Genomic DNA, 241,630 nt, shown 5'->3' on the forward strand with positions numbered 1-241,630 from the left:
GAAACCAGAGCTACCGGAGGAAACCCATGCAGACACTGGTAGAATGTGCAGGCTCTGCACAGATGGTGACCTAAGCCTGGAAACGAACTCAGGTCCCTGGTGCTGTGAGGCAGCAATGTTAACTGTGCGTGTGCCACCTTGCCACCCCAATAACAGCCAAAGACTATGGCTTACCATAACTGTGGCACCGTGTTGTCCCACCAACAGCCGAAGAGTATGGCTATGGGTATAGCTTAAAGAGAAAACAAAGGGAAAAAGCGAAGATGAGGGTAGCAGAAGTTGGAAGTATTTTATTATTTCAAGCTTTTAACTACATGCACTCATAATCTGATAAGAATTGCAAGTGGTATAATTTTGAAGAGCATTGGAAGAGAGAGGAGCCAATTGTCTTTTATGTGGGAAATTTGTCAGGTCAGGAGGCTGGATAACTGGAGGCTGGAAAAGGGATGCCCATCAAAATGATGGGGATAAAACAATCAAACTAAAATGCTAACCTTAAAAAGAAAAATTGCCCGTCCATTAATCATGTGTTAATCTTTCTAGTGAATTATCCATGAGTATTTTTACAGAAACATGGGACTTGAGGATAATTGCTTTGGCTTGAAGCTTTGTTTTAATTGAATTTTCTTGTGTGCAATCTGATATATTTTATGATGCAATTGTACATTTTGATTGCAGGAATGGTACATCAACAATAGATCCACGTTTCTTGGCATGACTGCTTACGCTGGAAATAAACATAGGTCTAAGGGATTGAGAAAATTTGAAAGGGGTGGAATCACAGAACTCTATAGCCTATAGGCGACCACTATGCTAGGGAAGGAGCAAAGGTTGTGCAGACCTGTTCAAGATGGGAGTGCTACTTGTTCTCATGAGTAGGTGCAACAAACCTATAAAATTATAAGACTAGTTTTGATCTTTGCAGTGTCTCCCTCCACAGCTAAGAGTAGCTGAATCTGGGAGGACAGCAAGAATATGTTGAGGAGGATATTTTCTGGCCACAGCCATTTCAGCAATTGTCTGTCTTTGTGTTGAAATTTATAGAGGATGTTTGGTAATATGCTTTATGATCTTGATTGACGGGTGTTTTGACAATATAATGGAACATTTTGAGGCGCTTCAAATTGTTTATTGTCACCAAAGCCTTAGTGCGGCCATTGGCATCATCTTGCTCCTTCTCTGGCCTTTTCAAGTACACGTTCCGTGTTATCCTATATCTGATTTTTCTTCTTCATCTTCTATTTTTATCCCCAGTTTCTTCTTCACTTGTTACCAGAACAAGGCTTCAGATCTTTATCCATATATGGCTATTTTTTCTCTTCAACAATAATTAGCAACCCTAATGATCCCTAAACTTGATCTAACCAATAAATATGTCTTTCTGCTGATTCTGAGCATAAGCAGAATCGATTGCCTATTCCAAATTGTCTTCAAGAAGGTGATGGTGAGTAATTTTTGAATCATTGCAGTCCATATGATGAAGGTATTCCTACAGTATCATTATATAGGAAGTTCCAGGATTTTGAAACAATAAAAGAACAGCAACATGTTTCCAAGTCAGGATGGTCTGGGACTTAAAGGAGCACTTGCAGTCGATGGAATGTTCTGTTGAAGAAGGGGTGCCAATCAGATGGACTGCTTCATCCTGGATGATGTCCAGCTTCATGAGTGTTGTTGGAGAGCACAAGTCCAGGCAAGTGGAGAGAATACCATCACTATCCTTACTTGTACTTTGTGGATAATAAGAAGTGTCTCAACACCAGACTAACGTGCAACAGGTTTATTTGGAATTGTGAGCTTTTGGAGCATTGCTCCTTTATCAGATGAGCCTCTGTCAGTAGTGAAAAGGATTTGGGAAATCAAGTGGTGAGTCACTCACCATGAAATACCCAGCCTCTGACCTACCGTTGTAAGTTCGGTCCATATATAGCTGATCTAGTTAGGTTTCTGGTTAATCCAGGATGTTTTGGTGGAAGACTCGATAATGTCATTGAATGCCAAGATGAAAGGATTAGACACTTGTTGGGAATAATCACTAACTGGTATTAGATGTCATGTAACATTTGTGCCACATTTTGACCTAACCCTGAATAGTGTCCCGTTCTTGCTGCATGTGGGTGTGGACTACTCCAATATCTGAGGGGTTTTGAATAGAACTGATGCAATCGTCAGTGAATATTCCTATCTCTGACCTTATGATGCAGAGAAGGTCATTGATGAAGCAGCTGAGGATGGTTGTGTTTTAGGTATTGACTCCAACAAATGGAGAGTTCCATCCCTTCCCCTACTGACATCAATTTTGTTAGTGCTTTTTGAGGCCACACCCACATTAATAGCTTAATGCTGCTTTGTGGGCATCTAAAAATGATAACCCAGGAATTGGCGATGAGATGCTGACCATTTCCAACCATGGACTTGGTGCCAGGGTCCAGGCATAAACCTCTTCGACTTGGACTGCCAAGTTGAAATGATTTAAAGTCTGGGAGACTGAGTCATCCATCTCCCAACATTGAAAGTGTTGTTAATACCTTACCACTCCTGTAATGGGGCAGTGGGAGGTTGGTCCAAGCTTATTGCCTTGATAGCCCAAGCAAGCGTGAGCCATGGACTCTTTAAAACCAACTGGAAAAAAATGATTTAACACAACATTGTTGACAGTGTTAACAGATCCCGGGTCTTTATTGAGGATTTGTCAACCATTAGAGAAAATGCTGAAAAATCTCAGCAGTTTTGGCACCATCTGTAAGGAGAAGAGTTGACATTTTGAGTCCAAATGACTCCTCTGTCAAAGCTTTTATCCATTTACGTAGAAACATAGAACAGTACAGCACAGTACAGGCCCTTCAGCCCTCAATGTTGTGCTGAGCTATGTCCAAACCCAAGATCAAGCTATCCCACGCCCTATAATTCTGGTGTGCTCCATGTGCCTATCCAACAACTGCTTGAAAGTTCCTAAAGTGTCTGACTCCACTATCACAGCAGGCAGTTTATTCCACACCCCAACCACTCGCTGGGTAAAGAATCTACCTCGGACATCCCTCCTATATCTCCCACCATGACCCTTATAGTTATGCCCCCTAGTAACAGCTATATCCACCTGAGAAAATAGTCTCTGCACGTCCACTCTATCTATACCCCTCATCATCTTATAAACTTCTATTGTCACCTCTCATCCTCCTCCGCTCTAAAGAGAAAAGCCCCAACTCCCTCAACCTTTCCTCATAAGACCTACCCTCCAAACCAGGCAGCATTCCAGTAAATCTCCTCTGCACTCTCTCCAATCCTTCAACGTCCTTCTTATAGTGAGGTGACCAGAACTGCACACAATATTCCAAATGTGGTCTCACCAAGGTCCTGTATAGTTGCAGCATAACCCCATGGCTCTTAAACTCAACCCTCCTGTTAATAAACGCTGACATACTATAAACCTCCTTCATAACTTTATCCACTTGAGTGACTTCAGAGATCTGTGGATATGAACCCCAAGATCTCTCTGTTCCTCCACATTCCTCAGAACCCTGCTGTTGACCCTGTAATCCACATTCAAGTTTGTCCTACTAAAATGAATCACCTCACACTTATTAGGGTTAAACTCCATCTGCCACTTTTCTGCCCAGCTCTGCTTCCTATCAATGTCTCTTTGCAGCCTGCAAGAACCCTCCACCTCATCCATTATTCCACCAATCTTGGCGTCATCAGCAAATTTCTTAACCCACCCTTTAGCCCCCTCTTCCAAGTCATTGGTAAAAATCACAAATAGTTTGGTCAAATGGTTTGTTAACCATTTATTTGGTCCAGAATAGTCTTTTTCAAAAGATCCTCTTAACATTAAAAGTAGAAAACCCAGCCAGTGTGAAGTATAAACTGGGGCTAAATGGCCTCCAGAGCAGCAAGGTGTACACACCTGCTCTCATCTATTTAGCTCAGCTCTGGTCGGATTGTGAGGATGGCACCAGATATCTTATTTTGTAACTGTGTATATGTGTAAATGGTGCAGCAAAGACGCTCATTGTAGCCATTACTGATTGAATTGTTGGTAACAACGGCGAGTGAGAGCTTCGCTGCTGCAGGAGACACTGGGAAGAGAAAATCTGGCCACAGTTATTCCCCCAAAAGCTGTGATATTTTAAAACCTGATCAATTGGCGGGGCCTCGCCTAATTGCTGATGTTATTGAGAAGCGGGCTGGGGTTAAGCAGCAGTGGATATCCTGCCACAGTGACTCCCCCTGTAACAGGGTGATACAGAGTAAAGACTCTCCCGGGCAGCAGCAGCAGCCACTCCCTCTGCACTGGGTTTACCTCCTCCCAAACAATTCACCCCATTGAATCAACACCTTTCTGCCTTCAGGGCTGTTTGTGTGAAAGCTGCAATGTGATCGGAGCGAGACAAACTTTCACCCGCTCCTGCCTTGCCTACAGGAGGATCCAGCACCGCGCCAAACTAAATAGTCCATACTTTTTTTTGTTTCGAATATCACCGGCCAGGGTCGTCAGTATATTTCAGTCGGGTTTCATTCACCATTATGTCGAATAACAACAATTTCTTGTGGAATATGCCACCTCAAGTTGGAAACGTGAAGGAACTGGTCGGGAACCTCGTCAAGGGTCCCACAAGGGATGGCTCACCTCAAATGGAAATCCGTGAGTTCAGATCAAATCGGGGGGGGGGGGGGAGGCTACAGTGTGACAGTGTCGGCTTCATAACAGCCTTCAGACACCCATACAGAGAAAACTCCGCATTTTATCCAGTTGTGCAACACATTACAGAACAAAATAATATTGTATTGTTTTATAATCAACCAGCGGCAATCCAGGCTGGTGAATGGGCTACATCTGTGAATCAATCTACTAAACACCAAATGTTTCGTAATGAGTTAAAGAAAACGTTTAAATATGCATATATTAATCAAACTTTCAATTCCGTATACAATCAGAATGCAACGCACTTCACCTTCTCTTGTTTTATATGTGTATCACTTGTACTGCTAGGGGAAGAAAACTACACGGGCACAAGCCAATGGACTGTGGCAAACCCAGTGCGTGGGCAAAGGTCACCAAAATATCTGGTAGGCTGCAGGTGGCCCCTGCACTGCCGGTTGCTCATCACTAGTACATAGTGTTCACAATCTCAGCGTAGCCCAGCGTGGTTGAAAAAGCCCTTCGGAATTGTCGTCACTATCATCATGTAGAAAACACGGGAGTGATTTTGTATAAAAGCAGGGTTTCACTAAGTGACAATGTGATAATGACCTGATCATTTGTTTTAAATATTGGTCAAAAGGTGGATGTTGAACATCAGGAAAACTACCAAGTTTCTTAAATAGTGCCATGGGATCTTTGGGTGGGCAGCCAACGTTTTTATTTATTGTCTCATCCATAAAATAGCACCTCAGGCAGGGCAGTGCTTCCTTCGTATTGCACTGCGTATCTGCCTTAATCAGTGATTCTCAAACTGGGGTCCATGTAGACTTTGGAATGGGATTCATGACACCATGGCTTAGATAATGTGGCTGACTATCCAGTTTCACATGGTCAATATTAAATCAGTGATTGTCTTTCCACGTTCCAACTATGTCCAGGCCCCTGCTCTCCCCACACCCTTCCCACGTCCCCGTTCTACCTGTGCCCCTGCCTTCTACCTGCTGAAACTGTCACTGGGCTCCTGCTATCATGCAGCACCTTGTCTTTCAGGTCTTGCCTTTCCTGGGTCTCTGTTGTTCTTGTGCCCTTGCCAAGGATAAGGCAGATCAGGAGGCACATTAATCTCACGGAAACAGATAAGTAAATACCCGATTTCTTAAATGCATCATTGAAATGCAACAAATACACGCAACATTTTCATATTATGAGTATGAAATATTATTGTAATTTAGATGGGCGTGAAGGATCTATGATGACTAATTCATTTGAATAAGAATACACATGCTTAAATCTCAGTAATGGGGTGACTCAAAGTTTGAGAATGTTTCCACTGAGCTGATGCATATTGGATGTTGGGCTGCCATGTAAGGCTATCTCACTGTAAGGGATTCAAAGTCTTTACCATGGTTTGGGTTTGGAATCCTGTGGTTTTGTTGTTTTGCTTTCTTGGGAAAGTGTAAATCATTGTCATTGATAATGAAGACTTTTGGCAAGATCTGATATAGATCCTTTTAAACTGAAGATTTGGTTTGGTCAGTCACACATGGTTAGGCTTCTATTCTGTGATCAATGACTGTAAAAAGCAAATTTTTAACTTATTCCAAGGTGCATAAACTTAGTATTGTAAGAAAATAACACAACATGAAATGCAAAAAGTACATTGAGCCACTTATTCCTAATTTTTACTAGATTGGGAGGGAACTACTTACAGGGAATTAGAATTCTTTAATGATCTATGATCAACCCATCATGGAAATAGGAATCCAGGATCCGGAGTAATCATTCAGCTCCTTGAGCCTGTTCTGTCATTCAGTTTGAGCATGGCTGACCTCATTTACATAAGAACATAAGAAATAGGAGCAGGAGTAGGCCATCTAGCCCTTCGAGCCTGCTCCGCCATTCAATAAGATCATGGCTGATCTGTCGTGGCTCAGTTCCACATTCCCGCCCTCTCCCCATAACCCTTAATCCCCTCTCTTATCAAAAACCCATCAACCCGCGTCTTAAAAATATTTAGCGAGGTAGCCTTGTTACTCCATATCCCGTGATACCCTTACTCTTGCAAATAAAAATCTCTTGACGTCAGTCTTGAAAGCTTGAATTGATGCAGCATCCACAGCTTCACAACCTATATTTAAAGTTAGAACAACACACGGTTTATTGCTGACCTTGCAATGATCATAACAGGAGCGAATCTGTTCAGTTACCTTGAATATCTGCAAATCTATTTCTAATGATTAATCCTTTTAAGTTTCAGTCCCTTACAGAAACAGATATTCATTCACCTATTTAAGGTTGTCATTTGATATGGACTTAACCATCTTTTGTGAGGACGCATTTCAAATATCGGTCACTATATTAGAAGCTGGTTAATTACTTAAACTATATTCATATTATGCAACTATATTGGAGCCTCATGTAAAGGCAGATTTTTTACACAGTAGTGAGTCCTGGAATTCGTTGTCAGGGAGGTAGTAGAGGTGGATACTGTAGTGACTTTTAAGGGGCATCCTGACAAATACATGAATCGGATGGGAATAGAGGGATATGGTCCCCGGGAGGGTAGGGGGTTTTAGTTCAGTTGAGCAGCATGGTCGGTGCAGGCTTGGAGGGTCGAAGGGCCTGTTGCTGTACTGTAATTTTCATTGTTCTTTGTCCTTTTCTGCAAAAGCCTGTTTCTTCTCTGCTACAGATCCAGGACTGTACATAAACCACAACATCACTTGACCCTGTCAATCGCTCTAATCTAAAATCCCAGAGGAATTTAAGTAAACAAAAGTCCATTAACTCTATTTAACATAACCACTTGCAAAGTTGAAATGAGTAATTATTCTGCTCTCCCAGCATCAAAGCTGTATTCCCAACCAGACATACTGATGAGCTATAGAAAAAAGCTGAACTTTGAAACATTCTCCCGAAACATAAAAAACACCATGTATTCACATATCATTTGTACACTGTCATCACAATCTACAGTCTGTTCATCTCTTTCAGATTTGTTTTCTGGATGCAGGCATTTTGGCAAGGCCAGTATTTATTGCCCATTCCTAATTACCCTTCAGAAGATGAGTTGCCACCTTTACAGTCCAAGTGGTATTGATTCATATATGGATACATTGAGGGACTTTGATGCAGGCTGAATATTGACTCAACGATGGTGAAGAAATGGTGATATTTTTCCAAGTCATGACATTGTGTCACTTGGAAGGGAGCTTGCATGCCTTTGCTGCCCTTGTTTTCTCGGTCTTGATGTGCAAGCTGCCGTTAAAGATGCCCTGGCGAGTGCACCTTTTAGGTGATATGCAGCCATAAAGCACCAGTAGGGAAGCATAGAATCATAGAAACATACAACATAAAGGAAGCTATTTGGGCAGCTGTCTCACTGCAGGGGAAACTCAGCTAGTCCAAGTCCTCCACCCTTTCCTTGTAGCCCCACAACATTTCTCTTGTGGTGCTTACCCAATTCCTTCTTGAATGCCCCAATTGAATCTGCCTTTACCCCACACTCAGGCAGTGCATTCCAGGTCCTAACCACTTGCTGCATAAAGAGGTTTGAATGGCACCATTGTTTGCCTCACCATTTATCAATTCTGCATCAACTCTCCGACAGAGCATCTTAACCAGGCCCACCCCCTGTCTTATCCCCATAGCCCCATACATTTATCCCACTAATCCCCCTAACCTGTACATCTTTGGATACTAAGGAGCAATTTAGCATGGCTAATCCACCTCACCTGCACGTCTTTAGATTGTGGCAGGAAACTGGAGTACCCAGAGGAAACCAATGGGGCTACTCATCTATTCACCTACACTGAAGAGAGTAAATGTTTAAAGTTGTGGATGGGATGCCAATGAAGTGGGCTACTTTATTTTCAACTTTATTGGAGCTGCACGCATTCAGACAAGTGACAAGCATTCCATTAATGAACTCTTGATATAACGAACATTTGGAATGGCAGGCTCTTGTTCCCATGTTAAACCATAGAAATGTAACAGAACAGGAAAAGGCCATTCAGCTCATTGTGTCTATGGCAGCTGAAGAACATAAAAACTCGCTACCCATTCTAATGCCACCTTCCAGCACCTAGCCTTGCAGGTTACAACACTAGAGGTGCGGACCCAGGTACCTTTTCAGTGAGATGAGCGTGTCTGCTTCACTGCCAACTCAGGCAGTGAATTCCAATCATCCATCACCTCCGAGTGAAGAGGTTTTCCCTCATGTCCCCTCCAATCCTTCTATCAATCACTTCAAATCTATGCTCCCTAGTAATTGATGACTCCATTAGAGGAAGCAAGTCTTTCCATAGAACCATAGGATCCCTAAAGTGCAGAAAGAGGGCCCCTCAAGATAAAGGGGGGTGCAGTTTAGATTGGAGTTGAGGAGGAACTTCTTCACTCAAAGGGTGGTGAATCTCTGGAATTCCCTGCCCGTTGAAGTGGTGGAGGCTACCTCGCTGAATTTATTTAAGTCACGGGTAGGTAGGTTTTTGATAGACAAGGGAATTAAGGGTTATGGGGAGAAAACGGGAAAGTGGAACTGAGCCACTTCAGATCAGCCATGATCTTATTGAATGGCGGGGCGGGCTCGAAGGGCTAGATGGCCTACTCCTGCTCCTACTTCTTATGTTCTTATTTGGCCCATCAAGTCTGCACTGACTCTCTGAAAGAGCATCCCACCCAAGTGCAGGCCCTTTGGCCTATCCTTGTAACCCTGCACATTTAGCATAGCCAATCCACCCAACCTGCACATCTTTGGACACAAGGGGAAATTTAGTATCCTGTCTACTCCTTCTAGGCCCATCATAATCTTGTACATCTCAATCAGGTCACCCACCCAGCCCCTCAGTTCCAAGGAAAACAACCCCAGTCTGTCTAATCTTTCCTCATTGCTGCAATCTTCTATCCCAGCAACATTCTTGTACACCTCCACTGTACTCCTTCCAGAGCTATTATGTGCTTCCAGTAATGTGGTGACCAGAACTGTACAGAAAATTCCAGCTGTGGCCTAACCAGCATTTTATACAGTTCCAGCTTTACATCCCTGTTTTTTGTATTCAATACCTTGTTCAGTAAAGGAAAGCATTCCATATGCTTTCTTCACCAATGCACATGTCCTGCCATCTTCATGGACCTGTGGATATGCACTCCAAGGTCTCCCACTTCCTCAACTACCCCCCCCCTTGCCAGTATCCTCCCATTTATTGAATATTCTTTTGCTTTGTTTTCCCTTCTCAAATGCATTACCTCACGCTTTTCCAGATTGAATTCCATTTGCCACTTTTCCACCCACTCATTCAAACCATTGATTTTGTTCTGGAGTTAATAGCTATCCTCTTAATCATCAATTACATGGCCAACTTTTGTGTCATCTTTTCCCAATCATGTCACACGCATTTAAATCTAAATTGTTAATATATACAATATTCAGCAAAGAACTCAAGACTGGAAGCCACGGAAAACTGTTTTCTATGCACAAAAAGAAATACATTGACCATTATCCTTTGTCTCCTGTCACTGAGCCAATTTTGAATCTAACACTTCTTTTCCCCATATCCCTGCAGACTCGATGGGCTGAATGGCCTTCTTCTGCACTGTAGAGATTCTATGAAAATGTGACTGAATGGCTCCGTAAGGCCAGTGGACAGGTCCCCCCCCCAGGGTGAACCTATCTGGGTCCCCTGTGTACTCAGTGTTGTGCCCTCTGCTGTTGGCACCTGGAGGGTGATGGCAACCTGAGCATATACTGGAGATCGATGAATATGCACTGCGGGGTAACGTTCTAGGTGAAAGGCTCACTATTGACATTATAATGTATTAAAATGAGGGTCCCGGCCATCTGCAGCGGATTTCTTGTTATTTCACTGGCAAGGGGATTTGAAAATCAGAAATCACAATCTCGCTGTTGAGAGTCATGTCCTCCGATTCTCGCTGAGTTTTCAGTCTGTGTCAGTGTTTCTGCTGATGGCTAACACAGGCTCAAAATCACAGCCATTGAGTTTAATGGATGTGCAGCCTATAGCACTTACAGTTATATCAACAAAAGCAATTCAAAAATGTTCAAATAGTTTTGTGTTAAATGTTAAAGGAAATGCATCCTGCACCTTTTGGGGATTATTCATCCTGATGGACTTTGATATTTATACTCTCAAATCGAGGGTGGAAATGAACATCAAGAGAATCATAGAATCCAGAAGGAGGCCATTCAGCCCATTAAGTTTGAACTGACCACAATCCCACCCAGGCTCTATTCCCGCAACAAGACATATTTATCCTGCTAATTCCCTTGACAATAAGGGCAATTTTGCAAGGTTAATCAACCTAACCTGCACATCTTTGGACCATGGGGGGAAACTGGAGCGCCCGGAGGAAACCCACGCAGACATGGGGAGACAGACAATGACCCAAGGCCAGAATTGAACCCAGGTCCCTGATGTTATGAGGCAGCAGTGCTAACCACTATGGTATCATGCAAGGTCTGGCATCATGCTTTAAGCTGTTTTTCCTAATGCTATAAGTTGTTGGTTTGGGGGTGAAAAAGGGCAATTTTAAGAGACAATTATCTGACTAAATAACCCAACTGAAATATTTTTCTACAACTGCACTAGCTGATTTCCCATGGCATTGTCCATGAGTGGCTGAGAGTTTTAAACATGGTTCCGATATATATAGGATTACATCGGACAAACAAAATCATTCTGGTGTTAACCCTCCATTTGACTTTCTTCCATCTTTTGTCATCTAAATATATCAGCAGAATCATCTCCCTCATATACTTGTCTAGCTTCCCCTCAAATGCAGCTTGGTCAGCCATGCTTCAACACACCCTACAGGCCTGTTCTTTTAAGGGCATGGTTGATATACACCAAAAATGGACAAACCCTGAAGTCAATTACAGCTAGTTGCAATTGGAACTTGACTCAACTCTTTCCAAAGAGCATGAGTCAGGAAATAAAAACGCAGCATATTTTAAACAAGTTTGTTCAAATGTGATTTTATGTCCAGTGTGACAGCTGAAATGCGGTCTTTCCACTTGTTCAGATGGTTATGTTCAGTTGTCATTATAATTCAGTTGGCAGTTCCCTCACCTCAGTCAAATGTTGTTCCTTCAAGTTCCACTCCGATACTTGAGCACAACTCTCGATGTAGTTGAGCATTTCATTGCCAGAGGTACACTGTACCACATGAGGGGTGAAACTGAGATCTTTTACACTTGGACAGCTGGATGTAAACATTCCATTACAATGTTTGAGGAAGGACAGGCTGACCCAACCAACATCCTTCCCTCAAACAATACTCAAATAAAACAAACTGGCTGTTTATCTTTTGCTGTTGTGTTGTATCTGCTGGGCACAGATTGGCTGCCTCAGTCGTCCATAATACAGAATGTCAAAGGGTGAATCATCTCATCATGCTTGGGGACAATGTCGGAATATGAAAACTGCTATGTAATGCAAGTTGTTGCTTTCGAATGTGGATTTAAATCAGGAAAAACGGAAGTCTGTAAATGTAAATTTGTCTTGTTTCATTCATATTAAAACTTTGATGGATTCATGTGTTCACTGAACGTACTGGTAACTGCCCATGTTTCCCTTTCCAATAGTGTTGCCAGCAGAGAAGGAATTCCTTAATGCTGCTAAAGACGGCGATGCAGCAATTTTGTCAAAATGCTTACAAAATAAGGTCAACATTAACATTAAGACAGAAGTAAGTAATAAGGCTCATGTGCTACAGGATGGTAGTTTCTTTATACAGTAGTGATTTCATTGTTCTTCCATTTTAACATGACTTTTTGGATGCATAAATGTCATAAATTTTATAACAGGAGTAAGAAGAGGCCATTTAACTGAGCCTGTTTTGTATATCACCCTCCTGTCCCACTGCTAGTTCCTTTGCCTCTGCTATAATTACTGTGCAGGGTGGGAACCAGAATAATCCACACTTCTACATCATGCAAACTAAATATTCCACCCAAGTTTGTAGAAATCCTTTCTATAAATTACAACTGTGTTTACAATAGTGTGTAAAATTTATGCTCCGTACAATTCACTGCCCCCCCCACCCCATCTAATTGTAGATAAAATGTCCAAAGTGGAGTTGGAAACCCAATGCCTGGAAGAAATCCGTATTTTTAAATGAAATAGATTGATATAACAACATTATGATAGGGAATTGACAACACAGTACAGCACGTATTTTTGTAAAATGAACTAGTTGTGTTTGACCCTGTCTCTATTTCTGAGCAGTTAGATCGCACTGCCTTACATTTTGCTGTTGCTAACGTGAAGGAAAATGCTGTTACCTTTCTTCTCAAACACAATGCAGTGGTGGACGTAAAAGATAAGGTTTGTGAAACTCCTACTGCCAGCTGACTGTAACACAATGTTTGTACGTCTTCATAGTACAGTGGGTGGTGGTGGGGATGTATAACAGTTCACTCGAGGAGGCCATGTTGCTGTGACAGCATTCACTTTTCCATGCATGTTATAGTGTGGAGCTATGGATTCTTCCCATCACATGTCAGTATTCACATGGCTGACCAGGAATCTCTCCTGCTCTTATTGCCTGCCAGGTTGGGAGGATTTGCGGGTTGATACTCAACCTCGGTGGTCAAGCTTTTTGGTCATCAAGTTCTGGATGGGCTCAGAGCCTGGGGCACAAGTTACTGCACTACATAGTAAACTGTGTCATAGTAAACTTATTTTCTTATGTGACTGGAAAATATTTTGAGGGACAGTTTTGACTTGGAGCAACTGTAAAATGTGTGCTATCAGATCAACTTCCCATTTTACATATCTCCTGCTTTCCATTTACATTAGAAATGAAATTTTGGAGACACAGATATATAATGGATAGATGACCTGGTGTCACCCTTTTTACACAATTGGCCAAATTCAGTATACCCATTCTGAAATGAAAAGAGAAAATGCTGGAAAATCTCAGCAAATCTGACAGTGTCTGTGGAGAGGGAACAAGAAGAATTATTCTGCTATTAACATGTACTCTGGACCTATGCTTTGTTTCTTTATTACAACCATTACCACTCCCTTTGCCTTTTGTTCCATGACGTTTTTGGTATTTAATCTTCCCCACCCTTTAACCCATCTGTGACCTTCCCTTTTGTTCCACCTTACCCCACCTCATTCCCCCACCTCCAATTTCAACAGTATAAAAGCTATCACATGTCTATCCCTATTCGGTTCTGAAGTTGAGCCAGACCTGGAACCATAGAACCCCTAATGTGAAGGAAGAGGCTATTCAGCCCATTGAGTCTACACTGACTCTCTGAAAGAGCATCTTCCCTCCGCCCTTTCCCTGCACATTTACCATGACTAATTCACCACACCTACACGTCTTTTGGAAATAACCGGAGCACCTGGAGGAAACCCACACCGACACAGGGAAAATGTGCAGACTCCAGGCAGACAGTCACCCATGGCTGGAATTGAACCCGTGTCCCTGGAGATGTGAGACAGCAGTGCTAACCATAGTGCCACCGTGCCGCCCCCTGTTGTTTTCCCAGCACTTTCTGATCTTATTTCTGAACTTCAGCATCTGTTTTTCTACACACTGTTGAGTTACACAGTAGCACTGACTGTAACACTACATTCTGCACTCTCTTGTTTACTTCTCTATGAACGGTATGTTTTGGCTGTATAGAGTGCAAGAAACAATACTTTTCACTGTATGTTAATACATGTGACAATAATAAATCAAATCAATCCAGCCAGAGTGTTTAATCTCTTAGTGTACCCTGAGTACTCATATGGAATGATATTAATGTATTATTTTAATTTGATCCCGCAAACACTTTGGGATTTTCTGGCCATTCCCCGGTGGCAGAGGGTGTGAACAATGGGAAGCCCCGTTGACAATGGCGGGACTGGAAAATCCCACTGCTGGCCAAACCAGTGGTGGAAAATCCCTCCCTTCATTTCTTCACACATGAATAGAACTAATCTTCTTAGACCTGAAGTGACTCCATTATATTTTCTTTTAAAAGAAAAGTTCTTGAATTCAAATTGTTAAAGCTTTGTGCTAATATGTAAATGATATCAATTTTTAACTGAGACATGTGCAAACTGATGGTCTAAGTGCTGAAGAATGAAAGTTTCTTTTCTTTGGCTCCTGGGCAGTGAACCTGCCTCTCTCGAACCATTACGAATAAGTGGTCCTAATCTGATTGCACTGTCAATTTTAAGATAATTCACAAAAGAATCTGGATGAGGGGAAATTCAACAAAAATATTTGAAGGGCTATAGGAGAAAGCAAGGGAGCAGGATTTGATGTGATTTTTTATTGTCGCATGTATTACTACACAGTGAAAAGTATTGTTTCTTGCACACTATAGAGACAAAGCATATCGTTCATAGAGTACTTGGGGAGGAGGAAAGGAGAGTGTGTAGAATGTAGTGCTGCATTCACAGATAGGGTGGAGAGAAAGATCAGCTTAATTATTTCGCTGTTTCAAAGAGACAGCACAGACGTGATGGGCCAAATGACTTCCTTCCATGCTGCATGATTCAAGGCCAGTAATTATGTTTTCTCCTGCACTCAGTTGCATCTGATATAGAATCATAGAGTCTTACAGTGCAGAAGGAGGCCATTCAACCCATCGAGTCTGCACCAACCACAATCCCTCCTAGGCCGTATCTCCATAATTCCATACATTTACCCTAGCTAGCCCCCCTAATACTAAGGGGCAATCTACCTAGTCCACACATCTTTGGACTGTGGTAGAAACCAGAGTATCTGAAGAAAACCCCGTGCAGGATTGGGAAGAATGTGCAAACTCACACAGACAGTGACCCAAGGTCAGAATCGAATCTGGGTCCCTGGTGCTGTGAGGCAGCAGTGCAAACCACTGTGCCACCCAAATTAAATGCAGCTGACACACACATCAATTGGAAGGAACACAGTAACAACGACACAGAGAGGAATTAAATACTGCTCTTGCATTGGCCGGGAATCGAACCTGGACCTCCCATGTGACAGGCGAGAATTCTACCACTGAACCACCAATGCTGCTGCAGCATCGGAAGAGATTTTTTCGAAGAATGATGGCCTTGTAGCTGACAAAGATATTTTCATTTTTCTTTGAAGTACGGAATGAATGCCTTCCTTCTCGCAGCCTGGTTTGGAAGCCTCAGTATTTTGGAAATGTTGGTAGAAAAAGGCGCCGATCGAAAATCCAGAAATGAGGTATGTGTGGAGTTAGTCACATGCGCAGAGTGGCAGCAATACTCTCTTTATTGGAATACTTTGGCTTGTTTGGAATGCATCCCTGCCAGTTTTGACAGACGTGCTGCCATTTTACTTTTAGTTGAGCATTGATTGGCAGCAGGTGGGACATCCGTCCACCCTTGGACAGAGTTCCCACCTTGGAGAGCAGTCGGCCAATCGGAATACATGTTGATACTTGAAATTTGGAGTAGGATAGAGTGAAAGACTCAGCAATTAGACACAAAGTCGAGGAAGAAAAGTCTGAAAGTCAGAAGGACAAGATGAGGACAAAGCCCCAGGTAGTGGGGGGGGGGGGGGGGTGGTGGTGGTGGTGGTGGTGGTGAAGGAGTTGGGGGAAGAGGACTGTTGTCCTAAAGCCCAACAATAGCTAGCAATTTACAAGTTTAGAACAGAAACCTATGGCTGGACTCTGTCCCACACACTGCACTAGAAGGTGCTGCGTTCTTTGACTGATGTTTTCTAGATTGACTGCATTGGCTGAGGTGAAATGTTAATATTTTTTAATATTACAGTTGCCCATTGCTGAAGAGATGTAAATGAGCTTGTTTTTGTCTTTAGGAAGGAATGAATGCACTCCACTGTGCAGCTCAAAATAATCATACTGCTATCGTACAATATATAGTCAAGGATTTGCAGTTGGATTTGAACAAGCCCACTGAGGTATGTGAAACACAGATCAAATCGTTCACTCTTATGGATAATTCGGAATGAAAAGGGGAAACCTTGTGCACAAGATTTGATCAAACAAATCAGTACAAAAAAACAAAGAAAATTACAGCACGTGAACAGGCCCTTCGGCCCTCCAAGCCTGCATCGACCATGCTGCCCGACTGAACTGAAACCCCCTACCCTTCCGGGGACCATATCCCTCCATTCCCATCCTATTCGTGTATTTGTCTAGACGCTCCTTAAAAGTCATTATCATCTCTGCTTCCACTACTTCCTCCAGCAGTGAGTTCCAGGCACCCACTGCCCTCTGTGTAAAGACTTTGTCTCGTACGTTTCCTTTAAACTTTGCCCCTCGCACCTTAAACCTGTGCCCCCTAATAATTGACTCTTCCACCCTGGGAAAAATCTTCTGATTACCCACTCTGTCCATGCCCCTCATAATCTTGTAGACTACTATCAGGTTGCCCCTCAACCTCCGTCATTCCAGTGAGAACAAACCAAGTTTCTCCAACCTCTCCTCATAGTTAATGCCCTCCATACCAGGCAACATCCTAGTACCTCGTGAACTTTGGCTTTTTGCGCTGCCCTGATTAGGCAGCACTTCTGTGCACCCCTGAGATGTTCGTTGACCCTGGCCATATTGTGAGTCCAGAATCATTTACATACAGTAGGCAGGATTCTTGGTGTCTGCTTCTGGGAATGTTAGGCCATTGTAGAGGTGGGAAGTAATGTACCTGGTCTTGTGAGATAGTGTGTTGTCTGTTACAATATCTTTATTCTTGACCTGAAAATTTGTACATTGACAGGCCAGTTCATGGCAATGCTGCTTTTATTGACTTTTTGCCCTGATGCACCACCAGCCTCTGCCATTAATCTTAGAACATGAAATGTCAAGGCATAGTAATTCCATTCCCATTCCCATTCCAATTCCAATTCCAATTCTCATCCTGCACCTACTGACCCTAAGGCAGGCTTTCGTCTGTTTCCGTAGCTAATATTTGTGGGACAGGTTGCTGGTCTGTCAGGGGTGCTTACAGCTTGAGGGGAGCCACTCCACCTCAAGCGTGGCTGACTTGGAGTCTCTCCTGTATTTATCACCAGCCGTTAGCGTGTTGGAAACATTTTCAGGTTGACACTCAACCTGTTTGACCGTGTTTGAACATAACTTCCTTGGCCATCAAGTCCTGAGGTGGGACTCGAACCCGGAGCTTCTGGCTCAGAGGCAGGGATGCTACCCACTGCACCACACAATCTCCAGGCATAGCAATGGGTGGGATAAAGGTTGGATATCAAGTTTCTCTCATTGACATGTAGTTAATTTTTGTCCACTCGTATCTTGGCAGGTGTAGCCTATCCTGATGGGTTTGCCCTCAGAGAATGGTGGGTGGTAGGGATTCAGGAGAATCAATTCCTACCTCTATCCATCCCAGACTCACCAGATAAGATTATTGAGGAGAGACCGGTGTACAGTGTGAAGGTGATGGTGCAGCGTATGACTGTATATCTTCTTTTCCAGAAAGGCAAAAAGCCATTTCACTTGGCAGCTGAACATGGATGTCTGGAAATGGTAGAGACATTGAAGGAGTTTGAATATAACACACAGGAGAAGGATAAGGTAATAGCATCTGAATACTTTTCACTTATGTGGCCATATTTCCTATTGTTCAACCTTCAATATCTCTTGAGTATTGGCCAGCAACTTTTCCCCTCTCTTCTTTACAATCATAAATGATCATTATCAAAAGCCTGAAAGCTCTGGGTAGGTTTCCTATAGATATTTGTGTGGTATCTGGGTCATTTTTTATTCCTGACTCTCCAAAGTCTTTCATCATCTAGAAAGCACAAATCAGGAGTGTGATGGAACACTCTCCACTTGCCTGGATGAGTGCTGCTCCAACAACACTCAAGAAGTCCAACACCATCCAGGACAAAGCAGCCCGCTTGATTAGCATCCATTCACCACCTTAAACATTCACTCCCTCCACCACCGATTCATAATGTCAGCCATGTATACCATGTATAAGATATACTGCAGAACTCACCAAGACATTATGAACAGCACTTTCCAAAACCACAATCACCAACATCTAGAAGGAAAAGTGCAGCAGAAACAGGGAATACCACCGCTTGGGACTTCTCCTCCAAGCTACTCACAATCTTGACTTGGTAATTTATCACTGCTCGTTCACTATCACTGGATCATCATCCTGGAATTCCCTCCCTAGCAGCTCTATGGGTGTACCTACACCATATAGACTGCAGTGGTTCAAGAAGGAAGCTGTCTGCCACCATCTCAAGGGCAGTTAGGGAAGACCTTGCCAGCAGAGCACACACCTATGAACATTTAGAAAATCATAACAGCATTGTTTTATCAAAGTAAAATCGTGTTTGATGAATTTATTAGAGTTCTTTGTGAGTCTAGCAAACAGGATTGGATGAAGGGGAAACAGTAAATGTAGTATATTTGGATTTCCAAGAGTCGTTTGATGAGGTGCCTCATAGAAGATTATTACAAAAGATAAGAATTCACAGTGTTGGTGATATATTAGCCAAATGGATAGAGGATTGATTAAATAACAGGAAATGTAGAGTCGGGATAAATGGGTTATTTTCAGATTGGCAAACGGCAGCTTGTGGAAGGCTGCAGGAATTAATGTTGGAGCCGCAACTGTTCACAATTACCTACATCAATGACCTGGAGGAATGTTTGTATCGTAGCCAAATTTGCTGATGTTACAAAGATTGGTGAAAAAGCAGGTTGTGAGGAAGAAAAAAGAACCTGTAAAGGGATACAGGTCGAGCGAGTGGGCAAACATTGAACGGATGGAGCATGAAATGGTAATGTGAGTTTATCCAGTGGGAAGAACAGAAAAGCAGAATATTATTTAAATGGAGAGACACCACAGAATGCTGAGGTATAAAGGGATCTGGGTATCCTCGTAAATGAAACGCAAGTTAGCTGGCAGTTAGTAATTCAGAAGGTAAATGTAATGTTTGCCTTCATTGGAAAGTGGATGAAGTTTAAAGTAGGGAACGCTTGCTTCATAAAGGGCTTTGGTCACCTTATTTAAGGAGGAATATATTTGCATAGGAGGCACTTCAAAGAAGGTACATTAGGCTGATTCCTGGGATGATGGAGTTGTCTTATGAGGAAAGGATGAACAGATTGGGTCTTTACTCATTGGAGACAGAAGAATGAGAGGTGATTTTAATGAAACATGTAAGATTCTGAGTAAGTTTGACAGTATCAATACTGAATGGATGTTTCCTCTTGTGGGGTAATTTGGAACTGGGGACACAGTTTAAAAGTAAGAGCTCCCATTTAAGATTGATTTAAGATGGAATTACTTTCCCAGAGGGTGATTCAGTTTGAAATTCTCTACCCCAGACATCAGTGGAGGTTGGCCATCGAATATCTTGAAGGGAATCCAAGGTTAGGGGGAAGAGGCAGAAAAGTTGGGTTGAGGCCACAATCAGATCTGGCCTACTCCTCTTTTACTTTATTGTCTATAATGTAAAGAAAACAACAGAAGTATGTTTACTATTGTGATTATTCAGTCAGGTTTATCATCAAATTGAAGCAGAGAGGACTGGAAATACTCAACAGGTTCACTGGTCTCCATAAACTGAAGATCTTGTTTCATGCTTCAAGTGTCAATCTTCTGCCTGATTTGATAAAGAGTCCACAACCTGAACTGCTAACCTGTTCCTCCTTTAACAGATACTGACAGACCTGCTGTGTATTTTACATAGAAACATAGAAGATAGGAGCAGGCCTTAGAGCCCGCTCTGCTGTTCATCACAATCATGGCTGATTGTCCAACTCAATAGCCTAATCCTGCTTTCTCCCCACAATCTTTGACCCCATTTAGCCCAAGTGCTATATCCAGCCGCCTCTTGAATACGTTCACTGTTTTGGCATCAACTACTTCCCGTGGTAACGACTTCCACAGGCTCACCACTCTATGGGTGAAGAAATGTCTCCTCATCTCTGGTCTACCCTGAATCCTCAGGCTGTGATCCCTTGTTCTGGAGTCCCCCACCATCAGGAATATCCTTCAGTTTTCCAGTATTTCCATCCTTTCTCTCTCTAGTTTATCTTCACACAGCCTGTTTCTTCTCTTTTGAAACAGAATCATACAGCGCTGAAGAAAGACACTCAACCCGTTGTATTTGCGGGTTTCTTCGAGCAGCGACCCAGTTAGTCCCAGCTCATGAAACCTCATTGAATGGCAGCAGGCAGCCTTTTCTCATTAAAGTGTTGATTTTCCTGATCTGAATTAATAGGAAGAAATCATTGCTGTTATTTTGCAGGAAGGTAACACGGCCTTGCACCTTGCTGCTAAGAACGGTCACAAAGCAATGCTGGAGGTGCTGCTGGCAGAATGGAACCTAATAGATGAGGGAAATGAGGTAGGCTGTTGGAAGGAAGTTGTTATCTAAAAGCCATTAACAAAAAATGATTGCATAAACACACTTAATCCTCATGTGTCTTTCCAATTAAAGAGAAAATGGTCTTGGACATGGCAGATTGCCCTTTTTGATACATCATTATTGCTTTTAAATAGTTTCACTGTTGCCATTGCTTACTTTCAAGGGTGTGACTTGCCACATTCATGGCCCATCCGTAATCTGTGTTTTAAAGGAAATATTCATGTGATTTTTCTAAAGAACGTGTTTGACCTTCTGCTCCTGACTCAGTCGGTGCGTATGTGTGTAACAGAAACTGTGCGTTATTTATATATCGTGTTTGTGTACATGGCGTAATCCATTTCTGACACATGCCATGGCGTGAATTCAATCCTATTTCTGGCTTTAAAACGTTGAGTTATCGCAGGGACTGGAATTAGAATTCATGTTGATTCTTTGACCCGAGCCTATGGAAATTGTCTGGATTTTCAGTACCTGGTTGAAGGAAAAATATAATAATGAAAACTCATCGCTGAAGGGTGGCTCGGTGACACAGTGGTTAGCACTGCTGCTTCACAGCACCAGGGCCCGGCTCGGATCACTGTCTGTCTGGGGTTTGTATATTCTCGCTGTGTCTGCATGGGTTTCCTCCGAGTGCTCCCGTTTCCACCCACGATTCAAAGATGTGCAGGTTAGGTTGATTGGCCGTGCTAAATTATCCCTTATTATTAGATTAGCAGAGTGATTGTGGGGATTATTGTCGGTGCAGGCATGATGGGCCAAATGGCCTCTTTCTATACTGTAGGGATTCTATGGTTCTACGCAATAGAAAGTCTGTGATGACCAAATCCACAGAGTGAGAACAGTTAGAGATTCAACATACCAGAGTTTGAGGTGGAAAGACTGAGAGATTGCACAGGGTGACACATGCAAAAAAAAAGTGATGTAAATGCTTGTATCCTCCTGAGATAGTTCTTGTACCTCCATGTGTAGTTTATAATCTGTACCGGCTATGATTTGCCTGTTAATTCATGTTTAATTTTATATTGATTTCTGTTTGTGCTGAAGTAAATATTACGAAAAGTGAAATTGTGATGGTTATTTCTTCATGGGTCGTTTAGTAAGTTTGATAATTTCTCTAATAATTCCCCTACGAGGATAGTTACAAAGGTATTAATGAGGAAATGACATGTGAATAGGATTAGATCACAGGTTAGCCATGATCTCATTGAATGGCAGGATAGGCACAAGCATGAAATGGCTCACTTCCTAATCTCTCAATCATAGAATCCCTACAGTACCAAAGAAGGCCATTCGGCCTGTCGTGTCTGCACTGACCACAATCCCACTTGGGCTGTATTCCCATAACCTCATATTTACCCTGCTAGCCCCCCTACGGTCAACTTAGCATGGCCAATCAACCTAATCTTCACATCTTTGGACTGTGGGATGAAACCAGAGCACCTGGAGGAAACCCACGCAGACAGGGGAGAATGTGCAAACTTCAAACAGACCTTTAAAGTTTATTAGTCACAAGTAGGCTTACATTCATACTGCAATGAAGTTGAACCCGGGTCCCTGGTGCTGTGAGGCAGCAATACTAAGCACTGTGCTGCCCAATATGTCAATTAGTTGTGCAGTGAGGTTTAGATTGGTATAATACACTAACATCTTTGCACTACTGACAGGAAGGTGAGACTGCGTTCTACCTGGCTGCTGTTGAAAATCACCAGGAATGTGTGAAACTGCTCCTGGAAGCAGGAAGCGACATCAATATTTTACCAAAGGTACCTCGAACCCTTTGTAAGCCTGCAGAAAAGAACATACTGTGTCATTTATCTGACTTGAGGCTTCATCTCTACATTTATCCCTTGGATCAAAGCAAATTGGAGGCATGGGGACTGAGATTCCTTTAGCTCCTTGACTGGAGGGCAGAAGCCCTGCCCAGGCCTCGCTGATATGACTAGGGAGAGTTGCCAGTGTCTATCACACTGTTGCAGACCAGTCGCCCATTTTCTGAAAATGATTTTTGACAGCTTGCTTCAAATCCTGAGGAGCAGAAATGAAATGTGGGGAGAGGGAGGAAGGAGGGGAGGATGGGTCTAAGGAGAGGGAATCACAGGAAGCAGAAGTCCCTTCACCAAGATCCCTTTATTTACAAGTCTGATTCCAGCATACAGAGTGCTTTCCGTTAGCAACCTACACTGGGAGTCCCAGAGGAACTGACACTCCTGGTTAACTACAGAGCAAGAGGCGCAGAAATGCATCAATGTGGCCCTTAATCAAGGAGTTCATAATCAAATAGGCCCCACCTCAACTGCCTGATTAAAGTCATTACGCAGGAGAAGGTGGGGGGGTGGTGAGAGGAGGGAGATCTGAGAGGGGAAGTGGTGTGATGAGACGGGATAAGGAGAGTGGGAGGAGAGAGGGTGGTGGTGGAGGAGGGTGGGCAGAAGTGATTGAAGAAGAGGGGGCAGTGGAGGGTGAGACGAAAGAGGGAAAGGGCTGTGTAGAGAATTTTAAGAATCGTTGGCTGAGAGGTCCAAGCTGATGAGATTAATTTTTAATTTTGTTTTCCAAAATTGATGAGGCAGGCACCCACTTTCCTATTGGAGTAAAGTTAGCTGCTTTAACACATCGACGTCTGTAATGCTACTGAAATCATTCCTCTAAAAAAAAAGGGATTAAACCACAACATTGCAGTCCTCGTTTAAAACCCCTTCAGAGGTAGTGTGTAGTCATTGAATGTTACTGGGGCGAGCCCTGTAGCCTAAGCTATGTGGACATCAGTTTTGAAATTGAAAACATGAGTTGGAATTCTCCGGCTGTTCTTGCTGGTGGGATCTTGTGGTCCCGCCGTTGGCACACCCCCCGCTGCTGGTTTCCCGGGAAACCCCCACGGAAGCGGCAGGACCAGAAGATTCTACCGGCGGCCAACAGTGTGCCACCTCCCACCATGAGAAACTTAAACAGTTACATGGATAAGATGGGTGTAGAGAAATATGGGGCAAATGTGGGCAATTGGGACTAGCTTAGAGGTTTTAAAAAAAAAGGGCAGCATGGACAAGTTGGGCCGAGGGGCCTGTTTCCATGCTATAAACCTTTATGACTCTACGAGAGTCCAGAGATTCCCCCACTCCACCCAATCCCCATGTGTTGGTGAAAATTTAAGGAGAGATGTGATCTTTTCTGAGATCCCAGCAAAACATTGATGGCAAGGCAGGTTGAGAGTTGGCGGGTGGGCAGCAGCCTCACTGAAGTGAATCACAGTGGTTCATTTGGAAATAAAATATGACGGTGCTTAATTCCCTTTCAGACCAACATGAGTCCCTTGCACATCGCAGCCGAGAGAGGTGATAACGACATGACTGTGGTCCTCCTTAATGCTGGCATTGATTGCAATGATCAAAATAATGTAAGTACCATAGGCTGTGGAAGTGAGGGAAGAAATCACGCCTCGACACAGATTTACAAGTGCCATAACAGTGACACTATGATTCAGCCCTGTACTTCTCTTTCTCCAACCCCACTCGCAGAGAAAGGAATCCCCTCTACATATAGCTGTTAAGAACATGCACATCACAGTCGCACAGCTCCTTGTGGAATCCGAGTGTGATGTTAATCTTTTAGATGAGGTAAGTCTTTAAAAGCTAATCATTCTGTTTGGGTTCAGACATGTGTCACAGTTACGGGGAATAGGGCAGCACGGTGGCACAGTGTTTAGCACTGCTGCCTCACAGCGCCAGGGACCCGGGTTCAATTCCCGGCTTGGGTCACTGTGCGGAACCTGCACGTTCTCTCTGTGTCTGTGTCGGTTTCCTCCCACAGTCCAAAGATGTGCGGGTTAGGTTGATTGGCCATGCTAAATTGTCCCTTAGTGTCGGGGGATTAGAAGGGTAAATACATAAGGTTATGGGGATAGGGCCTGGCTGGGATTGTGCTAGGTGCAGACTTGATGGGCCGAATGGCTTCCTCCTGCACTGCAGGGATTCTAAGAAAATTTAGTGAATGTGTTGAAGGAACTAACGTTCAGGCCATTTGAATTTGGCCACAAAATTGTTCTTTTTACAATATTTATTTGGGATTAATGGGTCAAATCTAAACCCATTAAATTAAAAGCTAATTGATGACCGGCCTTTGGGCTTTAACAATGTCTGCTCTTTCCTTGAAGGATTGAGTACCAGAACCAAACATCGGTTGAACAAGCAAGAAAATAGTTTCTAAACAATTTCTCATACCTATCAGAAAGAGCTGCTTTGGGGAAACTCCAAAACAGCTGACCGAATCCTCTGGCCCCATAACCCAATGTCTCTCCTTGCTGACCCATCGTACGTTGAGAGATGTGCCAGTATCTTTGGTTCTCATTTCCTGTGGGGTACATCATCTCTGAAACAATCCCAACATTCCAGAATGAATATGTTCTGGGTCAACAGCAGGGCAGTGGGAAAATAATGAATCACAAACCTGGTATTGTGGCCTAGGGAATCACTTAGAGCATTCTGAGACAAATGAATCTCCTGTTGCTCTCCAGAGGAACCAGAACCCATTGCATCTGGCGGCTGAACTTGGAAGAACTGACTTGGTGGATCTGCTGCTGAAAGCTGACACAGATTTAAAACAAAAGGACAAGGTTTGTTAACCAGACCCAATGTAAAGTATCGGATGGGATGTGAGATTTGGAAATAGAGTTGAGATACATCTGTTACAGTTCAACACAGGTTGTGGTCAGCATTTAATTAATCAATGTTAAAATGGACAGTCATGTGGGTTCGCTGTTGATTTAAAAGGCAAAGTTGACCTATGGGAAGGTCAACACTTGCCAAAGGCCATGTCATGAGTAAGTAAGTGTTGAAGCTGCTTCAGATGTTCTGTCAATCCTGGGCCCTGAGGAAATTTTTATTAGTTTGTCTTCATATTGTCAGAAGTGGGGATGTCAGCTGATGATTACACAATGTTCAGCACCATTCGTAACTCCTCAGATACTGAAGCAGTTCATATCCAACTGCAGCAAGATCTGGACAATATCCAGGCTTGGGCTGACAAGTGGTAAGTAACATTCATGCCAGACAATGACCATCTCCAACAAGAGAGGATCTAATCATTCATTCTCATTCAATGGCATTACCGTCACTGAGTTATTCTGGGACTTACCATTGACCAGAAACTGAACCAGACTAGCCATATAAATACTGTGGCTACCAGAGCAGGTCAGAGGCTAGGAATATTGTAGGGAGTAACTCCTGACTCCCCAAAGCCTGTCCAGCATCTGCAAAGCACAAGTCAGGAGTGTGATAAAATATTCCCCACTTGCCTGGATTAATGCAGCTGAGATAACTAGTTGTTAGTTTATTTCTCATAAGTTTCTCGGCTGGGGGCACTCTGAGAGGATTGACCTGCAGCATTCTCTGAAACCACATAGGAAGAACCTAACCCTCCGTGGCAGTTCTGCCACTTCTGCTTCCATGCATGAGCAGAGACTAACTGGTAACTCATCTGTGGTGTTGTGGGAGAAGAGTGGAGCCACCTGGGTCAGGTACAGCTTCACCAAGTCTGCCGCAGAGGCTTAATTCAATTCCCATCTTCATATTGGGTGCATCACTTGGATCCAACTTTAATCAAAATGAGGATAGTCACTCGCTATATATGTCCCAATACTCTTTTGTTCATTCATTTGACATGGGCATCACTGATAAGGCCAACATGCATCGTCCATCCCTAATTATCTTTCAGAATTGTTGCAGGGACTCTCCTAAGGCAGCACGGTGGCACAGAGGTTAGCACTCGTTCAATTCCTGACTTGGCTCACTGTCTGTGTGGGGTCTGCATGTTCTCCTTGTGTTTGCGTGGGTTTCCTCCGGGTGCTCCAGTTTCCTCCCACAGTCCAAAGGTCTGCAGGTTAGGTGCAATTTGTCTATGCTAAATTGCCTCTTAGTGTCCCAGGATGTGTAGGTTAGCAGGATTAGTGAGGTAAATATGTGGGGTAATGGGGAAAGGGCCTGGTTGGGATTGTTGGTGCAGACTGGATGGGCTGAATGGCCTCCTGCACTGTAGGGTTTCTATGATGATGCTTTCTATGATAATACTGTTAGGACCTTTAGTAAAATGATCAAGCAACAACAGTGATAAATTTCCGGGTCAGGATCGTATGACCTGGAAAAGAACATGGAGGTGCTGATGTTTCTCTGTCCTTGTCCTTCAGTTGACAGAGTCTAGAAAGTGCTGCAAAATTTTCTTTGGTGTGTTAGTGCTGGAGTGAATGAATGTTTACAGCAGTTTCTGGAGTGCTGGGATTCTTTGTCCTAGAAGGTGCCGGATTTCTGGAGTGTTGTTGGAGTTGCAGTCATCCAGACAAATGGAGAGTCTGGATGACCCGTGCTTTGTAGGTGGTGGAGAGGCTTTGGAGGGTTCAGAGATGAATTACTCCTGGCAGGATCCCCAGCCTCTGTCTTGTTTCTGGAGTACAGTATTTACATGGCTGGTCCAATTATCTTTCTGGCAATGGTGATGTCCAGATAGTTGATGGAGTTTCAGTAATGTGATTGAATGACATGGGGAGATGGTTACATTCTCTCTTGTTGGAAATGGTGATTACTTCCCAATTGTATGGCAATGTTAACTGACATTTATCAACTCCAGCCTGGATGTTGAAGTAAAATCCAAGATTTGGTGCATTATTCCTATAACTTGCAACTTAAGACCATAAAACCATAAGAAATAGGAACAGGAGTAGGCTGTTCAGCCCTTCGAGCCTGCTCCGCCACTCGATAGGATCATGGCTAATCTGTCATTCCTCATGTCCACTTTTCTGCCCTTTCCCTGTAACCCTTCCCGATCAAAAATCTATCGTGTTCTCAAATATATACAAGGACTCTGTCCCCACAGCTCTCTGAGGCAAGGAGTTCCAAAGACACTCGATTCTCTGAGAAAAGAAATTCCTTCTCATTTTGGTCTCAAATTGGAAATGAATTCTCCTTGAATCATTAGATAACGCTCGGGAAAACCTAAAGTTTTATGATATTCTGCAATATATAAAGTCAACTTGTTGTGCTCTTCCTCAATGCAGAAAAAGACACCCTAAACCATTCTTGACTTTTATACGAGCTCTGGGTATTGTTGTAGGTAATTCTGAGTTGATAGACTTTGCAGTTGACTAGAAGACCTCACTTAATTTAGACAGCAGGCTGTAGCTAAGGGAAAATGAGTTAGAAATATCTTTTTTCAGTTGTGCTGTCCTGCAGGTGAATGGGACCCAATAATTTGGCTTCATTTCCTGAATAGCACTCTGTACAACACAATATTCTGTATCATAACTGACCCTTAGAAATTGTTAACTGTGATAAAAAGGCTAGAAATACAACCTTGAAGACCTACTGTCTTTTACCTCACATCTGTCTCTTTTTGTAGTTATTTTCTTGGGACTCTATCTAGTAGATGAGCAGAAATTAGAATATTTTTCATTTGTTTTTGATGTCAGTTTGAGAGACAAAGAAAAATAATTGGCTGCGTCATTCTTCATAAAGTTCATCCTGTTAATCCCATGAATAGTCCTCCAGATCTGCTTTATAATTGGAAGTGAAAGGCATTTAAAAACAGACAGCAAGTGAAACCTGTTTAAACAGAGCACTGTGAGTGGAATTCACTCAGTTATTGCAGGCAGAAGCTATGCCAACATTCAATTGGATTAAGGAAAGTGGGATAAATGATTTGGGATCAGAGTGGGTGAATGCAATGAGGATTGTTTGATAGCCTGGAGGGTAAATGTAGCAAGCACTATTTGGGCTGAATGGCCTTTATCCATATAATAATATGTATTCAACTGTCTTTGCCTTATCACTTCTTTGCACAGAGATTATCAACCATTTGATAACATCCTTGGCTGTGAAGCCAACCTTGTACACATTTTTATGATGAAGGTGTCTGGTCAGTAAGGTCAAGTTCCCATTAAGGTCAGGCAATATATTTGGAAAGCAAAGAACACATCAAGATAATCAATAAGGATCAATTGTTTATGCAGAGCCAAGAGAGCAAAACATAAGGAGTAGACCATGAATAAGTCCATGAGGTTCACTCCTTCCACGTACCATGTTTAATCTATCCTCTATGGATTCTATGCCATCATTTTAATACTTTAATAAGATAACTTTTGTTGACAGAAGTTTGTCTGTTCTAGTTACAATAGCAGAAGACCTTGATATCCCATGGATATCTTTTTCTCTCCATTTACACCTATGCCAAACCTGGGAGATGCAAATCAAGGGTTAAAACAGTGTTTAACAGATACTAGCTCAAACAGAAATGGATGCATTCCTGATTTCAAAGGGTGCATTAGGATACAGAAGGGAGGTGACATTTCAACATTCGGGTCATGTTGAGGCCGCAGCTGGAGTACTGTGTGCAGTTTTGGGCGCCGTACTTACGCAAGGATATTTTGGCCTTGGAGGGAGTGCAGAGGAGGTTCACTAGGCTGATACCGGAGTTGAGGGGGTTGAGCTATGAGGAGAGGCTGAATAAACTAGGCTTGTACTCATTAGAGTTTAGAAGGATGAGGGGAGATCTCATTGAGACGTACAAGATGATGAATGGGATGGATAGGATAGAGGTGGAGAGGCTCTTTCCGCTCAGAAAGGACAGTAGGACTAGAGGGCACGGCCTCAAGATAAGGGGGGGGGTGCAGTTTAGAACGGAGTTGAAGAGGAACTTCTTCACTCAAAGGGTGGTGAATCTCTGGAATTCTCTGCCTGTTGAAGTGGTGGAGGCTACCTCGCTCAATATATTTAAGACGTGGGTAGATAGGTTTTTGGTAGGCAAGGGGATTAAGGGTTATGGGGAGAAGGCGGGAAAGTGGAACTGAGCCACTTCAGATCAACCATGATCTTATTGAATGGCGGGGCAGGCTCGAAGGGCTAGATGGCCTACTCCTGCTCCTATTTCTTATGTTCTTATAATTACAAAGGCAAATGGTGTATTTTGTTCTTTCCTGCTAAGCTGTTTTAGGAAATTCCATCACAGCTATTTGGCCATCTTCAAATGGGAGCAGCAATTTGCAAGTTCAGATCTGTTGTTTAGGAATGGTTTGCATTTACTGATTGAAGGAGTAATTTGACTTGATTGAAAAAATTGGTTAGCACTGCTGCCTCAGTGCCAGGGTCCCAGGTTCAACTCCGGCCTCGAGTCACTGTCTGTGTGGAGTTTGTACTTTGTCTCTGTGTCTGCGTGGGTTTCCCAGGGTGCTACAGGTTCCTCCCACAGTCCAAAGGTATGTGGGTTGGGTGGATTAGCCATGCTAAATTGACCCTATTATCGGGGGATTAGCAGGGTAGATGTGTGGGGTTGCAGGAGTAGGACCTGGGTGGGATTGTGGTAGGTGCAGACACAATGGGCCGAATAGCCTCCTGCTGTACTGTAGGGATTCTATGATTTATTCCAGATATAATTGAAGCTCATGGCAGAGAGGACTGTATGTTAGTCCATGGCGATACCCAATCATTAACACCTTGTACAAGATTTCCATTCGGCTACAAATTCTCAGAGATTAATATAAGCAGACTATTTTTTTACACTTAATCCAAGAAAGATGTCACTTTTAGAAATGATCAGTTAGATTCCCTAGTGAGGCGAGATATTTAAAATTATAGTAATCATCACTTCCATGCTTAAGTGAATAGATACGTTAATAGAGTCCTTGGGTTGTTTGTTTACGACTAATTTGAGAAAATATATATCAAATATGGTTGCACTGCTGCTAAACATTACAATGCCAATAATCAGTGGTACAGGAAGTATAATTTATTGAAGTAAATATTTCAGCTTCTAATTTCTTGTTCTGCAGCAAGGTAAAACTCCACTGGGAGTGGCAGCAAGAGTCAACCACATCATTATTGTGGATATGATCATCAAAGCAGAAAGATATGCCAGTTGGAAAGAAGTGAGTCACTTTACAGCCATTACTCCAAGACTCAGGTTCATCAGAAACAAAACTTAAGCTAATCTTTTTTATATTTTTCCCACTTTTGTTTTCTTAACACTTCATTGTGGTGGCTTTGCTAAGGTTAATTTTATTTATTAGTGTCACAAGTAGGCTCCCATCATCGCTGCAATGAAGTTACTGTGAAAATCCTCAAGTCACCACAGTCTGGCGTTGTTCAGGTACACTGAGGGAGAACTTAGCATGGCCAATGCACCCTAACCAGCACGTGTTTTGGACGGTGGGAGGAAACCAGAGCACCTGGAGGAAACCCACCCTGACATGGGCAGAACATGCAGACTCCACACAAACAGTGACCCAAGCCAGGAATTGAACCTGGTGCTGTCAGGCAGCACTGCTAAGCACTGTGTCATCCTGTCGCCATTTTCCCCCCAAGAGAACTTCCCCCGGGTCAAAGAATGTCCCATTATTCCTGTTATCCTGTTGGTGAGCTGGTGGACAGGGGGAGATCTGTCATCAAGGCACAATTCATCCCAAATGTGTGGGACTTGGGTGGATTGACTATGCTAAATTGTCCCTTAGTGTCCCAAGATATGTAGGTTAGGTGGATTAACCATGGAAGATGTGTGGGGTTATGGGAATAGGCCTGGGTAAGATGCTCTGTCAGAGTCGGTGTAGAATCGATGGACCTCTTCTGCACTGTAAGAATTATATGATTCTGTGATCAAATCTTTGCCACAGCGTATTCATGCCAAGGTTTGGGGAATCAACTTACACAAATGCATAACTTTTTCCAGGTAGATCACCAATAGGTGGCCTTTGGCTGTAAAGTGAGACGGCTGTTATCAGGTAGCCATGGTTGGTTCATAGTTTGAAGTCTCACAACACCAGTCCAACAGGTTTATTTGATAGTAAATCCACAAGCTTTCGGAACGCTGTTCCTTCGTCAGGTGAGTGGAAAGTTCTGATCAGAAACAGGGCATATAAAGGCACACACAGTTTACAGAATACTGACTAGAATGCCAGTCTTTACAGCTAATCTGCTATTCAAGTCTTAACGGTGCAGACAACGGGAGTGGAGATAGCATTAGCACAGGTTAAAGAGATGTGTATTGTCTCCAGACAGGACAGTAAGTGACGTGTTGCAAGTCCAGGCAAGTCATGGGGGTTACACATAGTGTGACATGAACCCAAGATCCCTGTTGAGGCCGTCCTCATATGTGCAGAACTTGGCTATCTGTCTCTGCTCAGCGACTCTGCGCTGTCGTGTGTCATGAAGGCCGCCTTGGAGAATGTTTACCCAAAGATCAGAGGCCGAATGTCCGTGACTGCTGAGGTGTTCGCCAACAGGAAGGGAACACTCTTGCCTGGTGATTGTCGAGTGATGTTCATTCATCCATTGTCGTAGCGTCTGCATGGTCTCCCCAACGTACCATGCTTCTGCCCCGAGGCATGGTGCACTGGGGAGACCATGCAGACGCTACGACAACGGATGAATGAACGTCGCTCGACAATCACCAGGCAAGAGTGTTCTCTCCCTGTTGGTGAACACTTCAGTGGTCACGGGCATTCAGCCTCTGACCTTCGGGTAAGCATTCTCCAAGGCGGCCTTCACGACACACGACAGCGCAGAGTCGCTGAGCAGAGACTGATAGCCAAGTTCCACACACATGAGGACGGCCTCAACTGGGATCTTGGGTTCATGTCGCACTATCTATAACCCCCATGACTTGCCTGGGTTTGCAAAACCTCACTCACTGTGCTGTCTGGAGACAATACACATCTCTTTAACCTGTGCTAATGCTATCTCCACTCCCATTGTCTGCACCTTTAAGACTTGAATAGCAGATTAGCTGTAAAGACTGGCATTCTAATCAGTATTCTGTAAACTGTGTGTGCCTTTATATGCCCTGTTTCTGATCAGAACTTTCCACTCACCTGATGAAGGAACAGCGTTCCGAAAGCTAGTGGATTTACTATCAAATAAACCTGTTGGACTTTAACCTGGTGTTGTGAGACTTCTTACTGTGTTTACCCCAGTCCAACGCTGGCATCGCCACATCATGGTTCATAGTTACTCAGACAAGACTGGTTGATCTGGTTTAATTGAAATTTGTTTTTAGTTCATGGGCGGTTATGCGTTTCTGTCACCTCAGAATGTGCGTCAACAAAGTAATCTGAAGAAGTTGGAGCCTCCCTAACAATAACATTTCCATTGTTTCACTGCAGTGGGGTAGAATTTCCTCTCTGAGCACAATTAACAATTCCTATTTTGAAGTGTCTTTTCCTCTTCTTGCATTTCTGCTCAAACTCCTTTGCATATTGCTCACATAACACCCTGGCATGCCAGCATTTAAAACACATACTTTTTGCTAAATTTGGAATGGAAAAAAATGAATGAATTACAGCTAAGAATGGATTTAACACAAAAGTTGAGCATTTTAAAATCAGTGTCAATCCACCATTTATGAGAAAGCTGATTTTAAATTACGGGAAGTGATTTTTTTTTTCGTTGTTGTTCGCTGTGGCTCAGTGAACAGCACCCTTGCCTTTGAGTCACAAGGTTGTGGGTTCAAAGCCCCCTCCAGAACTTAAGCGTAGAAGTTTAGGCTGATACTCCAGTGCAGTACTGAGGAGTACTGCATTGTCAGTAACACTATCGTTTGGATGAGATTTTGGCCAGCCCTCTTGGTCAGACATAGGAATATAGAAACTAGAAGCAGGTGTAGGCCATTTGGCCCCTCAAGCCTGCTGTGCCATTTAATTTGACCATGGCTGATCATCAAATCCAATATCCTGATTTCCCTCCCCTTCCCTCTATATCCCTTGATCCCTTTAGCTCAAAGAGCTATATATCTAATTTCTTCTTGAAATCAGACAACACTTTGGCCTCGATTACTTTCTGTGGTAGTGAATTCCACAGATCCACCATCCTCTGGGTGAAGAAATTGCTCTTCCCCTCAGTTCTAAAAGGTTTACCCCGTATTCTCAAACTGTGACCCCTAGTTCTGGATGCCCCCACATTGGGAACATTCTTTCTGAATCTACCCTGTTAGAATTTTATAAATTTCCATGAGATCCCCTCTCGCTCTTCCGATGATAGAAAAGCACCTTCCTGACCTTCGTTTGACAGGTGGCCGTTGTAAGGAGCACCTCAGAGTTCATGCAGTGTGTGCAGCTGTGTTAACAGCTTCCAAACCCCCTTGACTGAGGCAACAGCTGCCAGAGCTGGTGCTTGTAACTGTTACTGAGAGCTGGGATGGAATGTCAGTAATAGAGCTTGTCTAGTACACTGATGGTAGGGTAACCAGTGCGGCATTAGTGGGATTGAGTCTTGACCTCATGTGACACCCCAAGTGGGCAGGAAGAATGTTTGGCACAAGAATCCCAACGTGACAGTGACCCCTGACCTGAGGATTCCCAGTCCCAGCCAGAGCCCCCTCCAACCCCTATGCCAACGGGGGCCCCCTCCCCACACCGCGGCAGCGGCTGACCTGCTGTTTTGCACCCTGTGGGTTGGTGCTCAGCAGTAATCACCTCCTTGCTCTCCCTCACAATTGCTGTGCCTGAACCATATTTCAATGGACCACTAGTGATTCCCACCAGTGTGACATCCCTTATAAAACTTATTAAATTCTAACAGGGTAGATTCAGAAAGAATGTTCCTGATGGTGGGGGAGCCCAGAACGAGGGGTCATAGTTTGAGAATAAGGGTTAAACCTCTTAGAATTGAGGTGTGGAGAAATTTCTTCACCCGGGGTGATGGGGGTTGGGGATGGGAGTGGATGGGGTGCGGGGGGGTGGTGGTGGGAATGCTGTGTGTGTGTGTGTGTGTGTGTGTGTGTGTGTATAATTCACTGCTACAGAATGTAGTTGAGGCCAAAATGTTGTGTGATTTCAAGAAGAAATTAGATATCGCTCTTGGGGCTAAAGGAATCAAGGGATATGGGGGGGAATCGGGATATTGAATCAGCCATGATCTGAATGAATGGTGGAGTAGACTAGGAGGGCTGAATGGCCTACTTCTGCTTCCAGTTTCAATGCTTCTATGTCTTCCATGAGGATAACTCTTTTTAAAGTTTAAAAAAAAGTGTATTTATTAGTGTTACAAGTAAGGCTTACATTACACTACAGTGAAGTTACTGTCAAATTCCCTTAGTCACCACAGATCGGCAGCTTTTCAGGTAAATGCAGCTAACCAGCCCGTGTTTCACACTGTGGGATGAAACCAGAGCACCTGGAGGAAACCCCTGCAGACATGGGGAGAACGTGCAAATTCCACATAGACAGTGACCCAAGCCTGGAATTGAACGCGGGTGCCTGGCGTTGTGAGGCAGCAGTGCTAACCACTGTGCCACCGTGTCACTGAGAGATGAATACTTCTACTTTGGAGTCTAGGCATGGGAGTTGGTTCTCAGACAGACTGTAGACAAACACTGTTTGTTAGGAGATATCTAAACAAGTTCTAGAGCACGCACAGCTCCTAGGCATGATCCCAACCTCTCTCTAGAGAGTCTAACACGTGACTGTCAGTGGTATACCATCATCTACATCATGCATTAGCAACATGATGGCACAGTGGTTAGCACTGCTGCCACACAGCGCCAGGGACCCGCGTTCGATTCCGGGCTGGGTCACTGTCTGTGTAGAATTTGCACATTCTCCCTGTGTCTGTGTGGGTTTTCTCCCATAGTCCAAAAGATGTGCGGGTTAGGTGGATTGGCCATGCTAATTTGCTCTCCATGTTAGGGGAACTAACTAGGGTAAATGCACAGGGTTATGAGGATAGTACCTGGGTGGGATTGTGGTTGGGGCAGACTCGATGGGCTGAATGGTCTCCTTCTGCACGGGAGGATTCTAAAATCCCGTCTGTAAAGCCTTTATACTACAGAATTTAAGCATCCCCTGTTCTGGCTAGTATTTCAAAAAGCATTCTATTACAATGATTCACTTTATTTATGTTCTTTTAGCTAATTACTCTGTGGTGTGCTGGTTAATGGACTGAGGGAAGTGATATTTAAGTGAGCAAGTGTTTTCTTGCCCGGATTATGTTAGCTCAAAATTCTCACATTGGAACACAATGACAAGGAGTGGAACACAACTTGCATCATACCACAACTGTGCTAAGGGTTGGAATGAGCTCTTGCCCAATTTGTCCTGATAATCTTTTGTATAAATGTGAGGTGTAACAGTCCCTTGTGTTTCAGGAAACACAGGATAGCGCTGCAATCCCAGCCAGGAGTTACCCATTAACATTCAAGCCAGACCACACCACACAGACAAGCCAGCTCCGCACAGCCATTTGGAACATGGCGTACCACAATCTGAAACCAAAGGACTGGAAGAAACTTGCGCTGCAATGGAATTTCACCGAGGAGCAGGTGAAAGGAATTGAGGAACAGTGGACAGGTAGGGGCATCTGCGGATATTCAAAGAACAAAGAAAATTACAGCACAGGAGGAACAGGCCCTTCGGCCCTCCAAGACTGCACTGACCATGCTGCCCACCTGAAGTAAAGCCTGCTACCCTTCCGGGGACCATTTCCCTCTATTCCCATCCTATTCATTTATTTGTCCAATTGCCCCTTGAAAAGTCGCTATCATAACTGCTTCCACTACCTCCCCTAGCAGCAAGTTCCAAGCACCCACCGCCTCTGTGTATAAAAACAACCTGCCTTGTACATCTCCTTTAAACCTTGCCCCTCGCACCTTAAACTGATGCCCCTTATAATTGACTCTTCCACCCTGGGAAAAAACTCCTGACTATCCACTCTATCCATGCCCCTTATAATCTTGTAGACTTCTGTCAGATTGTCACTCAACCCCCATCGTTCCAATGAGAACAAACCAAGTTTCTCCAACTTCTCTTCATAACTAATGCCCTCTGTACCAGTCAGTGTCCTGGTAAATCTTTTCCGTACCCTCTCCAAAGCCTCCATATCCTTTTGGTAGTGTGGCGACCAGAATTGAACACTATATTCCAAGTGCAGACTAATTAAGGTTCTACAAAGCTGCAACATGACTTGAGAATTTTTAAACTCAATACCCCGGCCGATGAAGGCAAGCATGCTGTATGCCTTCTTGGCTACCTTCTCCACCTGCGTGGCCACTTTCAGTGACCTGTGTACCCTCTGCCGATTCAGATGCCACACAGAATAAAACAAATTTGTAAGTCAAAGTCATTAAAAGGCATGAAGTGATAGCACCCTGTCCTCCCATTCCTTTCTATCCTTCACATCATTCCCCTGCTCCCAGTAATTTGCCTTTGAGTGGAACACAATTATTCTGAGGTGAGTCACACTGTCCTTCACTGCAGAGAAGTACCCAACTTCTGCTTTCTGCATGTTTATTAAGAGGGTCTTTGCCTTTACAGAAAGCTGGCTCACAAACATTGTTGGTATTGGTAAAGAGACACACTGCAGTTCCACCTTCTAACATATGCTTGCCAAATATTGCAGCAAAAATACATCACTGAACTTCTGAGTATCCTCATGGTGAAAATAATATGTAATTCTTCTGGCTATCCTCCTTAAACTAAATCGTGTACTCAGCACCTTTTCAGGGAGAATGAGTTATTTTACATGAATAGTAGTAGCAACCAAAATTTAATACAATAAATCTATCCCCACGCAAACAAAATAACTGTGGGGTCAGCCACAAATTTCAGTTAGTTTGTAAGGATCAGGATGGGTACATGAATAGGGAGGGAATAGAGAGATGCAGACTGGGTAAGGGCAGAAGGCTTTTTTTTAGTTTAGTTAGGTATCGTCAGCACAGGCTTGTAGGGCCGAAGGGCCTTGTTCCTGTACTGTACTTCTCTTTGTTCTTTGTAGTGTTTGCCTTTCTGAAGCTGGTTTTGTCATTTCTAAGAGTTTAGAGAAACACCGTTAAGTGACGAGTGAAGAAAGAGTGTGGATTTTGTATTAAATAATCAAAATCTCTTCTTGTGTTAACGTGCAACTTCAGTTGGCAGTTAAGAAGGCAAATGCAATATTAGCATTCATGTCAAGAGGGCTAGAATACAAGATCAGGAATATATTTCTGAGGCTTTGTAAAGCTCTGATCAGACCATATTTGAAGTATTGTGAGCAGTTTTAGGCCCCATATCTAAAGAAGGATGTGCCAGCCTCGGAAAGAGTCCAGAGGAGGTTCACAAGGATGATCCCTGGAATGAAGAGCTTGTCGTATGAGGAACGGTTGAGGGCTCTTGGTCTGTACTTGTTGGAGTTTAGAAGGATGAGGATGTTTCCACTAATAGGAAAAACTAGAACCAGAGGGCACAACCTCAGGCTAAAGAGAGTGGTGACTCTGTGGAACTCTTTGCTGCAGAAGGCTGTGGAGGGCAGATCATTGAGTGTTTTTAAGACAGAGATAGATAGGTTCTTGATTAATAAGGGGATCAGGAGTTATGGGGAAAAGGCAGGAGAACGGGTATGAGAAAAATATCAGCCATGATTGAATGGTGGAGCAGACTTGATGGGCCGAGTGGCCTAATTCTGCTCCTATATCTTATGGCCTTCTGTGGTGTTTGTTGTTGATTCATTTGGAGACACTTATAATCAGGTAAGATTTCCTTCCCCAAAGAATATTTGTGAACCAGATGTGTTTTTATGACAGTTAACAATGGTTTCATGGTCTCCTGTTATTGAGATATGCTCTTAATTCCAGATTTCATTCATTGAATTCAAATTCCACCAATTGTCACGGTGGGATTTGAAGCTATGTGCCCAGAGCATTAGCCTTGTTCGCCATCCTCATTCACCTACTTGCCCCTCTGTCTACCATCGTGCTTCATCACCTTTTGCCTCACTGCCCTTAAAAGTCCTCCTTCCCCATTGCCCCCTTTGTTTGACCTTGTCTTTGTCAGCCCCACCCTCCCCTCGCACCCCAACTCTGGTTGAACCTTGGTCGATTAAAAAGGAGGTTACATGATCCTGCAGCACAATACTGCCCAGACAGAGAAGGGTGTTAGACACTGGGAGCACAAGACCCCCACATATCCCACGCCAGGGCGCAGTACTGATCCAAATTGGTGAAAGTAGAGGGTCCGGTGCAGTCCATAAAGACCAACTTGACATGGAACTAGAGGGTACAACTATTCTGCCCCAGTGGAGTGGCACTCAATACAACAGGAATGGTGTAGGACTGTAGCAGGAAGGTATGTATGTGTGCTCACCTCGAAGTGTCGAACGAACTGAGGTCTGACGACCACTCATTTTCGAACAGGTTTGAGGCTGACGTAATTTCCCACGTGTGACCCATGATTGGAAGGCCTGATGAAATTCTGGCCAGCAGCTGTCCTAATGAGCATTCATCGGATGCAAATGGATGCAGTTGGAATTCACAGCACTGGGCAGCGGGGAAACTGCCACCACTGGGAAAATTACAATGTGTTTCAATGCCAGCGAGCTTCCGACTTTTTGGCACCCTCTGAATTCTCCACTCCTGCCTGCCATCAAACCTGCCTCAGACGGGATGGGAGAATTCCACTCTTAGGTTCCACACTTTGAAGTTCTCTCCTGTAACCCCTCTACCTCAATGACCTTGTTTATGACCTTCCTGTAAACTCATTTCTTTGGCCAACATTTTGGTTAGCCAGGCTAATACTGATACCTTTGGCTTGATGTCCATGTTTTTCCCTGTGTCTCTGTGAAGCACCTTGGGGATTTTTTTTTAATATTGAATGTGCTAACGAAATGCATTTATGTAGGCAATCTTCTCTGTACGTGATTTATCCGTTTTGAATAGAACTCAATTAAGAGTCTAAAATCCTGAGGTTTCTTGCAGTGCTCGAAAGTTGTCATTAATGTGAGCTTGTTTATGTGAATAATGGGCCTTCAGACATATTTTGATCTGTTTGTTTGCATAAGTTCATTAGCTTGGTCTCTTCCTCTAACCTAGCGTCAATTGACATTCCCAAAGGTCTGACAGCTTGTCAGCAAATCACACTCTCCAGAAGGTGAAAATAATCAAAATGCAGTGATAAAGTCAGCTGGGAAGTGAAGCATATTATTCACTCGGAGATCTTAGCCATCCAGTATTCCTGTCACTTGTTTAAAGTAAGGATCCTCGGAGTTGGCTGAGATGTGATGCTGAGCTCCATTCATTTCCATACAAACTAATTGGCAGTGCCTACCTTTCTGACTAAAAGCTGAAAATCTCACTTATCTTGCTTCTTTGTTTAAGACAGAAATTGATTCTGTGTAGTGTTGAAAAATGTTTGTGCTGCATTTAACACTTCAAATGCTCAGAAGCTCCATATTTTGCTCCCACTCCACCATACTCTCATAACCGACCATAACTGAGGGGATGTTGGATGGGATGGATGGTATGCGTTCTGTAACGAGAGTGACTCAGATGACCTATCCTCCTCCTCTGCTTTCTTAATATTCCGCTCATTCACCGAATCATAGAAGAATTTGATAGAATCTCGACAGTTTGGGGGCGGCACAGTGGTTAGCATTGCTGCCTCTCAGCGCCAGGGACCCGGGTTCAATTCTGGCCTTGGGTGACTGTCTGTGTAGAGTTTACATGTTCTAATCAATCCCTACAGTCTGGATAGATATAAGTGCACAGTGTTCTTGGTAGCTCAAGGTGCTGGCTGAAGCTTTTTCTCAGTTTTATTTGTTCATGAGATGTGGGCTTTGCTGGCAAAGCCATCCTTTATTTAATATAAAAATCTTGGTGCTGCTGGGATTAATTACTTATCTTTAGATGGTGTGGATTTTGGTTGGCTAGCGAACCTATTCAGAGTTTTCACTTAATGTTTTGCAAATATTTCACGTTGAAGGACTGCAGAGGTGAATCAATTTATTACTAGAATGATAGCCCCTTTTGTTCTTGCCTCTCGTGTATCCTTGTGTATTCTCAGAATGTACTCACTGCTGCTTTACTACCAATGGAAGTAGTTATCACACTCTTGTTCTTTCTCTTCCCACACCTGTTGCTGCACAAGACAGACTTTCATCTGCAAGGTTTTTCCTGGAACAGGCCACTAGCTTATTGCCGGGGGGCTTATAGCTTGAGGGGAGCCACTCTGCATCAAGCGTGGCTGACCAGGAGTCTCTCCTGCTCTTACTTCCTGCCAGTAGTGTGTTGGAAGGATTTTGCAGGTTGTTACTCAACCTGTTTGGCTGCATTATGAACATACCTGCCTTGGCCACCTGGGATGGGACTGGAACCCAGAGCTTCTGACTCAGAGGCATGGGTGCTACCCACATATAGCATTGTATCCCGTAACAAATATCTCTTCACTCATTATAAAAAGCCTGTTTTATCATATCGTCCATTTTATATTTTACTTACGCACAATCCTCTGTTCCATTTATTAATGTACTCTGTACACCTACCCAAGTCTGTGAGCAATTCTGGTCCATGAAACTGAGAGCTGTTAGCATTTTAGTATTCGGGTGGGATTAATGTCAATTCTTAGTCTTTCAGACTGGGTTAACAGTACTATGGAGGAAAGTTAGCTCCTTGTCTTTGTCCCTAATTAACAATGGCAACTTATTTCCCATGAAGCTCTGATACTTACATTTAATTGTCACATGATTCTCCTTCCCTTGAACGGAAATATTTTTAATAATGTGTCCAGAGCTTTAGTGCAACAGAACAAGGGCATTTGTCCATCTAGGCATTTGTTTAGCTTGGCAGCCTGCTACAAAATAAGTAGAGTACACTTCATTATGTTTTCCCTTTGGGTGCTTAGGCATTAACCAGGCAAACCTCTGGCTCATTCTTCAGTTGTGTTTAGGCTAACATTCAAAAGGTTCCTTGTGATAAAATTTTTGTTGACTAGTCTTCCAGTCTTGTATTATTGGTAAATCAGTGCGGTGGCTCATGCTAGGATTTCAGTTAGCCAATATATTAGCTTGTGAAATCACATTTGGGCACTCGGATGTTAATACATTGAAGTTGTATTAACTCACAAGGCATCTAATTAGGTCAATGAACTTCAAGGCTGGCTTAACTCCTGCACCTATTCAGACAGCTTGTTTACGAACACTTATTTCTGTTTGTTTAGGATCAAAAAGTTATAGGGAACATGGCCACAGGATGTTGCTGATTTGGTTACACGGAATCCTCTTAACTGGCAAGAACCCAATCAAGGACTTGTACGAGGGGTTAATTAATATAGAACAGAAGACCTTAGCTGGTAAGTAAAGAATGAGAAGTTTACCAATAATAGGTGTCATATGAGACTCTTGCTATTAAAACAGATTAAGTTCATTTGTGATGTAATTTGCTTTAATCCACATCCATCTGACCAATTAAATTATGCCACAGCCATTTGAATTGATAGGGTGCAGTCTACACTGGTAATAATGTTCTCATACCTAACTGGAAAATCCCACAGCAAATTTCAAATGCTTTCTCAGGAACACCCATCATCCTTGAAACATGTTAAATTATCCTGTTGGGCAAGTGTAGACCAGACATTTGGAATGATGCTAATAAACAGAAAAGAATGTTTAACACTCAGGGTTCTCCCCTGGCCTGAAGACATTTTTGCCAAATAACTTCAGTGCAAAGAGGTGGCCAAGATGGGGTCTTAAGCAAAAATATACATCTGGGGAAGGAGTTAGGAACTGTGCTAGGAATAGGAGACTGGAGTATGTTAAAATACTGCTTGTTGTTTAAATGTCTGCTAGCTATCAGTCAAGAAGCTGTATGGTATTTTAAAAACATAAGGACTAGGAGCAGAAGTAGGCCATCTGGCCCCTTGAACCTGCTACGCCATTCAATAAGATCAGGGCTGATCTTTTTGTGGACTCAACTTCACTTACTCGCCCGCTCACCATAAACCTTAGTTCCTTTATTACTCAAAAATTTATCTATCTTTGCCTTAAAATGAACCAGGGCAGGTGATGGATCTTTCGGTAGGAGAGCATCTTGGATATGGTGACCATAATTCTATCTCCTTCACAATTGCGTTGGAACGAGATAGGATCAGGCAGGCTAGGAAGGTGTTTGTCTGGGGTAAGGGGAGATACGAAGAAGTCAGGAAGTTACTTGGACAAATAAACTGGAAGGAGGCGTTCTTAGGGAAAAGTACTGAAGGAAGGTGGCAGATATTCAAGGAATGTGTGTCTGGAGCTCTGAATGACAACGTTCCGATGAGACGAGGGGGTTTTGGTGGGTCGAGGGAACCGTGGTGCACAAAGGATGTGTTGAACCTGGTCAGGAAGAAAAGGAAGGTGTACAAGAGGTTCAGGGAATTAGGAGATGTTAAAGATCTTGAGGAGTATAAGGACTGTAGGAGGGAACTTAAAAGGGAAATTAGGAGAGCCAGAAGGGGTCATGAGAAGACCTTGGCGAGTAAGATTAAGGAGAATCCCAAGGCCTTCTATAAATATGTGAAAGGTAAAAGGATAAGAAGAGAAGGGATAGGACCTATAAAAGGTGAGGGGGGAAAGGTTTGTGTGGAACCAGAAGAAATGGCGGAGGTGCTTAACGAGTACTTCGCCTCAGTATTCACGGTGGAAGCCGATCTGGGAGATTTTGTTATGGATTTGCAGCAGATGGAAAGGATTGAGTACGTGAATATTAAGGAGGAGGATGTGTTGGAACTTTTGAATTCTATCAAGGTAGATAAGTCGCCGGGACCAGATGGGATGTACCCCAGGATACTGTGGGAGGCGAGGGAAGAGATTGCAGAGCCCCTGGCGATGATCTTTGCGTCGTCAATGGAGACGGGAGAGGTTCCAGAGGATTGGAGGATTGCGGATGTAGTTCCTATTTTTAAGAAAGGGAACAGAGATAGCCCGGGAAATTACCGACCGGTGAGTCTGACCTCAGTGGTTGGTAAGCTGATGGAGAGGCTTCTGAGGGACAAGATTTACGAACATTTGGAGAGGTTTGACATGATCAGGAATAGTCAGCATGGATTTGTCAAGGGCAGGTCGTGCCTTACAAGCCTAGTTGAGTTCTTCGATAATGTGACTGAACACATTGACGAAGGAAGTGCCGTGGACGTAGTGTACATGGACTTCAGCAAGGCGTTTGATAAGGTCCCCCATGCAAGACTTCTTGAGAAGGTGAGAGGGCATGGGATCCAAGGGCCTTTGGCCTTGTGGATCCAGAACTGGCTTGCCTGCAGAAGGCAGAGAGTGGTTGTGGATGGGGCTTTTTCTGAATGGAGGTCAGTCACCAGCGGAGTGCCTCAAGGATCTGTTCTGGGACCCTTGTTGTTTGTCATTTTCATAAATGACCTGGATGAGGAAGTGGAGGGATGGGTAAGTAAGTTCGCTGATGACACGAAGGTCGGTGGTGTTGTGGATGATCTGGAAGGATGGCAAAAGTTGCAGCAGGACATAGATAGGATGCAGGACTGGACGGAGAAGTGGCAGATGGACTTCAACGCGGATAAATGTGTTGTCGTCCATTTTGGCAGAACCAACGGGATGAACGAGTACACTATTAAGGGCAGAAGTCTGAGTAGTGTTGAGGAGCAGAAGGATCTTGGGGTCCGGGTCCACAGGACTCTTAAATCGGCCTCGCAGGTGGAGGAGGTGGTCAAGAAGGCGTATGGTGTACTGGCCTTCATTAATCGAGGGATTGAGTTTAGGAGTCGGGAGGTAATGCTGGAACTTTATAAGACCCTTGTCAGGCCTCATTTGGAGTATTGTGCGCAGTTCTGGTCGCCTCACTATAGGAAAGATGTAGAAGCTATTGAAAGGGTGCAGAGGAGATTTACAAGGATGTTGCCTGGACTGGGAGGCATGCCTTATGAAGTTAGGTTGAGGGAGCTGGGACTCTTTTCCCTGGAGAGACGAAGGTTGAGAGGCGACCTGATAGAAGTTTACAAAATGTTGAGAGGAATAGATAGGGTGGACTCTCAGAGGCTATTTCCCCGGTTTGAAATGGTCGCTACGAGAGGACACAGATTTAAGGTGCGGGGAGGGAGGTTCAGAAGTGATGTTAGGGGTAAGTTTTTCACTCAGAGGGTGGTGAGTGAATGGAATCGGCTGCCGTCAGTGGTGGTGGAGGCGAACTCGCTGGGGTCTTTTAAAAGACTTCTGGATGAGTATATGGGGTTTAATGAGATTGAGGGTTATAGATAGGTCTGTAGGTTGGTAGGTGATGTGGTCGGCGCAACTTGAGGGCCGAAGGGCCTGTTTGTGCTGTAGTGTTCTATGTTCTATGTTCTATGTTCTAAAAACATTCAATGAGATAGGATCAACTGCTTCACTGGGCAGGGAATTCCACAGATTCACAACCCTTTGTGTGAAGAAGTTCCTCCTCAACTCAGTCCTAAATCCACTTCCCCTTATTTTGAGGCTATGCCCCTTAGTTCTAGTTTCACCCGTGGTTCGAACCCATGGTTCGCACTTCAACTAAAATCCTGTCCTAAGTGATCAGCTTTCTGAGAGTAAACAATGCATTGATGTAGATTTCAGATGTTGCTTAAAGGGACACTGACTATTTTGTGGCCATCACTGATGGAACTGTGAAGAGGATCTCTGAAACACAATGGGAGATTCTCTGGGGGAGCTTTGTAAAAACTTCGATTTGATTTGATTTTTTTATTGTCACATGTATTGGTATACAGTGAAAAGTACTGTTTCTTGCATGCCACACAGGCGAAGCATACTGTTCATAGAGAAGGAAAGGCGAGGATGCAGGATAAAAGCAAATTACTTCAGATGCTGGAATCTGAAACCAAAGGAGAAAATGCTGGAAATTTTCAGCAAGTCTGGCAGCATCTGTAAGGAGAGAAAAGAGCTGACGTTTCAAGTCCAGATGACCCCTAGTCAAAACAGGATGCTGAATGTAGTGTTACAGTCATAGCTCGGGTGTACAGAAAGATCAACTTAGTACGAGGTAGATCCATTCAAAAGTCTGATGGCAGCTGGAAGAAGCTGTTTTGAGTCGGTTGGTACATACCCTCAGACTTTTGTATCTTTTTCCCAACAGAAGATGGTGGAAGAAAGAATGTCCAGGGTACGTTGATTATGCTGGCTGCTTTTCCAAGGTAGAGGGAAGTGTAGACAGAGTCAATGGATGGGAGGCTGATTTGTGTAATGAACTGGGCTTCATTCACGACCCTTTGTAGTCTCTTGCAGTCTTGGGGAGAGCAGGAGCCATACCAAGCTATGATACATCCAGAAAGAAGGCTTTCTATGGTGTATCTGTAAAAGTTGATGACATGCTAAATTTCCATAGCATCCTGGGAAAGTAGAGGCGTTGGTGATCTTTCTTAACTATAGTGTTGGCATGGAGGGGCCAGGACAGTTGTTTGTGATCTGGACACCTAAAGACTTGAAGCACTGGACCATTTCCACTTCGTACCCGTTGATGTAGGCAGGGGCGTGCCCTCCACTACGCTTCCTGAAGTCGATGTCAACAAAATGAAAGAGATCCTCATTGAGGGAGGGATTAATGTCGCACCAGCTCACCAGATTCTCTATCTCGTTCCTGTACTCTGTCTCATCATTATTTGAGATTCGACCCACTACGGTGTTATCATTAGCAAACTTGAAAATTGAGTTGGAGAGGAATTTGGCCATACAGTCAGAGGTGTATAAGGAGTATAGTAAGGGGGTTGAGGACACAGCCTTGTGAGGCATCAGTGCTGAGGATGATCGTGGAGGAGGAGTTGTTGCCTATCCTTACTGATTGTGGTCTGTGGGTTAAGAAGTCTGGGATCCAGTTGCAGAGAGCGGACCGAGTCTCAGGCCATGAAGTTTGGAGATGAATTTTGTGGGAATAATGGTGTTGAAGGATGAGCTGTAGTCAATAAATACGAGTCTGACATAGGTATCAGACTTCTTCAACACTCAGGCAATATGTATTCTGGAAATTTGCTTAGGACTTTGCATGAAAAGAACAATGATTGGCCCCTGCGCCTTATTGGTCACCTTATTAGGAGAAAGTGCATGGTTTGTCATTGGTATCTTGTCTGAGAGTGGACAAGGAATTGAAGTATGACATGAGGACAGCATGAGATATTTCAGGAGAGAGGAACCCGAAGGTGAGGTGGTGGCTGTCCGTCTTCTGGGCATTAGATACCCCTTTTCCTTTGAATCTCCTCCACTAGGATCTCCAGCGCTACTTCTGAGGATGTGTGCACTCTCTCTCGGTCCCTGAACCATCCTGAAACCTGGCACTGTGTGCCAGCTAGCCCACTCCACACCTGCAATGACAGTGGGTGCCCAACAAGTTGCTTCCAGTCAGTAGCGGAGAGCTAAACCTACAGAAGTTTGCTTTATCATCTCCAATCAAGGTCAAGTTATGATAATCAGCAACTAAAACTGTATGCTAAATCCAGATGTTCAAACAAGTGAGTTTTATTAGCATTGCACTTGTTTCCACTCTTTCATCTAGATCATTCTCATTGAGTTATGCTGCTTGCCATTTTGTGAATGAGAGCCATACTTCACTACCTCATACACGTGACTATGCTTCATGTGTTGCGAAGACATTGAGTATTGTCGGGCTATCTGAGTGTGTGAGCTAGCTCCAACATTTCAGTACCAGAGATGAGATTCTCTGGCCTTCCAGCCATGTGCCTCCTGCTGGCAGGAGGTGGCGTGTTGTTTGTTAGCGGTGGGCTTCTCTGGTCCAGCCATTGTCAATGGAAATTCCCATTGACGTCACCCGACACCGGGGGGAAACTGGTGGATGGGGGATTGTGCTGCCGGAGGGACTGGAGAATCCCAGCATGTTCCGGCCATGGATTTTTCCTCAGGAGTTACTGGATCAGCAAGCAGGACTATTCCTACTCCTGAGTCAAGAAATGCAAATATCAATGAAAGTCATCAAACAAGCCAGGGGCTGGGGATTGAACCTGGGATCTTGCTGTTCTGTATGACTCAATTCGATGCTGAGTGTAGCGTACAGGAGAAAGTCTTTGGTCCGCTGTGTTTGGCTGGACAGTGCTAACCTTTCAGTTGGAGCTGCTACTCTCATTCCATTTCCTGTGACCCTTCCCTCTCAACTACTCTTCCAATTCCCTGTTAAATGAGTTTAAATTCTCTGCTTCAATGATACAGTTCTACGTTCTAATAAATCTGTGCGTGAGGAAAAAGAGGGTTCCACCCTTTTGACTGTTCTGATGGTAACCCTGAGCCTCTACCCCGGGTAAATACCAGTTGCACCACACGTTGGCACCAGAAAAAACTGAACTAACATCATTTTGAATTAAAAATGACTTGATATTGAAGAAAGTAAAGATGAAAGCGACTTTACCAGTGAATTAATTGTAACACAAACATCTCATCAGACGGAACGTGAACTCTGTCCCCATGGTGAGCTTACTTTGATATTTGTACAAGCAATCAGTATTTAAGGCTGGTAGTTGTGGACCTTGAATAACACTCCTTATTCAGTAGATTATAACTTTCCACAGCTTTTCAATTCATGTTTGCATTCCAGTTTCTGGTATGATCTTACATTGTCGATGTATGATAAGAATGTACTGTGGGTAAACATCGTCATGGCAAGTGTTATTGTTATGGGCTGAGTAACACTGCCCGTAAAATTCACAATAGTCTCTAATGTGATTGTATCTTAAAGGGGATTACGAGGCTTTGTTCAGTTCCTGTACTGATGCGCTGGATCAGTGCACGGTATAACCCCCTGTTTATATGTGAAAGCCAGCACTGAGTCGATTATACCTGTTGAGTTAGGCCCGTAAAACGGAATGGTGAACCGAGGGTGAACCGAGTGTGAACTCACCTGTTTAAAATGGCATGGATGAAGATCTGGGAATGGGTCACCTGCCGTGGTGGAAGGGACATCAAGTCAAAAACATACCCTGGAAAATCTGGGAGGAGTACAAGAGGAAGGATAATTAGTAAAAATATAAGACCATAAGATATAGGAGCAGAATTAGGCCATTCAGCCCATTGAGTCAGCTCTGCCATTCAATCATGAGTTTGTCCATCCCATTCTCCTGCCTTTTCCCTGTAACCTTTGACCCCCTTACCAATCAAGAACCTATCAATCTCTGCCTTAATTACTCTCAATAACCTGGCATCCATTGCCTTCTGGCAATGAATTCCATAGATTCACCATTGACTGGCTGAAGAAATTCCTCCTCATCTTGGTTCTGAAGGGTTGTCCCTTTACCCTGAGGCTGTGCCCTCTGACCTTCGTCTTTCCCACATTCACTCTATCCAGGCTTTTCTATATTCTGTAAGTTTCAATGAGATACCACGCCCACCCCCACCCCCATGCCCTCATCCTGCTAAACTCCATCAAGTACAGACCCAGATTTCTCAAACACTTCTCATACGTTAAGCTTTTCATTCCTGGGATCGTTCTCGTGAACCTCCTCCGGACTCTGTCCAATGCCAACACATCCTTCCTTAGAATTGGGGCCCAAAATTGCTCACAGTAGTTCAAATGTGGTCTGACCAGAGCCTTATGAAGCCTCATCAGTACATCCCTGCTTTTGTATTCTAGTCCCCTCAAAATGAATGCTAACATTGTATTTGCCTTCCTAACAATCAACTCAACCTGCAATTTAAGTAAAAATATTTAAAAATATCAAATGCTGGAAATATGGAGCAGGTTGGTCAGTACCCATTTAAACAAAGACGGTCTATAACATTGAGAGTACAGTATGTACTGTTTGAAGGAGGTTAGGGTCTCTCCAACCCCAGAATTCAGAAAATCAGATACATCAATCACAAAGATAGGTTCCCAGCAAGGGGCATGCATGCGGCAGGTTGTAGTGGGCTGCTCTTGGACGTTGCTTCGGGAGTTGCCTATTGCTTCATGTCGTTAGTGTGCTTAAACTGGACCATCTCAAGGGCAACATGACAGCTCAGAGACTATCTCTGTTACTGTGCGGACACATGGATTTGGGCCTGTGTCTGTGGGAGTTTGCATGTTCTCCCCGTGGTTGCGTGGGTTTCCTCCGGGTGCTCCGGTTTCCTCCCACATCCCCAAAGATGTGCTTTTAGGCTGATTGATTGGGTATTAAATTGTCCCTAAATTGGACCTCCCTGATCCTCGCACATTAGGCGTAGACTAAAATCATGAATAGGTCAGTGGGACGGCGGCGCGGGCTCGTTGGGCCGAAGGGCCTGTTTCCCGTGCTGTGTTGTTCTTTGTTCTTCTTTGTTCTTTGATAACATTCAAAAAGTAGAATAGAAAACTATTAACTGATCTAAAAGCTGATTTAGAGTCAAAGGCTAAAATAGCGTACACACAGTGAGCAAAATGACAAAATCTGAGAGGCTCAGACAAGCTGTGGGAGTATCAAAAATTGAGAATCTGAAAAATGGGTAAGATTACCTTGTCCTCTCTCTGAGCTCAGCATACCAGATGCATTGTGTCATTTTCTGAAATGAATAGTGAGCTCTATAAATGTACATTCATCATAACACAGCAGATAAAATACAGAGAGCAAATAATTAAACATGTCCACAACAATGGAGGCCTTGCTCTGCAACTTCTACAGGCACTATCAACAGTGGAGAGTAAAGGGCCTGCATTTATATTGCATCTGTAATGACCATGGGACATTTCAAAATGTTTACAGCCAATGAAGTACTTTTTTGAAATGTTGCAGTTATAACAGGGGGAATGAAGCAGCCTTCGAATTCTTACAAACAGCGATGAGATTTGATTTATTATTGTCAGATGTATTAGTATACAGTGAAAAGTATTTTTTCTTGCACACTTTACAGACAAAGCATACCATTCATGGAGAAGGAAACGAGAGAGTACAGAATGTAGTGTTACAGTCATAGCTAGGGTGTAAAGAAAGATCAACTTAATTCAGGGTAGGTCCATTCAAAAGTCTGATAGCAGCAGGGAAGAAGCTGTTCTTGAATCGGTTAGTACGTGACCTCAGACTTTTGTCTCTTTTTCCTGATGGAAGAAGGTGGAAGAGAGAATGCCTGGGGTGCGTGGAGTCCTTAATTAGGCCGGCTGCTTTTCCAAGGCAGCGGGAAGTATACACAGAGTCAATGGATGGGAGGCTGGTTTGTGTGTTGGATTGAGCTACATTCATGACCTTTTGTAGTTCCTTGTGGTCTTGGGTAGAGCAGGAACCATACCAAGCTGTGATACAACCAGCAAGAATGCTTTCTATGGTGCATCTGTAAAAGTTGGTGAGAGTTGTAGCTGACGTGCCAAATTTCCTTAGTCTTCTCAGAAAGTATGGTCTATAGTGGTTAGCACTGCTGCTTCACAGCTCCAGGGTCCTGGGTTCGATTCCCGGCTCAGGTCACTGTCTGTGTGGAATTTGCACGTTCTCCTTGTGTCTGTGTGGGTTTCCTCCCACAGTCCAAAGATGTGCGGGTTAGGTTGATTGGCTATGCTAAGAAATTGCCCCTTAGTGTCCAGGGATATGTAGGTTACAGGGATTAGTGGGTATAATATGTAGCGATGTGGGGGTAGGGCCTAGGTGGTATTGCGTTTGGTGCAGACTCGATGGGCCGAAGGGCCTCTTTCTGCACTGTAGGGTTCTATGATTCTGTTTCTGTTGATTGAGGTCTAAATATTGGCTCAGGATAACAGCGTGGGATATTTTACATCTGCTTAAGAGGGCAGATCAGGCCTCAGTTTAACCTCTCATCCAAAAGATACATCTCCAACAGTGCAGCATTCTTCAGCACTGCATAGTCTTGATTCTTGTCTCAGCTCCTGGAGATGGATTTGAACCCCCAGCTTTCTGATTCACTGTCACAGTCATAGAGGTGCAATTTTCTCAGAAAACTTGTAAATTGGGCCAGAAAATGGGAGGTTTTCTCACTCATCTTTCCAGCCAGGTTGGGTGAATGTGATTTATGGCACTCTATTGCAATACACAACCTTGCCAGTAGTTAGTAGGCAACAGAAAGTGCAGATATCAGTGGTAACCAATAGAAATTGGAGATGCCAAAGAAGCTAGAATGAGAGGAGAGATATGCTGGGGGTGGCATGGTTAGCACTGCTGTCTCATAGTGCCAGGGACCTGGGTTCAATTGTAGCCCTGGGTCACTGTCCGTGCAAAGTTTGCACATTCTTCCCATGTCTGCGTCGGTTTTCTCTGGGTGCTCCTGTTTCCTCCCACAGTCCAAAGATGTGCTGGTTAGATGGATTGGCCATGCTAAATTGCCCCTTAGCATCAAGGGGACTAGCCAGGGTGAATGAATGGGGTTATGGGGATGGGGCCTGGATGGGGTTGTGGTTGGTGCAGACTTGATGGTCAAATGGCACAATCCAAAGATGTGTGGGTTGGTGCATTGGCTATGCTAAATTGCCCCTTAGTGTTTTGGGATGTGTAGATTAGAGGGATAAATATGTAGGGTTATGGGGATAAGGCCTAGGTGGGATTGTTGTTCTTTGCACTTAATGGGTCGAATGGCCTCCTCTTACACTGTAAGATTTTTATGATTCTATCACTAAGAGGCAATTTAGTCTGGCCAATCTATCCTAACTTGCACATCTTCAGACAATGGGAAGAAACCCACTCAGGGAGAACACGCAAACTCCACAGTGTCACCCAAGGCTGGAATCAAAGCCATGTCTTTGTCAGTGTTCAGTATGTAGTGTCACAACAGCAGGTTAAAGTCCAACAGGTTTATTTAGTAGCACGAGCTTTTGGAGCATTGCTCCTTCATCAGACGTGCTCCGAAAGCTCGTGCTATCAAATAAACATATTGGACTTTAACCTGCTGTTGTGAGACTACTTACTGTGCCTGCCCCAGTCCAATACCAGCAACTCCACACCATGTCTGTCAGTGCTAACCATTTGCCACCATGCTGCACATCCATTTGGGTGGAGCTAAGAAACAGCAAGGTGCAGCAAACATTGGTGAAAGTTGTTCATTTGCCACCAAACCGTAGCAGCAACATTGGGCACAGTATAAATCAGGGACTTAAAGCTACAGGTAATGTGGGTAGCACAGTAATTGTGCACCATTTTGATTTACATTTAAACTGGGTAAACCCAATTAGCACTAATGCTGTGGAGAATGAATTGCTGGATGAGAGAGCCAAGAGTGGGTTGAAGAACTGAGGATCGGGCTATTTTAGATTTAGAATACAATGAGAAAGCGCTAATTAATATCCTTGCTCTGAAGGAACCTATAGGAAACAGAGACCAAATGTCACATTAAGTTTGAAAATGGTGTAGTTAATTCAGTAACCAGGGTCTTAAATTTGAACAAAAATTATGGTAGGACAACTTGGCTATGGTGGGTTTTAAAATAACGATTGGATAAAGGGAATTGTGTGATAACAGTGTTTGTTCTGAAAAATATAGGATCTCTGGTGATTTGACTAAAGCCTTTAAAGCTACAGCAGTTGGATATGTATTTTTCTTTCACAAGCTCATCAGTTAGTTACTCATTCATGTAGTGTTTTTTTTTGCTTTCATGAATATTTCAACTGCTGCTAAAGAACTGTCTGACAGTCATATTCTCACTTCAAATTGAAGAAATGCTTTATTTGGGCAGGATAACTGTCCGTCAGGAACAGTTCCAGTCTGACTCATTTGTGTTCATTTATTAGGAACAATATATTCCACTCACTGGGAAACCTGAATTTGACTGAGTTTGAAACCTCCACCAGAAATTCCACTACCTTTCCAATGACGTTATCGTCAACTTCTATGCACAGACTTAAAATTTTAACCTAGCGAGAGTTTTTTTTAAAAAAAAACCCATAAATTTGAACGGTGGACAATATTTATTTCACACCTCTGTGTACATAAAACAATTTTCAGTCTGCATTCCTTCATTACAAATGCTGAATTATCTACTGGAATCCAGCCAATATACACACACACACATCCCCTAGTCACTACCCTCTGGCACCTGTTTGGGTACACTGAGGGAGAACTTAGAATGGCCAATGCACCTGACCAACAGCAGTTAACGCCATTTTCCTTTCCAGGCAGGTTCATTTTGTTAGATGATATTTTGCCAGTTTATATGTCAGAACCACTTTATAACCTATTTATTTCAAGTTGAATTTGTTTACAATGAGCAGAAGTGAAATGGTAAATTCTATTGCCCCCTTCAATTGTAACCAAAATGTTTTTTTGTCTGATTACAGAAAAGATCAGAAGGGAAATTAATGGCATACAATCCTCGCAGAGATGCAGTATTTCCTAAAGCTTGCATTGCTTAACTTGGAACAGATGATGGACCTACTGCTGCTCAGGTGAACTGTAAGGAAGCAAACAGGGATGCTTAGCAAGAAGCTGGTGTTGCAAGGTCTTCTTGTCCTAACCCCAACAAAGTACAATATGTCAACTGTTTACTGTAACCACAAATGATGTCACTTCTATGAGCTTTGGGAAATTTTTTTTGAGTTTTATACTTGGATGAAGTCTCAAAAAAATTGGTGCTGCTGCTGCTGCTGCTGCAATGAAACACAGAGGACATTGGTGAAAAGGAAGGATACCTGAAACAGTCCTGATTGAAATAGTGGAAGCAAAGCCTCTGAGCGTCAAATAACCAAAGAAATGGAACCATGGGAGGACTAATATCTTTTTCTGAATTAGACAGGTTGGAATGACCTTCTTGGTGGCAGTGGTTAGCACTGCTGCCTCACAGCGTTAGGGACCCAGGTTCAATTCTGGCCTCAGGTCACTGTCTGTGTGGAGTTTGCATGTTCTCCCCATGTCTGTGTGGATTTTGTCCCAGTCCAAAGATGTGTGGGTTAGGTTGATTGGCCTGTGTGTCCAGGGATTAGAAGGGTAAATGCTTGGTGTTACAGGGATGGGTCTTGGGTGGGATTGTGGTTCATACAGACTCAATGGGCTGAATGGCCACTTCTGCACTGTAGGAATTGAGAGATATGTCCTATGTCCTGTGAAGATGACATTCAAAACCACCATTCAGCTGTGGCTAAAGTTCTAGCATTCTCTCCTTAAAAGGAGGAAATTGAAGTGGGGAGGTTTAAGATGTTATTTAAAATCTATCCCTTTGTCCCAAGCTCTTGTGCCCACGTGTTAAAGAAAATTTGACAGCATGAAGTGCTTTGGGACATTGAATGCACTATGAATAAATGCTTTTGTAGAAAGAAAAATTCACTGTTTTAAATCAAAGAAAGGGCAAGTTCAAATTAGCAATATTCCTCCCGAAAAGGAGTTCACAATATGAAGTCAAATATGTAATTAAACATTAAATGTTTTCTCTATCAGCTCCTTTTTGTTTCAATTTATTAACACACTACCCACCTTACTCTGTTGTTCATTGTTCTATGTTTGTAATTCCTCCATATAGTTTTATAGCTGTAGTGGCACTAGATTAATAATTCAGGAGGCCCACGTTAATGGTCTCAGGATGTTGGTTCAAATCCCATCATGGCAGCTAGTAAATTTTAAATTTAATGAATTGACAAGTTCAATTCATTTAAAAATCAAAAATTGAATGTTAGTTGTATGATCACCAGGACTGAAACTGAGACTGTCTACAAATGTTGCAAAACCTGTCACAACTTACAACGAGAAAAGAAATCTACCATCTTTACCTGATCTGGTCCACATCTGAATCTAGACCCACAGCAAGGTGGCTGACTGTTAATTGCCCTCTGGAAAAAGTCAAGCAAGCTATTCAGTTGCAACAAACTGCTACAGTTAAGCCCTGCATGGGGTGGCTCACCACCTCCCCAAAAAAAAAAGGTGAGGATGGTCTTACCAGTGACACCCACATTTAATAAAATCATTAAAAGTAACACTAAAACAAGAGCAATGATGACTGATCACTTGCACTGAGAGCAGTTGTCTTTTTCAGTATAAAAAAGTCACTTGCCATCATGCATCTTGAGGGTTTTCTTCAACTAGGTAACTTCCATACAGTTTGACACCTTGCCTCAGGCTTCCAAAAGCTCCATATCAATTTGAGAGCATAGCCTTCTCAGAAAATACATGCATAAATGAGGGACCAGTCTGGGTCCCAGGGAATTGGATATCAAATATTTAGGTAAAGTAAGTGAAATTAATAAAATATTAAGATAAATGAATTAAAAATAAATACTTTTTCCACTTTATTTAGCATGTTCTTTGAACTGCTTGACCTATTTTCTTGGCTGCTATGGTGGAAAATTTTACATTGAGTTTCATGAATAGAGGTAGTGTAGAATGTCAACTGGACCATGTTAGATGGGAAAATTTTTCTTGGCTACAAAGTTGCTTATCTTATAAAATTAAAGTATTTCATACTTATGATTTAGTTACAAATATGTTCTGAAAGACTGAATTCATGATTTTGATATAAAGAACAATGAAACCTTCCAATTATGGCACAAAGATTTCTGAATTATATAACCACAAAAACATTGAGAAATATACAAGATGACAATACACCTGGGAATGTTTAGGCAATCCCAAAACAAGATAAAATCGCAACTTAACTTCAAGGTGTGTTATATTCTTGTAGTCTTTCAGCCACACTGAACACTTAATTGCACAATTTGATCACGTGTTAGTTTGATAAAAATTGTTATGCCTGCACACAGCGTGTAGCGGATGTGGAATTTGCCAGGCAATTACATAATTGCTAGCCCTCTAAAGGATAGGTGTGCATATTAACAGTCCCGACCTAGATACTGATCAAAAAATAAATCTTAAAAGCAGTAAAATTTTTGAGCAGATATTTGCATTCAATTGCTATTCAATCTTTGTTTTGGAACCACCCTTCCATAAGATTATAGCCATTGCAATATCAATCCACATATTTTAAATGTATATTTACAGAAAAGATTTGCTGGCTACTGTGTAGGTCAAAATTTTTATTTATTTGTTTGAGAGATTTGTTGCTTATATAATTTTCATACTTGGGTGTCACTTTGTGCTAAAGCACTATTAATAAAAATGGCATTTTCCATTATACACAATGAAAACAACATTCTCCATATCGTGGAACAAAAATCAGATGGAGAACACATTTATTCTTGTACTGTAAATCAGATTAAAAATTAGCAATACAAACATTTAAAAATGAGATATACACATTTACACAATTATACTTTCAAGTCAAACTTTGCATTTGTGCTCTAAAATGTACAGTTGAATAGGAATTATAAATTACACAAACATGGACCTTGAAACCATAAATACATTTGGCAAACAAACGGTTACACAAGTGGGTTTTAATCATAAAAATTAACACAAAAAAGCGATTGTTTTTGGTGACCAGTTAAAACATGATTTAACATTGAGCTGTGCGAAGTCCAATGCTAGTGTGTTGGTGCATAGGATTGAGTCAGGTTCAAGAACATTTGCTCTGAATGGTTAAAATGACTTTAAGCTGCAGGTTGTGGCATATAGGCTTCAACCACACAATTACCACCCCCTCAATTCATAACACTGCATAAGAAAGCATAGAAGAGAAACCTATTCTGTTTCAAAAATTATACATCTATGTACCACGTGAGGTGCATTTAGTCACATTTTAAATTTGCAATGAAAATGCCAAAAAATGGAAATTGCTTAGGCCAAAGCTCTCAATGCGGGCATAAACAATAGCAGCTATAATATCACAAGACTGAAACATAAACAATGTTTCTAACACCCAGTCAGGCACTTGAGTTGTACGGTCTGCATCATTAAATTGGCAATTTGTATTTTGCATTGTCACTGATGGCTTAAGATGGCTCATGTGTCAGTAAGATGGGTAGTTTCAGAAATTTATGACAATATACCATGGCCAAGACTGAATCAGCTGACATGAAATAGAAATGAAATTTGAGCTCAAGTTGATCCTGCATTATCTACAAAAAAATCTTTTTATTCAATAAGTTGCAGCATCACAAATCATATAAAATAGTACCTTCACTAAATATTTCCATAGCTAATTACTTTTACCGTGTTTGAAAAATAGTGGGGACACGCTACATGATTCCCATGAGCTGCATCTCCTTAACCCACAAGTGAATGGGGATTCAATTGCAACTGGTGCTTTATTTTTAACCAAAATTGGTGATTGAGAACATAATTTCACCCCCCTTAAAAGTACAGTAAAAGATACTTCAGTGTTTAAACACATGGAACCTTCGCCCCATTATTAATACACACATTTTGTCTTCAGAAATGCATCTTGGCTAATGCTCAGTGATCTTTAGTCAACTAGCCAGAAAGTCAAGATATCATTTTTCAAATGCTGTGCTGTCAACATGTTGAATTTTATAGCATTTAAACATTGTTGATACACTCCTTGCACCTATATGTACTGCAAAATACTTTTACTGGTCACTGAATGCCCAATAACTCACTTGCAATTTTGCTAATGGTTAGATCATTAGCATTAATAATGGTGACAACTCAACTCAAAAAATCCTCAGTTAATTATAGAAGAAACTGACGATTTCATCAATTTCCACAATGCATCTTCCATGCATAGGATCCCTGGTTCTTTTGTTGACATGACACTCAGTCTACAACTTTAATTGATTGGATGCCACAGCTGACAGTGGGTGATTTTGTATTCTGACCTGTGACTTTCCCTCCTGATGTGGGCTGGTTGGATCGAGGATATTTGGCTGCAGTTCCTTGACCAATGGTTTGCTAAAGACAAAAAAAAAGTGAGCAAAGGCAAATGTAAAATGAGCTTTTTTCTTGGTTTGTAAAGCAATGAGCGTTAAAGTACTAATGGCCTTTTTAAATTCTTGAAGGAATAGATGAGTTTAAACAGACAAAAGTATCCCATTATAATAATTTTAAAAAATTGAATTCAGTTTTCCATTAGCAGCCAAATATTTTCCATTGAAACCTGACAAAACAAAGTTCCTGAGTGAGTCATCATTTAATCAAGACACAAACTTTGGTTGCTTTTGGTACTGCTTTCGGGAAGTATTTATGTTCTGATGAAAAGCTGCATTTAGTTAAGCCAGACAGTTTAAATTTTCTACACATTATCACTGGAATATTTTGTGATGTGCCAGTTTTGAGCAATGATATAACTGACCAAAATACAGATATAAATGTCAGAGACATATGTCATAGTTAAAAAGCAAGTGTTTCATCAAGAAAAATAAAACAAGTCCAAGAAATGACAAACATTGCATAGGTACCAGAAACAGAATTTTAGAAACAAGCTATGTGTGCTGCTGTTAATCTAATTTAAGAACTTAAGAAATAGGAGCAGGAGTAGGCCATCTAGCCCTTTGAGCCTGCCCCGCCATTCAATAAGATCATGGCTGATCTGTCGCTGCTCAGTTCCACTTTCCCGCTTTCTCCCCATAACCCTTAATCCCCTCTCTTATCAAAAACCCATCAACCCGCATCTTAAAAATATTTAGCGAGGCAGCCTCCACCACTTCAACGGGCAGAGAATTCCAGAGATTCACCACCCTTTGAGTGAAGAAGTTCCTCCTCAACTCCGTTCTAAACCGCCCCCCTTTTATCTTGAGGCTGTGCCCCCTAGTCCTTCTGTCTTTTTTGAGCGGGAAGAGTCTCTCCACCTCTATCCTATCCATCCCATTCATCATCTTATACGTCTCCATGAGATCTCCCTTGAATCTCTCCACCTCTATCCTATCCATCCCATTCATCATCTTATACGTCTCAATGAGATCTCCCCTCATTCTTCTAAACTCTAACGAGTACAAGCCCAGTTTATTCAGCCTCTCCTCATAGCTCAACCCCCTCAACTCCGGTATCAGCCTAGTAAACCTCCTCTGCACTCCCTCCAAGGACAAAATATCTTTGCGCAGGTGCGGCGCCCAAAACTGCACACAGTACTCCAGCTGCGGCCTCACCAATGCCCCATACAGCTGCAGCAAGACCTCCCTATTTTTATATTCAATCCCCCTCGCTATGAAGGCCAGCATCGCATTCGCCTTCCTGACCACCTGCTGCACCTGCAAGCTGGGTTTTTGCGACTCATGCACAAGGACCCCGAGGTCCCTCTGCACCGTCGCCTGCTGCAGTTTTTCGCCACGTAAGTAATAGTCCTTCCTACCATTCTTCCTACCAAAGTGGACCACCTCACACTTGCCAACATTAAATTCCATTTGCCATTTCCTGGCCCATTCGCCCAGCCTATCTAGATCCTTCTGCAGACTCTCCACACCCTCCGCACAATTTGCCGTTCCCCCAATCTTGGTGTCATCAGCAAATTTCGACACCCTACACTCAGTTCCCTCCTCCAGATCATCTATATAAATGGTAAAAAGCTGAGGCCCCAGCACCGACCCCTGGGGCACTCCACTAGTCACCATCCGCCAATCCGAATAGCACCCGTTGACCCCCACTCTCTGCCTCCTATTTGACAACCAATCCTCTATCCACGCTAACACCCTACCCCCAACTCCATGTCCCTCGACCTTCTGCAATAACCTCTTGTGAGGTACTTTGTCAAACGCCTTCTGAAAATCTAGAAAGACCACATCCACCGGCTCTCCTCTATCCACCGCCCTAGACACATCCTCATAGAACTCCAGTAAATTTGTCAGACACGACTTCCCTTTAATGAAACCGTGCTGCGTCTGCTCTATCAAGCAATTCCCTTCAAGATGCCTCGCAATTTCCTCCTTAATGACAGATTCTAACATTTTACCTACCACAGGCGTTAAACTAACTGGCCTATAATTCCCCGCCTTTTGCCTGGCACCCTTCTTAAACAACGGCGTAACATTAGCCGTTTTCCAATCATCCGGCACTTCCCCGGAATCCAGCGACGTCTGGAAAATAACCACCAAGGCATCCACTATCACCTCCGCCATTTCTTTACAATCATTTGTTACCATTTTATTGTGACATGTATACATTAGCTTGTCCACACAGCTCAAAGTAATTCTCTATAAATGAAGCATTGAGGTTTCAGAGATGGGTGAGTGAAATAAATTAAATTTCTTCTAATCAACAAATGCTTTCTAGTTCTGAATAGAATATGCTCACCGATATATTCCCTTGAGTATTGCAATGTGAAAAAATACTTGACATTTAAATCTGAATGAATGTAACAAGTTTAATAATTTTTTAGTTATGTCATGAGCAAGTAATCAAAAGTACATTAATTAACTTGTGCTTTTCTGCTTAGCTGTAGTCAATACAAGGCACTATGTGGCTCTGTCTCTTTAGTTACATTCTTCTGACAAGTTAACTGTGCCACATTGCCTATGGCCAAAGTAAGGTTACAGTTTATGGTTTGGTTACAAGACAAGTTAGGTCCCTTGTAGTTTAATTGTTAAAGCAAATGCTGCAAAGATTGTCAAGGAGTGATAAATTAGGCTCTGGGAAGTGATTTAACACATTGCATCCCTGCCAAAAGCTTATTGTGTGAAGTAAAACAGCTTTAAGTTTTAAGACAGTTCTCTGTCTCAAATTGTTTTGGCTTTTTTTTTAAAAAGTTAAGTATCTTGAACAGAACCAGTCATTTTCTTTTCAAGTACGTGACAGGCTTTTTTTTTAACCACTTAGGTTCTGTAATCAAGCTTTTTTGTAGTCCTTCTGACATTTATTTCTCATGAACATGCATCTGATGCATCTTGTATGTATCTTGTAGCTGAAGTTTTAACACAACTTGCTTTGTTTATCTGTTTATTGGTATGACTGTTGGTTTAGCTCAGTTGTCTGGACAGCAGGTTACATGTGCAGGGTGATGCTAACAGTTTGGGTTCAATTCACATACAAGCTGAGGTTATTCATGAAGGCTCCGCCTTCTCAACTTTGCCTCTCACCCGAGGCGTGGTGATCCTCAGGTTAAATCACCAGTCAGTTCTCCCCCTGAAAAAGGTGAGAGCAGTCTATCATCATCTGGGACTATGGCGACTTCACCTTTATGTACTGATTTGTATGCACAACTTGGATTAGAACAAAGAACAAAAGAACAAAAGAACAAAAGCAGCCTGGGAAACAGGCCCTTCGGCCCTACGAGCCCACGTCGCCATTTTAACATTACCAGTCCCCCCTCCACCCATGACCCTTATCTATTGTTTATGGCATTCCACATTGAGGGAAACTAATTTAGGAACAATTTATTACCTCCAATCAGCCTAATAGCACATCTTTGGGGTGTGGGAGGAAACCAGAGCTCCCGGAGAAAACCCACGCAAGCACAGGGAGAATGCGCAAACTCCCACAGACACTGGCCCAAATCCATGTGTCTGCACAGCAAACAGTGATAGTCACTGAGCTGTCGTGTTGCCCAGCAGCTGGTCCAGTTTAAGTGCACACTAACGACATGAAGCACTAGGCTACTCTCGAACGTCCAAGAGCAGCCAGTATGACCTATCGTGTGTATGCCCCTCGTTGGACAACAAGGTGGACCGACTTAAAAGAGAAAAACATTACCAGGGACATCCTTATACATTACCAGGGATGTCCCAGTGCTAATGAACCTTATTTAAAACAATCTCCTATATCCTCCCATCTCCAACCCACTCATGTGCCTGTTGAAGTAACTCAAACAACTCCAGCGTGCCTGCCTCCACCACCTTACTTGGCAGAGCATTCCATACCCCCACTACCCTCTGTGTGAAAAACCTCCCTCTAATATCCGTGTTATACCTCTCCCCCCTCACCCTAAGCCCGTGGCCCCTCGTACTGTGCGTCTCTAACAGAGAGTAAACAGTGGTAAACTATTCCCTATCTATACCCTTCATAATCTTATATACCTCTATTAGATCCCCCCTCAGTCGCTGTCTTTCAAGGGAAAATAGCTCCAATTTGCTCAATCTTTCCTCATAACCCAGTCCTTCCATACCAGGCAACATCCTGGTAAACCTCCTCTGCACTCTCTCCACGTCCTTCCGGTAGTAAGGCGACCAGAACTGGACGCAGTACTCCAAATACAGCCTAACCAACATTCTATACAACTGCAACATTAGACTCCAGCTCTTGTACTCTATACCCCTTCCTATAAAGGACTAACATACCATAAGCTTTCTTCACAACCTTCTCCACTTGTACTGCCACCTTCAAAGACTTGTGCACATGCACCCCCAGGTCCCGCTGCGTTTCTATACTCTTTAGAGGTTTACCCTTTATCATATAACTCCCCCCTACATTATTCCGGCCAAAGTGCATCACCTCACATTTATCAGGATTAAACTCCATTTGCCATATATCTGCCCAATATACCAGCCTATCTATATCCCGTTGTATTGCCAGACACTGCTCCTCACTGCCCGCCAATCCAGCCATCTTGGTGTCATCAGCAAATTTGCTGATCACACCACTTACTCCCTCTTCCAAATCATTTATATATACTACAAAAATAAGTATTTTGAAGTAACTTCGTAATTTCAAGTAACTCGTTTCAGGCATCAGCAGTTACTATTAAGTCAGAAATTAATAAAGGATTCTTTTAATGAAAATATATCAATAGGTGCTTGCATTCTCCAGGACACCCCGATGTATCAAACATTCAAAATTATTGAGGCTAAAATATTATTTATTAGGACAACATACCACAAATAAGCACACAAATTACCTTGTGGCCTTGTAATCTTAATGGAAAGCTATAAACTTAATAAAACACACCTGGGAAAAGCTGTAATGAGAAGGACATCCCCATAATTGACTGACATCTTAAGGAATCAGTCAGGAGTTGAGTGACATCAGTAGGCTGATTATCACCCTTCAGAGATCAATCAGACATTAATCACACACCACTTCACCAATCAGGGACTGATCATGCATTATCTGGAAGTGCTCAGGGAAACTACAGATCATACTCACAAGTAGTGCTAAGCAAGGGTTCACAAGCAGTAACTTTTAGCAGCTGAGCATGCAGCAAGAAGCCAGAAGATACACTTCGGTCAGTGTACCTCAAGACAGCACTAATCAACTAGAGGTCAAAAGCCTGTATTCCAAAGTCAACTGACTGCTTTAATTGCCTTTGCTAAGTACTGCATTTTTGTGCTTATTATAATTAACTTAATAAATTCTGTGAAACCTGTGACAATAAATGTTCCCAGCATAGCCAGTCAGAACTAGGAGTCCCTTATTAGCTCCTACAGAATTTAAAACAAACCCCAGATCTATTACGTGGATATATTTAAGCCAGAGTTACCAAGCCCATTTGGAAAGATACAGCTTAATCTGGGATAGTCAGCACGGTTTCATGAGGGGCAAGTCCTGCCTCATAAATTTGATTGAATTCTTTGAGGAGGTAACTAAGTGTGTAAATGAAGGTAGAGCAGTTGATGTTGTATACATGGATTTTAGTAAGGCATTTGATAAAGTTCCCCACACGGTAGGCTCATGAAAAAAGTAAGGAGGTGTGGGATAGAAAGACATTTGGCCCACCGGATAAGTAACTGGCTGTCCTATAGAGGTGGTGGTGGTGGTGTTTTCAGACAGGAGGCCAGTTACCAGTGGTGTACCACAGGGATCACATCTGGGTCCTCTGTTATTTATGATTTTTAATGACTTGGAAGAGGGGGCTGAAAGGTGGGTTAGAAGATTTGCTGATGACACCAAGGTTGGTGGAGTAGTGGATGAGATGGAGGGCTCTTGTAGGCTGCAAAGGGACATTGATAGGATGCAGAGCTGGGCAGAAAAGTGCCCAATGGATTTTAACCCTGATAAGTGTGAGGTGATTCATTTTGGTAGGACAAACTTGAATGCGGATTACAGGGTCAACGGCAGGGTTCTGAGGAACGTGGAGGAACAGGGAGATCTTAGGGTTCATATCTACAGATCTCTGACAGTTGCCACTCAAGTGGATACAGCCATGAAGAAGGCTTATAGTGTGTTAGTGTTTATTAACAGAGGGTTTGAGTTTAAGAGCTGTGGGGTTATGCTGCAACTATACAGGACCTTGGTGAGATCACATTTGGAATATTGTGTGCAGTTCTGGTCACCTTATTGTAAAGAGGATGTGGAAACATTGGAGAGTGCGCGGAGGAGATTTACCAGGATGCTGCCTGGTTTGGAGGATAGGTCTTATGAGGAAAGGTTGAGGGAGCTGGGGCTTTTCTCTTTAGAGCGAAGGAGGAGAGGCGACTTAAGAGTTTTATAAGATGAGGGGGATAGATAGAGTGGATGAGCAGAGACTATTTCCTCGGGTGGATGTAGCTGTTACTAGGGGGCATAACTATAAGGTTCATGGTGGGAGATATAGGAGGGATGTCGAAGGTAGATTCTTTATTCAGAGAGTGGTTGGGGTGTGGAATGCACTGCCTGCTGTGATAGTGGAGTCGGACATTTTAAGAACTTTCAAGTCTTTATTGGATAGGCACATGGAGCACCCCAGAGCGATAGAGAGTGGGATAACTTGATCTTGGGTTCAGACATAGAACAGTACAGGCCCTTCAGTGTTGTGCCGAGCTATGTTCTAAGCCTGCAACAGGAATCCTGACAGCCCCTTGAATTGGGCATCGGGCTTAAAAAAGGAATCCCGCGGGGCGGCAAAACCGTTGCAATTCTCCCGCCCTACCTGCAGGCCCCAATTAGGCTCCTACCCAGGATGAAAAATGATGAAAGCATACACCTTCTGCTTTCTTTCTCCAATTGCCAGTATAACGCCTTAGTTTATGCTAGTACATCTAATAAGAACATAAGAAATAGGAGCAGGAGTAGGCCATCTAGCCCCTCGAGCCTGCCCCGCCATTCAATAAGATCATGGCTGATCTGTCGTGTCTCAGTTCCACATTCCCGCCTCTCCCCATAACCCTTAATCCCCTTGCCTATCAAAAACCTATCAACCCGTGTCTTAAATATATTTAGCGAGGCAGCCTCCACCACTTCAACGGGCATAGAATTCCAGTTCCTCGTCAACTCCGTTCTAAACCGCCCCCCCTTTATCTTGAGGCTGTGCCCCCTAGTCCTACTGTCTTTTTTGAGCGGGAAGAGTCTCTCCACCTCTATCCTATCCATCCCATTCATCATCTTATACGTCTCAATGAGATCTCCCCTCATTCTTCTAAACTCTAACGAGTACAAGCCTAGTTTATTCAGCCTCTCCTCATAGCTCAACCCCCTCAACCCTCTGCCCACCTGTCTGGTCACAGATGCACCACTTTCCCTCCTTCCCAACGATAACTTGGAGCAGGAATAGATCTGTCTTCTCTTGTCTCCATGTGTCTATTTTAAAGTCCAGCTTTGTTTCTGCTTTCATGGTAAGAATGCAGGAACAGGTCATGAGTTAACATTTAAATAAGAATCCCTAGAGTGCAAAAGAGGCCATTCGGCTCACTGCATCAACTTTCTGACAAAACATCTTACCCAAGCTCTCTCCCCCACCCTATCCCCATAATGCCACACATTTCACACGACTAATCCATCTAACCTACACATCTTGGGATAATAAGGGGGACTTTAGCATGGCCAATCCACTTCACCTGCATATCTTTGGACTGTGGGAGGAAACCCATGCAGACACAGGGAGAACGTGCACAGTTACCCAAGGCTGGAATTGAACCCTGGTCCCTGGCGCTGAGAGACTGTAGTGTAACCACTGTGCTACCCACATGCCTGTTAGATATAACCAGAAAATGCAAAGAAGCATCGGAAATAATTCTCAGTTCTGTCTAGACTAGAAAAGCTATCAATGACGATCAGTTGCAATATTCTTTGCATAAGCGAAAGAATGCCATGGGCTAACCAATGTGCAGCGAGAGCTGGAAGGTGAATTTTCTTTCAAAAAAAAATCAAGCCTCCTTCATACTTTCACCCCTTATGAAGGAATTAAACACCAGATTCATTATTCAATAAATGATCACTTCATAAGATAATTTTTATCAAGAGGGTAAAATTGGTTCAATATGCAGAGACTGCAGTTGAAGACCCTCAGGCAAAACTAAACTCTGCAGCTGAATGCAGCAGCAATTAACATTCCGTAGATTGCAGCAGTTTTACTCAAATGATTTACACAGTCATTTATATTATATTCTGCAGATACTTGCATGTTGCTAGGCATTTGCTAGCTCAAGCATTGGTGTTTTATAACAAAGACTAATGGAAAAAAACTTTGGAAAATAAGATTAATTTGCATTTGCTTACCTAGATTGACAACATTAGAAATAAGAGATGGCTGAACAAGCATGTGTTTTTCCATATGAAGGTGTTAGTTTTTTTTTAAATAAAACCAAAGCTAATTATTTTAGTTCAGTATTAACTGAAAAGAAGCCAAATTAGGGATTTATATCACACTTTCCGAGGGTTCCAATTGCAGGGCAATTGCCTAACAGAATTGTGAATTTCGCAGTCAATTATAGTGGTATGCTCCAGTTACAACACTCTGGAGCTCAAATTACAGGCCACAGTCAGAGGTGGTATCTGAAATACAGATAGCTACTTAAAGTTGACAAGTTACCAGTATGGAAGAGATGTAACCAAAATAATGAGGAAAGTGAGGGAGGGAATGATTGAGGCACAGGTCATACATGATCTGATCTTCCTTAGGTGCAGAGGATTGAAGAATTGTGCTTGGATAAGTCCAGTAAACTACAAGCCAGTCAACAGTGGGAAAGTTTTCAGAAATTTAGCTGTCACTGACACGTATGGATTAAATTAAGGAAAGCCAACATGGCTTTATTAAAAAAGCAAATTACATTTAATCAACTCAACTCAGTTTTTTTGTTGAGGTTACAGGTTGAATTTGGGTAAGGCAATTATAGCAAGTCTGGTTAGCAGTTTCACTTTAATGTTGGTGAATAATGATCCCTATAATCTCACTGAATGTTGCAAGGTTCATTTTAACATAGTTCTTGTTAAAGTCCTGGAGTCCTGACCTCTACCCTTTGGGCTCTTCCAGAATCCTGCTCCCAATCTGCAGCCTCTCCTAAAGCCCAGCAAGAAGTTTCACAACACCAGTTAAAGTCCAACAGGTTTATTTAGTAGCATGAGCTTTTGCAGCACTGCTCCATCATCAGGTGTCCTTTTTTTTTTTAAGGGTGGAAGTGGAAGAAGCGGAGCATCATGAGGTTATCCGTGAGTTTGCGGTACAGTGAAGTGCGGAGGTGGCCGTTCTTGACGGAGATATGCATGCCCAAGAATGCAACTGACTCTGGAGAGTAGTCCATGGTGAGTCTGATGGTGGGATGGAACTTGTTGCTATCAAATTATAGTGATTGCTCACTATGAGCCCAAAGGAAGAAAATGTCATCTAGTATATAGCATTGGTTGATGATGCGGTGAAGAGGTCTTGTTCAAACCTGTGCACGAAGATGTTGGCATATTGAGGTGCGAATTTTGTCCCCATGGCCTTTTCTGTGTGTCTGGATGAAGAACTGGTTATTGAAGGTGAAGGCATTGTGGTCCAGGATGAAGTGGATGAGATGTAGAATTGCATCTGGAGATTGGCAGTTGTCGGCATTGAGTATTGAGGCAGTTGGAGCAATGCCGTCGTCGTGGGGGATGCTGGTGTAGAATGCTGAGACATCCATCGTGATGAGGAGTGTTCCTGGTTCAACTGCTCCAAGGGTCTCACCTAATGAAGGGGCAGCACTTTGAAAGCTCGTTGTACCAAATAAATCTGTTGGACTTTAACCTGGTGTTGAGACTTCTTACTCTATCCACCCCAGTCCAACACTGGTATCTCCACATGGCCATCTCTTAAAGCCTGACCTCCTCTCTCAAACCCACTTTTCCATTCAAGATTCAGCTGTGAACCCTGGAGCTGCAGGGTTGTGGATGTGAGGCTCCAGATATGCAGAAGCTGTTGAAATCCAAGTTGTTCTTCCTGTTCACTGCTCATCTCCAGAGCTTTCCACTCAGTGAAGGTTCAATAGTGAGTGGGAGCATTCACTTTCACAATGTTTGGGCTCTGACTCTAGATTGAATCAGGATTTTGAAGGGCAACGCTGTTCAGGAGAGGGCAGCAGTGAAATAGTGGGTATGGGAGCAGGAGGTTTGGCAAGTAACTGGGTTGGGCATGAGGAGAGATTGCAAAGTGGAGGGTATAAAGAGGCAGCAAGTCAGTCAGCGAGGGAAAGGAACTGCAGCCACCTGAAGGATCGGGGAGCAGAAGGTTCAGACTTCAAGAGATCATAGATATAAAGTGATGGAATGGGCAGTCACTTGACAGATAAAATTCAATGCACAGAGTAGCACTACATTTAGAGGAAATACTTAGCAAAAGGCAATATAAAATAAGGAATACAATTCTAAATGGTAGGATGCAGAAACAGAGGTTTGGGATGTATGTACAAATGCCAGTTGTAGAGGGCAGGTTGAGAAAGTGGTTAATAAGGCTTGAGCTTGGAGTTGAGTACAAAAGCAAGGAATTTATACAAATACTGGTTTGGCCTCAACTGGAGGAATGAGTTCAATTCTGGGTACAACACTTTAGGTAGGATGGGTGTCTTTCGGGTAGATGCAGAAAATATTTACAAGAACTGGTCCAGGAATGAGGCATGCATAAACTGGTGAAACTGGGGTTCTTTAGAGAAGAGGTTGAACATTGATGCGATAGAAATGCTAACCTCGCAAGGAGTCTAGAAAAATCAAATGGGAAGAAACTGTTCCCACTGGTGCAAGGGTTGAGAACCAGAGGACACCATTTCAAAGGTGATTTCCGAGTAGCATGAATGTGATAGGCAAAATTGCTCCCTCTTGTGCTGCAAGCATTCTATAAAATCAATGTTGAGGTTAATTGGAGAAGAAATTGGGCCGATTAAGGAGCTGAAGGGAAATATAAATGCAGGGGCTGAAATATTAAATTTTGCATATTGTCTTCGTAAAGGATGATTAAAGAGAAGTATTACTGGAGGTTGGATGTCATCTGATCCAGATGGAATGCACCTTAGGTTACTAAGCACAGCCAAGTAGTAACAGCTGGTCACAACTTTTCAAAACTCATTGGATGCAGGGTCATTTACTGAGATCTGGCATGCTTAACATGAAAAGTCAATTCCATAAATTTCAAAAAAGGAGTTGGATAGTCACCTGTTGAGGAACTTGCAAGGTTAAACAGACAAAGCTGAAATACAGGACTCAGCACAACTGCACTTTCAAAGATCCAGCACAGGCAAAATGCACCATGTGGATTCCTTCTAATGATTTTAACCCCCAAAACAAGAGCCCCGTTACAGCTTTGACCATTCCTCAACATGCTTTTTTTTTTTTACAGCCAACCCCATTTCTTTCTTGTAGCAAGTGAATACCTCTACAATATATGATGCTATTTATTATTACCCAGGGTTTCTGCAGTCTACAATTGGCATAGGGGTAGTTTAAGAGGAAAAGTAAAACAAGATTTCATACTCATATGTTTTATAAACAATTGTAACTGGTAAATGATACCAATGACATTTTTAATGCCCCTAAAATGTATGGTGTCTTCAATTTGCCCAGACATGATATTTCTCCATCCACATACAACAAATCTAACGAAGAATTAATCGATACATGCCTTATTTATCTGCATCTGAAGCAGTTACCTTTCCATCCAGTGCTTTTGAATTACCTGTGTAATTGGATGATGTCTTTCCACACATACTGTAGTCATTGGAGGTGACACCCCCTGACATGATCCACATTTAACACCTTTCAGGGATGGGTCAGGTCGCCCGGTGATACGTGCCACTATGGTTTTCCCAGCATTTTGCTGTGCCGAGGTCGCACATTTAGCAGGAGGCTAAACATCAAAGTAGTTTTTTAAAGTTACATACAATTTTAATCAAAATAGGAACATATTAAAAAGAATACTATTTCATCCCCAAAATTTCTAAAATATTTATTCCATCTTTCTAGATGTCTGGAATTCTTTCAAGTGTTGCTTACCCTTTGGTACTTATCTTCCAGCATTAATCTATGAAGTTTCTCTTCTTGCAGGAGCCCAACACTGACAGGCTTTTTGGTGCAATTAATGTAGGACCAGTGCATTTTGCCAAAAGGAGCTATTAGTTAGAAAATCTCCAACTCCTTAGTCCAGGTACCTAATGCCAGGCTTCAGATAGGAGTTAACTAAGTTCAGTTCAATAAAGCTTGTCTACAATGCAGTGCTACATCTGTATGTGCCTCAAGCATACAATTTGATACATGTTCTATTAACAGTGTGCAATGATGCACTACCAGAGGCTTCATTAGTGTATAAAGCAGGATTTATTTTGCGATTTTCAAGAGGAGCAGCAGCATGTTTACAGCTAGCTCTAAAATAGCTATGCCCAGGAGAGCTCCTCTCCCGGGATGATTCCAGTCCCAATTGGTCACCTGGGTCAGGTGATTCTTATTCTGCTGTGTTCCCCTAACAGGGACAATCACCACACAATGTTAGTGTAATCATTTCTGCACACCAAAAAACTGGAAACATAGTTAGTGACTGCGTTCTGCATGTCAGGTGAGAAGTTTCTATGTATATGGGCAGCACGGTAGCTAGCACTGCTGCCTCATAGCAGCAGGGACCCAGGTTCAATTCCTCGGTTCACTGCCTATGTGGAATTTGCACATTCTTCGTGTCTGCGTGGGTTTCCTCTGGGTACTCTGGTTTCTTTCCGCAGTCCAAAAATGTGCGGGTCAGGTTGACTGGCCACGATAAATTGTCCCTTCATGTCGGGGGACTAGTAGGGTAAATACATGGAATTATGGGGATAGGGTCTGGGTGGGATTGTTGTCAGTGCAGGCTTGATGGGCTGAATGGTCTCCTTCTGCACTGTAGGGATCCTATGATTCTATAGATATTCAAATGCAGAGGTTGATTCATCAGTCATTGCTTCATGCAAGCTGCTAAACTTCTTCTAGCCTTTGATCCAAGAGCCAAGTCTACAATTCAAGACACACTATTGTTCATGACCCCAAAACATTGCATTCATAAGTAATGCTAGCACTGAGCTAAGTTGACACTTCAACTTGGAACTTCAAAGGCATGCCTCAGCAGTTTATAGAGTCCTGTAAAATTTAATCTGAAAATCTGGTTTGAATTTATTTTGTGTAAAAACTGAAATTGCTCTTTTTGCTATATTTTCACCCATATTTTTAAGACTTGTGCATCCTCTTAGTCTAATATATTAGAAGGTTTTAAAATATTTTTTAAAGAACACATAGCCCTTAGTTCAATGAGATGATCAAGCTGCATTTCATAAATGAGGTACAGGTGCATAAATTAGTAAAAGGTGGTAAAGCAAAATTGATACTAGTAACCAGCAGTCAGTTTTACAATAAAGTCTTGGAGTGCACAATGGGCTGGCGATTTGATTTCTCTAGCTTTGTACTTTTACCCAAGACAAATTTATGCACCATGATCTTACAAACAATTTTTGAATTCTTACCAGTTTCTGAGCACTTTGGAATCCTAATGCTGAAGGTGCCACAGTTACAGCAGCTGGTGAAGTGCCTGCCTCGCCAGGTATGGTTTGGGCAACATTTGTTGTGCCAAAATGCAAAGTAATCTGGGAGTAGAAATGATCGAGAGTTTAAACCTAAACATGCCATGTTTCAGCTATTCTAATATATACGTTTTTCTGCATGAAGTCAGCAAGAGAACTTTAAATGTACATTGCTCAGTATAGAAAATGTTCCAAATCTGTTTACCAAGTATAATCAAGCATTGAAGGAGGAGGTATTAAAAAGTTAATCAAAAGCTTGATCAAAGGAGGTAGCTTTTAATTTACTGAGGGGGATGCTCAAATGACAGGTCTAGATTGTCAAAGCATTGTGTTCAATATTGGAGAAATCGAAGGAAGATGCACAAAAGGCAAGATCCAGAGGGAACATCAATTTTAGGGAAGGAGTGGGGAGGGAAGAGGATGAGGGGCCGCGATCCTATTGTATGGTTTAAAAGTAGCTATGGGGGATTGACAAAGTGACAACAGGTTTTAACACAAGAATTTTAAGTTTGAAAACTTGGTAGGATCTGGAACCAATGTAGGTTGACACAAACAGCAGTGATGGATGAAAGCATGACGGGATACAAGCAGCAGATTTTTGGATGAGATGAAGCATGGGTGGCACTAAATTGAGACAGTTGCAAGATTCACAGATGATAGCATGGCTGTAGATAGAAATGGATGATGTTAGAAGTGGAACTTGTTGGGATTTGGGATGGAGGTGTGATGGAGGTCAGCTTTAATTGGAATAGGACATTGAATATGAGAAATCTGGCTCCATTCACAAAAGTGAGGAAAGGAATTGAGTTGCTGTAAGGGCAGAGAATTAGTGATGAAGCCAAAGATAACCCTTAACTAGAGGAAATCAAAGTTCCCTCAAGAATAGATAGGGGGAGGGGAACACCTGCAATAGAGTAGCTGAAGCAGGTGTACCAGCTAAGGGTTACCAACCTGCATGTCAAACTTGGCCGCTTGATTGCATGGCTTTGGGTGATGGGACACACAAGCAAGAAGAGAGAGAAAAAACAACAAACCTTTAGGTGTTAGCACCGAGCTGGACAGGAGGCGTGACTTGAGGAAGACAGCGTGGTCAACCATGTTAAAGATGTAGAAAAGAGCAGAATCATGCACTAAAGACAAAGTAACAAATGGCACTGATAAGTTTGATTAGGGCCATTTCATTACTGTGGCTGGATTTCTATTAGAATGTGCATGTGGTAAATCTGAGTGTGCAAGGATTCTCAATTTGAATCTCTCCATTGATAGTAGAGTTTAAAATTTCAACATAAAAAATTGAGTAGAGATGGGAAAGGGAGGGAAAACATGGAAAAGGGGTTTGAGCTTTATTAAAGAAAGAAAGCACTGGCGTATTTTACTGGTTAGTTATTTTTGAAAAGATGGAATTCCAACAGTTAGTGCAGAGTAAAGAAAAATTACTGATCATATCAGAGAGCAGGAACAGAAAACAAAGTCCAATTAATTGGGAGTTAAACAGGTAGAAAAAGGAGTAGAATATTTTCTTGGTTGTCTTTGCAACAGTGACCTCTGGTGACAAAATGATGCAACTAAAACCCACATAAGGCCTTATCCTGAGGCACATAATGCACAAGGATAATACATTAAATGAGACAAAAGCATATTGAAGGGATTTTAAAAATCCGGAAGGCTATGCAAGTGTACAAAAAACTAGCAGTTGACACAAAAATTTCCCTTCATCAGCGTGCAAGAGGAACAACTCGAGAGGAAGGAGATTATCTTGTTCTCAAAAATGGCGGAAAGAAAGACAACTAAACATTTGCTTTTTGCACTGGATGTTAGCAAATATTTAAATCAATGAGACTAGAAGTAGATACCATCAAGTCAGTATAATTCCAGAATAGTGAGGGAGTCCACCAAACATCTCTGGAAATAGGAATCATTCCAAAGGATTGAAGAGTGGCAAATGTTCCACACTATTTAGAGAAACCAGGAAAAATGTAGTTCTGCCTCAGGTGGATAAGAACTCTGACATTCCTTGGGGTTTATTCTACTTGGCATGAACAGCCAGCCAGGGCTTCAAATGGATTAAGCAGGCAGCTTTTAGAGTCCCTTGATGCCTTCAATGATGCCTTCTGGAAATTTCCCAAAGATGTGTCTGATGAATCCTACCAAGGGTTAAAGAGCCACTGCAAAAATGGATGAAAACTTAACAGCATATTGCCCAAAGCTTATGCACCTCCCACTAACCCAACAACAAACACATGGAAAGGACAAAAGCTTATTAAAGGTGAGTTAGCAACAATAGGCACAATGTGCTGTTTGGCTTTCTTGTGTTTTGTAATTACAACTTCTGATGCATCCCATTTTTCCTCATTAGCTATATGCTCAATGTGTAAATACTATTTTAGCAGCAAAGTCAATGTGATGTCACAATAGTGGCAATGAGGTTTGTCACATTGTTTTTAAGTTACTGTATGTTACTGAGGGAGGTGCAGAGCTGTAGTAATGCGTGTTGTGAAGCAAAAAAGGTAGGATTTTTTTCCCTCCCCATAGGTTCTTGTTTCTTAGAATTTTCTCCTGAAAGTGTAAAGTGGTTGTGGCATCCTTTTATCCTTTGTACCTTATCACATTTTTTCAGTGTGTGGCACAGTGGTTAGCAATGCTGCCTCACAGCACCAGGAGCCCAAGATTACTTCCAGCCTTGGGTGACTGTGTGGAATCTGCATGTTCTCCCAGTGCCTCTACGGGTTTTCTCCAGTTGCACCAATTTCCTCCCATAATCCAAAGAAATGCAAGTTTGGTGGATTGGCCATACTAAATTGCCCCTTAGTGTCCCAATTTGTGTAGGTTAGGGGGATGCCTGGGGTAATGTAGATAGGATGGGCTTGGGTAAGATGTTCTGTCAGAGAGTCAGTGCAGGCTCCATGGGCCAAATGGCCTCTTTTGGCATTGTAGGGATCCAACATATCATTCCATATTCACATCCTCAAAGTGAGACTGCATAAAGAATGAAAAAACAAAATCAAACTGCCAATGTACTTTACCAAAATACAATTTGCTATACATCTCGAAGATAAATCTGCAGCAGTTTTGTTACTTTTAACAAAAACTCACCATTCAAATATGCAAGGGGATGGTTTTCAGGTTACACCTGTTAGCTTTTACACTCAGCACCAAGGAATACTTAAATTAGCAGCCCTACGTACCATATCTGATAGTGTTGCCAAATTTGAACAGGACAACTTACTTATAATTTGCTGACTGAAGATAACCTCCGGGTGCCTGGTTTCCTCCCACATCCAAAGATGTGCGGGTTAGGTTGATCGGCCACATTAAATTGACCAGTGTCAGGGGATTAGCAGGGTAAATATGTAGGGTTACGGGATAGGGCCTGGGTGGGATTGTGGTCAGTGTGGACATGATAGGCTAAATGCCTCCTCTTACATTGTAGGGATTTTTTGAAAACAACTTTAGGTCACAAGGGTGCTTTGGGTTCCAAAAAACTGAGGACTTTCAGACTGTGGATTTTAGGATACAAGATACAAATCGGACTTAGAAAAGTAGTAAGTGAAAGATTAAGTACACAAAAATTAGAGTTAGAGTCTACATTACAGAAAAGGCCATTCAACCCAACCTTTTCATGCCAGCCTTTATGCTTCACGAGCCTTGTCCCACTTAATCTAACTCAATTAGTATAACCTATTACTGTCTCCTTCAAGTTATCTAGCTTCCCCTTAAGTGCAATAATTTATCTAACCTATTCTTTATTGCAATGCCTTCCACATTCTTACCAGTCTTTAGGTAAAAAGTTTCTCCTGAATTTCCTAAAGTTTTACCTGAAACAAAGAGAGAAAAGCTTTTTGCTTTCCAATATAAGAACATAAGAAATAGGAGCAGGAGTAGGCCATCTAGCCCTTCGAGCCTGCCCCGCCATTCAATAAGATCATGGCTGATCTGTCGTGGCTCAGTTCCACAATCCCGCCCTCTCCCCATAACCCTTAATCCTCTCTCTTATCAAAAACCTATCAACCCACGTCTTAAAAATATTTAGCGAGGTAGCCTCCACCACTTCAATGGGCAGAGAATTCCAGAGATTCACCACCCTTTGAGTGAAGAAGTTCTTCCTCAACTCCGTTCTAAACCATCCCCCCTTTATCTTGAGGCTGTGTCCCCTTGTCCTACTGTCCTCTGAGCAGGAAGAGTCTCTCCACCTCTATCCTATCCATCCCATTCATCATCTTATATGTCTCAATGAGATCTCCCCTCATTCTTCTAAACTCTAACGAGTACAAGCCTAGTTTATTCAGCCTCTCCTCATAGCTCAACCCCTTCAACTCCGGCATCAGCCTAGTAAACCTCCTCTGCACTCCCTCCAAGGCCAAAATATCCTTGCATAAGTACGGCGCCCAAAACTGCACACAGTACTCCAGCTGCGGCCTCACCAATGCCCTATACAGCCGCAGCAAGACCTCCCTACTTTTATATTCAATCCCCCTCGCTATGAAGGCCAGCATCCCATTAGCCTTCCTGACCACCTGCTGCACCTGCAGGCTGGGTTTTTGCGACTCATGCACAAGGACCCCGAGGTCCCTCTGCACCGTCGCCTGCTGCAGTTTTTCGCCATATAAGTAATAATCCTTCCTACCATTATTCCTACCAAAGTGGACCACCTCGCACTTGCCAACATTAAATTCCATTTGCCAGTTCCTGGCCCATTCGCCCAGCCTATCTAGATCCTTCTGCAGACTCTCCACACCCTCTGTGCAATTTGCCGTTCCACCAATCTTGGTGTCATCAGCAAATTTTGACACCATACACTCGGTTCCCTCCTCCAGATCATCTATATTAATGGTAAATAGCTGAGGCCCCAGCACCGACCCCTGGGGCACTCCACTGGTCACCAACTGCCAATCCGAATAGCACCCATTGACCCCCACTCTCTGCCTCCTATTTGACAACCAATCCTCTATCCACGCTAACACCCTACCCCCAACACCATGTCCCCTGACCTTCTGCAATAACCTCTTGTGAGGTACCTTGTCAAACGCCTTCTGAAAATCAAGACCGACCACATCCATTGGCTCTCCTCTATCCACCACCCTAGACACATCCTCATAGAAGTCCAGTAAATTTGTCAGACACGACTTCCCCTTAATGAAACCGTGCTGCGTCTGCTCTATCAAGCAATTCCCCTCAAGATGTCTTGCTATAATTCTCCTTTCAGTATGGTTTTACAGTGCAGAACTCCAAGACGTGAACCGTAAGAGCTTGTCCTGCCCTATTTTTAAGGACCTGAAACAAATTGCATGGTGATGAAAAAGGTGGAGACTGGCGAGACGGAGAACTCCAGCCCTGCACAGTCTTAGTGTCCTGGAAGGAAGTTGGTGAACCCGGTTTCTTGAACAATCTCACTTCTTCTGGTAATGTCCCTCATGACATTAAGATGGGAGTTTCACTTTTGACCCAGCAATCATGAAAAAGGGTTCATTTGTACATGCCCAAATCATGCAGAGATACAACCTAAAAAACTTGAATGTGATGAACCAATATTGCTTTTCTTGCCTCATGGTTCAGGTACGAGGCCAAGGAATTGCTGCAATGCATTGTGAAAGATCCATTCTTGTCTCTTCTTTCTTAGACAGTCCTTAGGGATTGAGGAGGACTTGCTTTCACTTTGGTTGAAGGAGCTCCGAGATGGCCAAGTCCAACGTATGATCTGCAGACTGTTTTTTGCAGGGTAGGTGGTAATTGAAGGGTCGTGTAGATGGACTACTGGGAGGTCTGTGTGCTCTCAACACCTCGACTTTCTTTTTGCACATTCCCAACAAAGTCTTACGATGTGCTCAAGATCTTCTCTGAGCCATTTCTATTTTGGTCAGTCACAAGCTGGGGACTCAGTCAGTGGGACTGTTTTGAGGATACTCCTAGTGTTGACTGTGCTTTTGCGAATGGTTTAGGGAGATGGTTGAAAGAGGATTCTAATTCTCTGGATGCTGAGTGAAAGTCCATTTTCTCATCTGCCTCTGAGAAGGACTCGGTGACGTCCTGGAGCTCTGTTTCTGAATGAGGACACAAATAAGCATAATCTGATCTGTATAAGCAGCTCTCTGACTGAAGTTGAAGTGGCTTTGGTTTGAAGGCAGCACATGTCAGATAGCTTCCTGCCTGTTCTGTAGATTTGTTCCATGCCCATGATAAATGCTAGGAGGTGAGATGCAATATTGCAGTGAGGAAAATAGAAAGATTGGTGCAATAACACAGCTTGCTTTGACCCCAGTTTACTGGATTTATTCCAGCCGCAGTGGTAACACAGTGGAGTGAGTTCAGAAGCAGGTTTGCTAACCGAGAAAATTTCATGGATTACGTGAAGCTTCGAATGTTTTTGCAGTTGCACACACCCAGGCATGTAATGGGCATTATATCACACCTATTGACTTGTGCATTTTGGAGCAGCAGAGAAGCATTAATTTCGTTAGTGCATCCAGTCTTAACAGTTGTAGCTGATATGATTGTTCAGAAGCTAAACTGAACCAAAGGTGACCCCCCAGGTTTTTAATGCTGGTGGACATAACTGATGGTACAGAAGGCTGGGAGAGATTGATAGATATTTTCTTGTTGAAAACTGTGACTGCCATGGCACTTGACAGATAACATTCATTTCAATTATTAGCACAATCCTCAATGCCGGTCAGTTTGATACAAATTGGTATGGATTGCTTTTCATCTGGTTGAATTCTAGCAGTACCACTGTATAATATTTATAAGTCTTTAAACTTTGGTCTTAATAATCTATGCCTTAGCTCTCTAGTCTTTGTCAGGTCATTTAACTTGCCAAGGTGTGTACTTTACAAAACGAGCAACCAGAAATTTTACAGGTGGGTCTCAAATGGTGAACCCAAAAAATGAATGATTTTCTGCAAGCCAAACAAAAGTCTTATTTGAGACCATTATTGGGACATGAGGCTGCAAAATTCAGCTCAATATCTCTAGGAAGAACTACAGATAAAGCTGACCACAGAATGATATAAACCAAGAATTGCTATGAATTGAAAAAGAGAGCCTTGTCTCCACCCAAGCTGAATTAGTCTTTCACCATCCATATCAATAGGGTTACTTGCACACTATTTCCAAAAAAATCATTCCCATTATTTTCTCTGTATCCTATACCCAAGATTAGGTTCTCAATTGCTAAGTCTGCAAATTTCCTAAGCACCCTTCTGAAGCATTTCAAAAAAGTTATATTGATGAAATATAAGTGGAGGGGCAGGTCAATGGCTGTCAAAAACAGTAGAACAACTTTATTTGAGCAAAAGGTCACTGATGTGATGTGAAATGTTAACTTTCCCTCTCCATAGATGCTGCGAGACCTGAGTATTTTCTGCGTTTTGTGATTTTAATTTCAGATTTACAGAACTTGCAGAATTAAGTAAAGCAACTCTGGCAGTTTGTCACAGCACTATGGTGTTATCGCCCATCGAGCATCCATTGATCCACCTGCCTCCTTTCTGTGATCTGATTTATCCATGACACCCAGCCATCTAATCAGATTGCCTACGAATAGATTTGTTGGAAGGATGAAGGCTTTAAGTATTTTGAGAGACTTAGAAAGATGTAGAGACCATAATGCAATTTAACTTTTTTTTCCAAAATTGTTACATCCTTAAAAACTGATGCGCCAAGTTATTTGGAATGTTATCTATTTATTCTTTGAACTACGGCCGCAAGTTCTACAAGCTGTCAAAAGTAAGTGGATGAAACACTCATTCATCTGATTACAACACTGTCTAAAATAAAATTAAATTTAAGTAAAGGACATGCACGTCCTTGACAAATTGAAAGAATGTCTTGATGGTTGAATGCAACAGCAAAAATAGAGTAACAAATGAATTAAACCTTCTATTGGTACAATGGTTTGGCTTAAGCCCCATGTACTCCTGTGGTGTCTCATTCATCATCACCTTGGAGAGGACTGTGAACCCATAAATATGGCCCAAATGCTGCAGAGAGCAGTTACCATAGAGAGCAATTACACCTCATCCCACCCACTAGTTTTTAGAAAGCAATCCACTAGAATTTACATTACTTTAAAAAAAAATCTAAGATCTAAATGGATTTTCTTTTCTATCTACCAGGCAAAATTAAATCATTCCACAGCCATGCATTTAAACTTTTCAGAACACCAAAGTTCTTCACTGTGACCAGTACAATTACAAGTACAGCTGAGCTTCAAGTCCTCTTCATCACATGCTCAGTTGGTAGCACTTTTATTGGAGTCAGAGGCAGTTTACCGAAGCTTCACTCCAGCAGATCATTTGGGAGCTTTAACACAATACTGTATCAGGTTATAAGGTGATGTCAAGTCCCTGTTTTGTCTTGTGGATCTTATACTCAAAATCCCTAATGGAAAATAGGGCAAGATGTTCTCAACTCTCCTGGTCAAAACTTACCACCTAAAAAGGACAGGGCCAGGTATTGCGTGGGATCACCACCTGCAAGTTCTCCTCCAAGTCACACATTCCTGAACTGGAATTATAATTGCTGTTCTTTCATTGTCACGGAGTCAAAGTCCTGAAACACACACACTCAGCACTGAATGCGCACACACACACACCCCCTGGATTACAATATTTGAAGGAAACAGGTAACTACCACTTTCCCCAGGGAAATTAGGAATGAGCAGTGACACTGGCCTTGCCAGTAACCCTCGCATCCCTAGAACAAATAAAAATTCCCACCCTTCCCCGAAACACCATCACAAACTGGTCTTTTATCAGACTGCTACTTATAGGATCGGTACGCAAAATGAAACTGGTTTCTCAACATTATTGGCACTAGCAGAGCTCTCAGTAATTTGTTACAAATAAAACAATTAGAAATCTTGGAGTTGCGATAAGATGCTGTGCAAGCCAAATAGCTAAGTATTTCATATACCTAATACGCTTCAATTTTTGCAAATATCTGTGGAAATAATTTTGAGATGAACTTTATTGCACTCCTTAAACTATTTCAATCTGGATTATGTCCTACATTATTTGTTGTTTTATCTTCCTCCAGATTTTTCGGCAGATAATTTTGTATATGTCCAGCTAGAAAGCACAAATTCTGCTGGCTTAGGCCTCTTACCATGATGTGAATAAAAAAACCTGCATCACATACGATTAAAAAAATTCTGCAGATTAACAGACCAAACTTTTGCACATAGATCTGGATTAGCAAAAGCAAGCTCCTCATTCAACAGGCTGAATCTTCTCTGGAGTGCTAGTCACCATGTCGAAGTAGTGGGGCATCAAGGATCAGGAACCTTGGAGTTATAACTGGTTTCAATCCTTCTAAGTTTTGATGAGTAACTATTTTGCTAAGTGGGTTGGAACCATGCAAACTTCAATTAAGAGTGTCAGAGGATTCCAGATGCAGGGTAATTGCCCAACAGGAGCCGAAACTCGCCGGGTAGCTCCTATGCAGTCCTTGCCTGGAGACTTACGACATCTCGTAACCTGGAGGTACTCTGGAGATGTACTTACGGGCCCGTAAGTACATCTTCCAGAGTACCTCCAGGTTACCATCCAGAGAACAGAAGATCTGCTTCACAGGACTAAGTTTTTAAACAGAGGCAAATCACACAGGAAGCAGCCAGTTGGGAAAACAAAACAGGTAAGCCAACTAATCTATGACAAAGGAGTACGAAAAAGTAGTCAGTACCGGCGACTATGATATTTAACTTTTTAACCCCTTTATCTGGTGACAAAACCAGAATGTTTAAATTTAAAAATCTTCAATAGGTTTCATCTCCACGCTCTCCGTTCTAGTGGAAACAATTCCAGTAGTTGAAGTGCAGTGAAAAGGTGTGTTCTTAAAAAATTTCCTTTCCTTTGCAATACCACAGGTGTTAAAAACTAGGTAGAATTGGAGTAATGAAACTTTTGTTGTACCATTCATAGTAGCCATAAAGCCAACCTCCAGAATTACTTCACTACAAAACCAAGAACAGCAATGTTGGTGTCAAAGATAAATCTGACATTTAAATAAAGTCCGTTTACTACATACCATCCGATCAGAATCAAATGGAATTGAAGGATCCGATGTTGCAGGAATAGGAGCAACCAAGCTTCCAGCTGCTTGTGACACAGAGGCAGAACCGTCATCTTGATCATCTCTTCTGTGATCTCCTGTGTTTGAAAAGAAAGGTACAATTGAAATTTGCCTGTGAGGATGGAGATGACCCCACATCCTGCAGGAAGAGAAAATTAATACACAAATTGGGTGGAGAAATTAAGCATTAACTAGTAGTGAATTCATTAAGTGTAATTAGATGCAATATCATTCTGGTTACACGTTTAACACTTGCCTTTATTCTTTCCATTTCTAAATAAATTAGCCCAGTTAACAGCAAATCCTCAAAAATGCAGGTTCTCCAGTCAACAGTGCTACATAAACTTAGGGGATAAGCAAATGTTACTATGTAATCAATAAGTAGCCTAGCTGTAAATTACCACAATTGTGTGATCAGGGCAAAACATGCCACAGTAAAACAGTACATTTTTATTGCTTTGCACAGTGAAGGATCACAAAAGAATGCAAGAAACTGTAGGCTATATGATATTGAGCCTGTCTGTCATGCACGAACATAATGACTGATTTTCAAGCATCTGTTTTCCCACCTGATCCCATATCCTTTGATCCATTGAACACATCTTTGGATATACTCATCTGCCAAGCATCCAGAACTCTCTAGGGTAGAGAATTATAAAACATCACAAGCTAAGTGATCTCAGTACTAAAAGGCACAGCTTTTTCTAAGGCTATGCCTTCTAGCTCTGAACCATCCAGTTAGGAGAAACAGCCTCTCAGCATTCATCCTGTTATGCCCCCTTAAAGGATATTACATGATTAATCAAGATCCTGCTGTTTAATGTAATAAAATGTTCTACAGTGTTGTACAGGCATCACGTAAAATGGAACGCCCATCCACATAAGGCAGATGGCCTCAACGAGGTAGGTTTTAAAAGGAGTATTAAGAGGTAGATAGAACTTGGGGCCAAGGCAACTAAAGGCGCAATCAGCAATGGTGGATAATTACAATCAGGATTGCATAAAGTACCTTAATTAGCTGTGAGGCTGGGGGAGATTAGATGTGAGAAGAGTGGGGTGTGGTGGAGAGCATGGAAAGATTCTGAAAATGAACAGGATTTTAAAGTCAATCTGTTGCTTGACCAAGAGACAATGGGGTCAACATGTAGGGGGTGCAGAGTGAGTAAATGAAACTTGATGGCAGTTAGGACACAGGCAGAGTTTTGGATGATATAAAAAGTTTAGAGGTAGACCCATGAGAGGTCAGCCAGGAGGACATTTGAATCATCATCTAGAGGTAACAAAGGCACGGATGGGTATTTCAGCAGCAGACAGGGATGGAGACAGGGATGGAGTTGGGTGATGGGATGAAAATAGTGATGGTATGGATAGGTCGTAAGCAGCTCATTTCTGGGCCAAATATGACACCAAGATTACAGCAGTCTGGTTCACCCACAGAAAGTTGCCAGGAAGATGAGTGGAGGTGGCAGCAGCAAATAGGGACTAGTGTTTGAGGCAGGGACTGAAAAGAATTGGCGTTGTCAAATGTGAAATAGGAGGGAGCCAAGGATAGATGGGTAGGGATATCGAAGATACTGCGGATAATGGAAAGAGAAGCCAATGCTTCATCCAACTGACTGGTTAGATAAGAATGTAACCAGGCAAATACAGTCCCACCGAGTTGGAGGGGCTTTGGAGGCCGACAATCTGGTCAAATCTATCACAAGTTGCAGACAGATCTAGAAGGGCAACAAGCTTGAAAAAATTAGCCAGAGTCCCCTTTTGTCAAAGTCATTAATACAGATGATTGCACAGTAAATAGCTGTTCCACAGATGTAGCTTTTAACAAGTAGCTTTGATGTGTTAGATGCTATTACAGGAAATCCTTTCTGTACTAAAAATATCCCACATTAAAAAAATATTCCATTTATTAAAAAATTAAAGGAATATTCATAATAAGGTGCATAAAGGAATGAGTATTAGATGGTACATGAAAGGGATATAGAGTGGAGCAGACCAAGAATAACAGAAAATGACAAAAACAGGATTATAGTGCATATAAGCAAATAGTGTAGTGAATAAGATTGGTGAGTTACAAGCATGAATAGCCGTGTGAGAATATTATCCAGCAATAATGAAAATTTGACGCCAAATGAGGGGGACTGGATATTTAACATTCAAGAATATTGCATTTAGAAAAGATAGGGATGAAAAAAGGGAGGTAGGTTTGCAGTAATGATTGGGGAAGATACTAATATTGGGAAAGTGTAGTAGGGCGGAGCTTATTTGATTAAAGTTGAGAAGGGGATATTTGCAAACTCTGAGGTCTTTTTCTCTGTGTGTGTGTGTGTGTGTGTGTGTGTGTGTGTGTGTGTGTGTGTGTGTGTGTGTGTGTGTGAAATTTGCCTATGATATTAAATGTGGAAGTACAATACCACTTGGCTGCAATATAACAGACAGGCTAGTATTCAGTGTGGAACGGCATCATATAAAACTGGAGTGTTCTAGTTAAGTCAACAATTTTAGTCCAATTAATTAATTTTCAGCTCAGATATCACTCAGGGATAACCGGCATGTCTATGGCGAGAGAAACAGTTAACGCTTTTTGAGTATATATGACTCTTCAGGGTTAAAGAGGGGAGAAGTGTGATGGATTCTAGACGGGGCAGAGCAAAGTAGGTCAATGATAGATGGGAACTAGGAGAGATTGTAACAAAAATGTACAGGGCATGAGGCAGAGGGAAGAAGTGTTAATGACAGTGTTAAAGACTAAGGAAGATGCTGATATGGCGTAAGATAGCAGAATGTGTTAACACGAGAACAGTGCACAATGAAAGCAAAATTGAGAACAAGCGACACATGGTCCAGTGGGAAGGTTTATGTGGAATCATTTTTTTCATTTAAAAAACCATCAAGATGGAAATAAAAGGTTAGTCTGAAGTAGTGGAGCTCAATGTTGATCCCTAAGGGTTGTAATGTGTCATCTTCGAATTCGGCACATTAAGCCCTTGGGATTAGAGTCTCGGCTGACAAAGGAAAAAGCTGACACTCCTGATTTTCAATCCAGGTGATTTTTTTTAAACTGGAAAACATGGATATGAATTTCAAAATGAGAACATGTTTGGGCTTACTTACAATGCTCTTTATAGCTGCATTAATTGCATCTGTGCATTAGCCTCAGACATGAGGAACTCCTCTTACGAGAACTTATAGTATGGCAATGAGCACCAGCAAACCATATCGCTAGACAAGTTACCAACAGTAATGCAGAGAATTGGTTGGGTTAGGTAGGTGCTAGCAGCTTAGGAGAAGAATCTAACAGCTGTTGGGAATTATACACTCTGCTGCACATGAACACATTTGTTCTATAGCTATAAAGCCAATCCATAATTTAAGTCTGAGGGGTATATCACAGAAATAGTGTTCTTTTCAAATTGATACAACTGCTCCACAGATGATTGCTAACTGAATCCATCACTCAACAGTACAAAAAACTATTTACAAATCTACTCTTAATGTAAGCACTTAAAGCCTTCATTCATTCCATTTAAATATTAGAGACCAAATTATATAGAAGAGCTTTTCACAGATCTGTAATATTTTAAACTGAAATGTATTAGGCACCTCCTGTTTAATCAGTATTCCATCTTCAGAATTACAAGATTTATTAAGGTGAATCAGTTTCAAAAATAAACTTTACAGTCAATATAAATCTCAGGATTTCACTGCAGCAGCAATTATTTCTAAATTCACTGAAAGCCAACTTGTAAAATTTAATATGCTCCATTGCCACACATTTAGTGATTAAATTGGAACCAAAGATCAAAAATTTTAAACCAGTGGTAAATTTATCACCCCTTCTTCAGAAACCACACCAATATTTTGATACATCCAAGGATAATTAGGATAAATCAAATGTTTTGTTTAAAAAAAACAATTTCATCTCATATGGGAGGGGGTGGGAGGGAATGCTGGGTTTCGTACATTTTTTTCCAAGGGTCAATCGGCTCTCAGGTTCACCCAGCAGAGGATAGTTCATAGAGTGGCCAATTGCCCCACTGTGTAGGTTTTCAACTCTTTGCAAGGACTATCCAATTAGTTCCACTCTGACTCTTTCTCATAGCCCTACAAATTTTCATCCAGCTATCAATTCCCTTTTGAAAGTTGCTACTAAATCTACTGCAGTCACCTTTTCTGTCAGTGCATTCCAAATTATATCTCGCTGCTCAAAAACATTTCTTGTAATTTAGCCCTCTGATCTTTTGCCAGCTATTTGAAATCTGTGCCCACAGATTGATTTGCTGAAAAATGAACAATACATAAGAAATTGAGATTTATACCCAGTCTTAAACATACCCACAAAACAGGATGTATATTTGGTTATTGTTCTTCTAACAGTCAGTCACAACAAGATAATTCAGATTAAACTGAATGCTTTGTGAAAAAAATTATTTAGCTGCTCCAGCAATGAAAACGCCATAAAAGGAAAATGTAGGTGATAATCTTATGCAGGTATTCAGAATTTGATCAAAATTTCATACGGGGTGATAAAAGGTGGCAGATGGTAAAATGGATCAAGAAGTTGGAGAAGCTAAAAAGTGTTTTTTGCCGATGTAAATGGATTGAGTGGCAGCCTATTTTAAGCTAGGGCTATTGATGGGAATTAGCTCTGGAGTACTGGTGTCAACACTATTATAGGCAAGGTTGAAAGTTGAGAGTACAGTAAAACTTGCAGGACATTAGGTCTGTTCTACTTATGAGAATAGGTCAATTGCAGTGGAAAAAACTATAATTTTATTCTTCAAAAACTTCTGGAGGCTCCGAAACTATGCAAGCCTTTTCTTGTTCTAGTTTTCTCATGGATCATACAATCTAGGTTTTCTTCTTTATGGGATGATTTTATGACTTTGCAGGAAGCTTCAACTCCTGAAATGTACAGGAGAAATTGGGGAATGCAGCTGTTAAAAGGTACCAGAGCAGAAATGTTATGAAGCCCAGCTGGATCCCAACAATTCTTTTATGTTAGCATTAATGTGAGGATAAGATGTTTCACTCCAGGTGTCATTCTACTGACACACCAGGAGGCTTTTATCAAAAGAAACTATTTAACAATTGAAGGCAAAAATAATGAATTAGATTTTATTTTTTTACCAGTTGAAATACTTAAGAATTGTATTTTGTCATGTCTAAATGTTAACCTCTCGTTTTGTTTGACTTTAAGTCTGTAAGGGAATATTCCTTGAACTCATTAAAATCAGGTCACAGGCTAACAAGAGAGTGAGAGAGAGAACGCATTCTCAGCATGAGTTGCTGGTGCCCAGACAAATCGGCATCTTTAAACCAGAGCTGAATTTTAAACATACCAATCAAGAAACATGTTATGAGGAACATGATATGAATCTGTTTTAGTCACAGTATCATCACACACCATGGATAACTTTGTCATCAGTTGCTAGGGCAGTATCTGTTCAAATTTACAATCTGCATTCCCAGTGGGCAAGATTCCTTGCCTCCAGAGAGTTAGGTTTTACACTCGGTTCCCTCCTCCAGATCATCTATATAAATGGTAAATAGCTGAGGCCCCAGCACTGACCCCGGGGCACTCCACTAGTCACCAACCGCCAATCCGAATAGCACCCATTAACCCCCACTCTCTGCCTCCTTTTTGACAACCAATCCTCTATCGACGCTAACACCCTACCCCCAACTTCTTCACTCAAAGGGTGGTGAATCTCTGAAATTCTCTGCCCGTTGAAGTGAAGGCTGCCTCGCTAAATATTTTTAAGGCGTGGGTTGATGGGTTTTTGATAAGCAAGGGGATTAAGGGTTATGGGGAGAGGGCGGGAATGTGGAACTGAGCCACGACAGATCAGCCATGATCTTATTGAATGGCGGGGCAGGCTCGAAGGGCTAGATGGCCTACTCCTGCTCCTATTTCTTATGTTCTTATAAAGTATTAGCAATTAAAAGACATGGGGCTGAATCTTCCAAGGAAAAGGATTCACTGTTGGATTGCTACTCAGCTCTTTTTACAGCAAGACAGAGCTTTGCATTTCTGGCCCGCACTAGGAGTAGTTGGGAAATTGTGTTGTTGAAGTTGTACAGAACGTTGTTAAGGCCACACTTGGAATACTGTGTACAGTTCTGGTCACCCTATTATTAAAAGAAAATTAAACTAGGAAGAGTGCAGAAAAGATTTACTAGGATGCTGCTGAGGTTTGATGGTTTGAGTTACAAGGAGAAGCAGGATAGACTGGGATTTTTCTCTTTAGAGCATAGGAGGCTTAGGGGTGATCTTAGAGGTCTATAAAATAATGAGGGACATGGATCAGCCAAATAGTCAGTATCTTTTCCCAAAGGCAGGGGAGTCTAAAACTAAAGGGCATAGGTTTAAGGTGACAGGGGAGAGATACAAGTGTCCAGAGGAACAATTTTTTTGCATGGAGGGTGGTGAGCTCTGGAACAAGCTGCCAGAGATGTAGTAGAGGAAGGTACAATTTTGTCTTTTAAAAAGCATTTAGACAGTTACATGGTAAGATGGAAATAGAAGGATATGGGCCAATTGGGACTAGCTGAGTGGTTTTAAAAAAAAAGGGCAGCATGGACAAGTTGGGCCAAAGGGCCTGTTTCCATGCTGTAAACCTCAATGACTCCCAAAACATATATTTTCAGAAATGTGAAGCATACCTGTTCTCAGAGTCCTTCCTCGTAGTGCAGGATCGCTGGGAGAGTCAACAGGCCAAGGATGTGGGAGTGGTAACTTGTATAGTTACCTAGACAGTTTTTTTCCTGTCCAATAGTCAAACCAGAACAAAGAAAATTAAGCACAGGAGCAGGGCCTTCGGCCCTTCAAGCCTGCACCGACCATGCTGCCCTACTTAATTAAACCCCCTACCCTTCCAGGGACCATATCCCTCTATTCCCATCCTATTCATGTACTTGTCAAGGCGTCCCTTAAAAGTCACTACAGTATCCGCTTCCACTACCTCCCCTGGCAACGGGTTCCACTACTCTGTGTAAAGAATCTGCGTCATACATCTCCTTTAAAACTTGCCCCTCGCACCTTAAACCTATGCCCCCTAGTAATTGACACTTCCATCTTGGGAAAAACCTTCTGACTATCCACTCTGTTCATGCCTCTCAATCTTGTAGACTTCTATCAAGTTTCCCCTCAACCTCTGTTGCTCCAGTGAGAGCAAAGTTTCTCCAACCTCTCCTCATAGCTAATGCCCTCCATACCAGGCAACATTCTGGTAAATCTTTTCTGTACCCTCTCTAAAGCCTCCACATTCATTTGATAGTGTGGCAACCAGAATTGAACACTATATTCCAAGTGTGGCCTAAGGTACTATAAAGCTGCAACATGACTTGCCAATTTTTAAACTCAATGTCCCGGCCAAAGAAGGCAAGCATGCCATACACCTTCTTAACTACTTTCTCTACCTGCATTGACACTTTGTGACTTGTGTACCTGTACACCCAGATCCCTTTGCCAATCAATATTCTTAAGGATTCTGCCATTTACTGTGTATTTCCTATCTGTATTAGGCCTTCCAAAATGCATTACCTCACATTTGTCTGGATTAAACTCCATCTGCCATCTCTCCACCCAAGTCTCCAACTGATCTATATTCTGCTTTATCCTCTTGACGGTCCTCATCGCTTTCCGCAAATCCATCAACCTTTCTGTCGTCTGCAAACTTACTAATCAAACCAGCTCCATTTTCCTCCAAATCATTTATTTGTATTACAAACAGCAAGGGTCCCATCACTGATCCTGTGGAACACCACTTGTCACAGCCCTTCATTCAGAAACGCACCCTTCCTCTGCTACCCTCTGTCTTCTTTGACGGAGCCAGTTCTGTATCCACCTTACCAGCTCACCTCTGATCCCATGCAACTTCACCTTCTACACCAGTCTGTCATAAGGGGCCTTGTCCAAGGTCTTACTGAAGTCCACGTAGACAACATCCACTGCCCTACCCTCAATCATCTTTGTCACTTCCTCAAAAAACTTGATCAAGTTCGTGAGACACGCCTTCCCCTTCACAAAACCATGTTGTCTCTCACGAATACGTCCACTTATTTCCAAGTGAGGATAAAGCCTGTATCGAAGAATCCTCTCCAATAATTTCCCTACCGCTGATGTAAGGCTCACCGCCCTGTAATTACCTGTATTATTCTTGCTACCCTTCTTAAACAAAGGAACAACATTGGCTGTTCTCCAATCCTCTGAGACCTCCCCTGTAGCCAGTGAGGATACAAAGATTTCTCCCAAGGCCTCAGCAATTTCCTCCCTTGCCTCTCTCAGTATTCTGGGGTATATCCCATCAGGCTCTGGAGACTTGTCCACCTTAAATGTTTCTCAAGAACCCCAATACCACCACCTTTTTGATCTCAACATGACTCAAACTATCTACACATCCTTTCCCAGACTCATCATCCACCAAGTCTTTCTCTTTGGTGAATACTGACACACAGTACTCATTTAATACCTTGCCCATCTCCTCTGGCTCCATGCATCGATTCCCTCCCTTGTCCTTGAGTGGGCCAACTCTCTCCCTGGTTACCCTCTTGCTCTTTATGTATAAAATGCCATGGGATTTTCCTTAATCCTGCTGGCCAATGCTTTTTCATGACCCCTTTTAGCCCTTCTTACTCCTTGCTTAAATTCTAACTTCCTGGTATTCCACACCTGCTTTGTGTGTTCCCAGTCACCTAGCTTTGATAAATGCTTCCTTTTTCTCTCTGACTAGGCTCACAATATCTCTCGTTATCCAAGGTTCCTAAAACTTGCCGTACCTATCCTTCATCCTTACAGGAATATGCCAGTCCTGAATCCCTATCAACAAGCACTTGAAAGCCTCCCACATGCCGGATGTTGATTTGCCCTCAAACATCTGCCCCCAATCTACACTTTCAGTTCCTGCCTAATATTTGTTGTAATTAGCCTTCCCCCAATTTAGCACCTTAACTTTTCTTTATCCAATCAGTACCTTAAAGCTTACTGAATTGTGGTCACTGTTCCTGAACTGCTCCCCTACTGAAACATCGACCACTTGGCCAGGCTCATTCCACAACACCAGGTCCATGTGGCCCCTTCCCCAGTTGGACCATCTACATACTGCTTCAGGAAGCCCTCTTGGATGTTTCTTACAAATTCTGCTCCATCCATGCCCCAAGCACTAAATGAGTTCCAGTCAATATAGGGGGAATTAAAATCTCCCACCACAACAACCCTGTTACTTTTACACTTTGAGGGACAGATATGTAGGCAGATTTTGGCAATCTCCCACTGGCAGTTGGGTGGCCTATAGTAAACCCCCAACTTTGACTACACCTTTCCTACTCCTGAGCTCTACCCACATTGCCTCACTGTATGAGCCCTCAGAGGTACCCTCCTGGAGTGCAGCTATGATATTCTCCTTAATGAGTAGTGCAACTCCCCCGTTCCCTTTTACATCCCCCTCTATCCCATCTGAAACATCTGTCTCCTGGAATGTTAAGCTGCCAATGCTGTCCTTCCTTTAACCAAGTCTCTGTAATGACAACATCATAGTTTCTAGTACTCTCTAGTAAGTTCATCTGCCTTACCTGTTACACTTCTTGCATTGAAACAAATGCATTTCAGTCCACCCTCTCATTAGCAATCCCACCCTGCCTGCTGTTTGAATCGTACTGGCCCTACTCTCTGGTTCCCCTTCAGCTAATTCACCTTTGCTTTGGTTCCCACAACCCCCCTGCCAAACTAGTTTAAATCCTCCCACGTGACACGAGTAAACCTCCCGGCCAGAATATTTGTGCCCTTCCAGTTTAGATGCAACCCGTCCTTATTGTACAGGTCCCATCTGCTCCGGAAGAGACCCCAATGGTCCAGATATCTGAAACCCTCTCTCCTACACCAGTTGTTTAGCTGCACTGTCGTCTTATTCCTCGCCTTGCTAGCACGTGGCACAGGGAGTAATCCTGAGATTACAACCCTACAGATCCTGCTTTTTAACTTTCTACCTAACTCCCTAAACCACTGCTGCAGGACCTCACTCTCCCTGCCTATGTTGTTAGTACCAATATGTACCACAACTCTGGCTGTTCACCCTCTCCCTTCAGAATGCTTTCTGCCCGTTCAGAGACCTCCTAGACTCTGGCACCAGGAAAGCAACATATCATCCTGGAGTCTCTCTCTCATCCACAGAAACGCTATCTGCACCCCTAACTATAGAGTCCCCTATAACTATTGCTCTAGTCCTCTTTGTCCCTCCCTGCTTAACAGAGCCAGCCGTAGTACCACTGCGTCGACTGCTACTACTGGTATCCCCTGAAAGTCCATCTCCCTCAACAGTATCCAAAACGGTATACTTGTTAGAGAGGGGGATGACTACAGAAGATTTTTGCACCGAATGCCTGCCCCTTCTGGCAGTCACCCATCTATCTGCCTGCACTTAGTGTGACCATGTCTCTAAAGCTCCAATCCATTCCCTGGGAAAGAAACTAGGTATCTGAGATAGAACACTGAGATGGAAGTCTAACTCCAGAGTTGAGACTTTTTTGGAAGGTCCCAAGGAGCAGCAGGCTTGCCCCATAGAAGATGAAAGTTCCTGAGAAATTCCCACAAAATCCTTGCATTGAGATTTCCAAGGGGTCAACTAGTACATTGTCCATCTCACCTTGATCCTGCATTGATCTTCCAACAAAGCCCCACCACACCCAGCTGAGCCTCACTCATTTACTAACACACCATCAAGTTATTTAAAGGACTCAAAGCTTAGTGCGTGACCATCTAGAGACTGGGCCAAGATGTTCAATACAAATTGAAACAAAGAACTCATCCTGGCCAATGGAGAAGATAGAATTTGCAAGGACTGAAATGAATGAACTAGATTGGTAACGTGACAGAAAAATTTGTTTAGAAAATTGTTGGGAATAAAATCTTTGCTGCAAAAACTGTGAACAGACCAGAGGTCAAATTGTTGGGCTGTAAGAAGTCAGCTTTTCAATGTGGGAGAAGGATAAGAAAAGAAAAATAAATGGTCCTGGAAGAAAACTACAGCAGCCCTGCATGGTAACTGAAGTTGAACCAGAATTCTTAAAGCAACAGCACTTGCAATTGATTTTCACGAATGAATACATTTGCTTCTCTCCTGCCCACGTCCATTTTCTTTTGCTGTTCCAAGTTGGCACCTTAGTCATATGCGGCTCTCTAAGCAATAACCTTATGAAGTCCAAGTAATTTGAATGTTATTTTGTTACACTGTGAATTTTTATCATCTCTGCACATGTATGCAATGCCAATATTCTTTTAATTGCTGACTAATTGAGGTTAATTCTTTTTAGCAAATCATAAGAATTAACTGGGAAAAGGTTTTGACTTTTTGTTGTTTTAGAATAACAATTACAGATAATTGTATGAAGTTTCACTTTATTTACATCCAAAATATTTATCAACTTGGAATAACTTTTCCACAATTGCCATTACCAAGCTTTCCTACGAATACTGACCGTGTTCCACTCTTCTGCTTCCGTTCTGGAACATACTCATTGCCTCTAGGTTGAGAGCACATACACCACGCATGAATGCTTTTTTCATAGAATCCGTATACTTGTCCTTTTCGGCTGACAACCGTCTTATTTCTGCTCTTGCTTCTTCCAGCTCCTCCTTGGACTAAAATTTCAAATGAAAATTGATTAGAGAATAAAAACAGTTTTCAACAATGCATAATATTAGATAAATATTTCCAATTATTTGGTCCAAGTGTGTTATCATTTTCCTGCTAAGATGGTCTTTTATTTAAATATTCAAGGACCCCCAAATGGACTTAAAGCCCCATCTTTGTCCTTTTCTTTTTTGAAGCTGTACATACAATTGCAATCCAAAGCATAAAATCATCCAGCTTACAAACCAAACATGGGAAACAGTTTTAACCATTTTCATATTTTTCCTGATTCATTCCAACTTTGCTTTTACAATGTTTTGCATCCAAAATTATAGCATGTTTCTTGCAGATTGCTCCTTGATTTCTCCCCTAACACTCATGGGGAATGGAGGTTATTTTCTTATGTTCAGGAAATAAGCACATTTAATAAATCTGTATTTTCACTGGCATATTCATTGCGGCATAGCCAAGTGCAAAAAGTAGGGATTTTACATACATTTGTACTGTGGTTTCTCAAACACATTAACTGCACCTTTTCTAGTTTCAAGGCAAAGTTAGGGGAAGAAAGAAATCCATTGTTTCAGTGTCATTTTTCATGGAAGAGTTCTACAGAAATCTTTCATTCTTCTGTGTGGCTGGCTAGCGCTGCAAGTTTTAAGCTAGTTAACCTAGTATATACTACTAGCTCCAAAACAGAGTGAAGGGGGGAATTTTTATGAGGGCTTTCTGAAGATTCCTCTAACTCTACTAGAACAGCAGCAAGGAATGCTTTAACAATATGGAATGAAAAAGACTGAAGGTACAAGCACATAAATATAAGAACATAAGAAATAGGAGAAGTAGGCCATCTAGCCCTTTGAGCCTGCCCCACTATTCAATAAGATCATGGCTGATCTGAAGTGGATCAGTTCCACTTTCCCGCTTTCTCCCCATAACCCTTAATTCCCCTGTCTATCAGAAAACTATCTACCCGTGACTTAAATATATTTAGCGAAGTAGCCTCCACCACTTCAACGGGTGGAGAATTCCAGAGATTCACCACCCTTTGAGTGAAGAAGTTCCTCCTCAACTCTGATCTAAACTGCACCCCCCTTATCTTGAGGCTGTGCCCACTAGTCCTGCTATCCTTTCTAAGCAGGAAGAATCTCTCTACCTCTACCCTATCCATCCCCTTCATTATCTTATACATCTCTATAAGATCCCCCCTCATCCTTCTAAACTCTGAGTACAGACCCAGTCTATTTAGTCTCTCTTCATAGGTCAACCCCCTCATCTCTGGTATCAGCCTAGTGAACCTCCTCTGCACTCCCTCCAAGGCCAATATATCCTTCCGCTAGTGCGGCGACCAAAAGTGCACACAGTACTCCAGCTGCGGCCTCACCAGTACCCTGTACAGTTGCAGCAAGACCTCCCTACTTTTATATTCTATCCCCCTCGCTATAAAGGCCAACATTCCATTCACCTTCTTGATCAACTGCTGCACCTGCAGACTGGGTTTTTTGCAACTCGTGCACAAGGACCCCCAGGTCCCTCTGCACCGTAGCATGTTGCAGCTTTTTGCCTTTTAAATAATAATCCCTCCTACTATTATTTCTGCCCAAGTGGATAACCTCACACTTGCTAACATTATACTCCATCTGCCAGGTCCTCGTCCACTCGCTCAGCCTATCCAGTTCTCTCTGCAGACTTTCCACACCCTCCACCAATTTGCTTTTCCACTGATCTTTGTGTCATCAACAAATTTCATCACCCTACACTCAGCCCCCTCCTCCAGCTCATCTACATAAATGGTAAACAGTTGAGGCCCCAGCACTGATCCCTGCAGCACTCCACTAGTCACCAACTGCCAACCAGAATAGCACCCATTGATACCAACTCTTTGCTTCCTATTAGACAGCCAATCCTCTATCCACGCTAACACCTTACCCCCATCTCCATGCACCCTAACCTTCTGTAGCAACCTTTTGTGAGTCACCTTATCAAACGCCTTTTGGAAATCTAAAAACACCACATCCACCGGTTCCCCTCGGTCTACTGCACTAGTCACATCCTCAGAAATCCAATAAATTCATCAAACATGACTTCCCCTTAACGAATCCGTGCTGCGTCTGCTTGATCAAACCATTCTTTTCTAGGTGCCTCGCTATTTCTTCTTTGATGACGGATTCTCACATTTTTCCAACTACAGACATTAAACTAACCAGCCTATAATTCCCTGCCTTTTGTCTGCGACCTTTTTTGAACAGCGGCGTAACATTAGCCGTTTTCCAATCTTCCGGCACTTCCCTGGAGTCCAGTGAATTTTGATAAATAATTACTAAGGCATCCACTATCACCTCTGCCATTTCTTTCAGAACCCTAGGATGCATTCCATCCGGTCCTGAGGACTTGTCCACCATGAGTCCCGTTAGTCTATCAAGCACTACCTCTCTAGTGATAGTAATCGCATTTGGGCCCTCATCTCCTACCATCCTTCTATCTTTAATATCCGGCAAACTATTCATGTCCTCCTCCATGAAGACCGAGGCAGAAAACTGATTTAAAGCCTCAGCCATTTCCTCATCGCCCACTGCTAAATCCCCCCTCTCATCCTCCAAGGGTCCAACATTCACTCTAGCCAGCCTCCTCTTCTTTATATATTTGTAAAAACTTCTACTGTCATTTTTTATATTTAGTGCTAGTTTAGCTTCATATGCTATCTTTCCTTTCTTTATCACCTTGTTAGTCATTCTTTGTTGATTTTTAAACCTTTCCCAATCTTCTATTCACCCACTATTTTTAGCCACTCCGAACGCATCAGCTTTTAATTTAATACTCTCCTTTATTTCCTTCGATAACCACGGCTGGTTGTCCCTTCTCCTACATTCCTTCTTTACCATCGGAATATATTTCTGCTGAGTACTGAAAAAGATCTCCTTAAAAATCCTCCACTGTTCCTCAGCCGTCCTACCAACCAATCTGCGCTCCCAATCTACATTCACCAATTCCACTCTCATCTTATCGTATTCCCCACTGTTCAAACAGAGGACACAGGTTCGGGACCCTACTTTCTCATCCTCCATCTGCATCAGAAATTCAATCACACTATGATCACTTGTCCCAAGAGGATCCCTCACAAGAAGATCCCTAATTCTACCTGCCTCATTACGCAACCAGATCCAAGATAGCTCACTCCCTTGTAGTTTCCATCACATACTGTTCAAGGAAACTATCCTGACAGCATTCCAAGATCTCTTCCTCAAGCCCACCGTGTCCGACTTGGGCCATCCAATCAATATGCAGATTAAAATCCCCCATAATTATCGCCGTTCCGTTTCTGCACGCATCAATTATTTGCTTGTTTATAGCCCGCCCCACCTCAAAGTTATTATTTGGGGGCCTATAGACCACACCCACCAGTGTCTTCCTCCCCTTATCTCCACCCACAACGATTCCATGTTTTGCTCTTTGGAGCCTATATCTTCCCTTACTACTGCCCTGATATTATCCTCAATTAACAGAGCTACCCCACCCACTTTTTCCTCCCATCTATCCTTCCTAAACACCTGATACCCCTGGACATTCAGCTCCCAGTCCTGTCAACCTGCAACCACATTTCTGTAATGGCCATTAGATCATATCCATTTGTGCTGATTTGCGCCATCAGCTCATTCACTTTGTTCCGAATGCTTCGTGCATTCAGATAAAGTATCTTTATACCAGCCTTTATCTGGACCTTATTTGTAGAAACACTACTAACCTCTCTCATGCCCCCTACTCCTTTTATTAGTGGGACATCCTCAACATTTACCTGCACACGTACCCTCTCCTTTACTTTAGATTTTGTAATTTCTCCCACTCCTGCACACCCCCCCCCCCCAATTAGTTATATTATTTATCCCTGCATCCTGCCAAGATGTTTTGTATTAGAGACATATGTGCATCATAGTTTTCAGCTGATCAATTACCTATATACACAAGAAATCTTTTCAAATTATTCACTGGTACTTACTGCATCAAGCTTTCTTTCATAATCCCTGGATAACTGGATACAGACCTCTTCAGCACGAGCTTGGCATGCTTTTTCTAACCTCTCTCTCCATTCTGTTTGCATTTCTGATTTCCAAGCTGTACACGCTTTCTTCATCAGGCAGAATCTATAATGTCTGTCAGCGAGGTTATTTGCATAAGCCTTGAACAGATGAGTCAGAGTCACAAATTGTGTTACAACTGGATAGCAAGATTACATAGCTTCAGTAAAACTCAAGCCACAAAATTGTGCCAGGTATTCCCTATTCACCCGCAATAACTTGCACTGCATTATGACATTGAGAGTGCACTGAACATGTAACGATTTCAGATTAGTTACAGGGAGAGCATGGAAATACATTCAAAATAACACTTACTTGCTGCAAGCTGAACTGTCACAATTTTATGAATTACGTTAGTACTTAATTCTTTCACTGCTAACCATCACATAACTTGCATCATTTATACGTACTCTGTCCCGACATTAAATCAGCCATTCCCTCTTTTGCTTAGTTTGCTTTTGTATATAATAATCCATGTCATGTACATGATTATTAAACTGTGTAAATGCTGCTAATCCCTTTAGATGCAACATTTCCTCAGGCACAGACTGACTTACATTGTATAAACAGGTTTTTTAAAAAAACATAAAAGATAATCAGCTTAAACTAAATTACTTCATTTTAAATAAGGCATAATTAACCAGCAATTATATTACAAATCAATGCTGGAATATCATACCCAACTAGTCAGGGTCAATTAATTTTACAGCACTGATCAGCTAAAAGGTGAACAGGTACTTTCAAACTTGCTGTGGCTCTTACCATCCTGGGAGAAAAAAAACTCCATTGTTTGAACAAAATGTAGGAGTTAATTTACAAAACAAAAAACTGAAATATTGAAAGCACACAACCTGCCTTTTCTCCAGATGCTGGCTGACTTAATATTTCAGATATTATTTATGAGTGTAAACATGGATTCCAGCAAAACTGAGAAGGAAGGAGAAAAAGGGAAAATAAAAAAATTCTAAACTTCATTTGAGTGAGCGACATGAATAATCTGTTTCAACTGAAAGACAGAATTTTATCAGATGATCTTTTATCATCTCAGTGATAAAAAAATTGAATGTTTAAATATCTAATACAACAAGTGCCCATCCAAGGAGGAAGAAACAATGTTAAAGGCACTAAACAGGAAACTAAAATCTGCAGAGTCCTAAATCAAACTGGTGTTCAAAACACTATTCTACAAGGAAACAAACCCACTGGTCACTTTAAGAGTGCAAACCACCTCTATCCCAACTGGGATACATCCTGACAGAACCGATATCTGAATTTTGATCGAATGCCCTCTCCTTGGATATAGAGAGCCAACACAAAGTGTGGAGGTACTGAACCTCCATCCTCACTTAACTTGCACCCCTTGCTGTAAAGGAATTAACAAGATATCTATTGTCTAAGGTACTGCAGGTTAAACGAGGCACATCCTAAAGCTTGGGTTGAGCTTGAAAATGTAAGAACAATGATGGAGAAGTCAGAATGGAATTGGAACGATCACATTTAGACAAAGCTAAAGTTAGGTAATCTATATTTGGCTTTTCACACTTTTGGTGGGCAAGAGACTAGGCTGGACTAAAATAAATATAAATGCAGATCACATTTGGGGCCTACATGAGGACTTGGGAGGAATTGTTTCCTCAGGTTACATGGAAAACTGAGGGAAAGGCGTTAAAAGTTGGGTTCCAAACAGCAAACTATCCCAGAGTTGATTTGGAGAAAAACAAAGATAAGTGAAAACAGAAAACAACTTCTCTACTTAGCAGATGAATGTAAAGGCTGGCAAGGTGGAAGGCAAGAACAAGGGATCTGGATTCTGTTAAGGGAAGAGGATAAGTGAAACCAGAAGCATGGAAAAGATGCAACCAAGCATTTATTTGAAGAAAATCTTAGCTAAGGAACATTGCAATAGCTCTGATGTGGATTATGTAATATTTACAGCAGAAAATAAAGAAATTAGGAGAAAGGGGGAAGATTGTTTTTAAAAGGAAGCAAGGAACAGAAGAAGTATTTGTTCTATGAAAGTGGGCTTTTAATGAATGCACAAGGATGGCAATTGTTAGAGGAAAGAATGCATCAGAGATGGATCAGGGACAGCATTATTCACATCTATGGTCTTGACTTTTGAATGAATCGCCACCTCTTACAATTAGACTTGAAAGAAGGCTAAGGGATGTAGACAGAATAAAGATGCTGAGATAGACTTTTGAAAATGGGGACAGCTGCAGGAAGCTACAAAAGAATAGGTGGAATTCTAAAGTATGGCTGTAAGGTGGGGAAGTCAGGGAAAGTCCAGACTTACAGGCTGGGATGCAGCACTGGGAGAGGTTGTGGAGGCATGGTACAGAAAGGAATTTACTGGATCTGGAAACATGCAATGAAACAGGATTAATTAATGACCTCATTGTGAAGTGCCCCCATCCAGATAGTGATTGCTTAAGGGATCAAGGAGTGGATCTAAGACTAGTGTGTTAAACTTAAATAATAGGGCAATTGAGGGCATGAAGACAGAACCTTGAGGGATAGATCAGCAGATAAGTGTCAGACAGTTGAGGAGCTATTTCAGAAGATACATTCAAGAGATAAAGAGACAGATGACAAGGGAAGGACATACCACCCAAAGCCAACTAAGGAAGTTAGAGATAGTTTTAAATTGAAAGAAAAAGTGTATAATTCCACCAGATGAAAGGCAGACCAGAAGATTGATCAGAATGTAAAGAACAGCTGAAAGATTAATGAGGAAGAAATTAAAGTGAGAAAGAAAGCTGGTTAGAAATATAAAAATGATAGTGTTTCTAAGTGAGCATTGGCCCTCTGGAGAGTTAATGTTGGAGAAAGGCAGATGAGTTGAACAGATTTTGTCTTTCTTCACTGTAGAGGATACAAATAACACCCTAGAAATAATCATGAACAATATGAAAAGGAGGGACAAACTTAAAATATTTATCACCAGAGAAAGGGTACTAAGAACATTAGAACTAAAACTGACGAGTTTAGAATTTCATTCTGAAAAGAAGTGGGTATTAAGATAGTAGATGCATTGGTTTTAATTTTCCAAAATTCCCTAGCTTCTGGGAAGATTCCATTAGACTGGCTAAAGTGAACTGGAAATTAGTGAAAGGTAAAGTAGTCACTACACTCCCAGTAATAGTGAATGTGACTCCTTTATTTAAGGAAGGAAGGGGACAAAGCAGGAAACTTTACAGGCTAGTCATATTATCATAGGGAAATATGCTGGAATTTTTATGGGGTCACAATGCAATCAGATAAAATCAACACAGTTTGGTGAAAGGGAAATAATGTTTTACTAACTTATTGGATGTTGCTGAAAAGAGGAGACATGCTGTCAAAGTTTATATCTTGCCCTCATCAGGGTCGTGAATCTTTGGAAATCTCTTCTTTGAAGGCAGTCATTGAAAATATTTAAGACAGAGGTAGAAAGATTCTTGACTAGCAGAGAGTCAAAGGTCGTTGGGAATAGGCAGAATGTGGAGTTGAGGCCACAGGTGGATCAGCCATGATTTTATTTAATAGCACAGCAGCCTGGAAGATGGAATAGTTAATGCCTTTCTTTATTCACGTATGCGATTCCCATCTATGCTCCAGAATTGGGAGACCGAAGACTGGCGAAGATTGAAGTGAACTGCAAACACAGCCCATAATACAATGCACTGGCATTGAAGGTACATTTGATAGGATGCAAAACCTCCAGGTGACTGAGACATGCACCGTTGGGGTTATCATCATATAAAAGAATGAGTCAAAAACATCAAACTTTAGGGACGAAGCAAATACAGCAAAATTTATTTTGCATAGGTGACCAAAATGGGGAAGTGTGTAATTTCTAAGACTATGTAGCCTAAAACACTAATCAAAGTTCAGTGAAACATAAATTGCATCATACAGCAAACAAGATGCTTTTTAAATACCCAATTTAAATGGCTGATCTTTTACACATTAACCTTTATTATGTGGGTGAAATATAATGAGAAATTCAAGCAATGTACTGTGTATGAGCTCAGGCAATTCATTATTTTAGACAGTCAAATAGGCAGGTCTGAAAAGCATCTCACTTGGACAAAAAAAAGCATTCTGTTCATTCTTATGCTTCTTGATCTACTGTACATTTTCTGGCTTAAACTAGTCAAATATATAAATATCACTAAATATTCTGAAATCTAAATATGTTGCGCATTTTGGCAATCATGAGTTGAATAGTATATGGGTGATGCTGCTGATTTAAGTTCAAATCTAAATAAGGCACAGAATATTTTTGTTAACGTGGATTACTGCCTGCTCGCTCCATCTTTCTGGCTATGCAGATTAAATGCTCATTTTAAAAGAATGATTTTAGAGATGCTGTGGTGATAAACAGAATACCCAATTTATGTTACTGGAGACAAATTTCATAATTTCTTTACAAAGGAATTCCACACAACATTTTGACTCTGTTTAGGAGCAGTTTTAAAATTTGAAATGAAAGCTCAATAAACCAAGCTTATCCAGCTTTCATATCAAGTTTCTTCACATATAAAGTGATCATGGTGTCCTTCACACAAAACCCAAAAGACATTTCTAACGATGTACTTTACAAGGACAGATCCAAGAAAAGCTTCCATTAGCAGATTAAATTAAATACAGACGTCATTTCAGAACAGAATGCAGTAACTACAGACACGTCTCATCTGAGATTCCTAGTGGAGCAATTCCATTGCCAACTCACGTCTTGGACCCATAGTGAGCTGTTGTCTTTTGTCCACCCAAACCCTCCAGCTGCATAAATAGTCTTACTGTGACACCACTTCTCTTAAGTGACAGTATATAAACTGGACTGGTGATTTTAAGTTAGATTTGTCACCCAAAGAAGCCAATATAAAAATAAAACCACAATTCAGACACACAGTGACACAAGGACAGTTGAACACCCTTCCTAATTAGCATAGGACCTTCATCTCAAGTGCACAAGTCCCTGAAGGTGTCGGTGCAGGTGCAGAATGTGATGAGGAAAGCGTATGGTATGTTAGCCTTCATAGGAAGAGGTATAGAATATAAGAGTAGGAGTCTGATGTTGCAGTTGTATAGAACGTTGGTTAGGCCTCACTTGGAGTACTGCGTCCAGTTCTGGTCGCCGTACTACCGGAAGGATGTAGAGATCCTGGAGAGAGTGCAGAGGAGATTTACCAGGATGCTGCCTGGTATGGAAGGGCTGTCTTACGAGGAAAGATTGAACGAACTTGGGCTGTTTTCCCTTGAGAGACGTCGGCTGAGGGGGGATCTAATAGAGGTTTATAAGATTATGAAGGGGATAGATAGAGTAAATGGTGGTAAGCTTTTTCCGCTATTAGAAATGGATAGAACGAGGGGTCACGGGCTTAGGGTGAGGGGGGCTAGGTATAAGACAAATATTAGAGGGCAGTTTTTCACGCAAAGGGTAGTGGGGGTGTGGAATGCACTGCCGAGTAAGGTGGTGGAAGCAGGCACGCTAGGGTTGTTTAAGAGTCACTTAGACAGCCACATGAGCGGGCTACATATAGGGGGATATAGCAGGCCTTACTAAACATTGTAGGCTTGGGATTACGTTTTTGCCTCAGGGATGTTACAGTCTTTGCCTGTTTAATAATGAATTTTTTTGTCTCCACAGGCATTTAAGTCCAGCAAGGGGCATGCATGCGGCAGGTTGTAGTGGGCTGCTCTTGGACGTTGCTTTGGGAGTTGCCTATTGCTTCATGTCGTTAGTGTGCTTAAACTGGACCATCTCAAGGGCAACATGACAGCTCAGAGACTATCTCTGTTGCTGTGCGGACACATGGATTTGGGCCTGTGTCTGTGGGAGTTTGCACGTTCTCCCCGTGGTTGCGTGGGTTTCCTCCGGGTACTCCGGTTTCCTCCCACGTCCCAAAGATGTGCTTTTAGGCTGATTGATTGGGTACTAAATTGTCCCTATATTGGACCTCCCTGATCCTCGCACATTAGGCGTAGACTAAAATCATGAATAGGTCACTGAGACAGTGGGACGGCGGCACGGGCTCGTTGGGCCGAAGGGCCTGTTTCCCGTGCTGTGTTGTTCTTTGTTCTATCTCAGAATAAAATTAGACTAAAAATGGTTAATGGCCAGAACAATAGAAGAAGAAACCGTAGCAGACACATTGGCTATCCCACTTCAGAAGCAAGTGTTGTATATTGGTTAGAACAATGGAAGCATCTAAGCAGTATCATTTAACCATCTGGAATTTTTCAGATTATCCTATTTCTACTGTAATATTAACTGCTTAAGAGTTAAGCCATCAAGATGGTCATTACATCAAGTCTGCAGGCTGGGCAAGGAACTCGCTTCAATATACATTCTGGGTATCATATGATAGAACAGACAGAAAAGGTGTGCAATACATCAGGGAACAAAGTCAGAAGGACAACATCTACAGAGACTAAGTTTGATCACCTTGAGCCTGCAAGAAATAAGGCTGTATGAATATATTGTATTATCTTGATAGTTATACTATTGGTGTCTTGAGTTATCAACATACACCTTCCAAATCACAAGCATTGTGTAACATATTTCCTAACGCATGTAAACTTAGAACAGCCTCAATACTGCTCCTTTACATTTTAAAACTACATCCCCAATCCTTGCCAATTTCTGCCCTCCTAAAGGCTTCAACTCTTTACTCTTTTATACATGTATGCTTGCAACAGGGGTGATCAGAAGTGGATCTGCTGACCAATTTTTTCTCTTCCTAATCTAAGGATACTACGTGCAACAGTAATGGTGCTGCTGCCATGGCTCAGAATACACTGAAGACTGGGAATAAACTGCATACTTGGGAAGCTAAAGTGGAGCTTTTACTTTTAAGCTTTGAAATTGCTGACTGGAAGATTACTATTTGAATTCCTTTAGAAACAAATTCTTCTACAACAATCATTATGTATTTTCTGCATTGCTAGAGTGATTTTTGAATGGAGACTTGGACAATTATATAAATTTGAAATTGAAGGGTGCTGTTCAGAATAACTTTATATCATCCAAGGTTGTGAGACAATTCAAGAAGAGATCAACTGCCTGACCCAACTACAATGAAATCAAATATTGGATGATATTTTGATTATAAACATTCAAAATTCTGAAGTATTCACATCCTTCCATCTCCCCACATGCAGCATAATCTGATACCATGCAGCATGCAACACTTAACAATAACGTCACTTGCAGTGCGAATCAGATTCAACCAAGTTCAAACACTGGGCACAGATGAGAGTTTAGTTACCCAAGTCTTCATTCTTAAAATATAAATATGACACAGGATTGTGTCAATAGGTATTCTGCAGTGCATAGAACGTGTCAACGAACTAAGAATTAGCACAGGTCTACAACACTTCACTCATAACAGAAACCACAAACTTATATTTTTGACACATACTTCCATTTTTGTTTCTGAATGTTGAAGACGCCACTGTGTAAATCTGCGCATCAATTCTATCTTCTCTTTCAGATTCTGAATGCCATGGATCAAATTAGTGATCACCTTTATAAACATAAATGCAGCAATTAATGGTTAACCTCTTACTGATACAACTTTGAGAATAATTAAACCTGCTTCGAACAAAAATACCAGTTTGAATATCACTAGACTTGCATCAGAAGAGTTTTTAGAACAAACTATGTATTTATAAAATGCATAGCGGTCCATAGTCAGACTTCAGTCATTGACCAAGTATTAATTACTAATCAAAACATAGGGCCATAATTTTCACCTGTGATTAGTTAGCCTTCTCTATTTATTTGTAGAGCTATTTTGTGCTGTAAAGTTTGGAAATTTACGGCCCCTGGTTCTTGGAATTGTTGGCTGAAAAGCTTGGACAGAAGAAAAGTCAGGCAACTGAGATCCGAGTGAGCAGTGCATGCAATTGGATCTCTTAAAACAGATTGTAGGGTTGTGAAATCAACAGCGCAAAGATCAATAAGGAAATGGAAATAAACAGTGGGTGAACACAATGCCAAATTAAGCACATAGAGGAACAGGAGCAAGAACAATTGGAGGGGGAGGAAGAAAAAAATGTTTTAATATTACTTTTTTTAAACTAAATGAAAACACAGGACTTAAGAGGAGCCCGTCAAGACTGTTCCACTATTCAACAAGATCATGGCTGATTTGGTTGTGGTTCATCTCCACTTTCCTGTCTGCCTCCTGTATCCCTTGGCTCAGTTGTCTAGAGGAAATCTAACTCAGCCCTGAACAAATTAAAAACCTAACCACCGCTACTTTCTGGGGAAAATAATTCCACACTAATGACACTCAAAAATTATCCTTAATCTCGGTCATAAAAGATAATCCTTTTATTCTTAAGCTCTATCTTCCAGTTTCTGCCACAAGAGGAAACATCCACTTTATCCAGTCCTCTCAGAATCTTGTATATTTTAGTAAGATACTTATTCTTCTTAACTCTGATGGTTATAGGCTTAACCTGTTCAATCTTGCTTCATGTGCTCTTCATCATTCCAAGAATGAGTCAAGTGAACTTTCTCTGAACTGCTTTGAAACCATTGTCTTCTCAAATAAGGACCAAAACTGTACAAAGTATTCAGATGAGGTCACACCAAGACTCTGTACAGCTGCAGCAAAATTTCCCTACTTCATATTCCATTCCACCTGCAATAAGTACTAACATTCAATTTGCCTTCCTAATCACTTGCTTCCTGCAAAGTAACTTTGTGATGTCTGTACCAGACACCTAGATCCCATATAATCTCCCTCCATTTAAACAGCATACTATTTTTCAGTTCTTTTGCCAAAATGGATAAATTCACACTTTCCCATATAATGCACCGTCTGCAAATTTTTGCCCACTCACTTAAATTGTATATATCCTTTTGCAGATTTTCTACCTCTGCTCAACAGCTTACTTTTCTACCTATCTTGGTAGATGGTAGCATAGCAGTTAGCATTGTTGCTTCACAGCGCCAGAACCCGGGTTTGATTCCTGGCTTGGGTCGCTGTCTGTGTGGAGCTTGCACATTCTCCCTGTGTCTGCATGGTTTCCTCCAGATGCTCCGATTTCACCCCCCCCACAGTCCAAAGATATGCAGGGTAAGTGCATTGGCCATGTTAAATTCTTCCTCAGTGTATCTGAGCAGGTGCCGGAATGTGGTGACAGAGGATTTTAACAGCAAGTTCATCATAATGTGAATGTAAGCCTATTTGTGACTATTAAATAAACTTAACTTTTCCCTTGACAAATTTAGCTACCGCACATTTGGTCCCTTCATTCATGGCATTGATATAGATTGCAAATAATTGCAGATCCAATATTGATCCCTGTGGCACTTCAGTTAGAGCCTGCCAATCTGAAAAAGACCCATTTAACCCTACTCTCTGCTTCCTGTTAGCTAACCAATCCTTTATACATGCTGAAGTTACCTTATTATCTTACAGTACCTCAAAAGGTTACTACATATCAGGCACCTTTTGGAAATCCAAGAGCTCCACATCAACTGGTTCCTCTTTATCCACTTTGAAAGTTACAAACATGATTTCCCTTTTACAAATCCATGTTGGCTATGCCTGATCACATCATAATTTTCTATAACTTTTTCTATAATTTTTTAAACAATGGATTCTAGCTTTTTTTTAAATGACAGATGTTAAGCTAACTGACTCACAATTACCTACTTTTGCCTCTCTTTTCTTGAGTGAAATGTGGTACATAAGCTATTATCTAATCTACTGGGATCCTTCCAGAATCCAAGAATTTTGGAAGATTAGAACCAATGCATCTATTATCTGTGCCAGAATTTCTTTGTTTTCCATTAAACCTGTAATAATCTAGATCTTGGTGTGCAGTGGGGGCAGGCAATTTCAAAGTTTGCTCATGACAAAACCTAGAAGTATTGTAAAATGTGAAGAGGACAGTGCAGAACTTCAACAGGACATAGACAAGTTAGTGGAATGTGCAAATAGTGGCAGGTGAATTTCAATGAGCAGAAATGTGAGGTGATGCATTTTGGTAGGAAGAAAATAGAGGGACATTATAAAAGTAATAGATAAATTTCTTAAGGTGGTGCAGGAGAAGAGGGACCTGGATGGACATGCGCATAGATCATTGAAGGTGGTGAGTTCACTGAAGCAAGCAATTGGTATTCTGGGTTTTATTAATAGAGGCATAAGAAAGAAGGCTATGCTGAATATATATACAGGACACTAGTTAGGCCTCAGCTGGAGTACTGTGTACTGTTCTGGGTGAAACAATGAGGATGTGAACAAGTTGGAGAGTATAGGAGAGGATTTACAAAAATGGTTCCAGGGATAAGAAACTTCAGTTATGAGGATAGATTGAAAGGTTGAGACTGTTCTCCTTGGAGAGATGGCAAAGAGGACATTTGATTTGATGTTCAAAAACCATGAGGAGGCTGGAGTAGAAAAAGAGAAACTGCATTCACTTGTAAAAGGATCAAGAACAACAAGACACAGGTTTAAAGCGATTTGTAAAAGAAGCAAACGCAATATTAGAAAAAAACATTTTCCACAATGAGCAGTTTGGGTGTGGAATTCATTGCCGAGAAACGTATTGGGGTCAGGTTCAAGAGGGCGTTAGATGATTACTTGAACAAAAACAATATGGAGGGATAGACAGAAAAGGCAGGGGAATGGCACTCATCACGATGCAGACACAATTGATTGCGTCGTGACAATTCTGTGATTATCATCCAGACCCTCTAGAAAATTTTTAGGAGCAAGATTTCATACTTGTTTAGTGAACATCTCTATGGCTCTGAAAATTTGCTACTGATCAATTGCATTTAAAGAATCTGGCAACTGATGCGGGCTTAAATAGGTGTAAACTTAATTGGTTCAAACAGATCAATTTTCTGTGGGGTGTTTAGTTGATACATACTGTGAAAATACAGCAATTTCACACCACTCAGTGAATGAGACAAATGAGATGTCATTTTTGTTCAGCTAACAGCCTTGCAGCACCTCTGGATATCCTGATTTAATCACCTATCTGCCCCTCCCTGAAATTGCTGTAGTGTTCTCACATAGGTAACAGTGAATGTCACTGATCTAACATTTGCTATCAAACTAACAGTAAATTTCAACTGGAAAAAAAAATCCCAGAAGAAAATTTATTTTAATTTCTTCGAGAATCAGTCTATGTTGTTATCTGACCCAGTCAATTATTAAGAAACTGGGATTGCTGAAATTCGTGACTAATTAAGCCCACTGTTATAATGTGGATTTACATTGAAGCCAGGCTGGTCAGATTTAAATAAAGCTATGAGATAAAATGTACACATGACTAATCCAAGGACACTTATCAATTAAAGGAAGTTTGAAAATGGTGCAACAGTCGAAGTGGAAAAAAATGCTGGTAAAAGTACACAACAGGTTAGGCAGCATTTGTGTAGAGCAAGAAACAGTTTCAGGTTTGTGACCTTTTACTAGAACTGAGAAAAAAATAAGAGATGCAGTAGATAGGCTGAGACTTAGACCTTCCTGTTGTCCTTTTTCTATGATGTGGAGAAGCTGGTGTTGGACTGGGGTAAATACAATAAGAAGTCTCACAACACCAGGTTAAAGTCCAACAGGTTTATTTGGTAGTAAATGCCACTAGCTTTCAGGGCTCTGTGGAGTGGGGAGTTCTAATCACAAACAGGGCATATAAAGGCACAAACTCAGTTTACAGCATGTCATTGATGAAGGCAAACATCTTGCCAAGGCCATCCCCACACCCCCACTTCTTGCCTTCAAACAACTGCACAACCTCAAACAGACCATTGTCCACAGCAAACTACCCAGCCTTCAGGAGAACAGCGACCATGACACCACATAACCCTGCCACAGCAACCTCTGCAAGACATGCCAGATCATCAACACAGATGCCATCACCTCATGTGAGAACACCATCCACCAGATACATGGTACATACTCTTGCAACTTGACCAATGTTGTCTACCTGATACGTTGCAGGAAAGGATGTTCTGAGGCATGGGAGACCATGCAGGCACTATGACAACGGATAAATGAACACCGCTCGACAATCACCAAGCAAGGCTGTTCTCTTCTTGTTGGCAAACACCTCAGTGGTCACAGGCATTCAACTTCTGATCTTCGGGTAAACGTTCTCCAAGGTGACCTTCACGACACACGACAGCGCTGAGGCGCTGAGCAGAGGCTGATAGCCAAGTTCCGCACGAGGATAGCCTCAACCGGGATCTTGGGTTCATGTCACACTATTTGTAACCCCCATGACTTGCCTGGGCTTGCAAAATCTCACTTACTGTCCTGTCGGGAGACAATACACACCTCTTTAACCTAAGCTTAATGCTATCTCCACTCACATTGTCTGCACCTTTAAGACTTGATTAGCTGTAAAGATTCGCATTCTAAATCAGTATTCTGTAAGCTGTGTGTGTGTCTTTACATGCACTGTTTGTGATCAGAACTCCCCATTCACCTGACGAAGGGCCAGAGCCCCTAAGCTAGTGGCGTTGCTACCAAATAAATCTGTTAGACTTTAACCTGGTGTTGTGAGACTTCTTACTGTCCTTGTTCCACCCACACCTTGCTTTGTGTTAGGCTGTAAAACAGGAGAGATTAAATGACAGAGAGTTAGTTTCCCAAGGCCAAACCGAACACTGATGGGACAAGAAAAGAAACACAAACAACATGATTAGGCAAGTGTGCTGCTGACTGAAAGAATGCAAAACAAGCAAAGGAAAGGAAACAAAATGGGAGCACAAATGCTGGTCTGAAATTACTGAGCTCAATATGGAGTCCAGAATGCTGTAAAGTGTCTAATCGAAAGATGGAGTGCTCAGCCTCAGTGCAGTAAGAGCTCATTTTCTTTGCTATTATGGCCGTGTCAGTTTTTTTCCAAAGAGCCAGCCAATTAGTTTCAGACCTCTGCTTTTCCCCCTTAACATTGCAAATGTTTCTTTTTCTAGTATATATCCAATTTGCATTTGAAGGTTACTATTGAATGAATAATGAATCAGCTTCCATCAGTCTTTGTGACGACTTATTCTACAGTGTAAAAGTTGCAAGAATTTTTTTGCTAAAAGGAACAAAGGAAATTAGGCTTATCGTGCAGGATTAGCACAAATCTTTGGATGCCAAATCCATGTATTTTATGTGGGGTGTCACATGTCAGAACCGTTTGATTTGACAGAAGTTCAGCATCAACCATAAATATTTCTGTTCAGTCGGGTCAAACTCGCACACATTTTAAGGAGAAGCTTTACCACTGGCTGACTATACGGATAGTCAGAAGCTTTTCCCCCAGGGTGGAAGAGTCAATTACTAGGAGGCATAGGTTTAAGGTGCAAGGCTTAAAAGGAGATGTACGAGGCAATTCTCCCACCCCCACCCCCACACACACCCCCACACACACACACACAGGAGGTGGGTACCTGGAACTTGCTGCTGGGGGAGGTAGAGGAAGCAGAGATGATAGTGAGTTTAAGGGGCATCTGGACAAATACAGGAATAGGACGGGAATAGAGGGATATGGTCCCCGGAGGGGTAGAGGGTTTTAATTCAGTCATGCAGCGTGGTCGGTGCGGGCTTGGAGGGCCAAAAGGCCTGTTCCTGTGCTATAATTTTCTTTATTCTTTTTATTAATTATTCCATTACCTTACTAAAATAAATAAGACAGAAACGCAAGCAGCTTTCTATTCATATTGCAATGAGAACATCATTTCTGGATTTAAGACAGAAGATCAAAGCGCACAGATGTAGCAGGGCAAGAGCATAAACTTTACAGTTATATGTAGCACTGTTATAGATAAAGGTTACAGACTACATTGGAAGAAATATCCACTTATTGTTGCCTCTGCAGGCAAAGTTGAGCTACAGATCAGATTACATCACTGCAGTAGCATTTTAGCTACAAATATATCTCTCCGCTGACATGGGGTTATGATATTTCCCTTACATGCAGGTAGCATGGTGGCAGAGTGGGCAGCACAGCTGCTTCAGTGCCAGTCCCTGATTTGATTCCCAGCTTGGGATCACTGTCTTGTCAAGTTTACACATTCTCCCTTGTCTGCGTGGGTTCCCCCTGGGTGCTCTGGTTTCCTCCCACAGTCTGAAAGACATGCTGGTTAGATGTGTTGGCCGTGCTAAATTCTTCCTCAGTGTACCCGAACAGGCGCCAGAGTGTGGCGATTAGGGGATTTTCACAATAACTTTATTGCAGTGTTAGTGTAAGCCGACTTGGGACATTAACGAATAAACTTAAAACTTTTCTTTTTGCTTACAAACACAACTGATGAAGATTGAAGATGAGAGCAAGGTTTACAAAAAGCTCTTTCGGATGAATGAAACTGTTCAATGGGAAATGAAATGGATTTTTTGACAAATAACCGACTAAACTATTTGAGCAGTAGACTGGACTGAGGATCTTGAACTGCTCTTTCAGGCATTCATTTAATTTTGTGTGATGATTTATTTTCGATGACATGATTCTTCACACTTTAGTTTTTGCGTAACAATTACCGTACCTCATCTTTCCTTCGAACTGAATCCTCATATGTACAAATCAGCTGGTTCAAATTCTCAGTCTGACAGCTCATTTCTGCAATTTGAGCTTCATGTTTCATCCTTTCATCTTGTAATTCCTGTCTGTGCTGCTCAACAACCGACATCCTCCACTGGCGAATTTCAGATAGAACATCAGTCTTCAAAAATATTAGAATTTGATCAGTGGTTAAATTTTGAAAAAGCAGCAGCCTAGTTTGTACATTTATTCAAAAAGCATTTGAGAATCAAAATTACACTTGTACAGGTTATTTTACAACCTCCTTTACTTATTCAACGTATGTACTGGAAACTAAATATATTTAGGTTTATTTAGGTTTGCAGCAATAAAGTAAGATTGTGATTGCTTAAGATAGTACCATTGCCTCCACTACAAAACTCCCTGCAGATGTAACAGGTTTAATTTAAATTCCATTTGCTCTCTCTGCACACACTCCTTTGTGCAGCTGCTCATTACTTTCTCATTATGGGATATCACAAAGCTTAGTGCTCTGCTGTTTACAACCTATAGTAACTTAGATGAAAGATGATTGGATCAAGTGCAACCTTTCCAAGTTTGCTATGACATTATTAGGTGGGAAAGGATGCCAGAAGGCTGCGAAAGGATATAGACACATGACATGTGGGGAACAGCATGGTAATTGGAGTATAACATGGCAAAGTCTCAGAATAAAGAGCTTGTTATTTAGGGCTAAGAAATTGAGACACATTTTTCATTCAACACGGTTGTGAATAAACTAGAGAGCTGTAAATGCTCAGGTTGTTGGGCAAGTTGAAGACAGATCAATAGGTTTTTTTGGATAGAAAGATGGAAAATAGCACAGGAAGGTGTATTCAAGCTAGATGATCAGTCATGATCCAAGTGAGCGTGGAGCAGGCATGAATAATGCATTTCAACTTCCATTTTTAAGATTACGTTCTTTTACTTTCTCATTTAAATGGGAATTGTATACTTCCAAGCAATATTTTAAAAAAATTAAGATATACACACATTCACTACAGTCCAAATAATTCAAAATCCTTTCAAAACTAAAAATAGTCTAGGCTTGTTTTAAGAGTAATTCTCCACCAGCGCCTCAAAATTAAATAATTACGCCGAATTACTAACAACCTTAACTGGCTGAGTTTTATTCTCATGTCTAGTGTGTTACCAATTTGGTATTTGTAGACTATACTGAACTGAATACTGCAAACAAGTTGCAATAAGATGCAGTTTACAAAGGATTACTGAAGTGCCTTTGTCCTAACAATCAATAACGTAACCCTTTCACACAACTGAGTAATTCCTTCAATCTACTCAACGTTGTCACGTTAAAGTGATTTCATTTTTTTTAAACTTGTCATAATTCTTTCATAAGCAATTGATCATTGAATATGTTGCCAATAATGAGACACTCTTAATTTTACTGACCTTGAGGTGGTCACTAGCAGCGTTGAGTATATTTTCTACCTTGTCCAGATTCTCAGCTGGAATAGCTAACTGACATACAGGGTTGGACATTTCAGATTTCCGTGAAGCTGGCAAATGTGAAGGGGATCTTTCAAAAAAAGCAAGTGACCCAATAGGTAAGCCTGTATTTGAGAGCGATGAAACAGGAGTCCTGTGGGGAACCTCCTGATCTGCAAAGTGAAAACAGTGGAAGGTTAATTTCCAAGGATGACCTGTACTTTTAAAACACACAAATCTGCTAAAACTGAAAAAAAATATATACCCTAAGCAATAAAATTAGATAATAAACTGGGTGCCACACATGACTATTAGTCCTTAAAATAACTCAACCATTTTGCTGGGTCTATCAAAATTGAAGTTTCCAAATAATACCGAACTTGTGTACTACAAAATTCTTAAGTAAAAAAACACTACACTTCCACTGGGAAACAAAATTCAACTACACAAAAGGAATGCACATAGTCTACTAAAAAAAAACTTCATTGGGGATGCCTATTCAAGAGAATCCCACTGTATAAGTTTGCATTTTATAAACAGTGACATCACAAGTGCTAAACACATCATAATAGATATATATAGTAAAATACTAAACATTGACATCATAATATAATACAAGTTATCTTAACTAAGATAAAAGAATTTGGCTTCATTTGAATTAGTACCTATGAAGCAGTCAAACAGATTTGACTGATTTCAAATTTCTACTAAAGATACAGAACAACAACAATATGCTTTTAGTTAATTGGTGCCCATGCTGCAAATGTACCACTGGAGGTCGTCACACCATTGTTGATCATAATCCCAAGGACAACTGAAGAGATGGAAACAGTACCTATAGGCACAAAAAAAAACCCATCCAACTCTTTTGGATAGATTTCAACCCTATCGCTCATACACAAAACCTTCCTTGCTTCTTTAAACTCCTAGTAATAAGTTTATCATATTATAGCAACCTTGCTGCTCAAATACTTTCACTTGGTATACGTGCCATAGGCAGATTTACAATTTGAGCTAGAATTTGTATAATGTTTGCATGGAGCTGGTATAAACAATGATAAAAACATTCTACAAGACATGTATAAAACTGCTCGAGTTGAACTATAACTCTAGCAAATTTAAATGGAAGAAAATACATTAGCGGGTAAAGTATGTTCTAGCATTTAACTTTAAAGAGAGGAATTGCTAAATCAGAAAAGACAAATTCTATGTAATTCACCTCTTACCACACCAGTGCTGGCAAAATATAATAAAAAACTTTCAACAATCTTTTTGACTACTCTTTTGAAACTAAAGTGCTTGGAAATTGGAATAATTTAGGATTGGCTATTTTGTCAGGTGTACCATTTTCAAATAAGATGTTATGTTCCATCTGCTGCAAGAGATCCCCAGGGTCATTTTAAGTACAGCACAGGAACAAGCCCTTCAATCATGATGCCCTGGCTAAACTAAAAAAGCCTTTTATCTTACTCAGTCTGTATCCCACTGTTCATGTACCCATCCAGATGCCTCTTAAATGTTGTTAATGTGCTTCGACCACCACCTCTGGCAGCTCATTCCAGGCACCCACCACTCTGAAAAGCATCCACCGCATATCTCCCTTAAACTTTCTCTCTCACTTTGAGCCGGTACCCCCTTGTAATTGGAACAGTCAATGGCAGAAAGCCCGACTATCCACCCTGTCTATGCCTCAATTTTGTAGACAGCTATCAGGTCTCCCTTCAGCCTCCATCTTTCCAGTAAAAGGCAACATCCTGGTGACCTGTCTTTGCACTCTTTCCAAAGCGTCAATGTCCTTCTGGAAGTGTGGTGACCAGAACTGCATGCAATACTTTAAATGCAGCCTAACCAAGGTTTTAAGGAACAGGGAGCTCTCCAGCATCTAGACTAGCATTCTTTTTTAATCAAAACCACCAAAATCACTATTCATCAAGTTGTTTTTAACTTAAGGGAACAAGTGGTGCTCAAACTGGCTTCTGCAATGACCCAATAAGAATGAAGGGAGAGAAGAGGCTGGAGGAATCAAGATTACAACATAGAGAAAAATGCAGCACAGGTGATCAAGTCAGACATTGAGAACAGTTTTAGTTAAACCTCCTTAGATATCGAGGAGGCAGAGGGAACCATGGAATTTCAGGAAATGAGCAAAGGTTTGGCAGTCAATTACATGTAGAGGAAAGCTAGGCCAGAGCTTTGCTGGAGGCCTTCAAAGACAAAAGATTTGCTGGTAGTTTTTTTTTGAGGGGGAATGTATGGTTAGTTATGTGCAAAGGGATTCATTTAAAATGTCAGCTAGCAGGGGCACCATAAAAGCAAACTTTCCTAAAACAAAAATGCTTTGAGAAAGCAGAAAAAAAAGAGTTTATACTTACCTCCCAGAAATGGTTAAAATCTCGTAGGATACACAAAATTGTAAAATTCAATTTAATAAGGCTATTAACTTAAGATCCAATGCCAGGAAAAAAAAGTGATTAAAGTTGCTAGCTGGACATAAAAAAATCTCAACTGGTTCAAAGAAAAAAAATCAGCAACCTAGACTGGGCCAAGGTGCAATCAATTCAAGCCTACTTCTACTCAACACCTCAAAATTAGTGCCAGTGTTGGGAGAGAAGTTCCACAGAAAATTTTGTCTTTAATAAGCAGTCGTATCTATCAGCGAACATCCCAGACCCTAACCCCATTAGGGTATGTCCTAACCCACTGACAGAATAGATTTATGTATGGGGCACACTGGTACACAATTTGTAGTTGGAAGTTCTGAGAGCTCTGGTCCCATAAAAGATTCAGAATCAGGGCAAAACATTCAAAGGAAAATTATGTGGTGCTATGGCAAAAGAACATTGGAGTGCAGCCAACTGGCTAGCTCTTTCAAGGAGCTGCCACATTCTTTAGACAGACTTCTGTTGACTTGTTTACAAAAATACAATGAACATTGAACGTGAAGGCTCAGTTAGGGCACTGGAGAGTTACAAATTAGCCAGGAAGGAGCTAAAGAGAGAGTCAAGAAGAGCTAGAAGAGGACATGAGAAGACTTTGGCGGATAGGATCAAGGAGAACCCTAAAGCTTTCTATAGGTATGTCAAGAATAAAAGATTGGTTAGGGCAAGATTAGGGCCAGTCAGAGACAGTAGTGGGAAGTTGTGCGTGGAGCCTGAAGAGATAGGAGAGGCACTAAATGAATATTTTTCGTCAGTATTCACGTAGGAAAAAGTCAATGTAGTCGAGGAGAATACTGAGGTACAGCCTTTTAGACTAGGTGGAATTGAGGTACATAAGGAGGAAGTGTTAGCAATTCTTGAGAGTATGAAAATATATAAGTCCCCCGGGCTGGATGGGATTTACGCTAGGATTCTCCTGGGAGGCTAGGGAGGAGATTGCAGAGCCTTTGGCTTTGATCTTCAAGTTGTCATTGGCTACAGGTATAGTGCCAGAAGACAGGTATAGTCCCATAAAAGATTCAGAATCAGGGCAAAACATTTGCTGATTGCCAGCACTCAAGTGATGAATTAATGTGGTATAAAATGTCACCGAAAATGCAATAACCCTACAATCATTAGCTTGGCTCAGTTAGCAGCACTCTTGGACATGATTGCAGTTTTCAGCACCATATCAGGAGCTGTGCACACAGGCTAACATTCCAAGGCAACACAGAGGAAGTGCTGCACTGCAGGAAATATACTGGAAAAATGTTGGTCAAGCCAGTGTGAAAATGAATGCTTCAGATTAAAAATTTATTACACAATTTGACAAAATGCTACACTTCTTCCAATGATCTGGCCAACATTCCACCCTCAATCAATACTACCAAAATATGCATATTACAGCAGGCCATTCATTGTGGTGCTATTTGCAGGTTGCTGCTTGCATAGAATGTTTACATAACAACCACAACTCTAAAAAAAATGGTAAAGTTATAAATGAAAGTACTAATCTAGCTTGCCTGTTCATTTATTCTGAACTTTGCTGCTGAAGTTTTAAGACCTCACCAATATTATGCTCTACTTATTATCTCCCAGCAGCATAAATGTGGAATAAATAACACTTAGAAAGTGATGAAATGATAAGTTACTTTGGAAAAACATATCTTAGATTTAGTATCAAAACAGCAAGTAAATAAAAGGTTTTGAAACTTCATTTGTTTAACATCTGCAACTTCTGAAAGACATTTTGGGAATTTAACTAAAGAAAAACAAATGATAGGCTTTAGAATATTTAAAATGATCAGTCTGTGATAATTTATGAAGTAATAAATAATCCTGAATGTGCAAGTTTTTAAACTAAAAAGTTTTGAACTTTAATGTGCAAGTTTTTAAACAAGAAATAGTCTCAAACTCACCACAATACTTTATGAAAGTGGCTGGTATTTCACAGCTTTCAACACCCAGTACCTCAATGTTAGAACATTACAGCGCAGTACAGGCCCTTATGCCTATCCACTGACCATTTGAACGCCCTTAAAGTTGGCGAGTCCACAAATGCAGCAGGCAGGGCATTCCATGCCATTACTACCCTTTGAGTAAAGGACCTACCTCTGACATCCATCCTATAATTACCACCCCTCAATTTAAAGCTATGTCCCCTCATGTTAGCCATCACCATCCGAGGAAAAAGGCTCTCACTGTCCACCCTACCTAACCCTCTGATCATCTTGTATGCCTCAATTAGGTCACCTCTTAACCTTCTTCTCTCTAACGAAAATAACCTCAAGTCCCTCAGCCTTTCCTCATAAGACCTTCCTACCGTACCAGGCAACATCCTGGTAAACCTCCTCTGCACCCTTTCCGATGCATCTTTCTTATAATGCGGCGACCAGAACTGTACGCAATACTCCAAGTGCGGCTGCACCAGAGTTTTGTACAGTTGCAACACGACCTCACGGCTCTGAAATTCAATCCCTCTACCAATAAAAGCTAACACACTGTACGCCTTCTTAACTTTATCAACCGGGGTGTCAACTTTCAGGGATCTATGCACATGTACCCTGAGATCTCTCTGCCCGTTGACACTACCAAGAGTCCTTCCATTAGCCCTATATTCTGTACTCCTGTTACTCTTACCAAAGTGAATCACCTCACACTTTTCTGCATTAAATTCCATTTGCCACCTATCAGCCCAGCTCTGCAGCTTATCTATGTCCCTCTGCAAACTGTAACATCCATCCTCACTGTCTACAACTCCTCCGACTTTGGTGTCATCAGCAAATTTACTAACCCATCTTTCTACATCCTCATCTAGGTCATTTATAAAAATGACAAATAGCAGTGGCCCCAAAACAGATCCCTGAGGAACACCACTTGTAACTGAACTCCAGGTTGAATATTTCCCCATCAACCACCACCCTGTCTTCTATCAGCTAGCCAATTCCTGACCCAACCTGCTAAATCACCCTCAATCCTATGCATCTGCATTTTCTGCAGTAGCCTACCAGGGGGAACCTTATCAAATGCTGTGCTAAAATCCACATACACCACATCAACTGCCTTACCCTTATCCACCTCTTTGGTCAACTTTTCAAAAAAACTCGATAAGGTTTGTGAGGCATGACCTACCCTTCACAAAACCGTGTTGACTATCCTTAATGAATTTATTTTTCTCTAGATGATTATGATTCTTTCCAAAACTTTGCCCACAACAGAAGTAAGGCTGACCAGTCTATAATTCCCAGGATGGTCTCCACTCCCCTTCTTGAGCACAGGGACAACATTTGCTAAAAAATTTTGTTAAAAAGCTCTCACATTGGGAATTTATACCTTCTGGTGGTTTTTCTATTGTTGCTGAATCAGGTCTGTCTGGGGTCATTACTGTGTCTGCAGTCTGCTGTCTTACAAGCTTCTCACGTCTTTCTTCTGAAATTATGCCTGTTTGAACACAAATTCATCTATTAATTCTTATGGATAATTTGCATTTCTAGTCTTTTTGGTACAGTGTTTGTAGAACTTCAGTGAATGTAACATGTTAAAAAAGGACTTTAAACGGACATAGTGGATCCCAACATCTCCATTCTGTTCTTTACAAGGCCAAACTCTTCATACAATAAAGTGGTAGCGTTGGCTCCAAAACACTTGGGAAGTTCAGTGATTCTGAAAACCATGATATAAATGCAAGTCTTTTTTCAATTTTCCTCTTGCATTTTTAAAGGTCTTGATATTGAAGAATGGGTGTGTGGTTCTAGAATTGACTAACTTCAGGGTGGGGGAAAGGAAATAGCACTGTCTTTTGTTTTGGAAGCATACTACCTGATTAGCAGGCTTGGGAGCAAAAATGCCGTGATATGCTTGTACAGCCAGAACATTTCCAATGCAGTGGCTGCAGTATGGAAGCAGGTCACAGGCGTGCTTCATTTATCGTCAGCTTAGGGAATGACAAAGAAGGTGAAGAATTGGTCTGAACGTCTTCATGAGTGATGGAGAAATACAATGAGTGGCTATTCAAGTGATTCCTTCTAGAAGTGTTCATGTGCGAGGCCATGATAGTGATTGGCTTTGATCTTGGTTGAACAGTCTGATGATATCTACATTCAAATTTTCATTTAAGCATACTAAGGATGCCTCTTCAACTGTAACTCAACATTTATTTTCAGAAAACAGTATATTAAACTAACATTGCAACTGAATTAGTAATCAGACTTTTGCTACACAAACAGTAATCAATATAACATGTATAACAATTATGCAAACAAATGTTACAATCAAATTTATCTAGTTGGTACAGGTTAGTATAGAGAAAGATTTCAAAAGCATATATTTTTGACAGAAAAATTTCAGTTAATAGCTTGCTACAAAGAACACATCTAATCAAACTGTAAAGATGAAACAAAATAATACTGACAGTTAGAAACAATTCTTAATTCTAACAAGAATCTTAGAAGATAGCTTGCAAGAGAGAACAATAAAGACTGATGGGATGAAAACTAATTTTGGTTCATTAGCAAAAGTAGCTTGGACAGGCTCAATGCTGAATAAATAGCACTAAGACAGAACTGAGTAAACCATAAATGTGTAGGAAATAGGCCCAGTCAAGCTAATTGTACAGCAGTAGATGCTCATCTGTTGCTGCAATCATTAAAGATGACACTTATGACCTACATTTACACACTATAAGTGAATTCACTGATGCAGACTACTTCCTGTGGTGCACATTATTGCTATTCTAAATGGAAAACATTGACGTAGTAAAAGGTAAACTCATAAAGGATCAATTTCCAACTCGAATTAAAGTATGGATTTACATCTGGTCTTTGGAGAGGTGATGGCTTAGACGCATTATTGCTAGATTATTAATCTAGAAACTCAGCTAACGCACTGGGGACTGGGATTCAAATCCTGCCACAGCAGATGGTGGAATTTAAATTCAAGAAAGAATATCTGGAATTAAGAATCTCCATTCATTGACTCTGTCTACGCTTCCCACTACCTCAGCAAAGTGGCCAGCATTATTTAAGGACCCCATGCACCCTGGACATTCTCTCTTCCACCTTCTTCCATTGGGAAAAATGTACAAAAGTCTGAAGGCATGTACCAGCTGACAAGAACAGCCTTTTCCCTGCTGCCATCAGACTTTTGAATGGACCTATCCTGCATTCAGTTGATCTTTCTCTACATCCTAGCTATAAGTCTAACACTACATTCCAGACATTTGTTTTTCTCTATGAACAGTATGCTTTGTCTGTATAGTGTGCAAGAAACAATACTTTTCACTGTATCCTAATACATGTGATAATAAATCAAATGATCATGAAACCATTGACAATCGTCAGAAAAACCCATTTGGTTCACTGATACCCTTCAGGGTCAGAAATCTGCTGTCTTTACTTGGTCTGGCCTACATGCAATTCCAGAGCCTCACCAATGTTGACTCAACTGCTCTTGGGCAACTAAGGATGGGCAATAAATGCTAGCTAGCCAGTGACGCCCGTGTCCCAACGAAAACAAAAGTTACACTATACCTATAGGACGTAACTTTTGTTCTCAGAAATAACACAAATTTCTTATTTCAGCATTGAAGTAGGGTGGCAAAACCTCATATATATACTTTGTCCAGGTCTGTCCCCCGACTAACAGGGGAGGAAGAGGTATCTAGATAGCAGAAGCAATTTGCAATTTTTTTTCCCTTGCTATTGCCTCAGTTGTATATAAGCACATAGGATGCAAAATGAAATCAATTAACTCTTGAAAATGAAAAGAGTATGAAAAAATGGATGATTTAGGAGGCAATCAGTATAACTTTCAGACTTGGCTGGATGTCTTGAACATTTACGAATTTGTCCCCCAACAAACCAAGCTCCAGAAGCTGTCAAAAGTAATTGCACAGGTAGAATTATTTCTTAAGAACAGCACTTGAAGTAACTTCTCTCCTTTATTGTACAATGGCAAATCTTGTTTGTGTGACAGAAATAATGTCTATTTATAAAGCATCTTGTGTTATACCCTGTTGATAATAAATGAATTATGGTTGATGTAGAGGAACTCCCATTGTAATAGAGATATGGGGTAGCCAAAAATAATCAAGTCAAGTCCTACAAATAGCAACTTGATCAAAGGCAGATTAGCTGGTAATTTATGTTAGTTAAGGGCAAAAACTTGGCCAAGAAACTAGGAAAATTTATCTGCTCTTCAAATTGTGCTGCGTCACGCACAGTGAATACATGTCCTTTTTATACCTTTAAGCAGGAGCTGCATTCAGTATATAAGATTTTCTGGAACTCTCTTTTTTATTAAGAATGGACATGAACAAGACTGTAAGATGGCTGCTGGAAGTCAAGTAACTTTTGCAATTCCTGCATACACAAAGCAGTCTCTGTCCTTCTGAATTGAATGACTATGGATTGTGAGCACAATGGAATTGGTGAATTTACACCACCACTGTTTATGGTTTACCCAAAACTCAAAGTCAAATGGCTTCCATACTTGCATGGAAAGGGGGCAGGGCAGTACAGTGAATGTTCACTAACTTTATTCTAATGATAAGCAAGTTGCCCTGTGATGAAACATAGGGTAAATTGGGTTTATATTCTCTGGGATTCAGAAGAATGAGGGGCTCTCTTAATAAAACCTACAAAAATCTGAAAAGGAGTGGATGCCAGGAGCTTATTTCCATTGGCCATGGAATCTAAAACATGAGGGTGGAGTCTCAGGATATAGGGTTGATCATTTACGACTGAGGGAAAAAAAAATCTTCACTCAAAGAATTGTGAATCTTTGAAATTCTCTACTGCAGAGGATTTTGGATGCTCAAATACACTTAAGACTGTGACAGACAGCTTTTTGGGGTCTGAGAAATTAAGGAATTTGGGAAGCAGGTTGAAACTCACGATCAGCCATGACTTTACTGAATGGCAGAGCAGGTACAAGTGGGCCACATGCTCTACTCTTGCTTGTATTTCTTATGCTTCAGATTTCATGTCTCAAAGTTTAAAATTTAACAAAAGAGCACTGCAGGAACCAGCTAACCAGTGAGAGAGACTGATTGATCCATTCTTTATTGTATAGCGATGGCTTCCAGCTTTGAACCACTCTGGGTGGACAATACAAGTACCGATCATGTGACCAAAATTGGCTACAAAACTATTGACCCAAGAACCCAAAACTGGTCAGTCTACATAGCTCAGCAGCAGAAGGCAACAATTGATAAAAGCCCTTTTAAACCCAGAGACTACTACATCCAAGTTCTCCCCAGTCATTTCTTTTCAAAATTCCACCAGAACTTAGCCTCCTGGTAAGAAAATCCCAAGTATTGCATTTTATTTGCTTTGTCACATGTATTGGTATACAGTGAAAAGTATTGTTTGTGTGCTGTACAAACCATACTGTACATACAGGAGGGAGTGCAGAATGGTAGAATGTAGTGTTACAGTCATAGCTAGGGTGTAGAGGAAGATCAACAATACAACGTAGATCCATTCAAAAGTCTGATGGCAGCTAGAAGAAGATGCTCGAGTTGGTTGGTACGCGTCCTCAGACTTCTGTATCTTTTTTCTGATGGAAGAAAGAGGGGGAGAAAACGTCCAGGGTGCGTGGAGTCCTTGATTATGCTGATTGCTTTTCTGAGGCAGTGGAAAGTGTAGACAGTGTTAAATGGATGGGAAGCTGGTTTAGAGTGATGGATTGGGCTTCATTCACCTTTTGTAGCTTACTGTGGTCTTGGACAGAGCGAGAAAGAGCCATACTAAACTGATATAACCAGAAAGAAAGCTTTTTGTGGTATATCTGTAAAAGTTGTTAAGTGTCATATCTGACATGCCAAATTTCCTTTGTCTCCTTAGAAAGTAAAAGTCTGGGTGGGCTTCCTTAACTACAGTGTTAACATGCAGGACCAGGGCAGGTTGTTGGTGATCAGGATACCTTAAAAACAAAGATCTCAATCCTTTCTATTTTATCGCCATTGATGTAGACAGGGGCACGTCCTCCACCATGCTTCCTGAAGTCAATAACTATTTCCTTTGTTTTGCTGGCATTGAGGGAGAGATTGTCATCGCACCAGTTCAGATTTCCTCTCTCTTCCCTGTAGACTGTCACATTGTTTGCGGTCTGATCCACTACAGTAGTGTCATCAGCAAACTTGAAAGTTGAGTTGGAGGGCAATTTGGCCGTAGACATAGGTGTATGAAGAGTGTAGTAAGGGCCAGAGAACAGCCTTGTGGGCACTGGTGTTGAGGATGATTGTGGAGGTAGTGTTGCTTATCTTTACTGATTGTGGTCTGTGGGTTAGAAGTTTAGGATCCAGTTGCACAGGAAGAAGCCAAGCCAAGCCCCAGGCCACTGAGGTTGGAAATGGGTTTTGTAGCAATAATCATGTTGAAAACTGAGCTGCAGTTAATAAATAGGAGTCTTTGTTATCTTGGTGTTCTTTGTTGAGTGTAGGGCCAAGGAGATGGTGTCTCCTGTAGACCTGTTATGGCGGTAGGTTAAGCGTAGCAGATCCAGGCAATGTGGAAAGCAGGAATTGATTCGTGTCTTCACAAACCTTTTGAAGCATTTCATAATGATGGATGTCACAGCCACCAGCTGATAGTTATTAAGGCACTCTCTTTCTTTGGTACTGGGATGATGGTTGCCTTCCTGAAACAAATGGGGGCCTCAGTTTAGCGTAAAGGTGAAAATGTCTGTGAATCACCAGCTGGTCTGCGCAGGATCCGAGTACTCATCTGGGTACCCCAACCAGGTCAGTTGCTTCCCGTGGGTTGGCTTCTGCAACGGTAACCTCAGATACAGGTTCGTCTGAGGCTTCTGGGGTGGAGGGCATGCTCTCACTGACCTCTTGCTCAAAAACAGACAGAATGCATTGAGTTCACGGGTTAACAGTTTCTTCCATTGGTGCTCACGATTTTAAATGCCTTCATTTATATTTCATGGTCTGCCAAAAAAACATCTATTTGGGGAAATCCTGCTACACACATACCATCTTTTGAGTGAACAGCCTTCAGCAGGCCCACAATGACTTTTTTCCTATGACAAGCTAAATACGTAAACCAAGAATAATATTTTGTTTGCAACTTGCAAAAACCATCCTCTTGAACTCTAACGTGCAAAAGAGAAAGTGATGAAGCAATTAGATTTTGCGGGTGAACGTGAATAATCTTTCGCTTAAACTCACAAAAGTTGCCTGCTGATTATTTAAAAATGGACTTGGATTGAGAAATATTCCTAACTTCTTTTCCAAAACACATTGATTACTTCTCTTCCATCCCTGGTGGCACAGTAGTTAGCACTGCCGCCTCAACACTAGGGACCCGGGTTTGATTCCCAGCTTAGGTCATGGTCTGTTCGGAGCCTGCACTTTCTCCCAACGTCTACTTGGATTTCCTCCAGCAGTTTAACCTACCTGACGAAGGAGCAGCAAGCACTCCGAAAGCTACTGGCTTCTGCTACCAAATAAACCTATTGGACTTTAACCTGGAATTGAGACTTCTCACTGGATTTCCTCCCACAGTCTGAAAGACGTGCTGGTTTGGTGCACTGGCCATGCTAAATTCTCCTTCAGTGTACAGGAGTGTGGCAATTAGGGGATTTTCATTAACTTCATTGGTGTTAATGTAAGCCTATTTGTGACACAAAAATTTTAGATATGGGTTGTTTTATATCCATCTCCAAACGAAGGGACCGAGTATTTCATCAGAAAAATGGCACCTCTAAACAGTGCCAGGCATCAGCAGAAAAAGTGCAGTAAACCTACTGAGTCCACTTAGATAATGTATTCAAGTGGATACATTATGGGGCTCAAACTCAACCTTCTGACTCAAACAAAAGCGTTACCACTGTGCCAAGTCTGACACCTTTGACTTCACACGAAGGTTGAATACGATAAAGATTAAGTTTCTAATGACTTTCTTTATTGGTGCAGGTTTAAAAGCTTTGGAAAGCACTGGGACTGAAACATCTTCACCTGCAAAATGCTGAGGAGAACGGTCACCCGCCATTGTACTCGAATCTTTGCCGCCTGTTACAAGTTTTGTTACGCAATGTGATGTTTTGGGGACGCCAGACTCCCACTTTGGAGTTACTACAGCATAACGTAGCAGCTCTTCATACTCGTCCTTACAGGCAGAAGGAGAAATAAACATGTTTAGCACTTTAAGATAATAACCTATTACTTCAAAATAATCACATCTGACGCATTCATCACAGAAAAGGCTCGGCAGAATTAAATAAGGAAGCAAAATACTGCAAATTATTCAAATAGGAAATAGTGTAGAGAAAGAATTGGAATTTTTCAGGTCAATGACATCTCATTAGTTATTTTGATCTTAAATATGAACTTTACTTCCAACTCCAAAGATGCTGTCTGATTTCAGTATTTCCAACACTTGTTGGTCTTAAATGATACATCTGCTAATTTTAGTAAATTTTAATCTCAGACTCATTTGAAAACCAAAGTACCTTGCATTTTGACACCACAAGGACACTGCTACAAATGGGCAAATCATTTTATAAGAGTCAGCTTTGGTTTCTGGTGTTATAATTTCCAAAATATTTCAAAACTAGATCAGCTAAGACAACATTACCATCAAATGCACATTTATCATAGAAAGAAACTTAACAAAAACAAAATGTGCAGTGTCAGCAAGTGTGCTATTATACCCCCAAATAATATTGTTTTTCATAACTCAGATGAATAACCTGTTATTGCCCAATTTACATTTTGCCAAAGCTGAAAGTTCCATCTGTAGCATTGCCCAACATCCGGTCAAACTTCCTGTAATGCCTGAAATTAATACCATACTGCTTTAGCACATCTATGAGACTTCAAGTCACCAGCTTAACAGAAGGAGAATTCTATTTTAAACTCAAGACTGGAAATTAAAAGCTGATTGCCAGTTTATGGGAACAATGATGAAATTTTACTGATCAAAACTTTGTGAAGTTTTGGAGACATCAATTTGCACTCAAAGCTAACATTTATACAATATCACAAGTAAACGATGTGGCAGACAGTATTGCCACAAAATGGGAAGCTCATGTTTCAAAGGTTCCTTAGGTTTACTAGAATGATTCCAGAGTGAGGAATTGTAGCTGCAAGCTAACGTTGTTGTTCTTGGGAGAAGGAGATCAAGTAGAGGTTTGATAGAAGTGGACAGATTATGACAGGTTTGGATTATGATGTGGGTATGCCGGCGTTGGACTGGCGTAAACACAGTAAAAAGTCTGACAACACCAGGTTTTAGTCCAACCTATTTATTTGATAATATACTCACAAGCTTTCGAGGGACACCCTCTTCGTCAGGTCACCTGACGAAGATGGTGTCCCTCGAAAGCTTGTGAGTATATTATCAAATAAATAGGTTGGACTAAAACCTGGTGTTGTCAGACTTTTTACTAGGTTTGGATTATGCAGAATAAGAAAAGCTGTTTACATGACCTGACGAAACAGGATCAGGGATTCAGTAGAGAGAGAGAGATGCAGGAAGAGAGGGGAAGAACATTCAAAAATAATAATTGTTAACGACCCAGAACTCTGCCTGAGGGGGCTGTGGAAGTGGAGATGATGCCCCATTTCAAAGCAAATTGGATGGGCACAAGGGAAAAGCTTGTAGTGCTCTGGGGATAAAGTGGGAAATAAGAGTGACTAGGTTGCTCTGCAGAGATCCATTATGGTCTTGATTCTATGCCGTAATGGCTTTATGACCAAGTCCCATTTACCCACACATGCTGACCTACATTGGTTTCCAGTTGGATGTCACGACTGAAAAAAAAATGCACATCCTCGTTTTCAAATGTTTCCATGCCCTTGCCCCTCCTAATGTATGTAACTTCCCATCCTCCTGCCACCACAACCATCTTATGTTCGTGGTCCTCCAATTTTAGAGTCCTAGATTTTAAATCTCTCCACTGTGCTTTCAAAAAAAATCTCTTGCGTCTTTGCGATGAGCCTCAAAACCTCCCTCTGATCAAGTTGTCATCTGGCCACACATCTCCTACTGTGACTCAGCACCTTTCTTTTGATAACATTGTCCTGTGAAATGCTGGAGGATGCTTTAATATGTTCCAAATAAATGTGGGCAGTTGTGTACCTTAGTGCCTTTCACTTTTCCATTGCAAAACAAGGCAAAAGTCTTCTACCCTGCTAATCCCCCTGACCCTATGGTCAATTTATCATAGCCAATCAACCTAACCTGCACATCTTTGGACTGTGGGAGGAAACCAGAGCAACCTCACATAGATGTGGGGAGAATGTGCAAATGGCACACAGTCACCTGAGGCCGGAATTGAACCCAGGTCTCTGGCACTATGAGGCAGCAGTGCTAACCACTGTGCCACCACCGTACCGTTCTGGAGTCAGAGGTACAAGAGGCATTTTGACTTATATTTTTGAATTTGTGTTGGAGGCAGCAGTGCTAGCTACTATGCCACCAGTATTGGAAGAGAAGTAATCAAATGTGTTTTGGAAAGGAAGTTAGGAATATTTTTCAATCCAAGTCCATTTTTAAATAATCAGCAGGTAACTTTTATGAGTTTGAGCAAAAGATTATTCACATTCACCCAGAAGTCTAAACAGTTTGTTGAATTCAACACTACCAACAAGCTAACAATGTTTTACTTCCTATCACTGAAATAGAACAGCTCAAAATTCCAAGATAAAAGTAAAAGTGTCTCTTGTACCTCTGACTGACTCCAGAATGGCATGGTGGCACAGTGGTTAGCACTTCTGCCTCACACCGCCAGGGACTTGGGTTTGATTCTGGCTTCAGGTGACTGCGTGCAGTTTGTACATTCTGCCCACATCTGCACGAGTTTCCTCCAGTGTTCTGGCTTCCTCCCACAGTCTAAAGATGCATGGGTTAGGTTGATTGGCCATGATAAATTGACCATAAGGTCAGGGGGCTCAGCAGGGTAAATGTGGGGTTGCAGGAATAGGGCCTGGATGGGATTGTGATTGGTGCAGACTCAATTGGCCAAATGGCCTCCTTCTGCACTGCAGGGATTCTATGAATCTATATGAGAAAGGTTATAATGTTGCGCACCACAAAAAGCAATATATTTAAAGTGCATGGTAGATTTCCTTCTTTGAAAAGGAAATTTGGACACTACCCCAAGGAACTACACAGCAATGTTTCAGGGCTGAGATGATTGACTTTTGGTAACCACAATCATCTACCTTTATTCCAGGTATGACAAAAATCAGTGGAGTTGTTTTCCCATCTGATTCCTACTGACTTAATCAAGGACAGTCACCCAACTCACTCCTTCAGTTCAGCTCTTCTGTTCATGTTTGAACAAAGGCTGTAACTGAGGTCAGGAGCTGAGTAGCCCAGGCAGAAGCCAAACTGAACAACAGTGAGGTTGCTGATTAAATGTCATGTGATATCACCGTTAATGACCCTTTCCATTACTTTGATGGTTGGCAAGTAGACTGATGGGATAGTAACTGGCCAGGTTAGATTTGTCTGCAAAAGACAGGACAAGACATACTAGGGCTACTTTAGACATTTTTGGGTAGGTGGCAGTACTGTAGCTGCTTAGCTAGGGGTACAGGTAGTTCTGAAGCACAAGTCTTCAGTACTATTGCTGGGATGATGTCAGAGCCCATACCGTTGCAGAATCCAATGCCTTTAACCATTTCTTGATATCACATGCAATGAAATAAATTGGTTGAAGACCTTGCAGAAGGTGGAGATGGATCATGCACTTGGCACTTCTGGCTTTATGATGGTTGCAAGCAATTCAGCCTTGTCTTTGGCACTGCTGTGCTCCAATCATAGATGTGGATATTTGTTGGGCCTCCGCCTCCTCCTCCAGTTAGTTGTTTAATTTCTCATTGACATTCACAACGGGAGGTGAGAGGACTGCAAAGATTAGATCTGATTGGTTGCTTATGGGATCATTTAGCTCTATCGCATATTGGTTCAACTGTTGGGCATGCAAGCAATTGCGTTGTAGCTTCACCAGGCTGACATATTTTTAGGCATGCCTACTGCTGTTTGTGGCGTGTTCACTTGCACTCCTTATTGAACTAGATTTGATAGTAATGGTAGAGTGGGGGATATGCCATACCATGAGATGGACTGTGGTTGAATACAATTCTGTTATTGTTGATGGCCCACATCACCTCAGAAACCAGCTTCGAGTTGTTGGAATTGGTCAAAGTCTATCGCATTTAGGACAGCCAGTTGTGCCACACATTCCTCAAGATGAAGTTGGGACTTCATCTAAATGAGAACCGTGAAGTGATTACTGTTGCCAATACGGTCATGGAAAGATGCATCGGTGACAGCTAGTTTGTTGAGTACAAGGTCAAGTAGGTTTTTTTTCCTCTCGTTGGTCCTCTCACTACATGCCACAGACCCAGTTAACCAGCTATGTCCTTATAGGCTTGGCCAGCTCAAGTAAGTAGCGATGCTACAAAATCATTCTTGGTGATGGCCATTGTAATCTGTCACCCAAAGCAAGGTGATTAAGATAGCATTTGGCACACTTGCCTTCATTAGCCAGGCTTGTGTGATTCAAATGGCCATGGAGATGGGAAGGCTAAGTATTGATGAAACTTAGACACCAATCAGTCCGTCAGGTGTGTGCGTGAGAGAGAGAAGCCAAAAGTCTACAGTTTACTGCACAGGAATCTGGGCAGAAGCTCATACTTGGATTGAAAAGACCAATGAGTGAAGAGTTTAGCTTGCATTAGTGGGAGAAACTCCAGCTAAAAAACACAAATTATGAAAGACAGTTCTAAGGTTAAAAGTTTCAAAAGATTAGTCATAGTACAAAGCAATTCTAGCCCTCAGGCTGACCAGATCCACTACTATTCAGCCTATTGCGGCAACAGGTCCACAGAAGACACCCTACACTCAACCTTCAAACACCTGGACAACAAAAACACCCCTGTCAGGTTCCTACTTATTAACTATAGCTCAGCCTTCCACACCATTATTCCAACAAAACTCATCTCCAAACTCTGTGGCCTGCCTTCCTCTGGACTGGATCCTAGACTTCCTAACCATAGGCTGCAATCAGTAAGGATAATTAACAACACCTCCTCCAAGATAATCCTCAACACTGCTGCCCCACAAGGCTGTGTCCTCAGCCCCTTACTATACTTCTTATATTCCTCTGAATGTGCTGCCAAATTCCCCTCCAACTCCATTTTCAAGTTTGCTGATGACACCACTGTGATGGGTTGGATCTCAAAACAACGACGAGACAGAACACAGGAAAAAAGATAGAGAATCTGATGAATTGACGCAACACCATTAAATCACTCTTTCAATGTCAGCAAATCAAAGGAAATAGCCAATCTCAAGAAACATAATGGAGGACATGTTCTTGTCTACATCAACAGGGATGAAGTGGAAATGGTCAGGAGCTTCAAGTTTCTAGGTCACCAACCACCTGTCCTGGTCCCCCTCCATTCCAACACTATAGTTAAGAATGTCCAATGCCTCTACTTCCTCAGGAGGCTAAGGAAATTTGACACGTCTGCTAGGACTCCCACTAACTGATACAGGTGCATCATAGAACACATTCTTTCTGGTTGTATCACAGCTTGGTATGGCTCCTACTCCATCCAACACCACAAAAAACTACAAAGGATCATGAACGTAGCCCAGTCCATCACGCAAACCAGCCTCCCATCCATCGACTGTCTGTGCTTCCTGCTGCTTTATAAAAGCAACCAACATAATCAAGGACCTCACACACCACAGGCATACTCTCTTCTACCTTCTTTCATCAGGAAAAATTTAACCAAAGTCTGAGATCACGTACCAACTGACTCAAAAACAGCTTCTTCCCTGCTGCCATCAGACTTTTGAATGGACCTATTTCATATTAAGTTGTTCTTTCTCTACATCCTAACAATGTCTGTAACATTACATTCCGCACCCTCTCCTTTGCTACTTACGGTATGCTTTGTCTGTATAGCGTGCAAAAAAAAGTACTTTTCACTGTATAACAGAACATGTGACAATAATAATTCAAAAAGTTACCAGGCTAGAAAAGAGAAAGAATGGAATTCAGCTCTCAGGAGATAAGTATCACTTGAGTCTGGGAAAATTGAATGTCTACTTAAAGAACAATGTAAGGTATACCTGTGAAATGGTGTTTTCATTGTGTTTAAACTAAAATGGGGCTTATTTTCTGAAGTATAAGCTGCCTACCAAAAAAGTGTTTTGCCACTACGTTCTTAGTCTGTTTCTCACAGTAGAAGTCTAAAAATGTGAAATCTCATTATGGATTCCAGCTGTTTACTGGAAGCTCAAATTTCTTTTTGAAAATTATCAGTCTCTGTAGGAATCAAAGCTTTTGCAAGTAGTGGAGAGATACAGAACCAGAGGGCAAAGATTTAAAAGTAACCAGCAAAAGCAGTAGCAACATGAGAAAAGTGCTCTCACAAAACAAATGGTTTGGACATCGAATGCAGAGACAGGGTCAACTGTAACTTTCAAATGGGAACTGGATTATCCAAAAAAAATGCAGGGCAATAGGGAAAATGCAGGGAAGTGGCACTAGGTGAACAGCTCTTTCAGAGGGCCAGCACATAAGGCCAGTCTACTCACACTTGAATATTGTCCAGGTCTTGCAGTAAGGGGACAGAAACAGGAATGGATACAAGTTATTTAAGCCCTGTAAACCTGCCAGTCATTAGATCAGGTAATTCCATATCTTGACTCAAATTACACACACTTATTTATCCCTTACTGCTATTACCTAAAACAATTTAAAAAATTCAAATAGATCATCGCTCACAGATTTTTTGAGTGAGATCTCCAGATTTCCACCCTCATGTAGAAAAGGTACTTTTTACTATATCCCTGCACAAGTAATGCCTCAATTGAATCTGCCTCTACCACACTTCCAGGCAGCTCTTTTCAGACCCAAACCACTTGCTGTGAAAAAACCTTTTCTCACATCATTTTTACTTCTTTTGCACATCCCTTTAAACTGTGCATGCTCATCCTTTATCCTTTTAAAAGCAGGAATAGTTTCTCCCTACCTACTCTGTCTAGCCCCCTCATGATTTTGAATATCTTCTCTCTTCAAGGAGAACAGTCTCACCCTCTCCAATCTATCCTTTTAACTGAACCATTCTTATAAACCTCTTCAGCATATTCTCCAATTAGTTCACATCCTTCCTACAGTGTAGCACCCAGAACTGTACACAATATTCCAGCTGAGGTATAACTAGTGTCTCGGGCAAGTTCAGTATAATATCCTTGCTCTTATACGCTATGGCCCTATTAATAAAGCCTAGAATACAATATGTTTATTATCTGTTCTCTCACCAGTCCTGCCACCTTCAATGATTAAGCACATACACACCCAGGTTTCTCTGCTCCTGCACCCCTTATTTTATATTTTCTGTCATGCTCTTCCTACCAGGATGCATCACCTCACACTTTGCTGCACCAAACTTCATCTGCCACCCATCTGCCCATTCCACCAACCTGTCTATTCCTTCAGGTTACAACACTTGCAAGTTTTGTGTCGTACACAAACTTTGAAATTGTCCCCTATCCATCAATATCTGGAGCATTAACTTATCAGGGAAGGGAAAGTAAAGGGCCCCATACCCAGCCCTGGGAAACACCAGAACAAACTTTCCTTCATCCTGAAAAATTTCCATTGATCGTTATTCTTTGTTTCCTATAATTCGGGCAATTTTGTATCCACGTCACTGTTGCTCCCACGAGCTAGAGCTTCTTGTTGAGGATCACTAACTCTGTTTCTCTCCACAGAAGTCAGAGTTTATCCAGCACTTTTCTCCCCCCAGATATTCTTTTAATACTATCGAGAGATAATCTTTGCCATGGCACTAGAGGTGGAATTCCCCAGTTCTTCTTTGAAGAGTGCCTTGTGATTTTTAACATCAATCTCAGGATGGATGGATGCCTCAGTTTACAGGCAACATCTCTGACACTCAATGTTCCTTGAGTATTGCATCAAGTGTCAGCCTGGATTCTGTGAAGTCTCTGGACAGATGTTAAATCCACTACCTTTTGACTCAAGTGAGGACACATATCAAAAGAATGCAAAATTAAATGTGATGTATCACACCAACTCCATTTACAAACACAGCTTGTATTGGGTAATCACAACCAAACTACACTGGGATGAATATGCCTGGAGAACCGATCAAAAGATAACTGTTCAAATTTCAGCTCCACTTATTGATGATTTCTATGTTTTATGACAGTTGGCACCAAGTAATAACATACTGTTATCTAGTGCTTTCAAGCTGCAGGAAAAATATCCCATTATCTTTCATTTATGAATACAGTTGTGCAAATTCATGTAGACAACTGACTGAATCACAATGTCTTATTCCTCATTGAAGAGATATTGCCAGTAGCACCAGAGTTAATGCTCAGAGCAGACATGCACGAATCTAAAAAAACTCTAGTAGATGTACACAAGTTGTAGACAATGCCTCAGTAAATATCAACAGGCAGCAAGAGATCCAGATGCAGTATGTAGCACCATAATATCACAGCTGAAACCCTCCACTGTTGCAATCATACCTAGCACAAAGGAAGATAGTGGTGGTGATTGGAGGTCAATCATTTCAGCTCCAGGATATCACTCGAGTTCTTCAGTTTAGTGACCTAGGCCCAACCATCTTCAGCCGCTTCATCAGTGACTGCACAATGTTCAGCACCATTCTCAAATCTTTAGATACTGATGCAGCCCTTGTCCAAATGCAGCAAGATCTAGACAATGTTAGCTCAAATCTGGATAACTAGCAAGTCACATTTGCGCCACCCAAAGGCCAGGCATTGACATTCTCATACAAGAGAAGATCTGGGCGAGAGGGTGATCTGTGAGGAAGATGCAGAAATGCTTCAGTGTGATTTGGACAAGCTGAGTGGGCAAGTGCATGGCAGATGCAGTATAATGTGGATAAACATGAGGTTATCCAATTTAGTAGCAAAAACAAAAAGGCAGATTATCTGAATGGCTATAAATTGAGAGCGGGGGGGGGTGGGGGGGGAAAATGTGCAATAAGACCAAGGAGTCCTTGTACTTCAGTCACTGAAGGGAAGCATGCAAGTGCAGCAGGTGGTAAAGGCAGCAAATGGTATGTTGGCCTTTATAGCGAGCAGGGATGTCTTCTTGCAATTATAAAGGTCTGGTGAGGTCGTATGTACCTGGAATATTGGGTGCAGTTTTGGTCTCTTATCTAAGGAAGGATATTCCAGCTATCGAAGGAGCGCAACAAAAGGTTTCCCAGACTAATTCCTGGGATAGTGGGACTGACATACGAGAAGAGATTAAGTCCATTAGAATTATATTGCTGAAGTTCAGAAGAATGAGGGGGGAAAATCAGAGGAACTATAAAATTCTAACAGGATTAGAAAGAGTAGATACAAGTAAATGTTCCTAATGTTTTGGGGGGGGGGGGGTGGTGAAGGATGGTGTCCAGAATTAGGGGTCATATTCTAAGAATAAGGAGTAAACTTATTAGGAGAAGAAATCTTTTCACACAGATTGGTAAGTTTGTGCAACTTGCTGCCACAGAAAGTATTTAAGGCCAAAACATTGTATGTTTTCAAGGACTTAGATATTGCTTTTGGGGTGAAGAGGATCAAAAGATATATGAGGGAACGCAGAATAAGGCTACTGATTTGGATGACTTGAATGAATAGAACAGCAGACTCAAAGGCCTACTCATATTTCCTGTTTCTATCTAACCATCATCCCTTGATATTCAATCGCAATATCATCAATGAATCCTCTATTATCAACATCCTGGGGTTTAGCCATTGACCAGAAACTGAGCTGCATTAAAAATACAAATACTTGGCTAAAAGGGCACAAGGGATCCAGCTGTGAGTAGCTCACCTCCTGACTCCTCAAAGCCTGTCAACCATCTACACAAATTAGGAGTGAGGTGGAATACTCTCCACTTGCCTGGATGAGTGCAACTCCAACAACACAAGAAGCTCAAGATCATCCAGTCAAAACAGCCCACTTAATTCCCCTTCCACAAACATTCAATCCCTCCAACACCAAATAACAGTGACAGTAGTATGTACCATCTACAAAATGCATTGCTGGAACTCACCAAGGCTCCTTAGGAAGCACCTTCCAAACCCACCACTCCTACCATCTAGAAGGGCAGCAGATACCTGGGAACACCAAGTCACCAATCATCTTGGAACATATAGCCAATCCTTCACTGTCACTGGGTCACAATCCTGGAGCCCATCCCTCCCCAGCAGCACTCTAGGTGTGCCTATGCTCAAGGACTGCAGCAGTTCAAGGCGGCAACTCACTACTACCTTCTCAAAGGCAACAAGAGACGATTAATAAATGCTACCTAGCCAACAATGCCCATACCCTGTAAATAAATTTTTAAAAAGAGGATTAATATTAAAAAAAGCATAACGTGCATCTTGGGTACAGATGTATGAAATTTTTCCTTCTTACCTGTAGATCAGAAGAGACTGAACTACCCCGATCTGAATCTTTAGGTAGCATAGGACTGGAAATCCTCTCTTCATCAGAGGACATCTGTGCAAGAGAAAGCAATTAATTGATTTAAATGCTGACCCCCTTGGCCCAGAACAAAAACAATGAATAAAATTTAAATAACATCTGTTTAGTAGCCAGTCTCCCTGTGACCTGGCAGTTATTAATCTTGTTGACATCAGTTTAACCTGAAACCCCATTAGAGATCATGCACAATAAGCTTTTCGCAGTCAGATACAAACTGGTGACTTACTGTCCATCCCAACTGTCTGCCGCTCTACTGCGGCTACGTGTCCCTGGAGAGGGAGTATACAGTGTCCACGGGTGCAGTTGACACTTTCTGCAACCGCTGGGCACCGCAGGGGCTGGGATGTATTACAGACCCTGATAATCACATTTTGATTTAATGTTTTAAGTTTCCTTTCAACTTTTTGTTAAGGCTGTCCCCTTCCTTTTGGGAAACTGCCCCTTGTAATTTGTTCCTATGTTAATTTGAGTTAGCTTATTTGGTTGGTGTCAAAAAGAGATGCCCCAGACAATTCAGCTGGTCTGTTCACAACTTCAACCTGGGTGGATATATGAAATCTTTGAATTCAAATTTCCCCTTAAACAGTTTCTTCAAAAATTAAAGAGTATAAAGTAAAGAGCTTTTTCAAAAAAAAACAAAACTAAGACTAAATATTTAAAAGAATTGAGTAGGCTAATTTCCAGTTCACCAAAATCAAAGTCCAATATTAAAGTCCAATATTAAAGTCTAGTCAGATAAAAAGCAAATTAGTCTCCTTTAACATTGCATCAATTTCTATACTCGAGAAATTCCTAGTTCAGGATAGTGTAGCAAAAATTTTGTTCACTTCCAATTTTATTCTCAATAAATTATGTAAACTCAAATTACATCATTAGTGGAACATGTTAATTTAAACAGAATAATTTTCACGTTTCAGCTACATTTAAAGCTCTACAGCTTAAAAAATATCACCAGACTTGATGGGCTAAGTGTCTTCTTTCTATGCTATAAATTTATGATTCTATTCTATGAAATCTTGGTCAATCAACTGACTTGCACATTTAATTACGAGCTTTTCAAATCTTAACAACTCTTTTAAAGAATCCAATTATAAGCTCAAGAGCTGAAGTTCAGTGAGCACGATGCAGCTCATTTCTCCCACTCTGCTATTATACAGACAGTGCAAGAGTTCCTGTGGTCTGTTACCTGAGGAGCACGCAATATTAACTGCAGTTTTGGGCGCCGCACCTGCGCAAAGATATTTTGGCCTTGGAGGGAGTGCAGAGGAGGTTTACTAGGCTGATACCGGAGTTGAGGGGGTTGAGCTATGAGGAGAGGCTGAATAAACTGGGCTTGTACTCGTTAGAGTTTAGAAGAATGAGGGGAGATCTCATTGAGACGTATAAGATGATGAATGGGATGGATAGGATAGAGGTGGAGAGACTCTTCCCGCTCAAAAAAGACAGTAGGACTAGGGGGCACAGCCTCAAGATAAAAGGGGGGCGGTTTAGAACGGAGTTGAGGAGGAACTTCTTCACTCAAAGGGTGGTGAATCTCTGGAATTCTCTGCCCGTTGAAGTGGTGGAGGCTGCCTCGCTAACTATTTTTAAGACGCGGGTTGATGGGTTTTTGATAACAGAGGGGATTAAGGGTTATGGGGAGAAAGCGGGAAAGTGGAACTGAGCAGCGACAGATCAGCCATGATCTTATTGAATGGCGGGGCAGGCTCGAAGGGCTAGATGGCCTTCTCCTGCTCCTATTTCTTATGTTCTTATTCCACAAAACCTAAACAAGTTGCATATATATAGCACCGTTAATGTGGTACAACATCCCAAGGCACAGGAACATAAGCAGACAAAAAGAAAATTGACAGTTAAAGATGACAACATTAAAACAGGTGACCAAAGATTTGGTAGAAAAGGTGGATTGAAAGATCCATCTTAGAGCAGCAGGTGGACAGACTTAGGGAGGGGACTTAAACAGCTGAAGGCACAACTGCCAATGGAAGATCAAAGGAAGCCAGTAATGCATAACAAGAATTAGAGGCACAGACTTTAAGGAACTTTATTTGACAAATATCAGGCACAACTTTAAAGTTAGAGCTCGGCCAGTCACAGGTGACGTCAGGAAGTACTCTTTGCAAAAAGTAGTGGAAATCTGGAATTTCCTCCCTGTATGCTGTTGTGTCTGATCAATTGAAAAGGTCAAAATCAAGATAGTTGGTGAACAGCTGTGGCCCCCAGCATTGATCCTTGTGCTGCTAGTAACAGCTTGCCATCCTGAGAACAGCTATTCATTCTTATTCACTCAATCCACGGTAGTCTATCAAGTCCAATCCCAAATTTGCTGGGTTAATATATCAGTGTGGATTGAGAATTGGCTAACTGACAGAAAACAGTAGGAATAAATGCTACCAAAAGGATCAGTGCTGGAGCCACAGATTTCACAATTTATATAAATAATTTGGACGTGCGGGGGAACCAAATACAATATTTCCAAATTTGCTGATGACACAAACTAGGTGGGAATGGGAGTTGTGAGGAGGCTGCAAGGAGACCTCAAGGAATTTTGGACAGGCTAAGTGAATACAGAAGAACATGGTAGATAGAATAAAGTGTGAATAAACCTGAAATTGTCCGCTTTGGTAGAATAAAAAGAAAGGCAGAATATTTCTTAAATGGAGAGAGATTGGGAAGTATTAACACAGAGGAACTGAGTTCTCCTTGTTCATGTGCACTAAAAGCTACCATACAAGAGCGCCAAACAACCAAGGCAAATGGTATGTTGGCCTTCATCGCTAAAGGATGCACGGGAGTAAAGATATCTTCTTGCAATTATGTAGACTTTAATGAGCCTGCACCTAGGGCTGGGCAGTTTTGGTCTCCTGACCTACTTACCATAGAGAAAACACAACAGAGGCTCATTAGACTGATTCCTAGAATGGCAGAACTGTCTTGAGGAAAGATTGTGGAAACAGCCTGTATTCTCCGGAGCTTTGAAGAATAAAGGTGATCTCGTAGAAACTTATACAGGGTATGATAAGGTAGATGCAGATAGGATATTTTCCCTGGCTGGTGAGTCTAGAATGGGAGAAGCGTGGATCTAATACTGATATTTAAAAAAAGGGCAACTATGTGGGCATGATAGCTGAGCTAGGTGAGGTGAACTGGGATTCTAGGCTAGATCAGTTGAAAAGCAGTGTCAGACATTTAAGGGCATATTTCAGAATACTCTAAGTATATTCTTCCTGTAAAGAAAAAGCGTTAAGAGGAGCAGTTATCCACAGTTAAGTCAAGAAAAGCATCAAACTCAAGGAAAAAACGAAACCACACAAAGATGAGTGGCAGGTCAGATGATTGGTCAGAATATGAAGAACCACAGATATTGATTAAAAGGTTAATTAGGAGACAATTGGAGAGACAGAAAGCTAGCTAGGAACGTATAAACAGATAGCAAGAAATTCTAAAAGGAATTTATACAGTAAAAAGTATAAGTGATGTTGCTCCTAAAGTGAGAATGGGGGGGTTGAGAATAGATAATAAGTAAATGGCAGAAGAAACAAACAGATATTTTGCCTCTATTCACCACAGGAAACAAGAAATATTCAAGTAATAGCTTAAATCAGAGGTTAGAGGGGAATTTGGTGAAATCATGAGGGAAGCAGTATTGGACAAACTGCTGGAGCTGTGGGCCTGATGAACTGTATCCTAGGATTTTAAAAGAGGTCACTAATGAGATAGGAGATGAGTTGGTATTGATTTTCCAAAATTCATTACATTCTGGAAAGGTTCCATTAGATTGGAAGTAGCAAATATAATCACTATTCAAGAAGGGAGGCAGAAATCAAGAAATTATAGGCCAGATAGCCTGACATCCGTCATGGGGAAGGAATTAGATTTGATCATTAAAGATGTTATAGCTGGGCTCCTAGATAAGCTCAACGTAAATGGGAAAAATCAACATGCTTTCATAAAAGGGAAACTATGTTTAACCGATTTACTAGAATTCTCTGAAGGAGTTACATGTGCTGTGGATAGAAGAAAGTTTGTAGGTATACTGCACTTGGATTTACAGAAGCATTTGACACAAAGGTATTGCAAAAAAAAGCTCATGGTGTAGGGGTTAACATATTGGCCTGGATTGAAGATTGGCAGAAAGCACTATGAATAAATGTGTCTTAGAGCAGAGTCAATACAAGGAATAGAAGCAGGAATAGCCCACCAGGTCTTTCAAGGCTCCCCCGCCATTCAATACAATTGCGGCTGATCTATGCCAGCCTCAACTCCTTTTCTGTGTCATTTCCCCATAACCCTCTATTCTTCAATCAAATATTTATCCACCTCCACTTTGAATATTAGCATGATTCAGCCTCCACCACCCTCTGGGCAGAGAATTCCAGGGTTCCGTCAGTGTCTGTGCTGGGGCCTTACCTGTTTACAATTTGCATCAATGACTTAGATGAGAGGAGCGAAGGCATTATAGCTAAATTTACAGATGATACAAAGTTTGGTAAGAAATATGTTGTGAAGACATACAGAATTTGCAGATGGACTGCAGATAAGTTGAGTGATTGGGCAAAAATCTGGCAGACTGTAATGTGGGAAAGTGTGAAGTTGTTCACTTTGGCAGGAAAATTGAAAAAAAAAGCAGAATATTACTTAAATGGAGAATTATTGCAGAATGCTGAGGTGCCAAGGAATCTAGGTGTTCATGTGTCCAAGTGTCAACATGTTAGTATGCAAGATGGCTAGTTATCAAGATGGCTAAAAGAATGCTCCCCTTTATTACAAGGAGAATTGAGCATAAAACAAGGATGTTATGCTTCAGTTATACCGGGCATTGGTGAGATTACATCTTGAATACTGTGTAAAGTTTTAACCTCCTTATTTCAGGAAGAATATAAATGCACTGCAGGCAACTTACTAGACTGGAATTAGCAGGTTGGCTTATGAGGATAGGTTGGTAAGACTGGGCTTGTTTCTACTAGAGCTTAGAAGGATGGAGCCAGGGGCGGGGGGGTGGAGGGAGAGACTTGATTGAAGAATACAAGATCCTGAATAGTACTGGCAAGGTGGATGTTGGAAGATTGTTTCCTCTTGTGAGTTAGTCCAGAACTAGGGGGCACTGTTTTAAAATTAGGGGTCACCATTTTGGAAATTGATGGGTTTCTAGATACTACTGACATCAAGGAACATATTGATAATAGGGAAAATTGACAGAGGCAGATGATCAGCGAAGATGTTCAAATGGCAGACCAGGCTCAAGTGATCAAATAGCCTACTTAGACCTATATTTGATAGGCAAGTGTAATAAGTGTTACAGAGCAAAGGCAAGTAAATACAGTTATGATACAGATCAGCCTGATCTAATTAAGTATCAGAATACATTCAATGGCTGAATGGCCTACTCCTTTCTCTAGATAACAGGAAAAAAACAAACTTTCATTGATATAGCATCTCACCACATTCAGAGAACAACTCAAAGCATTTCACAGTGAACCAAAACAGTCACTTCAAGAAACAGCCTAATTTCCACATGACAATGTTCCACAATCATGAAATAAATAACTAGTTAGTCCACATTTTCTTTTACAATGTGGATTGAGAAAAGAATCTTGGTCAGAACTTCTAGGTTTCCAAATCTTCTACATCTACCTAACATAAAGAACTGCACATAGGCCAAATCAGACTACAAAATGGTGTAGGGGGTTCAAAACACAACCAGAGGCACAGGCTACCAACTAAGCCATATCAACAATAATCAAATTTTGATTCATTTAATCCACTTAAATTAAAAAAAAGTTGCAGATCAACCACAAACTAGTAAAACAAATTGGGGAGATGATGGCCTAGTGGTATTATCACTAGACTATTAATTCAGAAAATCAGCTAATGTTCTGGAGACCCAGGTTCAAATCCCACCATGGCAGATAGTGGAATCTGAACTCAATAAAAAAAATCTGAAATTAAGAATTTACTGACCACCATGAAACCATCCGGTTCACTAATGCACTTTAGGGAAGGAAATCGCTCATTCTTAACCGCTCTGGCAAATGTGACTACAGAGTCACAGCAATGTTATTGTCTTAACTGTCTTCAGGCAGTTAGGGATGGGCAATAAATGCCAGCCAGTCAGTGACACCCATGTCCCATAAATAAAAAAGATTCAACTACATTCCTTCCAAGCCGGTGAAAACCAAAGTAACTTTATTCTTCACACTGAAGATATTAGTGAAATGAACAACTCGATCACTTCTACCCTGCAGCAAACAACAGCTACATTAGAGAAAACACAAGCCCCGACACCTTTTAGGCAGCAGCACCTAAACGGTGACTTAGTCCTAGTAAGAATGCCGAGTGGTATTATCGCTACACTATCCCGAAAGGGCATACGGTGGGGCAGATTCCCAGAATTTCCCTTAACTTTGCGCAGGCCTGAACCCCCGGCCTGGTCCACAGGCCAGTTTGTCAGTCCGTGGGCCGAAGCCGCCAGCCTGGGTCTGGCACGCAGATCGGTCGGTCGGTCGGAGCCCCTGGCCTGGCCCGCAGGCCGGTCTGTCGGTCGGAGCCCCCGGCCTAGCCCGCAGGCCGGTCCGCCTTACCATCGCTCCCACAGCCGCTCTATCCAAACCGTTTCAAACTGTCCGCACCACCCTAACCGCCGCCGCTATTGGAGACGCCGTGCCAGCAAGGCCCATCCTGATTAGTCCGGCCGGCCATACCCCACCTCGCTCCGTCCTGTGCTGTGATTGGACAGAACTCCGCATCGCGCGGTTGCTGTGGTTGCGGGACGCGGAAAGCTCCGGCTTGATTGGCTGAGAGTCCCCTGCCGGAATCATTCGCTGCGTATGGAAGCTGCAAACATCCCAAAGCATTCAAACAAACAGTGCTCCTGGTCAACTTTAAACAAATCTGCAGTGAAATTAATTTTAAACTGATTACTCATCTTAATACTCTTTATGTTTTGTCTACAAAACATTGGAAGCTCAGAGTCATGCTTGTGGACTGAAGGGAGGCGCTCTGTAAAGCGGTCACCAATTCTTCATGTGTTCTCCCCAGCGTTCTCACCTGGTGAAGGGGCAAACCCCGAAAGCTAGTGGCGTTTGCTACCAAATAAACCTGTTGGACTTTAACCTGGTGCTGTGAGATTTCTTACTGTGTTTACCTCAGTCCAATGCCGGCATCTTCACATTGTGTTCTTCCCCAGGCCAGAGGAGACCATGTTATTAGCAGTAAAAACGGAGCCGGGATTGACACAAGTGAACATAATTCAATGCTTCACACGAAAGATGTGTTTTGGGGGGCTGAAAGCAGGAGAAAGCACAACTGTTAGATCTCCTGAGTTTGTAAGGCAAGAGTGTGGGAAGGGGGCAAGGTGTTGGGGTGATTGAGGAGTGGAGAGAATAGTTTTCCTGGAATGCTGAAAGCGAAGGGGAGGAGAAGATGTGTTTGATGATGGAATCATGCTGAAGGTGGCAGACATGATCTGTTGAATATATAGGCTGGTGGGGTGTAAAATGGAAGGGAAGCCCTTTTGTGGTTCTTGGGAGGAGGGGAAGGGGTGCAAGCAGAGTTGCAGGAAATGCAGAGGGAACAGTTGAGGACCTTGTCATCTATGGTGATGGGGGGATCCTTGGTTGAGGAAAAAAGGCATCTCAGAAACAGTGTTGTATCAAGGTTACAACATCAGAATTGATGAGACAAAGGCAGAAGGACTGTGAGGATGGAATGAATTCCTTACAAGGCGTGGGGAAGTGTAGTTGAGGTAGCTGGCAGAGTAAGTGGGTCTGTAATGAATAAGAGTTGATAGCATATCAGCAGAAATTCAGACAGCAGTAAAGGAAGGGAAAGGAAGAGTTGGAGATGGACTGGGTGAAACTGAAAGAATGCTGGAAATTGGAAGTAAAGTTGATGAAGTTTTCCAATTCGGAGCAAGAGCATGTCGTGGCATCAATACAGTGAACAACGTTTTTCCTTTCATTTTCCTTTCAGCCAGCTGCGCACCTGCTCTGTCAGTCAGTCCTAAGACTTGTTTCTTTAAATTAAAAGTAAAGAGCTGTGGAGGTGGAAACCTTAAATACAAACAGAAAGTGCTGGTCCAGAAGCATCTTGCTCCTGTCATGACACCAGACTACCACTACCAACTATCTATGAGCATATTGAACTTTTTTGTTAAGGAAGACCATTGTTTTTAAAAAGAATCACAAGTGAAGGCTGATCAAAAAAAAAGCTGATAAAAAGTGTCATGGCCTACTTCAAACAGAGACATTTGAAAGGAAGATATGAAAAATGCAAAAGACTGAACTTTAATCTCCTGTGATTGTGGAGATGAAAGACTGATTTCCACATCTCTGCAGTCATCTAAAGAGCCATCTCCTGTCGATTTATATCTCAGAATGTGTAAAATTGTGACAATACTCTGTATTTATGAACTGTATTTGAGCCAGTTCCATGTCCAGAAACTGTTATTGCAGTTTTTTTACTACTTGGAGCCGGCATGCTATATTGTTGTTGTAGCAACCTATTTGTTTCTAATAGTTAGAATTTTGGTTTTAATCTGAACTAATGCTGTTTTGTTTTCCCCAGGATTTTGCAGAGTGGGGCTTCATTGGGATGATTGGTAGATTTTTCATGAGATGGAGAAGCTGGGCCTTTTCACAGAATATTGAAACTGAGATGCTACTTTTGAGTTAAGAGAGAGAAATCTCTCTTTTGTCCTCTTTCTGAAGTTGGAGACTGGAATCTGCGAGGAGCTAAGTCTCTTTTTTTTGGAGAGTCTGCTGTATGAGAATTGTTGCTTTGGAAGCTGCAGAGGGCGAGGTATCCTTTTCTGTCTCTGGGGTCGAAAGACTGGGAACTGCCAGATGTTGGGTTTGCTTCTCCGAGATTTTGCTGTTTTAAGGTTATATCCTTCTCTGAAAATTGCTGCCTGGACTTTTGTCCAGAGTGGTAAAAAGCTGAAAATCGAGCATCACATGAGCGTACTTGTTTTTGTGCCAATTCTGAAGAATATGAATGGGGTATTGCTTTAAATTGGAACAACAGAGATAGCTAGCTGTTCAGAAATATACTGTGTTATGTTTAAGTCTTGTAATTAGTAAAAGTTATGCTAATTCTTTTTGTTATATTCTAACTGTGTTCTTAAATAAAGTTTGCTTAATAAATCTTCCTAGTGAACCACTTGAATCATACCTGGAGTGAAACATCTTTGAAACATCAGTGGGGCAGTGCTATGGCACAGTGGTTAGCACTGTTGCTTCATAGCTCCAGGGACCTGGGTTTGATTCCTGGCTTGGGTCACTGTGTGGAGTTTGCACATTCTCCTCATATCTGTGTGGGTTTCCTTCGGGTGCTCTGGTTTCCTCCCACAGTCTGAAAGATGTGTTGGTTAGGTGCATTGACCCAAACGGGCACTGGACTGTGGTGACTAGGGGAATTTCACAGTAACTTCATTGAAGTGTTAATGTAAGCCTTACTTGTGACTAATAAATAACTTCTTTATGCTCACCAATGCCAAAACCAAATGTAAAATTTAGGATCTAGGCTAATTTTACAGAACTTGAAGTTTTTGGCCTGGGTTTTAACAAAATGACCTGGGATAAAAGATAAATGGACTATGGCGCAAGATGTGCCATTTTTCCCGTCCCAGGGACACACAGAGAAAATGGGTTAAAATGCAAGCTGCGGACTAGTGCTGTCCAGCAACAAGAACCATCAGTCACCCTGACAGAAGCTAACAATTTCTCTCTCTCTCTGTTTAGCAGAAACCACAAGCAATAACGAAACAGCACAGCCTGTTCAGCTAACCTGCAGATTCACGATTCTTCCTCCTGGGATAAGCTAACAAATGTCTCCAAAAGACAGGGGTGGCACGGTGGCACAATGGTTAGCGCTGCTACCTCATAGTGCCGGCAACCTGGGTTCAATTCCCGGCTAGGGTCACTGTCAGTGCAGAATTTGCACATTGTTTGCATGGGTTTCCTCCAGGTGCACCAGTTTCTTCCCACAGTCTGAAAGATGTGCTGGTTAGGTGCATTGACCATATTAAATTCTCCCTCAGTATACCTGAAGGTGCTGGACTGTGGCGACTAGGGGATTTTCACAGCAACATCATTGTGATGTTAATGTAAGCCTAATTGTGACACCAATAAATAAACTGCTAAACTTTAAGACTACGCATCTGCCAAAGTCAGCTCAACCAAAATTACTCAATTTAATGACCACAATGTACCCCCATCTATACGTCACGGACAGGCTAAGGATTGCTTTGTATATATTTTTTAACTTTTATGTTTGGATTCAACTTCTTATTTTTCATCTGTGTGTGTCTGTATGTGTTAATAGGGTTGAGCAAAGAGGGGAGCCAGATCATTCCTCCTCACCCAGGATTATAACAAAATTGTGGTCCATTCCAGTTATAATGATTTGGGGAACTTGTCAGGGAATTTAACAAACTGGGGGCCTTGTCTGGATCCGCTGGCCATAACATTTCGAAGAATTTGTATTGGACTTGAAATGTTAATTCTGTTTCTCTCTCCACAGATGCTGTCAGATTTGCTGACTTTTTCCAGCACTTTCTGTTGTTTCTATGTTTCTTTTCTTGCCCCATTTTGGCCCTGGAGGACCCCATTTTTCTGTCATTCGATCTCTCCTGTCTTCCACTCAGTTGTACACTTTCCTCTGGTCTTTGTTCCACCCACCCTTTGCTTAAAATTTATTACATCTCTAACTTTTCCCAGCATGGGGGTTGGACAGGAGGGTAGCTGGAAAGGCATCCAGGTAATTTTACAGACACCCACCAGCAAACCTACCTGTGGAGATCTGTTAAGTTCCACCACCACGTGCAGTGTTTGATGTTCATGTTTAAGGAAGGCTACATTTCTATTGGAGGCAGTACAACGAAGGTTCAGTAGATCACTCCTGATGATGAGACGGTTATTCTGTGGTGAAGGACAGAGTAAATTCAGCTTATATTCTCTAGAATTAAGAAGGTTGAGAGATGGTCATATTGAAACATAGAGAGGTTGTTTCTGCTGGCTGGGGAATCTAAAACAGTCTTAGGATATGGTGGGGGGGGGTGGGGGCGGTGGCAGGGGGGGGACAATCATTCAGGACTGTATTGATGAGAAATTTCTTCACTCTAAGTGTGTGAGTCTTTGGAATTCTCTACCTCAGAATGTTGCAGATTCCATCATTGACTGGGATAGACAGGGTTTTGGTCTCTCAGGGAATCAAGGGATATGGAGGGAAACTTATAACAGGACCTGGGAAAGTGGAATTGAAGCAAAAGATTAGCCATGATTATATTGAATGATGGGGCAGGGTCTCTGAGCCAAATGGTCTACTCCTGCTCCTGTCTTTAGTGTTGAGTTCCTGTGTTCACTCAAAACCATCTTGCTGGGCAGTTTATGTTGCCCATGTTCCTCAGGCCAGCCTCCGGAAGTAACCGGTCTATGTGGAACTCAGCTATGGCAGGAGACTCCTAAGTGGACACTGGAAAGTTTCCTGCCACATCCGATCTTCACACAGCCAGCACAGATACGGAGAGCAGAATTTCCTCTTGTTGTGTTGTAAGCATTCAATGATTCTTTGACTTGATTTATTTGATTTATTATTGTCACATGTATCAGTATACAGTGAAAAGGGAAGAAGCTGTTCTTAAGCCGGTTGGTACGTGACCTCAGACTTTTGTATCTTTTTCCCGACGGATGAAGGTGGAAGACAGAGCGTCCAGGGTGCGTGGGATCCTTGATAATGCTGGCTGCTTTCCCGAGGCAGCGGGAAGTGTAGGCTGAGTCAATAGATGGGAGGCTGGTTTGCTTGATGGATTGGGCTACATTCACAACCTTTTGTAGTTTCTTGTGATCTTGGGCAGAGCAGGGGCCATACCAAGCTGTAATACAACCAGAAAGAGTGCTTTCTATGATGCAGCTGTAAAGATTGGTGCGAGTCGGAAGAGACATGCCAAATTTCCTTAGTGTTCTGAGAAAGTAGAGGCATTGGTAGGCCTTCTTAACTGTAGTGTTAGCATGGGGGGATCAGGACGGTCTGTTGGTGATCTGGACACCTCAAAACTTGAAGCTCTTGACCCTTTCTGCTTGGTACGCACTGATGTAGACAGGGGCATGTTCTCCTCTACGCCTCCTGAAGTCGATGACAATCTCCTTTGTTTTGTTGACATTAAGGGAGAGATTATTGTCACTGCACCAGTTCACCAGATTCTCTGATGTAACTGTAATATTTGCCTTGAGACAATATCCACCCCACCTTAAAATAACAAAATGTACATGAAACTCTAGGTTGTTTTTAGAAAACATAGTAAGGGACAATGTAAATCATTACATCATTCACTAAAGCTCTCCGAGTGATTCAGAAAACATGTTGGGAAATTTGTCTCTGACTTCCTATATAAAACACAATGCTCCACAGTTACCATGATTCATCACAATCAACAATTAATGAGCAATTTATCTCTGTAACTGGAACTATTCTCTTCTCACCGGAATTTTTCAAGTTCACATTATAAGGATTCTCCAAACTTACATGTCCAAACAGTCTGTTCCAGAGGTTAATGGCTTGGTGAAAATTAATATCTCCTGGCATCCAAATTAATTTTCACCAATGAATTTACAGCCATGATTCATTCTTCCATCATTGTACGTTTCTAATAACCTATCTAACCAGGCTTCATCCATTCCTTTAATGTTTTTACCATAGAGATACTACCATTCACTTCATTGTGCCTGTGTTAACTTTTTAAGTATTTCTGTTTCCAAAGTTGATCTGTTTTGATTTCAAAAGTAATTATTATGAATTCTACTTCAATTCAATGACCTAGTAACTCATTGCATAAGAAATAGTTCTCTCAGCCTCTCAACTTTGATTTCAAATTTGTGCCCTCTAGTTACCAATCCACCAATGGAATAACTTTTGCTTTTTTATCTTATCAAAACCCCTCATTATTTGAACACTTCTGTCAGATTCCCTCTTAACCTTCTCTGACCTAGTGAAAACAATACAACTTCTCTGGTCTCCCCTCATAATTGAAGTGTCTGCTATCACGTTTCATCTTTGACAATCTAAGTAGCACGGTGGTGCAGTGGTTAGCATTGCTGCCTCACAGCGCCAGAGGCCCTGATTCAATTCCAGCCTTGGGTGGAGTTTGCATGTTCTCCCCATGTCCGCATGGATTTCCATCGGGTGCTCCGGTTTCCTCCCACAGTCTGCAAGATGTATAGGTTAGGTGGATTGACCATGCTAAATTGCCACTTAGTGTCCAAAGTTGTGTAGGTTAGGGGAATTGCCTTGGTAAATGTGCGGGGTTACAGGGTTAGGGCTCGTTCAGAGAGTGCAGGCTAGATGGGCTGAATGGCTGCCATGTACACTGTAGAGATTTTATGGCTAATCTACTCTGCACAGTCTGTCTGAATTAAGGCATCCAAAAGTGGAAACAATAGGGCCAATTCTGTGCTCCCATAGGACAATTACACTTGAAGGGAGTGCAGTGTTGGAAAGTCTTGATTTACAGGTTTTTCTGACAATTAAATTGAGTGCATGGCAAACATTTGTCTGTAATCCCATGATTTCAGGTATTCTCTCCGAGATATACTCAAATTGGGAGTACAAATTAATCCCAATATTCTAATTGTGATCCATCCAATAATTGATATTAGTCTGACATTTCTTTTCGATACAGTATGCCTGTATACAATTAGGATTCCATTAAATCTTTTACCAGCTTTTTAACTTACTCACCCTTTATCTGAACCCAACAAGTCTTCCGACTCCTTTTTAAAAGTTTGCCATTTAGTTCACATGTTATTTCATTATTCTTCCTCACAAATTCTGTCACCTCACATTCCTCCGCATTAAATTTCACCCGATATTTGTCTTTCATCAATTTATAACTTACTTTTATTCTCCTGAGCTAGTTGTGTGTGTTGGGGGGGTTGGGGGGGAGGAGAGATTACCCATATTTTTTGTCTCATTGCAAATTCTGATGCTGTGGCTCTCTGAATCCATGATGTGGAGAGGCTGGCATTGGACTGGGGTGGGCACAGTGAGAAGTCTCATAACCCTGGTTTAAAATCCAACAGATTTATTTGGAATCGCGAGCTTTCGGAGCACTGTCCCCTTATCAGGTGAGTGGATAGGTAGGTTTTACAAACACGGCATATATAGGCAAAGACACAATTGCAAGATAATGTTGGAATGTGAGACTTTTCAGGTAATCAAGTCTCTGAACCCAGATCATTTAGTTATACTGAAAAGGAAATATTTGCAGGGCTACAGTGAAAAGGCAAGGGAGTGGCACTATGTGAATCGCTCCTTTTGAAGACTATCACAGGCATAACAGGCTGTTGTAACCAATTCTGTGATTCTACGATAGGTGAAAATTTAATTTTAATATTGAGCTAAATAGTGGAAATGCTGTTCAGGGGCTCCACCCACAGTATGGGGAGAATCACCCAACAGAACCTGTGTGTTTATTGGGACATGTCCTTTGTGTGCGGGGTCCTCTGGAGAAAAGTTTGTCCCATCTGTATTGGAGTACAATACTGATGGGGTGTGGCCATCTATTCTAGATAGCACAGGGCCTAATTCTGTAACAATTTGGCTGCCTGCCATTGTGTTATCTGCCCTGCTGTTCCGCACATAACTCTGTTCAGAGTTGCTTTGCAGGGAGTTGATAGCTCTATTATCAGGTGCTGTATACTCCGTTAACAGTTAAAAAAATAAAATCCTGATTGCCATCCAGATTTGTGTGAAGTGGCCTGGGCCACATTCTCAGCAGTACCAGATGCAAGCGAAAGATGCCATGGGAAGGAAAATTAGTTTCCTAAATTTGGAAGACCCCAAAGTATGTTATGAAGCTGAAATAGACTCTATTGATACTCTCAGAAGCTATTATCAAACAAGCTTTATTTAACAATACAGTTTAACTATAATGAACAAATTAACTTAATTTCTACCAAGTGAAATACTTAAACCATGCCAAGATACGATTCTTAATTGCCAACTTATCTTTATTGTTCTGATTTAAGCAATATTCCTCTTATAGACTTAAACACCTCTTCAAAATCAGTTAGCAACACTCAGACTTATAAAATAGTCTGGCATTGAGATAGCCTGATTGAGGCACCCAGCATTGGAAAGAAGGAGCCAGCTGAGAGTTACCACCACTACCCATGCTGCTGAACATCTTCTCCAGTCACCCACACCCTGAAACCCTTCCCACCCCTCACTCCTGCCTTCACTCACCTGCATTTGTGTCCATCATTTTGGGGCTCAGGGTGAGTGTAGTACTGGCAGCAGCCACCCCTTCCCTGGTGTCACTGCTGAACAATGAAGAGTTGCCAGCCTCTGACTAACTGATGGGGAAGGCCACCGCTGTCCACCACTTAACTCGACAGTCCCTCCAACCAGTGGATGAATCCCCTGTTTCCTCCATTAAATACTGTCCTGTGTTTCACTTGTTTTTGTTTGAGCTAACTGACAGATGAGACTCACATATTGTCAATTTGGAGTGAGTTCAAACCTAAGCCCAAGAGGAGAATGGTTAGTCTAATAACCCATTATGTCACCCAGTCATAGAGTCGTAGAGGTTTACATCATGGAAACAGGCCCTTTGGCCCAACTTGTCCTTGCCATTCTTTTTTCTCATCCCTCAAGATGACTGTTGCTGCCTGTGATATCTGTAATTTGGGGATTTATGGTGGGGGGGGGAATTGGAACTTTAATTTTCTTGACCTGTTGGGAGTGGTGGGAATCGGGGTGTTGATAAGTTCGGAACCCAGGAATTCGGGGATACCAGGTGTGAGCTGTATATGATGTCATCAACGGGTACCCTTCTAGGCGGCCAGCCTGATTGACAGTTCTGGCTTCAGGTCAGGCAGGAAGAAGTCCAGAGGAGGCCCCAGAATCAGATAGGCTTGTACCCCTTTCAGGTGGGATGTTTGGAGGGCTGATGTCAAGGGGACGGTATGTAAAAGCTGGGAGGGCGGGAGGATTGATTCTGTTTCCTATGGGAATGACTGAGCAAAGGAGTTCGAGAGGTGGAGTCCATGATTGGACCTGGGACCAAGGAATTCAGGGGAACCCTTGTCTGGGAGTTGTTGGGAGGATGGGGTGGGGTATTGGGAGGGAAGGGCAGTGTGCAAGGGGCAGGGGAGGTGGGAGAGTCAGAGGTAGGGAGATCCTGGACCTGGAGCCAGATCTTCAACAGTCTGGGAGTGGTTGTTCGGAGGTATGGGGAGAGGGATCAGGGATAGGGAAGATTGGAGATCTGAGGGGAGGTCATTGGTGAACAGAAGTCTCAAGAGGGCAGGGTGTAAAGGCCTCAGATAGAATTTTAAAAAATTTGTTCAGGGGACGTGGACATTGCTGGCTGGGCCAGAATTTATTGCCCATCCCTAATTGTCCTATAACCTATTAGACCATTTCAGAGACCATTTGAGAGTCAAGCACATTACTGTGTATCTGGAGTTGCATGTAGTCCAGACCAGGTAAGGACAGCAGATTCCATTCCCTAAGGGACATTTGTGAACCAGATGAGCACTTAGATGGGTTCTTATGACAATCAACAACACTTTCAAGGACATCATCAGACTTTTAATTCCACCAACACCTTTAATTTTAATAGAAGACTAAGGAAATTTGGCATATCAGCATATCTCTCATCAACTTTTACAGATACACCATAGAAAGCATTATTTCTGGTTGTATCACAACTTGGCATGGCTCCTGTTTTGCCCGAGACTGCAAGAAACGACAAAAGGTCGTGAATGTAACCCAATCCATCGCGCAAACCACCCTTCCATCCATTGACTCTGTCTACACCTCCCGCGGCTTTGGCAAAGCAGCCAGCATTACTAAGGACTCCACGCACCCCGGATATTCTCTCTTCCACCTTCTTTTGTTGGAAAAAGATACAAAAGTCTGAGGTCACGTACCAACAGGCTCAAGAACAGCTTCTTCTCACTGCTGTCGGACTTTTGAATGGACTTACCTTGCATTAAGTTGATCTTTCTCTGCACGCAGCTATGACTGTAACACTACATTCTGCACTCTCTCGTTTCCTTCTCTATGAATGGTATGCTGTATCTGTTTAGCGCACAAGAAACAATGCTTTTCACTGTTTGTTAATACACGTGACAATAATAAATCAAATCAAAAGACTGTTTTTTCATTGAATTCAAATCTCACTATTCGTCATGGTGGGATTCGAATCTGGGTTCTCAGAGCATCATCCTGGGTCTCTGGATTACAGGTCCAGTGATAATACCACAACACCATCCTCTCCCCATATCGAGCACCCTGAGTGGGGGGAACAATCACACACCATTGAGAAGGATTTGGAATTTTGGGGGATGGATCTGGGTGAGAATGGAAAGGTTGGAGGGCATATTTAATCATGGGTGGGGGAGTGTGTTTGCCTTTCTGGCATGCTGGATCCATCAGGTAAGGGATCCAACATGAAGTCTTTCGCCTCCGATTAGCTGGCCGGTACCCTGCAGCTCAGGAAACCCAGCGGGCCAAAGTTAAATTTCAAATCCTGCCTCTTGGAATGGTTTAGACACTATGGCTATTCAGCTTCTATTAAAATCAGAAGTGGGTGGGCTGAAAGCAGATTGGGTTCATGATTCAGATTTTGAACAATTTAACTTCCCCGGCATCCACCCCCCCCACCGACCTGAACCTGCCCTGAACTTCTTTTGGCTTAAAATTCCCCTTAGTGTGTGATAAAAGTGTCCCCAAGAATTGACAGTCCACTTAAATCACCAACAAACTGAATCTTCTCCGACAAGGCTGACAGTGGGAGCTTTTGGAGACAGTCCCCTACCCTCATCATTGAGTGGGCGCTATTGAATGATATGAAACGGCTTATACCTGGGAAAGAGGGGCAAACACTAACCAAGCAAACTAACTTTAGAAAGGTGAGTGTGAACTATCTCAGCATCAATTTAATCACAAATTATTTGTATTCCGATTATGCCACTCAAAAATGTATTTAGCAGCACACAAATTTTTGGGGCAGCCATTTCTCTGCGCTCCCTTTTAATATGACATAACTCCATTTCCACTAAACTGGTTAGTGTCTCTGCCTAATCAATGAAACTGGGAATGTCACATATTGAGTTAAACTAATTCCTAAGCTTCAGACTCTATGGCATAATTGCATTCTAAATAAACAAATGTTTTACTTTCTCATGCTGATATTGTTTAATTCTAAAACCGACAAGTAATGATTTCATGGAATGTGACATGGCTTGGGTCACTGTCCATGCACAGTCTGCACGTTCTCCCTGTGTCTGCGTGGGTTTCCTCCCGGTGCTCCGATTTCCTCCCATAGTCCGAAAGACGTGCTTGTTAGGTGCATTGACCATGCTAAATTCTCCCTCAGTCTGTCCAAACAGGTGCCAGAGTGTGGTGACTAGGGGATTTTCACAGTAACTTCGTTGCAGTGTTAAGGTAAGCCTACTTGTGAGTCATAAATAAATTTAATTTTGCTTTCTTTTCTCATTTTAAATGATTTATTTATTTAAAAAGTGGCTCAAAAATAAAATATCATGGGTGATTATAAAACTCCAAGCTGCGTCATATTCCTGAAATTAGCCCTGGAATTGAGATGATCTTTTCCTAATTCTTACTGTAGTCTTCATGTTGGTTGTTATATTCAGTTTGGATTTTCATTTCAGCAATGAGTGTCATGGCAATTACAGAGGGTTGGTATGTACCATGCTATTAATGCAGATAACTAGACTACTGAAGGATGAATGGGAGTGATGGAATCACTTGAAATTTATCAAATGATGATTATCAGTTAATTACTCCGAAGTAATACAATCAGTACATTTGGTCATTATAAATGAATGCAAGTCTCTGGAAGTAATAAACATTTTTTGAAAAATAAATTATAGGTTCAGCTGCATCGTTCACGACTGTTGGGAGATCCTACAGGGAAAATAATGTGTTTTCACAGCTGCAAGGATGAGAAAAACACATTTAAAATCTGATTGTGCCTCTAAAGCCAGTTTATTAGCGTATAATGTGGGGTCTGAACATTAAAAAGAAAACTTAGCATTTAAAAAGGATTGAACAAGGATAAATGCTCTTACATATGCCTATAATGTTAAGCTTTATCTCTCTAACTATGGTTCTATGATTGTCATTGTTCTATCCATTCTTTGTTTTATCAAAGTATAATTTTCTAATTGCTGTATAATTTTTTTTCACTGCATCAACTTCCCCTTTTCTTTATGATTCTTCTACCATTATAACAGAGCTGCCGCCAAACAAATATTTGAACAGTATGTACTAGAAACATAGAAACTAGAAGCAGGAGTAGGCCATTTGGCCCTCCAAGCCTGCTCCACTATTCATTTTAATAATGGCCGATCATTTAATACAATATCCTGATCCCCCATCTCCCCATATCTTTTGATCACTTCAGCCTCTAGAGCTATATCTAGTTTCTTCTTGAAATCAGACAATGTTTTGCCTTCAACTGCTTTCTAAGGTAGTGAATTCCACACATTCATCACCCTCTGGATGAAGAAATTTCTCCTAATCTCAGTTCTAAAAATTTTACCCCTCATCCTCAAACCTGTAACTCCCCCACTATTGGGAACATTTTTTTCTGAATTTACCCTGTCTAATCCTATTAGAATTTTATAAGTTTCTATGAGATTCCCTCTCACTCTTCTAAACTCCAGTGAATATAATCTTGTAGTGTAAAAGGTTACTCACCGGTTAATATTTGAAATTTGAGTCCCTGCTTGGAATGGGTTAATGCATAATTACATCCAAGTTACTGTAGGAATCTTATTTGCAAAATTGTAATCAGATTTATTTTTGAGTTGAACCCTTAATTATTGGTTTAAATGCTGACTGTCTATTTGGACTATAATGCTAACTGCCTATGATTAAGTTATAGTGCTAAATGCAAGTGAACAGAAGTATCATGCTATGTTTGTTAAATGGCCAAATTTCTGATTTCTCCATGCTCGAGTAAGGTTCAAACTTGACCGCACAATGATGTTTCCACTTGAAATTATGTGGATAGTGAGTCATTTACCCTTTCTTAATATTGGTTATACTTCCTTTGAATTAACTGCACCTTACAATATATTGTTATCACAATTGCAATGATTGGAAGTTTCTTACAAATCCTCTGGGGCTACAGGTCAGCAATTATTAATGATTTTCCATTGTTATATAAGTTAAAACAATTCTATATGTGGCAGGTGCTATGTGAAATATTTAAATATAAGCCGTTCATTTTTAAGTGAAGTTCATAGAAATCCTACAGTATAGAAAGAGGCCATTTGGCCCATCGAGTCTGCACCAACCACAATCCCACACGGGCCCTACCCCCATATCCCTACATATTTTACCCAGTAATCTAAGCATCACAGGACACTAAGGGGCGATTTTTTAGCATGGCCAATCAACCTAACCCGCACATCTTTGGACTGTGGGAGGAAACCAGGGCACCCAGAGGAAACCCACACAGACACGAGGAGAACATGCAAACTCCACACAGACAGTGACCCAAGCTGGGAATCGAACCCAGGTCCCTGGAGTTGGGAAGCAGCAGTGCTAACCACTGTGCTATCCAAATTATTGAATCAGAGTCTGAATGGGAGACAAATTCAGCTTGCGCCTGAAAAACAGGCTATATCTCCCTCCCCTCCGCCCCCGTTCCCAGATGGACGTTGAGAATGGGGTACCTCAGCCTTTGATGCCCAATGTCTGCCTGATGCAACATTCATTGGGCCTGGAAACTGGCAAAGGTGCTCCTTGCAACTGAGACACGTATATGTAAGGCTACTTAAATATACACACCAAGATCAGCTCTGGCTGTAGCTGCTGGTTGCAGAATTAAGATACCATCTCCACCCAGTTATACCAGGTACTGAGTGCCCTAACCAACTGTCATCCAAATGAAATATGTGGCATTTCTAATTTCTCCCAACATTTTTGTGGTCTGTCTGAGACAATGCCATTTGCACCAAAGCAATGAGCAGTTTTTAGTTTGTTGCATATCTTTACAACACTTTTTTCCCCATAAGATAATGGGGAACATTTGAAGGGTTAGCAGGCTGCCTATTAACTTGTTGGACTGTGTCACCAACACTCCCTCTGTGGCCAACAAGTCCTGGGGCTACATTTTACTTGCCTCCAGTGGTTGCAGTGCAGGGAAGGGTGGGGTTGGCGGACGGGTATGGATGGGTATCTACGCCATCACCTTCCTACTCACCCCTGTGGCTCACCCCTGTAATATGGCGGCTGGGTGGGTGCTGAAACTGGTAGCCCCCCACCATATTTAAATAAATAATCAAGTGTCAATAAATAATCAAGTAGCAAGCCTACTGACCTCGGTCATACACTGTCTAAACCTTAAAATTGTTGGCATGGGCTCTCAGGTAAGGCACATTTTAAAAAACCTTTTTCAAAGGGTGGGAAGGGAGTGGGGAAACTTTCTTAGGAGGTTCCTTTGTGAAGCTGCTCTAAGGTAGTACTTGTCCTCCTTTCTTCCTACCCACCTGCTCCATAAAACACACCACACTCCCCCCATAAACTACCTAAACCCTCCCTGCCCAAGAGCCCGGACTTACCTGGCTTCTCAAATCATGGACCTTTTTGCACTCTTGGCAGTGCCAGGACTGATGGATTGATGGACCAGAAGATCCCAAAGGTGGGACATCCTCCCCAGTGAGAGGCAGAAGTCCAACACTGCTCCTATTTAGCTCATCTTCAGCGTGTCATGGTTGTGGGGCGGGCTGCCATCTTGCAAGTTAACTCTACGGTGACTTTGCTTCTGGGATTGGAGGTGGGAGGGTGAATCTGTCCATTCCAATGTAATATTCTGTCCCTGGAGTGGGACCTCAATGCAGAAATGCTGACCCAGAGGTAGTAGGGGTGTCACCTGCTGAGCCACAATATAAAACAAAGATACAAACAAAGATGCTTAGCTTCGCCTGCAGCCTGTAAAATATGTCTCTGAAGTTTCTTTAGAGGGTTCCTCAGTCACATTCTCATTGTGATTGTTATGTGCACTGCTGTACTTTTAAATTACTCGATAATAATGGGACATTTGCTTGTCACGCGATGGGGAACCTAGCAATTAAATTGAATTCAATTGACTGGGTCTAAGTGTCTACCCATGCGTATGTAGGAAGGGTGCATATCTACTCTGACAGGAGATACTTCCACTCTATTAATGTGAGTGGGATGTAAATCCAAGAATATTATCACGATTATCACCCTGGAAAAACCTTGCCAGTTCTGGGTGACAGAAGAGGTTTGATTGGTCAATAACTATTGGGAAAGAAATTAGCTTTCATATCCGAGTGCCTGCCTTTTATTAGATTAATGATATTCGTTTTTGATCAGGCTGTGGTTGATCTCATACTGAATCCCCAAAACCAGCGATAAGGAAACCAAAAAGCCTTTATCTAGCACTATTCAAAAAATGTTATTCCACATGCCTTCTTTGATCCCAATGTGGGGATTTTTGAAAAATGGGCATTGAGCTATGTGCCAAGTGGCCCAGACCTTGGCAATAAGAGGCACCAGTTGTGCTAACTCTTGGGCCTCACCTGCTTGTTTCAGCCTGTTCAAAACAGATAAATAGTAGTGGTTAGCTGTTGGGTGGAAGTGGAATGTGTAGGTTGCAATATTCAGGTAAGTCACATGAAGGATACAATATTCATACAGCAGCCAGTTTGCACATAACTGGCTCCCACTAATAGTGTAAGGGCCACTCAATCTATTTGTAGTGATGTTGATTGAGGGATAAATATTGACCCGGACACCAGGGAGAACTCTACTCTTCCTCAAAATATTGCCGCTGAATATTTCATATCCACCAGGCAAGTTTTAATTTCTTCATCTGAAATAGGGGGCCCTCAGCAATGAAGGATATACTCAGCATTGTACTGGAACATCAGCCTTGGTTCTTATATCAAAGCACCTAGAGCAGGTCTTTCAAACTTACGGCTAACAGTGCTACCAACTGAGTCACAGCAACTGTGCACAACACAATGCATTTCCATGGCGAACCAGGTAATGAGGTGTCGTTTTCTAAAAGTGGAATGCTGGAATTTGAAAGCAAACGAGAAAATGCTGGAAAATCTCTGCAGGCAGCATCTGTAAGGAGAGAAAAAACAGCTGCCATTTTGAGTCCAGGTGAACATTTGTCAAAGATAAAAGGCCATAATTGTGCAGACAACAGCTCTTGGATTTCCACATTTAACTGGACATTTTGATCAGGACCATTAGCTTCACTGGCTTTTTAGCAACAAATTCTGGCCCTGTTTATTGCTGTTAATTCTCAATGTACAACAGGCCGGGTTTTGCGGGCCGGAGGAAAGTGGTTGTCGGTGACATTACGTTTGCTGGCATTACCCTTCTAAAACTGACTAAAGCTGAAACCAAAAGAGAAAATGCTGGAAAATCCCTGCAGGTCTGGCAGGTACGGAGAGAAAAAAGAGTTGACATTTTGAGTTCAGATGAACATTTGTCAAAGATAAAGGCCATGATGTGCAGGTGCCGGCGTTGGACTAGGGTGGGCACAGTAAGAAGTCTCACATCACCAGGTTAAAGTCCAGCAGGTTTATTTGGAATCACGAGCTTTCAGAGTGCTGCTCCTTCACCAGGTGAGTGGGCTAAAAGATCTTTCCCCTTTCCCCTTGTTTTTGTAGCTGTGACTCATTTTTCATTCCCTCACTCTACAGTATAAATATCTCCCACTTTCTGTGCCTTTTAGCTTTAACAAAGGGTCATCTGGACTCAAAATATCTGCTCTTTTTTTCTCTGGATAAAAGCAAATTATGCGGACGTTGGAATCTGAAACCAAAACAGAAAATGTTGGAAAATCTCAGCAGATCTGGCAGCATCTGGAAGGAGAGAAAAGAGCTGACGTTTCGAGTTTGACGCAGAGTCATTTAGACTCAAAACGTCAGCTCTTTTCTCTCCTTATAGATGCTGTCAGACCTGCTGAGATTTTCCAACATTTTCTGCTGGTTAAAGCTTCAGGATGTTGTCAGGCATGTGGAAATTATCAGTGGAAGTGCTGAAGATGTGGCCTATCACTCAGTGCTCCAGCACAGGCTGCACCGTGGCCTACCCACCAGAACCAGCAATCATGAAATCAGTAGGAACTTCAACTTTCCAACACTCACATCATTGTTTGAAACCCTTAAAAGGATACACCTTATTTAATCATGCTTCACTGTGTTTTAATGGTGAAGTAATTAATAATATTTGGTGAACAACAGAACTGATCCTGTAAAGATAGGTTTACATTCATTGGAGTGCTGTTAATTGATTCATTAATAGATTTTTAAGCTAACTGTTTTCAATTTTTTTTCTAAAAGGTTTTTCACATTATTTTAACCTCTATCTTCCCCCAATCTTTAGTTTGCAGCGTGTGATAATTTGCTTAAACAAAGTAAGGTCATTTCAGTGTTTTTCATTGGGCAGCACGCTGGCACGATGGTTAGCACTGCTGCCTCATAGCGACGGGGACCTGGGCTCAATTCCCGCTTGGGTCACTGTCTGTGTGGAGTCTGCATGTTCTCCCCGTGTCAGCGTGGGTTTCCTTTGGGTGCTCCAGTTCCCTCCCACAGTCCAAAGATGTGTGGATTAAGTGTATTGGCCATGCTAAATTCTCCCTCAGTGTACCCAAACAGGTGCCAGGGTGTGGCAACTAGAGGATTTTCGCAGTAACTTCATTGCAGTGTTAATGTAAGCCTACTTGTGACTAATAAATAAATTTTGTTTGTATGTCGGTGTAAATCCTTTAATGCAATTGACTCCTTGAGACAGCCTGAAGGCACCACTGCTAATCTTTCCTGTAAATGCCAGTTAAGTACGCTGCGATCTTAACTAACACCAAACTATAGTGAGAGGGGTGAAACTTCTACTGAGGACCTTGATCTCTCAGTGAATCTTACTTCATGGTCAGTGACGAGCCCGTTGTTTCTCTGCTGAATGCAGACTCCAGACCACTGTAACTTCTATTGTTTTTATAGCTGATATTGTGATATTTAATATCTTGAAACACGCCACAGTGCCACATACAAACATAACTGGTGCTATCATTTTATAATGCACTTCAAGCAACAATTCGTATTTTGTAAAATGCCTTTAACAAAATAAAGCATCCCAAGGCACTTCACAGGAGCTTAATAAAGCAAAATTTGTCATGTAATGTGACACTCAGGCAGTTGGAGAGCTATGTTTTAAGGAATGTCTTTACACAGGGGTCTCCAAACTACGGCCCACAGACCACATCTGGCCTGCAGCCGGCTGCATCCGGATTGGAGTTTGGACACCGCTGAGTTAACAGATGAACACAGTAAGGAATCTCACAACAGCAGGTTAAAGTTTAAACGGAGCATTGCTCCTTCATCAGCTGATGAAGGGGCAGTGCTCTGAAAGCTTGTGCTACCAAATAAACCTGTTGGACTTTAACCTGGTGTTGTGAGACTTCTTACTGTGCTCACCCCAATCCAACACCAGCATTTCTATATTGATGGATGAAAGCGATAAAAGGATGGATTTTCATCAACAAGGCAGGTAGCTGCTACGGTGAAATTTCTCAATGCAAGCAGTCCTCCTTGGAAGAAAATGCTAGAAAAAAATGGGATTTACATTTTGTAGGGGTGGGGGCTGTTGATGACGAGAAATTGTCAGATTGAAATGCTGCATTTCCAATTATCCAGACTTCAAAACTGTTGGAAGCTTGCTGTAGCTTTCTTCCTTTAAGTTAAACTTCAGATCAGCAGAATTGTTTAATATTTCTGGGCTAGTTGCAGAGAAAACATTTGGCTCCCCTGCTGGGCAGTACTTCCATCAATGCTGTTTTTTTGCTGTCACATCTGGAACATTTTAAAATAGATGGAAAGATTCTCCCATGCCTTCAGAAGCTTTGGTCGGCTTTTCCACTGGCTTTGTGGTGGGTTTTCCTTCCCGTCGTTGGGCCTACTTACTGGATCACCCCGTCTAGAACAGCATCAACTCCTCAAAGTACATCCTGATTCTGCTGTCGCAGCTCTGCCAGCCTTGTCAATAGATTGGCTTTTTCAAATGTTAGATACTATTTAGATTTTAAGAATATGACGCAGCTTCATTGAGCATGCCAATGACAACGCAGTTGTGAAGTAACTCATGTTTTAAAGCTCCATACTTGCAACTGCTGACCAGTTGATACAAGTCATTAATAAATGAATCAATGGATCCACTCAGTCTTTGGTCCCTTTGGTTGAATCTCACCTGCTCAATGAGCAGATTCTTGTTAGAGCTGAAATAATTATTGAAGGCCCTCAAAACTGCCGTGATCTTCACCACTCCTTGCCTTCCGAGGACATCATCAGCTATAGTGCTAATTGTGTATAAAAAGGCACTGAGCTTTCATTGTTCTTGCTGTGGGCCCTGATGTGCTGCAAGGCTTTTCAATGGCTGCTGGCATGGTGCACGGTTCATTTTCCCAAACTGAGGTAAGTCTTATTTTTGTTCTTCATTGTGAAATTGAGCTGTTTGAAAGTCTTCATCTATGTGCTACCAATCTGTCGTCTCAGTTTCTAAAACTGTGGCCTCCAGCATTGCCTGTAGCCATACTAGTCTGAAAATACCTGACCTTGTCTGATTGTGGAAGCTAAGCAGATTCAGACCTGGTTAGTACTTAGATGGGAGACTGTCTGTGTAGAGCCTGCACTTTCTCACTGTGTTTGTGTAGGTTTCTGTCCAAAGTTGTGTGGGTTATGTTGATTGGTCATGCTTAAATTGACCCTAGTGTCAGGGGATTAACAGGGTAATATATGTGGGATTATGGTAATAGGGCCTGGGTGGGATTGAGGTCAGTGCACAGTCAATGGATCGAATGGCCTCCTTCTGCATTGTTGGCATTCTATTCACCATGCTTTGGCTGTTCCTATTGTTTTGCTTGCATGTTTGGTCTTCTGGCTCAATGACATTTCACTTTATGAGTGACTTGGAGATTTTCAGAGTTTAGTTTTTCTTGAAGATAATGGTTTTGAATCATTTAGACAAGATCTCATGCTAAGTACATTGTTTGCTCAACACGGACCGTTCTCTGTCTTGTCCCCTTGGAGACTTTTGGTCACCTGACTGTGATGTCATCATCATTAGCTTCCTTATGTAATTAATATAACCATTAACACTTTACTCTACTCTCAGCCCTCGCCCCTCTGTAAATACTTTCCATCCCCCCATCCATGCCACCTTACGCCCTTCATGCCATGCTGTACTTTTCCATCCACTTCAAGCCCCAGCCCCTGAGAGCCCAGACATCCATTAGACTATTGAAATAGCTGCTCCCCAGGGAAAACACAAACACGTATATATGACCAATTAACAAGTGAATCAGGCTTAGCGATGGTTAACTAAGAAAAAAAAATGAACTTATATAATGTCCTGCAGAGCCTCAGGGCGTCCCAAACTGCTTCAACTGTCAATGAAGTAGAAGCAAAAAAGAGCAGCCGATTGATATGCTGCAAGATCCCACAGATGACAGCGAAATAAAAGACTGTTTTTTTGGTGGCATTACTTCTGCACCCCCCCCCCCCCTTCCCCCCACCACCACCAATGCTTTCTTGTATTTCTCAAAGGCTGCCAGTTTGCCTGTGACCTTGCTGAGGCAGTGGGAGGAGAATCTCTCTTTCAAAGATGTTTAAGTGCCTGATCGAGGAATCTGACATTGGGAAGGGGGGTTGGGGTGGGTTGTGAAAGCCACTGTTGCCTCCAGCCCTCTGTTCCAGGCTTCCTGGTAAGCCCTTTCCCTCCTTCACTCACCTGAGTCCAATGATCCAATAATGATCCTGGTGTAAACTCTCAAGTACTAAAGACAGCAGCCACTGCCTCTAGGGATGCTGCTGGCAATGGCGAGATTCCAGCTTTTGACTGGCTAATAGCTCTGTGGGGCCGGCGGAGGAGATTCTGATTACCACCCATGGTGTTCTAAATCCCAAGGAAGCCCCAACACTGGTCAATTAAATGTCTGACAGGTCTCCCCTAAGAAACAATATAGTGGCAATTCCCCCAACAAAATTCTAAAGTGTCAAATTTGTGTCAAAATTGGAGTAGATCATGCTGTTTTTTCAGTTTTAAAATTAATCTCCTACACTCTGTGCACTGCTGAGTGCACCAGCGTGATTCAGTTCAAAAAGTTAGGGGTGGGGCCTATTCCTGGTGGAGAGGCTGGCAGCATAGTGCTTTGACAAGGTGCCGCACGGAGACTGTTAAATAAGTTAAGTGTCTTGATGTTAATTAAAGGTAAGCTCTGGCATGGATACAGGATTGGTTGACTGGCAGAAGGCAGAGAATAGAGATAAAGGGGTCTTTTTCAGGAAGGCAACTGATGACCAGTGGTGTGCCTCAGGGGTCAGTGTTGGGACCAGGACTTTTCACAATATAAACTAACGATTTGGGGGAAGGAACTGAAGGCACTGTTGCTAAGTTTGCAGATGATACAAAGATATGTAGAGGGACAGTTAGTATTGAGGAAGCGGGGGGCTGCAGAAGGACTTGGGTAGGTTAGGTCACTGGGCGAAGAAGTGGCAGAAGGAATACAATGTTGAAAAGTGTGAGGTTGTGCACTTTGAAAAGAGGAATGGAGGAATAAACTATTTTCTAAATGGGAAAATGCGTAGGAAATCAGAAACACAAAGGGACTTGGGAGTCATTGTCCAAGATTCTCTTAAGGTTAATGTGCAAGTTCATTTGGCAGTTGGGAAGGCAACTGCAATGTTAGCAGTCATGTTGAGAGGGCTAAAATACAAGGATAGAACACAAGGATACAAGGTAAAATACAAGTACAGGGATGTACTTCTGAGACTGTATAAGGCTCTGGTCAGGCCCCATTTGGAGTATTGAAAGCAGTTTTGGACCCCATATTTCAGGAAGGGTGTACTGGCCTTGGAAAGGGTCCAGAGGAGGTTCACAAGAATGATCCTTGGAATAAAGAGGTTGTTGTATGAGGATTGGTTGAGGACTCTGGGTCTGTGCTCATTGGAGTTTAGAAAGACGAGGGGGGAATCTTATTGAAACTTACAGGATACTGCAAGGCCTGGTTAGAATGGATGTGGAGAGAATGTTTCCACTAGTAGAAAAAACTAAAACTGGAGGGCACAACCTCAGGCTAACGGGACGATCCTTTAAAACAGAGATGAGGAGGAATTTCTTCGGGCAGAGAGTGATGAATCTATGGAACTCTTTGCCACAGAAGATTGTGGAGGCCAGGTCATCAAGTGTCTTTAAGACAGAGATAGATAGGTTCTTGATCTATGAGAGAATCAGGGGTTATGGGGAAAAGGCAGGAGAATGGGGATGAGAAAAAAATCAGCCATGATTGAATGGTGGAGCTGACTTGATGGGCCGAGTGGCTTAATTCTGCTCCTATGGTCTCATAGCCACTGCACACGCGCCAATCTGTCAATGCCGAGGTTGATGCATGCACAGAGGCCCCTGCCCGCTGGCCTCCTGATTGCTGGCCGGCTCAATTGTTGGCCAGCCCCATGGCCCCTGCATCGCTGGCCGTGCGATCCTCCTCCATGCAAGTGAGGAGCTATAGAAAACCCCACTGGATTGAAATACTCCTGGCCGCAGGGTGAAGGGGGGGGGGGAGGTTGCGGGGTGGGGAGGCTAGTGGGCCCAGAGACTTCAGTTCGCTAACTATATTTAAATTATATTTAAATCACTTCTGAACAGATTATGCAGCTCTGCATCAATTCCTGGCGTGCAGTTGACAGTGCCGGAAATCCGGCACTGGGAGAAGTGCGGAGGCTGTGGCGCCCAATGGGGAGCCTGAAAAATGGCCTCCGCTGGAGTCTCCGGGCGCGCTGCGCTACAAAAACAGTACAGCGGGGTGGGACGATGGCGCCCCCTCCATTCCCCTTCCCTGCCCCCAAGTGTTTCTGATTGATTCTCCAACTTGTGGGCTGGTCCCATGTCAATTCCATTCCATTTCGCCCAGTGTCTCCACGCACAAGTGAAGATTGGTTATATGGGCAGTTTGCTGGGTGGTTGTACTGTACCTGACTTTAAGAGAAATAGGGTAAAAGATCATTTTATGTCCAAAACCCACTGCTTGACGACATAAAAGGCAGTAAGTTTTGGCAAATTAATTTCGGCTACAACATCAGAACCCATAGTGCAAGCAATTAAAAAAAATCTATTACAACTTTTATTTTGCCAAACTTTAAGAAAAAAAACAGACTTCCTCCATATGATACTCCCAGCGTGTGATGTTATGGAAAGATGCCAGAGTTCATTACAATGTGAAGATTTTGGTCGTGTAATGAGATCTTACTGACTGATTCTGTCACCTATCACGGACAGCTCACGATTTTCCCACATCTGCAGTGTATGGGGCTGATTCACGGTGACTCACTCTAAGTGTTTCCTACTGATAAAAAGACTCCACTGGTTGCGGGTGGGGGACGGGGGTCCGCCACGCTTGCACTGAATGGTTAAGTAGCTGAATATTTCTGTCAAACACGTCCGATGTTTTGTGTTCGCCACAAAGAACGCAGGGGAGGTAGGTGTTTTGTGGGCGGAATTTAGTTCTAGGATAGATATTAGCCGCTGGAGGATCTTCAAATGACTAACCAAATTATTTATAATTGTGCCTACAGCCCCTTTCACTTCTGCAGAGTCACGCACAGATTGAACACTGTGCAGTAGCTAATTAAATGGAAATGTGAAATTCAATATAAAACATCCTAAATCCACGAATATAGTCACTGTTTAGATTTATTTATTTTCGAACCATATTTGTTTCATTTTTTGATGGATATTAAGAATGCCGTACCCAATATAACTGAAGTGTTTTGCCTTACGGGTATTTTGATCTATCTCTGCTTTCTGATGTCTCGAGATTTCATTTATTAAAAGCCTTTCTGTTACAGTTTCTCCCTCCCATAAATGACAACATGTCTTTCTATCTGTGTTGCTTTTAGTGAAATCCATTTACCAGTACATTGTTTAAATTCCGCACACATATTGTGCTTGTGGGCTATAAAGAGGTTCAATCTGTTCCGGAACAGTAATCATAAACCATTAAAATGTACTCCAACGACTTTTTCAGTAGTTACTTGCACTGTTGTTACTCTGCGTGGCACCAAATGGAACAATACACCATATATCATGAAGAGGACCTTAATCTAGTCCCTGAGCTGAGTTGAGCTAGATTTTAACATTATTCTTAATATCCTAGTCAGAGTTGACAAACACTTACATAAAATGACTGAATCGTTCTTGCTGTAGGGAAATGTTTAAGAATATCAGCATAGTACACATCATTGTTGGGTGAGTTCATTGCGCTTTGAAAGTTTAATGGATGATCCACTCGGTGCTCCTTGATTGAATACAAAGATACATGGAATTTAATATAAAACAACCCAAAATGAGAGTATTCCATCAAATTCACTACTTGGACTGTATGCCCTGAAATTTTGCTAAATTGGGATGACTCAGCAGTCTTTTAAAATTGGAGAATGAGGCCCAATTCAGGAATTTCCAATCCCATTCCCAGGCCTTCTGATTTTCTCCAAGGCCTTTTAAGGCCGCAGGCTGGTTCCTGTTCTAAGTCCGCACCCTGCAGTTCTGACCTGTCCTGATCCATTGTGGGGATAGGAATGTCCTAGCTCTCCACAATATTTATGGAGATAGGCCAGTTTTCCAAAGAGTTGTGGCTGATGGCACATTAAGGTACCATGAACCGTAGTCTACATGAAATGTAAATTCAAAAGGTCCTCCTCATAACCCCTATGCAAAGATACGTCCTCCATAATGTTCCATTAGGTTAAAATGGCCTTTTACTTCAGGGCAATAAAAGTTTAAATTATCCAGACCCTTTAAAGTACCAATTGGAGAAACTGCAACTACTTGAAATCTCTTAACATTGTGTAAATGAACATCATGCAATTGACAGCAGAGATCAGAGATCAGACAGCCAGAGCCCTCAATCAAACATTTTTTGACATCCAGCAGCCTCTGTGGCTGCATTTGACCTCTTTCCTGGATTGGCTGGTCCAGCTGCAGCTTGCACCCAACCCCCAACAATGAAGTCCTGTCTTTGCGAGTGTGTTTTCCCAAGGTAGGTCGGGTGATCCAGAAATATTCCCAACTCCTAGCTATGCACCTTGAGGAAGAAAATACCATTAAAGTATAATCATCAATGTCACTAGTAGGCTTACATTAACACTGCAATGAAGTTACTGTGAAAATCCTCCAGTCACACATTCAGTGCCTGTTCGGATACACTGAGGGAGAATTTAGCATAGCCAATGCACCTAACCAGCACATCTTTCAGACAGTGGGAGGAAACCAGAGCATCCAGGGAAACTCAAGCAGTCATGAAGAAAATATGCAGACTCCGCACAGATAGTGGCCCAAACCGAGAATCGAACCTGGATCCCTAGCACTGTGAGGCAGCAGTGCTATCCACTGTACCACCATGCAGTATAGCAAACTACATTTTATTCTGTTCATTAGGATTTCAATAGCTCTCAGATTATTTTATTACCCATTTGGGAACCTACAATAGGTTGTGGGGTCTTCTCAATGAACCAGTCAATGGGATCCTCCCCCAAAGGTTGTGTACCATTAGCAGAAGCTTTTAGATCACATCTAGGTTGCCCTGGGAATTGTATGGGGTGGGATTTTCCAGTATGGGGAGGGCAGCTTGGCTGGAAAATCCTGCCTCTACTCTCTGCACCTGTATTGGTAAATTCAATGCAGTGATTTTGAAATTTCTTCGTACTTGTTTAATATGCTCATTTTTATTGTACATACATGTGTGTTTGTTTTTAAAATTTATTTATGGAATGTGGGCATCATTGGGGCTAGGCCAGCATTTATTAACTACCTCTAGTTGCCCTTGAGAAGATAGTGGTGAGCCACTTTCTTGAACCGCTGCAGTTCCTGAGGTGTAGGTACATCAACGGTGCTGTTAGGAAGGGTATTCCAGGATTTTGACCCAGTGACAGTGAAGGAATGACAGTATTGTTCCAAGGCAGGATAGTGAGAGGAATCCTTTTAATATCCGCCTTGTCAAACATGGTTAGCCAGGTATCTGCCACTCTTGTTTTTCTAGATGAAATGTGGTGGGTTTGTAAGGTGCTGTCTAAAGAACCATCGATTGCTGATCTTGTAGATGGTACACATGGCTGCCATTGTTCGACGGCGGGGAAAGGATTGACTGTGGAAGGGGTAGCTAATAGGTGAACTGCTTTGTCCTGGATGGCGTCAAGCTTCTTGAGTATTGTTGGAGCTGCACTCATCCAGGCAAGTGGAGAGTATTCCATTAAACTCCTGACTTGTGCCTTGTCCAGGGCCTTTTAAGGGTGCAGCCTGGTTCCAGTCATAAGTCTGTACCCTGCAGTTCTGACTTGTCCAGGTCCATTGTGGGGATAGGTATGTCCTAGTCCTCCACAATATTTAGGGAGATAGGCCAGCTTTTCAAAGAGTTGTGTCTCATGGCACCTTACAGGTATAGTGAACCATAGTCTACACGAAATGTAAGTTCAAAAGGTTCTCCTCATAGCCCTTATAAAAGATATGTCCTCATAACATTCCATTAGGTTAAAATGACCTTTTACTTCAGGGCAATAAAAGTGTAAATTATCCAGACCCTTTAAAATACCAATTAGAGAAACTGCAAGTACTTGAAATCTCTTAACACTGTGTAAATGAACATTGTGCAATTGACAGCAGAGATCAGAGATTAGAGAGCCAAAGCCCTCAGTCAAACATTTTTCTCTGGGTTCAGATGTTTCAACAGACTAATGGTTTTCTGGGTTCTCAAACAAGCCTCATTATACATTCTTCACTGAGAAAACATTGTTTGATGTGGCTCATAGGTTAGTACTGCTGCCCGGGGTCTGGGTTCAATTCACGGCTTGGGTCACTGTCTATGTGGAGTCTGCACATTCCACCTGTGTCTGTGTGGGTTTCCTCTGGGTGCTCCGGTTTCCTCCCACAGTCCAAAAGATGCACAGGATTTGGGGTGTCATAAGGTGAGTTACTTGCTTCAGGATTTCTAGCCTTTGACCTGCTCTTATCACTTCAGCATTTCTACAGCTAGTCCAGTCCAGTTTCTGGTGAATGGTAACCCCCAGGATGTCGATAATGGACAATTCTGCAATGGCAATGCCATTGAATGCCAAGGGGCGATGGTTAGATCTTTTCTTGTTGCCTGGCACCTGTGTGACACAAATGTTACTGCCACCTATCGGCCAAATATTGTTGAAATCTTTCTGCATTTGAACTGCTTCAGTTTCTAAGGATACTGAGTATCTGAGAATGGTGCTTGATATTGCGCAGCCATCAGTGAACATCCACACTTTTGGCCTTATGATGGAAGGAAGGTCATTGATGAAGCAGTTGAGGTGTTTGGAGCCTAGGACCCCAACCTGAGGAACTCCTGCTGAGATGTCCTGGAGCTGAAATGATTCCATTATACCAAGTATGGCTCCAACCGGTGGAGAGTTTGCCCCCTGATACCCATTGAGTCCAGGTTTTCTCGGGCTCCTTGTTGTCACACTTGTTAAATGCTGCCTTGATGTCAAGGGCTGTCACTCTCCCCTCACCTCGAGTTCAGCTCTTTGTTTCATGTTTGAACCAAGGCTGTAATGAGGTCAGGAACTGAGTGACCCTGGCAGAACCCAGACTAAACATCTATGAGCAGATTATTGCAGAATAAGTGCCGCTTAATAACACTGTTGATGATCCCTTACATCTCTTTGCTGATGATCGAGAGTAGACTGATGATGTGATAATTGGCTGGGTTGGATTTGTCCTGTTCCTTGTGTACAGGACATAACTGGGCAATTTTCCACTTTGCTGGGTAAATGCCAGTGTTGTAGCTGAAACAGCTTGGCTAGGGGTGTGAGAAGTTCTGAAGTACTAGTCTTCCGGACAGTGGTTAGAACTGCTGCCCTTCAGTGCCAGGGAACTATGTTCGATTCCAGCCTTGGGTACTGTCCGTATGGAGTTTGTATGTTCTTCCGATGTGTGTGTGTGTTTTGTCCTGGTGCTCTTGTTTCCTCCGACAGTCCAAACATGAACATGTGCAAGTTAGGTAAATTAGCCACACTAACTTGCCCCTTCGTGCCTCAAGATGTGTACGTTAGGTAGACTGACCATGGTAAATGTACACGGATATGCAGATAGGGCAGGGAATTGGCCTTGGGTAAAGATGCTCTTTTGGAAATTCGGTCCAGACCTGATGGACAGAATGGTCTCCTCCTTCACTATTGGGATTCTGTGGTCTATTGCCAGAATGTTGTCAAGGCTCATAACCTCTGAAGTATCCAGTGCCTTCAGCCATTTCTTGATATCATGTGGAGCAAATCGAATTGTCTCAAGACTGGCATCTGTAATGCTGGGGACCTCCGGAGGAGACTGAGATGGATCATCCACTCCTCCCTCCCTTCCATTCCAATACCCCTGGCTTATCTCTCTCCAGTCCTTGGACCTACTTGCAGTCACAGCAGCAACTACTTTGTTCTGGAACTGCTGGAACTATCAATCAATCAGATTGGCTGGCAGCTTTTGAGGGCAGGAACTCCTCCCACTGAGGAGTGGAACTCCCACCTCAAGTACTTAAGGCTACTCAGAGTGCATTCTGGGATATTTCTTCTGGGACGGGGAGGGCGGTCAGCAGTACACACCACTCCCCTGTATAATTCAGCCCAATCACTCTCCATGCCAAATAAAGAATGTTTCCCTATTCATACTCTCTACATAAAATCATAGAATCTGACAGTGCAGAAGGGGGCCATTTGGCCTATCGGGTTTGCACCGACCACAATCCAACCCAGGCTCCAACCCCACACATTTACCCTAGTTAGCTCCCTGACACTAAGGGGCAATTTAGCACGGCCTATCCACCTAACCCGCACATCTTTGGACTGTGGGAGGAAACAGTAGCACTCGGAGGAAACCCTCGCAGACACAGGAGAACTTGCAAACTCCACACACACAGCGACCCAAGGCCAGAATTGAACCCGGGTCCCTCGCGCTGTGAAACAGCAGTGCTAACCACTGTGCCATTGTGTTACCCATGTCTATGTCCTTCCTAATTTTGAAAATCTCTAAGTCTGCTCTTTGTCTTCTCTGCTTCAGTGGTAATAGCCTCTGAATCACATCTCTGGCATCTAGTGACCTAGGCTATATTTCTCTCTGATTGTAATGTCCTTTCTATAATGCGGTGCCCAAAGGAAATCATGCAAAGCATTTTGCAAAGTAGGCCCTCAATATTTTTGAAGTTGATTACTTATAAGAACTTTACTTACAAGGATATGATCAATAATGAAATTAAGTAATCCCAAAGCACATTTTATAGATCAGGTCTTATTTAAATAAATTCACATTGCAGTTCACATTGTCACAGTCAATTTAAGAAGTCTTGGTTAATGCACTGTTGTAATTTAAAGCACAGAGTGAGTGCTCTACCCTGCTTTTTCAAAAAAAAAATCATTTACGGGATGTGGGCAATGCTGACTGGCCAGCATTTATTGCCCAACTCTAGTTGCCCTTAAGAAGGTGATGGTGAGCTGCCTTCTTGAAATGCTGCAGTCTCAGCTGTAGGTATACCCACAGTGCTGTTAGGGAGGAATTCCAGGATTTTGATCCAGTGACAGTGAAGGAACGGTGATATATTTCCAAGTCAGCATAATGAGAGTGATTGTGTTCCCATGTGTCTCCTGCCTTTGTCCATCTAGATGGCCATGGTTGTGGGTTTGGAAGATGCTGCGTAAAGAATCATGGTGAGTTCCTACAGTGCATCTTGTAGATGGTGCACAGGATGCCATGGTTTGCTGGTATAGCAATCAGGCAGGCTGCTTTGCCCTGGATGGTGTTAAGCTTCTCGGGTGTTTGTTGGAATTGCCCATATTCAGGCAAGTGGAGAGTATTCCATCACATTCTTTACTTGTGCTTTGTAGAAGCTGGGCAGATTTTGGAGAATCATGACGTGTGTTACTCGCTGCATGATTCCTAGCCTTTGACTTGCTCTTGTAATCACAGCTAGTCCAGTTCCGTTACTGATCGATGGTAACTCCCAGGATGTTGACAGTGGGGGATTCCATGATGATAATGCCATTTAATATCAAGGGCAATGGCTAGATCCTTTCTTGTTGGAGATGGTCATTTTATGGCTCTTCTATGGTGTGAATGCCCTTTGGTCAGCTGCAGAAGGTATGGATCTAAGAAGCTATCCTGAAAACATTCTTTGAACTCCTTATCTATGTTACCTTTGCCCATCTGATTTGTGTTTGGTTTAAAAAGTGAACAACTTCACAGTAAATTATTGATATTGGAAAAGTCAATTCTCAACAGCATTGTCCATGGACATGGCAGAATGTGACTCGAGAGAATTCAGGGTCCACATTTGCCAGCTTTACATGGGTGTGATCGTTGTCAGTGCAGGCTCAATGGGCTGGCTGCGCTCCTTCTGTACTGTAGGAATTCTTTGATTCCTTGATGTTATATTAATGTAATTGTCTCTCTAACGTGAGACCCAGATATACCACACAACCCACCAATGCAAAATGGTTGCAGGTGTCTGTCTGTATAGCATACTGCAGTTAGGTTACAAAATCTTTTCTTTTTGACCCCACTAACTCTCTTGTGGGAGGTCTTGTGGCACAATAGTCTCCAGTTCGAGTCCTATTGATGTCTAGAGAAGGTGTATTCATAACGTGGCCAAATGGGTTCATTATCAACTTGTAAATCCTTCCAATGCCCCTTGGCAGATGATAAAAGCAGGAAGTCTCCTGGTCAGCTATGCCTGATGCGGAGTGGCACCCCTCTAGTAAAGTGCTGTAAGAAAAATTAACTATGGAAAGAGCTGCCTCATGTGCCACTAAGCACAGGAATAGGAAAGAAAGAACAACACCTTCATGGTATTACTGGAGTGGTGGGTGGGAGACAGGGTTAACACTTGCCTGATAATTTCATTGCATTAGATATTTTGCATAATTTATTCAACTTGCCTTGGGAGAAACAATTATTTAAAAGCTCCTAACTTGTAAGTCATCAAATTGAGAAGCTTTCAAGCAGTTTGATGAGAATCATCTTGTATCATTACATAGAAGCTGCATGTGCTGGCATGAGTTTTTAAGTTGACAGGAGTGTAGTTTCATTTCAGTAATGGTACCTATTAAGAAAGACAATTTTGGGATTCTTTTGTTAGTCTTCAGCATTTTGGTAATTGACAATTCTCTTTCTTTGGCTTTTAGGCAATTTTAGCTTTCAGTCATTTTGGTTGGGATTTTGGTTTTTCAGCAAAATTTCCTGGAACAAATGTTTTTCAGCTTTTTAGGCTGATTCAAACGAACTGGGAGCCACTCGGCCCCTCAAGCTTGCTCTACCCCACCATTCATTATCATCATAGATACTCTGACTGTAACTTCAAACTCACATCCTTGCCTACCCCCAATGCTTGGGCACTTTTTTCAGATGCATCTTTCTAAAGTTCTCCTTCCTTCTTTATTCAGGCCTCATTGTTATGATCCCAGCAGATGTTACAACTGAATAAATCAGATTCCAGGGTGAAACTTGGTTTGAATGACCCAAAAACAAACAGACAGGAATACGGGAACTATTTTAGTTGAATTAATTTCCGGCACTCTGTGTCCGTCAGGGGATTTACCCAGTATTGGTTGTAGGCAGGGCCTATTCCCGCTCGAGAGGCCAGCATGCTGAGGGGACCACTGCACCTACAGCATACTGGGAGATCGGTTGACAAGCTACCCCCTCGATCACCTGCCTGCTCTTCCCTCTACACTTCATGCACCAAGTCCTCAACTGTTTGATCCTTCCTGTGCATTGGAGCTAACATCTTGGTTGCTTCTGGTTCTATTATTCTTGGCCCATGATCCAACATCATGAGAGATCTACTAATCATGATTAAAGGGAATGATTCCTAGTCAAGGCATTCTCCGTATTTTGGAGAATTCTGTGTTCCCTTGGCTAGTCTGAATTTGTACATCATGACCCTGAAAATGTCTCCTAAAATTCCAGTAGTAAATCCGTCATGAGCCGGTTTATTACTGTGTTACCTATGTTATGGCACAATATGTAAAATTGTTCTGAATATCAATTACTTGGCAGAATTCTTGTTTAAACTTTAGAATGACCAAACTAAATCTTATTGATTAGAACAACATCAAAAGTTGCTACTAGGTGGAATTTGAAAATATTTTCTTGATTCAGCTGTTGATCAATGAAGTTTATTATTTTTAAATTATCTTTACCAAGGCTGCCAAATGTATCACCGTGGTCTTTTTCTGTTCTTTATGTTGCAAATCTACTAAACATATTTGATTGAATTATAGATCGATGAAAAATACATCACAGGTAACTTGGTATACTTTACTAATAAAACTAACAACATTAATAAAAAGGTTGCTTTACCTCCTACTAGGTTTCCTCTCCCTCACCTCCTCTAGACTCTTACTTTTTCACTGATTGTTGCGACTTTTCTTGTCCTTTTTGTTTGACTTTGCATCCATTTCTGAATTAGTTTCCAAAGGCCCGATGTTGAGCAAGTCAACTAAATCAAGATGGTTTGATCTTGTCATTGAGGTAATCAGTTCAGGCTTGTGGCTTTCTGGAGAGGCATGGCAGCACAGTGATTAGCATTGCTGATTCACAGTGCCAGGGACCCATTGTGTTCGATTCCCAGCTTGGGTCCGTGTCCGTGTGGAGTTTGCATGTTCTCCCCCTGTCTGTGTGGGTTTCCTTCAGCTGCTCTAGTTTCCTCCCACAGTCCGAGAGACAAGCTGGTTAGATGCATTGACCCGAACAGGCGCTGGACAGTGGTGACAAGGGAATTTCACAGTAACTTCATTGCAGTGTTAATGCAAGTCTTACTTGTGACTAAAAAATAAACTTTATTCTAAATGGTTAATAAGATCAATGGCCTACAGTATGGGTTCCACTCAAATTAGTTATGTCAGCAGGGGCAATTACACAGTTCACAATTGATATATATATCTTTGAGGTAAAAATGATACAAATGTCACTTCTCTGCCAATTTGTTGAATAGTCTTGCCCTTACTTGAGTCTCCTTCTTGTTTTCATTTTTGCTGTTGCAAAGCATTAGTGATGAATGTGAACATTCTACTGATGAGAAACAAGGCTGAAGTCAATTATGTGACTGAAGAAGTGTTTGAATGCTAAATATCCACAGTTTTCAGGTTCATTGAGGAAGCTTATGTGCGTGGCTGTCTGCACCGATGTCTTGCTGAATGGTTTTGTTGGGTGCACTAACTCTGGTCGCAAAACCTGATTTACCATAACATTGGCTGAAAGAGAATCTAGAGCTTTAGGCTTAAGGGAAATTGGCTGTGGCATCAGGTTTCGGGGAAATGGATTAGGATGGCTAGGGAAACAGATACAAGTTGAATCCAAAGAACAGAGCCATGAGATAATCTTAGCAGTGCAGTCTAGTGCATCCATTTTTACAGACCTTTTAGAGACTGATAGCTTTAAAAAAAATCAAGCTTGCAGCTAGCTAATTGCTGACAGGGTAACATGACAAGATTTCACATTTCACATTTTAAGTCTAAGAAATGATGAAAAGCAATTTTTGAAGGCAACTTATACTTTAAAAACAAAACCATTTCCTTTTTACTTCTAGTATGACTAAAAAAAGAACCAAACTTCAAAGGTATACTTTCATTAGGCTTTAAATATACTTTCAATTTTCATGTAACCACTCCAAGGCAATTCTTAACTCCCAAGTATTAACTTCTGTTCTTTTCCTTTCTCAGCTTGGGAGCTTTAAATCGCAGGAATGTCTCCCACAGTGAAGCCTTTTCCTGAAGAGTTTTTCTCCCTGGTGCAAGTGAGGCAAAGCTTCCAGCCTTGTTTTAACTCCTCAGGAATTTAAGCTCCAGTTTGAACGTTAGCCCTGACTTCCATGACAGCAAGATGAACCTGAGAGACTTTTGATCGCTAGCTGGTTTCTCTCTGGGCCCTGGAAGACTAACAATATTCAGTGATATTTGTGGAATGTTTCCCCTCTACAAGTCCATGTCCATAATATGGTGAATCACATGGGCCTTGCATCCAGGTAGTATTGGTGATTAGCTATCCTTGAGATGCCAAGTCCTTTTTCTCATGGAGGTAAAAGGGAGGTTTAAAGCACAACTGTTTGGAACCTGACATTCTCAACATTTTTATAGTAGTTTGGAGACTTAGGGGTGATCTTACTGGTTTCTCATGCTGGTCAATCAACGTGGTGAGTCAGTAAGATCACGAGAGAAGTGAAAAACTGGGTTTGCATCATATTTTTAGTCCAGGCTCATTTGCCATAATGGCTTTGCCAGTGGATGTCCTCACTGGTGAGGATAACCTATGGCCCCTCAGCAGTGGGGACCAGACATGATGGCTGGTGGGGCGGGGTCAGGGGCAGGCACATTTCCTTGGGCAGTGTCAGCCTGGCATACCAGGATGGGACTCTGGCATTACTAGACTGGCAGTCTGGCATGCCCACTGGGCACTGGGATGTACCAATGGTTTGGGACCTAAGGTAGGGGGTGGGGCCTAAGGAGAAGGGTGGGGCCTGAAGTGGAGGCAATGCGTAGGGACTGTGCACTCTGCAATTAGGGATTGCAGGGACAGTGATTGACTGGAGGGGTGAACAGGGATGGCAATTGGGGGAGTTTATGTTTTGGGGGGGTTGTGACTGGGGCGATGTGCGGGGAAGTGGAAGAGTGATAATCTTGTATATAGTGCAGTGGAAGATTTAATTTCTAACGATCAAACCACCAGGTTTATAGTTAGGCAGTTCTGGAACAGGTGATATGAACACTGAATTTTATGCAAAGTTAAAGACATGTAAGGTTGAATAGATTAGGACTTTATTCCCTGGAGCATAGAAGAATGAGGAGAGATTTGATAGAGGTGTATAAAATTATGATGGGTGTAGATAGAGTGAGTGCAAGCAGGCTTTTCCCACTGAGGCTAGGGGAGAAAAAAACTAGAAGGCATGGGTTAAGGGCGAAGGGGGAAAAGTTTAAAGGTGATATTACGGGGGGGCGATTCTTCACAACAGTGTGGTGGGAGTGTGGAATGAACTGCCAGATAAAGTAGTAAATGTGGGCTCACTTTTAACTTTTAACTTGGACAGGTACATAGATGAGAGGGGTGTGGAAGGATATGGTTCAGGTGCAGGTCAGTGGGACTAGGCAGAAAGCCAAGAAGGGCCAAAAGGCCTGTTTCTGTGCTGTAGTGTTCTATGGTTCTATGATCCCAAAAGACAACATTCATATAAAGCTCATAATTGTAACACCAGGCTACAGAAAGTTGTATTTTTTATTCTTTCATTGAATAGGTATGCATCCATTGCCCATCTTTCATGGCTGCTGAGACAGTGATGGTGAACTGTTGCAATCCATTTGGCATTGCTACACCCACAGTATTGTTAGGAAGAGAAAATATAGGGCAGTTAAAAAGAAATGAACCTTAAGGATGAAACTGGGAGCAGGGATATGAAAAATAAAATTGCTGCAACTGCTGCAGTTATTCTAAAGGATTCGGTTTTCCAGAGCTGGCCATTTTGGCAAAGATCCTGTCCACGGGGCACCCTTTGTTTGGGAATGGCTCTTGGGGGAGGTGGTGGTGTCACAAGTGGTCACGTTCCTGTGTGCAAAAAGGAACTGGAACTGTACCTGAGGAATATAGGGTATTGAAGGACATTGTGACTGAATGTGGTGCCATATATGCAGAGGTGGATTTACAGTTAGTGGAACCTGTGCTCCCCTTCATTTCTGGGTGCCCCCCCAGCCCCCAACCTCACCCCTCCCCACCCACCCTCACCCCACAGAATACAAAGGTGGAAGCCACAGAAATACACATTAACTGTGGCACAGCTTTAGACAATGCTACATTGCCACTTATTCAGGGGGTTTAGCAGGGTAAACACGTGGGGCTACAGGGATAGGGTCTGGGCGGGATTGTGGTGGGTGCAGACTTGATGGGCTGAATGGCCTTCTCCTGCACTGTAGGAATTCTATGATGATTTATGAATCTCCTGCTCCTAATTCAGATTTTCATGTGTTTTATTTTTGATCTTGACCTGTTGTACATCTTTTCATAAAGAGAGCCATTAAATATCATTCAGCTGTACAAACAATGAACTACAATGACGGAAGGGCCCTATGGATAAAAAATAAGTTTCAGCTTCTCAAAATGCCATGCAGAACAAGATGTAGAAAGTCCAGAACAATCATACTCAAAGTGCTGAGTGCCAACCACCTACCCATCTGACAGACTCTTTCCTTGGTGCTCTGTCACATGTCATGGGCACATGACATAAACTATTCCAGTAATGAAACATACACTATCTCAGTTTAAGTTTATTTATTAGTTTCACAAGTAGGCTTACATTAACATTGCAATGAAGTTACTATGAAAATCCCCTAGTCATCCACACTCTGGTGCCTGTTCGGGTACACTGAGGGGGAATTTAGCATGGCCAATGCACCACTAACCGGCACGTCTTTGGACTATGGGAGAAAACCGAAGCATTGTCTAAAGCTGTGCCACAGTTAATGGAAACCCACACAGACACAGGGAGAACGTGCAGACACCACACAGACAGTGATCCAAGCTGGGAATCAAACTGGGTCCCTGGCATTGTGAAGCAGCAGTGCTAACCACAGTGCCAGGATCTATGTTAGAATCTGGATGGAGAAATCTCATAGAATCATAGAAACCCTATAGTGCAGAAAGAGGCCATTCAGCCCATCAAGTCTGCACATACCACAATTCCACCCAGGCCCTACCCCTTACGCCAACATATTTACCCACTAATCCCTCTAACCTACGCACCTCAAGACACTAAGGGGCAATTTTAGCATGGCCAATCAACCTAACCCGCACATCTTTGGACTGTGGGAGGAAACCGGAGCACCAGGAGGAAACCCTCACAGACACGAGAACGTGCAAGCTCCACACAGACAGTGACCTAAGCCGGGAATTGAACCCAGGTCCCTGGAGCTGTGAAGCAGCAGTGCTAACCACTGTGCTACCATGCTGCCCAATCTACCCAATCATAATTCAGCATTTGGAAAGCAGTGGTATAATCAGACAAAGCCATGGATTTACAAAGGAGAATCATGTTTGATGAATCTATTGGAATTCTTTGGGGATGTAACTAGGAGAGTTGACCAAGGAGAACTGGTGGATGTGGTTTATTTAAGATTTCAGAAGGCTTTCAACAAGGTCTCACATAACAGATTACTGTGTAAAGTTAAAGCACATGGAATTGCAGGTGGAGTCTTGAGATGGATCGAAAGCTGGTTAGCAGATAGGAAGCAAAGGGCTGACATAAATGGGTTGTCTTCCGATTGGTAGACAGTCAGTAGTGGGATACTGCAGGGATCTGTGCTAGGACTCCAACTGTTCACATTATATATTAATGATTTGGAAAAGGGAACTGAATGTATTATCTCCAGATTTGTAGATGATACAAAGTTGGGTGGGAGGGTGAGCTGTGAGGAGGATGCAGAGATGCTTCTGCGCAATTTGGATAGGCTGAGTGAGTTGGCATGTGGATGGCAGATGCAGTATAATGCGGATCAATGTGAGATTATCCGCTTTGGTAGCAAAAATAGGAAGGCAGATTATTATTTGAATGGGTGAAATTTGGGGGAGGTGGTTACCCAGTGAGACCTTGGTGTCCTTGTGCATTAGTTGCTCAAAGTTTGCGTACAGGTACAGCAGGCAGTGAAGAGGCAAATGGTATGTTGGTTTTCATAGCAAGAGGATTTGAATATAGGAATAGGGATGTTTTACTACAATTGTTAGGGCCATACCTGGGGTACTGTGTGCAGTTTCAGTGTCCTTATCTGAGGAAGGATGTCCTTGCTATAGTGGGGGTGCAGTGGAAGTTTACCAGGCTGATTCCTGGGATGGCATTATTAGTAGAGATTAAGTCAGTTAGGATTATACTCACCGGCATTTAGAAGAGTGAGAGGGGATCTCATAGAAATTTATAAAATTATAACAGGATTAGACAGGGTAGAATCAGAGGTGTGACCCTGCATAAAACGAGAGTGAGTGTCAGCAGTAGGTGGACAGATGTGGTTGTGCTGAAGTGCATCAACAGAAAGGGATGGATGTGTCCTGCAAGTTATGTCACTGCAACAGTAGTGGACTCGCCAACATTAAGGGCATTTAAATGGTTGTTGGATAAACATATGGATGATATTGGAATAGTGTAGGTTAGATGGGCTTTAGATTGGTTTCACCGGTTGGCGCAACAGAGAGCTGAATGTTGTAATATTCTATGTTCAAAATCAAATTTAATTTGGAGGCAGTCCTCTTTCTGTAATGAATTAAAGGAAAGACTCAACTGGCTGGACTTAGAATCCCAGTAGTTTGGTTTTAGACCTCAAGTATTTCTACCTAAAACCATATAAAGGATAAAAATGATGTCCATTATGCCAGCAGTCGGACAAAATCCCTAAACTGTGGACCTCTTCACAAAGCTTGTTAATACAAGGGACACTGTGTTCTCGCACAGCCATTTCAGAACCATTATGAGAGCACATGGCCATAAATCTACAATGTTAACAGATGAAAACTGCAAGCTTGAATTATACTGGTTCGGCCAATGTTCCTGATAAACATACAATGCTTTATTTATTCTCTCATGGGATGTAGCCAGCGTTTTTATTATTCATTCATGGGACATGGGCGTCGTTGGCTGGCCAGCATTTATTGCCCATCCCTACTTGCTCTTGAGAAGGTGGTGGTGAGCTGCTTTCTTGAATCGCTGCAGTCCATCTGCTGTGGGTTGACCCACAATGCCGTATGGGAGGGAATTCCAGGATTTTGACTCAGTGACTGCAAGGGAACGACAGTATACTTCCAATTCAGAATGGTGAGTGGCTTGCATGTGGAAGTGCTCCCACGCTGCCCTTGTCCTTCTTGATGGAAGTCATCGTGTGTTTGGAAGGTGCTGTCTAAGGGTCATTGGTGACTTTCTGCAGTTCACCTTGCAGATAGTACACCCTGCTGCATCGATGGGCAACAAATCAGTTATCATCAGGAGGCTTGATAACAACTTACATGACACAATTTCAACTTGCCAGCAGCTATTGCCCATCACTATTTGCCCTTGAACAACTGAGTGGCTTGCAAGGCACTCAGCATCAGTCCCACCGATGCCTCGGATGAGGAACTGCAGCAGAAGGCCCATCACAGCACTCCCCTACCCTCCACCGGCACAGAGACACATACCTCGGTGGACCACTTTCTAGAGCAGGCTTGTAATTTGGTGAACAGGACACACAATCTGGTCCACAGCAGGTGGAGGTAGGCATATCTGAGGTCACCAAGAGGATTGCCAAGGTTAACACTGGTCAGATGGTGGCTGCCATGGAGACACTGATCCTGCACTGGTGCAAGAACTGCACTCCATCAGTGTCACCCTTAGTGGCATCATTCTGTGACTATGCGAGAGGGGACAGAACACCTTGGTTTCACTCCAACTGCTCAATCTTCTCAAGGACTTAGCCGCAAGCCCTCTGACAACCGTAGGGAGGAGGACCAGCTGCTGGACATTCCAGGACCATCCACTCAGGTGACTCTGTGACTCTTCAACTGATCCAAATCCCCTCATCCTGTGACTGCTTCCCCTCCGGCTCCACAGGTGCAGGAGAATGTAACTGGCCCACAGCAGATCACCCAAGGCAGCTCAGCACCCTCCAGGTTTTGGGTCTCCAGAGGACGCCCTCCAATGTCATCACAGATAACAGGGCAGTCGGTGGGCTGCCTCCATCTCCACAATGGATGTCAAGAACCAGGATCCTTGGATGTACTACTTTTTGCCCAGGCGCTGGGATCCATTTTCACTGCACTGTCATACTACACTCTTTGGAAGAAACTCAAGGAAATAAGATTACTTAAGTGGGGGGCGGGGGGGCGGGAGGGGGGGCGGGGGGGGGGGCCCAAAGCTTCTCTTCTGTGAACTATCCAGTTACAACTTACTCACAAGTTTCTGAAGCTTGTGCATTTAACCAATTGCTCTGGAGTCTCTTATCTCTCTGGGGAATTTCCATACTGTGAACAAGGGGTTTAAACAAGGAGATTGATTAGAGCCACTTTGTTGGATTAGTCTCACATGGTTGGGCATCGTTTCACTTTACTGATTCCTTGCAATGTCATTGAAAGGCCTGAGCTGTGCCTTTCTCCTCATTTGGGAATGTACAGTTCAGTTAGACACCAGTGTAATCAGCTGCCCGCTCCCAATACATGCAGCTTCCCTCCATTTCATCCAAAGAGCTCTCACCAGCAGAGCTTCTCATTTTCATTTTGCACTGCACCATCGCTGCAGGTTGGAAGATGGTGATGCAGAACTCTCACTGCTACACCAGCCTGGATGCTCACAGTGTGAGTATGGAAACCTCTCCCATTGTCCCAGAAGAACTTGATGTTCAAATTTCCCTCCCTCACATTCACCCCCTGTATCCCCTGATCCCAGTGTATCTGAGATATATATCCATTTGTTAGCTCTGGACATTGTGAAGTGGATGTGCCTACGCCTTGTTTGGGCCTCGCTCATCCCCATCTTGAGCCCACTTATCCACTTAAACATGTATCTGCCACACACACCTTCAGATACCCCCACAATGCCTTTTCACCGTCTGTAGGCTGCAGATGCCCCCTGACTGAAAGTGCCAGCTGTGGTCCATTATGATTTCAGAATCCCCATGGACCGAAGCGTGTGGTGTTATGACCCTGTCCTGCGCCCACCATGCTGGGTATGACTGAGACTGACTTGACTTCACTTCACTGGATCGAGACAAGGACAGTCTTTGGAAAATCAACAACATAAACTGTAGCACTTCTTCACCCTCGTCCCAATTCTGCCTTCATGTGGTTTATGCCAATCATTAACATTCTCTCTCCTCATCCAGGATGCAAACCCACGCAACCATCCTCCAGCCAGGGGTTTGATGCAACCTTCCCCACTTGTACTCCACAGTTCAGCCCTGCAACCCCTTAACGTGCCGAAGGCCAGTTTCCTCCTCCCCCAGTACAGAAATGGGCCTGCAGCCCATCAAAAGCCACCCTGTCTTCCTGCTGGTCCTTTTGGTAGATACTTGCCTGTCTCACCCTGCTGAAAGTGATGTGGTATTGCCTACAAAGATCGGCAATGATTCCTACGAGCATTGTGTGACATAAGGTAGACAAACTAAACTCAAAGTGATGAGCAAAGTGCAGGTCATTAAGTGCGTGTTGGTTATGTCGTGTTGTGAAACTCATTATTCTAATTGAATGCTGATGTGTCTGATGATCCAGCGTTGGGAGGTAATCCTGGCAAGGAGTCCATATGATAAGATGCAAATATATTGAAATGGCGTCCCCAACATGCCCAAGCAGAAAATGTGTCCCACCATCGATACTGGAGTGCAGCGGCTCAAACTGGTTTCACAATTCTTCAACATTCTTGTGAAATGTTCCCCTCCCCCTGCCATAAATGGGGGAGGAAAATCCAGTGGGAAAACTGCCACTGAGGAAGCTCTGAGCAGCACAGACAGCCTGTCTGTCACAGCAGAGTTGGATACTGAACCCCACAATGGAGAAGCTTAGCAAAGATATTGATTCACTTGCCAGGGGCAAAGCTCCAGGTGATGATACTAAACGGCCTGAACTCATCAAGTACAGGAATCTGGCACTGCTCCAACATCTACACAAACCTCTCTGTCTCTGCTGGAGGGCGGGGCAGTATCCCAGCATTTACACGAGGCAAAGATTGTGACCCTGCACAAGAACGGGGGTGGGGGTGACCGCAGTGATTGCAATAACTATTGGGGTATATCCCTGTTGAGCATCATGGGAAATGTCTTTGCCCATATTGTCCTTGTCAGACTGCAGTTCCTGGCTGAATGAATCTATCCCAAATCCAAATGTGGTTACAGAGCAGGAAGATCTGCAACTCACATCATCATCTCAGTCTGGCAGCTGCAAGTGTAATGCCATGACCAAAGGAGACTGTTATATACTACCTTCATCCATCTCAACAAGGCATTTAACCATGGGAGCAGAGATAGTTTATTTAAGCTGTTGGAGAACAATGGCTGCCCATCAAAGCTGCTCAATGTGATTTCCTCTTTCCATGACAACATATTGAGTAAATTCAGCTCTGATGGGGCAACAACCTTTGAAATCCGCAATGGGGTCAAACATTGTAGTGTTTTGACACTGACACTCTCTTCTCTTTGTTGCTGTTATAGCCCTTCAGGTCCTCCACAGAGGCTGTCAACTAATGTACAAAACAGAAAGGAAGTTAATCAACCTTGCTTCCCTGAAATCCAAAACAAAGGTGCACCAAGTCCTTATCAGCGAGTCACGCTTCTCTGATGAAGCCCACCTAACATTCCATTCTGAGGAACACCTTTAGTGAAATCCAAATGCTATTTTTCAAGTCAAAGTGAAAGTAGCCGATAGTGCCACATCCACTATGTAAGAAGAGGATGAAACAGCAATTGGAAGTCTTCTTAAAGGAACTCTCACCCCAGAGTGTTAGATCATTGGTATCAATATGCAACTTATCTGAGTTTTCTTTTTCATCATGGGATTTCTCCTGGAATTCACTGATTTCCTCATTTCTTCTACTTTAGAGGAGGTCAGGACTCAAGATGGGAGTCTTCCTGCCCAATTTACAATGGTTGGAGGAAAAAGATGAAGAATTGGGGAATCACGCTTGAGGAGTTTAGTGGGAACCTGAGATTAACATAGGAAATTTTCAAGCATTCCATTAAAAACTAGCCAAACAGTATCAATCAGAGTGAACAAAAATATTGGACCCTTTTTTTAACATTTTCATTCTAAGTGCTGGGAGACTTGAAACTGGGAGTATTTCTGATCCGACTTTCCAACCTGTTCTCAGATGCCCCCATACGCACATCCTGCAGCTCCAATCGGCGCCTCCAACTGTGCATGAACAGAAAAAAATTATCGAATGCGGCTTCCCTGCCACATCGCTCCCGGGTTGGATAATGCCTGCCCCTGGCCCTCACAGACATTGCCCACCCCCACAACATTACTGACTTCCTTATTCCCCCTCCTCCTCTGCCACCCAGACCGATCGCAGGCTCCACCTCCCTTCCCCTTCACTGATCCCAGGCAGAGTGGCAGCAGACCACAGCTCCCCCTGCACCCCCGATCTCAAGCAGAGAGCCGGCGGATGCTCGGCACTTGCCTCCTCACTAACTGGAGGGCCCAAGTCCGACTTTTGTGGAGCACGTCTATTTCACGCCGATTCTGGATGGGCCAACACAGTGATAAAGGGGGAAGTGCCAGTAAGGTTAGGCGTGTAGCCCATTAAGTCAATTTAAATGCATGTATTTGAATGTATGCAATGTGCTGAGCGTGGCTATTTTTGGGTCTTGGTAAAGGGGGAAATTGCGTGGAGGCGGACATGGATCACGCTACTCACCTCACACCTGACTTTACCAAGTTTTCACGCCCAAATACGGGCGCAACTTGATGGTAAAATCAGGCCCATTATTTTAGGTGACCGTGCACCAGATAATTGGTATGAAAGTTATAATTGTGTATGAAGGTAGGTTCTACAGAATTAGTTGAACACTGCAGGGAACATCTGACCTTAAAAGCATTGCATTTCTTTTAAATTCTGTTTATCTGAGGATTTTAATTGTAGGAATTGCTGAGATATCTACCTTCAGCATTGCCTGACAGGATCTATTAATTTTAAAAACAATTGAAAAAGAAATGTGGATTCCTGAGATACTTTGCCATTTGTGAGATGGGTGAGTGCTTAAGTTCTGATTAAAAAGTGGCTGAACTGGCGATATTACAGAAACATCTTGTTAACGTTATTTTTAAAATGACGTAGCTGAGTAAAAATGGTTTCAGTGATTTTAATTATGGTATACAATGCCTTTAAGCAAGATTTGATCTTTACAGAGTTGATTCACTTGCAGTATGGTATTGGTATCAATTTAATTTGGAATGATTTATTTTTCTCCAGATACAGCTAAGTCATGCAGTCCTGTTAATCTGTGTCAAACTATAAATTGTACACAGTTGAAACCTGCTTTGTTGTGTATTTGCTCTTTATTAGCTGATTTCTTGTGGCACTCACAACAAGTTAGACAATATGGCCACCCAAGTACTTGTCTCCAACGCTTTCATCTTGCTGATTTTTTCAGTCTCTTCTCTTCTGTTTCTTTCTTCCAATACACTGCTGATTTTCTTTGTATAACATTTTCTGCTTTTGCAATCTGTCATAGAATCATAGAATGATATGGAAGAGAAGGTGGCCAACCAGTCCATTGTGTCTATGCTGGCTCTTTGATGGAACACCTGTCCTGGTCCCCCCCATGCTGACACTATAGTTAAGAAAGCCCACCAACGCTGTCAGCTGCAACTCTCACCAACTTTTACAGATGTACCACAGAAAGCATTCTGTCTGGTTGTATCACAGCTTGGTATGGCTCCTGCTGTGCCCAAGGCTGCAAGAAACTACAAAATGTAATGAATGTAGCCCAATCCATCACACAAACCAACCTCCCATCCACTGACTCTGTCTACACTTCCCACTGCCTCGGAAAAGCAGCCAGCACAATTAAGGACCCCACGCACCCTGGACATTCTCTCCACCTTCTTCTGTCGGTCCCGTACCAACTGACTCAAGAACAGCTTCTTCTCTGCTGCTATCAGACTTTTGAATAGACTTACTTTACATTAACTTGATCTTTCTCTACATCCTAGCTGTGACTTTAACATTACATTCTGCACTCTCTTGTTTCCTTCTCTACGAATGGTATGCTTTGTCTGTATAGCGTGCAAGAAACAATACTTTTCACTGTATGTTAATACATGTGACAATAACAAATCAAATCATATCAGATCAAATCAAAGCTATCATAAAGCCTTTCCCTCTCCCCATGGCCATGCCCTTCAAATACTTATTGTTACAAATAATGCTTAATTTTAATTTTAATGTATATAAATACTTTGTGCGTTAAGAAAGATTTGAAAAATGGTTTCAGTTTCATTTAGGTTTTGTAAACCTCTTTATGAACCTTGATGCCTTGGGGTCATTATATTTTAATGTACACACACACACATATATATATATATACATATATATATATATATATTTTAATATATATATTTTAAGGAGTTCTTGCTACCCATGGAGTGAAAGGGATGGTTTAAAAGGGGTTGAAAGGTCAGTGATCTGGAAAACAAAATATAAAATAGAGAAGTTTAGTCATTGTGTAACAACAGTGATCCATGGACACACACACACACACACACACAGAAAAGACAGGAGTTCAGAATGTGTATCAGAGAGAAGACAGGGATTATGATCTCTCTGAGAAGAAAGTTATAAAGCTAGTGGGACAGTAATTAACTGAATAATCAGTTAAGGGACTCAGTAGAATGATCACTTTAAGGGGGGTATGGTATGGAAAGACTGAGTTAAAGGAACTCATTGTTTGCTTTACATTTCAAGAAATGATGAGGGGAATTCTCTGGCTTCCCTGTAGTGTGTGTCTCATGGCAGGTTGGCAGTGCACTGTTCACTGGTGGAGGGATCCTCTGGCCCCCATCTCTCCCAATGGATTTCCCATTGACTGCACCCCATGCCATCAGGAGTCTCACGGGCAGGGCCTCAGTGGGGCCAGAGGATTTCGCCAGTGCGAACAGCCAGAGGATTCTGACTAGTGAGTTTAGAGTGCAGTTTTGGATATCTACGGGAGGGAAAGAAGTTGGGTGAGAACTATTAGGTGAATGCTTAGAAATTCACCAGAAAAGAGTCAGTCCCAAGTGTAAAACCCTTATGTCAAGCTAATGGTAATTCTTCACTGGTTTTGTGTCTGTAAAGATATTGTTGGAGTAAAGAGATAGTAGAAATTTGAATTATCTTCTTGTGTTTGCATTGATACTTTTCCAACTTGGAAAATCTGGTGCAATATAGTTTACTTTCCTTGTTTTAATAAATATTTTATTCTTTGTATTAAACATTCATCAAAGCCTCCTCTGAATTTGTTCAGGAACTTCCCTCCATGTTCCTAAAAAGAGTTAGGATCTATCAAGCCAGTACTGACATGGCTGGATTCATAATATCCAATTCCCTTTCAAAAGTTATCATTGAATCTGCCTTTCAGGCAGTACACGACAGATATAACAACTTCTGTGCAATTCTGGGAGGCCTTCTTTTAAGTGTGGTGCCAAGATTCAAACACAATACTAGAGCTGAGGCCTTTCTATAGTTTGATAAAGGTTTAACACAACTTCCTTGCTTTTGCACTCTATGGCCAGGCACTTCCTGGCCCCTAGAAGGTGGCTTTGGAAGTGGGAGTGGGGTTTGGCAGTGGTGAAACTTAGATGGGTGACATGGTGGCACAGTGGTTAGCACTGCTGCCTCACAATGCCAGGGACCTGGGTTTGATTCCCGGCTCTGATCGCTATCTGTGTGGAGTCTGCACATTCTCCCTGTGTCTGTGTGAGTTTCCTCCAGGTGCTCCCACAGTCTGAAAGACATGCTGGTTAGATGCATTGGCCATGCTAAATTCTCCCAACAGACATCGGAGTTGGCGACTAGAGGATTTTCACAGTAACTTCATTGTGCTGTTAATGTAACACTACTTGTGAGACTAATAAATAAACTTTAAACTCTTATGGCTCCCTAACATATTTTTTGCAGGAAATGGGCTCTCAATGTCGGGGTGATTAAAAGTGCAATTAAGCCATGTTGCCCTATTGTGATAAAATATTGTGAGCGATGTATAGCTCCTGTATCCCAATCATTATCCCTTCATGCAGGCAACAGGAGGCAGTTTAGAACATAGAACATAGAACATAGAACACTACAGCACAAACAGGCCCTTCGGCCCACAAGTTGCGCCGATCACATCAACACCTACCAACCTACAGACCTATCTATAACCCTCAATCTCATTAAACCCCATATACTCATCCAGAAGTCTTTTAAAAGACCCCAGCGAGTTCGCCTCCACCACCACTGACGGCAGCCGATTCCATTCACTCACCACCCTCTGAGTGAAAAACTTACCCCTAACATCACTTCTGAACCTCCCTCCTCGCACCTTAAATCTGTGTCCTCTCGTAGCAACCATTTCAACCTGGGGAAATAGCCTCTGAGAGTCCACCCTATCTATTCCTCTCAACATTTTGTAAACTTCTATCAGGTCGCCTCTCAACCTTCGTCTCTCCAGGGAAAAGAGTCCCAGCTCCCTCAACCTAACTTCATAAGGCATGCCTCCCAGTCCAGGCAACATCCTTGTAAATCTCCTCTGTACCCTCTCAATAGCTTCTACATCTTTCCTATAGTGAGGCGACCAGAACTGCGCACAATACTCTAAATGAGGCCTGACAAGGGTCTTATAAAGTTGCAGCATTACCTCCCGACTCCTAAACTCAATCCCTCGATTAATGAAGGCCAGTACACCATACGCCTTCTTGACCACCTCCTCCACCTGCGAGGCCGATTTAAGAGTCCTGTGGACCCGGACCCCAAGATCCTTCTGCTCTTGTTTGACAGCAGATAGTTGGAACATTGCAATTTCTAAAGCTATTGGAGATCTTGATGGCAGTAAGTGGCAAGGTTGCTGGCTGTCTGTTTTGCAGCTTTGCTATTGAGTCCTGTTTGCATTTTATTTTTCAGCTGCTCCACTGACACTGTTGGCAGATGCAATGTCTCCCAGTTGCTCCGTTAGTTTGGTCCCCTCAGAAGCACTCCCACTGATCTCACATTCGAGTACTCTGCAGTATCCTGTGCTCTCACCTCTGGAGCCTGCCCACCATCATCTTATTGGACAGTGAAGGCTACCTGCTAATTGGTCAGGACCCAGAAGATTGCCCCTGTTAATAAGTTGGAAATGGTCCCGACACCCGAATAAGTTCAGGAAATTTCACCCTCTACGTCTATTAATAAAACCAAGGATGTCATGTTTGCTTTTAACAGCCTCTTTAAATTGTTGTGCCACCTTCACAGATTAACGTGTATGCACCTCCGGGCACCCCTGTCCTGACTGCACCTTCAACACCTTTTCATTTAACTTTACATTTCCTTTCCTCCTTCTTTTCCAAAACAGAAAGAAAATGTTGCACTTTTCACGACCACCAGATATCTTAAAGAACTTAACAGGCAATGAAGTACTTTTGAAACATAGTCAGTGCAGTAATGCAGGAAACTTGCACACAACAAACCCCCACGAACAGCAACATGATAATGACCAGACACACTAATCTGTTTATCGTGACACTGAATGAGGGATAAATTTGAACATATGTATCACTTCACACTTCTCTGTTTTAAATTTCTCCTGCCACATGTCGGCTTATTTCACTAGTCTGGCTATGTCTTCTCCATGCCTGTTGTTAGCCTCCTCATTGTTTGCTACAGTTTCAAGTTTGTGTTATTTTCAAACTTTGAAAACAATGCCCTGTATCCTTAATTCCAATTAATTAATGTACATCTTTCTTTTCTCTCCAGTGAAAGGTGATCTGTGGAATGGTGCAGAAAGGCTCAATTGCTGCAAGCTGCATTTGGAGTGGACGTTGTAGGGAACTTGTTTTGGGAGTCTTGTGTCGGGCATGTGGACAATGTGGCCTGCCCACCACAGCTGGTTGAGTGTGATCAGTGCTTTGATGCTGGGGACATTGGCCTGGGAGAGGGCACTCACATTGGTGAGCCTATCCTGCCAGTAGATTTGCAGGACTTTGTGGTGGCAATGTTTGTAAAGTAATGTTTATTTATTAGTCAAAAGTAGGCTTATATTAACAGTGCAATGAAGTTACAGTGAAAATCCCCTTGTTACCACACTTCGGCGCCTATTCGGGTACACTGAGGGAGAATTTAGCTTGGCCAATTCACCTAATCAGCATGTCTTCGGACTGTGGAAGGAAACTAGAGCACCCAGAGGAAACCCACGCAGACACAGGGAGAACATGCTGACTTTGTATAGACAGTGACCCAAGCCGGGAATCGAACCTGCGGCCCTGACGCTGTGAGGCAGCAATGCTAACCACTGTGCCATCATGTTGCCCCAAGTGTATACTGAGCAAGAAACAATAATTTTCATTCTATTCCAATATGAGAGCAATAAGTCATAGCAAATAAAGATTCTCTGAATCGAATAAATCTTACTGCTAATTTTATTGCAATTTCTGCAAATGTGACTTATTACCAGGTTAGGCCACAGTGTTCATCCTTTAGCTCTTCAGGGATTTGAGGCACCTGCTATACATTGTCCATGTTTCTAATGCATTCAGGAGGGCAGGGACCATGGCTGCTCTGTAGACCATGAGCTTGGTGCTGAATTTCAGGTCTTGGACTTCGAACACTCTGTTACTCAGGCGTCTGAAGCCTGCACTGGTGCATTGATCAATTGTTGGATTTCATTGTCAATGTCAGCCCGTGCTGATAGGAGGCTCCTGAGGTATGGGAAATGATCTACATTGTCCAGGGGTTCACTTCGATGGTCGGAGAGGCAGTTTGTGTGGCAGGAGCGGAGTGGTAGAGAACATTTGTTTTCCGGATGTTTAGTCTGAGGCCCATTCCCTGATATGAATGTGAATGTGTTGACAATGGTTGTAGCTCGGTGTGTGTGTGTGTGTGTGTGTGTGTGTGTGTGTGTGTGTGTGTGTGTGTGTGTGTGTGTGTGTGTGTGTGTGTGTGTGTGCGCGCACACAGGTTTCATCTGCATACTGCAGCTCAATGACAGAAGTTGGGGTGTTCTTGGTCCTGGCAAGAGGCATTAGAGGTTAAACAGTTTCCCGCTTGACCAATAAGTTAGCTTCACTCCAGCGGCGGGCTTGTGGGGTGGGGTATTACTGTGAGGAAAATGGAGAAGAACATTGGTGTGATGACACAGACCTGTTTGACCGCAGTTTGCGCTCATATTGGATCGTTGGTGACCATATTGAATGATCGTATTGAGTGGCAGAGCAGACTCAATGGACTGAATGTTCCATTCCTGTTCCTACGTTTCATTGATCCTACCCTATAAAATAAACTGGGTATTTTGGCCATACAGGAAGGCAGTGAGTGAACAGCAGAAATCACATGCTGTGATGTACTGTCCTGTTAGATTATAAACCCCCTCCTTTACTGGATGTTCTTTGTCTCTTTGTCTCCACTTGTTCCTTTCCCTTCTTTCTTTCTCTTTCTGTTTGTCTTTCCCCTCTATCATGGGGTGAATAATGTGTGTGTTTTTAGATTAACAAACCTTACTTGCTGTTGGAACAGGCATCTGCACCAGAGACTTTGAAATTAAACCAGCATTAATAATGGTTCACTGAACAATAAAAGGGTGGAACAGTTGACATTGAAAAACATTCAGCACGTTTTGAATCATTGGATTATTTTTATAAATACCTTTTGATAAAATGGTTTGATTACAAAAATCAAATTTTAAACTGATTACCATGTGATTCATCCCCATTTTATGGATCATATCTATGCTTTCATTTAAAAATGCTCAGAAAAGTATTTTTCACATGATGACACAGCCCAGCACAATTTGCACCAAATAAACCACAGAATTTAGCACCACAGCGCAATGTTTTGGCCAATCGTACCTGCTTCACTGCACTTGAGATTCACCTACTCCGCTTACTCTGCGCTTGCCCCACTTGTCTTTCTTTATCTTTGTTTTCTTCTTACCCAACAAGTAAGGATTGTCACAATGGGAAACTGTGCACCACTTCCTGTCCTAATTTTGCATGAAGGCAGTCCTTTCTATGCAGCCATGGGCACGGCTGGCATTTATTGCCCATCCCTAGTTGTCTGAGGGCTGATAAGCATCAATCACATTGCTGTGGCTCTGGATCACATGTAGGCCACGCCAGGTAAGGACAGCAGATTACTTGAGAAAGGATATACTGGCACTGGAGGGGGTGCAGAGGAGATTCACTAGGTTGGTTCTGGGGTTGAGTGGGTTGGCTTATGAGGAGATACTGAGTAAACTGGGGCTATACTCATTGGAATTTAGAAGAATGAGGGGAGATCTTATTAGAAAATATAAGATTATGAAGAGAATAGGTAAGATAGAAATTGTTTCCACTGGGAGGTGAAAGTAGAACTCGGGGGCATAGCCTCAAAATAAGGGGAAGCAGATATAGGAATGAGGAACTTCTTCACACAAAAGGTTGTGAATCTGTGGAATTCCCTGCCCAGTGAAGCAGTTGAGACTACCTCATTGAATGTTTTTAAAGCAAGGATAGATAAATTTTTGAACAGTAAAGGAATTAAGAGTTATGGTGAGCGGGTGAGTAAGTGGAGCTGAGTCCACAAAAAGATCAGCCATGATCTTATTGAATGGTGGAGCAGGCTTGAGGGGCCAGATGGCCTACTCCTGCTCCTAGTTCTTACGTTCTTATTACCTTCTTTAAAGGACAGTCGTGAACCAGATGGGTTTCATGGTCATCAGTCCATTCTTAATTCCAGATTTTTTATTGAATTCAAATTTCACCATCTGCTGTGGCAGGATTTGAACACAGGCCCCCGGAACATTAGCTGAGTTTCTGGATGAATAATGTAGTGATAATGCCACCAGGCCACTTCCATGATCATCAAGAATTTACGATGAGTGAAGTATCTCCTCAGAGACCAGTGTCCCTTCACCAGATTGCTTTTATTTACAAACCTAACTCCACTTCTAAGAGTACTTCAGGTATAAAGTGAGGATCCAGACTATCAGTTGCCCTGACACTCCCCTATATATATATATATATATACAGGTGAGACTTCCTGATTGGGCGGGCAATCGTCACCTCAATCAGGGAGCTCATACTCCAAGAGGCCAACCTCATAGGCCTCATTGAGGTCATTACAATCAGCAAATGAAATTTTCCACTGATAGCAAAAGCATATTAGAAGCTTGATACCTACCCAAGATTTTATTTACCTGAAGCATAAAAAGCATTATTAAGTTACAACGAATCTTGACTTGAAGGATGGATGTTGATGTGCATCAAGACAGAATAATTACAGATATAGATTAGATAAGGCAGTAAGAAGAGTGCTCTTTCTTGATGAAGATGTCCTGCAAACAACCAGTTTGGTCTCTCTTGCCTGGTAAAGTAGCTCAGAAGATATTTCATGGAATCCTGGCAGTGCAGAAGGAGGTCAATGGGTCCATCGAGCCTGCACCGACCCAGGCCCACGCATTTACCGACACTAATTTAGCATGGCCAATCAACCTAACCCTTTGCACTGTGGGGGGTAACAGGAGTACTTGGCAGAAACCCCCACGGACATGGGGAGAACATGCAAACTCCACACAAACAATGACCCAAACTGGGAATTGAACCCAGGTCCCTGGCACTGTAAAGCAGCAGTGCTAACCACAGTGCCACCTTGTTGCCCATATAAGTTTGTGAAAGATGAGGTAAGCAGCCTTGCAGAGCTCTGGAGTTGATGGACCCGGAATTACCTCATGCTAAAATGCATAGGAAAGAAATGCCCTCAAAATGCAAACCAAAATCAATTTGCTCTTTAATATTCAATAATCATCATCAGAGCTGAATTCTTGGCCATTCTCTTAAGCAATGATACGTCTCTTTTACGTTGGTTTAGGCTTTGAACTTGTGCACACACTTTGGCTGTAAGTTTTCAAACATTCCATAGAGCTCTATTTGCTGAGGACAAAAATATTTATTCCCAAACAATATCAATCCCAGACACTTGTCCCAATCTTATTTTTTTTGTGTGGAGTTTTCTAGACATTCTAGAAAGAAACAACCTGTTCTTTCACTGGCACTGAGGGATCAATAAGGAATATTTCACTTACAATACCTTTCTGTTCAGCAGTGATTCATCGAAATACTACAAAGGTTAGTTGGCAAATTTTCCCACTTGGCTGTTGTTCAACTTGCTGTAGATATCACCTTTTTTTTAACTTCACGCAGGATGATTGTTTTTCTTAATCCTGGTTTGGAGGAACGAAATAGAACTTTTCACCAAATGAGGAATTGCTGTACAGTTTATCAGGACTATAATTCTGTGCGTCGCTTCACTCCACTGACAGCCTGTCATTTTCTCCACTTCACTGGTGGGCATGAATAGAATTAAAAGACATTGTACGTGGGCGTTTGAGTCGTTGCCGGGTAACCAGCTTTCTTAGCAGTAATTGCTTCACTGTAAGAGCTATGCGACTAACATTGATCAGTTTAATCCCCTTTGATGTAGACACAGTAAATTTGCATTCTTTCATAAGATAGCTAAATAAATCCGAAAATGGTTCTGGGGCAAACAAATTGGCAGACATTTAGGATGTGGCGCCGTCCAAAAGTCTGGCATTTCTCTTGGACATCTTCAGCATTATTTGAACCTCCACAGACAGTGAAAGCTCCTGACATGATTGTGGCTTTGCGATATGGGTATCTCTGTGGGTCCCCGGGGTCTGTTGATAGTGAAGCAGATCTGCTGTAGGGGGCATGGGACTGTAGTAGCACATAATGATACTTCAGCTGGGAGTTCCCATTGGGACTGAGTTTACAACTGTAGTGTAGGAGTTGGCTTTTGTTAAATGTAAGTGAAAATTGAAAGCAATTATTATTCTCAGCAAGCAATTAAATTTATTTCATAACTTGTTATTCAACCAGTCAAGGCATTAAGCTAATACCACCTTTTCTATCATTTAAATGGTGTTCATGATGTGCCATATTTTCCCTTTCCAAAGGAAAGGGTCGACTTGCAATTCTTCAGGACTTAACAGAACAACTTAGCCTGATGCCTGTTTAGATTTGCTTACATTTTTCATCTTTTATTCTTATATTCTTTTTATGCCTCTGCTAAACAGGAATGCAAGGATAACCATTGTTTTCTTTTTTCTACTGTAAACCATCTTCTTAAACCCCTCTCCCATCTTGCCTCTACCCTCATCTTCAACAATAAGTTGCAAGGAGCTCATAAGCTCCTTTTTCACAAAGATTGAGACTATCCAATCATTGGCCTCGGCCACATCCTTCCCTTTTATGAGACTACCTGACTAAACTTCCTGAAATGTCTCCCCCACCACCCGAGCTCTGAATCCACATCTTTCTCTAGTTTCTCTCCTATCTCCCTCATGTCCTGTCCCAGTTCACCTTAATAGGATTGAGAGTTATAGGTAAGCCTAGTAGGTAGAGATAAGATTGGCGCAATTTGTGGGCCGAAGGGCCTGTTTGTGCTGTAGTTTTTCTATGATTCTAAACCTTGTCTATGAATCCACTCACTCTGCTTTTGATCCTATTTTCATTAAATGGATCACCCAGCTGCCCCTCACATGGTCCCCATGTTAGCCAGAATTCAACATAATCTTCATAATTTCATCAGAGGCTGGACAAACTCCCAGAATGATTTTCAGGTCCCTGCAGAAGTCCAAACACAGTGACTCCATGGGAACCGCCTGGGATATTTGAACTTCACTTGGGCAGTTCTCTGACCGGTTCTAGGACAGATGGCAGCTTAACAAGATGGATGGGTCACACTTCAACAGGACTGAAACCAATATCCTGCATCGTACCCACACCCACCCCTCCGCCCTATCTCCATAACCCTGTGCATTTCCCATGGCTAATCCTCTTAACCTATACATCTTTGGACACTAAGGGGCAATTCAGTATGGCCAATACACTTATCCCGCACATCTTTTGTACTTTGGGAAGAAACTGGAGAAAATCCACGTAGACATGGGGAGAATGGGCAAACTTCACCCAGAGAGTCACCCAAGGCCAGAATCGAATCTGGGTCCCTGGCACAGTGAGACAGTAGTGCTAATCACTATGCCACTGTCTCACCCATGGTGACCAAGACTGGGAACTGAATATTCGAAGATAATTGATATTTAGGAAGGAGAGGCAAGAAGTAAAAGGAGTTGGTGTTATACTGATAATAAGGAATGGGATTAGTGCCGTAAGAGAGGGTCTCAGATTGGAAGAACAAAATGTCAAATCTGTTTGGGTGGAGCTAAGAAACAGCCACTCTATCACCCTACCCATCTGCCAACCTGTTACCTCACCCACCTGCCACCTGCCCACCTCAGTCACCTGCTTCCCTATCATCTCTCCAGCCTGCCATCCTACTCACTTGCCACCCTTCCATCTCACCCATCTATCACCCAGCTAGGCTATCACTCTACTCAGCTGCCACCCTACTCACCTATTATCCTAACATCTCGTCCCCTACTATCCTATCCTGCACCACCTACACAGCTGCTATCTTACTCAGTTACCACTCTACTCGCTGAGTCACTCACTGGGCCGTCACGGTGGCACAATGGTTAGCACTGCTACCTCACTGCGCAAGGGACCTGGGTTCAAGTCCCGGCTTGGGTCACTGTCTGTGCGGAGTTTGCACGTCCTCTCTGTGGCTGCATGGGTTTCCTCCGGGTACTCTGGTTTCCTCCCACAGTCCAAAAGACATGCTGGTTAGCTGCATTGGCCATACTAAATTCTCCCTCAGCGTAGCTGAACAGGTGTCGGAGTGTGGCAACTCGGGGAGTTTCACAGTAACTTCATTGCGGTGTTCATGTAAGTCTACTTGTGACTAATAAATAAACTTTACATTTACACTTGCCTCACCCACAACTCACTTTCACTCCGACATACTCATCCATTCACCAGTACACCCATTCACTCACTCATTCACTCCTACATGCATTCACTCATACACCAATCACCAGTACACCCATTCATCTGTACACCCATGTGCCCACCCACCCAGTCACTCACTCACTCATTCATTCATACATCTATTCACTCATACATCCATTTACTCGCACGCCCATTCACCGCCCATTCACTTGTACACCCACTAATTCATATACCTATCCTCTTACGCACTATTTGACTAATTCACCCGCCTATTCACTCACTCATCAATTCACTCATACCCCTATGCGCTCATGCATTGGATAAAAGCAAATTACGGTGGATACTGGGATCTGAAACCAAAAGAGAAACTGCTGGAAAATCTCAACAGCTCTGGCAGCATCTGTAAGGAGAGAAAAGCTGACATTTCACATCCAGAAGACCGTTTGTCAAAGCTAGCTAGGTCTGTCTGCTCCTGCACTCCATTTAAAATGAAACCTTGTATTTCCAAGTTGCTTCTCCAGGTTCCCTCTATCAAAAAGAATCACTTCCTTCTTCTCTGCATTCAATTTCATCTGATCTTTGTCTGCCCATTCAGCCAACCCACATATGTCCTTTTGCAGTTTAGCATCATCTTCTTCATAGTTCACAATATTTCCAAGCCTTGTGTCATCTGCAAATTGTGAAGTTGTACCCTGTACACCAAAAATCCAAGTCATTAACACATATCAAGAAAACAAGGGCCTTAACTCCGATCCCTGGTGAACTCCACTATAAACCTTTCTCCAATCTGAAAAACAACTGTTATCCATGATTCTGTTTCCTGCCACTCAGCCAGTATCGCATTCATGTCACTACAGTGCTGCTCACTGTGAGGATTCCTGGCCCTTTCATTCCACAATCTCTAACTTTGCTCACAAGTCTGTATGGTGAGACGAAAGGGATGGTTTCCAGTCAGCCCCAGGCATGCACCTCTGGGACAGTATTGCTGGCACATTTTGTGCGGCTTTTCAGAGTAAGACCAATTTGCTATTTTACCCTCCCTGTGCCCAACTGGCAGTGATACCAGGAGTAATGGCAACTAGCACAGTTATCCCAGTGAGCTCTATATCCTTACATAAATAGTACACAATACATATGTAGCTTATATAAGGAGAAAAGATACCCATTGTTACAACAAAGATGGGCTCCAACCTCCCTCCTCAGTCTCTGTTCCCTCCAGTCTGACTTCTGCTTTACTCTCGAGCCTCTGCTTCTCCCCCTCCCAGAATTTACTTGCCTGAGGGTCACTGTGACAGTAGCAGTGTTCCTGATCTTTGTTAACCCTGGTATGGCTGACAGAAGTTTATGATGGGGTAAACCTCCTTCTTCAGCACACTTGGCTTAGGGATTTATCTAATTCATTTAGCTGAGTACTCAGGGCCTGGACTGGACCATGGTGAATAGTCACTTGGGCTTAGTAAGAAACTAGACAGCAGTAATAGAATGGAAGCAATGCTGTCAGGCCCATCAATATGTATGTGTAGTTAATTGATGTCATGGTCAGATAGCCCAGGATACAGCTTATAGGACATAAGAGATTTCTTATCACTGAACCTCAAATATCTTCCATCCACCAAAACGCATGGGCAAAAAATTGTAAACAGCTTCCATCCAATTTTCCGATATAAAATCCTAGCGTAGAAAACTCTTTTTTTTATTAGTGTCACAAGTAGGCTTACACTAACGCTGCAATGAGGCTACTGTGAAAATCCCCTAGTCGCCAAACTAGGGTGTGGTGCGATGACAATAATCTCTGCCTCAGAGTCAACAAAACAAAGGAGATTGTCATCGACTTCAGGAAGCATAGAGAACATGCCCCTGTCTACATCAATGGGGACAAAGTAGAAATGGTCGAAAGCTTCTAGTTTTTAGGTTTCCGGATCACGAACAACCTGTCCTTGTAAGAACATAAGAAATAGGAGCAGGAGTAGGCCATCTAGCCCTTCGAGCCTGCCCCGCCATTCAATAAGATCATGGCTGATCTGAATAAGATCATGGTTGATCTGAGTAAGTCCCTCCATGCTGACACTATAATTAAGAGAGCCCACCAATGCCCCCACTTTCTCAGGAGGCTAAGGAAATTTGACATGTCTGCTACTATTCTCACTAACTTTTACCATAGAGAACATTCTTTCTGGTTGTATCACAGCTTGGTATGACTTCTGCTCTGTCCAAGACTGCAAGAAACTACAAAGGGTCATGAACAAAGCACGGTCTATCATTCAAACTAGCCTCCCACCCATTGACACTGTCTACACTTTCTGATGCCTTGGAAAAGCAGCTAGAATAATTAAGGGTCCCACACACCCGGACACACTCTCTTCCACCTTCTTGTTGGGAAAAAGATACAAAAGTCTGAGGGCACATACCAACCGACTTAAGAACAGCTTCTTCCCAGCTGCGGTCAGACTTTTGAATGGACCTACTTCGCATTAAGTTGATCTTTCTTTACACCTTGGCTATGACAGTAACACGACATTCTGCACTCTCTCCTTTCCTTCTCTATGAATGGTATGCTTTGTCTGTATAGTGCTCAAGGATCAATGGTTTTCACTGTATACTAATACATGTGACAATAATAAGTCAAATCTGACATCTGTTCAGGTAAACTGAGGGAGAATTTAACATGGCTAATGCGCCTAACCAGCACATCTTTCATACTGTGGGAAGAAACCAGAGTACCTGGAGGAAACTCCAAACAGACAGTGACCCAAGCCAAGAATCCAATCTGGGTTCCGGGTGCTGTGGGGCAGCAGTGCTAACCACTGTGCCACCATGCCACTTGGAGCTAAAGGTAAAATTTTATCACCAGTACAAAGGGATTGTGTGTGCTGAATCATCTACTTTCAGTACAAGTGTGAGGTGTGAGTGTATAAATCATTATAATTCCTGTAATCCCCTCGTTGATTATAGAGAGGAAACACTCAGTCAAGGTACCCACTCCTGATTGCTGGCCATAAACATCTCCTGGAGTACACATTCATTAATGTCTGACAAGGATAGAGTTGTGCTTGATTAAATGGAACCCTCCCCCATTTCCGCTGAGTACTCAGGGCCTGGACTGGGCCATGATGAATGGTCACTTGGGCTTAGTAAGAAACCAGACAGCAGTAATAGAATGGAGGCAATGCTGTCAGGGCCATCAATATGTATGTGTAGTTGATTGACCTCTGGGTCAGATAGCCCAGGTTGCAGCTTATAGGACAGTATCTGAAATGTCTTTTGGAGAGGAGGGAAGAGACTGGGGGAAAATGGAGAGAGAAAAAATAAAAAGCAGAAGCAATTAAGGGAAAAAACTATTAAAAATGGTGTTCAAGGGAAAGAGAACACAATGATTCTTACTGGCGAGAACACCCTCACAAAGTAAAGTTTATTTATTAGTCACAGGTAAGGCTTACATTAACACTGCAATGAAGTTACTGTGAAATTCCCCTAGTCGCCACATTCTGGTGCCTGTTCGGGTCAATGCACCGAACCAGCATGTCTTTCAGACTGTGGGAGAAAATCGGAGCACCTGGTGGAAACCCATGCAGATATGGGGAAAATGTGCAAACTCCACACAGGCAGTGAGCCAAGCTGTGAATCGAACCTGAGTCCATGGCACTGTGAAGCAGCAGTACTAACCACTACGCTACCTTCTAAAAGCTAGCCGCAGGCCACTTTGAAATTATTTTAAAGACCATCTTCAAACAAAATTGGTACTAAAAAAGATTCTAAGAGCATTACAAGATTGTGTAGCCCCCAACTAGACTGATGAAGTTTCTACCTTTGGAGGCTGCTGGATCTTACATAAAAAAGATGTGTCTATTTATTGAGATTTGTGTACTGAGATGTAGGACATTCAGACTATTGTCAAATTTCAGTGAAGGAACAAAGATTCTCATACACGGAGCCAGAAATATTTTGACTGTGCTGTTGGCATGTCGCATTGAATAATGTAGACCATATGTGGAGTGATTCCCATGCCAGAATCATGCAGCTAAACATGAAAATACAGCTGGGTCCTGTAATCTCACAAGCACCATGCACTGATTCATCATTCATCAATAAATAATTACCCAAATGAATTGCTTTCTGACAGTTGTGTAGGGAGTATCGATTAATTACACCAGCTCTGGCTTTGTCAGTGCCAGACGTTGTGATGCTGTACAATTTGAGATTTTGTACAATGAGCAAGCCTCCCGTGTAAGAGGCACTAAAAACAAGGACTGATACAGATCAAGGGAATTGGCCAATTTATTCCAGGGCCCATGACAACTTGTCCTGAGCCACTTCACCTTGTGCTAAGTGACCTGGAGCAAAGGGCCGATACTCGACAGATCCTCCTTTCCCAGTGTGTGAATGGGTGCTGGCACATTGTATTTGATCAATATCCATTTTTGTGCAAGAATGATTTCTCAGCAATTAATCTGGAGGACAAGCATATTTTTATAGGGCAGGCCAGTGAACAGTGGCTGCCCTTAGTTGGACTTGCTCTTGTCCGTTTAATCTCCATGAAATGTTGCTGTAAATTAGATCAGGAAATGGCAATATCGACAGTGCATCAGGGACCTGAGTATCTCTGTAACCAATCAGATTAAGATTCTGAAACTAATTGCGCAAAGACCCAATATCATTGAGTCATAGGGCCTGATTTTACCATTTTGATTCTAAGTGCTGAATTTGGGCGCAATTCAGATCCGATTTGGAAACTGTTCTCAGACGGCCCCACGTGCACTCAGCCTGAAAAATAAATCGCGTGTCTGAATCGCGTGTTGGGCGGGGATTATTGTGCCCGAAACACTGTAGCTTCAATCGGAGCTTTGAACTGCTCATGAGCGCTGAAAAAATATTGAAAAATGCGCCCCTGTCACATCGCTCCCGGGCCACAAAAAGCGGATAAAGTGGCCTGGGAGCAAAAAGCGGGAATGATGGTCCCCACAGATATCGCCTATCCCCACAACATAACTGTCCCCCTTATCCACCACACCCCCGCTACCCAGATTGATCGTGACTCCTTGCTCCCTTCCTCCCCCATCGATTGCCCGCAGAGGGCAGTGGACCCCCTGCTCCCTGCCCCCCACACCCCACCACTAGCGATCAATTGACCTCCCTTCTCCCTGCCCCCCCCACCAGAGATACATCTGACCCGCCTCCTCCTCTCCCCACATCCCCTACATCTTCCCCACCAGAGATCCATCTGGCCTCCTCCTCTTACCTCCCACCCACCAGAGAACCATCAAGCTTCCCTCCCCCCCCCCCCCCCCCCCCCCCCACCCCACCAGAGAACGATCTGGCCCTCTCTCCTTTCCCCCACCAGAGAATGATCTGGCCCTCTCTCCTCTCCCCCACCAGAGAATGACCTGGCCCTCTCTCCTCTCCCCCACCAGAGAATGATCTGGCCCTCTCTCCTCTCCCCCAACAGAGAATGATCTGGCCCTCTCTCCTCTCCCCCACCAGAGAATGATCTGGCCCTCTCTCCTCTCCCCCACCAGAGAATGATCTGGCCCTCTCTCCTCTCCCCCACCAGAGAATGACCTGGCCCTCTCTCCTCTCCCCCACCAGAGAATGATCTGGCCCTCTCTCCTCTCCCCCACCAGAGAATGACCTGGCCCTCTCTCCTCTCCCCCACCAGAGAATGATCTGGCCCTCTCTCCTCTCCCCCACCAGAGAATGACCTGGCCCTCTCTCCTCTCCCCCACCAGAGAATGATCTGGCCCTCTCTCCTCTCCCCCAACAGAGAATGATCTGGCCCTCTCTCCTCTCCCCCACCAGAGAATGACCTGGCCCTCTCTCCTCTCCCCCACCAGAGAATGATCTGGCCCTCTCTCCTCTCCCCCAACAGAGAATGATCTGGCCCTCTCTCCTCTCCCCCACCAGAGAATGATCTGGCCCTCTCTCCTCTCCCCCAACAGAGAATGATCTGTCCCATCTCCCCACCCCCCCCACCACCACCACCAGCACCAGCACCAGCACCACCACCGATCTGAGTCAGAGAGCTGTTGGAAGCTCTGAACTTCCCTCTTCGGAAGCTGGAGTGCCCTAAACAGACCTTTGCTGAACATGTTTCGTGCTGAATCTGGATGGGCGAATGCGATGGTAAAGGGGGAAATGCTGGTAAGATTGGTCTTCCAGCTCATTAATTCAATTTATAGGCATGCAAATACATTTAAATCACCGTTGTGCCCGTTTTGGGCACGGTTTGGATCGTGATCATTTTTGGGCCTGGGTAAAGTGGATGTCTGCGCGGAAGTGAGTATGGATCACACTAATCACCTCATGCCCGACTTTACCAAGTTTTTGTGCCTGAAACAGGCGTGCACAATGGGTAAAATTGGGCCCCCCGGAGTCATTATAGTGCAGTAAAAGGCCATTTGATCCATTAGGCCCGATTTTACCATTTTGATTCTAAGTGCTGAATCTGGGAGTGTTTCAGATCCGACTTTTAGACCCGTTCTCCGATGCCCCCAAATGCACTTTGCCTGAAAAAAATCAGTGATTCCGAATCGCACTGCAGAATCCTGTGGGTGGGGCTTAATGCGCTCGAAATGCTGCAGCTCCAATCGGAGAATTCAACTGTGCAAGCGCAGTAAAAGAATTAAAAAACTGCCACGCCTCTCCTGGGCTGGATAAAGCCTCTCCCCTGGCCCTCACATTGCCCCACCAATGCAACATAACTGACCCCCTTTATCCCCCCCACCCTCCCCCTACCTAAACTGATCGTGGCCCCCTGTCCTCCTCTCCCACCACTGATCACACGCAGAGTGGCAACGGACCCCCCCATTCCCCATCACCGCTCACGTGTAGAGTGACGGAGGATCCCCCCCCCCCCCCCCACTACCAGAAAGCGATCTGACCCACCTGGGACACCTAGGACCTTTTTCTCTTCAGCGTAGGAGTCTTATGGATGATCTTATAGAGGCCTATAAAATAATGAGGGGTAATAATTAAAATAATAATCAGCTAGATAGTCCATATCTTTTCTAAAGTTAGGGGAGTCTAAAACTAAAGGCATAGGTTTAAGAAGTGAGGGATACAAAAGGGTCCAGAGGGGCAATTTCTTCACACAGAGGGTGGTGAGTGCCTGGAACAGAGGTAGTAGTAGACGCGGGTACAATTGTATCTCTTAAAAAGTGTTTAGACAGTTACATGAGTAAAATGGCTATTGAAGGATATGGGCCAAGCGTGAGCAATTGGGACCAGCTTAGTCGTTCAAAAAAAACAGCAGCACGGACAAGTTGGGTTTGTTTCCAGGCTGTAAATCTCAATGTTTCTCTGAATTTATTACAACTTTCTGCATAAAAATGCTTTCCCACATCCTCTGCAACTCTAAAACCTTAAATCTGTGCTCCTTAGTCCTTGTACCGTCAAGCTAAGGAAGTTAAGGGTGGTATCAAGTTGAAAGAGAAAGCATACAGTGCTGATAAGATCAGTAATCGGTCAGAAGATTGGGAATATTTTGGAAAGAAGAAGGCGATTAAAGAAAAAAGAGGGAGGAATTTGGTGTGTGTGAGAAAGCTAACATAAATATAAAAACATACAGTAAATGCTTCTACAAATATGTAAAAAGGAAAAGAAGACAATTCCAAGGGTATGATCGCCATTTGTGGTAAACTAAAAAAGTTAAGGCCAGTATTAACCTTGAAGAAAAAGCATATATTTGTGCAAAGTACAGTGACAGATCAGAAGATTGGAAAGAATATAAAGAACATCAAAAAATGACGAAAACAAAGTGAGTACTCGTTCTACAGAAAGTGCGTCTGGGTAATTGATAGTGGAAAGTGGGGAGAAGGCGGGTGAATCAAACAGGTATTTTGCATCGCTCTTCAATATAGAGGACATCCCAAAAATAGTCATAAATCAACAAATGGGAGGGAAGGAGAAACTCAGAAAAATTATATAAGAACAAGTCCTCTCTCTGTCTCACCCCAAAACCTAACTTTGTAACTAAAATCCCTCATTGACGAACCATTCTGATGAGCCTTCTCTGCATCCTCTCAAGGATCCTGACATCCTTCTTCAGGCATAGTGGCTAGAAGTAGATGCAATGTTCTAGTTGGAGCCTAACCTAAGCTTTATAAAGATTCAGTGTGACTTCCCTGTTTTTGTACTCAAACGTTTATTTATGAAGCTGAAGATCCCCTATGCTGTGACTACTGCTCTCTCTCTCTACATGCTCCCTTCATCTATACACCTGAACCTGCAGGTTTCTCTGTTTCTGAATAGGCTTCAGAACTCTTCCTAGCCCTTCTGCCGAAATGCATCATCAAACATTTGTCTATACTGAACTCCACCTGCCACTTGCCTGCTGATTCTGCTAGCCTATCTATATCCTCTTGCAGTCATTTGGTACCTTCTTCACTGCCTGGCCCCACCTCAAGTTTGGTATCATTGGCAAATTTTCAAATTTTATTTTGTACGCCAATATCTGAGCTATTTATACATACTAAAAAGAAAAGGCAGTGGACCTAGCACTGAATCATGCTCTTCTGACTGTTATCCATTCTCTCATTTGAAAAACAATTATTTATCATGACTCACTGGTTTCTGTCCTTAAGTCAAGCTGACACTGATTTTCCATGAGCCTCAGTTTTGTTAATCAGCCTTTTATGTGGTACAAAAGGTTTTCTTAAAAAGCTTTCTTTTTATCTTTCTCTGTTACCTTACCAAAAAATTCATCTAGTTAGTCAAGCATAATCTACCTTGTTTTTATTTGTTTGTGAGTCATGAGTGTTGCTGGCTGGCCAGCATTTATTATCCATCCTTAGATGGTCTTGGAGGGCAGTTGAGATCCTTCCCAGTGACCATGTCTGCAGTAAGTGCAGGTTGCTGGAGGAGCTCCAGCTCAAGGTGGATGAGCTGGCCTCTGAGCTACAGACACTGAGGCTCATCAGGGGGAGAGAGGGTGCCCCTAGACTGGCTAAATCTAAGGGTCAGGGACAAAAGGGGGCTGCTGGGAGGAGGAAGGGGGGTGAGGAGCGGAGGCCTCAGCCTCTTAATCTGCATAACAGGTTTGAGGTTCTTGCTTCCAGTCTGGAAGAGGACGAGGCAGGTGAGGTTGGTGAGCAAACTGCACACGGTACAGTGATGCAGCAGGACATAGGCAAAGAGAAGGGGAAAAGGAACGTAGTAGTGATTGGAGATAGTGGGGTGAAGAGTATTGACACTGTCCTTTGTCACAATGACAAAGTGCACAGAAGGGTGTGTTGTCTGCCTGGTGCTCGGGTACAGGATGTCGCAGCTGGACTGCAGAGGAACCTGGAGTGGGAGGGTGAGAACCCGGTCGTTGTAGTACATGTGGGTGCCGGTGACGTAGGCAAAGTGCGGACTGAGGATCTGGGGAGGGAGTATGAGAAGCTGGGAATGGAATTAAAAAGTAGAACCGACAAGGTGGTCGTCTCTGGGCTACTGCCTGAACTGAGTGCAGACGGGTGTAGGGTTGACAGGATAAAGGAAGTGAATGGGTGGCTCAGGGATTGGTGTGGGAGGAATGGGTTCGAATTTATGGGGCATTGGCACCAGTATTGGGGTAGGTGGGACTTGTTCGGGCAGGATGGGGTTGGTCTGAATCGTGCTGGGACCAGAGTGTTGGCGAATCGAGTAAAGAGGACTGTAGACAGGGCTTTAAACTAATTGGGGGGGGAGGGTGCGAGGGTAGGTGACGCTACGAGGTCTAAAGTTAAGGATAGGGTACAGGTAAGGGAAGAGGCCAAGGATGTCCCAATTGGTGGCGTTACGGCAAATAGGGTCCAGGTGAAGGCTGGGATGAAAGCGCTTCATCTGAATGCACGAAGCATTCGGAATAAAGTGGATGAGCTGGTGGCGCAGATCAGCACAAATGGATACGATCTGGTGGCCATTACAGAGACGTGGCTGCAAGGTGACAGGGACTGGGAGATGAATGTACAGGGCTATCAAGTGTTTAGGAAGGATAGGCAGGAGGAAAGAGGGGGTGGCGTAGCTCTGCTGATTAAGGATAGTATCAAGGTGGTAGCAAGGGATGATATCGGAGCCAAAGAGCAGAACGTGGAATCGTTGTGGGTGGAGATTAGGAACAGCAAAGGGAGGAAGACGCTGGTGGGTGTCGTCTATAGGCCCCCGAATAATGATCTGGAGGTGGGGCGGGCTGTTAACACGCAAATAAGTGCGGCGTGCAGGAATGGGACGGCAGTAGTTATGGGAGATTTCAATCTGCATATTGATTGGTCGACCCATGTTGGACGAGGTGGGCTCGAGGAGGAGTTCTTGGAATGCTGCCGGGATAATTTCCTTGAACAGTGTGTGTTGGAGCCGACAAGGGAGCGAGCTATCTTGGATCTGGTGCTATGTAATGAGGCGGGTAGAATTAGGGACCTTGAGGTGAAGGATCCTCTTGGAGAGAGTGATCATTGTATGGTGGAGTTTCTGGTGCAGATGGAGGAGGAGAAAGTGGGTTCCCGGACACGCGTCCTTTGTTTGAACAGAGGGGAGTACGGTAGGATGAGAGAAGAATTGGCGAATGTGGACTGGGGGAGTGCGTTGGAAGGTAGGTCTGCTGAGGAGCAGTGGAGGATCTTTAAGGAGATCTTTCTTGGTGCTCAGCAGAAATTTATTCCGATGGTTAAAAAGGACAGTAGGAAGAGAGGTAATAAGCCGTGGATAACGAAGGAGGTGAAGGAAAGTGTTAAATTAAAAGCGGAGGAATTTAGAGTAGCTAAGAGCAGTGGGCGAGAAGAGGATTGGGAAAGGTTTAAATGTCAACAAAGATTGACAAAGAAGTTGATAAAGGAGGGTAGGAGAAGCTATGAGGCTGGGCTAGCACTTAATATAAAAAAGGATAGCAAGAGTTTTTATAAATATATAAAAAGGAAGAGGCTGGCTAGGGTGAACATTGGTCCTTTAGAGGATGAGAAAGGGGAGCTAGTGGTAGGGGATGGGGATATGGCTAAGGTCTTGAATAACTTTTTTGTTTCTGTCTTCACGGAGGAGGACGTGAATAATTTGCCGGGTGTTAGCGATGGAAAGGTGGTAGGAATGGAGGGTCTTAATGACATTACTGTTACTAGAGAGGTGGTGCTCGACAGACTGGAGGGGCTGATTGTGGACAAGTCCCCAGGACCGGATGGAATGCATCCGAGGGTTCTGAAAGAAATGGCGGAGGTTATAGTGGATGCCTTGGTGGTTATTTTCCAGACGTCGCTGGATTCCGGGGAAGTGCCGGAAGATTGGAAAACGGCTAATGTTACGCCGTTGTTTAAGAAGGGTGCCAGGCAAAAGGCGGGGAATTATAGGCCGGTTAGTTTAACGTCTGTGGTAGGTAAAATGTTAGAATCCGTCATTAAGGAGGAAATTGCGAGGCGTCTTGAAGGGAATTGCTTGATAGGGCGGATGCAACACGGTTTCATTAAAGGGAAGTCGTGTCTGACAAATTTACTAGAGTTCTATGAGGATGTGTCTAGGGCAGTGGATGGAGGAGAGCCGGTGGATGTGGTCTTTCTGGATTTTCAGAAGGCGTTTGACAAGGTACCTCACAAGAGGTTATTGCAGAAGGTCAGGGGACATGGAGTTGGGGGTAGGGTGTTAGCGTGGATAGAGGATTGGTTGTCAAATAGGAGGCAGAGAGTGGGGGTCAATGGGTGCTATTCGGATTGGCGGTTGGTGACTAGTGGGGTGCCCCAGGGGTCGGTGCTGGGGCCTCAGCTATTTACCATTTATATAGATGATCTGGAGGAGGGAACCGAGTGCAGGGTGTCGAAATTTGCTGATGACACCAAGATTGGGGGAAAGGCAAATTGTGCGGAGGGTGTGGAGAGTCTGCAGAAGGATCTAGATAGGCTGGGCGAATGGGCCAGGAAATGGCAAATGGAATTTAATGTTGGCAAGTGTGAGGTGGTCCACTTTGGTAGGAAGAATGGTAGGAAGGACTATTACTTACGTGGCGAAAAACTGCAGCAGGCGACGGTGCAGAGGGACCTCGGGGTCCTTGTGCATGAGTCGCAAAAACCCAGCTTGCAGGTGCAGCAGGTGGTCAGGAAGGCGAATGGGATGCTGGCCTTCATAGCGAGGGGGATTGAATATAAAAGTAGGGAGGTCTTGCTGCAGCTGTATAGGGCATTGGTGAGGCCGCAGCTGGAGTACTGTGTGCAGTTTTGGGCGCCGCACCTTGGCAAGGATATTTTGGCCCTGGAGGGAGTGCAGAGGAGGTTTACTAGGCTGATACCGGAGTTGAGGGGATTGAGCTATGAGGAGAGGCTGAATAAACTAGGCTTGTACTCTTTAGAGTTTAGAAGAATGAGGGGAGATCTCATTGAGACGTATAAGATGATGAATGGGATGGATAGGATAGAGGTGAAGAGACTCTTCCCGCTCAAAAAAGACAGTAGGACTAGGGGGCACAGCCTCAAGATAAAGGGGAGGCGGTTTGGAACGGAGTTGAGGAGGAACTTCTTCACTCAAAGGGTGGTGAATCTCTGGAATTCTCTGCCCGTTGAAGTGGTGGAGGCTGCCTCGCTAAATATTTTTAAGAAGCGGGTTGATGGGTTCTTGATAAGAGAGGGGATTAAGGGTTATGGGGAGAGGGCGGGAAAGTGGGACTGAGCCACGACAGATCAGCCATGATCTTATTGAATGGCGGGGCAGGCTCGAAGGGCTAGATGGCCTACTCCTGCTCCTATTTCTTATAACATTGCTGTGGCTCTGGTGTCACGTATAGGCCAGATCAGGAAAGGATAGCAGATTTCCTTCCCTAAAGGATATGAGTGAACCAGCTTTTTCCCTACAGTCAACAATGGTTTCTTGGTCACCAGTAGATTCTTAATTCCAGATTTTTTGAAAATTGAATTCAAATCCCACCATCTGCTGTGTCAGGATTTGAACTCAGTCTCCAGAATATTAGTTGAGTTTCTGGATTAATCGTCTAACGTTAGTCCTACTAGGCCATTACCTCCCCCTTTTACAATCTGTGATAGTCTCCTTAATTAACTGCTAGATTTTCCACCGATTATTCCTTCTAAATGTTAAATCCCACTGATGTTAAACTAGCTTAAGAATCTCCTTACCTTTCTTAAGTAAGGTTGTCATAATTGTCACTCTCTACCTCGGGGAGATTGAAGGATAATAGTAGGACATCCAATATATCCAATGCTAGTTTATTTGACAACCTGGGTTGCAAGTGATCTGGACCAGGAAAACTCTAGACAAAGCCAATCCTTCCTGTACATCCTGCCTATCATTCTTAACCTCATTAATACCTCTACCGCCTTCACTTCTGCCGAACTTTTGTCAGTATGCTCTTCCTTAGTAAACACCAGTACATAGTACATAATGTTTTACACTTTCTCAGGGTGGGCTGCCAGCTGTTGAGAGGGGGTGGTGGGGAGGAGGCTATAAAATGGGGTGCCAAGGCTGCGGTGCTAGTGGTGGCCAGTTAAGGGTCTCCTTCCATGACTGCTGTGATTTTACCTGCAGCAGCAGATGCCAAGACCAAATGTCCAGGCCATGAGCTAAAACAATGTTGCCTTGTTGCTGGAAACGTGTGGGGGTGTGATGCAGAGGTCGGGGGTGGGGGGGAGGGGGTGTTTCTCCTCTCTCCCTGTATGTTCCCCAAGTCATATCGTGCCAAAACCTCACCCCTTCCCCCTTCTTCACTGGGAACTCCCAACCTGACCCTGTGAATTGACCCCAGTGATACCTCAGACTTAACTTCAAGTGTGGGCCAATGGTGTCTCTTCCTGAAGAGTGGCTGCAACCCCAGCAGTGGCCAAGGCTCTTGGTGGTGCTGTTGATTAACTATTTGATTGACTGTAGCTTGGAGGCTCGACTTCAATCTGATGGGGGTGAGGGAGCTACAACAATACAAGAATACAAGAAATAGGAGCAAGAGTAGACTGTGTGGCCCATTGAGCCTGCTATGAGATTCAGTATGATTATTGTTGAACTTGGGCTTTTCCCATCCATTACCTATATCCCTTAATTCCCCAAGACACCAAAACTCTGTCCATCCCAGCACACAGTACTCCAGCTGCGGCCTCACCAGTGCCCTGTACAGTTGCACTGTAAATCCTATTATTTTGTCTGATGGCAGGCACTAAGAGTGGAGTTTCCTGTTCTGTGTTATTGCAGAAAACAATGGCAAACTCATTGCAAGCACTTTGTCAAGAATAATCACAGACCAGTCAAACGGAAGTCTTTGGTTGCCAAGCTCTCCTAGGACATGGCGCCCAAGGGAAGAGGAGATTTGATTGGAAGTGACAGACCTAGAACAAATTATAATTACCGTGTGTGAATTCAAGGATAGAAAGAGAAAATAAAGTGTAGGAAAGAAAGACTGGATTTAAGATGGGACAGGTGGGTGTGAGTATGATTGGAAGGGGAGTCCAGTGAAGATTTAGAGGCCAAATGCTTCTTTACAATTCCTTGGCTGAGGAGCCGTCCTCCTGGATAAGGAGCTTTAAAACAGAAAATGTTGTATACTGACCTGGACTTCTTCTGGCTAGTCCACTTCTGTTTTATTCATTCACAGGTTGTGGGCACCACAGGCTGGGCTAGCATTTGTTGCCTATTCCTAGTTGCCCTTGAACTGAATGGGCTCGTCAGGCCATAAGAACATAAGAACATAAGAAATAGGAGCAGGAGTAGGCCATCTAGCCCTTCGAGCCTGCCCCGCCATTCAATAAGATCATGGCTGATCTGTCGTGGCTCAGTTCCACATTCCCGCCCTCTCCCCATAACCCTTAATCCCCTCTCTTATCAAAAACCCATCAACCCGCGTCTTAAAAATATTTAGCGAGGCAGCCTCCACCACTTCAACGGGCAGAGAATTCCAGAGATTCACCACCCTTTGAGTGAAGAAGTTCCTCCTCAACTCCGTTCTAAACCGCCCCCCCTTTATCTTGAGGCTGTGCCCCCTAGTCCTACTGTCTTTTTTGAGCGGGAAGAGTCTCTCCACCTCTATCCTATCCATCCCATTCATCATCTTATACGTCTCAATGAGATCTCCCCTCATTCTTCTAAACTCTAACGAGTATTCAGAGGGTATTTAAGAGTCAACCACATTGCAGTGGATTTGGAGTTACATGTAAACCAGACCAGATAAGGAAGACAGATTTCCTTCCGTAAAGGGATATTGGTGAACCGGACGGGTTTTTTTTATTACAATCAACAACAGTTTCGTGGTCACCATGAGATCTTTTATTGAATTCAAATTTTACCCTGTGCCATGGTGGGATCTGAACCCAGGTCCCCAAAGCATTACCTCAGGTCTCTGGATTACTAGTCCAATGGCAATTCCATCACACCACTGCCTCCCCACTTCTCTTGCCATGCTTCTGTTGCCAGATAATAGCACAGGACCACCCCTGCTGTGTCGTTGAAATAATGTTGTGGAGATGATCCCATCACAAGCTTCCAGATCTTAAATAGGCTCCTGTTGACACTTAGTAACAGCCGCGTCCAGCACCAGAAACGCTACCACAAATACCACAGAGGCTGAGACTAGAATATAAAGTGCAGAAGGAGGCCGTTTGGCCCATCAAACCTGCACTGACAACAATCCCACCCAGGTCTTATCCCCATAACCCTGCATATTTACCTTCCTAATCCCCTTGACACTAAAGGGCAATTTAGCATAGCCAATCAACCTAACCTGTACATCTTTGAAACGTGGGGGGAAACTGGAGCACCTGGAGGAAACCCACACAGACATGGGGAGAATGTGCAAACATAACACAGTCATTTGAAGCCAGAATTGAACCTGGATCCCTGGCACTGTGAGGCAGGGTGCCACCCTGTCACCTACACGGTTGGAATCGGGTTGTGCATTTCTGATATTTTAACCATCCCACAGATCCTTCCCCATCCATCAGACCAGGTTAAAGCTGAGGCCAATGTGTGTGACAAAGTATTATTATTCCGCAGGACTGGAAAATGCCAAGTGATGTATTACTGAGAAAAAGATTAACATAACCACCTGCGAGGTGTTTAATTTACTCAGACTAATTTGCTTTTAATTACACGTCGTTCCCGAGATTGCCAACATTATCTGTCAGCAGGTAGCAAGTAATTTCTGTTATACAACAAGACTTGCTTCCTGGGTCAGTGTCTTTTCTTCATTGAGTGATGAACAGATGTAACTGGAAATGTCATTTGCTGTTGACTGGTGGGGGAGGAGGGGGACGTGGGGGAATACACTGTACAAATGTGTTGTTGGCTTTGATACCAATTGTAATTTGCAGCAGATGATTAATTGCAAACAGTGACTACAGTCAGTGTGAATAGTGGCTGTGAAACAGAGATTACTAGGGGGGCCATTTTGGAGAGCATCCATCATGCGATATTCTGTCAAATGCCTTCTCCTGGTCTAGGTTGACGAGGCAGGTCCTGCGTGTAGGCGATTGTATCCCTGAGTAGCACGAGACTATCAGAGGTCTTCCTGCCGGGTACAGCACAGGTTTGAGCAGGTTGGATCACTGACCCCAGAGCAGATTTGTCCCGGTTGGCGATGACCTTGGCTAGAATTTTGTACTCCACGTTCAACAGTGAAATGGGTTGCCAATTTCTAATTTCTCCCCTTTCCCCCTTTTGCTTGTAGATGAGGGTGATGGTGCCTTCCCTCGTGCATTCTGACATGCTACTTTCCAGAAGCATACTCTTGTATACTTCCAGCAGGTCTGGACCCGTATTTTTTATACTTTATCCCAATTCAATCCAATCAAATTAAATCCAATTCAAAGTCCCAAGAAGTTGAGACATTCCCGATCCAAGCTGACAAGCCAGGGCTCTCACCTCCTGTCTTGGGCTTGATCTACATGATCCAAGCTGATTGGAGTAGGTGTAGCTCCTCCTCCAAGGCTTGATCTCATTTGCATCTTAGCCAAAAGGCCGAGATGCCGCTTTAAAAAATTGCTTAAATGAAGCTGAAATGTAACTAATGACTTCAACAAAGCACAGCATGTTGATACTACACTTGATCTTAGCCAAAAGGCCGAGAAGGTCTGGGCCCGTATGCCATAGTCAAAGTAGTGTTAAGTCGGCAAAGTACAAAGCTGCCACTCCATGCTGTCCAAGGAAGTTTTCCAGCTCTTTTAAGCCGTTCTTGTTTGGAGAAAGTTCGCTGATTCTCAAAAAGATCTACAGAACATCTTACAGAAACACAGTAGTATGCTTGAATTCTCACTTGGTTCCGTGAAAGGAGTTCAGGTGACACTCAAGATCAAGCAAAACTTGATGATATAGGTTCTATGGAGAAAAAGGACTAATCCATTTGGGTGCAAATTAAAAATAGGAAGGAGAAAAAAGTCGCTGATAGATGTAGTCTATAGGCTGCCAAATAATAACATCATAGTGGGGTGAGAAATAAACAAAGAAATATCTTTGTAAAAATGGTACAGCAATTATCACGGAGGAGTGCATAGAATGGATCCACAATAGTTTCTTTGAACAGTATGTAATGGAACTAATGAGGGAGGAAGCCATCGTAGATCTGGTCCTGTGTAATGAATAATTAATAATCTCACAGCTAGGGATCCTCTCGGAAAGAAAGATCACAGTATGGTTGAATTTAAAATACAGAGCATGAGAAGGTAAAATCCAATACCAGTGTCTTGTGCTTAAACAAAGGAGACTACAATAGGATGAGGGAAAAGTTGGTTAAGGTTGACGGGGAGCAAAATCTGTATGGTGGGACAACTGAGGAACAGTGGAGGACTTCCAAAGCAATGTTTCACAGTGCTCAGCAAAAGTATATACCAGTGATTAGCAAGGATTGTAGAAAAAGGGATAATCAGCCATGGATATCCAAGGAAATAAAGGAAAGTTTCAAATTGAAAAAAAATGCATACAAAGTGACAAAAATTAGTAGGAACCTGGAGGATGGGGAAATCTTTTAAGGTCAACAGGAAAAGCCATAAAGAAAAGTAAGATGGATTATGAGAGTAAACTAGCTCAGAATATAAAAACAGATAGCAAAAGATTCTATAAATAAATAAAATGAAAAAGAGTGTCTAAGGTAAACATTGGTCCTTCAGAAGATGAGAAGGGAGATGTAATAACTGGAAATGAAGAACTGGCTGAGGCATTGAACAGGTATTTTGTGCCAGGCTTCATAGATAAGATGGAAGCAGGGAAGTTGTTTCCACTGGCGGGTGAAACTAGAACTAGGAGGCATGACCTCAAAATAAGAAGCAGATTTAGGACTGAGTTGAGGAGAAACTTCTTCACCCCAATGGTTGTGAATCCGTGAAGCAGTTGAGGCTGTATCATTGAATGTTTTTAAGGCAAGGATAGATAAATTTTTGAACAGTAAAGAAATTAAGGACTACGGTGAGCGGGCGCGTAAGTGGAGTTGAGTCCACGAAAATATCAGCCATGTTCTTATTGAATGGCTAAGCAGGCTCGAGGGGGCCAGATGGCCCACTCCTGCTCTTAGTTCTTATGTTCTTATGTTCATTATAGGAGTTGCCCAGTCACTGGTAATGACAGGTTCTAAGACTCCTGTATCCACAAGCCTCGTTAACTCCTTTAGAAGTATAGCATAGGGTATTGTTCTAGCCTTGAGGCTCTTCGGCTGGCTGATGTAGAGTGGCAATTCAACTTTATCTTCTCTAGCCAAGAACAGCCAAAGAGAATGGGAAAACTTCCTTGGACAACATGGAGTGGCAGCACCGTGGTTTGCCTCTCTTCCTACGCACTATTTAGAATTGTGCCATTTAGTCCATATTGCCTTTCCCCATCCCTCCTGCCAAAATGTACCACCTCATATTGATATCGAATCCCTCTATGCTCCTTGACATTGAACTCAAGGCTTTGTGACAGGCTTCTCAGGGCACCAAGAAATCAGTTGTGCATACAAATCAGGTTTTCTGGAGCATTCTCAGTAAAGTCCTCATTTGAGGCTCAGCTGTTAAAAGCATTTCTTACAGTAAAGTTTAAAAGTTGGAGAGAAGGTGTTTCCATTTTGAGGTATCCACCCATTTGCTTACCTAAAATCACAGTAAGAAGTCTCACAACATCAGGTTCAAGTCCAACAGGTTTATTTGGTAGCACAAGTTTTCAGAGTTTCATCAGGCTCAAAGTGGAGGGGATCTCCAAGAAGATCACGTACCCCAGTCCAAAGCCGGCATCTCCACATCACAGCTTACCCAAAATGGCCGCCTGCTGTTTCTCAAATGTTGGATAACTTTCAGTTGACTTCCAACATTGAAAGCCTGCCCTGAGTTTGTCAACAGCACTGTCCTCTGGCTGATTTGGGAAAGATTACTTCTGGTGATTGTTTCCCCCACAGTGTCAGGTTTTTTTGACTCCCATTTGACCCAAACATCATGGTCACAACTCAAAGAAAATGAAAAGCCTTGTTAAAAGTACTTCGGCTGCCAAAACGCCAGCTCTTGTGGAGACAGGAATATATCAAATATTCTAAGTGAGATTCTGTACAAGGGTCTATTGTAGATCGTATACCCATTGAATGTCATTGAGACAATCATTCCTTGTGGAATAATGCTTTCTGTGCCAAAAGTGAGGGAGAAATGGTTACAGATTGATTATGCCGACATGATTCAATAGCTTGAGAGAAACTAAACCTCTAAAATTAAATGGGTGGATGCAAGTCAGCAATTGTCAGATTGTTCTACCAAAAGAATTGCAACTACAAAGAAATTATTAGGGATTCTATGTTGTAATCCAGCTCAGAAACTTCAAGGTATTTTGTGAAGTCAGCCTAGACCATAAATTTTGCACTTTGAGTTTGACTAGTATGTGCATGAGGTGTTTCACCTCAGGTATAGAGCCCTAGAACCCTACAGTGCAGAAAGATGATTCAAATGACCTAGTAGGGAGCTTTTATCAAACGAAAAAATACAGTTAGCTCATAGAAAGAAAATTAGAAATAAATTTTACCAATTACAGACAAGAAAAAAGTCCATTATATTGTACAAATGTAAACAAGCCCCATAAACAAACACCCTTTCTGGGATTAGCACAGAAAGCTCAAATGCTCATGTTTTGTTGTTGGACTCTGCAGCTTTTGTGACACATACCCAGACAAGCTTGAAGTCAGAACAGCCTCCCAAAACACCAGGGGGAGAGAGAAACAGAGTACTACATCCAGCCTGAAGTCCAAACACTTTCTAACTCAAACTGAAAGTGAAACCTTGAATTCCTCTGAGAAGGAACCCACCTGACTTCGAGCTGCCAATCAATCGTCCCACAAAAATTCAAAAGGGTCACAAAAGTCCCAGACACTGCATTAGGCCCAGAGTAAAAATAAACAAAACCCCATTTAAAACATTTAAGCAGCAATAAAAAGACATCTAATTAGGCAGCCTGTGCCACAATGAAAAAAAAAACAAAGCTGTTTATAACTGCAGAGAAAACGATTAAAAAGAACACATTTCTTAAAGGCACAGGAACGTCACACGAAAGGAGGGCCTGCTCACAATGTAACTTTTTGTATGGAGGTATTTAATTAATTAGTTTTGAATTTTTTGTTGTACATATAAACTCGAATTTTTATTTAAAGGGAGAATAGAATCTGTTACTTGAATAATAATTCTATTCAGATGTATGCATTAACTGGGGATTCGTTTGTGCCTCTATAAATGAGAACGTTCTCAAATTATGCTTCTGGGATTAGAGATGCCTACTTATATCTGTAATTAAGTACACATAACCTACATAAAGATTGACTCTAGTTCTATCCTTCATCACCTGACGTTCTGCAATATATAATGGGACATTTTGACTTCATATAATAATAGAGTCATAGAGGTTTACAGCATGGAAACAGGCCTTTCAGCCCAACTTATCCATGCCACCCTTTCTTTTTTAAAATCCCTAAGCTAATCCCAATTGCCCACATTTGGCCCATATCCATCTATACCCATTGTACCCATGTAACTGCTTTTTAAAAGACAAATTTGTACCCGCCTCTACTACTGTCTCTGGCAGCTTGTTCCAGACACTCACCACCCTCTGTGTGAAATAACTGCCCCTCTGGACACTTTTGTATCTTTCCCCTGTCACATTAAGCCTATTCCCTCTAGTTTTAGACTCCCCTACCTTCGGGAAAAGATATTATCTATTTGGCTAACTTGTGTCCCTCATTATTTTATAGACCTCTATAATATCACCCCTCAGCCTCCCGTGCTCCAGAGGAAAAAGTCCCAGTCTATCCAGCCTCTCTTTATAACTCAATCCATCAAGTCCTGGCAGCATCCTAGTATATCTTTCCAGCACTCTTTCTAGTTTAATAATATCCTTTGTATAATAGGGTGACCTGAATTGCACAAAGTATTCCAAGTGTGGCTGTACCAATGTCTTGTACAACTTCAACAAGACATCTGACTGATGAAACCAAGCATGCCGAATGCCTTCTTCACCACTCTGTCCATCTGTGACTCCACTTTCAAGGAACTATGAACAAGTATCCCAAGATCTCTTTGTTCTGTAACTCTCCCCAACACCCTACCATTAACTGAATAAGTCCTGCCCTGGTTCAAACTACCAAAATGCATCATCACGCATTTGTCTAAATTAAACTCCATCTGCCATTCGTCAGCCCACTGGCCCAATTGATCAAGATCCCATTGCAATTGGAAATAACTTTCTTCACTGCCCACTATGCCACCAATCTTAGTGTCATCCGCAAACTTATTAACCAAACCTACTATATTCTCATCCAGATCGTTAATATAAATGACAAATAACAGTGGAGCCAGCACTGATCGGTGCAACTTGTGGGTCGAGGGGCCTGTTTGTGCTGTAGTGCTCTATGTTCTATGTTCTATGATCCCTGAGGCACACCGCTGGTCACAGGCCTCCAGTTTGAAAAACAACCCTCTACAACCACCCTCTGGCTTGTAAGATTAAGATGCCACGAAGTAAACACCACTTTTGATGTAAATTTCCGCTGAGATCCGCAGCAGTAAAGATTAGGACAGGCCTTCAGCATGTTGATATCACAGGTTTAACAATCTCAGCAAAAGTGAAAAATATCCACCTTGGTTGACATGTTGTGTCCTCATTCACAGCTGAGATTATCCGGTTACGCTGAGACTGAAAGGAGTTTTGGCTGGAATGTCAGATTTTCCATTTTTGCTTGCAACGGGTCCCGGCATGGATGAAACCGGAGAATCCTGCCAACTGTACGAGAACATTGTTGTGTAACATTGTGTTAAAATGAAAATCACACATGCATTATTATCACTACACATTTCCGAGCTCCAACTGATTGCTTGGTGCCTCAGTTACCGCAGCTCATAACATTTGCTTTGATAATGTTTGTAGCACATTAACATTTTAATTATTTTAACCATATCAATATATTTAATACCAGACATAAAATTGTGCAATGTAGTAAGCTGTGAGATTTGATTGTGAGGATTGGGGCATTTATACTTTTCCATTTATGTCGATTCATGTTTAATTCATGCTGTGTGTGACATCTCCAGCTAGATGCCAATAGTAAGAGATAACTCACGACTTGATTCAAGCAACGTTGACTCCAGTTCATGAGTTCATCTTGCCTTTGGTGCAAGCATGAGTCAGTCTGACGCATTGACTTGCATCGCTGGAATATTCTGACCTGTCCTCTGTTAACTTTGGATTTTCATCTCATAGCACCTCAACTTCAGGTTTTGTTTTGATTAAACTAGCTCAGCAGCTACACCAGGCGTTCTTTGGCCTGAGTTGTGGCTTTATGGCTCGGTGGCGCAGTGGTTAGCATTGCTGCCTCACAGCACCAGGGATCTGGGTTCAATTTCTGGCTGGGGTCACTGTTTGTGTGGAGTCTGCACATTCCCCCTGTGTCTGCATAGGTTTCCTCCTGGTGCTCCAGTTTCCTCCCACGATCCAAAGATATGCAGGTTAGGTGAATTGGCCATGCTAAATTCTCTCTCAGTGAGCCCAAACAGGCATTGAAGTGTGGCGACTAGGGGATTTTCACAGTAAATTCATTACAGTATTAATGTAAGCCTAGTTGTGACTAATAAATAAACTTTAAAATTGTGCAATCTTATTTTAAGTTTCGTCTATATCAACAACAGAATTGATTGAAGAACAGGTTTGCAAATAATCTCTTTGTTGGTGCCATTTTTCTGTGTCACTGTGTTTGATCACAAATTGTGCCCTTTAAACTGTAAATGATTGGAAAACTTGTGTGCGATTGTCCATACAATCCAACAAGTGTTTCACAGTGGCAGAGGTGGCTCGCTATTGACCGGCGACAGGATTTCCTGGTCCCCCCATTGGAGTTTCTCATTGAATGCACCCCTCGCTGCTGGGAAACTCATGGGAGATCCCGCCGGTGTGAATGGCCGGAATATTCCTTATCCTCCCAACGCCCACCAGCCAGACCGATTGTGGGCCCCTTCCCCCCTCCCCCTCACTGATCTTAGACTGGCAGCGGGCCCCCTCCTTCCCCCACACAGATTACAGACAGGCTGGCAGTGGACCCCCTTTCTCCCCCATTGATGGCAGACAAAGTGGCAGCAGACCCCCCCCCCCTCCCCCATTCACCCCCACTGATCTCAGGCAGAGTGGCAGCGGACCCACCTTTCCCCACCTCTCCCCAAGAGAGCCATCGGACCCTCAACACTTACCTCCTCACTAACTGAAGCATCCAAATTGGACTTATGTGGAGTATGTCTGTTTCATGCCAATTCTGGATGGGTGAATGTGGTGGTAAAGGGGGAAGTGCTGGTAAAGTTGGGCGTGCAGTCAATTTAAATGCATGCAAATCCATTTAAATAGCTATTGTGCCCGTTTCAGATGCGGTTCCACTCGCGGCCATTTTTGGTCCTTGGTAAAGGGGGAACTCGTGCAGAGGCAGGCACAGATTGTGCTACTAGCCTCACGCCTGACTTGATCAAGTTTTCGCGCCCGAAAATAGGGGGAGCACATTGGTAAAATCAGCACCTATGACTCTATAACTGGATGCATTTTGAACAATTTTGAAACTTCAAACACCTAGGAAAAGCACCAGAACTGTGTAGAATTATAGCAAAAGCCTGAAGAAATAAGTCAGCTGGTAATTGTTGATGAAGCCTCTAATTGATGCTGGTGGAGTTTCCTTCATGTTGCTGCCCACATGTTCAGCTCCGTGAGATTAAGATGGCAGCTGGATTTTGGAGTTTCAAAATGGCAGCTTTGGCGTCAAGGCTTCATGATCTCTAGGGCCTGTGTAGTTCCTGCTGACATTCACTATGTGCGCACTAACCGGTCTGCTGAGTCTGTCGGGCTTCATGTTAGAAATATGTTCTTGGGAGGCACCACTTTGGAGCCCTCATATCATCCGTTCCTGCAGTGGGAGAAGCCAGGACCCAATCTGACTGTTTCCCAACCTCTCAGGATCCAGGTCACTTTCCACAGCAGTCTCGGAATCCATCTAGTGCCTATTCTATTCCATAATGAATATTTTGGTCATCGGCTTTGAGTTTATAAGGGAATGTAATCAAGCATGTAAGTAAGTGACATGTTTCTCGATTTTCAAATGACTGACAAATCACAAAACGGTGGCGTAGCGGAGTGCTCTATTTGATTAATTTATCAGCAATGTTCCTGGAAGAAGATGTGAGGTTGGCAGCACCAAACTGAATTGGATCTGCTGTACTCTTAAACAACTCAAGTTAAAGTCTGATCCCCATTGATGAAGTGTGTGTTATATTGGAACACCAGCCACATTACCTTAATTTCTTGTTCATCTTTATCCTGACGGATATGTGACAGGCCCCAGCTCGAGATTTTTGAAAATTGACTTCAGGAAATGATCAGTCATTGAATTTAGAGTTCTACAAACTGAACCTGTCATTCTGAGTATGACAAGTCAAAGGCAATCTGTGACTACTGGTTGACTTCATTCAGAGTTTATTTTCTCCAGCAATTATTTGTGACAGAAATATTTTATCCATCCTCAGCCTGTCAGTCACTCAGGCCCTTTCCACCCCTTCCCACTCCCGCAGCCTGTTTTCCAGCGATTGAGATGGTTCACCATTGGCCGTCGGTGAACTCTTCCAGTCCCGCTGATGCCTGTGGCGCTTTGGGTGACCTTTCTATCATCGGGGAACCCATTGTGCGGCGTCGCCTTCGATGGGACCAGATGACCCGATGGGTGGGAAGGGCTGGAAAATCCCACCCATAGAAAAATCAACATTGAATTCAATCAAGAAACGTTGGAAATACTCAGCAGGTGTAACGTTTCGAGTTCTTTGTCAGAACTTTATTTATTAATCGGCTAAAATGCACTTCACGGGTTTGACGGCAGTGAGGGTTGCAGTCAATGGGAAACTCTATTGACAATGGTGGGACCAAAAGATCCTGCTAGCGGTCAATGGTGTGCCACCATGAACCACATGCCAGCTTGTACTGTAAATCCTGTCCTCAGACTACCGGCAAGCTTCCATCTCCTCTCTATTGTTAAGAAAAATATGTACAAAATTACAGGTATCAAATTGTTAAAGATTGAAACATTTTTCATGAAGAATGGATGTTGCTGTCCAGTCTGGCATTTGTTGCCCAGTCTTAACTGCCCTTGAACTGACTGGTTTGCTGAGCCACTTCAGAGGGCAGTTAAGAGTCAATCACATCGCTGTGGCTCTGGAGTAAAGTAAAAATAAAGTTTATTTATTAGTCATAAGTAAGGCTTACATTAACACCATAATGAAGTTACTGTGAAATTCCCCTAGTTGCCACAGCCCAGCGCCTGTTCAGGTCAGTGCACCTAACCAGCATTTCTTTCAGATTGTGGGAGGAGACCGGAACACCCAGAGGAAACCCATGCAGACATGGGGAGAATGTGCAAACTTCACACAGACAGTGATCCAAGCTGGGAATCGAACCCAGGTCCCTGGTATTGTGAGGCACCAGTGCTAACCACTATGCTATTGTGAGTCCGTAGGCCAGACCAGGTAGATCTCCTTCCATAAATGATATTAGTGAACCAGATGGTCTTTTTTGCGACAATGATTGTACTGTCGTCACAAATACTGAGACTTTCTTTCAATTCTGGGTTAATTAATTTAATTGAAATCTCACCTGTGCCTCGGTGGGATTTGAACCCCCCTCCCAGAACTTGAGCCTGTGTCTTTGAACTAGCACTGCAGTGACATTACAACTACATCACTATAGACCCCCGGCTATAAGCTGCAGCTCCCACTTTGTGCACAAGCAAGTCCAAATTGAGGCCAAAATTGCATTAGTTTTGAAAAGGCTTCACTGCAACCCCCTCCTCCCAGGTTCCTGGTCTTGAACCAGCTCCTCCCAGCAGCATTTAATGGGAAATTTAAAAAATAAAATTTGCTTTAAAAGTAATTCCTTGATCAATTTGAAATGGGGAGATGATAGTATCACTGGACTAGTAATCCAGAGGCCCAGGCTAATACTTTGGGTTTAAATCCCACCATGGTAGGTGGTGCAATTTAACTTTAATGTATAAGTCGGGAATATAAAGCTATTCTCAGTTACTACTTTGAATTGCTCAAAACGGAGACCAGAAAATGTAAACAAAACTACTTCTGAGTTAGTTTCAGTATCTTAGAAAATGAAAAAAATCAATTTTTTTCCAACCGTACCTGTTCCCAATCATGTGAACCAGCTACACTGTTGTTGAGTAAGCAGTGAGCGGAAACTGGGCCATAGTTACCCAGGATTATATCTGATATACCGTACAGAAACAGGCCATTTAGCTCATGCCAGTGTCTATGCTTCTATTTCCCTGAGGTCCATCATTATAGATCAACCCACTGAAGGGACTATTTCTGCAATTTGGAGTATCAAAGCCCTGCTGAATGGGTAAGTTTGTTTTAGGGTCTGAATTGCAGGATGGAGCAAGGGGGTAAATTTTAATGACTTGCGCTTCTGACGAAGAGTGTTGCCTATGGGAGTGGATATCAAGAATTTAGCATGAAGATCATCGAGTTTTGATGGATCTTCCACCTCTGCATTTTATTTCAGCTGGTGGGAAATCCTGCTGGGTTGAGATGTCTGCCTGAGTTTCTGATTTGGACTCTCTGAAGGCAAAGCAAGTGGGGTAAAATTTACCCCTGGTGACTGTGAGACAAGAAAATGTTGGGAGCAGAAATGTCTTCCTAACCAGTGAACATTTTACTCTACAGCAGTAGAACATGGCAATATAAGATAAGACCTCTTATATTTTTCTCATTTACTTCTCTTTTCTCTCAACAATAATGGCTCATATCACGATTTCATAGAATCATAGAATCCCTATAGTGCAGAAACAGGCCATTCAGCCCATCAGGTCTGCACTGCACTGAATCTCCGTCAGAATATCCCACCCAGGCCCTATCCCCGTAGCCCCACATATTTACCCCACTAATCTCCAGAACCTACATATCTTGGGACACCAAAGGGCAATTTAGCATGGCCAATCCATCTAATCTGAACATATTTGGACTGTGGGAGGTAACCGGAGCACCCGGAGGAGATGCACACAGACGTGGGGAGAAACTTGCGGTCATTGAGGCCGGAATTGAACCTGGGTCCCTGGCATTGTGAGGCAGCAGTGCTAACCACTGTGCCATGATTTTTTTAAACCTTAGTGAGTTGACAGACAGTTGAAGCAATCTGTTTGACGATTGAACAGCATTATAGCTAGGAGGTCGATTCTAAACTCAATCATGTTTTAAAACAGGAAAGCCACATTCTTAATCTATTGTCAATGATAGGAAGAGCAATCCGAAAGGTGATCCATGGCTGTAGCATTTTTATGGTGAGGTAGAGGGAGTATCCCATGATTTCTACAAATTAAGCTCCCCAAGCAGATAGTGAAGATATAATTTCCCCCTATATTTGTGAGTATGGATTTAAATTAATGCCATTTCTAATAATTCATGACAACACATCTCCAATAACTGTGATATCCTATGTGTTCTCCTAACCAAGAGCACAGAACACTACAGCACAGGAACAGGCCCTTCGGCCCGCCAAGCCTCCCTGGTTTGTTCATGTGTCTATCAAAATAAGTCTTAAATGTGGCTAACATAACTGCCTCAATCACTTCACTTAGCAATGCATTTCAGGCCCCCACTATCCTCTGGGTAAAAAAACATCCCCTGCAAATCTCCACTGAACCTGCCCCCCCTTATCTTGAAATTGTACTCCTTTGTAATTGTCACTTCTGCCCTGGGAAAAAGCTTCCAACTGTTCACCCTATCTACACCTCTCATAATTTTATAAACTTCTATCAGCCTCCGTCTTTCCAGGAAGAACAATCCCAGTTTATTCAATCTCTCCTAAATTACAGGAAGAAATGTTATAGTGAAAGATGAAAATTCTCTCTTTGTGTAATGTGCATAATCGGTACAGTGGCACTGCTGCTTCACAGCATCAGGGTTCAATTCCGGCCTCAGGTGACTGTCCATATGGAATTTGCATTTTCTCCCTGTGTCTGCGTCTGTTTCTTCCCACAGTCCAAAGATATGCGGGTTAGGTGGATTGGCCATGCTAAATTCTACCTTAGCGTCAGAGGAACTAATAGGGATTACGGGGATAAGACCTGGGTGGGATTGTTGCTGGTGCAGACTCGATGGACCGAATGGTCTCTTTCAGCACTACAGGGATTCTATGATAAAGCCGGGGCAAGCACTAGACTAATGACTGTGCAACCCACCCACAGTAACAGGCAATGACATAAGTTAACCTGGAGGGTGACAGTTTCAGCTCCAGGGCAGAAACAGTTTCAGAAGCAGGCAATTAATAATGATTTTGTCACTGTCTCCCAGGGAATGTTATGGTTGAAAGTGCACCATATGTTTTTGCCATTTTTGGGGGATTTTGATTGAGTGTGCAGCACGGCAGCCCACATAAAAGAGCAACAAAACCAGTTTATTTCCATGTCACTTGGCGGAAGTAAGTAGGATGAAAAGATCGATGCCAAAATATAGGCTTAGCACAAACCAAGTTGAGGTTTTGCCCTGTCAATCACCGTTTCAGCTTTTGCAAAGGGAAACACTTTTAACGTATCTGATCTAATTATGAATTAATAAACAAGTTGGCAAGATTTATTAGAGGAATGTTTCAGTCCGGTGGCAGTTTGAGTGAAAACCCTTAATCTAGCACCAGTCAGTGTCAATGCTCAGCCCACTCCCCCTCCTACCTCAATAAATTAGGAACCTGCCTTCAATCTTGGAGATTTATTCAGTTAGGTTCATTCAGTTCAATGTATTCAGGGCGCACTTATTTATTTCCAAAGGAAGTGCAGTTTGTGCTGGGGTCTTAATTAGATTTCGCTTCCATTTAGAACTTTAAAAAAAACTTATTTAAATTTAAATGTAAATGCCAAAAGTATGAAATCCATTGGTTACGAGATGAACGACCACTTGGCTTGCAGTATTAGACCACTTATTCTTATATTTTTGTTAAAAACGTTGAACTCACCGAGAAACAAATGGGATCGGGGTCACGGGGAAAAGACAGGGGAATGGGGATGAGAAAAATATCAGCCAAGATTGAATGGCAGAGCAGACTCGATGGGACGAGAGGCCTAATCCGATGTCTTATGGCCTTATGGTCTTATTAAACCAGAAACTGTCATTAATGAGCAAAATAAAAATCAAAGTAAAAAACAGAGACAGCTGGAATTAAGGACAGCTCAACTGATAACTTTAAGAGGAAGATGGGCATTTCTCTGGATGTAATATTCAATTCCGTTGAGGTGTTCACATCAGGTACCACTTGACCTGCTGTCCATTTCCTGCGTTCTCTCTTTTTATTTGCATTTTTTTCTGAAATTAATCTGCTTAGCAAGTGTCCTATATCCTGGAATGGGAAAGTGCTAATGTCTCATCGTATTGTTATTACCAAACCTCTTAGTTTTGCAGGCGACCAGCTTTGAAAATGACTATTAATAACTCTAGTAGTCAGCCGAGGAGCAAAAGTTGCTCAAGGGATATATATTTGTTGGTGTTAGGGCTTATGTGCATTTGAAATAACACAAAGCAGCTTGCCAGCTCCTATCTGAGAAAGGTTAAGCTCAGCAGTGGCTCAGGCCAGCGGAATGAAAGAATATTGTCGATGATGCAAGTGTGCTTGTGTCAGTCCAGAGCGACAGGAGATGGAGATTCATCATTGGAAATTGCTGCAGTCCGCTGGAGCAATGCGAAGAATTAAAATAAAATTACTTATTCAAATAACAAATGCATGATGGAAGAGGAGGCGTTACTTTTTGCTGATTTTAATAATCTTTGTTAATGTGAGGAAGGTACTAAAAGTTGATGGATTGAATTCATGATGGCAGTTTTCAAAGAACAAAGAAAATTACAGCAGAGGAACAGTACATCTCCTTAAACTTTGCCCCTCGCACCTTAAACCTATGCCCCCTAGTAATTGATTCTTCCACCCTGGGAAAACTTCTGACTATCCATTCTGTCCACGCCCCTCATAACTGTGTAGAATTCTATTATGTCACCCCTCAACCTCCGTCAATCCAGTGAGAACAAACCAAGTTTCTCCAACCTCTCTTCATAGCTAATGCCCTCCATACCAGGCGACATCTTGGTAAATCTTTTCTGTACCCTCTCCAGAGCCTCCACATCTTTCTGGTAGTGTGGTGACTAGAATTGAACACTATATTCCAAGTGCAGCCTAACTAAGGTTCTATAAAGCTGCAACATTGCCAATTTTTAAACTCAATGCCTTGGTTGATGAAGGCAAGCATACTGTATGCCTTCTTGACTACCTTCTCCACCTGCATTGCCACTTTCAGTGACCTGTGTATCTGTACACCCAGATCCCTTTGTCTATCAATGCTCTTAAGGGTCCTGCCATTTACTGTATATTTCCTATCTGTATTAGACCTTCCAAAATGCATTACCTCACATTTGTCTGAATTAAGCTCCATTTCTCCATCCAAGTCTCCAACCAACCTATACCCTCCTGTATCCTCCGATGGTCCTTATCACTATCTACAAATCCACCAATCTTTGTGTTGTCCACAAACTTACTAATCAAACCCAATACATTTATATATATTACAAACAGCAAAGGTCCCAGTGCTGATCCCTGAGGAATGCCACTTGTCACAGCCCTCCATTCAGAAACACACCCTTCCACTGCTACCCTCTGTCTTCAATGACTGAGCCAGTTCTGTATCCATCTTGCCAGCTCAGCTCCGATCCTGTGTGATTTCACCTTCTGTACTAGTCTGCCATGAGGCTTTATTGAAGTCCACAACAACAACATCCACTGCCCTACCCTCATCAATCGTCTTTGTCACTTCCTCAAAAAACTCAATCAAACCTCTCCTTCCAAGTGGGAATAAATCCTGTCTCAAAGAAATCTCTCCAATAATTTCCCTACCACTGACAAAAGGCTCACCAGCCTGCAGTTACCTGGATTATCTTTGCTACCCTTCTTAACCAAAGGAACAACATTGGCTACTATCCAATACTTTCTCTCAAGGCCCCAGCAATTTCCTCCCTTGCCTCTTTCAGTATTCTGGGGCATATCCCACCAGGCCCTGGGGACTTGTCTACCTTAATGTTTCTCAAGAACCCCAATGCCTCCTCCTTTTTGATTTCAACATCACTCAAACTATCTACCTTCCCCGGACTTTTCTTATAGAAGAAATTTAAGAAATTGACATTGTCCATTATCCATATTAAAATAAATCTACCTTGCCTCTGCTAATTTCTCATCCTCTTATTATTTCTGTTTTCCTCCCCCTGCCTTTGACATGTTTTAACTCCCACTCTCCCCTGTCTGGATGTGTTTCAAGCACTATCTTCTGGATCTGATTGTATTGCTGCTTTCACCTTTCATGTACTATCTCTTTCTTTCTTTATGGGTGGTACGGTGCACAGTGGTTAGCACTACTGCCCAACAGTGCCAGGATTTGATTCCCAGCTTGGGTCACTCTTTGTGTGAAGTTTGCACGTTCTCCCTGTGTCTGCGTGGGTTCCCTCTGGGTGCTCTGGTTTCCTCCCACAGTCTGAAAGACGTGCTGGTTGAACGCATTGGCCATGCTAAATTCTCCATCGGTGTACCCAAACAGGCACTAGAGTGTGACAACTAGGGGATTTTCAGTAATTTCACTGCAGTGTCAATGTAAACCTACTTGTGACACTAATAAATAAATTTCAAAAGCTTTCACTGCCTCCTCTTTTTTGCAGATTTCCACTCTCTCTGTCAGGGCCTGTGTACCTATAGAGACCAACCTCCTGCCATGTGCAATCTCCCCACACCCACCACCCCACACTTGAGTTTCAAAAATGAATTTTGTGCATTAGTATGAATAAAAACGCTGCATTTGTAATTAGTTTTATTTTACTGTACATTCTCATTGTTCTGCACTTTTTCACAGGATAACTGCCCTCACCCCACCCCACAGGCTAACTTCACTGTAGAACTGGGTCAGCCCCCATTCCCCCCACACAAGTACTAGGGCCCCATCCCTCCTACCCAACTGGTGCCCCCCCTCTCCCCACAAGCACTTGTGCAACCCATCCCACAGTAAGGAGAGCTCCCCAACGAGGGGCTCCCCATGGGACCACCCTGGCACTGCCCTGACATGTCACTCTTCCTTGGGGGCTATGCCTTTGCCCCCCCCTTGTATGTTTCCCTTGACATATTTGCAATTTTTCAATCTGACTGGACCTTTCCAGAAGCTGGGAATTTTGGAAAATTGAAAGCAATGAATCTAATAGCTCAGCAGCCACTTCCTTCAAGACTCTAGGATGAAGTCTGTCAGGACCTGGGGATTTGTCAACTTCTGGTTCCAATAATTTTCTTACTATTCTTTCCCTGGTGATTGTAATGGTTTAAATTTCCTCCCTTCCTTTTACCTCCTGATTCACAATTATTTCTGGGATTATTTATAATTGGTTTATAATTGGAGCAGGAGTAATTATGATGCAATTAGGCAAAAATCAGGGAACATAAGATGGGAACAGAAACTGTCAGGTAAGGGCACAAATGAAATGTGGAGCTTGTTCAAGGAACAAATACTGCGTGTCCTTGATAGGTATATCCCTGTCAGGCAGGGAGGAAATGCCCGAGTGAGGGAACCATGGTTCACAGAGGAGGTTGAATATCTTGTCAAGAGGAAAAAGGAAGCATATATAAAGATGAAAAAACAAGGTTCAGTTGGGTTGCTTGAGAGTTACAAGGTAGCAAGGAGTGAGTTAAAAAAAGGGCTTAGGAGAGCTAGGAGGGGGCATGAGAAGTCCTTGGCGGGTCGGATCAAGGAAAACCACAGAGAGTGGTTGGAGTGTGGAATGCACTGCCTGCTGTGATAGTGGAGTTGGGCACTTTAGGACCTTTCAAGCAGTTGTTGGATAGGCACATGGAGCACACCAGAATGATAGGGAGTGGGGTTGCTTGATCTTGGGTTTGGACATAGCTCAGCACAACATTGAGGGCCGAAGGGCCTGTACTGTGCTGTACTGTTCGATGTTCTATGTTCTATGTTATTTGTTTCCTCTGCAGTGAAAACAGATGCAAAATATCTGTTCAATTCATCTGCCATTTCTTTATTTTTCATTATTAATTCACAGGACTAACTCTCTAGAGGACTGATGTTCACTTCACTTACTGTTGTACTCTAACTTATCTCTCCTTCATCCTTAAGTTGTTCTTTGCTGTCTTTATATTCTGTCCGATTTTCTGATCTGCCACTTAGCTTTATAAGAATTATATGTTTTTTTTCCAATTTGATATTATCTTTAACTTCTTTAGTTAGAAACGGATGGTGTGTCTTTCCTTAGAGGGGGTTCTTCCTCGCTGGAATGTACCTTTCCAGCATAGGCTGAAATATCGCCTTAAAAGTCTGCCACCACGTCTCTACTGACCCATCCCTTAATTTAATTTCCCAGTTCACTTCACTCATCATACTGATGGCGCAATGAGGAAAGACACAAGTGTCAGAATTGCATCCTATGCAATGTTTCAGGCAGGCAAGGTAAATGCAAGTATGAATACTAAATTTCTATCCTTACCCATGTATGATATATATGCTAGAGACAGCTGCAAACTTGTCCTGATGTTCAATAAAGAATAACTATTGAAGATGAAACTGATATTCAGCTTGAGGAAATACAGCAGCATGCTTAATGAGTCTGTAGTGTTACCATGTTGTCCTGCGGAGCTGCTTACTGCTTTATATTCCCCATTAAATAATATTTTTACTTCTGTAAATGAGCCAATAAAGTAGCATACTAATTTTTGCGGGGTCAGTTGCTTTGAAGCTTGAATATTCATTTTGTTTTTGTGATCGTTATTATTTTCGCTGGCGAGTAAAAGCTAGTCAGGATTCATCTTTTATTTGTAGTGCTAACACAAAGTGACAGATCGGGTGCTTGTACAATGGAGTGTAATATCGCAGTGTTTCAGTGCCAGGGGCAGAATTTCTTGCTGACCTGATCTAAATGGAACAGGTCAGTTGGAAAATCAGGGGAAACCCGCAACTTTGGGATTTCCCCTCCACCCTGTGGAGCTGAAACCCCTCAGCTGTTTGCAACGCAGCCTCCTCTACACTGGGGAGACCGAACACAGGCTGGGTGACTCCTTTGTGGAACACCCTCAGTTTGCCTGCAAGCATGACCCCAATCTTCTGTTGAATGCTATTCCAGCTCAGCATCATGCTCTCATACCCACATGTCTGTCCTAAGCTGTTGCAATGCGTCGGCAATGCAAATTGGAAGAGCAACACTGCATGTTCCGATTAGGCACGTTATAGCCTTCTGGACTCAACACTGAGATCAGCAAATTTAAACCCCCCTCTCACCCCCTGGCCTTTTAATTATTGTTTGTTGTTTTTCAGCTCCCTGGATTGCCCCACCATAACCCCACTCTTCCTCAGACTGGTTGGCCTTAATGGGTCTATTACTTGGTTTAGCACTGTCTCCTTTTTTTGAACAAGGGTATAGAATTGGCAATACTACAATCGTCTGGCCCCACTTCCATATCTAAGAGGACGTTCACGATCATCGTCAGCAGCATCTTCTAGGGTGGCACGGTAGCACAGTGGTTAGCACTGCTGCTTAACAGCTCTAGGGTCCTGGGTTCAATTCCTGGCTCGGGTCACTGTCTGTGTGGAGTTTGCACGTTCTCCTTGTGTCCGTGTGGGTTTCCTCCCACAGTCCAAAGATGTGTGGGTTAGGTTGATTGGCCATGCTAAGAAATTGCCCCTTAGTGTCCAGGGATGTGTAGGTTAGAAGGATTAGTCAGTATAATATGTAGGGATATAGGGATAGGGCCTGAGTAGGATTGTGTTCGGTGCAGACTCGATGGGCCGAAGAACCTCTTTCTGCACTGTAGGGTTCTATGGATCTTCATCCTACTTTCATAGAATAGAATCATAGAATCCCTACATTATAGAAGGACACCATTTGGCCCATTGTGTCTGTACTGACCACAATCCCACCCAGGCCCTATTCCTGTACTTCACAAACTGCAATCGATCGCAATTGGACTGGACACCTTGTTAATTTTGAGTGATGCCAACCTATTTAGCACCAATACTTCCCTGTCTTCTACTTTACCGGCAACTCATCTATCTTATTTGTAACTCTCCTTGGATATACACACGTGTATCCAAGGCCGTGCTAGTCTGCTTTGCTTTTCTCACTCTTTAATGAGTGACCAAATTTCTTGAAGCTGCTGTTTTTGGGCTCATCCCTTTAAGGCTCTTGTTCCCTCAGAGTTCTTGCAGCTGTAATTCTAACTACAGGAAGCGATGTTCTCCCCTTGAAAAAATTGCAACAGAATACAAATTCCTTCAGTTGCACATTGAAGAATGATATCGCCAATGCTAACCTAGCCTGCAAGACTAGAGTCATAGAGTCATAGAGGCTTACAGCATGGAAACAGGTACTTCGGCCCAACTTGACATGCAACCTTTTTTTTGAAATCCCTAAGCTAGTCCCAATTGCCCGCATTTGGCCCATATCCCTCTGTACCAATCGTACCATGTAACTATCTAAATGCTTTTTACAAGACAAAATTGTACCCGCTTCTACTATTACATCTGGCAGCTTGTTCCAGACACTCATCCCTCTGTTTGAAAAAATTGCCCCTTTGGACACTTTTGTATCTCTCCCCTCTCACCGTAAACCTATGCCTGCTAGTTTTAGACTCTCCTCCCTTTGGGAAAAGATATTGACTATCTAACTGATCTGTGGCCCTCATTATTTTATAGACCTCTATAAGATCACCCCTCAGCTTCCTACGCTCCAGAGAAAGAAGTCCCAGTCTATCCAGCCTCTCCTTATAACTCAATCCGTCAAGTCCCTGTAGCATCCTAGTGCACTTTTCTACACTCTTTCTAGTTTAATAATATCCTTTCTGTAATAGGGTGACCAGAATTGCACACAATATTCCAATTGTGGCCTTACCAACGTCTTGTACAACTTCAACAAAATGCCCCAACTCCTGTGTTCAATGTTCTGACCAATGAAACCAAACATGCCAAATGCCTTCTTCACCACTCTGTCCACCTGTGACTCCACTTTCAAGGAACTATAAACATGTACCCCTAGATCTTTTTGTTCTGTAACTCTCCCCAGTGCCTTACCATTAACTGAATAAGTCCTGCCCTGGTTCAATCTATCAAAATGCATCACCTCACATTTGTCTAAATTAAACTCCACCTGCCATTCTTCAGCCCACTGGCCCAATTGATCAAGATCCCGTTGCAATTGGAGATAACTTTCTTCACTGTCCACTATGCCACCCATCTTTGTGTCATCTGCAAATTTACTCACCATGCCTCCTATATTCTCATCCAAATCATTAATATTAAAGCTAAATAACAGTGGGCCCAGCACTGGTCCTTGAGGCACACTGCTGGTCACAACTTTCTACAACCACCCTCTGACTTCTGTCAAGAAGCCAATTTTGTATTCTTATAGATAATCCACCCTGGATCTCGTGAGATTTAACCTTATGCAATAACCTACCATGTGGTATCTTGTCAAAGGCCTTGCTAAAGTCCATGTAGACAACATCAACTGCACTGCCCTCATCTACCTTCTTGGTTACCCCTTCAAAAAACTCAAATTTGCCAGACATAATTTTCCACTCACAAAGCCATGCTGACTGTCCCAAATCAGTACTTGCATCTCTAAATGCCTGTAGATCCAGTCTCTCAAAATACCATCCAACAATTTACCCACCACTGATGTGACTAATGGGCCTCAAGGGAAGTTCAGTGAATTAATGGTGGAAAGACTTGGACACTAACATGGCCAATAGCCCACCAATGGGAGACTTCCAGCCTGAGGGCATTGAGTAATCAGCCATTTCTTCTGAAATCCCCCAGAGTGCATCCTCCCAGAATGATTGATCTTATAATTACACTTGCACTTGGAAACATTAGATGCAAGAAAATCACCCGGTCCATCTAGCCTGCTCTAATCTATTACATTGCAATTAAGCATCATGATCCTCAATGCTCCTCACCCTCCCAGCAGTAAACTCCTGACAGAGAGTATATAGAAGAACCTTAGACCAAGTCAGAGAATAGCTGCTGGACATTTTCAGAATTAATAATCAGTTGTTCAGCCTTGAATCTCCAGAACTTTGGTTTATTTTTTGTTGTACTTACACAAACCCTCAGAAATTGCAGAATCAACAACTAAATGGGAAAAATGTCTTGAATTTTAAAACTTCAGTTGGGCAGCACTGGCTAACACATTGCCTTTCTTTCTAGGTAGCCTCTACCTTTCAGATGTGTTTATCTTAGTTCGTTAAATCAGTTGTGTTCTCTGGTTGTATTGCAATAGGATAATTGTGCAGTTAGCAATGTATTGAAACTCATTTCAAGCTGTAGCCAAGGGAAGTAGGTTAGCAGCCTGGGAATGCACAGGTTGTGTAGACAGTGGGAGGTGAGAGTTGGCTTAGACCATAAGAAATAGGAACAGGTAGGCTGTTCAGCCCCTCAGGCCTGCTTCACCATTCAATAGGATCATGGTTGATCCAATATTCCTCATGTCCATTTTCCTGCCCTTTCACCATAACACTTGATTCCCTTACTGATCAAAAGTCTATCTATCTCAGTATTAAATAGACAGAAGGATCCTGCCCCCACAACTCTCTGTGGCAAGGATTTCCAACCTTGTAAGAGAAAAGATTTCTCCTAATCTCGGTCTTAAATTGGCTCATCTTTATTTTGAGGCCATGCCCTCTGGGCCCAGGCTCTCCCATAAGAGGAAACTTCCTCTCAGCATTTACCCTGTCAAGGCGCTTAAGAATCCTGTACATTTCAATGAGGTCACTTCTTACTCTTCTAAATTCCAATGAGTGGAGTCCCAACCTGTTTAACCTTTGCACATAAGGCAGTCCTTCCATACCAGGGAACATCCTGGTAAACCTTCTCTTAAATAAAAAAAGTTCTCACAATACTCCAGATGTGGTCTCACCAGTACCTTGTATAGTTGCAGCAAACTTTTCTACTCTTATATTCCCATTCTCTTGAGTTAAGAACTAACATTCCATTAGCTTTCCTGATTATCCATTGCATCTGGGTGCTAGCTTTCTGTGCCCCGAGCACAAGTAACCTCCAAGTCCTTTTGTATTGAAGCTTAATGCCGTTTTTCTCCATTTAAATAATCCTTTGTTCTCTCTCCCAAAATGAACAACTTCACATTTTCCCATATTGTGTTCCATTTGCCAATCACTTGCCCACTCACTCAACCTGTCCAAATCACACTGAAGGATCTCTGCATCCAACTCACAGCTTACCATCTCACCCAGCTTTGTGTCATCTGCAAATCTGAGATAGTACATTTAGTTCCCATATCCTAGTCATTAATATATATAGTGGATAGCTGGGATGCATTGATGCCTGTGGTATTCTACTACTCACTGCCATTTGGAAAAAGGCCCATTTATTTACTCCTATTCTTTGTTTCCAATCTGCCAATCAGTTTTCTATCCATCTCAATACATAACCCCAAATCCCATGTGCTTTAATTTTACACACAATTTCTCATGTGGGACTTTATCAAAAACCTTCTAAAAGTCCAAATGAACCACATCCACTGGCTCCCTCTCATCAACTCCATTAGTTACATCTTCAAAGAATTCCAGTATATTTGTCAAGCATGATTTCCCTTTCATAAATCCATGCTGACTCTGTCGAATCCCGCCACTGTTCTAGGAACATAGGAGAAGTAGGCAATTCAGCTCTTCCAGCCTGCTCCGCCATTCAATCAGATCATGGTTGATCTCTCCCTGGTCTCAAATCCACCTCCCCACCTATTCATCATATTCCTTTAATCCTTTCTTTTTACCATAAATATATCCATCTCCTTGAAACCATTTATTAATTCAGACTCCACTGTGCTATGGGGCAGCGAGTTCCACAGTTTCACCCCGCTCTGTGCAAAGTAGCTCCTCCTCATCTCAGTTTCAAATCTACAGTTTGCAATGTATGCCTGTGACCTCTTGTTCTAGATTGTCCCACAAGGGGAAACATTTGGTCTCTGTTTACTTTATCAATCCCTTTTGGTATTTTATATATCTCGAGCAGATCTCCCCTCATCCTTCTAAACTCCAGCGAGTATAAGCCCAAACTGTTTAATCTCATTTCATATATCAACCCTTTCATCCCTGGGATCAACCTGGTGAACCTCCTCTGAGCTGCCTTCAATGCTACCACATCCCTGGGATCAACCTGGTGAACCTCCTCTGAGCTGCCTTCAATGCTACCACATCTTTCCTCAAATAAGGAGACCAAAAATGGACGCAATATTCCAAAAGTTTTTCTTATTTGTGCCCTCCTTTGTGAAGATGGAACCAAAGTATGTATTCAGTTGGTCAGCTATTTCTTTATTTCCCCAAATAAATTCCTTTGCTCCTGACTCCAAGGGACCTACAGCAGCTTCACCAATCGTTTTCTCTTCACATACCTCGAGAGATGCCTGCAGTCAGTTTTTATGTCCCTGCCATCTTACTCTTGTATTCTATTTACTCCTTCATCACCAGTCCCTTGGTCCTCCTTTGCTGAAGTCTAAACTGCTGTCAATCCTTAGGTCTGTTGTTTTTTGGCCAATGTGTATGCATCTCTCTTGGAAATAATACTATCTTTAATTTTTCTTGTAAGCCATAGTTTGGCCACCTTTTCAGTTTTACTTTAACACCAGACAGGAATAAAAAATTTATGCAGTTCACCCATGTGCTCCTTGAATGTTTGCCATTGTCTGCCCACCATTATCCCTTTAAGTAATGTTCCCCTATCCATCATAGCCAACTCACACCTCATATCATCATAGTTTCCTTTATTTAGATTCAGGATCCTAGTTTCAGGATCAGCTGCGTTACTCTCCATCTTAATGAAGAGTTCTATCACATTATGGTTGCTCCTTCCCAAACAGCCTTCCCAAATTAGCACAACCAGATTGCCAATTATTCCTTTCTCATTACACAATACCTAGTCTCAAATGGTCTCCTCTCTAGTTGGTTCTGCAATGTATTGGTCCAGAAAACCATCCCTTATATGCTCCAGGAATTCCCCCGTTAGGGTATTGTGACTAATTTGAGTAGCCCAATCTATATGCAGATTAAAATCACCCATAATTACAGATGTTCCTTTATCGCATGCATCTCTAATTTCCTGCTTAATGTCATTCCCAACATCACCACTGCAGTTTGGGGGTCTATATACAACCCCCATGAACATTTTTGCCCCTTGATGTTTCTTAGCTCTACCCATATAGATTCCACATTGTCGGAGCTAATTTCCTTCCTCAGTTTGGTATTCATTTCCTCTTTAACCAGCAATGCAACTTCACCGCCTTTACCTTTTTGTCTGTCCTTCCTGAATATTGAATACCCCTTGGATGTTCAGTTCCCATTCCTGGTCCCTCTGCAGCCATGTTTCTGTAATCGTGTTTATGCCATACCCATTTACGTTTATTTGAACGATGGAAGATGGTTGGACAGATCTTCAGCCTCTCCCATGGATTGGATTTGCTTTATTTCATGTCTGAATTTTAAAAGCTATTTACAGTAGCCAATTCAAAATCGAGCCATTTGTTTGCCATTGATATGGTGCACAGAATAAATAGGGTAGGTTAGCCCTGGAGAGAATTTTGAATAGAATTTTAAAATGACACGATCAGAAAGAAAGATACGTCTCTCATTCGCTAAAGTAAACAGAAAGGGGCTGGCTTCTCACAGTGATGTTAATGCAAGGGCAAATTATCAAACTGCTTTGAAAATCTTTGCAATATTGGCATTTTAAATGTAACTTGGGCCAAACGTATTAGTGTTCCTCAACCCAAAACGTTTCATGGTTGATGCATTACTCATCCCGAAATGCAATTATTTTTCTTCGTCTGAATCAGATATTTATGCCTCCTTGAGGTCTGAGTCACCAGTCAAACTTGGGAAATGATGCTTCTCCCGATTCATAATGTGCAGCCTAACAGGATGTCAGTCAGTTAGGTCCATGCCATCAGCATTCTGATTCATCCTTTTTAATCTAATGTGAAAGTGACCACTGCATTCAATCAAGGTGCACGACAACACAATAATGGCCCTGTTTTCTATTCATTTGAACATTGCTTGCTGTGCTGATGCTCACGGACAGATAAGATTATCTCAAGTGCAGGGACCTGGCGAGTTACTGCAAAAGATAATTAAAAGAAAACACACACCTGTCTCTCCAAAGGGACATGTCAGTTCAAACCAATTTAACCCGTACGGCTCCACAGGGAGTGGAATTGATTTGAAGGGTTGAGATCGCCGAGAATGGTTTACTATAGATCATTCGCTGTATGGATTCATAGAATCAGAGAATCAGAGAATCCCTCCAGTGCAGAAAGAGGCCATTAGACCCATCGAGACTGTACCGCCAACAATCCTGCCCAGGCCCTCTCCCTGTCGCCCCCGTATTTACCCTGCTAATCTCCCTGATACTAAGGAGCAATTTAGCACGGCCAATCTACCTAACCTGCACATCTTTGGATTGTGGGAGGAAACCGGAGCACCCGGAGGAAACCCACGCAGACACGGGGAGAATGTGCAAACTCCACACAGACAGTCTCCTGAGACTGGAATTGAACGTGGGTCCCTGGCATTGTGAGGTGCTGTGCCACATTGCTGCTGGGTTAAGAAAAAAAAGTCAGTTCACAAAAGAAATATAATTCTGATTTTTCTTCTGTGAACTGTGGTAGAGTCGAAGGCTGCTCCCATTCCTTACAGCAAAACATTTCAAACACGACCGCATCGGGAACAAAACCTGACCTTACCCGGCCAGGGAATAATTAATTCTCCAAATTTGAGATCACTCTAAATTTCACATTTTTCTCACATACATCATCTCAAAAATAATGCTCTGCAAGTTTCTAACATTGGTTAAAAATAGTCAGAGTGAATTACATTCAGGCAGCACAGTCATTAATCAGGATAGAACAGAGA

General features: G+C 42.6%; 2 protein-coding genes and 2 non-coding genes across 6 annotated transcripts; 1 reads left to right on the plus strand and 3 right to left on the minus strand.

Annotated features, from left to right (window-relative positions):
- The first annotated feature begins 4,338 nt into the window (after positions 1–4,338).
- Positions 4,339–54,976, plus strand: LOC145343225 (ankyrin repeat and death domain-containing protein 1A-like). The gene is made up of 15 exons (XM_080189305.1): positions 4,339–4,642; positions 12,243–12,346; positions 12,886–12,984; positions 15,743–15,841; positions 16,442–16,543; positions 18,069–18,167; positions 20,867–20,965; positions 22,651–22,749; positions 24,279–24,377; positions 24,499–24,597; positions 25,494–25,592; positions 30,792–30,887; positions 36,095–36,296; positions 41,910–42,041; positions 53,885–54,976. The coding sequence occupies exons 1-15, from the start codon at positions 4,525–4,527 to the stop codon at positions 53,941–53,943; spliced, it is 1,605 nt and encodes a 534-aa protein (XP_080045431.1). The 5' UTR covers positions 4,339–4,524; the 3' UTR covers positions 53,944–54,976.
- Positions 15,594–15,664, minus strand: trnad-guc (transfer RNA aspartic acid (anticodon GUC)). Its single transcript has one exon. It is a non-coding gene; the product is annotated as a tRNA-Asp (tRNA).
- Positions 54,977–56,551: 1,575 nt separating the features above from the next.
- poc5 (POC5 centriolar protein homolog (Chlamydomonas)) lies at positions 56,552–143,351 on the minus strand. Of its 3 annotated transcripts, XM_080189306.1 has the most exons (13): positions 143,239–143,316; positions 136,589–136,672; positions 126,114–126,264; positions 119,483–119,590; positions 113,697–113,905; positions 112,249–112,425; positions 105,167–105,271; positions 97,679–97,858; positions 93,533–93,695; positions 82,013–82,134; positions 71,933–72,052; positions 70,132–70,302; positions 56,552–58,340 (listed from the first exon to the last, which is right to left on the minus strand). In XM_080189306.1, the coding sequence occupies exons 1-13, from the start codon at positions 143,239–143,241 to the stop codon at positions 58,206–58,208; spliced, it is 1,728 nt and encodes a 575-aa protein (XP_080045432.1). In that variant the 5' UTR covers positions 143,242–143,316; the 3' UTR covers positions 56,552–58,205. The 3 variants fall into 3 exon arrangements, with proteins under 3 accessions (XP_080045432.1, XP_080045434.1, XP_080045433.1); XM_080189308.1 differs by lacking the exons at positions 126,114–126,264; positions 136,589–136,672 and having other exon boundaries at positions 143,239–143,351; XM_080189307.1 differs by lacking the exons at positions 126,114–126,264; positions 143,239–143,316 and having other exon boundaries at positions 136,589–136,669.
- Positions 143,352–216,070: 72,719 nt separating this feature from the next.
- On the minus strand, positions 216,071–216,260 carry LOC145343618 (U2 spliceosomal RNA). The gene has a single exon (XR_013886758.1). It is a non-coding gene; the product is annotated as a U2 spliceosomal RNA (small nuclear RNA).
- Between the last annotated feature and the right edge of the window lie 25,370 nt (positions 216,261–241,630).

The sequence above is a fragment of the Carcharhinus amblyrhynchos genome, chromosome 5 (assembly GCF_965287045.1).
Source record: "Carcharhinus amblyrhynchos chromosome 5, sCarAmb.v2.hapA, whole genome shotgun sequence".
Classification (NCBI taxonomy): Eukaryota; Metazoa; Chordata; class Chondrichthyes; order Carcharhiniformes; family Carcharhinidae; genus Carcharhinus; species Carcharhinus amblyrhynchos.

Excerpts from the sequence above, each read along its gene's own strand:
- poc5 (XM_080189306.1), bottom strand. Across the intron at positions 113,906-119,482 it reads AATAGAAAAACCACCAGAAG|ATCAGGAGGTTCCCCACAGG; the intron begins GTATAAATTCCC and ends TTCACTTTGCAG. Across the intron at positions 70,303-71,932 it reads TCCAAAGTGCTCAGAAACTG|CCTCCTGCTAAATGTGCGAC; the intron begins GTAAGAATTCAA and ends TTTGATGTTTAG.
- LOC145343225 (XM_080189305.1), top strand. The coding sequence starts at position 4,525 with ATGTCGAATAACAACAATTTCTTGTGGAATATGCCACCTCAAGTTGGA. Across the intron at positions 12,985-15,742 it reads TGGTGGACGTAAAAGATAAG|TACGGAATGAATGCCTTCCT; the intron begins GTTTGTGAAACT and ends TTTTCTTTGAAG. Across the intron at positions 36,297-41,909 it reads AATTGAGGAACAGTGGACAG|GATCAAAAAGTTATAGGGAA; the intron begins GTAGGGGCATCT and ends CTGTTTGTTTAG.